The sequence below is a fragment of the Furipterus horrens genome, unplaced genomic scaffold (genome assembly GCF_987537825.1).
Source record: "Furipterus horrens unplaced genomic scaffold, mFurHor1.1.pri manual_scaffold_10, whole genome shotgun sequence".
In the NCBI taxonomy this organism is placed as follows: Eukaryota; Metazoa; Chordata; class Mammalia; order Chiroptera; family Furipteridae; genus Furipterus; species Furipterus horrens.
The window spans coordinates 33,109,394-33,370,756 of NW_028327180.1; the positions used below are offsets into that span (position 1 = coordinate 33,109,394).

Below are 261,363 nucleotides of genomic sequence, written 5' to 3' on the forward strand. Positions count from 1 at the left end.
CTTAGGCACTTGACATACGTTATTTCTAACCTTGTCATCTATTTTGCGAGATAGCATAGAGGATGAATCTGAGGCTTAGAAAAGCTGAGGGATTTTCTTAAGGACACATCAACTAGCGAGGCACAGAGCCATACTCCTGCCTCCACAACCTGTCTTTTCTCTATATCGCCCGGCCTCACTCCAAGAGAAATCAGAGGACACACTGAGACACACCTGTGCAGCTCACTATTGCTGCTCCTAAGATGCCTAAGGAGAGCCCCCCGAGAGGCTTCAGTAGGGGAACTACTACTACAGGAGCCAGGAGACCTCCAGGGATGGCAACCTCATCATCCATCTCATTAAAATGGGAACCCAGTCAGGGCAGAGCAAAGGTAGCTTACAAGTGACGCATTCCTGCCCCGCCACCTCGCTGGCCCCTAGTACCCTGTTTCTCTCAGCCCCGTGCCCTTGGCCCACCCTGCAGCAGGCAGCCAGGAAGTTAGGGAAGCAGCCAGCATTGACACTATGACCTTGGCTTTTGTTAACACTGGCCCTGGTGACACTAGCTGGGTGACGGTGTCTATCAGGTGATTGTCTACGTTATGTTTATACACATTCATACCATGTAGTGATATCAGTCACCTGAGTGTGTCTCAAAGGACAGGCAGCAGCAGCAGTGGATTCAGATGCAGAGTGCCTAATCCAGAAACTTGGGTTCTAATTAGTTCTAGTTTGAATGAGTTGCACGTCCGTGTTAATTCTCTAGGCCTCAGCCTCCTCAAGTCTCTATTAAGGGATTAAGTTCAATCATCTCTGGAGATCATAATAGCATCAGTGTTTTGGATTCCATTCCCTGGATTTTATCTTTAGTCAGAGTGGCTGCACCAAGTTTCTTATAACAAACAGGGTTCTCCAGGGAACCAGAACCAATAAGATGTATGTACATCTATATCTATATCTATATCTAAATACATATATGTGTGTGTGTGTGTGTGTGTGTATGATATGAAGAGATTTATTATAGGAATTGGCCACATGGTTATGGAGGCTGAGGAGTCCTATGATGTGTCATCTGCAAGCTGGAGCCCCAGGAAAGCTGCTGGTGTAGTTCATTATTCAAAGGCTTGAGAACCAGAGGGAGCTGATGATGTAAGTCTTAATTTGAGGTCAAAGGCCCGAGAACCAGGTGTCACTGGTGTCACAGGCGCCAGTCCTGAAGTCCAAAGGCCTGAAAAACAGGAGCTCCAATGTCTAAGGCAGAAGAAGTTCTCAGCCCAGTGAAGTCACCAAAGAACATGTTCCGAAAGGAGATGCCTCATGCTCTGGATGTATTTTTGCAAGATAACATCCTTCTTCATCTCTTGGTCCCCTCCTGCCCATCTTCACTGCCTACCCCCAAACCTCCAGGAGGGTCTAGTACACTCATCGGGCTCTGTGCGAGCTTCAGCTGTGAGAGGAGCTCAAGCAAGGCATGGAGTTTAGTGTGTGCAGACACAAACACTCCCTCCTCCCTCAGCATTCCTCCATCACCTGAGATTTGCAAACACCTTGGGGACAGCTTTAAACATCTGACAGCATGAAAATGGAAGGTCTCCATCCATTTTACCTGAATCTCAAGGGAGCAAGGGAGCCCCAGGTGAAAACTTAAAATGCATGCAAGAAAATAGAACAGCATAAAAGGGACAAGGGAACAGAGCACAGATATTTTTGCCTTAATTAATTCAGGTCGTCTTGGACACACCAACCCTGCCCAGTTCCCCTCTTGCTCCCTGGTCTTGAGCTCACATGCTGGTTCATCACAAAACCTGGCTCCAGGCTTAAGTATATATTTCCCCTTGGCTTTCTGACCTATATCTGGCTGAGCAAACTCTGATGACAAGCCTGGTCATGCTAGAGCCCTGCCTCCCATATGTTATCTCCCTTCTGTTGGCAGGAAGCTACATTCTTTTACAGGTTCATGACCCCATAACCCCATGAAGCTCCCATTCCAAAACTGAAGGCCACTTTCTGATTGAATGAAAGATGGTAAACTGAGCTTGGATTGTGGTCAGACCCTGCCCCCATGGACTGTTCAAGCCCTTAGCAGCTCCTGTTGCAAAATTCACCATCTTCCCCCCCCTGTTCCCTGAGGACTGTCCCTCAACTTCCCTTCACACAAGTGAAATGATTAACAATCAAAAAATGCTTTGTCCATCCAGTCACAGGCACACATAGCAATTAGAGGAGGGCCTCTCACCCACACAGAACCCAAGACAAACAAATAAGGATGGAAACTCACACGGTAAACATCCGGAGGAAACCTAGGAGTTCATGCCTCACTCTGGATTTCTGAAATTGGAAGACGTCCTCAAGCAAAAGTGGAATTAACAGAGCATAAAAACACTTCTTTGAAGTTTAGTTGATGTTTGAATTAGTTATAGACCATCTATAACACGTGAGCCAATGTTTCTGAAACCGATATCAGTCCATTCTCCATGGCTGATTTACTGCTATCTAAAATGAGTCAGAGCAATGGTTGTGCATTTAAATGGTGACAGTTGACATTTCCTCATTCCTTAGCAAAAAGAATCTCGGACGCAGATGCTATTTCTGCTGGCATATGGTATTAAATTTTCTCTCACTTGGGACTATGGGCTGGGCCAAAAATTATTGAGAAACCCTGAATTGGGGTACTTTCCTCTCATCATTCCTGATGCTGACAAGACGTTCAGTAGTCACTGCTGAGCTAAGTCAGTAGGTCCGTCCCTGGACAAAAACACTCTGAAGCATTCCATGGCACCCCAGAATATGGGGCCTGAAATAGACGCCCTGATTCTCTGTAACTCAGACCCTTTCTGCAACTTCTCAGTAGCCTTGGCATGAGTCCAGGGGGCCACACTGTGCTAAAGGTGACAGCTCTGACCTCAGAAAAGGAGGTGGAAAACACACCGGACGGAGTTGGGAGGCTTCGCTGCTTAAGTGCACGTGACTTTGGCATAGGGCCCAGGCTCTTCTCAGTTTTCTCATCTGGAAACCGCCTCCTTCACAGGGAAGTTAAGAGGCTCCAAGTGGAAAAGGTTATGAAAGTGAGAGTGTCTTTCTTGTAAACTCTCAGGACTGTAGGAGTGCAGACACGCTCACATGAATTGTCAGGACTACTGATTTAGAGCAAGTGGAAGGATAGCTCATGTTTACTGAGCTTGCTCTGTCCCGGGTACTCGGTGCCTTACCTGTATTAACTCCTTGCCATGGGCTGAATTGTGTTCCCCTGCAATTTCATAAATTAAAGCCTTAACCTTCAATGGATGATATGCAGAGATTGGGCCTTTAGGGAGTAATTAGGTTTAGATGCGGTAACGAAGTACCCTTATAAGAAAGAGACACCAAAGAGCTTGCTTCCTCTCTCTTTCCCCCCACGCGAAGGAAGGACCCTGTACAGGCACATCCACAGTGGGAAGGAGGACATTAGCAACCCAAAGGGAGAGCTTTCATCAGACACCACGCCTGGGCGCCTTGAGTTTGAACTTCCAGCCTCCAGAACTGTGGGAAACAAAGTCCTGTTGTTGAAGCCAAGCAGTCTTTAGTGTTTTATTACTGCAGCCTGAGCTGACTAAGACACTTCCTTGATCTCCTAACAGCCCCATAAGATCAACCCTGTCATTACTGCCATTCTACAGATGAGAAAAAAGAAGCCCATAGAGTTTAATGTACTTGCCCAAGGCCAAGGTCACCAGCTGGGAAGTGGGGGAACCAGGATTAACTATTTGTGGCAGAGACCAGCCAGAGCTTATCTAGACCATTTCTTATTCCTGGGCACAGAGCTAAATTATGTTTCCCAGCCTAGTTACATCCAGAGAGTTTTCTTCAGTGGAACGTATGTGAAAGCATTGTATACAGCTCACAGGAGGCGGGGGTCGGTGGGGAGCGCCGGGGGGAGCACAGGTAGTTTCCCTATTCCCCCCCTTCCCTTTGGCAGGGACCTCGGAGTCCAAGTGTAGGAGATGGTAGAATGAGAAGGAAGCAGCTTTGGCCCCTCAGTCACATCATGAAGTGGGGCACCTCCTCCCAACCAACTCTCACTGGTCTCCAACTTTAATAAGAAACAAACTGTTGTTGGGATAGGTTCCTTTGTTATAGCAGCTCGTGTTACTGTATTACTTGCCCTATAGAGCTCAAGATTCCTTCTTAACACATTGCGTACAGGTGGCGAGAATTCTCATCATTTCTAAAAGGAATTTAAATTCCCCGGTACGCAACGTGTTAATAGAGACTACAGAACCTACAACATGGTCGCTGTTTTGCCTGTGTTGTTCCCCGACCCCCATCCCTTGAAGTAGAAAATTTGCCTATAACTCTGACCACCCCCACGCCCCCAAATTTAACTACTAATAGCCTACTGTTGACTGGAAGCTTTACTGAAAACATAAAGTTGACTAACATATTTTGTATTTTTTGTATTATATACTGTTTTCTTACAATAATAGTAAACTATAGGAAAGAAAATGTTATTAAGAAAATCATAAGGAAGAGAAAATACACTTACAATATTTATTTTAAAAGAATCCATGTATAAATGGACTGCGCAATAAAGCCCATGTTCAAGTGTCCACTGTATTTGCTTACAGTCGTTTTTTTTTTTTTTTTTGATGTAAAATGTTACCTACAATGATGAAATTCACAAATCTGAAGTGTGTGTTTGCTGAGTGTTGACAAGAACATACACTTGTAACCCAAACCCTTATCAAGATATAAAACATAATCATCATTCCAGAAAGTTCTCAAGTCTCTTTCAGTCAATTCTCACCCGCACCAATCTTCAGAGGCAACTCCTTGTATAATTTTTTTTCCACTGTAGATTTGCTTTGCTTGTTCTAGAACTTCGTTTATAAGGAATCATATATAGTATGCACTCTTTTACATATGGTTTCTTTCACTCAGTATGTTTTTGAGACTGAACCTGTGGTTATATGTAGCAATATCACCCCTTTTTGTGTCTGGGAAGTATTGTTGAACACACAGCTTGTTGATCCATCCTCCAAAGATGAACACCTGGTCTGTTTTCAGTTTTTGGCTAGGACAAATAAACTCACTATGAGCATTATTGTACAAGTCTTTTTGTGGCCATAGATTTTCATTTCTGTTCTGTAAACACATAAAAATAGAATTTCTGGGTAACAGGGTAAGGGCATAATTAATTTTATTAAAAAACAAAACTGCAGAGAGTTTCTTAAAACAGAGTAACTGTACCTTTTCACTCTCCCACCAACAATACACAAGAACCCCCATTGCTCCACATTCTTTCCAACATTTGGGATTGTCACTGCTTTACTAGGACCAGATCTTTCTATACTATATCTGGCTCTGAGCATTAGGAAATGGGAAGGGTTTTGTCATCACTAAGCATGTACGGAGCTGTGGTTGGTGCACAACAGACAGAAGCTAATGTAAATTTATTCCTCGAACGTTCTGCTCAGAGGCTGGGAGAGGCGAAGGAACTGCAGAACTAGGAATCCAGCCCAGGTTTTTCTGGTTCTATTTTCTTTTTCACCTTGGCTAGGACTAGTGGAACAGGTGTTGAGAAGGGAGCTTCCTGGGCAAGGGAGTGTTTTCAACCTTTTGCATTGGTCAGAGCCCTCCAGAAAGCTCAGAAGATTCAGGCTCATGGAAGGATCTGGTGTATACGGCCCTGTAGGTTTAGATGAATTGGGGAAGGTGGGAGAGAAGAAATTCTCCAAATGTCCTTCTACCTTCCAGAGGTCTCAGGAAATTAAGCTCCCAGGCTCATAAAAGGCCTGAAGGGAGAATGAGGGGCCGAGCTAATCTTCAAAAGGCCTTATCTGCTGCCCTAAGCCTTCCAGGGAAAGACATCTGGGGCTAAAGGGGGTGCTAGTTGAAACTCAAATTCCAATTACAGTTCTGCTTGGCTTAAATAGTATCCCCCAAATGAGCAGTTTGACGCAGCAAGAGCTGAATCTGTCCCGGGAGAGCACCCAGATTTCTCTGAGGGACTGTGTCAGTGCTGGGGTTTGGGATACAGATGGAGAAGAAAGAGAATGCGTGGGGCCCCATCCGTTCAGTCCTCACACTTGTATGAGGTAAACACAAGCACCTTCATTCGCCAGATGAGGGGTCTGAAGAAGAGAGCGTTTAGGTCACTCATCCAAAGTCTCGACGTGGCACATTCCCAACTCCGTCCACCTCCTCGTGGGCAAGAGTGATGGAGGGGCTATGGAATCACAGGTGTGGGGCTGACATTTCTGGTCTTAAGGTCCTGCTCTATGTAAATCCTGACGCAGCTCCTGCAATTAGTCCGTACTCAGTGGTATTAGCCACCGTTTTCATTATGATTACATGGCTGGAGCATCTTATCGGCATGGTCTCAGAATATCAATGCTAAAAAAGCCTTTTAAAGCTCTTCAGCAGTCCTGCTGTCTTGATACCCCCAACTCTGGCCATGGTTTCTGAATGAATGAAATACAGGACAGTTACCACCTCCCCCAAGCGGAGATCAGAGGGCTTCGAATGCGCGACGTTCAGGCTGCCCGGGCCCCTGGGTAATTTTTCCAGGCTGGGTGGAGGCCCTTAGGGGCACCTTCAGTTCGCTTCTGCTCCCCACATGCCCCAATACGCAGGGTTAGAGGCCGGCGGGGCTCAGAGCCCCTCTTCCCTCGCGGGCGCGCCTATGCACGGCTGGATCTCCCGAAGCCGTGGAGGGGGCGGGTTGCGCAGGGGAGACGGGGATGGGGTCGGGGGACGGCCAACCGAAAGGAGGGGGTGGGGTGGAGGTGCCCGGCTCCACTGGGTGCCAGGGTGGGAACAGGGCGCAGCTGGCAGGAAGAGGAGGGGATCGACGGGGGTGCCGGCTCACTGGGGAGCCAGGGATAGGGTGGGGTGCAGCGAACAGGAAGAGCAGGGGATGGGGGTGGGGGTGCAGGGCTTGTCCCCAGCCGGTCACATGACGAGTCAGCCGGCGCGGGGCGGGGCCGGGCCGGCGCGGTAAATAGGAGCGGGGGCGGCCGGGGAAGCTGCGGCGGCTGCTTCGCACCGGCACTGGCACGGGGCGCATTAGCCGGCTACAGGTCCAGGCTCTCGACGGTTCAGCTCGGTGAGTAGCGGTGGGTGGCCGGTCGGGGCGCGGGCGCAGCGCCACCCCGGCGGAAGTGACCTTGGCGAGGGGTGAGGAGACTGGAGCCCTGTGCGCCCCTCGCCAGGCCCACTCGGCGCCTCCAGCGACCTGCGGGGTGGGGGGACCCTCACGCTGTCTCAGCCGGGCCAGCGGGGATGGCGGCCGCGCATTCCTAAAAAGTAGCCCTGATGAAAAAATAAGAAAAAAAAAAAAAGACCCAAATACCCGTGAGCGGGCAGCCGGGCTTCCAGCCCCCATTCGGCCGGGAAGCTCGCTGCCGCCACCTCTCCTCTAGGGCTGTGTTCTTGTTCCAGGCCGGGTCATACTGACCCTAGGATCCGCCTGTCCCCAGGGCTGGCCCGGCAGGCAGCCCAGGCGGAGCCGGGCCGCTTGCAGGGATGATCCGAGGGAGGAGCCTCCGAGGAAGGGCTTGGCTCAGATCCTGGGGACTTTCGACCAGTCTGGCTACCCCGGGGCCTTGTGGGTTTCTGGGCCTCAGTTTCCCTAGCAAACTGTTGAAATAATAGTATCTACCTGCATCTATTTTAGGCATTTTCTTATACCAGAGGGTTTGCCTGGGCAACTTTCTACACACAATCATACACAATTTAGGGACCCCAGAAGACAAACCGGAAAACAGGCACCCGGGACTGAGTGGATTAAGCTGGAACCCACATGAAAAGTTAAATCCACAGAGGGAAAGAGAAACTAAACAGAGAGGAAGGTAGATGGCTGTATAGGGTCCCAGCCCCCCTCATTCTGGGAGTGTTGGGGGAGAAGCAAGAGGCCACTCCTTGAGTGGGTACCTCTGGCCCAGGGTGGTATGGGAAAGGGAAATGCAGGGCAGTCCCTGGGGCATCACCTCTTCCCTCAATTAATGACCCCGAGGACCTGGGAGAGGGAGCATTTAGGGAGCAGTGTGGGGTGACTCTGTTTGGGGGCTCAGCGGGCAGGCAGTCCAGTAGACAGCAGTTGCGTTTGCCTTCTTGGTGACCTAGGTCAGCCCCTTCCCTGGGCCCCTAGGAAGCCAACAGGCACAGGGAGAAGGACGCCAGCCCAGGCCCCGTGTACCTCTGCCTGACCCGATGGAGTAGAAATCCTCACCCAGTGGGAGGGGGCCTAGCACCTTTTGTTACCTTGAGAAACCTGATCCCCGGTGTCTCCACTCTGAGGTGAATGCAGCTGAGTTTCATTCAGCTAGATGAGCCTCTCCATGCAGAGCGCGTGAGAAGGTGAGAGGCTTAGAAGGGTGTCAGGCTTGGCCAAGGCTGCTTTTCTTCTCTTCCATAAAGTCCTTTTCTTAATGGAGAATTGTTTCCTGTTGGCGCTGGTGACAGTGACCAAGGGCCCTTCAGCCAAGACAAAGGGGCCGCGCAGACCCACTCTGTGGGGCTTTCCCAAAGAAAGACTTGAAGGCACCCTGGGAAAAGGTTCAGCTCAAACTTTTGGGTGCATTTGTCCCAGAGCTGGGGCATTTGTCCTGTGGAGAGGTGCAGAGTTCTCATCTGGGGGCCTTGCAGGCCCGGCACCTCCTGGCTCCAGTCACTCCCACCTGGGATACCGGGTCTCGATAACCCTGTTCCTAACTGGTCAGACGGTGAGCGGAAGCTTTTTGGCTCCAGGAAAGACATGCCGTGTGCTGCTGACTCAGCAGCTGGCACTGAGGCCTGGTTCTTTCCCGGCTGCTGACCTGGGGAGGTGGAGCAGGAAGTTGCCCACCTTTTAGGGATGAGAGAGGTTTTGTGTTACTTTTGGCTGCTAGCTTGAGCAGTGAAGGGAGAGCATGTGTTAGGTGAGCCTTGAAATGTCTGTTGGGCAAGTTTCTGAAATGCTGGTTGGGTCGACTGTCCCTGCCATTGACAGAGGACTGGAATAATTGGGGTAGAGACTTACAACATCTGCCACCTGTTTTTGAGAGTTTGGCATATGGAAAGTATTAGAAATCTGTGAGGTTGAACTGTATGAAATGGAAAAGTGTGGAAGTCAAGGATGGAAACTGGGCATTCTCATAGGATCCAACCTCATGTGTAGAGAGGTGGTGGGGGTTGACAGGTGGTGGATCAAGTTGAGGCAGATATGGTTGTATTCACTGAATATTAGGAGGCAGTGAGCAGTGTGCACCTGGACCCACAGCATCATCTCTAACTCTACATGTACTCCAGGAGCTGCCGAAGAGAGGGAGATGGATCCCGAACCCTTCCTTGGCTGTTAATGTTCATATTCCGCCCTAGTGTGGAGAGGGAGGGGGATCTAGTGATCAAACACCATTACATATCTAGACTTTAACCATTCCCATTTCTAACCTCAAGCCTCATCCCTACTCCCTTTGCACAGCATGTGAGGCCTCCAAGTCCCAGCTTGTGTGGGGTCCATAGAGTGAGCGGGTTCCCTGCAAGTCCATCCATTACCACTTGCTTCTGGTCTTCCTGAGGGACATGGTAGCTCCTTTCTGCTCTTCTTTATATAGTTCTCCTACACTTTTTCCTACTTTTAATACTTTGTATCAATCCATGAACAATGTTATTAAAATTGACATAACTTTAATTACGTTCGTTTGTGTATCCTTTCCAACTGGTGTTTATGAGAGTTATGTTGATGGATACAGTCTAGTTCATTCATCTTAAATGCACAGTGTATTTGTCTACTGAGGGGCTGCTAGGTTGCTTTTGCTCTTTCACTGTTGCTCACAGCGCTACATTAAATACCTTTGGATCTCTCAGACACTGTGCAAGAGTTTCGGACAAAAGCAAGAGAAGTTAAATAATTGCTAGGTCATGATGTGTATGTATCTTCCATTTTGCTAAATACTGACAGAGTGCTTGGAGGTAAAGTTTTACCCACCTATATCCCCAGCACTGTTGAGGGTTCCTGTTCCTCATATTTCCCAACACTAGATATGGTCAAACTGATTTTTCTCAAGTGCCAGTTTTCCTCACCCGTAAAACGGGAGCCTATACAAGACTTTTCCAATGTTACTGTTTTATGACTGCTGGCTGCCAGGAAGAAGGCTTGCCTGCGTTCTTGACTGTGTTATCTGTCTCCACCAGGCCAATAACTCATTTTAGCCTGGTCATCAAGATTAACCTAGGGTTGCCATCAAGGATGGGAAGAGAAGGGTGGGACAGATACAACCAACTGAATCAGCATAGAGCATTCTGAAAACACCTGGATATTATTCTGCCAGGAGACCCAGGGGAGGCTGGGCTTCTCTATGACTCTCTGACCTGCTGACCTGGACTTGGGCAGAACGTGCTTACACACACACGTACACACTTACACTTACACAAGTCACATGGCTTCCAGGTTTGCACAAGACCTGGGAACATGGCGCCAGCTAATGGCTTTAGTCACTCTGGGTTGAGGCATTGTCCAGCGTTAGCTGTCTGCCGTCCATTCTCGGTCCACTTACCCCTCTAGGTATTCGGGAGGTACTTTGTTCTGGTGGTCACAATAGCACAACAAACCATCATTTGAGTGCTTTGTCAGTACAAGTGGAGGATCATAATTTTTCAACTATACTGGGATACTTCTAAGAATAAAAAGAATTACCCTGAGACAGTAACTGTTAACTATTCTGTGGGTAGGGAGCGGCAAATACACCCTACTGGTGGGTGGGAGACTGTTTCCAAGTGGCAGTTCATTGTAAGAGCTGCCTGCCTGGAGACAGGCAGCATGAAAAGCCATTTGAAAAAGAGCATCTCTTTCTGTCTCCCAACAGCCTTGTGAGGTGAGTTTCTTTTCTTGGGGCCTCCGGAGAGGAAACCAGGACTGAGCCAGAGAGGTGAAGCGTTCTGTTGCTTGTTGTTGTGGTTTCCAGCATCTCGGTCACCCTGTACCCGTCGGGCAGGGAGATGTAATCTAGCCTGTGATTGAATTAGGGAACTGCTGTGTCCTGCAAGCGGGAGAAACATGGGACACTAATCTCATTTAAGTCCCCAAGAATTTCTAAAAGCCTTTATAAAGTAGTTGCAGGATCCTTCAGAATCCAGGCAATATGCCTATATTACTTTATTATTTCATATTTACTGATTGCTTTTAGAGGGGGAGGAGAGGAAGGAGGGAGGGAGAGAAGGAGGGGGAGAGACCGACAGGGAAGAGACATCCATTTAATATTCCACTTATTTATGCATTCATTGGTTAATTCTTGTATGTGCCTTCACCAGGCAGTATACCCATTTTAGAAACTGAGTCATGAAGATGTAGTGCTCCCTTCAGCATCTCAGTAAGGCACTATCAGCTGGTAAGCAGAAGCTTCTAGAACTTTCCAGAACTTTGTCCAAATTACGTCTTATTTCTCAACAATATGATTTTTTTGGACTCGTCAGGGCCTTTCTGGGGTCCATTGTTTTAAGCCTAAGGTAGTGATTTTCTTCTGTTTGCAGGATGTCGGCTATTGTGGCTGATTTTAAGCAATGTTCCATTTGTGGGCACTGTAGCTACGTGGTGTTTCCAGGCACTGTGAGAGACCAGCAGCCCTGTGAACCTGGTGGGAATTAGTCACTTATTTTGGACAGGTGGTTGGCAGGTGGGCAGCAGGGGAAGTACCTGTGAGTGGCTGAGGCAAGTGGGGCCTTCTCACTGCCTCTCCTGGTCCCCTTGGAGCCTGCAAGGGTGATGAGCAGTGTTGCTGGCAGCCAACTGCAGCGGATGCCTTTTCTGGGCCACACAGCAGTTGCTTGGGGTGGGGGGCGTTTCAGCTGCAGGAAGCCAGGCTCCAGAGGATGGATAACCAACCTGCTGCTGCCTGTTCATCCTCACATCATTGAGACAGATGACAGTTAGGAGCCCTTTCTGTTTTGCCTTATTTTCTTTTTTAGTTTACAGATTATAAGCCAAGAAGCAGTGAACTGCCTTTGCCTTAGGAGCAAAGCCATCAAACAAACGACCGAATCAAAGGTTGTGATTCAGAGTCAAAAAGAAAAGGCCTTGGGTTTCCTTCCGTCGATTGGAGCATATTTGCAATCAGGGCACTGTCAGTCACCAAGGTTCTGCCCCAACACCGAGGTGTAACTGGACAAATAAATCGAGGGGAAATGAAGACCTGCCTAGTTTTGTTTTGTGTGTGTACTTTTGTGGTCAGAAGTTTAGGAATAACTGCCATTAACAGCAAGAGACAAGACCAGTCTTTGTGAAAGAGAAGGAAACTTAAGAGTTCTCCAGCAAGGGTTCACTGAATCTTCACACCCCTCCTACCTCTCCAGACTCGCTGCTAATCAAGAGCCATATACATCTATAGATACATAGATATATAGATATAAAATGGCACAACCTAATTTGTGGCTATTTGGAAAATGCAGCTACTTGATATTTTGATTCTTTAGAACCAACTGAAAGAGGTCAGCAATATGTGAGCAGCAGCAGTGGACAAGGAAGAGCTAAGTACTGGGTGTGAAAGACTTGCTAGACCTTCACTCATCTATTCAGTATTAGCCAGGAGATTGCAGCTGGCTTATGTGGAAAGTTCAAATAGAACTGTCCTCTCTCATCAGATTCAATATAGATTTAGAATCTAGTCAGCCAGCCCTGGTCAGTGCAGCTCACTTGTTTGGAGTGTTGTCCCGTAAACCAAAAGGTCTTGGGTTTGATTCCTGGTCAGGGCACATGCCTAGGTTGTGGGTTTGGTCCCTGGTTGGGGTGTGTATAGGAAGCAATCACTGATGCTTCTCTCTCACATTGATGTTTCTCTCCCTTCCTTCCCTCTCTCTAAAATCAATAATCATGTCCTCTGGTGAGGATTAAAACAAAAAGAAAGAAAGAATATAGTCAACCTGAGGGCTCTATAACCACCTTAAAAAAAAAAAAAGATAAAGCTGAAGGCTCTATAACCACCTCTAAAAACAATCAAGGCAGGTGACAGTATCTTTAGGGACATCAGGACTCGAAGTCTCCTGTGACTTGGCATCAGCTCCTCTCCTTCTATGTTCATGCTGTCTCTTTCCAGAGTCCCAAGGTCCACATTAGTCCCAGGGTATTCTGGTATTCTGGGGAGCAGTTCTGCTCCAAGGGGAGATAGATAGGATCGCCTGGGTATAGGCCCTTTTTTTCACACGACGTTCTGCAGAACTTCAGTGGAATGTAAGTGCTATAGGGGTTTGGAGAGGAAAGAAATGAGAGGTGCTTCCTTTTTAGCTAGATTCTAGGTTGGAAAAGGAGAAGCACAGAGCAGTGGAATCCCAGGTCTACTCAGGAAGTCCAGCTGACCAAGCACAAGAAGTAACATCTGCCCACCATACTTCCCTCCACCAGGCCACACCCTGAAAGGCAGATTGGTGACTTGCAGTGTTCTTATCCTGTTTGGGCCCCCTTTCCTCATGAAATATGTACTTTCTGTTCATTCTTTCTTGTGATTAAGAGGGGGAAAAGCACAGACTTGAGAAATAAAAGGGAAGTATTTGCCAAAAACAGGGGAAGTGAAAGCTCTTCTGCTTCATGCTAAGGCCAGGATCCTAACAGCAGAGCCTGCTGTTTTAACCATTTGCTTGCAGTGTGTCCAGTGTTCACGATTTGTGTGGGTGTGCAGAGACAGAAAGCTGTCTGGTGCTCACTAAAGTGAAATCACCCCTGCTCTCAGGGTATCTCTGTCTCCTCTGGGAGCAGGACCCTCAGAAGGGAAGCCCGTGGGGAGGTTAATTGAGGTTAAGATCTCATTTTTAACTCAGACTCTTCTTTGTGATGTGGAGGCATTCTGAGTGGGTTTGGAATGGACTGGGATTCTCGGGTACAGGCTAGAGGTGGAGGAGAGAAGACAGCAGGGGGTGGTGCAGAAAGGTGGTGAGCGAAACCTGGAACTGAACGTGCCCGAACGAGCAGCCCTGCGCTGCCTTCTTACTGTACAGCACCCTGCGCTGGGGCCTCTGCCCACCCTCTTTTCATTCTGGACTTCCACCCAGAGGTACTAATGGCTATGAGCTCCATGTTACAGGTGGTGAAACTGAGGCTTAGCGCAGGTTGGTGCTCAAGGCTGCAGTCAATGAGTGGGAAAGCCGAGATCTGAACCCAGGCCTCTGACACGGAGCCCAGTGCTCATCCTCACTGCTGACTGGGGTGGCTGTTGACCCCAACTTGAACCCCAACCCAGATACTCTCCCGGAATGCCCTAGCCCTGTGCCTGGGAGGCTGGGGCTGAAGGAAGAGCTTCCCGAGTGCTCTGTCCAGTTGGACGGGGAGTCGGTGGGCCATAGGTCTTTAGTTCACCGGAGGGGACCCCGCTTCCCTACTGAGGTTACAGGGAGGGAGAACCAAGTTGACAGGAAATATGGAGAGGGCCTGTGGAACCAAAGGAACAACAGGGTAAGTGCAGAAAAGACACTCTAGTGCTGTGGCATGGGGGGCCCGGCGGGACTCGAGACGCAGGCCAGGGATGGCCACGGCAATAGTTGGTGCAGGAGCTGAGAACCGTCTGGGAGGTGGGAGGTGCCTGTACTCTCCCACCACAGAAGCCACAGAAACCTTGTTCTCAAACCTGGGTTGCCATGGAAGTGCTCCCATTTTCCACCTGCTTATGATTTGACATCTCAGCAGATGGCTGAGCACCCAGGGGTCCCCGGGGACACTCCTGTTGACGTTTCGGGAACATTCCCCTGGGACTGCCCTACGCACGAGGTTCTCCTCTCTTGGAAAAAGGTTAAGATGCCAAGTGTAAGTCAGAGGGTGTCGATAAAAAGAAAAGAACCCGACTGCATTGCTCCCCAGATGGCTCTCTGCCCCTTTTGCCACATGAGGACCAGTGAGACATTCACCTAATAGTTTGGAGGTTGCGTGGGTCCCTGACACGTGGTCATGTGAGTGACAACCTCCCCATGAGTCACTGAGAATGGGAGGGTTAAGTGTTTTGAGCAGAAAGTCGGCAGGGAGGCAGCCCCATGGGTGGCCGGGCAGATGACTGGAAGCGCATGTGGGGGCTCGTCCAAACCAGTGTGTTTTCCTCAGGTGGGCGGCATGGGGTCTCTGGCAGCCCTAAGTGTTCTTAAAGAACAAAGCTTCAAATATAACGTATTCATTTTTTTCAAAAGGATATATAGTGAAAAATAAGTTCCCCTGTTGCAGTTACTACTCTTGTGTGTTTTTCTTGACATTTTACATGTAGGTACAGGAATATACTTGACATGACTTATTGGGTTTACCTGCAGCATATATCTTGGACCTATTTACTTTATTGGTACAATATGATTTGTTTCAACTAGTTCGTCTCTGAAAGGGCTGCTTTGTATCCAATTATTTCACCATTTACCATAAACGGTTGCTCTGTTATTCGACACTTGCTTGGTTTCTGGTCTTATGCTAATACAGAGAATTTGTAGGGAACATCCGTGAACCTGTATCTTTGCATTTTGAGGCTGGTAGGATACGTTTCGATATGTCAGATTGCTGAGTCAGAGGGCATGCAGATTACAAAGCTGATGGAGATGGCCAGGGTGGCCTCTGTGTGTTGGTCCCAGCGCCAGGCAGTGCGACATCTCTGCTTCCCCACATCCAACCCCTGCCCAGAGCTGTCCTGCCTTTGCCAGTCTGGCGGGAGATAAAGATCTCCTTAATTTTATCTGTGTCTGCCTGTGGTTGAGCATCTTTTAATATCTGTGCTGGCTGTTTGTCATTTTTTTCCTGTAAATTCACTCTTCCTGTCCTTTTGCTGTTTTTCTATTCTGATTTTAAGAGCCCTTTGCATGTTAAGGAAACAAAACCTTAAGTGTATGTCACTTTTTGTTTTTCTAAAAGAGAGGATTTATTTTTATGTAATCAAACATTCCCTTTAATGTTCTGTTTTATGTCAATCTTAGGCATTCTTCACTCCAATATTAGATTCTTTAAAGTGTATTCATTTTCTTCATACTACTTTGGTGGTTTTATTCAAGAGCTTTGTTGCATAGAACTTTTTGTGTGTAAGGAATCAAGTGGAAAGATTCAGCCTTATTTATTTATTTTTTTCCCCCAAAGTGCATAGCCATTGTGCAAGCACCATCCACTGGTCCATGCAGTTTTCTCACCCGTCCCGACCACACACACTGAATTCCCCACACAAGATGTGCTTTTGAATGGATGTGCTTTTGTTAATTAGACTGGTCCTGGGCCAGCATCACATGGGGAGGGGGTGGGGTTATAATACATTTATTACCACGAGGCTCTCTTCCTTGCTTTTTTTCACAACTGTCAACTGTCTTTCCCGTTTTTTTTTTTTTGTTTGTTTGTTTTTTTTTTTGCTATCCTTATTCATTTATTCTTCCAGATGAATTGCTGCTTAAGCTACAATTAAGTTGAACTCTTCCCTCAAATATAATTCACTGTGTCGGAGGCAGCATGTTAAGTCTTGTCACCTAAGTCATGTCCTCTTCATGTCACCCTCACAGCTAGTCCCCACCCCAGCACACACATACTCCCAGTGTCCTGGATGGGATCTCACAGGGCCCGGCTGTGGGACGGCACCTGGACGCATTTCTTGTTTCCATCGAGCTGCCGGCCTGAGAGCGTGATTCAGGGGCTGAGCTGGAAATCACTACTTCCTGACTCACAAGCCGGCCCTGGATCAGAGGGCCCTGGTTTTGAAGTGGCAGTTTCCCTTCCTGGAAGGCCCATTGCTGGGACTGGAAGCAGAGCCTTCGGCCGATTGGAAAAACCAGAGAAAATCCCAGGAGGCTGGCGCCACTGGCCAGACCAGCTCTGCTTCCCTGGCTTTCCTGAGACCTGGCACATGCCACCTTAGCTTGACTTGTGTTTTGCTTGTTTTGTGTCCAAAATGTGGCTCATGAAACTTATCTTGTTTTGTGTTTTTTAAAATCTACTTGCTACATAATCACAGGAACAGACTGTTTACTCTTTCAGAGCACTGGCTTGGGGAAGGGCTCAGCTTTGTCCCCGGGTCCATGGAGAGGCAGATTGGCAGTGGTGGAGAGGGCACTGCATTCAGTTTAGCCTGGAGAAGCAGATGTATTCATTTTTATGTAGACAGAGCTGTTGATATTGCTTGTTGCCTGGGCCCTGGGGTTTTGACAAAGAGCAGGTCTGCCATGGGCTGGTCCTCACAGCTCTCAAGATAGTCTGGGTCACAAACCATCCAACCAGTGAACAGTGCTCAGCTGCTCAGGGGCCTCACTGCAGGCAACACTGCCATCCTGCCCCCCCCCCCCCCCCCAGCTTTCTCTGTCCTGGTTTCCATTAACCTGTAGGAGAAGCACACGCGGTCTGTCTTAGTCTGTTCAGGCTGCCCCAGCAGAATACCACAGACTGGGTGACTTCTAAAGAGGAATTTATTTCTCACAGCCTGGAGGCTGGCTGTGTGAGGTCAGGGCACCAGCATAGTCGAATGAGGGTCCTCTTCCAGGTCACAGACTTTTCCTTATCTGCTCACAGGGTGCAGGGATGAGGGACCTCTCTGGGTTCTCTTTCATGTGGGCACCAATCCCATTCATGAGGGCTCCACCCTCATGACCTAGTCACCTCCAAAGGCCCCCCTCCTAATGCCATCCCCTTGGGGGTGAGTATTTCAACACGAAATTTGGAGGAGACACAGCGTACCATGGTCTTGTGTGCTGTGGGCACAGGTTGAGACTTTGAGACAAGGCCCGGGAGCCCACAGGCACTGTACGTGCTTGAGGGTTCTCTGCTGCCACACCCAGGCTTGATGAAAGAGGAAGCTGGCAAACAGGAGGGGACAAGTGGCAGCCAGGACAAAAACATGGGTCTTTTGACCATGGGGTTGTTCTGGCCCCAGAACCACACTGCCTGAAATGGCACCCTTGTATGTTGAACACTTGAACTGAGTGAAGGAGGAGCAGCCTCTGATGTCTTTGTGTCCTTCCCTTTCCAGGTGAATCCAGGATCCAGCTTCCAACATGTGGCAGCTCTTGGCTACCCTCAGCTGCCTGGTGGTGCTGACCAATGCGCAGAACAGCCTCAGTTTCCAGCCCCTGTCAGATGAGCTGGTCAACTATGTTAATAAACAGAACACTACGTGGAAGGTGGGCTGAGGGGGCTGCTTCCTGTGTGTTTCCTTTCCAAGGGCTGTCAGTCTGGGCCCTCTGACTCCCCACAGAGGTGGCCGCAGCTGCGGCCCACAGGGCAGTTGAAAATATGATACAGAGTCATGGCTACCCAAGACCTCTCGCACCTCTCCCTGCCCGCTCCCATGTCCGTGTGTGTGTTGCCTGTATGTGAGCATGGTGGTGCATGGGGAATAAACAAGCTTTGGAAGTGTTCCTAACTGGGTATCCTGTGAGCCCCACTGTAGTAGGTGTTGTGGCTCATCAGGACTAGCAGCTCCCTGATCCTACTCTGCCCAGCCCTAAGGCCTGGGACTTTGGGAACCGAGAAATGAGGAATAGGTTATGTCCAGGGCTATGGAGGGGTCTCTCTTGACATCAGCAAAAGGAAGAGGCACCCGCTGCACTGAGTGTTGCACGCTACCCATGAGGCCCTTCTCACTGGCCCTGGCCTGCTCTGCCGGGTGCCCATCTTAGTCTGTTCAGGCCACTGTCACACAGTGCCACACATTGGATAGCTTATAAACAGACATTTTGTGCTTATAGTTCTGGAGGCTGGGAGTATGGGATCAAGGTGCCAGCATGGTCAGGTTCTAGTGTGGGCACTCTTCCAGGCTGCGGATGGCTGGCTTCTCTGTATCTTCACATGGTGGAGGGACATCTCTGGGGTCTCCTTTAAAAGGGCACTAATCCCCTTCATAAGGATTCCACCCATATGACCTAAGCACCTTCCAGAGGTGCACCTCCAGATATCATCATGTTGCAGGTTAGGTTTCACCCATGAATTTGGGGAAATTTGGTCTGTAGCAGTAGACCAGCCCTCTTGCTCTGCTGAGCTGGAAGGGACCCCTGGCCTTGGCAGGCCTTGAATGTGGGCAGGGTGCATACTCTCATCCTCCCTGGAAGCAGGCCTCTGTGGGTGGGTGACTGTCGTGGATGGGCTTTCTTCCAGGCCGGACACAACTTCCTCAATGCGGACCTGAGCTATGTGAAGAAGCTGTGTGGCACCAAACTGGGCGGGCCCAAGCTGCCCCAGAGGTGAGTGCCCAGCTCCTGGGGCGTGAGCAGCAGGTGTGTGTTGGGGACAGTGGGTCTCACTTCTCCCGGAGACTCGGCTTGAGGGGCAGGGCGCAGCTCCAGATGCCCTTGTGTCTTACTGTGCTGCTCCAGTGGCTCGGAGCCCCAGTGGGGAAGGTCCGCAGTCCGGGTCGCCATGCTCTGGATGGGCCCAATCTTGAATAAGGAAAATCTAAGAAAAGCCATGTGACTTGCCATTCAAGTTCTCTTTTTCTAGAAAATTCTAGACAGTATTACACTTGTAGGAAGCATCAGAAAAATCTAACAGTGAGGGTGGGATAGTGAAATGATGGGACATCACACAGTGGCGAAGATATTAAAAATGATGTGAGGCGATCAGGCAGACATTTGTGATCGAGTGTGGGGTGGGGGAAGCAAGAAACACAATTATCTGGACACCGTGTTTAAAACTTGAAAATTTTCCATAAAATTAGTCTAAAAAGAAGCATATGGAATGATAAGTTGTGTTAAGCAGTCAAATCAGGCTTTTGTTTTCTAAAATTCCAAGGGGACATCCTGGCTGGGTGGCTTGGTTGGTTGGAGCATCCTCCTGTACACCTTAATGTTGCAGGTTCAATTCCAAGTCAGGGCACATACCTAGGTTGCGGGTTCAGTCTCCATTTGGGATGCGTATGGGAGGCAATTGATTGGTATTTCTCTCTTTCTCTTTTTCTCCCTCTCCCTTCCTCCTTCCCTCCATCTCTTCTTTCCTCACTAAAATCAATAAATATATATCCTTGGGTGAGCATAAAAAAAAAATTAAAGTTCCAGGGGGTCATCCCTTTTCCTGTATGTTGTGGGCCTCACTCCCTTTCTAGGTGATGGCCCGCAACCAGGTGGCCTTTTTGTAGGGATGGGATGGGGGCACAGCACAGATGGTAAGATGCAAGCTTATAATGGAGACCTTCCTTTATCCAGAGTTTGGCTTGCTGGGGACATAGTTCTGCCTGAAAGCTTCGATGCCCGGGAACAGTGGCCACAGTGCCCAACCATCAAGGAGATCAGAGACCAGGGTTCCTGTGGCTCCTGCTGGGTGAGGCCCCGCTGGCCAGGACTGGCTAGAGCAAGGGGTGGGGGTGGCCTGGGAGTGACTAGGAGAGTTGGGGTCGGACCAACCGCAACTGGGCACATTACATGACCTTTCTGAGTCTTCGTCTTCACCAGTATAAACAGAATCAAAACCCTGTGGCCATGAGTTACCGCAAGCACTAGGTGGAAGGAAGAACGTGTAAGGTGCCCTGCGCAGGGCATAACCCGTGTGTGGGTAGTGAAGTGTTTTTATTTCTGTTTGACGTGCTGTGCTGGTCATCAGCAAATAGCATCCGTTTTGACTTCTCCTTGGTGTCATGCAGACTCAGCCATTCTGTATCAATGAGCTGTCTTAATTTTGTTTGTTTGTTTAACTGCTAAAATACACAACACAAATTGAACTATCTTAATCATTCTCAAGCGTGTGGTTCAGTGGCATTAGGAGCATTCCAGTTGTGTGGCCATCACCACCATCTGTCCACAGAGCTCTCATCATGCTGTAAAACTGAAACTCTGTCCCCATTAAGCTGTCCCCATCCACCTTCCCCTCAGCCCCCAGCAACCACCCTTCTACTCTCTGTGTTAGTGACTTTGATTAGTCTGGGTTCCTCATAGAAGTGAAATCATAGAATGTTTGTCCTTGGCGTGAGCTATGTTTTATGTTAAAAATCACAACCATATGTTTCAGAAATGGACTGAGTGCCACCCAGGAAGTCTGTGATCTTCAAGGTGGTGGCTGGGGGCCCCACAGTCCAGGAGTGGGGCTCACCCAGGTGGGGCTTGTTTCTGCAGGCGTTTGGGGCTGTGGAAGCCATTTCTGACCGGATCTGCATCCTCAGCAACGGGGTCCAAAATGTGGAGGTGTCTGCCGAGGACCTGCTCACCTGCTGTGGCTTCCAGTGTGGGGAAGGGTGAGCTGAGGGAGCCCAGGCCCCTGGGAATGGCACCAGGGAGTCCCTGGGCCAAGCGAGGCCTCCTTGGGGGGAGGATGACTGAAGCTCCCTGGGGTGGGGGTGGTCCTCCTTCAGGATGCATGGTGGTCGGGCATGGTTGCTGCCTCTGGGAGGTTCTCGAAACCAGACTGACCCCACGGGCCTGGCTGCGGACAGTGGGCTCTGGAAAAAACATGTGGGCTCAGGGTGCGTGGTTAAATTTCTGATCTCAGGACCCGCTTTTGTCACCCTTCCTCCCTTTTCCTGTTCAAAGAAGTGCTGGGCTGAAAAATAGGGTAGAGAGACAAGCCGGCCTCCTCAGTGGCAGAATTAGCCCTTCTCTCATGATGACTTTTAACCAATGGTTCTTTTCTTAGCTGTAATGGGGGCTTTCCCTCTGGTGCTTGGAACTTCTGGAAAAAACAAGGCCTGGTTTCCGGTGGCCTCTATGACTCCCATGTAGGTGAGTGTCTGTCCTGAGTCCCTACCTGGCCAGACGGGTTTTATAAGTAATGAATAATAATGGTCCCATTTTCCACTCTGAAGTGAAGGTTGAGGGTGGAGGGCAAGAGTACTGGGCTGAAAAATAGGGCAGCTAGACAAGCCGATCTCCTCAATGGCAGAATTAGCTATGGATGGGAAAAAAGACCCAGGCTGCCGACTGGAGGGTAGCTACTGTCCCCGCTAGTCGTCACCCCAGTCCTTTCTGGCATCGAGGGCCTGCGTAGAGGCTGTTGGCTGACATCCTCCTTTCTACTTGATCACAGGTTGCAGACCCTACTCCATCCCTCCCTGTGAGCACCATGTGAATGGCTCCCGGCCCCCATGCTCAGGGGAGGGGGGAGACACCCCCAAGTGCAGCAAGAGCTGCGAGCCAGGCTACAGCCCATCCTACAAAGAAGACAAACACTTCGGTAAGCATGTGGCCAGAGACCTGCTGACAGCCTTCCCCAGTAGAGGGGAGAGGCCCGGGCAGCTGAATCTGAGAGTCAGGAACACGGGAGGGCATTAATGCCTCTCTTGCCTGCCTGCTGTGTGTTCCGTCTCCATCCTGAATTCCATCTCAGGAATGTTGCTTTAGAGTCAGACCCTCCGAGTTGGAGGGGACCAAGCCCCTCATTTTACAGGGGAGCAACCTGGTCAAGTCCTCCTGGGTTCCACTGTGCCCTCCAAGTCATGGTCTCCTGCTTCTCAGCTTCCAGATCCAGCTCAATCACTCCTCCTTCGGGGCAGGGGGTGGTCCGTAATCACCACTCACCCAATCCTCCCCAATCCCCCTCCCAGGCCAGGCAAGTCCCCTAGGTGCTCAGTCTTCACCTGGTGGCTCCCCGTGAATCAGTGCATGATTGGTTGGTTGGAGCTGTGGGAGGCACGCCTCACCCCACTTACTGGTCCATTTGCAGGGTGCGACACCTACAGCGTCCCCACTGACGAGAAGGAGATCATGGCCGAGATCTACAAAAATGGCCCAGTGGAGGCAGCCTTCTCCGTGTATTCAGACTTCCTGCTGTACAAGTCAGGTGTGTACTGACCCCCAATGGCAGCCGGGGGAGGGGAGGTCTGGGTTCAGGCAGGCTTGAGCAGAGGAGGAAGGCAGGGTGCCTGGGAGAAGGGCGGTGTCGGGCCTCCCCTGACTGGCCCTGTAGACCCCTCCGCAGCTGGCCCTGACTCTCCTAATCGCGGCTCTCAGCCACTGCCCCTGCTCTGCCCTCTTGCCCCTGCTCTGCCGCCTCTGCATGTGCTGTTCAGATCCCCTCTCCACAGTGTTCCTATTAATACATGGCCAGTTCCTGCTCATTCCCCCATCCCTTAACAGCCAGCTCAAATATCTTCTCAGGGAAGCCTTTACTCACCTCCCTGCAGCCTCTGGCTCCTGCCTCCGCCTCCGTTCTCCTCCACTGCTTTATCAGCTTATCCATCACATTGTAACTGTAGGTTTTATGTGTCTGGACTGAGTGACCCTCTTCATTCATCTTTGTCTTGGCAAAGCCTTAGCCTCATGCCTGCCACCTAGTGGATGAGGAAGAACCGGGGAGCACCCGCTGGGTGGGACATTGTGGGGACCTTGGACAGGCTGCCTTAGAAACCCCCGTTCCTGATGAACAGTCTGCTAGTAACTGCTTCTGTCTCATGTACATTCTGCTAGACTGAAAAGTCCAAAACTCTCAACTCATAAAACAAGGATTAGACAAAGGAAGATGATTCCAGCAAGAAAAATATATTTTTCACTTTTATTTTTTTTATTGTATTTTTTTCCCATTACCATTTAGTCCCATTATACTATACCCCCAAACCCTCCGCAAAAGAAATGTATTGTAAAACTGGTAACTCTTAACACAGTCCCACCCATGTTACAGGATATATTTCCAGCTTGACCAAGTGATTCATGAGGGCATAGCGTGGTTGGCCAGCCCTCCGAGCTCTTTCTTTTTTTAAGGTTTTATTTATTTATTTTTAGAGAGAGGGGAAGGGAGGGAGACAGAGGGAGAGAAACATCAATGTGTGGTTGTCTCTCATGTGCCCCTAACTAGGGACCTGGCCTGCAGCCCAGGCACGTGCCCTGACCTCTGAGCTCTAGCCTGGCTCTCTCCATCCATTGATATTGGCTGCCACCTCTGGCTCAGCCTCTGTCCTGCATCTCCTCTCCATGGTGACCCCAGAGCAGCAATTTAACTCTTTCAGCCACAGGCTGCTTTTGACAAATAAATCATTACATGGAGTTCCAGACATGTAAAACAGATAATTGGTATTTTAACATTACATTTACTTCTTAGACTTTATAACTCGTTTTATTTTTATTTTTTAAAAGGAATGTGTAGTTTTGATTTTTTTCTAAAGATTTTATTTTTAGAGAGGGGAAGGGAGAAAGAGAGGGACAGAAACATTGATGTATGAGCGATACATCAATTGGTTGCCTCTCACACGCCCCCAACTGGGGACCTGGCCCACAACCCAGGCATGTGCCCTGACTGGGAATCGAACCAGCAACCTTTCGGTTCGCAGGTCAGCACTCAATCCACTGAGCCACACTAGTCAGGGCTACAACGCTAGTTTTAAGGGCAACCAACAGGCATGTTTTGTTAGCTCCATTTTAACATATTTGTGTATGTTGGTTTTTCAAAAATATATTTGAATAATTCCTGAATATAAAACCGTTTGAAAACAACGGCAGGCCTTTTGGGCCCCCTGGGCACCATCTGCCCTGACTGGGGGCACCAGCCGAGGTGGAGGGATACTGGAACGGTGGGCAGTGGCTCAGTCTTAGCCTGAACTGCTTTTTCCCTTCTCAGGAGTGTACCAGCATGTCACTGGAGAAATGGTGGGAGGCCACGCAGTGCGCATCCTGGGCTGGGGAGTGGAGAATGACACCCCCTACTGGCTGGTTGGCAATTCCTGGAACACCGACTGGGGTGACAACGGTGAGTGGCTGCTCCCTTCCTGCTAAGAACAGGGTGTTAAGAGCCAGAACATAGTTGTCATCTTGTCTTCCTTGGCTGTACTCACCACACAACTCCAACCCTAGGCCTCGGGCTTAGCTGTGACCTTCCAGGTGTCCAGGTGTCAGCGGGCTGGGGTTTCCATCTGCCACAGGGCAGCTTCTGATCCTGAGAAGGTGGTAGGGAGCCAGGCCCAGCTTCAAATTGTGCCCGCCAGTTCCCCTTGCACCAGGTGCAGGGACAGGGGACATGGGTCAAATGGAAGTAGCATCCAGTGGCCTCATGGCGTGGAGCTGGGCTGCTGGGCGAACTATAGATGCTGCTAGAGTGCCCTGGTGTTGGCTTGGTGCTGGTTTGGTCTCTTTGGGGGCTAGTTCCTGTGTTTTTCAGGGATGAGTCTGAATATGTTGCCAAAGCCAAAACTCAAGGCACACTTTAAAGGCATCTTACTTTTTCTTTTCAGGCTTCTTTAAAATCCTGAGAGGACAGGATCACTGTGGAATTGAATCGGAAATCGTGGCTGGAACCCCATGCACTGAGCAGTACTAGAAAAGGATTTAACCTGCTGTGGGCTCTTCCAGCCAGTCCTGGGCAGTTTTTCCCTAAATATAGCCAGTAAGACTGGGGATGAGAAGAGGGACAGGAATGTCTTTTATTTTTTGAGTTCAAGTAGGATACAAGAGGTTTTAGACAGGACCTAAGGACTGGATTGGGCCACACCTCATGTCTGCCATGAGAGCTCTCTTCCAAGGAGACACATCCAAGGCCTGGCTACCTCCCAGCCATTCAGTGGGCTGTCCTCACAATGCACTTAGACCACACAAGCCACTGCTGCAGGCGAATCCTTCCCCCTTAGACTAGTGCTGCACTGGCCCTCGTTGCCACCTCCTCCACGTCCTTCACCCTTCCCCATCTGTGCATCACCAGGGAGCACGACACATCCAAAAGGATGAAAGGTTGATTTCCTAAGATGGTAGCTTCCCACCCTTCAGCAGCTTTCTAGCTTTGGAAACAGGTTAAGAAGAGAAACAGTGGGGCAGACCTTTGGAAAAGCCCCTCTCCCAGGGTCCCTGCAGCTACTGAGCTTCGCAGTGTTGCTAACCTGCTCTGATCTTGTCCTTAGCATGATTCTTTTTAAATAGTTTTATTTTTTTGTGTGTGCCTCAGCTGATCATGAGAATGAAAGTCTAACAGCTGGAAGAACTGTACTACTTTTACAGGCTGTCTCCTTTAAAGTGGGTGGTCTTCATTTGACTGACCTACTGACCTCTGATACTACAATGAAAATAGTCTGGGAGAAACCAGATTTTGTTGTTTAAAAATCACTGCTTCACCCTATTAAATCACAAGGAATGGAATGACTGTGCCAATAAAAGATTTCCTTCAATGTCAAGTCTGTGTCCAGGTGGAATCTCAAAAGATCATTTGTCTCTGTCTGTAGACTTGTGGCTGCTATCTATCCCTCTGCCCTGGAAGGAATCGTTCTCAAGGATTGGCTGTTCTTTAAACTCTAATCAGGGCTCTCTTGCTTCAAATGGGGGGGGAATGAAATAAATACCTAGTTTTGGCTTCTCACTGCTCCAGCATACTTTCAAACTGGCTTCTGTCTAGTTTCCCATCATTCTCAACTCCTCTCTGTAAGTGCATCCCCAGATAGTGTACCCCAAGCTCGGAGAGCTCTATCCCCGCTTATAGCAATAAGAACAGTTTTCACCAACGACAAACCAGCAGAAACCTAAGGGCTTATACAGGCCTGGAGTATTGGTGATGCCGTACCCTGGTGTCCTGCTGGAGAACCAGCTTTCCTGGTACCCTGCAGTGCTGGGATGGGGTGGATGCAGAGCCTGTGCAGTATTTTGAGTCCCCTCTGACTCTTCAATTTACACTGCTGGTTAAGAACTATTCCTTTGGACATGCCTAGTTAAGAATCCTAAGCAACAAGGTACATCAGTTCTTGAGGGAACAGAAAACTAGAATGGGCACCTGTCCCACTGGCCTGTCGATACCTCAGGTTATTTCTTTCCCCAACTGAGAGTTGGACTAGCTCTTCCCCAAATCTTGCAAAGTTTGTCTTCTCATGTGACTCAGAACACCCAGTGAACACTGTAGGAAAAATACGTGAAACTCAGCATTTATGAAGTGGTTAGCAAGAATTACCAAAGCTACAAATTCATAACTGTTTTATTCTTAACATTTCTATTAGAATATATTCATAACCCCCATGAAGTTCTGATATTCTACCAACTCGCAAACTGAGTTTAATAATTTCATTTCCACATTATTTCTCCTTCCTCTACCATGTCCCCTCTGACTCCATCCTCACCCAGAAGCCAGAAGAGATGTACTAAATGATGCAACAAAAGAAAATGCAGGTCCTCTTCACACTTGGCTTAAGGAGTCTTGTTCGAAAACAAACCAAAAACCATAAAACTAAAAAAATTTATAATGGGATTAATATCAATAATAAACTTCAAATTACCACTATTGATCATTACCTCATCAATGACCTCAGCTACTTCCCTGAGGAAAACTTAAAATATTCCGTGAGTAGGAATCAAGTAGATTGTATGCCAGGAACACTATATTTGGTTAATTACACTGAAGTGTGTAGAGGGCAGGGTTGCCAGATTTAGCAAATAAAACTTCAGGTTAACAAGTAGTTTTTTATATAAATATGTCCCATGAAATATTTCAGATATTCATACTAAAAAAGGCTTATCTGAAATCCAAGTTTAACTGGCCTTAACCTGCATTTTATCTGGCAGTTTTAGTAGAGCAATAGTTAGAAGGGAAACATCTGCCAAAGAACTTATGAGTGGGCATGAAATCAAAGACCTTTGCACCAGTCATAGTAAAAATTATGTAGCTTCATAGCTGAGAGGGACCTAAAAGCTCCCCTGAACCACACAGAAGCTCTGCAAGTCCTACAGATCATGACTGAGCCAAGAGAGAAGCTCCCAGTACGTCCACCTCAGATCAAGGCTCAGTCCACCGTGAACTTCCGAACTAGTTTTAGATTTCAACACACAGATTTTTAACAACCTACCCTGGAGTCTCCAACCAAGTTTTGATGCTTTAAACTATTTGGGAGATTACTATTGAGTCTGACTCATAGCTGTATGGTAGGTACGTGGCAAGTCACTTTAATTTGTCCAGCACTGAGCCTCAAATGAACCAATTAACTGAAGCCTCCATGGACCGAAAAACTACACAGACTGTGTCAGACAGTGGCAGCTGTCAGGAGGAAAATTGGTGTGGATATGTGTATAACAATGCAATCCAACATTATTGCTGGAAAACCTCATATGCAAGGTACATAAAGAACAGCAAAAGAGGAGACTTTGAATGCCCTACAACAATGATTCCCAGCCTGAGGGGCCTTTTCAAACCCTAGTGAGGGGCCACGTCCTCCCTAGTCCAAGCTGAGATCTCAGCAAGTCACTGAGTACAAGTCCATCACCAACTTCAGCTGTGCCGGGTAAGGACAAAGGCGAACCGCAGTGCTAGGAGAATGAAACTGAGTACCACTCCGTTTTCAAGCCAATTCCCTCAGCACAGCTTCTGCCTTCCTTGAGACTTCAGTGTATAAGCTGGTAATTGGAAGAAACAAAAGCTGAATTTAAAGCCCTGAATGTAGCTAAGAGAATTGGCCCAAAGTTGACAAGGCTGGCAGTCAGTGCAGGCGACAGGCTGGAGCGGGGTGGTGATGTGGCCACTTGCTTCTTTCCCAGCAGGCAGGCAGTCATGCAGGGGCTGTGCAGCTGTGGCCCCTTCTTGGCACTGCTCTGGGTGGCTTTGTGGTGGCAGCAGCTGGCCATCTGTCCCTAAGCACTAACTCCATTCTTGAGTTCCTTACTGCCATGCTTACCCAGGCTTTCAAGGGAACTGCCACTGGCAAATGCAGAGTAATTCATTATTATAAAAATCTGAAAAACACCAGCCCTAACGCGAGCCCAGTCTTCAACAATGGGGCCAAGGGAATCCTGTTTCTTTCAGAAAGTTAAACTCTCTTTAAAGAAGAAAATAATAGCAGACTACCCAGAAGTTAATTCCTAGCCTTCATGTGCAAAAGACAGTCTGCATTCTTAGGAAACATAGAAATATTACCTAGAGCTATAAACTAGCTACTACATTCAAATCAACTGAAGAAAACAAAACGATGAGAAAAACAGGAAACAAACATAAAGACAATTCAGTTCACTTTCTACTAGTGTAGGTGTTCAAAGGTTGCTTCAAATGAAACATTTAATTATTCAAACTAAGACCTTTCAGCGGTCCCACATGCAACCACTTCCCCTGATCTGCAGCATGGAGTGCTGGGCCATCAGCCACCATGCACAGGTGAGCACAACCTACAAGTACCAGGTGCTGAGGGTCACGCACCCTCTTATTTTTCTCAGCTGCTTCCCAGTTTCTCGAGGTCAAGCCCACAGAGTTCTTACAGAATTAAAGCAGGAGGGAAAAAGTAGGGAAACCAATATCCATCCTTGAAAAAAGGCCAGTCCATTTCACAGGGAACAAATCAGTGTTCTCCGGTCTGGACATAGTCTTCTGTGACCTGGGACAGGGTGCTCACATACTGCCAGCTCAGGGCAGCCAGGAGCATGACAAAAGACAGGTAAATGGGGGAGTAGTGGCTTCGGGAGATCAGCTGGCAGCTGGGAAGATTCTGTGTCCTGATCCTGGAGATGATCTGCCTGGTTTTGCTAGAAGATGAGTCTGACTCAGGGATTTTATGATAGATCTGTTAACGAAAGGAACATGTAGTCAGCGCTACTAACTGCATCCTAGAAACTTTACAAACGTATTCGGTGTTGACTTCTTACAATAGCCCCAAACAGGTAGAGATTTTATGTCTATTTTACCAATGAGGAAATAGAACATGAAAGTAGTAACTCTAGGTCACTCCACTGATAAGGCAGGATCCCCAGGCCTGTGGCATTCCACAGCCCGCACTACCAGGGAGGCCTGAGTCGTGCCGCATAGGGAGCTACTACCGGTCCTCACTGATCATCCACCCCACACCTCCCAGAGACAGGCACACAGGAGGTGCTTAGTGAGGCCAGCATAGCTTTTAGGCGGAAGCAGAACACCATGAGGAAGGGGAAGTAACACCGGAAAGGCTAGCAGATACAGCCCAGGACAACCAGGCTTATCTGTGGGACGGGCAGCAGGCCAGATGAAGAAAGGCAAGAAGAGAAGCAGGGCACTGGGGAGGCGTCCTTAGAGTTCGCCCTGCAACTCCTACCTCCTGCCCCTCTGCAAACCTCTGAGTATCTGTTGAACCCAGTCCTCCTCCACATGCCTCAATTACCACCCCCGGTTCGGCCCTCATGGCCCTCACCTGAGCTACACCAGCCTCCTAATTGAGCTCCTGCCTCTGTGCTTGACTCCCCAAATCCACTTACCTGTTCTCCTCACTGGCAGAGATCTAAAGCCTCTGCCTGACAACCGCCATGGCTCCCTATCACCAGCTGAGTATAGTCTGAGCCGCTACCGTGGGCCGAGAGGCCAGCATGACCTGGCTCACTGTACGCACCGCCCCTCTCCTCACTCAAGGAACAATTGCCTGTGTTGTCTTGCACGTGCGCTGCTACTGCACGCTTCTCCTTTCTTGGCTCTCCATTCCCTCTGCCGGACTGCTGCTTCCACATTCCTCACCTGACCCTTACCTCTCGCTAAGTCTCACCTCTGGTGTTATGTTTTCTAGGAAACTTGCCTTGAACCCCCAGGCTGGGCCAAGTGCCACTCTCCCGTACACACCCCTACCTTAGCTCTTACATTTAAATTCATCTATTTGTATTTGTCTCCCTAACTAGACTGCAAGCTCAAAGGCACCTCGCCTTGTTCATCTTCTTATCTCCAGCCTAGCACTGTGCCTGGCACATAGCAGGCCTCCCATAAATGTTTACTGACTCAAAGCGGCAAACCAGACAGGAGGTTATTAAGATGGAAAGTGATAATGATCTGAGCCGAGACATAGGCAAAGTGGTTGAAGAGGACAGAGCAGGCATTTAAAAAAATAATTGCTTTCAAAACAATATAACAGGTATTTTTTCCCACAAACATTTATTTTTGCCACCTTCCCTCCCACCCCAGGAAGCACAGCTGCAATTTCATATGACAAATAAATAAAAGAATATGCCTACGGGAGTACGCTAGTGATGTCTAATATCTAATATTATGCTACAAAGGACAACGACAGAAAATAGAGATGAGGATGAAACTGCAATTTCTTCTTTTAATTCTTTTTTAAAAAATTAGGTGATTGAATTATACCTGTAAAAACAAGGACTACAAAAATAAAATTAAAGTCTAAATTCCCTTAGATTCTTCCTCCCCAATCACAGGCTGGTATAGTTACTTTTATACCTACTCTCGCTATCCTTATAACCTATACATAAAAATGTACAAAATGTCATACACACCACTCAGGCAGAGTGCTTTAAACAAAGTAACTAATACCCTAAATCAGAGGTCGGCTTTGTGGGTTGCCCTCTGCTGCAGCTGCCCAGCAGCCAGACAATATGTAAACCAACAGGTGTGGCTGTGCTCTATTAAAAAGTTATTTACAAAAACAGGGGGTTGGCCACCTTTGGCTGGTCTACCCTTACCCTAAATCCAACTGTCAATCACAACTTGGATTTAATTCCAATGGTTAAGGAAAACACCAAATAAAATCCAAATTTTAAAATGATTTCTGAAATTAGTGATAAATATAAAACAGCAAAACTAAAACATTCCCTGAACTACAGACTACATAAAGTGTCTCTAATTCATATAAAATTGAGAAATAGTGCCTAGAATGGCATTACAGTCATCCCTTGGTATATGCAGCAGATTCCAGAACCCCCCACCAAGGTCACAAAATCTGAGGATGCTCAAATCCCGTATATAAAATAGCACAGCATTTGAGTACAACCTACTCACATCCTCCTGTATATACTTTCAATCATCTCTAGATTACTTATATATAATATATAATCTAATACGTAAATACTATGTAAATAGTTGTTATACTGTATTATTTAGGGAATAATGACAAAGGGAAAAAAGTCTGTACATCTTCAGTAAAGACACATCCAACACAGATTTAACTACATAGTACATGTCAGCAACAACACAACTTTTTTTTCCAATTATTTTTGATCTGTGGATTGTTAAATCCCAGATGTATAACCTGAGGATATGGAGGGCAAACTGTATTCAGTGCCAAAAGGTTAATTCAACCCCTTAGAATTGTGAACAGCACAGGCTCTGAAGTCAGCAAGACCTGGGTCCAAATTATGGTTCCAGTGGGGTTAGTGCCTAAAGTTTCCTTGATCATAATAGTACCAACCTATTCAGTTGCTATGCCAGGCACATAGTTAGCTAGAAATAAGTGCTGCCTATTTGGTGAATGGGATTGTTCTGAGTCTTGTCAGCAGCAATTTTTTGGTCTATGGCTGAACACTTTCATCTGGCCAATAAAAGAATTTTAGAATTTTTAAAAAATTTGCACTTCTCATACCTTTTATAGGTCCCTCTGGTATAAAAACTGAGGTCCAAAACTAGTCAGATAAAAAACAGGAAGGAAATACAAAGAGAATGTGCCATATGCAACAGAAATCAGAAGTAACTGTCAAGACATAACCAGGGCACTTGGATGGATACAGAAAACTACTGGCAATGATCTCTGGGAAGGGAGGAGCGAAAAGGGTCATTTTATGATTTCAAATACTTGAGTAGTATTTCAGTCTTCAAAAAGATCTTGAGGCCTCCACTCCAGATGGCAATGTCTAGATGTTTACAAATGTTCCCCAGGGAAAGAGGGGGAAGCAAAATCCCCTCCATTTGAGGAGGGGCTCTAGTCTCTAAAAAGAAGTTCTTTTGAACCTAGTCATATTTTATTAGATATTTGACTTAAACCAGTATGTTTTATTTTATAGGATGGTTTTGGCATTTGAAATGGAATTTGCATTAGAAAATACAGAAATAATTGCAACTTGGTTTTCCTTTGCCAAAAAATTCCTTACTGTGGTTTCTCAGTTGAGGCCCATGATGTAATGGGAAGTACTGACTGGTGTCAGGAAATAAGGACTGGGGTCCAAGAACCACGCAATCAGATAATGCATTAGCATACACAAGCCTCAGCCGCACACGCCTCACCTGTTAACAAGAAGCTTAGTGGGCCTAGATCTAACATCATCTCCTAGCTCAGAAAATATGATTCTACTTAGTAGTTCCAGCCTTGCTTCATTTAACTCCTCTCACCAGAGTACTGTGTTGGCTCTGAACAATCAGCTCCCTGTGTGCACACTTCTTTCCTAATAAAGGCCACCAAGGCTATCTCTTTATGCCATAACACAGTGAGTTGCTAGGATCATCTAACACTGTTTAAATCATAAAAATAGTTACAAATTATCCGGGTGGTTAAATAAAAACCCACCTCTTCCATATACTGGTATATTATAGCTTTGACAGCTGGCATGTTGGTGGCATCCATCATTAGGGTTACTGTTTGTCCTTTCCGAATCTTCACCACCCCTCTGAACACCTGCTGATTATTATAACAGGCAGCCAAAGTAGCAATGGCCATTACCTACAGAAAACAAGGACAGAGGAAAAAAATACTCATTTCATAAAACAGAAGAAAGAAATGGTGCTGTAAGCAATCAGCTTCATCAAAAGGTAAGAACACCTTCTGTAGAATGAGAGTTGCCAACGAGCTAAGATGTAACTAACCAAGATACCCATGAAGAAAGTACATCAAGACTTTTACATTTCCTGCTTGACCCTTTCTCAACAACACACAGTAATCAAGTGGTCTTTGCAGTCTTAAATAATTCTATAGTTTAGTCACAAAAGTCTTTTTGAATTTGGAAGAAACAAACACAAACCAATGAAACATTTTCCATGCTAGGGCAATGAGTTATCAGATTTGAAAACTAATCTCAAAAAATAGTATCTGATAAGAGTTTTCTATTTTGCTTTTCTATTTTTCCTACAATGAACATAATCCTTATACATTTAAAAATAGCATGGTGCAGGTGGGGTAGGGGACAAAAGCAAAGGGAAGGTAGTTTTCCATGCTCAAAGGTAAATTATTTCTAGGGAAAATGAAAACTTAAGTCAGGCATACAAGTCTTTAGTTCCAACAACCATTCAAGATCGACTATCAGAACATGATCAAACCAAGTTTGCAAATCAGTTAAGTCCTATGCCTTTCTTCACTTAGTTGAGTGAAAAGCTGGAACTGGTAAAGTCATTTTAAAAGTATAAGCTCCTAGAATATCAAGGGGCTAGGTCCATAGGATCAGGTTTCTGTTAGCCCGAGTCAAAGAAAAGGACAGCAAATTTTAGGTGCTTGTTAAGACTTTTTTTTATTACAGCTTCACCTACATAGCACTCCCCATAAACCTAGGAAAGGAGCAGACTTCACATCAACGCTGTGAAACATTGCCTGCCCCCAGCAAAAGAAAATAAACTAGAGTCATCTTTTTAAAGAACCATATTCCTGAATACTGCAGACCAAAATAGGAGATGCATTCTACCCACCCCATCACCACCACTCCTGTTAGCCTCTATCTCCCATATACAAAAAGCAGATACCCTTATTGCATACCTGAGGAATAGCACAAAAGTTAAACACACTTTGGTTTCTAAGTCTGGAAAGGTAGGTGATGATATCTGGAATGTGGTGTAGTGCATTGGTGATAAGTTCATTCAGACACTGCACAGCCAAGTCAATATTCTCTGGCTTAGCAAAGTCACCCAACTTCTTAACATACTTGCTCCAAACCTAGAAGATAAAAAGATCAAAAACAAGTCAAGATGTGGACCGAGGAAAAATGTACAGACGCTATGAAAGGATCTTTGTGAATAAGAACTATGATACTTCTTTAGCTGCTGACACATCTTTCACCAAGATGAAGTCCATTTTAAGCTGGACCCAATGGTCATTTATGACTACAGGTCAAGATCTAATCACAACCTAAGACTCAGTAAGTATTTGGGTGTGTCTCTGGGACAATTAGTACAGCATGCACTACGCAATACTTTGTAACCTCAGACTAAAGACTCCTCCTATTATCCAGAAGGCATTAGTCTGTTGAAACAAATAATCAGATATATACAAAATTTGCTACAAGAGTTCAAGCTAAACATTCTCAAGATTGCCAGGCTTCAAAATAATTAATGATTAAACATCACATTCCCAATTGATAAGAATGCAGCTGAACAAGCATATCTGGGGGGAAAAAGAGCTAATTTATACTCTTAAGAACATTACCTCCCTGAATCTTGGGAACTTGAAAGTGAAATAACATCCTCAACATGAGATTCGTTTTTTTTTTAAAGTTTTTATTTATTTATTTTTAGAGAGAGGGGAAGGGGGAAAGAGAGGTACATAAATATCAGTATGTGGTTGCCTCTCACGCACCCGCAACTGGGGACCAGGCCCACAACCCAGACACGAGCCCTGACTGGGAATCAAACCGGCGACCCTTTGGTTTGCAGGCCAGCGCTCAAGCCACACCAGCCAGGGTGATTTTTAATATTATTTAGAGAACTCTTTGAAGCTAGCAAATAACTTTTATTCTTGGGTAATTCTCAAGGTTCCTAAAGAATAACACTCCCCAAAGTAAATGACTAGGCCTAAAAGGACCAAGAAATTCTATGGAAAGTCAAATTTGTTATCCATTCTTAATTTGCACCAAACCCCACTGAGATTGATGGTACTAGATTATTCTGCAGAACCTGGAGAAAATAGGTTCTATGTAACCACTTACCAACTTCAGCAATTATTGACCCTTGGTCAAATCTTGTTCTCTCTATATATCCCCCCACTGCAGCCCAGTGTTATCTTAAAGCCCTGATGTATCTTTTTATCCATACTTCATTATGAATTTCTAAAAAACAAGGAACCTTTCTTGTATACACCTTCTCACATCTAAAAATTAACAATAAATATTGAATACAAAAAAACAAACTATCTAGTGTTCAAATTATCCCATTATCTAAATTTTTCTGTCCATTTGGTTTGTTCAAATAAGGATCTAAACAAGATCCATAGATTGCATTTGGTTGATGTTCTTTAGGTCTACTCTGCTCAGTTTTCATTTCACTTCTCAGGAGGGGCCCAATCCTAGAAGAGAATCCTGGCTGATCATTGTCCAGTTCAAAGGGGTGAGTCTACTCCAGCTCCCCCAAGCTTTGCCAGGACCCCCGTGGCTCATCTGCTACAAGAGAAGGAGCAAGTCTCCCCATTTCACCTGTTCTTCTCAAGGGGACCCACCCTGCTGTCCAGTGAAGACTAGTTAGCTCTTCTGAGGCCTCTCCTGTTTCCAGGTGTGTCAGACACCCCGTAGCCACCCTTGCTTTCCCCTGCAGGCTCTGGCAGTGCACACGTGTTGTTTGTGGTGTTGGTATTCTGACTGCACCCACTTGAGCTTTGGAATTCCTGGGGAAATGTGCTGGGAATTATGTTCTGATGGGTCTTTCCTGTCTACCAGAACACAGCTTCAGGAAACTAAAATTACTAGACACCAACATAAAGATGGGTAGTGAACATAAAACTAAGATTAGGTAAGTGGAGTAAGGGAGAAACTATAGTAGGTAATGGCTATACCTGATATGACAATTTAGATAGAAATACAACCATTAAAAAATAGGGAATTAGGCTAGCATATATAAAAAAAATATTTTCAGTTACTGTCAGTCATCATACTTGGTTGAAAATCCACATTAACTTAACTCCCCCAAAATTTAACTACAGTCATCCCTTTGTCTCCACGAAAGACTAGTTCCAGGACTCCCACAGATACCAAAATCTGAGGATGCTCAAGTCCTTTGTATAAAATGGTACAGAATATTGCATACAGTCGGCCCTCTGCACACTGATTCCCAACCGCAATCGAAAATACTGCTGGTTGAATCGTGGAATGCAGGATTCAAAACCCAAGGACATGGAGGACCGACCACTTATTGAAAAAAAATTAGCATATACCCAGACATGTGCAGTCCCAACCCACATTGCTCAAGGGTCAACTATAGTTCTTTTTGTGCTTCTATTTTACAGAAGAGGGAGGGAAAATGTGTGCAGGACTGCAGAGCTGGTGCTTGTCTGAGGCAGTGTGGTATTCTGGACGGGCACTGGGCTGACCCAGGAGACTGAGGCTTCCCTTCGAGTGTGACCTCTAACCCACTAGGGGTCCTCAGGATGTTTTTTCTTCTCTAAGCCACGGTGTTAAGAGGTGGTAAAGAGCTGTTTCTCACCCCTGGGAAGCTTGAAAAACTATGATGTCTCAGCTCAGGGTAGTTTTAATGTGAATTTTTCTTATTAAGAATAAAATGTATCCTCTTTTTGAGATGTTTAAGGGTCATTTGCAGCCTGGCTGATGTGGCTCAATAGACTGAGTGCTGGTCTGTGAACTCAAAGGTCACTGGTTCAATTCCTAGTCAGGGCACATGACTGGGGAGGGAGGGTGCCTTGCAAAAGGCAACTGATCGATGTATCTCTCCTTCTTTGTCCCTCCCTTCCCCTCTCTCTAAAAATAAGTAAGAAATAAAATCTCTTTTAAAAAGAGGATCACTTGGGGGTGGTCTGTGGGCTTCACTTTAAAACGGGTTTCTCTTTTCTATCCTAATGGCTTGGACAGAAAAGGCCCAGAGGTCTGAGAGGGGAAAAACCTAAACTATTTACCTCAGCCCAAACTAAGTATAATGGGCAAAAGGGTTTTGGACAGGCGAGATGTGCCTAGCACACCTTCTTACAAAGAAGCTTTTTTTTTTTTTTCCCCTAATATGGAACATTGAAAAATTAATCCCTGCCTTTTGTCATCTAGTAGTTATGGATTGAATGATGTCTTTTAACCCTTTTCACCAAATCTGTTGCCCCCAGAACACAACAAGGACACCAGCCTGTTAAACCAAGCACGCCGTTGACCGGAGACAGCCAACTGACCTGGAGTCTGCACGATCCTTCCCCATGTGGGAAGGCCACCCTCCCCTCCACACCCCCACTATTATTAGGGTTTTCTGGACCCAAGGGTAGGTAGGACGACGACCATGTCCAGCTTGAAGCAGCTAGAGGAGCTTGAGACCTTCGCCCATTGTCCTTTACAAGATTACAAAGGGTCCTAATATTTGAGAGGGGGGGGATAGTTAATTTTTACGAACCAGGGGTATGGACTTGGGGGGGATTGCTGGGGGAGGGGGGTGCTGGGTGGAGGGGAACAAGGGGGAGAAAATTGGAACTGTTGTAACAATATAATCAATAAAAAACATTAAAAAAAAATAAAAATAAAAAGAGGATCACTTGCATCTTTCTGTGAGCTATCTGTTCTTATCTCTTTGCCCATTTTTCTACAGGGCACTTGGTCTTTTTCTTAACTTTTAGCAGTTTTTAAAAAATAGTAGCGACTTCCGGCCAAGATGGAGGCATAAACAAACACGCTGCATCTCCCTCCACAACTAAGAAGGAATACAACTACCTCAAAATTAGAGACAACCAGAAGTTCCAGAAAATCAAGCTGCATGGGAGTCAAAAAATATATATAAAGAAGAAATACTCATCCAGACAGGTAGGAGGGGCGGAGAGGACGCAGTGTGGTGGCGGCAGGCCAGCAGCAAGTGCGGCCTCACATTTTAAAAACTAGGGAGGGACACCTAGGGAGCACTCCCAGCACCAGACCAGACCACACAGCTCACAGACCCAGCGCCGCAGAAAATAAAGCCTTATTGCTTCTGACTGCGTAAACCAGCCAGTCTCTCAGCAGAGTCCCCTTGTTTAAAGGGCCCCCACGGTCCTAGAATGTCCACAGACCCACCCCCTCTGGGAATGACAGCCAGGACAACAGCTAGAGGTGCCAGTCCCATATGGAAGTGGGAGAAATGCCTGGAAAAGGGGCAAGTGTTGAGCAAGTGGCACTGTTCCCTCTCAGACCCCTCCCCCACATAAAGGGCCACAACATGGTGAAACAGGTCTCCCTGTACTAACGAATATCTAAGGCTCCATCTCTTACAATGTAACAGGTACGACAGCTCTACCTAAGACACAGAGGCAAACAAACACAGGAGCCTGTCAAGATGAGGAGACAGAAAAGTATGGCCCAAAAGAGGGAACAGATCAAGGTTTCAGGGGGAGAACTAAGCGACAAGGTGATAGCCAACCTAACAGATGAGGAGATAGACAACCTAACAGACACAGAATTCAAAACACTGATGATAAAGATGCTCACAGGCTTGACAGATATGCTTGAGTATGGCAAATGCATAAGAGAAGAAGTGAAGGCTATGCTAAGTGAAACGAAGGAAAATCCACACAAAACCAATGGTGAAGGGAAGGAAACTGGGGTTCAAATCAATGATTTGGAACATAAAGAAGGAAAAAAAAAACAGTCAACCAGTACAAAATGAGGAAACAAGAATTGAAAATAATGAGGAGAGGTGTAGGAACGTCTGGGACAACTTTAAACGTGCCAATATCCAAACCATAGGGGTGCCAGAAGGAGAAGAGGAAGAGCAAAAAATTGAAAACTTACGTGAGAAAATAATGAGGAAAACTCTCCAAATTTGGGGAAGGAAATAGACATACAAGTCCAGGAAGCACAGAGAGTCCCAAACAAGCTAGACCCAAAAAGGACCACACCAAGATATGTCATAATTAAAACACCAAAGGTTGAAGTTAGAGAAAATCTTAAAAGCAGCAAGAGAAAAGCAGAGAGCTACCTACAAAGAAAGGGGTGGGTGCCTATAAGACCATCAGCTGATTTCTCAAAAGAAACTTTTCAGGCAAGAAGGGACTGGCAAGAAGTATTCAATGTGATGAAAAGCAAGGACCCACAATCAAGATTACGTTATCCAGAAAAGCTAGCATTTAGAATAGAAGGGCAGATGAAGTTCTTCCCAGACAAGGTAAAGTTAAAGGAGTTGATCATCACCACGCCATTATTATATGAAATGTCAAAGGGACTTACTTAAGAAAAAGAAGATCAAAATTATGAACACTAAAATGACAACAAACACAACTATCAACAACTGAATCTAACAAATAAAAACAAAATCCAACTAGGCAAACCAGAACAGGAATAGGATCATAGGTACGGGGATCATTTGGAGAGTTATCAGCTGAGAGGTGGAAGGGGGAGAAATGGGGAAGTGGTGCAGGGATTAAGAAGCATAATCGGTTAGTACAAAGTAGACAGGGAGAAGTTAAGAATAATATAGGAAAGGGTGAAGCCAAAGAACTTATATGCATGACCCATGGACATGAACTAAGTGGGGTGGGATTGCTGGAGGGAAGCGGGTACTAGGCAGAGGGGAGCAAAGGAAAAAAATTGGGACTACTATAACAACATAGTCAATAAAATATACTTTAAAAAATAGTAGCAGTATTAACCCTTTATCTGCAGTATAAATTGCAAATATTTTCCCACTTTGCCACCTGCCTTTTTTCAGTTTGAAAGCACTTGGTTTTACAGACTCACAGATACAGAGATGAGACTGATGGTTGCCAGGAAGAGGGGTTGGGGGGCCAGGTGAAAAAGGTGAAGGGATTGAGAAGTACAAATAGGTAGTCACACAACAGTCATGGGGATGTAAAGTGTACCGTAGGGAATGTAGTCAATAATATTGTGATAATTATGTATGGTACCAGATGGGTACTTGAAATAGCAGTTGACCACTTTGTAAAGCATATGATTGTCTAACTACTATGCTGTACACTTGAAACTAATAGAAAATCATATTGAATGTAAACTTTAAATAAATTTTAAAAACCATTTGGTATCAGGAAACCATTTTATGGAAAGTAAAAGGTAAATGCTGGAATAAAATCAACAAACAGCATAAGATTTTCTAGTTTTCCTTCTGAATAAAAAAAGTGTCAAAGCCTTTTCTTTCCCTAATTTTTAATTGTCAAAGATCAACTCTTTACCTGTTATAATAAACACCTATAGTTTTTGCCTATCTAGCATTCTTTCCTTCTTCTTGCCCTAGATCTTTCTTGCTTGGGGTGGGAGGAATCCATTCTATGTGTGATGAGCAGATATAACCCATGTCTGGACATACTAGTCAGCCCTCTGGCTATAGTAAATGATTAAGGGATGGGCATAGGAACCAAGCCCTATGAATCAGGCCTCCCTAAGGACTTTTGTGTTAAGCTGGTAGGTTGAGCGTTATGGGTTGTTATGTCCAACACTTGGAGAATGCCTGTCAAGAGCAAAAGAAAGGGCACAGAGCCTGATTACAGAGTATGAACCCCTGGATCCAGTAGTTTACCTACATGAGGCAAACTAAATCTTAACCTACTTTATACATTCTTTTATGTTGCTTAAGGTATCTTGATTTGCATTTGTCACTTGCAACCAAAAGGGTTTAATGGGATTTGTTTTCAGAAAGTGTTTGAAATTATTTTCCCCAAGTGCCCTGAATTTGTTACCTCTTGAGGCCAAAACTCTCTTCCTTCTTGCTGATCTTCCAGATAATCACGAATGATGTTTGTTTTCTGCAGAAACAGGCCCATAGAGTTGGCACACTCTGTGTCTTCACCGACTAAAGGGTCTTCCAATTCTGAGGCCGAGAACAGACGAGAAAGGCCAATTCCTACCAGCCCGGCAACATAGTGACAGTACTGTAAAAGATTATTTTTAAAGTACTTCAATAATAAACATTTTACTAAAATGAAAATGCTAGAGATTATAGCTACAAGAGAACAGGTTCCAAACAGAATGTCCAAGATCTCACTTTGATTAAAAACACAAATATACACTATGGACATGTAAGGGTAAACACAACCAAGAAGGATATACACAAAAGATTTAACAGAAATGATCTCTGGCTGGTGTGATTTTTTTTTTAATGTTTTAAAGATTTTATTTATTTTTAGAAAGAGGGGAAGGGAGGAAGAAAGAGAGGAAGAGAAGCATCCGTGTATGGTTGTCTCTGCTTGCCCCCAACTGGGGACCTGGCCTGCAACCCAGGCACATGCCCTGACTGGGAATCAAACCTAGAACCCTTTGGTTCCCAGGCGGGCACTCAATCCACTGAGCCACACCAGCCAGGGCTGGTGTGATTTTTTTGTTTAAACTTGTATTTTGTATGTTTCTACAATGCACATGCACTGCTTCTAGAATAAAACATTATTAAAAAAATAAACTAGTAAATTCTTTGATATCCAAAAGTGGGAGTGAAGGCAATGTGGGAATAAAATATATCCTAATAGAAACTAGAATACTGAGTTTAATTTTGAAAACATTTTGAGATCTTGCAGTATCTCAAAATCCTCATTATACATAAGAACATAGTACTACCAGGATGTTCTTGACACTGTTTTAAGCACTCTGTACAGGGTAGGGCAAAAGTAGCTTTACAATTATGAATATGAAAAGTTTATTATTATTTAATTATTGTATTATTTTCCATACAAACAACTGTAAACCTACTTTTGCCACACCCGATATATTCAATCCTCACAAACATCTTATGCTGTACATACTAATATTATTACCATTTTACAGATGTGGAAACTAAGGCATAGAAGTCAATTAACTTGCCCAAGATCACTCATCTGAGAAGTCAGAGGCTGGAGATTTAAAGCCAAGTAGTCTGGCTTAAGAGGCAGGCTTTAATAACTTTGCTAAAACTGCCATTCTCTACAGAGATCTTAGTAAACTAATAATTATCAAAGAGTTTTTTCCATAAAAGTAGTTTATCAAAGCGATCCTCTCCTGAAAAGAGTATTCCAAAGCAACTCAGTGCAATGCTTTTATAAAATGAATGTCCATTAGAGAATTTAAGTGAAGAGTAGTTTAAAAAGGTATCCTATAGACAGCAGTTATGCGAAGACTTAAGAGTCAAGTGTCTCTGGTTGAAGGTATACAATGCCAGAGACTAGTCAAAGGCATGGTGAATTGGCAAAGAGAAAGCACTTGAAATATGTTCTAGGAGAGGAAGACTGGAAAGAGTAAAGACATGCTGAAATTAAGAGAGCAAGAAAGAAGCTCTGAACAACTACAAAAAATTTTAAAATAATTACTAGAAATTAAAAACATTAGTACATCCATAGTGCTGTCCAAGGAAAAGCAGAGTTTATTTTAAGGTAGTAGCTCTTTGTTTAGAAATAACTCCTAGAATGGAAGTATTCACCTTTCTCCAAAGTTGAAGGAAAAATAAAATCTTTCAAAGTACTCAATTTTATCTGATCAGAACTTCTATTCAACAATCTATAATTAAGTTTCCTCATACAGCTTCATAGCAGGAAAGGAAATTACTGTGCAGATAACCAGTAATGGTTCTTGGCCAGCAGCTGTAGCTTTAACTTTAAATTCATAAACTGATATTCTAGCAGCAATCACATGCATTGCATCTTAACTTGGGGAGCATCTACCAGCAGTTCCACATGAAGTTTTGACTTGCACTTACTCAATGAATATGTATCAACAGTAGCTGTTTTTGTGTGATCCTAACCTAAACACTATTAAAGATACAAAATATGTACCCAGTTTAGATGGGTCTTTTTAAAAGATTTTATTTATTTTTATAGAGAGGGCAAGGGACGGAGAAAGAGAGGGAGAGAAACACTGATGTGTGGTTGCCTCTCACAGTCCCCCAACCGGGACCTGGCCCACAACCCAGGCATGTGCCCTGACTGGGAAATGAACTGGCGACCCTTTGGTTTGCCAGCCAGCATTTAATCCACTGAGCCACACTAGCCAGGGCTAGATGTTTTAAAATGTCTTTGCTTCCACTGGGATGATGAATTAAGTCTCACAAACACCATTCCTATGAAAAATGGGCAAGCCCCTCTCCCTCCGCCCTTGTATTTTGGTATTTCGTTTATTACCCATAATCAATTAGGTCACTTTGTCTAGATAAGCACTCTCCCAGACCTTAACTCCTACCCTGGTCAATATCCTTCACAGCTGCTGGTCAGGAATAAAATCTGGCCCAATAAAAGCCATTCCCACATATATTCACAATATGAATTGGGGGATGAGGGTGTGTCAAGAAACTTGGAACGTATCTCATATTGTCTTATTTCTATAAGGAGATGATGGGAATGGAAGAAGTATTAGCAAGGCGCTCACCTCTCAGTATAACGCACCTATAATCCACAGTCAACATCTGTGGATTTTCATGAACTATTTTTGTTTCTCAGGAAACAGACACATAATTTAACAGTTTAAAAATAATCTTGTGTTAAGATGCAACTGGAAATGACTCAGATACTAAGTTTTATACACACACTTGGTAGTGAAAAAGAAGAAAGTAAAAAACACATTTTTAAGATTTGAAACTAATATCTCTATATTAGATATAGTAATTTAGCCATTTACCTAATATCACAGCAAGTTAGGCACTTTCATAAGCTTCATGTCTGTCCCTCTGGGATAAGTATCTACTTTGGCCTAACAATGGTAAACTCTCTACAGCATAAATTATTTCAAGTATTAAACTAAACCTTTATTAAGTGTTTATGATGAGGCATTCAAGCTAAATAGATGGGTTATAAAACCAGAAAACCTGGAACTGGTGGACAACTTTCCTTCTTCACAGTGAGAACTGCCAGCTCTGCCTTATGCACCACACTCTGCTTTACAGGGACACTAACCTTGTCCCACTCCTGTTCTGACGTCACGTGCTTATCCAAAAACTCCGCCATCCCAAACCCCATTTTCTGGCAAATGTCAACAATCACTGTTTGGTATCTCACAGCCAGATTTCGAAACTCAAGGGAGATCTGAAACAGAGATATAAAGAACAGAACATATGAAATATGTATTTACACTGGGAACAATGTGGTACCTGGATCAGAAAGCAAAGCAATAGTAGAACTTCTAAAGATTCTCAAATGATTCATCTATAGGCCTAACACCTAATTACTCTAGTTGTCTACATCCTGAATAATAAACCCAACAAATTTTATAAATATTAAAATGGAAGGGTCTAAAAATGGTAGTTTCTAGACTCAAAAGAAAATCCAAAGTCTTATTATACACTCATTTTTCTAATAAATGATATGCTTCAATATAAAACTGGGCATAAATGTAAGAATTGTAGGAAGAGTGCCTCATTTCAGACAAAGCTTGTAAGACTGAAGATTCATTTGCGTTAATGTATCTAGTACTTCTTATGTAATGAGCATTGTTTAGACACTGGGGACAGTCAGAAACGACCAGAAACTCATGCTCCTATAGAGTTTATATTCTAGCTATCATCCAACCATTTTCTACCATCAGTTTCTAAATTTGTATCACAAAACTAGTGTCTTCCCCAGTATAAGGCCACACTTTTGAACTATTTAAACTCAGTTTAGTTCATTCTCAGGCATGCTACCCAACATTTTTTTTTCCATAGCCCAAGCTCCAATGTAGAAAAGTGCTACTAGTGTTTTTAAAATTCATTGCTATGCTACTGTACAAATATCTTAAGTTCAAAGAAGTGTTTATAAGTTATCAAAATACAATATAAAAACAGCATGAAACTTAAATAAAATGATGTAAAATATTACTAGACCCAACACGCAATGCTGAAAACAGTGAATAGACTTTGATATGCACCAAAAGTGTGAGAAATACTTGGTCTGTGCTTACAGAAAGGTTAGGAAAAATTCTTCAGGAAACTCCTAAATTTAAGGACCTGAGGGAAAACCAGCTGGTTGCCGGGCACCAAAGGGATTCAGAAGCCTGAGTTACTTTAAGATTACTCTATGATGAACATCAACTGTTAAGCCCCCAAAAATCAATGGAATCAACCCAATCTCATCAAAGCTCTGTTCTTTCCAGAACAGTTGTTCTAAGCAAAGCCAGAAGGTAATTCTTGTTGTGTTCTGAAACAAATGAAAAAGTCCACCAAAGCTTATTTGGATCCCTGAATCTCCCTCAGACCTGTTCTTTCAACAGATCCTTGGCCAGGTCAGTTCTATTTATAAGAGAGGAAAGGCCAGGGAGGTGGGGGAGGAGGAGCAGCTTAGACTCTTAAATGTACTCCAAAATAAACATTTCCCTGCTGAATTTGAACCATCTCCTCTAACAACTCTGTGGTATTTGTTATATAATTATATAAATTTAAAAAATGAAAACAAAATTATCTAGGAAAGAATGACAATGAAAAGCTCTGAGTTTTCCCAGAAACCTGCAGGAGAGAGAGAGCATTGCTGGCTTGCCAAACTCAGTGTCCATTTCAGGTATTCTCTAACAATAACAAGCTCTACCTTGTGGAGTGAACCAGGAGGACCTATATTTCATCCTTGCAGGTGGTTCTGTTTCACAACTACTATAGATGTCCAGGTCCTTGGGTATTCCAACAGAGAACATTTCCCTTACTCAAGAGGTGCACGTTCTGCTTGAGCCACCACAAGCAGAGAATGCAATGATGGGGCCAGGTCAAAAAGTTGCTTGCAACAACTCAAAGCCCTCTGGAAAGCTTTGAGTGCATGAAGGAAGGATATCAGGGTGAGTTCCCTAGTATAATGGAGAAAGGTGTGAGCTCTAAATCTTCACTTATTTTTCACAGATTCTTTTCCTTTCTTCTTCTTTTGTATTGTATTTTACTGTATCAACTCCATCTAATCATTCTTCACAGACTTTTTGGTTTGTGTTGTAGTGTGTTTTTGGCTTTGACAATGAAGACATATTTTCAAAATTCTGAAATAGCCTTTGCTCCAAAGGAGTCTTTCTCAAACATTCTTTTATAATGGTTGGATCCCTCCCTCTCCACTCAGGAATATAGTAGATTTGTTTCAATAGCAAGAGCCTAAAAATTCTGGCAACTATGTACATATAGAAGGGCTCTTTTGGGCTATTAGGGAACATGAGACTGTGCTACATCAAAAACTTGTAAGATATGAAAAAATCACTTATTTATGTGATAAGACATGCAAATTCCAGAAAAGCAGGACATAGTCACATATATCACATAAACTTGTGAGATTTTCTAAAGCTCAAGATTTTAATTATAATCCATTTTACTCTAAGAGAATAGACTGAACACCTAATATTTCCAGAATACTTAGTACTGTATGTACCAGGCATTATTCTAAGTAGTTTACACATACGCACTTATTCAATCTTCACAGTTCTAACTTTACAGATAAGAAAACCGAGACATCAAGAAGTTAAGGAGTTTGTATAACATCACACGGCTATAAGATACACAGGATCATCCTGCTTCTCAGTCCTCACCCCAGCTGTCTCCCTACACCGCAGCTGCAACCCATTGTGAGCAGCTGTTGAGGACAGCCAAAGAAGCTAGCAGTGCTACATACTCAGGCTGCATTACAGGCAATAAGTTTTGTGGGCTAGCTTGAGATTCCATTTTTTACAACACTAGAACTTCAGTGCATCTTTCTACAAGGAGTAAATATGGGGCTTCCAAACACTATACCAATAATAATACTAGCTAACACCATTCTAAGAGCTTTATCTGTATTAACTCCTTTAATCTTCACAATAGTACTATGAGGTATATAACCTCTCTGTTATAGATGGGAAAAAATGAGGCATAGGCAGGCTACATAACTAAGTACCAGTTAATAAATGGGGAAGTTGGAATTCCAACCTAGGCAGTCTGGCTTAACAATCACATTATATTACGCTGCCCTCAGACTGCCTATTTAACCATTCTCTATGGGTATGCAGGCTAGCTGACATTACAGCATCAATGATAAACACAACTATATGCAGAAGAGATTTGTCATTCCACTACCGTTGGGAAGTCCTCTAGCACTTGTCGATCCTTCTCCTTGCTCTCCATGAACCTCCAGTCAGGTTCATAAAGGTAAGTGTGAAAGTTGTGTAAGAGTGGGATCTTTTTTTCTATACTGATGGTCATGTCATCTTCCAGAGTATCCAGAGCTCGGAGAACCAGATAAAATATGCATACTGCATGGCTGTAAAAGATGAAGAACTATTAATATACAGGAACAAACTCTCAAAGGTATTTATTTCAAAATAACATCTCATTTATGCCAGGCCATTTTCTAAACCCCCTTACACCCTTAACTCTGCAGAACTATTAAAGAATATCCAAAGCCTTTCATACCTGAGATATTTTAGTTTTCCTTTCTTAGATAGCAATAATGAACGGATGTAGTTTATTGATAAAATAAAATAAACCTATCAGCTGGAAGTCACTACTACTCTCACAATTAGTTAAGATTAACTAATGTAGAACTGTACAGAAGCCAATAAACCAAATGTTTAGATGAAACTAACAATTTACAAATAAAATAATAAAGTCAAAAGACCCTTCTCATTATAAATACTATCATACATAAAGGCAATTGATCTAAATTTATGTATGTATGTAATCTGCACAGAGGCATCTTGAAGAGTTATCCCAGTATACTACAAATATAAAGGAGCATAAGAAAAATGCACGACCTGCTTAGACACAGGTTCAGCTGTCAGGCCTAAAAAAAAAGTTAACAAACAACCCCCCCCCTCCTTCCTTGAAAGAGCTGGGCCTACAGGGACATCATTCGATGGCAAGGTGCCTGGAAGGGCAGTCTAAAAGTAAATACATGGGCGTTCCAACATTTCCTTTACTCAAGTGGTGCACGTTCTGCTTAGCCACAAGCACAGAGAATACAATGATGGGGCTTGTCAAAAAAAGTGCTTGGATTGACTCAAAAGCTGTCTGGAAAGCTTTCCTCCCCACGTCAAAAAGAGCTGCCCCCACCACTCACCGCATTTCTTCATCCAGCGCCTGGATCACAGCTGCGAAACTGCGACTGGTCTGCTGCAGATACTTGTAGCAAGTTTTCAAGCTGCTGCTGAGCGAGCCCTGTGGGCAGAGAAGACACACGGAGGTAGCAGGAGTCGAGGAGCAGGCATGGGACTGGGGCAGGCGGCAGGCAGCCGTCGGGCTCAGTAGCCGAAGGTAGATGCCCTCTCCCCGAGACGGCCAGTCTTTGGAGGGCCAGGCGGCAGGCAGCAGGTGGCAGCAGCGTGGGGGGCTGCTTGTGCCCCTGGGAGCCGCGGCGGGGCTCAGAACCAAGGTCCGCTTGAAGAGGGACATGGCTTTGCTGCCGCAGGCAGCTGCGGCCATGAGAATCGAAAATCCAGCGCCAAATTTTTCCTACATAGACCCGGGCTGAGCTGGGAGACGCCCACCGAGGAGGCGGAGCGGGTTCTCCCTCCACCCCAATAGATTCCGGGCCGGCAGGGCTGCCAGCCCAGTCCGCCAACCCGCTCCCCCCACCCCCACGTGAGGCCCACTGAGCTCCGGAAGACGGGCCCCGCCCCTAGCCTCGGCCTCTGGCTTGCACCCCTTCTCCCCAGAGCCCAAAGGCTCCTAACCATGCAGTCCACTCTTAAGAAGCTGGCTTTTACTTCCTGTGAAGCATCTCTCCGTGATCAAACTTAGCCAGGCTCTCCTGAATCCTCCACTTTTGCACTTGTGTGTCTATCTTTGCATCACCCAATTTTAGCAAAAATCCTACTAAAGTCGTTTGGCCATACTCCCCAAACCCGGATATCTGACCAACCTCACTATCTGACCGGACCCCTTCCCCGCCATCCCATCGCCCTGGCCAGCCTCCAACAAGAACTCCTTCAGGTCCTTATGCCAGAAAGTCCTTGTCCCAGATGTTTCCTTAGGCATTTTCCTCCACTCTGCCTGCTCCTTGACTATAAATCCCCACTTTTCCTTGTTTTAGGAATTGAGCCCAGTTCTATAACTGAGGTCTCTTTCCCTATTGCAATAGCTTTTCTGAATAAAATCTGTTTTTACCGCTTTAACTACTGTTCAGCTGTTGTTGTTGTTGTTGTTGTTGTTTTATCACCTGGTAAACCTCTACTATTCTCTGGAAAACAAGTTTTCCTTTACAGGGTTTATAGTCTTCTTTTCCCCTGCAAACCTGAACTGTAACAAGCTGCTTCCTGAACTTTATTATTCCTTAAGGAAAATAAGAGATGTTTTTCCTGGGGAAAAAAATAACCAACATATTCTGATATGCAAACATATCAGAAAGAACTGCTTTGTGTTTTATAGACTTTGTGTTATACAGACTATATTTTAGAGCATTTTCATGTTTACAGGAAAATTGAATCCAAAGTATAGATTTACCACATACACCCCCATATCTTCCCTATTCTCTTTTAATAAGAGAAACGGAAAATATTTGAATTACCTAACAGGTGAGTAGTTAAAAAATACACATGGCATATCCACCAGAAATCCCACAGTCACGTTGGAATGATAACAGTGAACATACTAGACCCTGGGTGGGGGGCCTTGGTAAGCTATGTTCTTTTTATTTGTACACATTTCCTAAATTTCCTACCATGGATGCAATTATTTTTCAAGAGTAAAGCTTTTCTTTTTTTAATCACACAATCAGGAGAATTTAATTTTATTGCCATGTTCAATAAAAATTATTAGTAAAAATATATACTGAGCATCTTATATTAGTAGAATCAAATATTCAATGAAGGTCTGATTAATAAATAAATATGTTCATCCCTGGCTGCTGTGACTCAGTGGATTGAGCGCCAGCCTACAAACCAAAGCATCCCTGGTTCAATTCCCCATCAGGGCAAATGCCTGGATTGCGGGCTGGGTCCCTGGTTGGGGGCGCACAAGAGGCAACCACACATTAATGTTTCTCTTCCTCTCTTTTTCCCTCCCCTCCCCTCTCTCTGAAAATAAGTAAATAAAATCTTTTAAAAAATAAATAAATAAATAAATAAGTTGATAGAATATTTAAAAATGATTCACAAACTCCTTCCCAGGACTTCACAGTAAAATAAAAGAGGTGAGAGCTATTTACTGAGCTCCGGGCCAGCTCTTCACATACACTGCTGTTATTGGGCTGCAACGATTCCTTTCTGCACTGACACATGTTTAATCCTCAGCGAAATCGAATAGTTTGGGGGCTGGTGTCTAAAAGCAAGTTTCAATAGACGCAATGGCGCAATTACTGATTCTGGAGAGCAATACTCTTCAAGAACACACTACCCCTCTTTTCCAGCACACCCCCTGCACTCACTAAAGGGGATCGAGGTCAATAAATCACATCCCTATCTTCTTCTAGTACCTATTTGTTCCAGTACCTCACCCAGTAACAATAAATTTTCTCAAATTACCAAGATACAGGAAGATAAAACTAATAAGCACACTAAAAAACACTACTCACTAAAAATTTCCACCGCTTGATTCCCATAAGTTGAGGAAAGGGAAAACAAAAAGCTAAAGCTCCTGAGCCTGTCCCTAGAGCCTCCAGATGTTTACCACGCTGAGATGAAGTGCACTCCCAAGAATTCTCAAGTGAGAGCAAACAGGAGTGAAGGGCATTTAGAGGAGGTGTGTGGGGTGGCTAGAGGCACAGGTCTGAACTCCCAGGACTAGGGCTCCAGTCTCAAGCTGAAAGACAGTTCCACCAGCAAAAAGCTACCAACTCTCTCCAGTCTTTCGGTAAGATTTTAGGTAACACAGGTTCCCTCAGAAGTGGGGAAAAGACCCACAAACTTGAGAACTGATTTAAGGGGCAAGATTAATAACTACCATTAATTGCACAGCTACTACATGCTGAGCACCATACAAACATTAATGTAAGCCCTAAATCTGCTGTACCTTTTAATCCTAAAAAAATCCTTTAAGGAAGGTGTTACAGACCTACAATCCACCTGAAACCTTCATGGCCAGGTATGTAGCAGAATTCAGAATTTTTCATGTTTTAGAAAACAGGCAATAAAATGCATATACAGCCATAATCCTTGTGGAGTAGCATTCCATAATGGATCTTAACATTTCTTCAGCAAAACATCTGAATATTTATACTAAGAGGGGTCACTTCAATTTAGAGCACTTTTTTCTTCCCCACTACAAAACGACCTTGAGCTAGACTTATTAAGAAACACTTTGTTTTCAGGCTATTTTGGAGTTGGGAAATGTGGTTAAGGGATTGTGATCTGGTATCTATTTTACAGATGAACAGAACATTGTTTGGCAGTTAAATTACCAAAAGTTATTCAGCTAACTGAGTCAGGATTTACTTAATAGACTTAAGTTATTAGTCTAAATAACAGGATTTAAGCTTGACAGAAGCCAGAGCTCCATGTTTACAAAACACCTGCTTTTTCCATTACGTGCCCTCAGAGTGATGTCACACCACTCACAGGTGGCAGTATGGCCCTGTACTTACTGATATGCTCCTAAAAATTCAATATAAATCAACTTTAGCTGAACTCTGAATTCCTATAGCCAAAACCTTCTGTGATAGAAATAACCAACCCTCAATATCTGCTAAGTGCAAAATTTCCCCCAAGCTTCTTTGTTATTTGAGAGACTTATATGCTAAGTGAAGGAAAATGACTTTTCCTGCTTGTTCTGATTTGAGGTATGCTCAACTTTTTTTTTTTTTTTTTTTTTCATGGCTCACAGGGGTTAAAAAGGGCAACTAACAAAACAAATCTCATACAGTATTGTTCATCAAATCTCAGAGCTAGAAGAGGGAGTAGCCCAAGTGTCTTTTAAAAATTTCAAAAGATGATACTATGAAAAGTATTTCTCCTACCCCTTAAACCTGGCCACCCATTTCTTCCTCTAGAGGTAACCAATGCCACAATTTTCCCCAATAGTCTCATTTTATAACAAGAAAAACGAGACACAGAGTAGTCCAGTCTCTGGACCCAAATCTCAACCCTATAAATTGTGTCCCCTGACTTCAGACACTCAGATCCCCTGTCCTATTTTTTTTCTCTGTAATACTTACCTCCACCTGAAATATTGTATATTTGTTTTTCATTCTCTCTTCCACTAAAATGTAAGGTTCATAAAAGAAAGGTCTTCACTTATCTTGTTCACTACTGTTATCTCCAGTTGTTGAAGGAAGGAAGGAGAGGGAGGGAGGAAGGAAGCTAATGCACAGCAGAAGTGGGAAGGGAAGAAAGCAACTAGGAATCGTAGAATGCCCGTTATGAACTGGGAGCACGTGTAACAGCGCTGGCATCTGATTCTGTCTGGGACCAGTCAAAGCCTATGCTCTTTATCCCACCCAGTTGGCCTCCAAACTAGAAACATGAAGGTCTTCAGACAAGCCTGAGTTGTCATCCTGGAACCACCACATAGGAGCTGTGTGACCTCACAAACATTATTTAATTACCTTATGCCACCATTTCCTAATCTGTAAAATGGCCGTAATAATAGGACTATCGCTTTAGGGTTGTTGTCAAGATTGACTAGGTGTAGTAAGTTATAAAATGGCTACAAAATCTTGTGGCTCTTTCAATTAGCAGATGGGACCTTTCTCCATCTCCTCTGGATTTCGCTTGTGACTTTTTGGGGCCAACAAGCAGCAAATGTCACTCAAGCAGAGGCTTGAAAGGTGCATGCACATTGAGCTTCGTGCTCTTCCAGTCGCCATATGAAGAGTCTGGGACTAGCCCACTGTATGCGACACACATGGCCCAGTCCGCTAACCATGGGGTTGTCCAGCCACAGCCAAATGGTTCAGCTGAGCAAACCCAGTAGAAATCAGCCAAGCTGGCCCGGACCAGAACTCCCCAGTTCCCGTAGAGATTTATGAACTCAATTACAGTTGTCATTTTAAGTCGCTGTTTGTTTTTATTTAATTGTGGTAAGTATACATAATATAAAACTTATTATCTTGAACACTTCTAAGTGTGAAGTTTACTACTGTTAAGTACGTTCACGTTGCCGTGCTACCAGTCTTCAGAATTGAGCCACCCAGTTTTGAGGCTTCTTATTCAATGAAAGCTAACTGATACACTGAGGTAACAGACTTAAAAAACTTAGCACAGTGCCTGGCAAACATAGGAACTCAATAAACACTGACTATTATTAATATCATCATTATTTTGATTACTCTAACTCATAATATAATCTCCTAATCCCACTCACCTATCAGATGAGTGTTCTAAAAATATTGCTTTCATCATGACAAAGTTCTGCTTTAAACTATTACCTGTTTGACCGAATACAGCTCAGCTTTTGTATTCCCACCCACGATTACTCAGCTTAATACTTGTGGTTTACATTCTTTAACTCCAGCCAGTTTGGGTTCCTTATCATTCCACATGCTTCATGCTCAATCCTACCTACATACCTTGGCTCATGCTGCCTTTTTCCAATGAGGATTCTCCCTGCTAATCTAAATCTAATACCTCTTCAGGCCCTCATACCTTACAAAGCACATTTCCTGTGTTTTCTGAAAACTTTTTACTGTAAAACATTTCCACTTCACTAAAAATTCCTGAAATCAAAATGTCCTTAAGATTACTTGGCACTTCCTAGGTTATCTTATTTTTGTACCCCTATTCTCCATTAGACTATGTTTACTGTAGGCATTTTCCACTTTGTGTCTATCACACAAAAGTGTATTTAACTTTCAACTGAATCTGGACAATCCTCTGTTTAATGCGTCTCAGCAGTCCATCACCTTAATGGTAAGCAGCATTGTGGGGTTAAGAGAGTGAGCTCTCTGTCAGACTGTCTGGGTCAAAGACAGGCTCCACCCCTAAAGAGCTGTTGGATCTCAAGCAATTAACCTCTCTGTGCCTGTTTTCTTCATCTTTAAAATAAAAAAAGTATATAGTAGCTTCCTCATAGTGTTACTGGAAGGTTTAAATAATAGATGTAAGGAGGTGTTTAAAATAGTGCTTGCCACATAGCAATAGTTCAATAAATGTTAGTCATTTATTACCTTCTATACAAGGTAAAGATCAGGGTTCAAAAAACATATAACATTCATAAGAAAGACTTTTTATTTATTTATTTTTAGAGAGAAGGCAAAGGAGAGAGGAAAGAGAGGAGGACAGACATCAGTGTGTTGTTGCTTCTCACACGCCCCCCAACTGGGGAACCTGGTCCACAACCCAGGCACATGCCCTGACTGGGAATCGAACAAGCAACCCTTTGGTTCGCAGGCTGGCGCTCAATCCACTGAGCCACACCAGCCAGGGCAAGAAAGAAATTTAAAGTCTAAAAAAAATCAAACCACACCTTAAGTATTGTTCAAAGTTGAGCAGCAGACTTTAAAGAGAGAGAGACCAGGTTGATAAATGATCTGGAAAGAGGAACAGATATCTGAGTGGAAGAACAGAGAACACTGGGCTTGTATATCAGTATTCTTAGAGAGGATATGAGAGTTATCTTAAAACACTTCAGGTACTGTATTACAAAACAAGGATTAGACTCTCTGGCTCCCGAGAGAGAGAACAAAGAGTGGAAGTGTAGCTCACTTTAAGGTAACACTGCCCCAAAACCAGAACTGTCTGGAGATGGAGTAGGCGGTCTCCAGAGGCAGTGAATTACAAATCACAGGAAGAAGTTGTTCAGGAGACTGTACAACCTGGGTTGTAAGGCAGTTACTATTTATCTGTTTTATGTCCCAGATCCCTGGGAGAATCTGGTAACAGTGGACACCATTCTCCTCCTGGCAAAACATACAAATTCACAATAACAAATGTTTGCAAGTAACGTCAGGAAAGCTCCAAGTAAGAATTCTTAGTAAGAATCTCTAATAAAAAAATAAAAAAAAAATCTACTGAGCAAGGCACAAGAGCAACTTAAAGCTGTATTTCCTTTAGGCATTCCCCAAAAGATTAAGCCCCTATCCCAGTCAAAAGCGATTTTTCACTTCAATGAAATTTCTTAAGGCATTTACTATTATCTGCCATTTACTTATGCTTATCTTGTTTAAAAAGCTAGCTGTTTCTTGAGGGCAGTGCACCTACTTTTTGTTCATTAATTCACTAAAAATACAGCCTACAAGATTCCGATTTTCAAAATGCTTAAAATGCAGAATCTTAAATCTGAAAGGGACTGGGGGAAACATAAAGCCAACACACAAAGAACCACAGTACAAGGCTATGGTTCTGATATAAGGTAAAAAATAATGCTAGAGAAAATGATTTCCCATGTCATAGGTGACATGAAAAGGCATCTCATGATGGTGCCTTACGTCTTCTACGAACAATTAATTTGACGTGTTATTGACCTGACAAGATGGTGAGCTCTTTCAGTGTTGTATTTGTCTATACATGCCAGCCTGCCATGCTGAACCCTCTATAATGCCTAGCACAGAACAGGTTCTTAAAAAATAACTGCTGAATGATCAATAGAGGCAGCACTCACTGAAGCTAGACCTTGAAAGATGAGAAGGACACTTGAGGTAAGAGAAAGGAAAAACTGTTCTTTTCTCTGATGGAAACTAAAGTGTTTTAATAAAGGACACCAATTAAGGGAACATTTAAACAAATATCAGTATTTCACTGTGATATTTCCATTAGGAAAAAATAATTTAAAATTCTTGATATAACTCACTAATTCAGCTGAAGGTGTCTAGTCATTCAGTAATCACTTCAGAATAATTTTTTTGTTGGAATAAATACCTTTGTAAGTATTCACTTAACAGAGGGTAGTACAGGAAAGAGGCAGGTGAAATATAAATTTAAAAACCAGGTCTGGCCTTCAAGAAGCCAACAATGTAGCTAATGAACAGAGATACAGGTAACTAATGAGAACTTGGAAGAGTAAATAATAAATAAGTGTTATAAAAAACCGAGAAAGCACTGAGGAAGAAGGGATTGATCAGACTGTAAAAGTGACGGAAGCTTCTGCAGGAAATGGCATAACAGAAAACTGGAAGGATGAGTCAGGCAGGTTTCATTCTGCAAAAGGTATTCCCTGACAATATTTGCATAGTTCATTTTGTTCACACATGCCTCTCCCACGTCCCCTCCCACTACCCATACAACCTGCTTTGTAAACAAGGGTTACGACACGAAAAAACATCAATGTGAAGAATGAAATGTGGCCCTGACTGGCGTGTACTGAACGTCCCTCCCATCACCCGGAAAGGTTGCTCCTTCCATTCCCAGTCGGGGAGCGTGCCTGGTGGCGCACCCGTTTCTCTCCCTCTCTTTCTCCCTCCCTTCTCCTATCTAAAAATAAAATCTGTTAAAACGAAAAGAATGAAGTGGGAAGCCAAACTACCTGAAAACCAACGTCTTAAACGAGTAGAAACAGTTTAAGCAGCAAGACAACTTAAGGGAGGGCAGGAGACCAAGCCGAACTGGGCGCCACGTTGAGTCAAGAAAGTGAACCAGGTTGGCGAGTGTCTGCTCCCCAAGGGAAGGTGGGAATCTGAGGCGTTTGGCATCCACGCGCCGCGTACCAAACCCCCGATTTTGGTCCCGCCGGGCTAGGTCGGAAAGGCGGGCGACTTGCGCTGCGTCTCCGACCCGACAGGGATGCAGGGACGCCGGGATGCTCAACCCACCTGGTCCATCTTGGGTATCACTTTATGCCGGCCACCCATCCGGAAGCGCAGCAGGTTGTAAAACTCCTCGGGGTGCCCCAAGCACTTAACGAACTCCATGATAAGAAAAGGATGCCAAGCCCAGGTGACACCAGCCTCAGTCTCAAAATACAGCTGAGGCGGCTCGGCTTGCCCGGCAGGAGTGGAGGCGGGCCCAAAGCGACGACGCCACGCCCACTTCCCGCTAATCTTAACGGGCTTCGGGCTTTCGAGCCACTTCCAGTGGGCTAGTGGGGGTGGACTGGCATGCGCTGATTGGCCAGGGGCGTTCGAACCAGAGAGACGCCGGCCAGTCGGAGGCAGGATAGTCTGGCGTGATGACCACATCCTAAAGCTAACTGAAGGGTGAGAAAGAGGCAGGCGAGCGGGATTGGTGTTCCTACTGGGGGCGGGTCCATTTTCCCTCTGCGTGCCCTTCACCGGGCGTGGGGCGCTGATTGGCCAGGGCGACTCGCACCGGCAAGACGCCGGCCAACCGGCGGCAGGACGAGTATGGCGTGATGACTACGTCCTAGAACTGAAAGGTGATGAAGAGGCAGGCGAGCGGGACTGGTGCTCGTACTGGAGCCAAGGCTTTGTTTTCCTCCCGTTGCCATTCGAGGGACTGCGGGAGCAAACTCAGCCCGCCCGGAACTCAGTGAAGCCCCACTCCTCTGGCCTCGGCGTCCAGTGGGAACCCAGCGGAGACGAGCAGAGTGGGCAAGAGTCCGCCACGATTTTGTCAGTAAGCCCTCCACGTGTTTAGTTTTGTTTATCCTGCTGGCCCAATTCCCTTCCTTGACTTGTTACGTTCGCGGTCGCGCCCGACTGCCGAACAGTTAAAAGGCGTGTGGACCCCCCACCAAGTTGTCAGGTCTTTGTTGCCAAAAGTACACAAACAGTGCAAAAGGTTGGCTAACTCACGTGTGGCACATACACCGCGCAGTACCGTTCACCTGCCTTCCGCACCACATGCAGCCCCGTGGAATACCTGGTATCCAGCCCAGCAATAAAACTCCCGATTTTCGGGCTTCACAACCCCGCAGAGCACTTTCAGTTTTCCAGGGTGATGTCAATCGATCTTCCAGTTTCAGCTACCCTCTTCAACGTGTTTTAGACCCACTTAGTCCCAAAAAAGGATTTTAAGCATTCCCACAAACAAGGGTGATGTGAACTAACTCTAACCTTCTCACAAGCCCTAGAAACTACAGCCCCGACCCTCCAATTTTTTGAAGACAGCAACCAGGATCTTTTGAAATTTGTCAGATCAGAGAGCTGCCTAGAACACTACAACTTCTCTCTCCATTTCACTCAGTCAAGCCAAAGGCTCTACAAGGATCTACAAAGCTCTACATGATTAGCCCGCATCCCCATTACCTCTCTGACATCCAACTTTTACTTTTCTTCTTCTCCGGTCTAATTCCCCTTTCTTCAAGTCGTCGCTGAAATCTCACCTTATTTAGGCCCACCCAGATCATGTTATCACCACCACTGCTGATCCTCCATCCTACTCTAATTTTTTCCCATAATATATTTACTACATTCTAATATAATACGTAATTTACTTAGAATGTTTACTGGCTGTTTTGCCTTGCTGGAATGTAAGCTCAATGATGACAGGTTCATTAACTCACCCACAAGCATTTAGAATCATGCCTGGCACATACCAGGTGCACAAGGAATACTTACTGAATTGAGTTGCATCTGGGATACCTCCTCTTTAATGACCCGCTAACGGAGCAAACTTGACATGTCCATAACTGAAATATCCCATTGAATCGGCTTCTCCTAACAGCTTCCCAGCTGCCAATTATAAAATCCAGACATCATCCCTAACTCCTTTCTCTCCCTACAGCCCTTTGAAATCATCATCAAACCCTGTGGGGTCCAAGAAACAAACATCTGTCTTAATTTCTCCTCTCTGCTCCATCTTGGTGTAAGCCCCATCTCCTCTCCTAAACTATTTTGAGGACGACTTCCCATGTCCCTAAAACATACACTTGATAATGTAACTCTCTTGCCGACAACCCTTCAATTTTAAATTCCTCAAAGGAAATGCCTTCTGCTCTGGCTGGTGTGGCTCCGTGGATTGTGCACCAGCCTGTGAAACGAAAGGTTGCTGGTTCGATTCCCAGTCAGGGCACATGCCTGGGTTGTGGACCAGGTCTCTAGTAGGGAGCATGCAAGAGGCAACCAATTGATGTTTCACTCTCACATCCTTGTTTCTCCCTCCCTCCCCCTCTCTCTAAAAAATAAATAAAATCTAAAAAAAAAAAAAAAAAAAAAAAGGAAATGCCTTCCAAGATAAAATCAAGAATTCTGGCATAGAACAAAAACTTTATCATCATTTGGCATCTACATGCCCTTTTTTGAATTTTAGCTTCCTATCCAGTCACCAGTTCTTTCAAACCCTGACCCAGCCCTGGAAGCACTTCCATTTCTTAAAGAGGCCACAAAATTTTACTCCCCAGGTCTTGGCCTGAGTAATTCACCTGCCTGGATTGCCCTTCCTTGCTTCTCACCTAGTTACTGCCATGCCTTCATTATAGCTCAGGTGGAACACCCTCCCTTCCTTTTCTAAAGCTCACTGGCCTCTCCTTTACCTGCTCTTCAGATTGAAGGAACATCCACTCAACACCGACAATGTGGCAAGCACTGGAAGTAAAGATGAGTAAGATGATGTTCTATCCCCAAAAGCTTCCAGTCCAGAGAAGGACAATTAGAGACATAGTTGGAGCCAATCCAGCTCACACCATCCAACCTAAGTGTCCAACTGAAGACTGCATGTACAAATGCACAAAGATCAGACCACTTACTGTAACAGCGCTCTCACCCACAACCTCTGCAGCAACTGGCCTGGAATGGTCAGCACTTGATCAAGTACTTCTCTATTTTTTGTCCCTGCTTCCAACACAAGACCAACCACAGAAAGCCAAATATGCTCCCCAAACCAATCACTCAAGACACCCCATTACTAGTTATCCTGCTTCCGGCTTCCCCATGCCAACCTCCTCCAATCCAAGCACACCTGATGACCTTGCTTTTTTTCACTATAAAGCTTTCCCACTTCCAGGCCTGCCTCTGAGTCTCTCCCAAATGCTAGTAATGGTTGCTGATGCCCTTGCTATATAGCAATCTCTGATTAAAGAATGACATTTGTTTGTCTTATTTAGCTGGTCTTTATTTCCACAAACCTCAGTACTTCAATCATGTCCAGCGGTTCCTCTCATCCTAAACTTTCTGTATCCTAATTAACACTTGTCTGACTCTTCACCTTACCACGAACCCCTCAAGGTCAGAGACCATGTCTAAACATAACACCTCGCGCAGTGCTTGCCACAAACAAGCCTCTGCTTTTTGTTGAATAACAACGCTTGATATCAGGACTGCTGGATCTTTCACTTATCCTCCCCACCTTCACATAGCACTTCTTTCATAACCTCCTAAAACACTTTTAACACTCTTTGTAACAAGCTGGCCTCCTAATATCAGTGTAGGAGTTTTGTCTCTTTATTCTTGTATTCCCAAACCTAGCATTTAGGAGGCATTTAAGAAATATTTATTGAATAGCTAAGGCCATTGAAACCCAACATTAAATTCCAAGTTTTTCACAATGTCAATAATCTGGAAACTGAAGCTCAATTTGTACTCAGCACATCCCTTGGAATGTGCTGAGTACAAATATTGCACCTCTCCTCACTTCTAAGTGAAACCTGGACTCTCCCTCTCTGCCTCCCTCATCTATGGTTTTCTCAAGCAAAAGCCTCTCTTTAAATCTACCAGGAACATGAACAAGAGGAATAATTCCCACTGTTCAATTCCCCACCCCTGCTGTTTCTGTACCACCATTACCTCTTTTTTCTCATTCAGTCTAGTTAATGTTATCCTTACCCTTCCTCCTTTCAGGACGAAATTAAAGAGCCTCCTGCGATGATGAATTAAATCTTAAGGAAAGGCATTGTAGATGTGGTTCCTGCCAGCTGTCTGCACTTCTGCTTCCCCATTTCTTTCATGTGGAACCCAGTCCATGATGGTGCCAACAACCCATACAACTCAACTGCTGGCTACTTTGTAGACATACTCTTAATGACATCAGCCAGGACTTGCCCAGTGCCTGTGGTGCAACTGTCCAAGCCCAACAGAGAGGGGCCTACAATGTGCGGGTAGTAAGCGTGTGCCCTTGGCTCTTGTTAATGAACCGTGTGACCTCAAGCAAGTTCCTCAGCATATCTAGATTTCGGTTTCCTAATCTATAAAACAAAGATAGTAAGAGTGACTACCTATCTTCATGTGTTTTTTTTTTTATTTTCTTGCAGATTACATGGCAAGAACTAGGCTAAGTGCTTTAATGGTAAGCAATCAGTATTTATGAAGTATTATACAGGTTATAGGTCTGCCATAAAGTGGCTTTCTCCACTGTTGACAACTCTCAATTCCTTAAAAAGGTGAGAGAGAAGGAAAGCCAGAAATATCAGCCACTATTTTTAATTTCACTCACACAAATCACTAACTACTACATGCCAGAGGCTGGGGCAACAGAAGTGAAATCCATCTCTGCTTCCCAAGATGTGCTGCCAATGCAGTGCCCCGAGGGGCAGAAGAGCAGGTCAGATGTGTGCTCATCCCTGCTCCCTGCCCTGATCCTTTCAAGTGGCTCCATCAGGCTACCTCAACAAGTCCCACACAGCCACCTTCACAAAGAACTCAGTCATTTACATTGTAGGAACCATTCCCACCCAATAAAGATGACCAGAGAGAATCACAAAGAACTTTATTTTCATGTCTTAGTTTCCTCCAGCTGTTGCTAACAACTTTACACTGTGTCTCTACAGCCCTTGATTCCTGCATTGTTCCACATAGCAATGGTCACAAATAAATCACCTGCAGGAGAAAACAAGTAGCTTTTTCTAAAGCCCACTGGGCACACCAGAAAGGTGGCCAGTTTCCTGGCCCCTTCTCCTCCCATGACCTGTTCCCCTGGTGTCTCCATCCCACAGGAAAGGACCTAGACTGGAGGTTGCATGCAAGCATGACCCTCATGCTACTCCATCCTCATCCCCGGATCCCTCCAGGGGAGTGAAAAAAGACAATTCCGTATTCCTGTTTCTCAAATGGAGGGCCTTTAAACCCACCAACCCTTCAAAAACCAAACCAAACCAAACAGCAATGTTAGGGCACAGCTATTTTCCATAAACTTATATTTTCATTACCCCATTGTCATTCTGGGAGGCTTTTCCCTTCACTGTCTTCAAAACTTTTCTCATCTTTCACAATGGCAGAATTACATAGGAAGAATTAACCAACACTTGCCCTGGGGAGTGTGGCTCAATTGGTTGTAGCATTGACCCCGATTGGGCATGTACGGGAGGCAACCACTTGCTGCTTCTCTCTTATATAGATATTCCTCTCTCCCTTCCTCTCTCCCTAAAAGCAATGAAAAAATGTCCTCGGGTGAAGATAACAAAAAAAAATTTTTATTAAAAAATTAAAGAATTAACCAACACTTGAAGAAAAAAAAAAAACTAACCCTATGAAAACTCTGCCTTAGACGTAACTTCAGTGAAATGACTATCAACAAGGCTAACATCCTCCTGACCCACCCTCTCCTCTAATTCTGCCTCTACTCCCAATCCCTACCCGCACCCCTTTCTTCACATTCGAGCGTCATGCTCCCCAAAGGGCATGGTTCTATGAAGAAGAGGCCCGAGTGCCTTAGGAAAGCTAAACTTGCTCCAGATCATCGGGTGACAGCCTGGGCTGGCACTGTGGACACCACCATGTGAGCCTCTGGAAGCCACCTGGAGGCCCAAAGGCCTCCTTCATGACCTGGTGGCCGGCAGGGCACTGATCCTTCCTGTAGATCTGTGTGTGCTGCCGTCTGCCCTGGAACTTGCCGTGAAGCCAGCCTGTGCTGAACTCCACCGCGTTATCCACGAGGACCTCAAGTTGCTGAGGACTAAGGAGTGAACCGAGAGAAAGGGGATGGATCCCAGCTCTGTACAAGGCTTCATTCTTAATGATGTTTCCTAAAAGAAAGCAGGGAGAGGACAGGGAAGAATAAAGGACATGCCTATAACAACCAGTCCACAAAGTTAATAAAGCAAACTGAAGCTGGTATGATGGCAACAGGGGAGAGCCTCAGGAAGACATGGAGCCAGCTCTGCCATGTAAGGGGCTCTTGGGTAAGCCTCATAATCCCCAAGGCAATTTCTCTGTCTATAAAATGGGTTTGGTAATACTTTCAAAGTTGTGCAGATCAAAGGAGATAAAACTCATGCATGGCACATGTGATAGCAAAGTGGTTATCAAAACAGGCTCTGCAACCCCTCGATCTGGATTTAAATCCCAGCTCATCCAGATACTAGCTATGTGACCCTGGCAAGTTCCTCACCTTCTTTAGGCTTCAGTTTCCTTACCTGTAAAATGGGGATGTTGCCTAGTTTATGTAAGCAGGAAGTGAGAATTCACACACACACACACACTGAGCAGTGACTCATATACAGAGTACTCAATAAGTATTAGCTATTATTATTGTTTAAAATGTCAAGTATAATGCTTAAAATACAAAAAGCGTTTGGGAGGTATCATTTATTATTTTTCTATTCTTGCCTCATTCCCTGTAAAGCCAGCCTTGATCCCTCCATCCAGAATCAATATTCTCTTCATAATGTTCTAACAATGCACTCTCTTAACCTCTACTAGGCATTTATTTCAGTCTATCTCAAGTTACAGTGAACTGAGTCCATGACTGCTGGGCTGTTAAAACAATAATCTCCTTAAGCAGCACAGGTTGGGCTCAGTAGAAGGCAAGCACTCAGCATGTGTGGAGTGAATGGATGAATGAAATGACTGCCCTTTCCAAGGGCTTCATAATCACATTCATGGTTACACACTAAATTTATCTCTAACATTCACTGGCAGACTACCTGGATTCCTATCTCAGCTGTACCACTTACTAGCGGTATGCCCTTTGCTTTAATTTCTTCATCTGAACGAAGCGAAAACTAGTAAATAACTATCCTACAGAATAGCAATAAGGATGAAACCATGTGCCTGGCATGTTCAAGTCACTTGAAAAATATTGACTGTTATTACTATTGTTCATAATAATAATTTGTTAGTAGACTGTTAGCTCTTGCTATATATACCCTAAAGGCCCTTTGCTCAAGGTGCAGGGACCCCCATGGTCCTAACATAAAAATGGAATGGACCTAGCCCCCTCCTGCCCCCCATAAGCTGAGCTGTGCCTGCAGCTGACAAAATGATGCCTTGGATACGGAGGTGACTCTGTCATCACCAGCTCACCCTATTGCCTCAGTGGCCAATCAGAGGTGCACGTGCTGTCCCACTGTAGGAAATAAGAATGGTCATGTTCTTACAGTCCAGCTAGTTAGCCATCCTAGTTTTCAGATTGCCCAACTCTTCTCTCCACCTCAAAATGCTCTCAGTTTCACTGCTCAGGAAACCTGAACAGAGAGTGCGAACCTGCTTCTTCACTCATGTCTTATAAGACCCTAATGTAGACCTCAGACATCTCTGCTTTAACTAGCAGGCAGCTCCACCTGTCCTGAGCAGCCCCCATTAGCAATGCACTGCTCTGTTAGCAAACTGCATGCTACCGGGTTCCTAACAGACACATATCAAGCACCTCCTGTTGTCCCAGGCACAGTGCCAGGCAGTGGAGGATTCAAGGATAGATGAGGCAGGACCCTCTGCCCTTTAGGAGGTCACATGCTAATGTGGCTGTCAGGCAGACTGCAACTGATAACAGGAATAGGATATGAATTCTGAAGCCAGGAAAGAAGTTAGAAAGTGTCTAATCTAAATGCTGCAGTTTAAAAATGAGGAAAGTGAAGCTAAAGAGAGTAAGTGGGGCCCTCAAGATCAGTAGTGCTCATGCTTGGGGTGGGTCTCAGTTTTGTGCTTCCCAGACGAGTGACTTTTCTGTTAAGTAACCCTGGGGCTCATGCCTTTCCCATCAGTCATACCTAAGCCTGAGAAGTATCTTTGGTCCAACAGTGTATAGCAGACAGGCTGCTCCTGGCCCAGAGCTTCCAAGGCTTGTCTTCGATGAAACTTTTCAGACAAGATGTCAGAGGTGGGTTTGATCACTGGGGAAGAGCTCCAAGACATCTGACAATTATAAAATGCCAGGAAGCCACCACCACCAAAGTGCAAGACCAACCTGGGGAGAAAGAAAAGATCAGGTCACACCTCCACACAGCTCACACCCCACTGTCAGGATTAACTTGGGGGATCTAAGGTCCCAAAAGAGAAAAGGAATGACTCTGCCAGAATCATAAAAATTTCAGGGCTAAACGAAGTAATTAAAAGAAAATATGTATATGGTGTTTCGTTTTTCTGATCTTAACACTGCATGTTCACTGAAGACAATTTGGGATGTACAGGAAAGTCTAAAGTTCAAGAACTGTAGCAACCTCCACAAAAACGGGGCTTATTAGAAAGGACGACAGATAGATGCTAAAGAGGCACCATTCCCAGTTTCAGGCAGTTTTACTGAGAAAGACACACCCAAACTTACTCCCATGGGCTTCCTGAACCCCAAGGACAGAGGACAAACCTTATGAACTTTGGTAAAGAAATAAGGGGACCCTGACCAGCGTGGGTCTGTGGGTTGGGCATCATCCCACAAAGCAAAAGGTTGTTGGTTTGATTCCCAGTCAGGGCACATGCCTGGGTTGTAGGCCAGGACCCCAATTCAGGGGTGTACAAGAGGCAATAGATCAATGTTTCTCCCCATCTCTTTCTCCCTCCCTCCCTTCCGCTCTGTCTGAAAATAATGAAATATTTTTTTTTAAAAGGAAAGAAGGAATGAGTTACTCTGCCAGGGGAGATATTCAGGCTAGAATTGGACTCCACATCAGAAGAAGAGTGCAGTTCATGCATCTGACCTAAATGATGTTCTTATATGAAAGTAGGAGACTGACTTTATTTTTTAAAAGATTTTATTTATTTATTTTTAGAGAGACAGGGAGGGGGGCAGAAAGAGAAGGAGAGAAATATCAATGTGTGGTTGTCTCTTGCACACCCCCAACCAGAGACTTGGCCCGCAATCCAGGCATGTGCCCTGACCGGGAATCAAACCAGCAACCCTTTAGTTTGCAGGCTGGTGCTCAATCTACTGAGCCACACCAGGCAGGGCTAAAAAATAATTTTAAAAATTGTTTAAATTTTATGGTTATTAACTCAGAAAACAACAAGTATAATTTAAGATAATATTATTACCAACAGAATGAAAATAAATTAACGGGGAAAAAGCTGAAATAATAAATCCAACAAAATAAAAGAAAATACAATAAAATGGCAAATGGAAGAAAATCCAAATACCACAGTTACTCCATTTCAAAACAGAGTTTCAGTTTGAGTTCAAAGAGATACAAAAGGCTGGTTTACTTTATACAAAAGATGCCTAAAATAAGTGAGGAAAAACACCATACCTACAGCTAAGTGAGAAAAGAGCAAGGGGTGGGCCAGTGGAGCTCAGTGGCACTATCGGCATTAAGAAGAGCATAATTCAGGGCCAAAGGTAAAGATGAGCATGTTATTTAACAATGAAGCTGTAAAGAACCTATGAAGAGTCAGGGACCCCAATGCCTGGGACCACAGGGCTGACAAACACAGAAACAAAAATGCTTAAAAAGACCAGGAGAAACTTTATAAAGCCACAACTACCCTGGGGGACTTTGATGTGCCTCTTCCCAAGTTTGGCATATTAAGTAAACAAAAAAATAAGCAAGGACAGAGATTTTGAGTTATTAAAGCCATAACCTGTTCTTAATATTTACAGAATGTTTTACTTTGACCAAACATACTATCTTCATTTATGTACATAAAGTATAAGCAAAGGTCAATTGCATGTTCAGATGCAAATCTTAATGCTAAAAGTAGAAAATGTACAGGCTTTGTTTGATCATAATACTGATCACAGTCCAATAAAAAATTACCACAAAACAAAATGAATACTCCAAACAACCATTTGGACAATTAGGAAATACTCTTACATGTAGAGTATATAAAACTAATATTATTTATTTTAAAGACCAACAATGTAGATAAAACTTTCACAAGCCTAATAAAGAAAAAAAGGGGTGAGGAGACAAAGTAACACATCAAACATGAAAAATGAGAAGGGAGACATAACTTGACAAAATTTTAAAAGAGAATGATTATGTGTTAACTCCGTGACAAATCTGGAAACCTTGGGGTGAGCCTTGTTAGTGGAAGAGCATTTAAATTCCCCTAGCTGGAGACTGTTTCAGGAATCAGCCCAGGAGCCGGCCCCAGCAATGAGAGGTTTGCTGGGGGTTTCTGAGAAAGCTCTCCTTGCTCACTGAACGTTTCAAAATGACCCTCTCTCTTCCTCTTTCCTTGTGTGAACTTAAGGCCTAGAACTGCAGAGCCTCTAAATGCTGGTCTAAAGTCAAAACCGACAGGTGGAAAAGTGCAAAGACAGGAGAATCCCAAGAACCTGAAGCCAAAAACTGGGAACTGAGCCAATGCCAAATCCTTCTCTCCGTCTGAACTTCCAATTATGTGAACAACAACAACAAAAACATCTCCTCCCAATTTAGGCAGTCTGAGTTCTTTGTAGAGTCCAAAGCGTCCTATGGGCCCTATAATCATACCATAAATAAAGACTACAGTTCTGAGCATAAAAATATATGAGATTTTAGAAAACAGAAAATCAGTGTGACTTTAGAGTAGAAGGGGCCATTTTTAGCAAAAGGGGTTAACTTAAAAGCTATCAAGAAAAATACTGACCCCATATGGTGCTGGTCTTATATAACTTTGTAAGTTATATAAATGTGTAATCACTATGCTGTACACCAGAAACTAATATAATATTCTATGTCAACTGTAATTGAAAAATAAAAATTTTTTTTTAAAATACTAACCACTGACTACATAACAATTAAAAATCCTGAACGCCAAAGGGAACAAATACTGCCAAAGGACACAGACAGGAAACAATACTGGTACCACACATCACAAAAGCTAACACACAAGATCTAAAAGCTCTCACAAAGTGATAAAAAATATATACACAAACAATCCAATGGTAGTGAATTCAGCTCAGTGAGCACTTCTGCAAGGCCATAAGAAGGTTCAACCATAAGAATGCTCATTCTCTTTGACCAGCAATGACTCCTCTGGGTATGTACAGCAAGGAAATAACCCTGAACATGGATAGAGTTTTACGCACTGAGATAGTGCCAACATTAATAGATTAAAAACTGGGACAATTCTGTCCCTAGATTCAGAGTGCAATCGTTAAGTCATCCAATGTTCTTCAGAGATGTCCACCCTCCAGGGCCCTGTTTGTTAGGAAAGTTGTCCCCCTTTGCTAAGATGACCCAGGATGTGACCATTGCTCTCTAGGTGCAGGCCACAGTCTACTTTCTATGACAGGCAAACTGAGACGTGTCTCCTCTCTCCTAGGAAGCAGACTGCCGGAGAGCAGCTCAGACAGCCACCTGAGGGCACCCATAGAGTGAGCCACACCATGGGGGCCCTGGAGAACACCGCAGACCCTGCAGAGATGCAGACAGACGCAGTCCACAGCGCCCTCCCCCATGCCATTACCTTGGAATGGGGTCCCTCCAGTCACCCCTCTTGTTTGCTTTCTTTGCTCTGGAGAATTCGTTCACCCAAATGCTGCCAAACAAACCAAAGCTGATCTTCAGCCACCTCTCAGCACCTCCTGCAGGGCTGTCGCCCTCCAGACACCCTGAACCATTGTCTCCACTGTGGATAAGCTCTGGGAATTGGGAGGACTGGTCTGAGATTTTCTGGACGTCGGGACTCAAGTTCTGCTTTTGGTCCCCAGCCTTTTCTTTCCTCTCTCCTTTTTGTAGATGTTCTGGCAGTGGGTTGTTGTCAGAAGACCTGGTTTCTTCATCTGGATCAAATCTAAGGAATAATTTCTTTCCATGGACCTAGAAAAAAAAATGAACATAATCTAAATCTTTGTTACAGATGTGTGTGTGTGTCCCCTGCCCCAAATTCATATGTTGAAAACATAACCTGCAATGGGATGGTACCTGGAGGTGCACCTCTGGAAGGGGATTAGGCCATGAGGGTGGAGGCCTCATGAATGTGATCAGTACCCTCTTAAAGGAGACCCCAGAGTGCTCCCTCGTCCCTTCCACCATGTGAGGACACAGGGAGAAGATGACTGTCTACGTGCCAGGAAGGTGAATTTTCCAGCATCTTGATTTTGAATTTCCAGCCCCCAGAACTGAGAAATGAATTTTTATATTTATAAGCCACCCAATCTGTGGCATTCTGTTATAGTAGAACAGACTAAGGGAGCTTTACACAGACTCAGAGAGGGGGAGACTAGAACAGGCGTATGAGACATTTATCCTAATGCAAATTTCTCCATTCTTGCCTCTTCCATGAAGCTTTCCTAAGTTGAGTATTTTGGACTAGACTTTTGCTCTTTGCTCCAGAGGTGTGAGCAGTTAGCACATTTTCCAAGTGATTGGAATCAAGTGGAAATCGGATTGTCAATGAAATAGATCCATTCTAGACAGCAAGACCATCCTAGAATTCCTGAAGGGAAATGCTCCCAAATTTTCCATGGATTAGCTAAGAAATGAACAGAAGTTGTCATCCCTGTATTTAGGGATTAACACTTTTTTTTTTTTTTTTTTTTAGAAATAATCAGCACATACATGCTCTACACCCAGACTGACAGCAGCTAAAGACAATACATTGTAAAATTAGGCCCCCCTCACCACCCCCCTGAATTGGATTTGATAGAAGTAATGACCACAGAGAACTCAAAATAAAAACTGTGATCAATAAAAACTGAACCATGACATAAAGATTGACCAGTGAATCAAACCATCACTACACAATGTATAAAGAAAAGAGTTCACCTCATCACAGTGAAAACGATTTCAGTACAAAAGGAGAGTAGGAAATGTCTGCCAAGGAATGCTTGAGCTACTTCTATGCTCATATTGCAGCCCTAGTATGTAAAGTGTATAGGGTCAGATTTCATGATAAGCCTGTTCTCCATGACCTGAAATTCTGGCTCTTTCAACAAGTTAAAACCAAAGCACCTCGCATTAATAATGGAAATGCCTGTTTTACTCTGACTGCCAAAGGTACATACACAAAGATCATGGTTCTGGTATGATCTTCAACTTGTCAGTTAGTATAAAAATTACAACTGTAAGCTGTCTTCTGCAGTCCCCTCCCCAAAAGAGGGCATTACCTGCAAACCTTATCTGCAAATACGAGCACAGCTATTTACTCCCACGCGTGAGGAATGGTTTAATGAGCTTCATCAAAACCAGAGCAAGGTGCCCTGAGCTTGGCTCAGTAGGTTGGGCATCATCCTACAACGCAAAAGGTCGTTGGTTGGGGCCATGCAACCAATTGATGTTTCTCTCTCCATTTACTGTTTCTCTCCCTCTCTTTCTCCCTCCCCCACCGCTTCTAAAAATAAATAAATAAATAAATAAATAAATAAATGTTTAAAAAATTTAAAAAACAGAGCAAGAAATTAAGTGGGTGTAAAAGAATTTGCTCCAGAAAATGCTTTCTCAATACAAATTCACCTACACTGGTATAATGCTGATGAAAATATTTGTCAAATGCCCCTTAGAGTCAAAACATTTACCAGGTCAAAAATGCTTCTCTGAGGATATTCTTGTACCCTCTCCAACTATGGCAATTCCTACTGTCCCTCTTTTAAATTCCTGTGACACTACAGTATTTCAAATAGCTGATTGTTAATTGAGTTTATACAATGTGCCAGACAGTGGCGAGGCTCCGAGGAACACACAGCTGAGTAAATCTCTGCTCCGTCTCACTAGGATTTCAGTATCTGAAAGGAAGAAAATTCTGACACCTGCTACAACGTGGATAAACGTTGAAAACATTATGCTCAGTGAAAGAAGCCAATCACAGAAAAACACACATACAAGGTACTTGATTCCACATATGTAAAATGTCCAACAAAGGCAAATCAATAAAGACAGAAAATAGGTTAGTGGTTGCTTAGGGCCAGGAGTGAAGGGTTGGGGTGAAATGCAAAGTGACTGCTAATGGGCACCAGATTTCTTTTTGGGGGGACAGAAATGTTCTAAAATTAGTTGTGGTGATAGCTGCACAACTCTGTGTGAAGACACCAAAACCCAATAAATTGCACACTTTAAGTGGGTGAATTGTATGCTATGTAAATTTTATCTCAGTAAAGCAAACTAGGATTTACTGAGCACCTATTATGTGCCAAGCATAAAGTCTGTTTCATACAACCATTTGTACTGCTCAGTGACTTATCCCCATTTACAACTGCAGAAACTAGAGCTAAGATTAAGTAACCTGCTTAGGAGCACACAGCTAAGAAGCAACAGAGCTCATTTATTTTTTTCCTACAGCCAATTACTATATGCCTCCCTAAGTGCCAGGCACTGAGCTAAGTGCCAGGGATACAATATTGATGAGGACACACTCCCTGCCCTAGTTATCTGTCTCTTCCACTAAGCAGGTAGGACAAATTCAGCTATGAGGGTCCCACAGGAGGAAGCAGAGGGTGCCATGGAAGTGCAAAGAAGGCTGTCCCCAGTCCACAGCAGGCAGGGCAGTCTCCTCAGAAGGTATGAGGGCAAGGCTAAAACCAGAAGACTAGGAATTACCATGGTAATGGGAGGGGACAGGACTGGAGGTAGAGCTGGGAAATAAAGGAAGACTTGCTCAACCAGGGGAGAAGTCAAAGCCATGGTTAAGAAGGTCTTGCTAAAGAAGCTCCAGAACATTCAATACAATTGGATAAGAGATTTGGGGAAGCGTAAGAAGCGTTCTAGAGTGGTGTGTCCAAGTCAGAACCCAGGAGCCCTTGAGGGAATTCTGACTTACAGTCAGGGCAAAGGTGAACCAGGTTGGAAACTATGTCAGAAGGCTATGCTCTTTCCTTACATCCTTGCTGGCCCCATGGGATTAAACATGGCTCCCAAACAAAGGCACACATCAGAGTCAGCTGGAGCGATTAGAATCACTCCAGACTCCCTGAATCAGAATCTCCAGTTTTTGCCTGTTTATTTTTGTAGTCCCACGGGCCACTGTGATGCCCACTTCTGGCGGAGAAACAGCAGACTGAAAGAGGAGCTGCGTGGAGTCCGAGCATAGGTGTTTTGAGCTCAAGGAAGTGATGGCATGGGAAGTGCTGAGATCCATTCTAGGGGAGGCACAGGACAGGCTGATGGAGCCGGCCTATCCGTGTGAAGTATAAACAAGGCCACCAGAAGACCGTGCACTCACCTGGGTGTCCTGGAGCCACAGGGACTGGAAACTGGCAGGGTTTAGCTTCTGACTGCTGCCCCCTGTCTTGACCACCTGCTGCCCCACAAAGGGGCACACCAAATGGTGAAACTTCCTCACAGATGGCCCTTCAGGCATCCCTGCAGGCAGAAATCACGTAGTTTCCCTCTAGCATCTCTGATGGGTGTCAAGCTCCAAGCTTTCAAGCAGCTATTTTTTGCCACCAACCTGAACAGTATACATGGCCAAAACAGGAGCGTGGTTTGGGGGGAGGGTCAGATCACAGAGACGGACCAGCTGAGCCAGCTTCCTAGGAATGGGTTCCCTTTCCAGCTCCTCTCCCCTTTCTTTATGGAGCAAACAATTAAGCACCTGCGGTGTGCTACACATCACCTCGGGGGAGCCTCTTCTGGGCACCTGTGGCAGCTTCGAACAGGAGCGGACCCTTGTTACTTGCTGCCTGGACTGTGGGCCTTAACTCCTCTCCATCCCTTCTCTGTCCTCCCTCAAAACCAATCCAACCCACTGCTGCTGATATATCCCCAACCTCTTTTTTTAGGAAAGAGATGGTCTTGGTAGAGAAGGCTGTGAGGGACACAAAGACACATATGTGGATTCAGCCCTCCCATGATCACCTCACTCGTAAGGGCGCTGTGTATGTGACAACAACAGTGCAGAGCTCAGAATCATGACAAGCGCAGACACAGAGTCATGCTGGTTCAGAGCAGAGAGGTCACATGCAGCTTAACTGCAAATATTTACCCCTGGTAACTGAGAAACAGCTGGGGTTCCATATGGAGAGTCATTTCTGCATCTCTCCCTGCTCCAGATCACCCAAGTCCACTGAGTTTGTGAGGCATTCAGGTGTTTGAGTCTGAGTGGTCTGCATCCCGCTTTTCAGACGCAGGAGCGCCCCCTACCTTACCCAGGGCACACTACTTACCTACCTGTTTCCTCACCTGCCCAGACACTAAGAAATGATGAAGATCCAAAGAACTAAGTAGGTAACTGCCATGGTGTTAGCCATTGCATTTCAGTAATTCAAAAAATAAAAATAAAAAAAAAATTTAAATCTCTGAAATGGGGATGTCTCTTACAATCCACGCTTTCTCATCTGTTTAATTAGCAGCATATTCAGTAATATGCATTTTAAATGAGTGTTTTAGAGTCACTACGATGTAGTCATAGTCCCCTAATGGGACCTTCGAGACACTCAAGAGTCTATAGTGACAAAATTGCTGGGCTGCAGGGAGACCTGCAGCCGACCTTAACCAGCCAGCTTTCTGTGCCCAGGTCGTCTCCAGAGGAAGCTTCTGAAAAAGCCTCGCTCTGAAATGCACCTAATCCTGAAGGGCCCAGACACAGGGCATGTTTCTTTCAGGTATATTTATAGAGATGGAATCCTGAGCAGCAAGTTGCTTCTACCATAAACTTAAAAGACAAGAACCGGAAGGGACAGATTTGATGAGGAAGCCACGCCTGCCCTCAAGCCCCCTCTCTCACGGTTGGTTAATGGCTCCCTAGCGCACCACAGTGAAATCAGGAGGGGCCAGGAGAGTCACCGTCGTCCTCTTTTTAAAGGTAAATCACCCACTCCCTCGGGAGAGCCCAGAATGGATGCTTTCCCAACTTCCTCGGGGTGAAGGTGGGGGGTAAGGGGGATGAGAGGTGGGCGCAGAGACAGGGCTGAAGGGTTGTGGAGCCACCCAGGAGAAAATGCAGGGAAACAGTGGTAAGCATCCTACACCCCCACCCCCGAAAAAAAAATCGGCCAGGGGTGCGGATTCCATAGAGGACGCTTCTAAAATTTTCGGTAATTGAGTTTTCCCGCCGGTAACAAGGACGACAACGAGTGCAGGCGGCGGTAAAACTTGGGGAGCTCTGCGTTAAGATGGGGGGGGGGCACTCCGCGCACCTACGGGGAGAGAGCCCCGCCGCCTTCTCCCCGCCCGGCCGGACCTTGCGGAGGGGTGTGCGGCTGCACTCACCGGCTCCGGGCCCGCAGCCGCTGGGCGAGGCCCTCCCACCGCCTCCCGAGCTGGGAGGACTGGGCGTCTGGCGTCTGCGCCGGGATCTGCCCCAGTGGTGGGCGCGGAACGCTGTTGCGGGAGCCTGGAAGAGGGGGTTTAGGGCGAGGGACCCCCACGGCCGTGTAGGCACGTGACTGTGTTTGGGGGAAGGACGTAGAACGGGGTTCCGCCCCCGGGGTGTGCCCAGAAGGCGGGGCTCGTCCCTTGTTGTTGGGCGGAGCTTTGTCGTCAGTGGGTGGGAGCAGGGCTCTATCGGGTCAGGGTGCGGGGTTGAGGGCCCGCCCTCGGTGGGGAGGGCGTGGGTCTCCTACCCTGTGGGGTTCGGGAGGTGCCTCCGAGACGAAAGGTGGGGGCGAAGGGCGGCGTGGAAGACGGGCAGCCGGAGTCTGAGATTGAGTGGACGGTGAAGAAGCAAACTGTCTTTGGAATGTTTATTGTCTGACGAAGACAGACGGTTATAGAAATTGATTAAATATCTGAACAGAACTTAGACAAGCCTTTAAGGTGATTTTGCTCAGCATCCAAGCTTAGTGAGGTCGTTGTGAAAAGAAAATAGGTTGTCAAGAAATTCTCATGAAATGTTTAAAGGGTGGGATAATTGACTTTATTTAACTTGAGTATTATTATTTGAATTTTTTACCATAAATACATTTTGCCTTAAAGGTTATATTTGCATATTAAGGTTTTATTTCAAAGAATAAAACGATAAAATAGTAGGCTATTTAAAAATAAGTATGTCCCATTGTTGTTAGCTCTCCAAAGAGGATGCGGAGCCTGCACAGGAAAGCAGGCACCACGGATCACCACTAAGAGGCCCTGGGGAGGGCTTGGCCAGCACAGGAAGAGGCCAGGGCCCTCCTTAGGTGGGTCCTACTGCTTGAGAGGGCGCAGTACAAAGAGCCTTCATCTGAAGGCCTTGGGCAGGAAGTGAGAAGAGGAAGGCTGGGAAGGCTTGGGGTATGGAGGGTCCTCAGCACAGAGGAGCCCTGGAGGCAGAGTGGATGCGGTTTGAGGGCATGGAGTTTCCAGGAGGGATCCCCAGAAAGCCTTCTGGTCTCTCTCTTTCTTTCAGTGGCCTCTTCTGGAGACCAGCATCCCCACCACAGGATGACCCCTGATGTAGGACCAGGCACACCCCAACAGCAGCTTCTGGAGCCCCTAATTTCCCATCTTGTAGACTCTGGTTGAGCTGGGAAGGAAGCTAGAGCCACAGTTCTTACCTCACCTCTTGGAATGAATGCCTGGTGCCTAACAAGTCTCTGTTGAGGCCAAAGGGCTATAGAGTTGAGAACAGCAATGGTTCACAGATTGACTATGTTATTTATAATAATAGATGTTGTTTGTTGAGCACATATTATGTGCAAGACACTCTTCTAAGCTCTTAACATAGATTGCTTCATTATTATAGGAAGACAAGCAAGTCACAATATCTCAATCTACCCATGTATTAAAGTAGGATATCTATTTCATGGTGTTTTTATGGAAATATTAGAAAGCAAGGCTTCTCAGACTTTAATGTGCATATGAGCTAGCTGGGAATCTTGTTTAAATGCAGATTCTGACTCAGGTTTGTAGCGAAGCCCAAGATTTTACCTTTCCAACAAGCTGCCAGGTGATGCTGCTGCCGCTGCTGCAACTGCTGGCCCAGAGACCACACTTGGAGCAGCAGGACTTAGAGCACAGTACTTGGCAGTGGTAGGTACTCAATAAACATACTTTAAATGAATGATTAAATGAGATTATTAGATGCAAAATGTTCATAAAATGTAAAGTGCTGTGCAAATGTATGTTATCAATCTGGGAATCTGCCTAGAAAAGGGCAAACTCCTAGAAGAGTAATTGGAATAGCACTTTAGAACACTATCTCTGCATCAGACTAGCTGGGTCCAAATCCTGTCAATCAGTGGGCAGAGTTTGGGCAAGTAATTTAACCGTTTTCTACCTCAGTTTCTTCATCTGTCATATGGAGTGAAGTGCCTCTCTGGGCTACTGTGGGATTTACTGAGATGATAAATCAGTCTCTTAGCACTGAGCCTGGCAAAGAGTAATAGCTCAATACATTTTAGTTATTATTATTTGCCTCCTGGATTTGGGGCAGTCCCAAAGCTCATAGGAGCCTGGCCCTCAGCACCATGGAGGTCAGTCGCCAGGTTTCTCAGTGCCATGGAGCCAATTCCTCTCTCTTCTTCTGTGCTCCTGATTTCTCCAGCAGGGTAAAAGTTATAATGCACATTAAAATCAATTAAAATACAGTCGCCTCCAAGAGAGCAAGAAAGGAAGTGAAGGAGAAAAGCAGTAAAATGTGGTGAGGAATCAAATTGCCAAGGAAAGAGTTTGGGGATTGTGAACCACATCAGGGAGGGTTCATATGTCTCTAGAGACACCTGGGGGCACCGAGGGCTGAAAGTGAGGCTCCTGGGTCTATTCCAGTTGGCCCTCTTTAGGGCATGTGACCGTGGGCAGTAAGCCCCACTCCCCAGCAATTCTAGACCCTTCTTTCATTGTACCTAAATTGAAGGAATTGGAGAATTTGGAACCAAGTATCCTCCCAACTTCTGGAAAAGATGTTGAAAGACTTAATCTTGGAGTGGGACGTAGTCCCAGGCTGTGTTGAGTTTCCAGCTTTGAGGTGTCCACTCTTTAGGGGAGGCAAGGGTGGGGTGTAATAGCCCCAATGCTGGAATCAAATAGGCATGGTTTGAATCCTGATTCTGCACAAACTAGTTCTGTGACCTTCAGTAGGTGACTTAAAAGCTGTGGGCCAGTATCTTTGTGAGCAAAATATGATCGTGACGATATAGACTATATGTTTTATGTGCCTATATAAATCTACTAGCAGTGTTTATGTGCAGTGCTCAATAAGCAGTAGGTACTTTTCTAAGCAAAATTTCTGGACTGATCTCGGATAGCTTGAAAATGTGGCCGATAGATTCTGAAGGATACAGAGGAGTATGAGGACGCGGGCGCCCCCACCTGGTGAGTGTGTTAACTGCAAGGACAGTACCTTGATTCCAATCTCAGAGCCTCTCTAGTGTGGGTAGGTGCTCATTAAGTGCAGCTCTTCCTCACGCCAGCTCTGTGGCCTTGGGCAAGTTCCCTCGATGATGAGGGAACAAGAAGGTTTGGACTAGAAAATCCATGGGATCCCTCATGGCCTGTAAATGTGTCAGGCACCCAATCCAGTCATCCTTTTTTGCTAGCAGGTGCGGTTTAGTTTTCCTTCCGTTCCATTCAACTATCCCTGGCCAGTTACTGGAAACCTTAGCAATACTGACTTCCCAAAATCCTTAGATTCCTGTAAGGAAGGGACTACCAGGAATTCCTTAGCCCTGTCTCTGTATAAACAGCTAGAGTTTAAGTTGCAGGATCTCCCATGAGCATAGAACAGCTCCATGGGTCCTGACAGCTGCCCTGGGACTGTTGGATTGATTGACTTCAGAGCTAACTGGGAAGATTTACTCTGAGCCTAACTTTTCTCATTAAATGCCAGGACACCCTCAACAGAGCTGACCTTGTTAGTTAGACCAATACAGCCTTGCAGCACTGGACTAAACCGGAGTCTGAGACTAGGAGGTCTTAACATGGGGCATATGGAGAACTTTCCAGATTTGCAGTGGTGTTCAAAATCTCAGGCTATGTGCACCTGTCTGGAAAAGTGAGCACAGCTTTTATTACATTTCTAGAGAGGTCTGTGACCCCAAAAGTTAAAAAAAACAAACACTGTCCAAAATTACAGAAATGATCTACTCCAAGCATTCTCTACAGGATCTACAGTAAGCCTTGGAAGTGCGTTCTGGTCTCATAACCTGCAGCCTCTTTCAAAACTCAGCACAGCTGGATGGTGAAAGAAGACACCAAGGTTGTTTGATGGACGTAAGGAAACACACCAAAACTAAAGAAGAACATGCTGTCCTCTTTGGTGTGGCAGCCACAGAAGACCCAAAAGCGTTTTCCATCACTTCTTCTTCCTTCGCTGGGATTGGCTTTCAGACTAGAGACCATTCTTCAAAAGCTTGTCACTGATGGAACATTTCTATACTTTAAAGGGGCATTTAGAATTAAGACCTGTGACAAAAATCGGGCAAGTGATGTAAATTCTGTTTGGGGGTCCCAAACTAAATGTGGCTAAGAAGCAACCAACCAACCTGGTTCTCTTAAGCTGATATGAACAGGTGCTGGAGAGTGTCTACACCTGTTTTTGCAATGGCTGCAATATTGGAAGAAGTTGTTTCCCAGGTGGCTGCTTTGAGACAGTGCTCATTTGGATGTATAGCTTCTGAAACGTTTCTAAACCTCATTACTTGGGTCACAATAAAGGTGCTGTTTTCCACTTGGAGAACATCAATCTGGAGTCTCTGGGAGGAGCACTTTTAAATCTTGGGGCCCTGGGGTTTAATTTTTACCAACAAGAGTATGTAAAACCCTGTGAGACATGAACCACTTTCTTCCAACTCATGATTTCAGAGCTGCTGGTCCCAAGTTCAAGATGCTAGACCTAATTTAGTGTGACTCTAATGAGGTGGAATGATAAGTCTATTTTTTTTTTGCATTTCTAATTGCAATTCATTTTATTTAAGCAAATCCATTTCCAAGAAGGGGCAGTACAGTGAGTATAATCATTTTTAAGAGTCTACTAGTATTGCGCTTCTGATAACTTCTTATAGTAAGATTCACTGATTAGGAATTCACAGCTTCCCAGTGATTAAAAACCTCTTATAAGCCCATTGGGGGGAGTGTCATATCATGTTTCCTGTTTATTTCTCAGGTGAAGCAGGGCCGCTACAGCTTGGGTCCCAGAGCACCAGGTGCCTTGCAGGCTTTTTATGAATCTTCTGTTCTTGTTAACTCAGAGCACAGCTGTGTGGTCACCAGTCTATATGACTAAACCTATGATCTCCTAGGCTTCAGTCAGAAGAGTGAGCTATTAATGCACGAACCAAAAGGAAACTGGATTTTGCAAAAGTAGGTCTGTTTTAATGTCACCTTCACTTGGATTACTTAGTTCTCATTAGTAAATAGCAGCTACTGGAAGTGAGATCAAAGTCACACTAGGGCCAGAGTGGTAGAGAACAGCAGTACTTCCAGGAGGCTATGGGTCAGAAACAGAAGCAAGTGTCCAGGGGCAGAGACCTGGAGGTTCTACTGCCCAGGCTAACCCTTGAAGCTTTAAGTCTGGTCCTTGGTCATGGGATGATGGCATTTTCGTGTGTTCTAGCTTCAGGCAGGACAAGATTGCAATCTGAAGAGTAGAGTCCGGTGTCAAAAAATGATTAAAAACCCAAAACCAACCACCTCCACTCCAAAAGCAGCTTTCCAAATGGCTGTTTCTCATGCACTCAGTAGCCTAGTCAGTATGTCAAGTTCTGGAGACTCAGGGGTGGAGGTTGGGTCATCCAAATAACCCCCGACCCAGCTCCATTTGGTGACTGTTCAGTCAATATAAACTTAATTTGCACTGCTGTCAATCCAAGCCAAACATGATCACAGCTAAATCTGCTACTACTCACCCCCTAGCAGCATTCAAAAGTAAATATTAAGGAGTGATGCTGTCCAACTGTTAACATGATTTGGCCTTTTGCTTCCAAAGGTTTTATCACAGCAAGAGGAGACTGTAAGGGAAGGTGATGGAGTTCTTAATCTGGACACATGTCACTGGCTGCTTAAGTCACCAAAGTAGGACAGTCACTTATTTTAATGATGAGGGATTGCTAGCCCTCACCCCCTGCTTCCTTCAGCTTTTCCCAACCATCTGCAAACTGCACCCTTTAGAATATCAAAATCAACCTCCTCTGGGGATACCTTTCATTTCGGAAAGCAACCAAGTCTGGTGAGCAAGGAGGCTGACCCAAGCTGGATTATACCATCTGGGGTAAAGCCCAAGTTGTGACTATATAAGGTCATCTGGTGTTATATATGATTTTGTTCTGGAAGCCATTCCTAAAGAGATGTGGCAAAATGTTTTCTACAACGACATCAGAAATCATGTGCTTCCCACAGCCAGCTTAAGTCCTGGTAGGTTTGATTCTTGGTTTTGAAGCACTTGTGTTACTCCTAGTTGCTAGTTATCCTTCTGGATGGTTGCTTGATATAATAGGCTTGGCTATTCATTAGCAAATTTAAAAGCTTTCCTGATTTGACATAAAAGAATGGTTCTTATTCTTTTTCCCCCCTGATCTCAAAAATAACAGGGACTGTGAGAAGTCCGTGGCCACCAGCTACCCGAAGGGCTTGGCATAAGCCGACTGAGAGTGGCAGGAAGCCGCCATAAACAGTACTGAGAGGGGGTGGGTTTCCTTGTCTGGGTCCCTTTTATTGCCCCCATCCCTCATTAAGACAAAGCAATGAAGCAATTCTGTAGCCTAAGAAGGTGAGGACGAATGGGTAGAGCAGTTTCTCTTCCCTCCCATCAGTGGAGCGCAGCCTGTCCCTCAAGGGCTTGTTGAAATCAAACCATAAAGGAGAAGTGGAAGATGGAAGAACACCTCAGGGTGACTCTCCAGCACACACCTTAATGCAGGTGAGCTGGAGAGATCAGCCCCTAAGCTTTGCCTCATGTCCCACCCTGCTGTCTCTGAGGGGAGTTCTAGAAATGGCACCCAGGAACTTTAGTTAAGGGTTGATCCAACCCTCTCTCAGTAAACCAAAGCCTCAGTGGCAGGGCCAAGATGCATGTTCCTTTCACCAGTCACTGTCACACATGGAGGAAGACCTGGCCAACTGCCAAACGTGAGCAGACGGGCGAAAGGCCTCCATGGCTCAAGACTGCCTTGCGAAGGACAGCAGAGAACCTCCCAGGAAAGACATGTGAGGGAGGAGAAGGGAAAGAGGAGTACAGATAAATTTATTAGTTAAATACTGATTTTACAGCCATTTCACCTTAAGACAATGTTAACAGGGTTGTGGGTTAGGGAAAGTACATGAGGGTGGCCTTCATGAAAGAAAGCAATGTAAGTGATGATTAAAAACAGAATCTTGGTTTAGACATATTCTCTGCTACAGCCTGTAGGATTGTGGGTGGGGAGCTGGGTGTGTTGGGGCAGTTGACGAGCTCTGTTGATGAGGAGGACACAGAAGGGGGAGTCTGTGAGCCCCCATGTCCCGGGCAGAAACAGCAACGTGGCGACCAGAGAAAGGCCAATTCCAGACCAGCGCTGGGGAGCCGGCAGGGCCCACCTGAGTGTCTTCTCTTATTGGTCGTCATCTTTCTTCCCATAAGCTTTGTTGTGTCTGTTTGCTTTGAAATTATGTTGCAAAATCTCTAGCTTTTCACCTCCTGGACAAGAGATGGGTGCTGGAGAAAGGATGCAGGTACGGGCGTTCTGCACCCCTTGCATGGACTCGGCCTGCTATCTGGCCTCCAGGCACATCTCCGCAGACAGAAGTGGCGTCAGCAAGATCGGAGCACAAGCGACTCAGAATCCATGGAAAACCCTGCCCGCCCCCCCTTCCGATGTTCACCAGACAGCCTCTCCAGAATGGTCTCAAGTCTTAGATGAGTGTTAGTCAAACTTGCTTTAGCAGCAAAACCATTTTTGTTCTTACTCAGAACCCCACGTGTGATGGGATGGAGGAAGGATTTCGGGGGGGCAGGGTGGGGGGTGCTGCTGTTTGGCTAAACTGCCACGTTCTTCTTTTGCTGAGGGAGAAACATGTTCAAGTTGAAGGCAGAGCTGAATCACTTGGAGCAGTGGAAGGGATTTTTATTTTCAGAGGCCTTGGGGTGAAGAGAATGAAGGAACGAGGACGCCACAAGCCAGGAAAAGAAATGTGGGGGAGACGAAGTTGCCAAGCTGCGATTTTGCTGAAGCTGTACTGTGTGGCGGGTGAAGCAGCTTCTCCTCCATCTCCCCTCGCAGCACCCAGTGATATGGGCGCTGCACCCAGTGTTTTTGGAGTCAAGATTCAGTATTGAGGGATGCAGGGTGTGCTGAGCCTGAAGAGGAGTGTTGAGCAAGGGCAGGAGCTGCCCAGAGGGGCCTGTCACATCCAAAGGCACATCCGATGCCCTGGCTCAGGCTGCAGCAGGGGCCCCAGCACCCTGCCCCTTTGCCCACCCTTATGTCCTCAGTGCTGGGACACCGTGGAGAAACCACCATCATAGGCCAGTGATGGAAAGGTAGAGAAGGACATCACATCTCATCAGGGGTGGAGTGGGGCAGAAAATGAGAAACAGGTCTCTAACTCCACAAAAGGGACTTAGGTGTGCTCCTAGCGAAGGGCGGATGCATCCAGATCAGTCTGGGCTCTTCCCAGGCCCCCATCCTCAAAAGGCATCTGACAGAAATTCAGCATCCACTTCCCTAACCAAATCATCGACTTCAAGTGTCTTCCCAGTTGTTCTTCTGGAGTCATTTCCAGACAGAGCAGGCTGGCCGCTGGGAGCCCAGAGCCTCATCTCTGCTGTCCCCCCATTCCCAAGTCTGTGCAGGCATCTGAGGAGGGAGGGAGGTGACATTATGCAGTGATTATGTCCCCGTGACTGTCAGCCAGGGCCAAGCTGTTCCAAGGGTCCTGCTTGGAGCTGGCCTGTGGGGACTGGCTGACCGAAGACGCATAGCCTTGTGGGGAGAGCTTCAGGGCCGAGAGGACCGGGTGGATGGAGGACCCGTGGCCGGACATCGCACTGACGGAGAATGTCTGAAAGCAAGAAGTGCAAGATGAGGTCAATGGAATCACTCCCGGGGGGCAGGCTGGGGAGATCTGGGCTGAAGAAGGGGAGTCCTGTTATGCAGATGTCCCCAGGGGGGCTCCCACCTGAGGAGAGGGATCAGAAGAGTGGGCCAAAGGACAAAGGCAGGACAAGGGACCCAGACCCACTTCTGTCTGCTCTGCCCCTGTGCAAAGGGTCCGTGTGAGTCACCAGCTGCTTCTGAGCAATACAACCCTGTTTGTGGCAGTTCTGGTTTCTCTGAAGGCTGATAGTTACATGAGACATTTGCTACAATCTTATCACCATCAGATCTCCACTTTCAAATGGCAGCTGTCCTCCCCCACCCATAAGAAGCTCCTGGTCCTTCCAGTTCTACAGAACCAGCTGCTCTCCCAACACTTGACAATAAAAAGCTGGTTAGGACACGGCCTCCCATGAGGATGGGTGGGAAAGAGATCAGAGTTTGGAAGACTGTGACCAGGAACATCCTGATCTTCAAGTGAGGGGGTGGAGGAGCAGGGATGCCATTACATCCAAAAGAAGAGACTGAGGGGGCTGCCAGCCCGTCTTCTGGGCATACGAGAAAGTTGGACCTGCAGATGGCACTCATCAAAATGACACCCTGCCTGTGAACCCCTCACCAGCCCCAACCTACCCACCTTGCCCTCTACAGTTTCCTTGCCTTTGCCCATGTGAGGAGGTTCCTCCTCCTCCCCTTCCTCCTGTTAAAATCTACCCATTTTTCAAGGCCAAGGTCAAACACCCCTCACTTAGGACACAGAGGAGCTGCTATACGTTTGTGTCTCACAGTCATGTGTCCAAATCATTGTAGCTTGATGGGATGTGCCGAAATAAATCCCCCGGCAGACAGCCCATAGCCTGAGTGCAGTCCTGAGAGCAGCCAGCATTTCCCTCAGCCACGAGCTCCAGGCCCCAGTGCTGGCCTGGCTAGTGGTACCCTGGAGCCTACCACCCCAGGGCAGTCCTGTCCCCTGCCCAGGGGCATACCTGGGACATGGAGCTGCTGTGGCCGTAGTGGGATGCCAGCCCAGGCTCTGTCTTGATAGGGCGCATCTCCTCACTGCTGCTGGTGGTCACGGTGCTGGAGTTGCTGGAAACGCTGCTGGTGGGAGGAAGGCTCTCACTGCCCGAGGGACCTGGAACAAGGCAGAGTCAGGACACCCAGACCAGGGGCAGGGACAAACAGATGGCTGTCGTTTCAGGCAGCCATGGTAGGTCCGTGCTAATGACTTCTTTACCTTTGCTGGGGAGAGAAGCAGGGGTCCTTCATCATTGGAGGGCAGTGGTTTTCAAAATGAAATGTTCAAGGGAACTTTTTTGAAATGACAGGCTCATCATCCCTTATCCCAAACTCCCTGAGGCCACATGTGTTTCAGGATTCAAAACTTTTTTTGATTTTAAAAAGGGCATATACTGTACATTACAGAACTCCTCCAGCGAGGTCTGGGACAACAGCCATATTTAAAAACATTAATAGTTCCACAGCAAAACATGTGAATATTCACATGTGGGGCAAATACAGACTATAAATAGCCCGTGTCTGTTCAGATTAGGTTTGGCTGCCAAATCTGGCTCTCCGGATTTCGAATTTCAGACAGAGATTCTACATCTGAACCAAATGCCCACCCTCCCTGTGATGGTGACGTGTAAGGAGATGAAGTTATGGGTAGGGCGTGGGGATACTTATAAAAAGTGCGGCAACAGGTGAAAGGAGGAGGACCGGTGGGGTGAGACAGGAAAGTTCTAGGAAGACATGACTGCCAGAGGGCGTTAGCCGTTGTCGAATTTGGAAAAGGACAACTTTGGTCATGTTCATCCCAGTGGAAAGAGGAAATTGGTCCGACTCTGTCATGCCTTAGATTAGAAGATAAATCAGCTGATTTATTTTATTTTTCTGTGACTATGGCATTTCACAGTGAAATCTTTAGTTTGGTAGCAGTGCTGAGGAGGACATGCTCTTGAGAGGGAACATAAATAGACCTCAGTCCTAACCTAGAAACTGAGAGGGCAGAGTGGTATCTTAAACAGCTTATGGACCCTGCAGGGTAAAAAAACTCGGGTTTTCATTCTTGACCTCCCTACCCACCCACAGCTGTATGGTTCTGGTTAAGCCACTGCCCTCTCTGAGCCTCAGTGTGCTCGCCTATAAAATGGGGAAAATAAATGGGGTCCTAAGGGGGTCTTTAAGGATAAATGAGAGAATATTTGTGAAAAAGCTTTCTAAAGCACAAAGTACTACATGATGTTAATTATACACTGGCTTACCAATCAGTCTGTTGTGAACAGGACTAATGGGGCCCTGTCCTCTTAGATCACAAAGATGGAAGGACCAAGTAATGTTCCTTTTTCTTTCAGGCCCTTGACCTGTCCAGTTTTCCACTGTAGCCTTTGCAACTGGCAATGATCAGGCCACAGCTTGACTTAAGTCTGCTTCAAAGGCTCCAAATAGGTTCCATAGTGACATTACTTTTATACTGGGCTATTCATTTTGCCCTGAAAAACTGGAATGGATGATGCTAACATTACACCTTGGCAGCCAGCTCACCTAAGAACACATTTTCACACACTCCAAGGCCCTAGACTTATCATATAATTACCCACAGCTCTTTTCCTCACCTGCTGGTGTCTTAGATTTATTAAGGTTCTTGGGCTTCCGTTTTCTGGTTTGAATCCCCTCTTTCCGCATTGCAAGAGGCCTGGGAACCTAGGGGATCACAAGTCAATGTGTAATGGTTTTCCATTTGTACATGATCATATAGTATTTAAACACACACACACTATAGGAAGGCAACATCTAAGCAATTCCTCTATAATCGTTGGAGCTGAGACTAAATCAGCCCCTGGAACTCCTCCTGAGAAAGAGATCAATTCTTTTTTCAATATATTGAGCACCTTTGTTACATACTGAGTATTATACTAGACCCTAAAGGACACAGATCCTTCTCTCAAGAGGCTGACAGTTTAGTGGGAATGACAGACAAATAGAAAATAACCATACTTATAGGTGTTGTGGGAAAACTCAGTCCTGGGGTGGGGAGGAGGAGTAGGGGCACATGAGCACACCAAGGAAGGCTTCACTGAAGAGGTGCCATCTGAGCTATAGGAGCATATGGAGTAGACAGGGCAGGGAGTTCAGGCAGCAGGAATAGTATATGTGCAAAAGCCTTTCATTTATCAGCCATCTCAGGACATTATGAGATTGAAAAGGTGGTGCACTTCTTAGTAATTATGCCAAGCAAGTAGGCACAAACAGGGACAGTCCCAGTGAGGCAAGATGTAAAGTCACTCTACTTAGAGCAGCTCTTCTGCATTGAATCCACCTGGAGCAGAGGTATTTCCAAGGCAGCAGCAAGAGATTATGCTGGAGAGACCGACCTGGGGCCCACTGCAGAGAGAAACTGTCTGTGGGCAATCCTTTTATCCCACCTGACATCTCATAAACAAGCAGTGACTGTCAGGGGTCAGGCCTAAACAAGTGTCTGGGAGCACGCCTGCATCTTTCTAATATTTTAAAATATTGTGCCTTCCCCGCATCTGGTTTATTTTAGGACTGGCCAACGACATCTTTTAGCCCCTGGTCTTTGCTTGTCTCCCACATGGGACTAATAAATACTGAAAGAAAAGCAATTACCACTAAAGAGATGTCAACATGGAATGGTTAGGAGAGAAGTGCACCAGTGTACATGAACTTGAACTTGCCTTCTAGTCAACTGAGAGTCAGATGAGACACATTCCCACCTTTGGGGGAAAGTATACTCAACCCCTCTTAAAGCCCATCCTGACTTCAGAAGGATCCTGTCCTCTTCTTTATCCCCACCCATTTCAGTACTTTTTTAAAAAAATTGTGGTAAAATACACATATTATAAAGTTTACCATCTTAACCATTTTTAAATGTACAGTTCAGTAGTGTTAAGTACAGCTGCAATGTTGTGCAGCCATGACCATATCCATCTCCAGAGCACTTTTCATCTTGCAAAACTGAAACTCTGCACCTATTAAACTAACTCCCCATTCCTCCCTCTTGCCCTTGGCAGCTACCATTATACTTTATGTCTGAATTTTACCACTCCCGGTACCTCATGTAAGTGGAATCATATAGTGTTTGTCCTTTTGTGACTGGCTCCTTTCACTTAGCATGATGATTTCAAGGTTCACTCATGTTGTAGCATGTGTCAGAATTTCCTTCCTTTTAAAGCCGGAATAATATTCTATTGTATGTACACACCACATTTTGTTTATCCACCTAGCCGTCAATGACATATGGGTTGCTTCCACCTTTGGACTATTGTGAATAATGCTGCTATGAACATGAGTGTATGAATATCTGTTTGAGACCCTGTTTTCCATTCTTTTTGGACATATACCTAGAAGTGGGATAGCTGGGTCATATGGTAATTCTGCTTTTAATTTTTTGAGGATGCAATATTTTTAATACCCACATAATATTCCTCCATCAGTTGTTTTGTTTTTTGTTTTTATCACTCCCCCACTGAAGAACATTAGTTTCTTTAACCATTTTCCTCCTAGAGGTTTTTTTCTCCATTTTTACTATTACAGTGATTCAATAAACATCCTTGTATACACTTCTTCAACAAACAAGTGTGTTGTCTTAGGAATGTTCTTAACTTTATTTTAGCCATTTTTTGCACATTATAACATAAAAATATGCATGAGATTAAGTTAATAATAACCCCTCCCACCTCACTACCATCAATCCTGGCTCCATGAGGCAATTGGAGTAATAGCCTATGTTCCTTACATTTAAAAAAATGCTCAATCATGTGTGCATGTGTATGTATCTATACATGTATGTACTCATCCATCCATCCTTACATCTGTATGTGTGTGTGTGTGTCTAATGTGCCCTCACCTCATAGTATGTGGCCATACTATGTATATTTTTTTGCAATGTGTTTTTCATTACTCCAGGTCAAGATACATTGCCCAAATTCTTTTTAAATTTCTGTTCAACATTCTACATTATAAGGCATGCAATAATTTATTCAACCATTCCTTTATGAGGCTTGAAGATTGTTTCTACTTTTTGCCAGTACAAACACTGCAGTAATACATAGTTCAAACATCATTATGTACTGATTCTTTTATTGTTTTATAGGCTAATTTCCCAAAAGTAGAACTGCTACATCAAAAGGTATGTGTGTTTTTTACCTTAGCAAGTACTGCTAATTTCCTGAACCAATATTTACAGTAATTCACATACAAATTAACAATATATGGTATGAAAGTATGTTTTCCAAAATCCACACCACTGCTACATATTAGCATGCATTTATATTTTTGCCAAACACAAGACAGGGAATCTCAAGGTTGTTTTAATTTACATTTCCCTGATTTTTGGTGAGGTCCAGCCTCTCTGCACATGTTCAGTGGCTATCTGAGTTTCTTCTGTCAGTTGTCTGTTTATATCTTTTGCCCATTTTGGGAAATGGAGGAAGATTGATTGCCATTTTCCTATTATTCTATGGGATCTCTTTTTTTGTTTGTTTTGCTTGTGTTGTTTGTTTAACTTATATTTGAACAAGACATGCACACGCACCATCTAAAAGGAACCAAGGGGTTGCATAGCAAAAACAGTGTCCGCCCAGCTCTCTTGTTGCTTTTCCTAGTGGCAGCACGTGCTACAGGCTACCAACTTCTTACATATCCTTCCAGAGGGGTTTATGTATATATAAGCAACTACGTACATATAAGTTCCATTCTTCCTCTTTCTTCATAAAAATAGGGCTATATTGTGTACAATATTCTACACTGACTTTTTAAGCACTATATAACGGAGACTGTTGCAAATTAGAACATAAAGAGTTTTGTAGCAGCTCCCTCTCTCCTGGAAATATTTGCCCTTTTTCTGATATGTATACCGGTTCTTACTTCCGTCGGGTAGCTTTCTGGGCACTAATATTAAATGTCCTTCAATTGAACATATCTGACTTTTATCTTATGGGTTAAGAGTTTTGAAAACTCACCTAACAAGTTCTCCTCTCACCCACAAGGTTATATAAATATTATCCCCTATATTTTCTTCTGGTATTTTTACTGTCTCTATATAAAGATGTTTTACATCTCATATCTAATTGAATTGTTGCCTTTGTTTTCTATCATACTACCATGCATAGAGATTACTCCTGAGTCTCCTCATTTGTAAAATAGGAATTAAGACTTATACAATGTTGAATATGAAGTGAATGGCAATGTGTCTGCTATGGTATGAAAGTCTGTGTCCCCCGAAAAAAATTCAAGTTAGAAACCTATCCCCCAAGAGGGTGGTATTGGGAGGTGGGGCCTTTGGAGGTGACTAGGTCATGAGGGTGGAGCCCTCATGAATGGGATTAGTGCCGACCTGAAAGAGACCCCAGAGAGGTCCCTCATCCCTGCACCCTGTGAGCAGACAAGGAAAAGTCTGTGACCTGGAAGAGGACCCTCACTTGACTATGCTGGTGCCCTGACCTCCAACAGCCAGCCTCCAGGCTGTGAGAAATAAATTCCTCTTTAGAAGTCGCCCAGTCTATGGTATCCCACTGGAGCAGCCTGGCCCCATCCACATCTAAGCGTCTTCATTCAGAAGGAAAACACTAAATTACAGTCTGAAAGGAGGAAGACAAGCAAGAACTGAGCGATGGACATGAAGGCCCGTGGGCGCCGGTCATGGTGGCCACCTGCCCAGGGCCAGGACTACTTACGCCGTGAAGCTTCATGTACAAGCCGCAAGCGTTGCACACGGGCTCCCCCTCCGCGTTGCGGCGCCACAGCGTGGTGGTGGTGGTCTGGCAGTTGGCACAGGAGAGGCCCACCCGGCGGGAAGCGGACTGCAACACAGGAGACAACCCCTTCAAGTCCAAAGTGAGGGCAGGTGCTGCTGCTCCTGCCGCACAGAGAGTGCTTGGGCTGGGCCCCCCTACGCGGGTGGTGGGAGCAGCCCATATAACCCTGTGGGGGCATCAGGGCCTCCCTCTGCCTTAGCTGCCCCTGGGGTGGGGTGGGCTGGGCTGGGGGCAGGGGGGACGTCTGCTGTGGGAGAAGAAGAGTGGACCCTAACTGTGGTTTTAATGGCATTATTAGTCATTCTGCATCAGATGGAAACCCCAGTGAGCGCTGGGCACTGTAGGCAAAAAAGCTTATCCCAAAAGTAGAATTCGTGTGGTTTTCAGGTGCCAGGCACAGGCGGTAGGTGACGATTTATTGCATCCAAGCATCATCAGAGACTGGATGGGCCATGGGACCTCAACAAAGGAGAACATCAGCATTTATCACCTCTGTTCTTCCCTCCCTAACACACATGAAAGCCAGTCATATTGGTCAAAATCAATTGTAAGAAAAGACTACAGAACCAAGAACTCAGTTCCAAACTCTTCCTTAGCCTCAGGGCCCAATACACACTGTTTAACCTCCCTGGGTTTTGGGTTAATCAGCTGAAAACAGGCTACGTAACAATATACGCTCTTATAAAGGAAGAGCTGACCTTCCTCATGGGATTGATGGGAACCTAGGAGCTGTGCAAGATACAGCTGGACTGGAAGCGAGAAGACTGCACTCACTCACATATGACTGTAGGCAAGGTCATTAGCTTTTTTGAATCTCACATGTCACTTCTGCGTAATTAAGGGCTCAAATTAGGTGTTCTTGTGAAGATTAATAAACAGAAACCTCATTAAAATTGAAGGTGGGAATGCCTGTGGGGGGAGCTCTCAGGCAGTACCACTCACCAGTTACCCCAAACAAGGAGAGACACATCATCCATCTCCAATGGGAAGGTGCTTTTCTACTCTGCTACTCCAGCAGGTGGCAGGAGGGTCCCCCCCCACCCCCACTGCAGCCAGTAAAAAACCACTACACTTTGAACTCCCAATGGACTCTTTGTTTGCAAGGACCCCTCTGAACTCTCACTTACGTCTATAAAAGAACGTTCCTCTCCTTTGTCCTCTGGACTTGACATGGCTTGCTATAAGACCACATCCTCTGAGTTACAAATCTTTGTTGTTCCAGAATAAACCCATTTTTCTGGAGAAATATCTGGCTATTTGTTCAAGGTCAACAGTCTGGAACAACCTTGTAACTCAAGCTAACTCAAAAGGTATAAGAAATTACTATGTGGCCTACACCCACCCACCCAGCCCCTCAAACCATACCTTCTTTTAAAGATGACTCAAAATTCAAAATTCATAACCGGGAAGTTTCCCACCAAGGTAGGAGCGTTGAAGCCAGGTGCTGAGAAGAGAGAAATGTGGCCCCCCACCGCCCACCACAGCTGTGGGACTTCTGTGGTCCGGGCACTTGCTTACCAGCCGGCGCTGGGGCTTGATGAGGGGCCGGTTGATGCCGTTCATCTTGTGGTAAAGGCCACAGGCGTTGCATAGGTAGTGCCCTGTCCCATCCCGTCTCCAGAGCGGGGTAGACATGGCTCCGCAGTTGACACACTCTCTGCCTTCCGAGAAATCATCAAACATATCTACTGGGTGGGAAAAAATACGGAGGATTAATTCTTCATTTATTCCCATTAACCTTACATCAGAAAAATCTAGAGACCAAAGAAATAAGGCCCTTCCCTTGTAAGGAGTGAAGGATGGGTCACCTCGGGGCCTCACTCTTTTTCACTCTGACCTCAACCCCTGCGGGACCTATCTGCTCAGAGGACTGTCATGGGAAGTGGACATTTTTACTCTTGGACATCCCAGGACAAAAGGGCTCTCCCTAGTCAGGGAGCAGCAACCACTAGAAGCCTGATTTTAGGCCCTTATCTCGCCTTCTGCCCCTATATATAAACCCTGAGCTTCTCACCTAACACTGAGTTCCACTCTGACCTTCTGTCTCTCTTTTTTCCTTTCAAGATTAAGATTGCTTTTTCCTCTGAATAAAAGTAATAAACATTTACTTTAGGGAAATTAGAAAACACTGAAATGTGTAAAAAATGTAAATCCTACATAATCCTGTAACTTGAAGATCACCAGTGATATTTCCATTTTGTTCTATTATATCTTTGCAATACTTTATATATATAGTGACATATATTTTTGACTGGTTGAGGTCAAGCTATCATTTTGAGCCTGTTTTTTCACTGAATAGCAAAGGCCTTTCCCACACTAGAAATTCTTCATATGCTCATTTCAAGTGCAGTATAACATGCCATCATGTAAATGTAGCATCCTTTAACTATCGTCATTGACCTTTTACGTCATCGTTACCTAGTTTCTGATTGTTGCTTTGTAAACATTGCTCATTTTGTGCACGAATCTTAGCAGTTCTAGTTATTTCTTAGCATATTTCCCAGAAGTAGAATTAATGAACCAAAAGGGACTACATGCTTTTTAAAGTTTTTGAAATTTTCAAAGTGCCCTGCAAAAAAAAAGGGGGGGGGGGCTGGAATTCATTCATCTCATTTCAGCATACCTGTATGAGATTCAGTATCACAATCTGATGTATGTTCTTGCTTACTGGTACATAAGATATATTATAGCAGTAGTAACAGAGTTGATCACACTTCCACAGGCAAGTTGCCATCATTTGTCACTCACTCACTGCCCTTCCCCCCCACCCATTACCTTTACCTTCCATGTCTGTAGAATTCCACTCATGTCCATTTTAGCTGCCCAGGTAAAATCGGCTAGGCCACTTCTGTTCTCCCTTACCATCTAATAAAGCCTGGCTCAGAACTTTCAGAAGTCTCTGCCACCAAGTACACTGCTTCTTATTTTGAAAATGTTTATATCTTTCTTCTATATTTTCTGACCCTAAACATTGGTGTCCAGATCGCTCCTGCCCTACTACTGGAAGCAAGAACGGATTCTTCTCTAGTGAAGGGTGGAGATATTTGGAAGGGAGGGTTTTTAAGATCTCGCCCTCCATCAAGGCCCAGCCTTGGGATTTAAGGTTGAACATTCTGCTATTCCTGTGACCCAGATACCTGCTCTAAGGAAACAGTGGGCTGAAGCAGAGGATGGTGGGGGGCCCTCCCCTTCCCTTAACTCTGGGTACACACACAGTCATTTGCACCTGCAAACAAGTAGCTGTGTGTCTATACCAAGTCAACAATGTGCAGGTGTGAGGGGCTGTTTGCTCAGGCCAGGGAGTTGAGCACACGCTGGTCACAAGGAGGCTATTTTTGCACCTGGGTCACACTGAGAACCCTTCTGCAAGGTCACTTGCCTGCACAGCCGCCCAGGAAAAGGCGACTCCTGTGCACAGCTTGCTTCCCCAAGCCTGGGGGAGGTGTGGAGTGAGCAACCACCTGCACACCTCGCTCCATGCCAACATGGCCACCTCCATTTTCACTTCCAGACCAGCACGGACTGCCCCTGCCCAGGGCTGGTTAGCCCTGCTCCCTCAGCCCAGGTCTTCTCTGAGGGAACTGAAAAGGCCAGGAGAGTTCACAGATGGATCTTAGCCCAAGGAGGGGCCATTGTAAGGTCATTACTTTGTTGAGTGTTTGCAATAAACGCTAGATGGCACTACAGCCTCAAAATTGAACCAAGGCATTGTGTGATGGTGTAAAATCATGCTTGGGAATGGAGAACTTTTTTAGATCATCTCAGGAGTCCCAACCTAGGCAACCCTCTTATTCTATTTTTTTTTATTATGAAAACATTTAAACATATTTAAAAGTGGACAGAATATAAAAATGAATTCTTATTTAATCATCATTCAGCTTTCCAACAATTTGTGCCCAATCTATACCTCCACCTGCTTTCCCCTGTCCTGTATAACTGAAGAAAATCCCACACATTCTATCATTTCACTCACAAATATTTCAGCACACAGTTCTCACAGGTGAAGATTATCTTCTCCTTGTAAAGATATCTGGCAAAGTTCTATGTTCTAGTTTATCTAAAGAAGGTTCCAGAGACAAAAATCTCATAATCCATTACTCTTTTTTTCTCTTCACACTTATTGTTTTATATGCAGGGACAGAATCTCACTGAGGAAGCCACCCTTGCAGCCCTAGGTCTCTGCTGGTGACTGGCCTTGTGTTGCTTCGAGAAGCCAACACAAAGGCTTGCCTTAGAAACTCCTTCATGCTGGCCTCACAGAATGGGCTACACAGTCAAGCAACTGTTCAACTGTTTTACTGGCCAGGGAAAGGCATTGGAGGCTGGCAAATATGTATTTATCACTGACAAACATTTACTGACCATCTGCTACTTAAGCACTCCGAGAGATGACACAAGAGCTAAGTGAGAGTCTCACTCTCAAAATGCTAATGACCGACTTGGGCAAATTGAGCCAGAATATCACTAATGAGTAACAATGTTACTCAATTCATTTTCTGAACACACCTTAACCAAGTTGGGGATTTGAATGGCAGAGACTTCTTGTCTAGGGTAGAAAGTGCAGAAGTCCAACCCGGATTGAAAGGTCAGGTGTTACAACAGCAGTCGAAGGGAAGAACTGAATGGAAAGTCAAGGCCATGCTTCCTACAAGTGCCCCGTCATGTCTTTCCCACAGCACACTACATCTTCAAATCTGCACATTTCCATATTTCCTACCAGAAAACTGCCTGCCATCCAACCTACTCGATGAACTGTTATGTAATTTTACGTGATTATTATAAAAATGATGTAACAATAGAGGAAAATGCTTACCCAACATGTGAAATTAAAAATGCAGCACATGAAATGTCATGTAAGGAACTTTTGTTAGGCTAGTTCAATTGTATGGACTTAAAAAAAAAAAAAACAAGCAAACACCATTCTGCAATAATAGCTTATTTTAAAAATCTGATTAAAAAATAAAAATGAAACAAAAAAATTTTTGATCACTTCAAGAAACTCCTAGTCCACTATGGAGGAAGGGATTATTTTACTTTCTTACATTTGACATGTACCACCCTCCATTCCCCCTCGGACTGAAGAAAGGAGAGAAAGAAATTCAAACCCTTCTACTTAGCACCCACTCTGGGGAAGATGGGAGGTGACAGGCTGTGAGTCCCAAACCAGCACTAATATCTGGAGGTGTGTACCTCGGTAACAACCTCTTCTTATTCCTTCATTAGAAATACACAGGGTGGAATTTCCTGAGGCCAGTGGGCAGCAGCCTGAAGCCAATTTCTAAGCCTGGTTTCTAAAGCAAAAGGGCACAGCTATGGCCCTGACTTCTGAAAGCCCCACCCGCCCGGTGCTGGGCACCATGGGAATTGGCCCAACCACTTAGAAGGCAGAGGGAAGCCAGCTCTAGGAAGTGGGTCAGCATTACCCCACATCCAGAGGAAAGACTTGTAATAATAGTTGTGAAGTACTTTGCAAATAAGAGGAAAAACTCACAACAATGGCTGTAAAGTGCTTTGCAAACACCAAATGAGATAACAATGATGGATTATTGTTAGGACTAGAGGAGTTGGTGGGGTTGGAAGGGGGTGGGGAAGACCAGAGACAAATTTTGGTGTGCTGGGTTATGGGGGGAGAGGGAGGAATAGGTGGGGATAGGTAAAAGAGCTAGAAGATTTAGGAATCTTATGTTTTCTGAAACCACTGGGGCCATGCTCAGAACTGTAAATATCATGCTCAGACTTGGCCAAGTTGAAAACACAGGCAGGGAATGAACAGGCAGCAAGTTTGACAGTATACATTAATGAGGTCTCAAAGCTGCTGCTCATGGGGAAATATTCATTAATGATTATTTTAGCAATCAAAAGCACAAAATGAATTGAGCCCTAACCCCAAGAATAGGAAGCTAACTCCTCACTTCCATCCATGCCCCACTAGAAAAAAATTTTTTTCAAAGAGAGAAACAAATTCAGCCTGATTTCTTTGGCATCCAAGTTTAGAATAGATCTCCCTAGGAACCAAGGCAGACTACTCCCAACCAAGTGCCTGAAAGAAGAATGGGGGCCTGGAGGTGGAAGGATCCCACCCCTGACTTCCCCACAGAGGACTGACGCAATCAGAAGCAAGGACTCCGACCTCTCCCCTGACCTGCTCCATCCATCTTGGGGAACCACCCACAGGCAGCGGTGAGCCAGTCAGGGCTGGGAGAAGGGTGAGGAGGAGGAAAGGGGAAGTAAGAGGAAGAAGGGAGAGAAATCAGAGGCCAGGGTCATGGTTGGCAACACCCGCTGGGCACTGCCCAGAGGCTGCTGGAGAGAAAACGCAGGCAGAGGGCCACGCCATGTGCCAGCCTGCTGGGTCAGCGCCACAGAGCCTGGGGTCTGCTCTGCTGCAGAGGCGCCCTCAAACCTTCCCTCTTTTGAGGAGCTTCTTGCTAGGAAAAGCATGCTCTCCTTCATGCTCAGATGCTGAGAGTATCTGGTCTTCAGCCAGCTACTGTTTAGGGGAGCTGGGGCACTGAAGCCCAAACATTGGCTGTGTGTCTGCTCTACTCACCACTGTAAAAATGCTGGACCGTGGTATATATTAGACAAAAGTGGGGCAAAATCCCTGCTCAGTGTTGTTCTGGTCTAGCTGGAGATGCACAACTCAGAACAAATAATTATATCCAATGTGACCAACCGCAACGGGCCTGGGCTGGGTCTGTGGCCCCCATGCCAGCAGCACATCTTCAGCTGTCCCAGATCACTGTGCAATCCATTTAGGGAGGCAAGACACATCAACACAATGGAAATTACCCATACCCAGGGCAGCTATTCAACGCTACAAAATAGAGGCCACAGAGGATCCAAGGCCTGGGCAATGGGAGGAAAGGGACCTGCCCAGAGACCTCCCCAGGAGCCAAAGGGGCTTCAGGAACAAAGTCTCTAGCCCCACCCATATGTCCCTTGCTGAACTCCAGCCTGAGTCCCATCCAAAGTTCACCAGAGATTGTGCATGGATTTCCTGACAGGCCCAGATCTGTCCCCAGGGCTGGCGCCTGGGTCTGGGGCATGAGGAGCAAACAAATCCTGAGGCTTTTCTAGCAGCTCCCGAGCCTTTGGTCTTCTGGGCTTTGTCAGGTTTGGCCTGTGACAGGAGGCTGCCAAGGGGAGCGCAGACACAGCTCCAGCAGCGTCCAGTCTGGCAGGGATTACAGCGCCTATTTTGGAAGCTCCCGCAGCCTCTAAACAGAAGTGGCTCTTGCCAGGCTGGGCTGGAGATGCCCTGTGGAGTTTCGGGTCTCTGCTTCTAAGTGCTAAAGAGCAAAATGCTGGCGCTTCACATAAATTATCCAATACAATTCTGACTGTGGTTTCATGAGACACACAACAGGCTAAGAATTTTACAAACAAGGACACAGAAAATAGTCTATATGAAATGTCTGGCACACTACATTTCTTAGTAGCCACTGAATAATATGACAGACCTCAAAATTCTTCCAGGTGAACGTTGTAATTATATCGGAAATAAAAGTTCATCTCTCTCTCACTCTCTCTTTCACACACACACACACACACACACACACACACACACACACAACACTGGTGTTGATATAGGTGCCTAGCTTCAGGTTTGAGATAAGAGTTAAAGAAAGTAACTCAGGTTTAAAAAAAAAATCACAAGAAGCAAGGACATTCTGAAAGGGAAAAAAGCACCAAAAAAGCAAGAAGGGAGGGAGGGAAGGAGAAAGAGAAAGAAAGAAGAGGTTGAAGAATGATAGAGTGGAGGAAAATATTTATAGTATGTTGCCAAAAGTTAAGAACTACTAATATGCTGCAAGAAATCATGACGAGAAAGATGAGATTGAAGGCTCCATTAGGTCACCAGGGCCTTGCCATTGAAAGAGCTGTGGAAAGACTCCAGCATCTAACTTTCCTTTCTATGGACCAACTGATCCTCCCTTAAAGATCTACGAGCTCCCAAATACAGTGCCTACCTCCATTCCTACCTGGTTCAGAATAGGGGCAGAGTGAGAGGTTGGCCCAGGAGGGGAGGCAACAGAGGAGTGTTAACACGATTCAGCATCAACGTGATCAGTTCACAAAACCAGTACGTAAAAGTCAGTACAATACGACATGTTAGCAGCAAGGGCTGTGAGAAGTCCAGGACCTGGGATGCTTTTTGCCTAGCTCATCTGATCACAGAAGGGTCTCAGGCGTATCTGTTTCAATGCTCTTCCAAACACCAGTTGAGGAAATGCTTCCTAGCCTTCTTCTTTGTGAAGACTAGATTTTGAGACCTTCAAGAATATCCACATATGGAGATATAATTACAGCATTAAGATTTCCCCATGAAGATGTAGGGTCACTCACTAGCTCTGGGAGAAATTTCTTGGTGCTTTACAATTAAAAGTTGATCCTCAGCGATGATTATGTCCTGGGGCCTTGTGGATTATGCAAAGTTAAGTCCATCTACAATACCGACCACCACGTTACTATTGAAAGTTCTATGATGTTTGGTACTGAGAATACAACTCTGCAAGATCTGGAAATCGAACACCCACAGACTGCCAGGAGAGGGTCACCATGACCCTTGCCACTCGTGAGCCACAGGCTGGGACATGGTCTTTAAAGTAGGCAAATGAACAAAGGAAAGAAGGGACTACTTGATGCTTACAACTTTCCCTTACATCAATATTTGGTCTTTCTCAATATTTGACAAGCACTGTTTTGCCCAGTTATCTCCTTGTCTTCTCTGGGCTTCCTCCCCGTCTCCCATCCACCACCATTCCGTAAAGGAGCTGTCTCGAGTCTTCCCTGGGGGCCCGGAAGAGCTCTGCAGGCTGCTGTGGCCTGCAGCCCCTCCCAACCAGCAGCTCTCCTCTTTCCTGCCACCCCCTGGTACCGAGTAAGATGCCACATAACTTATCATCCAGAATGTGGCACTTCTGAGGAAACGGGGATTATTACTAATTGTTCTGGGACAACGGGCTTAACATCGAGATGTGTGGCAACTCTCAGCAGAGCTCCAAGTGTGAGGCCTACAGCCCGACACGCTTACTCCCCCTACATTTCCCTACAGGCTGGTTTCTCCCCAGCGTCACCCCCTGACTTAGAAGTGGGCTAATTCACCACCTTCCAGACACAGTACATGCAGGATGCAAGGAAAGAAGTGCAGAAAATGACTCTAAATGCTGGCTCCTAGGTGGCCATGGCATCTCACTGCCCCTGGGCTCAGGCTGGGTTCAGCTGGAGCCTCCGCTGCAGCCAGGGGAGTCCTCACTGGGCATCAGCAATTGAGAATGCTTGCCACTCTCTGGACCCCGGGTACCGAGCCCAAACTGCACGCTCCCTTCACTGGACACTGCCTTGCTCAGAGACTACAATCGTCGGTTACCTCCTAATCATTGCTCCCCTCTGATGGCTTGTCGCCATGAAGGCTCTAAGGTTCCTGAAAGGCAGGAGGCAGAGTCTTAAAAACTGGAAGTGATGTTTGGGCGATTCCATGGACATTCAGTGGAAGAAACCAAGGTCCAGAGAAAGTGAATGACTGAGCTAAGCTTCTAGAACAGCAATTTTCAACTTTTTTCATGTTATGGCACACATAACTAAATGCTAAAATTCTGCGGCACACTAAAAGGTAAATTTTTTGTTGATCTGACAAAATAAATTGGTATAATTTTGAGTCATTCACACCAAAGGCTATTGTTGGCTGTTGTCTTTTTTTTTTTTTTTTTTTTTTTTTTTTGACAACCTAAGGGAAAAGCGGTCAGTGGCCCTGACTAAAAGGTACTGCCATGTTTTAAAAATTCTTGCAGCACACTGGTTGAAAAATCGGTGTTCTAGAACATTCTGTAACCTGATCCTCACCCTCCCCAGCACCACACTGCTCTCAGGATCACTCCTTCTACAGCACTTGGCACACAACAGAAACTCCATGCACATTGCCAATCAGATTTCGACAAAATCCAGAGCCCCGAAGTGTCTAGGGAAGCATCAGTCATGCCAGTAGGATGGCGTACATCTGAGGGCTCCACTCCTGGCCCACTTGACAGCCTGGCCGCTGAGATGCCATGTTCCTGGACACACATAATAATTTTTCTGAGAGAATTATCTGTGCCGGACCATCAGCTTTCATTTATACATAATGTGTCTATATAGTTACATGTAACAGATGGGTGAGTAGATATAGAAAAGTACTCCATGATGCATTTAAAACCAGCCCATTCTTGCTAGTGATAAAGCCACCCTAATTGTTAATTGGAATATATCAAAAGGACCCCCCCAAAAAAGGGAGAAAGATAGAAATGTTTATTTTAAGATAGTCATAGTAAAATACTGGAAACAACCCAACTACCCACTGATAGGAAATGAGTAAGAAAACTAAGTTGCAGTAAAAAAAATAAAAAAAATATGAGTTGACTTTTTAAAAGACAACTATATGGATTGTATTAGATTTTTCTCTTCCTGTAAATGGTTTAAATTCATTAAATAAAAAATTAATTAATCAAGCATTTCCATACCTCGGGAAGAGCACTGGAAGTGGAGGGAACAGCATTGCAAAGGCTCTGAGCTTTGGGGAAATGAACAGTTAAAAATAACATCATGTTGCCCTGGCTGATGTGGTTCAGTGGATTGAGCACCAGCCTGTGAACCAAAGGGTTGCAGGTTCGATTCCCAGTCAGGTCACATGCCTGGGTTGCAGGCCAGGTCCCCAGTTAGGGGTGTGTGAGAGGCAACCACACACTGATGTTTCTTTCCCTCTCTTTGTTTCTCCCTTCTCCGCTCTCTAAAAATAAAATAAATAAAATCTTCAAAAAATAAAATAAAACGAAATAAAAATAACATCATGCAACATGAAAGAAGCCAATCAAAAAGGACTACTGGTGTCTTTTGTCCAGAACAGGCAAATCTATACAGACAGCAAGTCAACTTGTGGTCGCCAGGGGCCGGGGTAGAGGGAAACAGGAGTGACTGTAAATGGGTATGAGGTTCTTTTTGGAGTGGTAAAAGTGTTCTAAAACTGTGAGTTGGATGCACAACTCTGAATAAACAAAAATTCACTAATTATATACTTTAAATGAGGGAACTTTACAGAATGTAAATTACATATTCATGATGCTGTTACAAAACAACTAACAAAATATTAAATTTTTAAAAAGCATCCCTGTCTAGGAGTTGGAGGACTGGAGATATCTACTTTATTTCTTCAACTTCCCGGGATCCTCTCATTCCAAAACCAGAAAAGTGCCCTTTCCACCTTGGGCCTAGGTACCACCCCTCCCACAGAGGCAAGCCTGCTCTGGGCTCTGCTCTCCTCAGTGGTACTCATTATTCTTCCCATCCCATGGAAAGAAAGAGAAAGGCCCTCTCCACAGGTGTAGGACCAGTCAATGTGGATGTACATGATGAGCCAATCAAAAGCTGCCTGTCAATCACAAAGACCAGTGCAGGTCCTGGCCAACATCCCTCTCCAGGCATCCTGCCAGCCTGCCTCAGTCCTCTACATGTGCCCTGGGAGTGGGAATGCGGGGAAACAAGTGTTCTGGGCATTAATGGAGGGGCAATGTGGCAGCATCTTAGCAAAAGTATGAATTCATATGCCATTTGATCTAGAAAGTCCACTTGCAGAAATTTATCCTGCAGTGCACTGGTGCTTGTGTAAAAATGATTGGTTCACAAACATGGATATTCATTCTGGCTTTTTTTTTTTTTTTTCAATAACAGAGGACTGGGAAAACAACTTACATGTTTATCAATATGGAACTGGTTAACTCAATTAGCACTATATAACCATAAAGAAAGAAGATCCTCTATATACTGATGTGAAATTCTTTCCAAAATATGCTGTGAAATATTAGGAGCAAGGTACAGAATAGTATATCTGATACTCTGACAAAAAGAAGGAGAGAAGAGTTTATACACAGATTTGCTTGCATATACGATAAATATCTCTGGGAGGATAGACAAGAAATTGACTGCTTCTGGGGAGACACCCTCTTAGCTCAGGGATGCTTTTTACTGTAAGGTCTTGTGAACCTTCTGAATACCCAACTATGTTCACTTACTGTCTATTTTTGAGAAATAATCTTTTGTTTGTTAAATAAAGTAAATAAATAAGCACCTATTATCACCACTGTTTCATATAATATTCTTTTTAATTTATAGTGGGCTCCAATTAGGACAGGTTCTGTTTTCTGATTTCCCATAAGAGCATCTTATCTCCCTACATTTTCTGAGCAGGTTCTCAAGTCTCACCCGCCCATGGCATCTCTCACAGCGCCCTAGTTCCTGTCCTGCCTCCAGGGGCCCCAGCCCAGCCTCCACGGGCAGGCTCAGCCCACAGTGAATCTGGCTTGGCTTCTAATGCTCTGTTACACACAGGCACACACTGCCTATTTAGACCTTGTTCCTTTTATTAATTAGGAAGACTGAGGGGGAGTTTTGGGCAAGCCCTCTATCAGCGCCAGTCGAGGAGACAAACCAGGCCAGTCTGGGTCCCTTTGACTCTGCACCCCCCACCCCCGCCCCCTCCAACGTGTTACAAGTTGGCAGGATGGAAAGGAAATACTGAACAAATTGCCAGACCGGCTCCCTCAGGGACCAAGACAATGGGTCTGGAGGGAAAAAGCCTTTCCTTTCAGTCCAGCAGCCGTCAAGAGGAAACAACTTCCCTTTCACCTCCTGGAATGGCAGCAGCCAGCCAGCCAGCAGGGGAGATTTATGGAGATATAATGTGACCTCTTTATTGCCCTGAATGCTAAGAAGGCATTTCAGGGGAGATTTACGCCTTTTAGAAGGGGAGGGGAGCAAGGGCATAGAAACTCATGCACTGTGCAGGAGACTGTTTTCCCCTCTGGGGGTTTGTTGGGGATTACTTAATCAAACCAAGGTTAAGCTCAATCGCCAGCACTTTACATCTGTTGCTGCTAATTCACCTAGTTACCCTGCAAGCTTTTTGCATGAAATATGGAGTCTAAGGAGAACTGGGAGGGCTCTGTTTAGTTTTGAGTTCAGTTAACACAAAACAAAACAAAAATAAAGATGAAGACCACACACAGGAGGTCCAGGAGGCTGTGCCCCTCCTAGCAATGGACCTGGGTAGAACACATTTTACCTGCCCATGCTTAGGATCTTCTTTGTAAAATAAAGGTGTTAGATCAGATGACTTAGATCTCTCCTAGATTGAAAATGACCCATATTAATATCAGATCAAATGTATAAATTTATAAATGTATAAATGTATTTTAAAAAATAGATTAAGTGCAGCTGATGGGGTGAAAGGATAACCCAGACCCTTCCCAAATCCCCTGGGCATATGGACAGGCACACACTGGTGGCCTTGAGAAAGGTCCTCCAACTGCTAGAGGGCGCAGGAGCACAGCTGCAGGAGTGTTACTTAGGACTGTACCGATTATATGAATGGGGTCCGTCCACTGCTTCAATATTACAAACTACATTTACCAGGTTAAAGGCTGGAATTAATAAGAACCAATTCCAGAATTAATGAAGTGGAAATGTTCACCAATAGTACTTTTATCTCTCTTGCTCTGATCTCCACAAATCAAAAGCGATTTGAAAAAGATGATTTTAGAGTGCTCCGGCTTGGCACTCTAATGTAACTCTTTATTTATATATTAAAAATTTCCCCTAATTTATGTTTAAATTGTATACAGTATTCCCTCGCTTATCGCGGGTATTACGTTCTAGAAACCGCCCCCCCCCCACCCCCGGCGGTAGGTGAAAATCCGAGAAGTAGGAACCTTACATTTATTTTAGTATGTATTTAAATATATTTTAAGGCTTTCTAAACCCTTCCCACACACTTATAAGCCATTCCCAGTACCTTATTAACCTTTCCCACTGCCTTATTAACCTTTTCCACGCTTTTATAAACATTACTTATTTCCTTAAACATATTCTACATTCTTAAACCTATGTAACTTCAACAACATATATATACAGTACTGCAAAATCCCGCGATATAGAAAAAAAATCCGCGATAAATAATAAAATATAGTATTTTCAAAAACCCCGCGATACAGTGAGGCCGCGAAAAGTGAACCCGCGATAGAGGGACTACTGTAATTCATAATTGCTATAAATATTCAAACAGTACAGAAGGACGTCAGATAAAAAAAATCTGTCTCCACCATCACTATTATCCCATGCCCTTGAGGCAAGAGTGACTAAAAATTTTTCTATTTTTTTAGACATTTTCTATTTTACTAATTATAATTTTCCTTTTTAGAAATTTAGAAATTATTAAAAAGTACCAAGAATAATATAACAATCTCTTATCCTCTGTCATCATCTCTTATTCAGCCACTATTCTGAAATTCGTGTATTTTTCCAATTCATTTTTATACTTTTAAACACCTCTGAACATTGTGTGACTTTGTGCTTTTAAATTTTACTTGAATGTCCACACATTACATTTACAAATGCACTTCTAAAATATAAAATAGTTCAGTAATCGAGGAAAAAAAGGAATATAAAAACACTCTTGCACCAACCACTTAGTTTTGTCAGATCTTAACATTTTACCGTATTTGCTTTAAATATTTCTAAAGAAACGAAAAGCTGCAGAAACAGCTGATTCCTCTGTGTATCCTGTCATCTCATATTCCTCCTTTCCTCAGTGGAAATAACCTCGAACATGAATGTGATGTTCAATTCATACAAATCTTTTTACCCTTACAATATTTGTATATTTTTCAAAACCAATACAGTACATAATATTTCTGCATGTCTAAAACTTCATAGAAATAACATGCTATTTCTTTGAGTTCTATTTTTTGCCTATTATTATTTTTGTTTTAATTATGTTGATACATATGAAGCTACTTTGAGTTACTTTACAATTTTCTATTATGTTGACATATTATTTAATTTGTTCATTTCCTTATTGATGTATATTCAGGTTGTTCTTAATTTTTGCTGGAATAAATGCTGCAATAGTCATCCTTGTATATATCTGTTTTTATGCATGAGAAAAGTTTCTCTAGTATATATTATACATGTTATGGACATGTTCAAAAATATATTCATAAAACAAATATGTTTGGTTTTGGTACTGTTTAGCAATGTATCAGTCAGTGTTTTGCTAGGTTACACTATTACAAACAATCCCAAAATCTCAGTCCCTTGCTATAGTAAAGATTTATCTCATATATTCTGCTCTTCATGTTTCATGACAGTTGCAAGTTGGTTGAAGTTGTGTTACATGTGTGTGCTTCACGCTGGGATTCAGGCTGAAGGCACAACCTCTATCTGCGTCATACCAGCCAAATAGCAGAGGGCAAAAAGTGATGTCAGAAACACATACTAGCTCTTAAAGCTTGTGCTTGGCAGTTGCACAAGTGACTTCTACTCACATGTCATTGATCAAAGCAAGTCTTACAGGCAAGCCTATGTTATCAGGTGGGGAACATAATCCTCCCCCAGGAAGGGGCAACTGGGAAGAAAAGTGCCATCTGCCTTGAACACAAGTGGGATCAGACCACACAAACTCTTCACGGCTTAGTTTCTTCCTGGAAGCACATCTATTTGGACAATTTTCCCAATATCAACACAGATCTACCTCACTTTTTAAAGAGAATTTATTAAGTTTTACATCGTAAAGGTATATAACATTTACATTCTATTCCATGATTTCTGCAGTTGTTTAGCTGCACTTTAATATTTGAAAGTATCCAAAGCTTAAGTCTTCTTTCAAAAGGTTATCTTCGCTATTCTTGTACAGTAACTCTTTCATATAAATTTTATAATCAGCATGACAAGTTGCATTTAAGAAATTTTGTTGGGATGTTTGCTGGGACTGCATTAAATTTATAGATTTGTTTGAGGTTTTGGGGAGAAAAAATACCATGATGTTTTTTCCCATTTATTCATATCTTCATTTATGTTCTTAAAGTTTTATAGCTCTATTCATAGAGATCATATATTTTTGTTTACCAAAGTTAACCATTCTTTCATCTGCAAATAATGAAACAGCAACTGCCTCTTCCTTTCTTTCTTTCCGATGTCATTTATTTTATTACCAGGGAAATTTACACCTGGCTGGAGATCTGACAGGTATATATCAGATCTCAAAGTTTTCCCCTCTATGTGGCCTGCATTTCCATTATATTTAACAGTAATTCTGTAGCTGGGAGTACAAGTTTTTCCCTTTTCACTAGAGATGAAAATTTTACTTTATTTTCGGGGTTCTTTTCATCTGATTTGTTGGTGTTTAGGGATGAAGGGGAGAAAGCATACCTCTGCTCTACCATCTTTCACAGAATGTCTCCACCCATTCTTCACAACACATACATCCTTCTCAAAACCCACCCCCTGTTCCTCCTCCTCTCACTAGCCTGCCCCGACTAACCCCAGGTTTCCACGGATTTATTTGGCTATTAATCACATCAATCTGCAATTACTTATTTTATCCTTGTCTTCAAGTGTCAAATTTAGATCTTTGGGTGTTATTTCATCCTTTTCTCCCAAACTATATTTTGTTCCTAAGTCAAATTATAAACACATATGAGATCAGGACATATATTATACTTTAATAGGTTAGATTTATTTTCTTTCTCCTTTTTTCATTCTAGCCTCAGAACTCTGTAGCCAAGCAGACATTTATGATTTATATATGAAGACATGGAGCTTCTGGGCACTGGGGACTGCACAGTGCCCAGCTCTCAGCCTCTCTTCCCCCCACCCGAAACACCAAAGCAGAATCCTAGGGCCCCTGGAGCATATTTGATGGCAGAGGTCTAGTAGTTCAATCCATTCTTTTACATACAATACATCCTCTTGAGTCTTAGAAAAAGTCTGAAAGTGCTATAGAAAGCAATCTGATAGAACAAATTCAGGAGGAACAGTACTACCAACTCTTACATTAATAGGACTCACACCTTTGGGGAGGAAAATAGAATGAGGTGTCAGGATGGAGGATTTTTGCAGTTTACTCTCTACTTGCCAAACATTTGCTCTATTTCTATACTTTTTTATTGTTAATTGTGGTAAAATACACATAACATGAAATTATCACTTAACCATTTTTAAGTGTGCAATTCAGCAGTGTTAAGTATATTCATATTGTGGTGCAATCCATCCTGAGAATTCTTTTCATCTTGTTAAACTGAAACTCTGTATCAATTAAACAACTCCCTTCTTCCCCCAGCCCCTGGCAATCACCATTCTACTTCCTGTATCTATGAATTTGACTATTCTAGGTACCTCAGAGAAGTGGAATCATACAGATTTTGCTTTTGGTGTCTGGTTTATTTCACTTAGCATGATGTCCCCGGGGTTCATCCATGTTGTACGTGTGTCAGAATCTCCCTCCTTTTTAGGGCTGAATAAATATCTCATTGTATATATTAAACCACATTCTGTTTATCCATTCATCTGTCTATGGACACTTGGGTTGCTTATGTAAATGTGCCCCCCATATCGAAGGAATTATAAACATTAAGGGTCTATGTCCCTAAATATAAATTAGTACTGAGAAAGAATGGAAGTTCTAACTAACACAAAAGCCTTTTGGCTATTGTGGTGCTCTTTTAAATCAATAATGTATTCATCTTTAAAACAAATTTAAAATCGGGAATAAATGCAGGGCTGTGGCACTCAACAGGGAAAAATAAATAAATAAATTAGACCTTGGGCACTAGGCTCCCATTTGCTGACCCAGCAGGGGAGATTGCATGTCACAGGGTCTTCTTTAGACTTGGTCTTCTAGAAAGAAGTTCAGAGGTAGCAGTAGCTGCGGGAAGGCCAGGACAAAAGGGAAATCTCACAGCAGCAAGATTCTGAGGGAAGGAAGAAGCCCCAGCAGTCTAGCTCTGACAGAGCTGTTTATGCACACATGTGGTGGCACAGAGGGCACGCCATCAGTGCAGCTGACACTAGGGGACGGGAAGGGCACCGGCCCAGGAAGTTAGTCCTGCCAGCCTCAGCCCCATGTGGCCTTGAGCACCCTATAACCTCGGTTTCTTCATCTTCCAATGGATATTGCAACTCCTGGCCACAGGACAGTTGTTGGGAATAAACAAAACAATGTCGGAAGAGAGCAGAGAACACTGTAAGCTCTCAAGAGTGTTTGCTGGACCTCGGTGCCACCACCAATGTCACAACTTTCTTACAAATTGATCATCATAGGGGCGGGCTGGATGTGGCTGGGGATGGGGACCCAGGCTCCATCCTCTTTGCTGCCCAAACCTCAGAACCTAATGGAAGGGCCAGATAAAGGCCCCTGCTCCTGATGGTAACAACACAAATACTCCTCCTTCACTTGTTCCTATTACTCAGATGGGCAAAGCTGGAAGGACCCATAGTTACTAGAGGCATCTGGTGCCAATTCACCCATTTTTACAAAGGAATCAGAAGCCTGGGAAAGCTCATGTGGACCATGCAGTTTCTTCCAGTAATGCTCCTTCAAAGACAGCCCCTTCAAAGATCACTTCCTCTCAGAGGGACACATAGCCCACATCATTCCTGCAGCAGAGACAAAGGCACAAAGAAACCTGGGTCCTGATTACATCCTGTAAAACCACTAAGAGATAGGGATGCCTAGGAAGGTGCATATATTAGGTTTATTTAAAAAAAAAAAAAAAAACACAACTAACTAATAAACAACTCCTTTTCTTAATATCCTTCCCCAGATCCACTGAGAACCCAGCAGCCACCACAGGTTAGATGCATTTCCTGGTAGAAATCCACAAGGCAGCTGATTTGCTCCTTGCTTTTCAGCAAACACAGCTCAGCACCATGATAATGCTGCCCACGGTGATGTATTTTCAGACCCCAGGACAGCCTTGATGTTACTGAAGCAATTCAAGGGGAAAGGGTCCCAGAGACAGACCCTGCCAGGGCTTCCTCCACAGCTGCCCTACATAACCCTTCCTTTCTGAATGCAACCCAAGTGGTTTCTTTCTTTCTTTCTTTCTTATTTTTATTTTTTTCCTTTTGTTCAGATCTCGCTGGAGGGAGACAACTGGTTCCAACTCCCTTAGAAGAATTTTTAAATATTCTAAAGCTATGGCAAATGTCACCCTTCAGGTATTTACAACCCCAATAAGACTCTGCTTATGTAGATGTGCCTCAGTATGTAAAAGGATAAACAGTAAGTTGGATATAAGGTCTATGTTTCTAAATGTAAGTTAATACTGAAAAAAAAGGTGAATTCTAATACAAAACTCTCCTTTAACTCAACCTGGCAGCCTCCTCTGCAACCTAACCCTTTATTAGTGGAAACAAAAAGATTCTATTTGAAATAATATCTTCTTTAGTGATAATAGTGAAGGTGAACATTTATTAATGGGTGCCTAATGGCTAACATTTAAAGGTATTTACTGTATGTCAAGAACTGCGCTTTATGAAGATCATTTTCTATCACTCAGAATAACCCTATGAAGTAGCTGCTATGCAATTTTGTGAATGTGAAAACTGGGGAACACTGTAAGGAGAAGAGCTGGAATTTGAAATCATGTGTCTGACTTCAGATCCGCTCCCTTAATTATAAGACTCTTCTGCTTTCTCTTTTATCAGCTACCAAATAGTAAAAAGTTGGAGGTCCCAACAAGGAATATAAGCAAAAGTTCCGAAAAGGATGGAAAAAAGTCTGGCTAATGGGCTCTGCCTTTACCATGTCAACTGGTTAGATGGTCCATTTGGCCAGCTCTCCCCTCCCCAGCATCCGTCCTCTTCGTCCTTCTCCTCCCGTCCCCTGCCACTGCCCCTTCTGCTTTGTCCTGAGAAAAGGGTCCCCTTTATTAATGCCATTCCTGGAGATGTGTTTACACAGGGCAAGAAACTTAATATCAACATTCCCCGCAGGAGAGTGTCCTGTCACTTCTGTGAAGCACTTCAGGCCAGCAGGGACCAGCCTCCCAAATCAACAGGCACTTACGACCTTTAAACAGAGCCTGATGGGAGAGTTTGTTTCTACAGAGAATCTTTGAGTTCCTCAGCCCGTTTGTTATGATGAGTTGAGAGGCTGTTGCACAGACCCAAAACTCCCTCTGGTGCCTCAAGAGGCTCTCCAAGAAGGATCTCAGGGAATCTCTGAAAAGTGGAGAAGAGGGAAAGCAGTGGGTTTAGGTACTCAACAGGTGGGAAAGGATAAACCTGATGAATGAAATTCTGCCAGTCTATAAACCAGCAGAGAAAGGTCACAGTGGATCTGGCTCCAGGTTCAGAGCGCTGATAGGATGTAAAGAACCTGGGTGGGGGGCCTTAGGAAGCCCAAGGGACACACACCATCAGGGCCCAGCAGAACACCACAGGATCAAGGAATAAACCTAGGTGACTTTTACAAGGTGAAACATGAGGGTACCTAATTATCCATTTGCCCAGCTCCCTTGCCTTACTCCTCTTGCCCAGCATCCCTGTTGCCCTGCCTTGCCTCACTCTCCCCTCCCACCTTCACAAGAGGCAGCTCTGCAGAGCTCCTCTGCCCCATGTCACTCTGTACCCTGCAGGCTCTCTGCTGTTTTCAAGTGATGGGTTCAAACAGTGATGAGTCTCTTGGACATCTGACACCTCAATGTCCCTTTCCTGTGCCTCAGACCCATCATATCCAAAATGTTGGTCCCACCCCTATGTGTCCTGTTTTCTTTTTGTTACTTTCAAGAATATGAGAAAGGACTCTCCCCCCCAAAACTGGAATTATCTTCTGGAGGGCAGGTGCCTTATAGTACAGGCTTCACCCACTAGGGGAGTGTTCTAGGAACCCATCTGTATCACTGTACTAGCTGGCGTTGTTGTGAGAGGCTGCATTTGGCTTCAGTGAATTATTTTTTGAAGACTCTTTCAATGTGTTTGCCCACTTCATGATGGGTAATTTATGAGTGCACCTACCCACACCATGCTGAGTGCTCAGCAGTTTTTGGCCAAAAATAGCATGACCTCCCTATTCACCAGATCTTGTCCTATGTGACTGTTTTTTGTATCCCCAAAGAAAAAAGTCCTCAAAGGGAAATGTTCTGCAGACATGGAAGAGGTAAAACAAAAAATGGCAGAAGCACTAAAAGGCATCAAAATCAATGTGTTCAAAAACTGTTTTGAGCAGTGGGGAAAAAGAAGTCTTGATAGGTGTATTGCATCAAATGGAGAGGACATTGAAGGTGACTGGAGTTTAAACATGTAAGAATAAACACACAATTTTTTATAAATGAATTCCATTTTGGCAGGTTCCCTCCTCATACCATTAGTTTGTATGCTCTTCTCTGTCCTCCTGGCCTTCTAAGTTTTGGCTGTGTTTGCATGATGCTTACAGCTCCTCAATCTCCTCACCTCTCACCCCTGAGCCAGAGCCCTACAAGATCCCTCTCCCTGTGAAATTGATCATGAATGGGGACATGCCCATCCCTTGTCACTATCTCAGTAGGGCCAGTATGCAGTATGAATATGGAGCCACAGGGATTGTATACTTAATGATGAAGTCTAGACTTTACATTTTCAGAAACTAAACATTTATTGTGTATTTACTGTGTAATTATATCACAGACCCCAGAATAAATGTGGTATAATTCTTGCCCTGGAAACACTTTCAGTTTAGTGGAACTATAATCCAAATTAGGACAGCATCATAAAATACAGTGAAAACACTGGCCCTGTCAGAGCCTCAGGAATTCTGCCTTAAGCCTGGTCAGGCAGCCAGATGCTCACGGGGAGATTCCCACCCCAGCTTTCATGTCATTCATGACAGGATCCAACTCTGCTCCCTCTCTGCTACCAAGAGGCAGCATGATATGATTTCTTTGATTCTTCCTTGTTTGCTTTTAGTTCTTCCAAAGTCAGGTGAATGAGAACAAGAGACAAAAGTTGTCTGTATATAAAGCATTATGGAAGTATCGGGGTCGAAAGAAAAAATGAGACCATGGACTGCCAAGGTGCTGAGTCATGATGGCTAAATCATGCAGCCTTTTCTGTGTGCCAGGGCTCCAGTGTCCATGCTGTGCAACACCGTGATCATGTACAACAGCAAGTCTTCCTCTCTAGTCAATGACTAGACTCAGAAGCTCCAACTATCCTGGCCTTTCCATCAAAAACCAAGACTCACCAAGCCTATGTGGTAAAACGTTAGGGACTATCCAGAAATACCGTAGAATATGTTCTTCTCTCCATAGGAAAGAAGTCAAATAAGAGCCTCCCAGTTCCTGCAATGTCCCTCCCTGCAAGTGCCACTTACTTTCCAGGCTGTCCCAGCAATCAGTGGCTGCCAGACAGAAGGGGGAAGTGATTAATCAGATTCCCAGCCATCAGGCAATGGAGGAGGCTTAAAAGGAAATGTGGGGTGAGAAGTTCTACTCAACAATTGCCTCAACTCTCTATTCAAAAGTTCCTCCAGGCTTTTTCAATCCAGCAAATTAAGGTACTGGAGACCCTGGCTGCAATGGCTCAATGGATTGAGCGTAGGCCTGCGAGCCAAGTGTCGCTGGTTTGACTCCCAGTTAGGGCACATGACTAGGTTGCACATCAGGTCCCCAGTTGGGGGCATGAGTGAGGGGCAACCACACAGTGATGTTTCTCTTCCTCTTTTTCTCCTTTCCCCTCTCTCTAAAAATAAATAAACAAACAAATAAATTATTTTTTAAAAAATTAAGGTACTGGAGTCGGGGGAAGGGTATGAGTTCCTAATGGGGAAGTGGAATCTCACAGAGGTGAAGAAATGACACTGGCCTGGTTCACAGGACTGGTCAGTGGTGTAAGGCCTCAAAACCAGGATTCCTGCCTTGAGACATGTGTCATTTGCTACCAAGTGTCCCCTCTTCCACACCCCCACTCCCACAAGGAGATTATCAGCTAAGCAGGAGGGCCACATAGTCTAAGGATTCTCCACCATAACATGGAAGAAGAGCTCAGAATCCAAAAGAAATGAAGCAAACGCGAATGTCATCTCTGGATGGCAACTTCAGGGTGACCCACTCCCCAGGCCACCTAAACTGGGAGGCTGAGAGGTGCATGAAAGTTGTCTTACACATACCTCCCACAGCTCCTCCTCCTCAAACTATGGCTATAGACACTCACGAGAAAGATAATGACCACTGTCTTCACCCAGGCCCTTTCTTGGCCAGTTTGGCCTGCTGATTTCTTCTTGACTTTTCTTCCATGTTCTCTGTCATTATTCACTCTTTATCTAAGCTTTGAATGCTGCTCATAGCCTCTCACTGAACCACCTGACTATGGATGCTATGGCATAAAGAAAATGAGGAGTTATGTTGGTGCTGTTGAGAATGGGGTTTTTGGCGTGGGTGACAAGATTTACAGATGTAAAGAAGCATGAAAGATGTAAAATGATGATGCTGCCGTGAAAAACAATATGGTGGTTCCTCAAAACCACACAGAATTGCTATACAATGCAGCAATTCCACTTCTGGGTCAATACGCAAAAATACTGAAAGCAACACCCTGAGTGGGGAGTCAGTTGGTTAGCGTGTCATCCGATATGCTGAGGTTGTGGGTTCAATCCCTGGTCAAGGCACATACAAGAAAGAAACCAATGAAGGTGTAAATGGGTGGAACAACAATGATGGCTCTCTCTCTCTGTCTCAAAATTAGGAAATGTATATGTGTATTTTTTTAAAAGAACTGAAAGCAGAGACTCAAAAAGATATTGTACACCCACGTCAAACAATAGCATGTGGACAGAAAAAGGGATTCTACAGAAAGTAACCTCACAGGGTGATCTGATCATAAATTCCTAACTGGGCAGGTCATGGCAGGTAGCCATGCTCCAGGCATATAACTTCTTTAGTAAAAGGTTTATCTTTGCCCTAAGCAAGCCCTGTTCATTGTTTCTGTGCATCTAGGAAACACACTTTTGAAATGCCTCTCTTTGTACCCCTCAAAAGAGAAACACCACCCTCAAGAGAGCAAGCACATAATCTCATAAACTACAGTATCTTATAATTCCATTCCTGCCTATCTTTCTCCCACGTTCATGTAACCTTCCTTCCATTCCTTCCCTCATTCCAAATGCATAAAAGAAGCTTCAAACTGTCATTTTGGAAAGTCTTCTTCTCAGGTGGTTGAAACCTTGTTTCCAGGCTTATTCTCTATTTTGACTCAAATAAATTTTTATGAAAATTTTCTATAGGTTTGAATGTTCTTACCTCAACAAGCATTATTCACAATAGCTAAAAAGCAGAAGCACCCCAGACGAATGAACAAACAAAATGTGGTAGATACATTCAATGTAACATCATTCAACCTTCAAAAGGAAGGCAATTCTGACACATGCTACAACATGGATAAAAATTGGAAGGTATTATGCTAGGTGAAACAATCCAGACACAAAAGGACAAATCCTGTAAAATTCCACTTATATGGAGAATTTAGAGCAGTCAGATTCATAGAGACAGACAGGAGAATGGTGTTTTCCAGGGGCTGGGGGGAGGAGAGATACACATAGTGTTACTTGGGGAAGATGAAAACATTCTGGAGATGGGTAGCAGTGATGGCCACGCAGCAACATGGATGCACATAATACCACCAAACTGTACACTTCAAAATGGTTAAAATGATCTGTTTTATGTTGCGTATATTTTACCTGTTTTTTTAAAAAGATGTGTAATAGCCCTGGCTGGTGTGGCTCACTGGATTGAATGTCGGCCTGCGAACTGAAAGGTCGCTGGTTTGATTCCCACTCAGAGCACATGCCTGGGTTTCAGACTGGGTCCCCAGCTGAGGTCATGCGAGAGGCAATCAATCATCAATGTTTCTCCCTATCTTTCTCCCTCCTTTCTCCTCTCTCTAAAAATAAATAAATAAAACTTTTTTTTAAAGATGTATAATGGTAAGTAAGAGGCATTTGAACCTAAATTTAAATTGAAACTATTGGTACCAACACATGATATATTTTATCTTATTTTTTGGTGGGGTGGGGAGAATATTTTCTAACTATGTTGAATGAGTAACCCAATATCAAGAGTGCTTTCCAAATACTGTTCCTCACTAAAAGGAACCAGGGCTTCTTGGAGAAATGGCCAAATCCAGGTCTGGGAGGAGAAAATGCATAAGAAGAACCTGAAACATTCTGTAGTATGGAAAGCAGGAAAAGATGAAACTAAGATTTAAAAAAAAAAAAAATTTTTTTTTAAATTCAGGAACCAATTTGAACAAGGTCCCATTGTCAAAGGTGGAACAATCTGAGCATCCATTAGGATAATGACTACATGGATTAAAACACATAATATATATGTTTAAATCCATGAATTCCTAATAATACTAAAATCATTTTATTGGTAATTTTTCAAGGATGCTAAGGGAACTAATTCATTATTTTGAACACTGAAAAATAAAGCAAAAGAAGCAAGCATCTTTCCTGCTTCCATATACAGACTGTGTCCCAGAGTCACCAAATATTTGATAAACTAAAAATTTTCATTGTTATAGATGTATTCCAGCTAATAAATGAAGAAGGCATGAGAGCATTAGCATGTCACCATTTGCAACCTCTAATGAAATAATGTACCTAGGCAATGACCATCAAAGACTGCTGAATGTGATCAAGTCCATTTTTTCAATCACAGATTTACATGAAATTAGGGGACAGGGGAACATGTTAAATGTCATGAAGGGAACACAATCAACAAAATCCAGGCTGTAGGAAACTCTACAGGAAAAGCCTTCTATCTTCAGCAAATGTGGTGAAAGAAAAAGGAGAAATGGAGAAAGGGGAACCTGTAGATTAAAAGAAACTTAAAAGCCAACGTATGGACCTTATTTAGATTCTGATTTGAACAAACTGTTAAAGAACATTAGACGAAAAGAAAACTTGAATACTGATTGTATATTTAATGATATTAAGGAGTGAGAGCTAATTTGTATCAGAGTGATACACTGGGGCTACATTTCTAAAAAGGGCCCTTATATCTTTTAGAGATACTACGTATTTATAGATAAAATGGTAATTTGTCTGGAATGTCCTTCAAAATAACATAGCACGGGGGGTGGGGAGGATGTAGATGAAATACAGCTGGTAGTGAGTTGATATTTGTTAAAGCTGGAGGATGAATAGTCACTCTCTACTTATGCATATTTGAAATGTAACATATTTAAAAATTGCTTAAAAGGTGAGAATCGAACTTAAAATCTCATCTTCACCTCTAAACCTCCTGATGCTCTGGCTAATCCATTCTATAAGGTCTAGTGATGCTTACCTGCATAAATAGTACTTTTCTCTGTAATTATCTGTATTTCCATTCAAGGCCACTCCCGTCCACTACCCCACTTTACGAACTGTGCAAAAGAAGGTGGGATTACAAGAGTGTGGGACCCCCCTCTCCAAGATCAGATTAGCCCCTCTTCCTTCCCAGGGCAGGGAAGGTGGGATCTGGCTTGGGAATTAGAATAGACTAGATGTTTGCCCCTTCTTTCCATGTCAGCATGGACACAAACTGCACCACTGCATGGTGTCCTGCGGCTACAGCACACACACAACAACTTGGAGCATGCCACTTTCTTTCCATCAGATTTCTTTCTCTAATTGGCAATGGGTATAGAAACACAGAGGGAAGGCCGTCATCGCCTTGCAAGAGTGAGGCAAAAAACAAAATAAAACTGGGAGCCACTATTTGAAGCCTGTCTGCACTATAACCAAAGTTATATCCAAAATGCTCCTCCAACCCTAACGCTCCACTGCTCTCCTTTCAAGTCTTCTCTCATGGAGGCCGAGTCCAAAGTCTTCAGGTGCCTCTGCTTGCTTTCCAGCCTGATGGCCACCTAACCTACACTGTGGACTAGCCAGATTCAAGAGATATCCTCACCTTGAAACGTCCTTCCCTCCATGCAGCAAACTCCTAATTATCCTTTAGGACTGAACACAGGAGTTCCCTCGTCCAGGAAGCCTTGTCTGAACTTCTGGTTACAAGGCCAGGTTAAGAATCCTAGGGGCTCCAGCAGAGCCCAGATTGACCCCACTACAGCTCTCCATATACTGTCTGAGATGGCACATTCACTTTTATCTCCCCACCAGACTGCAAGCTGCTGGCATGCAGAGACCGTCTTGTCCATTTTGATCTCCAGAGTCTATCAAGTGCCCTGCTCTCAGGAAGAAGGCAAAAATATCTGTTGGCTGGTTGACTGACGAAGCAAATGTGTCTGAGACTGGCGTACGGAACAGCATTACCTTCTGTGGATCTCTACTGCCTCCTAGGACCTCAGACACTGAGCGGGTTTAGTAATCATTGAAAAGCAAAGGAACAATAAACTGAGACCTACTCTGAGGCCACGTAACCCATGGCTTCCCTAAGTTATTTTTACATGTTGGTAGCTAAATATTTTATTACATATAAGAAAAAATAAAACTGGGCTATCAAACCCAAAATCTCACAGATACTGTTGCTTAAAGGGAGGCAGATTGCCTTGGAAACCTACTTTCCCCAGACAGAGTGCATGAATGTGAGTTTGATGCAAGCTCATAAAGGTTGTGTTACTATGGTAGCTTAGGTATGGGGAAGGACAGCCAACATAGACTAGTATTATGGGGGATGCCAAAAGACCCTGGATTTTTAGCATTTCTGCTCCTGCCTGATTTCTTAACCTCAGAAATGCAGGTCCTCAAACTAAGAGATGTAGTAGCTGGTCCAAAGTCATCCAGCAAGAAAATGAGAGCACAGGACATGGTCCCCATGCCCCTTGGTGCCAGACTGATGTGGTTTCACCTCAATGATCGTCCCTAAAATGTGGGTTGGAAGGTATGGTTCACATTTCTCAGTAAATCGGAGCTTCACAAAATCAACACACCCTGCAACTGGCCACTCACCTCACTTCAGAAGGCAACCACTGAAAACTTATTAATAGGTTCAAGTTTTAAATTGGCTCTACATAATATACTGTAAGATTGAAAAAAATGACACTTTTACACCTGAATCTCCCATTTGATTGGCTATTTATTATTGGCAGTTCTTTCATCAATTTTACTCTATTTAAGGGATCATCTTCAGGACAGACTTAGTCACTAATCTTATTAAAACTTTCCTCAATGATAAAATAACTCAACTGTAACTTTTATTGTTACTTAAATATATAGATACACACATACCTATATATGGATGGTATCTAAAAAGTCAACAATTAATACCTAACAGTGGTTATCTTTGGATGGTAAAATTACCAAATATTTGTGCATTGGTTTATATGAGTTTTTCATTTTTCCATATTAAACATGCATCAAGTTTAAGAAAAGAAGAAAAATTAAAATTTTATGATATGACTGGGTGGGGGGATGTTTTTCTGAAGCATCTTTGACCTGGAAAACCTTTTGTTTTTTTCAAATATGCAATATTTTCCTATTAAGTGTGCACTCCATGAGAACCACATTCCTTCTTTAGGGTCAAGTTAAGTTCTCTCCATATGCTAGGGAAAGGTTTTATTTGTTGTTTGTTTTCCCCGCCTACTCAATTTTGAGGGGTAACCTGTATTATTGCCTCTCTTTACCTGGTTTGATTTATGGTCTTGGAAGTCAGGTCATTCTTTGCTAGTTCGAAGAAAAAAAGAAAAAAGAAAAAAAAGTTTCCCCACCTAATACCTGATAAAATATCTGAAAAGGTCACTGCAGACCTTGACAGAAACACATACAATTTCAACACAATCTGATAAAACAACAACTAGAAAACTTTTATCAGAAGAAAATGTAACTTGCCATTTCCCAGCTCAATTGACTTAACTTTTTTATCTAAAATGACAGACATCATAAGATAGGAAAAACTGCAGATAAGAAACCAAATTGAGTTGTCTTGAATCAGGTCCGATTGTCTGCCCCTGGTTCATGCTCCCACACCTGGCTGAATCGGTCAATGAGAGTCTCTTGGCATGGTCGCTGAGGGGTTTGGAAACATCACAAAAGTGGTGAACTTTGAGACTTCAGCGTTTATTCTGTGATTATAATTAACCTGCTCACCAGTTGCTATCGATCAATTCTGAATTGAGGTGATAAAGTTTGACTAGATTGCTAGAAGCAAAAATGAAGATTTAAACTGGGAAGAAAATCAAAAGGTTAAAAAAATAATTTAGGGACTGAACTCAATTTTAAGAAGCAAAGCTGGATCTGTGACTCAATTAGTAATCCTCAATAACTTCTCACCAAATTCTGGTAGTGACTTCTTGATTTATTATCCTCCAAAATAAAGTATATATGTGATTATTCAACACAGAGTGAAAGACAGCCTCACATTCCACACTTGCAGAGGCTTCTCAATGACTTTAAACAAATAGAATGGCTTACCTGTCTGGACTATATTCCTCCTTTGAGGAAAAGAAGATATTTAAAGACATGAAGTCAATTTTGGGGATTCTGCAAAATGCTGAAGGCCAGAAAAACAAATTCTCTTCATTCAGATAAGAGCTTGAATATCCTAGTTCAATTCTGATTACAGAGCAGTAATAGATAAAACCATAGGCCCCCTGCCAGAAATGAGAAAGCTTCCACTGACGGCTTCTGTATTCAGCTCAGGCCAGTGACATGGGGGCTCTTCGGGTCTGGGGTTTTATTCAGTTTCTTGATCCATGTCCCTATTCTCATCTTCATTAAACACATAATTACTGAGCCAAGTAGCTCAGTTGGTTAGAGCATTGTCCCGATACTCCAAGGTTGTGGGTTCAATCCCTAGTCAGGGCACATACAAGAATCAACCAATGAATTCATAAAAACGTGGAACAACAAGTCTATGTTTCTCTCTCTCTCTCTAAAAATCAACAATAAAAAATTTTTTTAACATAATTACTATGCTTTTTTCCCCTCCTTTCTCTGCTGTTCCCACAAATACATTTGAATCGTCAGAAAAAGGAGAATACAGAGAAGATGATTTTCATTTTCTTTTAGGAAAGGGATTTAAGAGAGAACCATATGGTTTTGCTCTTATGCAGCCAAAAGTACCCCACTCAAACCCCTCCCCAGTGAGAACCCTCTAACGTGGCGGGTCTGAATTCTGGAAAAATCTCTCTTTAATTTTCTGCACACCAGAATCAGGAGGCTGAAAAGGAAGTCTGTGCAAAACAGAGATTCCTAACATTGCAAGTTCTGCAGTATCAGAATGACATGGACGGTTACTCTGGAAGACACTGCACCTGGAGAGGCATTTTGGGGAAAGAAGGAAAACACAGAAGAGAAACTAAACTGGGGAGAGGGACCAGGTGGAGAGCCAAATAACAGAAAATCCTAACGTTGAATTGAGTCCTTCCACCACTATGCACCTTTGGTTTCTGCAGGGATAAATGCTAATGAAAAGTGTGGTAAATGGAGGAAACCATGGTCCTGGAAGTTGGGTTTAACTTGGTTCCAAGTCAGAGCTGCTGCATTCTACCAGTAAGAACTGGGGCAAATTACTTAATATTTCTTTTCTTTTCTTTCCTTTTTTGAGAGAGAAACATCAATTTGTTGTTCCACTTATTTATACATTCACTGGTTGATTCTTGTATGTGCCCTGACTGGGGATGGAACTGCAACCTTGGCATAGAACAATGCTCTAGCCAACTGAGCTACCTGGCCAGGGCACTTAATCTTTCTGAGCCTCACTTTCCTCACCTGAAAAATCAAGGTAATATCTACCTTTCAAGAAGGACATAAAAGTCCCTGACAACTTCCTCATTGATCCTTAATAAAGGATACAACTTCCTGTATATAAATTGCATGTATATAATGTAAGATGCAAGCATATATATAGTGCAGGATATAGGCTACTATCTCTTAAAAGGTTGTTAGCTAGTTTCCAAACATTAATGTACCCAAACTTGTACATTTATTTGGTATAACTTAAATCGGATCAGAGGTTATTTCTAATATAACCCCACTCATATTATCTTTCCTACCATCTTTATTTATTTATTTATTGATATAGATTTTATTTATTTGTTTTTAGAGAGAGGGGAAAGGAGAAAGAGAGGGAGAGAAACACCAATGTGTGGTTGACTCTCACACACCCCCAGCTGGGGACCCGGTGGTGCAACCTAGGTATGTGTCCTGACTGGGAATCAAACCAGCGACACTTGGTTCGCAGGCCAATGCTCAATCCACTGAGCCACAGCAGCCAGAGCGTTTCCTACCATCTTTAGAAGGAGACAAAGAAGTAGCTCTATAGATAACCAATAAAATGTTGAAATAATTCTTCATGGGCTGTGTTACAGGAGACCAAGGTCAATATAACAGACACCCATCCACAAATCATGAGAGAGAGAACCTTATCCTCTGCACCTTACTCAGAATGTGCAGGCCAAAGAGGCACCAGCAGACAAATACTTTTAGATGTCAAAAAGACCCCTTTAAGTTCTTAAAGAAGCAGCACCAGCAGGAGCAGCATCCCTGGGTCTGCAAGAATTGCGCTCTACTAGAGCAAACCAAGGATAAAACCTGCAATCCTGCCTCTTCGTTGTGCAGACAGAAACAGCAACATTTGCAATTGGCTCCAGCTCTAAACTGCAATACAACTCAATTTCTTAAAAAAACAGGCTGAAAAGAACTGGCTAATATACTTACCTTGCCCTGGAGAGAAGGAAATTTGTTTTCTAACACAATCGCAACACTGTCCTAGGTTAGTGGTTTTCAGGATGTATGTAGCTCCAGTATAACCCAAGAGAGAATAGCTCACACGGGAATATGCCCATGAGGGAAACCATGTCAGTTTGGGGTGATCTGACAATTGCTAACTGAGATCTGCTACCCATAGATATTGTTGAGAGTAGGATAAGGGTTTCTGTCTCCTCAGTAAAGCAATGTGTTGGATAAGCAAAAACCAAAAGCCAAATTCAATAAACATTTGTTTTAAAGTACTTTTCCTATGCATCCATAAACTAAATATAGAACCCTGTTTTAAAAAAGGGAAACTTTCAGGAAGTTAGTTCATGAATACTGTATGCATCTTTAAACACTTAATTGGTTTAATTTTTTAATTGGTTATATAGTCACACGATTCAAAATTCAGAAGGTTACATTTGCACCCCCATGTTCACAGCAGCATTATTCACAGGTCAAGAGGTGAAAACAATTGAAGTGTCTAGGATAGACAAATGGATACACAAAATATGAGATCTACATACAATTTTTATTAACTATTATTCAGCATTAAAAAGGACGTTCTGACACATGCTACAATATAGTTGAACCTTAAGGATATTATGCTCAGTGAAATAAGCCAGTCACAAAAAGGCAAATGTTATATGATTTCAATTATAAGAGGTTTCTAGAGTAATCAAATTCATAGAGACAGCAAGTCAAATGGTGGTTGCCAGGGCCTAGGGAGAGGGAGAGATGGGGAGATGTTTAACAGGCATAGAGTTTCAGTTTTACAAGAGGAAAATATTCTGAAAGTCTGCTTCACAACAATATTAATATACTTAACACTACTGAACTATATACACTTTAAAATGTTTAGGGGTAAAAATAACTTAACTTTAACCTCACTATTTTTAAATGTATTTTCTTGTTATTTAAGGAATTAATAAAGAAGCACAAAAGTGACTATTAAAGTGGTTAAGATGTTAAAAGTTTTCAAAAAATTCCAAGGCACAGATGGTAAAAATCCATTTCCATCCTTATTCTTCACTGACCCTGTTTACCAGGTTACAAACTCCTTGTAAATACTCTTTTCAGAGATAAATTAAGTATTTTCAAAGGCATATAATCTTTTTTCTTCTGTTTTTACACAAATATCATGCCACACACACATCCTGCACTTACAATTTCTTAAAGAGGACTCTAAATCATTGCATAATGAACTTCCTAATTTTTTATGCATTCATGATATCCTATTGTTTGCATGTGCCATATGTATACAAACAGCTCCTAATAATGCACATTTAGGTTATTTTCAATTTTGCTATTACAAAGAGTGCTGCAGCTAATATGTGCTAGTTTATTTATAGAATAAATTCCTAGAAGTTAAATTTCTAAGACAACAGTGTCTACTTTGTAATTTGTCAGCTATCACCTAGGGCTTTCTCCATAAAGGTTATACCATTTACACCCCCACCCACAGGTATCAGAGTTCCTGTTTCCCCACCCCTCAGAGTATGTTTGTTTTCTTAGCTAACTTAAGTTTTTAAAAAATGGGGAGGAATTCAGAAGAAAGTGTTATCTAAAACTGTCTCCTGTGTATGCATCATTCCACCTGAGTGCTTAGAAAGTGACTAGCAAATGTGGCCTGACCTTTAGATGGGACACAATTGGGCAGGTGACAGGTCTCACTGGAAGCAGTGACACACCCCTGGCCACCCCCACACACCTTTCCCATTTAATTGGTTCTCATCTGAGCACCACGGACCAGCCCAACTCTCTGGCTGACCTGCTCAGGGTGGTAACCGGAAAGTTAAACAACTTTGGTTTTTCAAAGACTGACAAATAATTCTCTAGCCAACACACTACTTAAGACTTGATCTCTTAAAAAATTGATCTCACAAAGTTTTCTATATAAATGAACCGGCTGTGAAAGCAATTGGCCTCATTGATAAAGTAATCCCCAAAAGAGCGAGAAAACACGTCAGAATTTTCCTCCAAACTACATCATACACAAATTCTTAGAACACTGTGAAAGAAACCATCTGGGTAACACTGAGTGATACACATGTATTTCACTGTTATATTTTTTAACCAATTCTTAAAACGATTAAAAAATTTTCAGATCCTTTGAAAATAACAGCTTATTTCTCTATTACTCAAATGGACTGTTATTTTATAATAAAATATATTTTCATAATTTTTGCAGTAACATCTACCACAATGCTATTTCCTTCAAGGCATATTTACATATTTCTTTTTTCTTAATTAATCTTTACTGTATTTTTTTTTGCATTACTTTTTAGTCTCCTTATATCCCCCTCCTCCTATACATATAATTTCCATTGTCACCTTTTCATTCTTAAGTATTTACAAGCATTACTTAACAAAAATCAATCTTATTGTAATGTACATGCAATAAAATACTCCCATTTTAACAGTACATTTCTATCCGTTTTAACAAATTGCTCTACTAGCGTAACCACTGTGATTGGATTCTTTAAAAGAGACAGATACATTATCCTGCCATATTTACTTCACATGAACACAAACACAGACCTGAGCCCTTGAAATGTAAGAATTCTTTGTACAGCTCCACTGGCAGATGGCAATGCAGTCTCTCCAGAAGCACTTTCAGTGCCCAGGGTTTTATTAGTAAGACAAGCCATATTCCATATTCCATTTCAACAATTACAATCAAGTGTGAGAACATGTTCTTCTCAACCCTAGGACCTGCTCACCTGGAGCAACACAGTTAGAAGGCCATAGACTTTTGCCTTTTAGATATCTATACAGTCACTCTCATCCTCTCTTATGCACTTCGTGACTTCTCCAATCTAAACAGTTCCAGTGGTTTCCCGAAGTTTCCAGAACCCTCTCCCACTCTGCTCACTCTTGTGGCTCTCCAGTGGCCTTCTAAGTAGCCATTGTGTGCAGTTTGACCTGGGCAGAATACTGAGGCAATTGCCTCCTAGATCTCTACTCAAATATTTGCTAAGTGCCCAACATGTGCCAGGCAGGTAAATATGAATAAGACTCTGTACCTGCCCTCAGTAAGGTCACATAATTCCATTAATGTAGTCTAATTAACGATTTCAACTGTTTAGGGTCATGGTGCATATTGAACTTGGAATGAATTGAAGTTCATATACACTGCAGTCAAGGTAGAATAATTCCTTCCAACCTCAGTGCAGGGCTTTACAGACATCCCTGTTAATTTTTATTACTTTTATTTTTGCCTTATTCAAAAAACCAACATAAGAACTCTGGCAAGATATTAACTATTGTTAATACTAAGGTGATCAATGCTTCATCGAAAAATGAAGGTGTTCTCATTCTCATTGAAATTCTAAACAGTTTTGCAAAGAAGGGTGCATTAGTCTGTGTGGTTTTACCTATGGTGATAAATATATTATTTAAGCAAAAGTCAATCTGTGTCGTATCATTTCATGGTACTACACAGTGTAATGGTAAACAAGGACATAAGTGTTCTTTTTCTTTTTTCTTTTTAAATTGCACATGTTCTTCCTGGGAAACTCCTTGCTTATCTTTCAAGGCCAAATGCAGATGACACAACTTAGGTGAAGACTTCCAGATTCCTAGACAAAAGGAAGAACAACCTGTCTTCTTTCCTTTGCTCTGAGCTCATTACTGTAGCACGCTGCCAAGTCATTTACCCATATTCATGTCTGTTCACAGTGACCAACCATCCCCCTTTATTAGGGACTGTCCTAGGTTTAGCATTAAAATTCCTAAGTCCAGGAAAACCCTATCAGTTCAGAGCAAATCAGAAAAATTGGTCACTCTGCATGACTGTGTGACTGTTTAATATAACAAGCATCATTTATGAAGGGGTAAAGCCAAGTACTTCATGACCATATTTTTCTAATTTAAGATGACCCTAAAAGTAGTTATTATCCTTTTCTAAAGAAAAAGAAGAGACTGAGAGAGGTAAATAAGTTGCCCAACCAAAACCACAGGGGCATCTTAAATTGAATCTAGGTTTGCCTGAATATACCACTGCACTGTATTCCCAACTTAGGGCCTGGTGGCAACTCTACACAGCAAGCTCTCAATAAATATCATGGGATCAGTAATTCTTTGCCATCATCCTTGTGTCACTCACTGTGGTCAGCCAATATGCCAAGGTGGGTCCTCAAGAAAGCTATCGGGCATTTTCGGGAGGGTCCATGTGTTAGGAGGAACATATAAAAACCCATTTGCATGCACTGTTTTTTTAACTTAACTTGCTTTTATGTGCCACCTGAAGATGTGAATGCCAACAGATTGAACCTCACAAGATAACATGGAACCTTTCATGGCTGGCCCATTTAAAACACTTGGCTATGTGAAAAAGAGAAAATCCAGCTGTTAGGCTGTGTTCAGGTGGAACTTCCTGAGCTAGTGGGACAGAACAGAGTACTGGGAAGACAGGCCACATTTCTTGGCAAGAAAGTACTCCTTGGAGGTCAGCTTGCCATCTGTTGATACTGGAATTTGGGAATATTACTTATTCAACGTCCTTCTATGTGGTATGGGTTACATTTCAGAATCCAAATGCACACAGAGTACCCTTTAAAAAACAACAACAACACATGGTTGTGCTTGTAACTGTGATGACCAGGAAGTATCGTCCATCTTTGGCTTTTGACCTTCTCCTTTTTCCCTAAACAAAAGTCTCGCTCCACGATTATAGGGTTAGGAAGCAACCTTCCCATGGCCAGCTCCAAGTTAAAAGAAGTGGGACTATGGGGACCTCTTTTAAAACAGAATTTCTAGAGAGAACGCAAGAGTTCTAAGAATGCGGGGCCAAAGCGCCACACCCCACCCATAACCACTCTGAGCGGCCATTGTGTGGAGATGTCGCACACGCTATCTCTCTCAGGTCCTCCCCAAAGGCTCCGGAGCTCCCCCTCCTCCCCTGGGGTGCGCCGTCTGGCTCCCCCGCGAGGGGAAGGGGGAAACTATGAGCCACAGACTCAGACCCGGCGCCACTTCCACGGTTAATCAGTTTACCTGGGATGTGTATTTGGCTGAACCCCGCTAGGGGCCTTCCCAGGCCACCCAGGGTTAGAGAATAATTTAAAAGCTCTTCAAAGTCTGGACCAGCCTCTGAGCCAGCCCAAGACTGGAAACCTGGGAGGGACAGGCTTTACTCTTCAAAGTGAGAACAAATGTGAAAGGATTTAGCACTTAGTAGGTAGTCAATAAATGTTAACTTTGTTTCTGCAGTCTAGGCTTCCCCTCCCCCACAAAAGCCCTCCCCGTCCACACCCGATCCTGTCCTTCCTGAAATTCTACAGAACCAGAGGTCGTTTGCATTTTTAACTAGAGGTTGCCAGTGTCCTTTCCCGGCCAGCCCAAAGTGCTAGACGCACTTTTTCAGACTTCATTTTGTTCATCTGTAAATCGGGGCAGGGGGCACACGCCAGGCATCTTTCCCAGGTGTGACATTCAGATGAAATATTGAATTGTGTCCATTACGATTATTATTTCTAACCCCAGACCTTGGTACAAGAGGAGTCTCAACACGTGAATGCTGCAGCCCATCTTCCTTAAGTCGGGCATTATAAAGAGGGCGTTATAAAGAAGACCCTCTGAGCTTCCAATGTTCCTGGACACTGACCAGGCCTGCATTTAATGCACCCCTGGACACATATGCCCCGGCAGACCAGCACAACACAACGGTACGTTCTGGCCCCAAGGCACCCACATGGCACTGGCCCCAGTTCAACCCATCTTCATGGTTCCTGTCTCTCCTTTGTTCCCGGTGTGAAATCCCCAACAGGAAAATCACCGGCCACCCCGAGGGATCCTCCAGCTGGGCTGCCAAATGGCCCAGAAGATCTGGGTTTCCAAGCCAAGGTAATCAGTTCCCTGTGGAGGACTTCTGAGGGAGGGCCAGGAGGAAATGGGGGCAGAAACGCAGCGATCGCCAACGCTGTCCCCCGAGGGGTTCCGAGCTGCTCCTCTCCGGTGAGCCTATCGGCCTCCCGCTGGCGCCCACCGATGGGCACTGCCCGGGGGCACGGTGGGCCAGCCAGCACCGACGTCTGGGCTGCTCGAAGGACGCATTCAGACCTGCCACCTGCAGTCCTCTTTCAGAAAAGGATCTAGAGGGCAGACCCACCCTCACTTAACAGACTCTGAGCTCCTTGGGGCTGTTACCTTCACCACCACCATCGCCCCGCGCGGAGCCAGCTTCTACCTTCCAGTGTGCTTTCCTGGGAAACTCAAGCATACTGACCTCGCGCCCCTTCCACCTCACTTCTTCACACCTTCTGAAAATTAAATGCCCCAGACAGAGCTCTGGACAGCCTCTGTTCAGGCCCCCATCTGGTCCCGGTACTCGCGCTCAGTACTCACCGAGATTCGGGTGTCGAGCGGCAGGGTTGGCGCGGCCAGGCAGGCTGTGCAGGACCGGACTGTCGAAGGGACCGGCGGAGGCGGCAGCGGCCGCGGCCCAAGACGCACCCACGTCGGCCATGTAGGCCGGGTAGGGGCTGGAGTAGGAGCCGGCGAAGCTGGCACGCCCGTACTGCTCGCGGCCGGTCAGGCCCGCGCCCGCCGCCCCGCCGCCACTGCTGTAGGCCGCGGCTTCCCGGGCCGCGGCGGCGGCGGCAGCAGCTGCCAGGGACCCTGTGGTGCCCGGGAAGGAGAAGCGCGGAGACACGGGCGGCGGGGTGTAGGCGGCTCCCTCGGCTCCCGCTTGGCTCCAGCCTGGGCTGCCCTGCTGGGTCCCGGGCCCAGCACCCGACTGGGCTGCACCTGAGCTGCCGCCCGAGGTGGCCCCGGACGCAGCACCCCCGCCTCCGCCCTGGAGGTAGGACAGGCCCAGCACGGAAGAAGGCACCCGCGGCGTGGGCACGTAGACGGGCGAGGATGCAGCGCCCGCACCGTGCATGAAGGCGCCCGGGCCGCCCGCCTCGTAGGCCCCCGGAGGGGGGCCGTGGTTGGTGGCCATGGCCAGGCTCTGATACATCGCGCCTGCGAGCTCTCAGCCTCTGAGTCCTCTCCCTCCCGGGTCAAGGAGCAATGCGCAGAAAAATAATCACAAAAACAAATAATAATGTACAGGTGAGGGATTGTCACAAAAACGAAGATCAAAAATCAAATGCTTTTTAAAATCCTTCAAAGATATATACGTATTAAATCCATCATTGAGCACAAGACTTTTACTCAGGAAAATCCCAATTTAAATTTTTGGTTGTTCCTAGAGATGGTGGAGGAGGGGTCAGATCCACTCCAGGGCCTAGAGGTCCCGAGCACTTATAGGTGCCAGAAGATGCAGGGTAGGGCTTGGACGCAGGTGTGGGAAATCAGCTTTCCGGTTACGCCAGGTGCTGTCGCTGCTCAGTCTTCAGGACTCCGCAGCCTTGGGCGCAGGGCGCGGTAGGCTGGTTCCAAAGCCCGAGGGCCGGGTTGGTCTCTTCCTCCTAGCTGCAGTCGCTGTCCTAAAGAAGTAAGGACAAAAGGGAGTTAAGGTCATTCTGAGCTTCGGAGCCCACTTTCCCTATGCTTGGTTGCTTCTCCCGCACTGCAAAAGCAATCGCCACTCTTGGGCCCAGCTTTGGAAGCCACGCGGTTCCAAGAAAAGCTTTGGTCTGTTTTGCGGAGGCCACGGGGTCTGGAGCACCTCTCGGGGAGGGGTCCCTTGGATGTACAGGGGCTTCCCGATTATTGGACATGAAATTATTGGTTGTGACCTAGGCCAACTTTTTGGGGTTTCTTGTCAGGAAGGACTTTTTTTCCCCCTATTTTTAAAAAGCATATTATTGTCAAAGTGTTTTATATGTCTAAAGGCTTGGGGATTCCTTACAGTGCCTGGGACCCAAGAAATCTCACTTATCTTCTTGGTACCCCCACCTATTCCTAAGTGTACTGGCCATGAAAGAACTTAACAATGCCCATGCAAGACAATTATAAACTTTATAAAAACCGGCAACCTAATAAACTTTTGTTTGTAACATTTTCTTTTTAAACTAGAGGTAGAATCTAAATTCTATAAACAGGAACGAGCAGTGTCTGCTACATCTCAGTGAAAAGGATTGTGAAGGCTCTTATCCACACACTATACCATGTGGACATCAAATCAGAAAAGATTCTTGCAAATAGTTATAATTTTAGGAATTTTACAGATTGGATATTAAGACAAGGGAAGTGAAAGTAATGTACAAGGTCACTTTACAGAACTACTCACTGGACCATTCCAATTCATTAAATAGGTTTTTCACATAGAATCATTGGTCCACCCATGTCTGGAGTCAGACCGAGACTAGCAAAGAACAGTTGGTAGGACTTGATTATATATCTTCATATCCCATGTTTTGTTTTTACCAGGCAATTTTTTTCTGATAAAATAAGAGCTCTACATTCTGAAGCACCTGTTCGGTTCCAGGTCCTTTTCTCCACAACTCCACTAAGTAAAAGTGTTTTTCCTCATTTTGCAAAAGAGGTAACTAAAGAATTGTAAAGTTTTGAAACTTGTCAAAGATCAAAGTACAATTAAAGGGAGTGGAGGAATGGAATCTGTAGGGCTCCAGGCATTTGAGGTTGTCCACTGCACTCCCACTTTCCTCCTTAAGAGGCAGCTACTTCTAAAAGTGGTTTCTTTTTCATTGCAATAGTAGACTTACAAAGATATTAACTGAACTATCTACTAAATCCAGGCTGTGCCACTTACTGAATGAATAACTTTAAACACATTAGTTAACCTCTCTGTGCCTCAGTTTCTTCATTTGCAAAAATGCAAATGTTAAAAGTATCTATCTCACAGAGTTACGTTAAGAATTATAAATCAATATATGTAAAGCCACTTATAACAAGTCTATGTAAAACTTATAACAGGCACAAAAAAGTTCTATATAATTGTTGGCTATTATTACAGATTTCTAATATATCATAAGAAAGTGCCTCAGCTGTAATATGTACTATAGTAAATAGTTATCTTTGTTATTGTAAAAAAAATTCTGCAAGTGGACTCTTAAATACTTATAACCATTTTTGCAACATTACTACTACTACTAATAATGGAATCAATAATACTGTATTTATAGTCACATTCTGACTCCTAAATGTTTATTATTTGCTTTCTAAACTATACAATAAATTATTGGTTTGTTGGACATTTACTTTCAGTAAGAAGTTTGGTTAGAGGGTGGAAACAAAAACTTTGACCTGAGATCACCAATTTTCCTCTTTGAAAATGAAGGAAAAAAACTAGTATCTTGTAGTGATTTCTGGGTTTAGTAAGTAAATACATAGGTTTACCCTAGTGAAATATTCACTATTTAATTTTTAAATCAAATAGTTGACCGATTTAATTATATTTTCTGTAATACTCAACTTCTTCTGTTCTAAAACAGAATGTTGTGAGTTTTTTCTCCCATAACTTCAGGAAAAGAAGATTTGTAATTGTGTAATTCAACTTCCAATATACATACAAATGCTAACTTACAAGCTTTAAAATGTAAGCGCTAAAAATGCCATAATTTTAACATTTGCTTTTCTTACATTCTCTGCCCTTTTAAATGACTGATACATTACCTCAGAGTTGGATTACTGGACAATAGAAGGTGGAGAAAATACCCCTCTATAGCTTTCCGGGGGAAAAAAAAGACATAGCAAGAAATTAATGTTTTGTTTTTAAAAAAAAAAAACAATTCTTGCACGTTTCTGTAACGGAGCCCGAGCGCTGGGCGTTCGCTAAGGGGACAGCGGGAGCTCCTGAGCGGGGCAGAGGTCTGGCCTCCCCGTGGAGGCCCAGGCCTGGCCCCAGTTTTCCCTCTACTTCTGACCATTCATCCCAGTTCACCCCAACTTCACAGGCCAGACAGGAAACGCTTTCTAGCTTCGTGATTTAGCCCATAGCCTTTTGCTGATCTATTTCTGAGAGCTGGAGAATCCAGAGCGCCAAAATGTTCGCGTCCATTTGTAGGTCGGTCACTCTTGCTCTTTCGGCTCTACTTGCGCCTTCGCTCCAGCTGGGCCTGCTGCGCAGAGAACTGTCACACACGAACGTACTCAGAAGTGTGGGGGGCATTACTCTATCACCCCCAATAAAACCATTCTGTATTTAACAGCCTGAAACCTGCTCCTGGCTGTCCATTCTGTTTCTGAGACTACAGGAAAGACTTCCGTGAGGCGCTTCCCCAACTTTCCCGGCGGCGCCGGCCTTATTGCGGACTCCCTCCAGGCCTTGGGTCCCTCACCACCCTCTTCCCCCGACCAAAAGGCCCCTCATCGCATCAACGTGGTGGCAGTTCACCCTCGGGCATCCTCCTTTCCCCTGGGTGACCCCACCACCACAGCCCAAAGCGAAGCAATATAATAACGTGGATCCCGGCAGCAAACCGTGGCCAGCAGAGGGACGTCACTGCTTTCCGCCAGGTTTCGGCCCCCCGCTGGTGTCACCCAGAAGCGCTGTGGGTGGGTAGGGCTGTTTCGTGGAAAGTGTTTAGCTCCAGGCACCCCAGTCAGGTAGGCCGAAGAGGACGGTCAAATGGCATAGAAAGTCCAGGCACTTAGCAGCCGTGTTCGACTTCAGAGCGCCTCCCCAGGGCCTCTGTTTCCCAAAGCCACTCTGCGGCACCGGAGTCGCCAATGGGCGACACTCCTCCGTTTTAGTCTCTCCGCGTTCGAGCTGCCATACAGCCTGTCCCGGATCAGTTGGTCAGGGTGATTTCGCCTGGCTATCTTCACTTCCCTGGCCCTGGCCTACGAGGTGCAAACAAGGGTTGGAAAATCTGCACGCAGGGGTGGGATTTTAAAAGTTCAAGTTCACACCAAAAGAATCCAAAAGCAACTTCTAAGACCCTTCTCCGCTTTCCCCCCTAAATCTTACTTTGTTTTGAAGAAGCTGCTAAGCCAAAGACAAAGCAGGCTTTGGCTAATTTGGGGAAAGAGGAGTGACCAGTGTCTCCTTTCCATCTACTAGTTACCTCTCTATTCCCAGGCACACCAGCGCCGAGGAGCTCGGAATGTCGCGGTTGGCGGGAAAGGGCAAGGACAGGAAGAAAAAGCTGTACCTGCGGAGTCTGGAGCTTCCAGGAGGGTCGGCGAGCGATCTACTGGGCCCAAGAGCTTTGGTAGCGGCGGAGCCTCTCTCGGCCACTGTGCCAGCGGCCTCCGAGTCCCGCAGATCGCTGCCCGGGTCCCCAGGCCCCCACGCTCCCGCTCACCGCCGCTGACTGGCTTATCAGAGTCACGTGCAAGGGCGGGGGGCGGGGGTGCGGCTAGGCTGCTGCAACTCCGCGGAGCGTCTAGCTGCAGAGCTGTTCAAAATACTCCCCTAGCAGGCAAAGTCCAGGCGCAGAGATCTCCTCCGAAAACGTCAAAGTGCTGCGTTCAGGGTGCGGGGCTTCACCCACCTCCCTGCGGAGGTCGATTTGGTTTGCCGTTTTGCCCATGGTCAGCTTTATTAATGAGCCCTCTCTCCAACCCCTCCCTGCCTCCGCACCGCCCCCCCCCCCCCCAACCACCCGCCTCCCGGCTGTCCCGATCCTACTGCGGCCCTGAAAGCGGTGGACAGGGGGCAGGACTGACAGTGGGGAAGGTAACCCCCCATCAGATGTAGGGCACTGGGTCACCAGGAGTGCCCGGTAGCCTATAAGCCTCTGGGGAGGTAGTAGGTAGTGGGGATCCTGCTAGCCCGGGACTCTGGTTATGTGTAAGAAACAGCAAAGCTGGGACTGGCCCCTCAAATCAGACCTCTAAGACGTAAGCCTCCTTTTTGCTTTCCCAGCAGCTTTCCAGGTTATTGGCCAGGCGCTGGCTCTAACCTTCAATTTTATGTATTTATGCAAAATGTGCACCCCTGCCTGGCGACGCTTCCCACCTCCTGCGGCCTCGCCTTTCGGATCTTTCTGTTTCCAGTGTAGCCTGCGGCGCCGCTGCGCTAATCCCAGGGACTAGGTGGGGGCTCGGGAAACTCGGCAATCCAGCAAGACTTCTTGGCCGGCGGAGAGGGCTCAGACTGCAGCCTCAGCCTCCTCCCTCTAGCGGGGGCGGGGGAAGTGGCGGGTCGGGGTTTGGAGTCGGCGTCAGTGCCTAGAGGCCCCAGCGCAGTGGGGCTGTGAGCCGGAGAGTCCCTCAGACAGGTCTAAAGGTTAATAGAGCAATCACAGGGCCCTATTACCGCGTAAAAATAACCCATCGATTACCGCAGCCTTCAGGTCCAGATAACAGCCTGCCGGTGGCTCTCACGCTTTCGGTTAAACAACGCCCCCCGACCCCCCCCACCCCCCCACCCCCCCACCCCCGCGCCCGCTCCCCTAAGGCCGCGTTTCTCTCCCTATCACAGGCTTCTCATACCAGATTAGAGGGGTCGGGATGGGGCCGGGTTACCGCCCTGCGTGAAACCTGTGCGGCTCCGAAGGAAGGGTAGCGGTGACACCCGCTTCCGCAGTTGGTGATCGGTCTTGGATTCCCGACCTGCGCGAGTCACCCGGGTGTAGAGGACGAGGCTAGGACGCGGGGCCTGATTGAAAGGAAACCCCCAGAGAGATCGTAGCCAACTCATGGGGATTCTTAGGAAAATCCCAGAGGAAGGATTGAGCGCGGCTGCGCAGGGAATTCTCTTCCCTGAGCTAAAGGTGCAGAGGTCCAGAGAGGCCCGAGAGCAGAAGAGAAAACTGGGGCTCAGGTCAGAGCGGCGGGAGGTCTGCGTGCAGGCAGACGCACCGACGCCATACCCGAGGCTGCTGCCAGCCTGGGCACCTTCGCGCCCCGGAAGCTGAGTTTCCCTTTTCCAGCTCCCCCAACTCCTCTTCAGCACCTCTACAAAATTTGGCGCTGCAGGTCCCAGGCCTGAAAACTTAAAATGGAGGGGATCCTGGGGGTCCCTGAGGCTGGATCTGGGGAAAGGCAGTTTCTCGAGGACACTCCGACCTGCACACTTTGAGACGCAGTGGAACAGAAGGGTACGCTCCCCGTGAATTGTTTGAAAAGGGCCCTCATCGCCAGTGGGTGAGGGAGAGTGGCTCGAAGCCCAAGACCTGCGTCTGGGGCCAATGAGGGCTTTGTGGAGAGTTGAATTCTGGGGGCGGGGGGGTGGTAGCTAGCTGCCCCGGCCTCACTCACTTCTCCGTGGGGATTTGTGGTTCCAGCGATGCCCAAGGTCTCAGAGCTGCCTCCCGCGTGCGACCTTCAGAGGGCAAAAGGGGCTGACCCTGGAGACTGGGAGCTGATTTTTGATTTTTGATATATTTTTTTTTTTTTTGCAACAAGTCAGGTGCTTGGGGCTGAGCATCTGGAGGAGCAGCCTTCCCAGCGTCCTCACCCAAGCCAAGGACAAAGGCCGCTCCCCTGAGATCTTCCAGGAGTGTGGAGTGGACCAAGGCGGGAGAGCGCGGGTGCTGAGGTTCGCACCATTTGGACATCCTGCGTCGAGCTCCTCCCAATTTTCCCTCACTTCCCAGGCTCTCGGAATTTCAGTCTCCTCCTCTGTACAGTGATGGGGACAGTACTAGGTCCTTCTCTACGCGTCCTGGTTATGAGACCCCTGATGAAAGAGCCTGCTGTATCTAAGCTGTTGCTTGTGAGGAACCCCAGATTCACAGACCTACACCTTCACTCCCGCTCCTGGTCAGGCCTTTGTCAGAGCTTTATCCACACCTTCCGCTGGCGCTCTTCTGGTGGGCTGAAGCCTGGGGGCATTAAAAGATTCGTTGGTTCTAGGAAGGCGCCCCAGAACAGATATTTGTGTGTTTCCTGTGGATTTTTTTCTCTGGTTCCAGAGCCCCGACTTTCTTCCCAAAGGGATTAGCTCAAGGACAGTCAAGAGGGTGTTTGGCGAGCAGTCTGCTCTTTGGGGGTGTTTCGTTTTCCCTCCGTTCTTTCATGGCCTCCTCCCTCCTTTGGGGAGACGGGAGTCGCCTCGCAGCCGTGCGTTGCCAGGAGCGGGGAGCATTTCAAGGTCTCGCTGGCCCGCCGGCCTGGAGGAGGTTTATCGGCAGGTTCTCAGGCTTCTCCCTTGTTCTGGAGGCCACTTGAAGGGGGAGGGGTGCTCGGATGCTCAAAATCTTAAGTGGCTATTTTTAAGGCGCTGTTCCTAGGCTGAGGGTCTGGCATGTGACCCAACCCCACTCGTGTCCTCTTTCTGCTTTTCTTTCCTATATTCCACAGGAAAATGTGAATACTGTGAAAGTTTTTGACCTGTTTTTACTAAAGGCCTGGGTCTAATGAAGAGTCAAGTTGTGAGATTTTAACAAATAAGATTTACTTAGATTTCTGTAAGCTTAAAAGCCTTCTCTCCAGGACACAAGAAAAGTTGTGTTGGCTTACTCCATTAAGGCACCTGGGATTTGAGTCGGTCGTACCCTAGCAGAGACACGGTTGTAGGCTGGGCAAGAGGTACAGAAGAATCTGAACTCTAGTTCCCTTGAGCAAAACGTTAATAAACAGTGGACGATGGGATTTACATTGACACCAGCGAGGGTCTCTGGTTCAGCGTTCCCCGGATTTCCTGGTGGGACCCAAGCGGCTTGCTTTAAATGCCACTTGGGTGCCACAGTCTCAATTCTGGCTGGTGAAGTTGTTGGGCACACTGCGAAAATCAGCCTTGGCTCCTCCCCCACCCGAAAACCAAGGAAGCCTTAAAAACACGGGGCCCCAAAAGTCTTATAATCGGGAACAAGAAGCCCACTGAGAGAAAGCATCACAGAGAGGACTACAGAAGTCACCCCTAGTCCTGTGTAACGAATTCCTTTGGAGATGTAGATACTTCTCTGCGGACTTGTGAGCAAGAACTCAGGGACAGACCCGCACTGAACGTATGCGGGCTCCTGACCCCCTCCCGACAGACTTCGAATCCCCGCGCCTCGCCTGGGAGCCACCGAGTCCTCCTCCCTCTGCGACACTTGGTGCTCACTCGCATGGCCTGCCCTGCCCCCTGCTCAACTCCCGCAGGCGGAGCACGGACAGCCGAAGTGCGGAGCGGGCCGCTCCCCGCTGGTGGATAAATGGAGAACGAATTAAGCTGCAAAGCTGCACAGACCTTTCCCTCCGTGAGCTGCAGGCCTTGGACAACAGGAATTCTTTGTGGGGGCGGGAGGGACAGAGAGACTCGAGCTTCCTCACACCCGGAACCGAGCTCTGCGTCCCAGGAAGCGATCATCAGCCCTCGCCGGCAGCCTTGAGGAGAGAAGGCAGCAATGCTTTCTAATTGTCTTGCTTTTAAAAATACTAATAGGTGTAGCAAAGTGAAGCCATGCTCTCACTCACAGACCTCTGCAAACGTTCCCTGGTTCTTCCGGCCTGAGGACTAGAGTTTTTGGCACAGTCCCTCATACTTTATAGTCACTTTAAGGTTACAGAACACTCTCAGATTCCATTTTCTCGCGGAAACAACAACATCGCCCGCACTAGAGGAAGGGAGAGGAGGTGTTTCCATCCTCACACAAACAGGAACTCAGAGACCCAGAGAGGTTAAGACACTTGTCCGAGGTGGCAAAGCTGGTATGCTGGACAACAGGTCTCGAACCTAGATTCCTGAATCTTAGGGTTTTTTTTCCCCCCTCCTTTCTACTTAATATCGAATTTCTATAATAAAACACTTTTAACCCTCGTTTTGCCTTTTCAATATTTCTAAATTTTCTTTATTGAGTATGTCTAACATTTAAACATTAAAATCGATTTAAAATAAAAGTTTGTTTCTCATCATCTATGAGCTCATGGGACGGGAAAGAAAAGCAAAAAGGAGTTTCCACATTTTCACTAAGTTCGGCAAGGATGACGAAGGCTCTTAAATGGAAAGGGCCTGCTCCTCAGGTTCTGGAGCAGGAACTGAAACCGAGTCCCAGCATCCGCAGCACAGACACTGTGACCAGCAGGTGGGCAAGTTAAGAGTGTCCCTCTTCCTGCCGCTGGTCCCCTCTAATTCTGCCCAGCCTGACTCCCTCTTTCCCTCCTCATCCAAGGGCCTGGAACAAACTGCAGTGGGAGCTTCCGGCACCCACTGCCCAATCGCTGTCCATTGGGAGCCTACACTTTGTGGACTGAAGCTGCCATCTTCGAGATTTCTCTTGGTGATGTGGGCCCCAATTATTTCACTTGTGGGTCCTCCTTCTGTCCTTTCCTGTAAGGGACTTTTGAAGTTGCAGTGCTAAAGGTGCTAATTCCAGAGAAAGCATGATAAATGTTCTTGGAAGGTATAAAATGTTAATTTGCTTTATTCATCGGCCTTATGTTTCTGGTTGGTTATACACATTTATCTGTGGTTGATTATATACGCCCCCTCCCCACACATACCCCAGAAAGTAAGTTTTAGGAGGTCAGAGACTATGGTTGGCACATAGTAGATGCTCAATAAATGTAGGTTGAATGATTAAAATTATGAAAGGTATTGCTAATAGTATCTCTCAGGGTTGGTGGAAGTTGGAGAATGGAACACTCCTCTCAAAAGGGAATGTGTCCCCTAGCACACAGTAGGTGCCCAGAATTGCTACCATTTCTCAAAGGAGGACACTGGGGTCCAGGCCAGACATGGAGAAAGTTTCCTAGTCTGGGTAGCTAGGGATCATTTATTAGCTCTGCTCAGCCACCTGGTCACCCTGCAAATCTCCTGCCTAAATTTTGGCTGCCCCTAAGGGGACCTCCGACCCCTGGGCTTAGAGGTCTACAAGAGGAAGGGATTTCCCAGCACACAAAATTTTGGAAGTCATGTTCAACTAGGGAACCCGATTTAGCACTCAGGCAGTGGCAACTGGTGAGCGAGGCTGCAGAGATCTCCCAACAATGACAAACAAAGGTCACCAGGAGCACAGTCTCTTGTGGCATCGAGGGCCCAGGCCCATAAATCCAGGACTGACAAAAAATGAGGGATGGGGATGGAGAGAGACAGAAAGGAGAGAAGGGAGAGACACGTTGGGAGAGAGGAAGACAGCCAGAGAGCAGGACAGAGGAAAAACTTGGGAACAACTCTGAGACAGGCCTGAGAAAACCAGAGAGGGACAGGATTCATTGATTTGTTTATTCATTTATTCTGTATTTATCGAACACTTACTCTGTGTCAGGAACATTCAAGGCACTGGGATTCAGCATGGAGATAAAGAGAGAAAAAAGTCTGCCACGGGGAGCTTATATTCTATAAGAGGAAAATGAACAACAAATAAGTCAAATATATAGTGTTAAATGGTGGAGTGTTATGGGTTGGGGGGGCGCGTGGCAGATCAGGAATGGACGAGTAGAGAGAGCGGAAAGGGATAGAGACAGGGATCTCAGACTCCGAGAAAAAAGGCAAGACAAGATTCAAGAGACATGGCGATGGAAATAAAGAACCTAGATCCCTAGAGAGGATAAAGCAAGCGAGAGAAACGGGGAAGTAAAAGGCCAGGGCCAGTTCGGAGTAGAGGGCACCAGACAAGGACGAGGTCAATCTGGAGTTGAGGGCTCCCTGCCCCCACGGCCCAGCTCCCAGGGAGGGCGGTGGTGGCGACCGGGACACTAGGGGCTGGAGTGCTGCTAGTCGCCAGACCCAGTTGGAGTGCTGCCAGTCGGAAGACCCAACGTGCCTCTCGGGGGACTTGTGGGGCCACCAGAGACGTGGTGTCCTCAGCACCAGCTCTGGCCGTTTCCGCTCAAGCCACCACCTCCCCGCTGTCCCCGGCACCCTTCCCTTGGCTGCGGAGCTGGAGCCGAGGTGACCGGGAGTTGGAGAAGACGCCCAGGCAGGCGCCGAGGCTTGGCGCGGCCAAGAGAGAGACAGGAAAGTGTCAAGGAAGCACAAAGCCCAAGTGCGAAAACAGAGTCTCTGGGGGACTGCGGAGAGACAGGGGCTAGGGGTGGGGAGGAGGATACTGGAGGATGAAAGCAGTGTGGTCCTTCATGCCACTCCAGACACGCCTGGGCTTCCCTGTAATGGACAGTAACGTGGCCTGGCACACGACCGCCCCACATCTTGCAGCACGGTTGCACAGGTGCCCTAGAGAGTGGGCTTGCTTTTTCCCTAACACCCATCGGTGCTTGAAGATATTAATTAATTTTTTGGCAATCATTGGTTTCTTGCAACAGCAGAAGGAGGAAGGGGTGGTATGGTACATCTGATAATTAAACCTACCTATTTCTGTCAAATGGGTATGTACTGCATTCTGACCTGAGTGAATAAAAAGACTGGAAGATCCCTGGCATTACATTTCTTTTCTTTTTAATTTAGGCATTACATTTCTTTTTGGCTTTTTTCAACTTTTCTCCCCATTTCACCGTGTGTGTCTTTGGTTGAAAGACAAGGATGCGCTACCTTTAAAGTTTGCTTTCTTCCACAGCCCCAGTCCCTCTTCAGCAGAGGTGCTAATGAACAGCAAATTGTCGAAGGGCAAGGAACCACGGGGAGAAAAATCAAGAAGCAAATGGGTCTGAACGAGATGGAATAATCAACACCTAGATAACGGGGAGTTGGCAAGATTTCACTTATAGAGGTGCAGTGCTAACCTGAGAAGTCTAGGCTGCTAACCTTGTCCTGTCCTTCTACCTCCACCTCATACCACCTCATCACAGGGACAGAATCTCCCCCCTGCCCATGAAGTCTCTGGAGATGCCCAGTTCCAGTAGTCGACACTGAGCTTGTGGGTGGGGTGGGGATGATGTGGAGACCCCAGAGCAGAGTATATAAGACAAAGCCTGATCAGTGAAGAGTGATCAGTTTTCAATCACTATGTGAGAAAGTTGTCTACTCCACTTCAAAAGCCCTGAATTCTCATTCTCCTTCCCTCTTTACCACCCTCTCTAAACATATACTCTCTTTCCTCCACAGACCATTTTTGTCAATATTGTGACATCCTCATCCCAAACTCTATGAACATAGCTGCTTAGTACATGATTATTTGCATTGTGTCTCAGGATAGGAAAAGCTAAATGTAAGTTGTGCTTCAATACATAAAAGAGGATTGCTAGTGTCCTTACATCCTAGAGTTTTATTCATAATGGCCCCAAACTGTGAACCACACAAATGATCCACAGCTGGGGAATGGAAAAACAAATGAGGTACATCTATACAGCGAAACACTCTTCAGGAACAAAAAAGAAAGAACTACAAATAAATCCAACAACATGAATGAATCTCAAATGCACTAGGACTGCATGAAAGAAACCAGACTCCAAATTCTGAATGAACTCATGTATGTGACATTTTCATGTAGGGACAGAAAATAGATCAGAGGTTGCTGGTACAAGGAGTTGGGGAAGAGGCAACTGCAAAGGGGGAGGAGGAAGTTTTGTGCAGTGTTGAAACTATTCTCTGTCTTGATTGTGGTGGTAGCTACACCATTTGTGTTTGTCAAAACTCACAGAACTGTACACCAAAAAGGATGAATTTACTGTATGTAAAGTTCACCTCAGTATAAATCAGACTTGTTAAAAAGCAGGGGGGGGGAAGCATGGCTGGGGCAAGATAAGAGTCTTCAGCCCCTCTCTCTCTCTCTCTCTCTCTCTCTCTCTCTCTCTCCACACACATACACACACACACACACACACAGAGACACACACACACACTTGCCCATCCCCACTCTTTAGGAAGACTCCATATCCCTGGTACATGTTTGACTCCCACCTAAAATACTTCAGAAGAATGATTTATATACAAAAGAAATCCTTGCACCCCCTTTTAAAGGGTTTAGTTTCCAAGGTTGGTCTTCTGCGTGGCCTGCATGAATGGCCACAGCAGACTACCCTGGGCACAGCTCCAGTGTCTCTTCACACATGTTTGACACACGTGCACTCATATTTCACAGTAGGCTACAGGGAGGATGGCATGAAAAGGAGGATTTTTCTGTTCTCTCCTCCTGAGAGTCCTAGAGCCAGGCAGCAGAACTGTGGGATTGCTAACTCATTTTCAACAACACTGCCACTCCCCAAACAACTTGCTGGTTGAGGATGGACAGCAGGATACCCAGCTGGCCAGAACCCAGCCAGTCAGGAAAGACCTGGGTCCTGGCCAGCTGGTCCCATGAGGCAAGACAAGAGTAAGCCAGGGCCTGACCTTGAAAGAATAGTTTGCCCCTAAGAGTAGGACTGTGTTTCCAAATGCACCAAGGGAAAAGCATTTGGTGAAATATGGCCTCCCCTGCACATGATCTTATTAAATCCTCACATTTTTTGCAGGAGAAATTGTTTTAACTTTGATTCTTACATCAGTTTTCATTACACCCAGCTGCAGTTTGTGATGTGCACATGGCTACCATGTAGGTGCATGGTAACCAGAAGAAAGTGTGCCCTGTACCAGATAAACCACCACACTTTGTACCTGCATTTACAGAAATCATAGTCCAGTGGACATCATTTGGAGCCAAAAGTCACTGACTACTTGGGCTACAGCATGACTTTGCTACCTCTCTTTCCTGCTCAATAAAAATGGCAAGTGCACGTGTGCGTGTGTGTCTGTCTGATCATTTCTATTCCTTCCTAAAGCTGTTGATAATATCTTATTTTTAACTCTAGTCAAACCATTGTGGTAACAAAGGAAAAATGAATGTTAGCAGAACCCTATTGGTCATTGGCTTTATTTCATCTTTTTCACTTGAATTAACAAACCAACAATACCAACACTAATGAAAACACCACCATCATCAGCAACAAAAAAGGGACAAAATCCCACAAAATACTGTGTTTCTTGTGAGAAATGCAACAGTTTGATTTTGTCAATTTCCCTATTACTCTCATCCTCATCCTTGGACAGCTTGCTACTTAAGCAGTGGAAGAACCAAAAGGTGGGACGGGAAGAAAAGAAGTGAAAAGGACGCAGGAATCCACACTAGGGAGAAAGTAGTGACACAGAAACGCTGTGGGGGGATGGTGGAGAATCCCAGGGGCCACTGTAGATCTGACTTTACCCCCTGGGCGGCTTTGAGTAAATCAAAGGCAATGGCTCTTGGCCAGTCTCCCTCTTACGAAGAGAAATCAGATACCATGATCTGAGCGTTCTTTCAGCCTCAATGTCCTCTGGATCTGAATTATTTGGATATCCTTACAAGTGTTGCAATTCATGTAGCAAACATTTACTGAATGTTTACTACGTACTAGGCGCCATGAAAACTTTGGAGATACAAGGATGAACACAAGTTTCTACCTTTAAACTATTCACACCAGAGAGGAAGAGTCCAGAAAACAAGCAACAGGAGAAAGTACTGGAGCAGATTCAGTGCATGAAGAGAAACCCTGTTAACTCCTTGAGGGGAAAGGATAGGTGGGAGGATTAAGTAAATGAATTCCAGGAACTGTATTATTTTTATGTGTAGGTGTTGATCCCCGAACCCCCGTCTCGCTCACTTCTGCCTTATTTACTCTTTTTTTTTTCAGACCTCAGTCTGCATGCACGCGCGCGCGCGCGCGCGCGCGCACACACACACACACACAGGCACGCGCGCGGCGGCCAAACTTGGGCCAGGAGTTGTGCGGACCCTGCACAGTTCATGCACTGACAGGCAGCCTGGAACCTACAACATGCATGACTTGCCCCATTTCACACATTTGATGCCAAACAAGCATATCACTCATAGGTCCCGCAGAGTGCCACTGTGGCCGGCGCAGGGGCTGGGAGTCAGATGTGGGCTTTAGTTTCCATCACTACTTGGTCGTGTGACCTCAGGCATGTCCAGCCTCCCAGTCTGTCCCAGTTTCCTCATCTGTGAAACATTCGGCTGGTGCTAGATCGGTTCCAAGCTCCCTTACAGATCTTTAAAAACAAATGAACACATCCTTAAAAGCCTAGGATTAAGAGGGAGAATAAAGTCTAATATTTGTTGATTGATAGAAAAATGCGGCCTCCGAGCCATGCGGGTCTGTCTCGGGCGCACCAAGAGTCGGCCCGGCTCCCTGGCGTACACAGGCGTCTCCCCGGGCCCCGCGCGCCCGCCCCCCGCGCGCTGTGCTCTGCGCCGCCGCCCGTGCCCGCCGGTGTGATGGATGGCCGCGGAGCTGGCGGCCTGTCAGGCCTTATTGATGAGGTGCGCGCTGACGGCCGCCGCGTAACCCGAGGCGGCAGAAGGCGAGCGCGAGGAGGCCGGCAGGCGCAGACTTGGCGGCGCTCGGGGTCAGCCCCCGGCCGGCCGGCCGCCCCCGCCCCTCCGGCGCGCCCCGGCCGGGCTCCACGGAGGGGGCGCGGGCGCGGAAGCGGTTCCCGGGCCTGGCGCCCATGCGCGGGCCCCGCTTCCTCTCCGCAGCCGCCTTGTTTCCCACCTCCCGCTCGCCAGCGCCCCTGCCCTCCCGGCCGCGGCCGCAGCCGCAGCCGCAGCCTCGTCCCGGCCGGTACCTTCCCTGCGGAGCCCCCTCCTCTCTTACCCGGGCGGCGCAGGGCTGTGCAGGCGTCCCAGGCCTCGGTGAGCGCCCGCGCTCCCCTAGGAGAGCAGCGCCTTCCCCAGGGACCCCCGGTCGAGCCCTTGAGGCGGGACTCCGCCGCAGCTAAAGTATCAAAGGCAGCACAGTTTAGACTCAGAATAGTCCGTTTCACAGGAATCACTCCTGCCATGCACGAGAGGAGAAAAATCAGGACGCTGGTGAATACCCATCCTGAGTTCATTAGAATTTTTGTATGGCGATAGATAAGCTAGGTAGGTAAATAAAAGTAAATACACCTACATGTAAAGGCGGTAAGGTTCCAGGGTCGTTCCCCCCTTATCATTTTGTACATATCTACTTTTCTAATTGAGCAAGTATTCTTTTATTATAGTAAAGTCACTTGCTCTGCTTGAAAAGATAGGCTCCTGCTTAGTTCGTTCTAAACCTGCTCGCTTACTTTCTCCAGTCCCACCTTCTCCCACCTTGTTTTTGTCTCGTTTGTTCCCCCCATTGCTCTGTCAGGATGAGAAGAAAGGCTGCTGCTATTATCTCAGCGCCTGAAAGACTGCAGAACGAGGGCAGGTTGCCTTAGCTTCTCCGCCTTTCTTGTGAAAGCCCCCAAGGCCATCTTCTCTCTTAGTGACACTAAAGCCAGCATCATGACCCTATTACCTGCAAAGCACTCTCAGTTCATGAGAATTCAGGTGTAAGTCAACACTGGTGACAACTTAGTTCAGACTTTTCAGTGGCTCAAGTTTTTGGTCCCCAACGCCTCCTACACACACACACACACATTTTGAGTCAAGGGCTAGCCCTGACAGGTAGAGGGCCCTGATTCTACATTAGATATGATCTAAAAACTGAAAAACAGGTAGCCTTTTCTGTGGGGCACAGTAGAGAGAGTGAAAGGGAGGGATCCCAGGTTGGTGTGTCTAAGGCACTCACTGTACAGGGAGGGTCAGGGTCTAGGCAACAGGTGAGGGTGGTGGAAGCTCATTGAGGTGGAAACAAGGAGTTTTGGGTTCTAATCGTGCCACTGCTACCACAGACAAATTCCTTAACTTCTTAAGCCTTAGTTCCCTTCTGTAAGATAAAGAGACTGGCCTCCATCAACATTTTGTGACTTTAAGGCCCCACAAATGGATATCACAAAATTGTGAGTCTATGCTTCCGATGGTTCTATACCAAGGAGCTCATTCCTGGTCCCACACAGTGGAAACTCAGGAATGTCAGGTCTCTAAATCTGAACCCAATCAGAGCCTCATTGAGGAACCCAGAATATTAAGCCTGTCTTAATGTATATGGTAAAAGCTTAGACTGCAGATGAAAATTTCAATCCATTTTCTAGGCAAACATTTATTAACAGCTAACCTTGGGTATGATGACAAGTGTGTTGCATGGATTATCTCATTTCTCTACACAATTATTCTGTCCCCCCATTTTACAGGTGACAAAACTGAGGCACAAAGCTGTTAAGTAACTTGCCCAGCTTAATAGGTGTCAGAGCCAATATTTACAGGTAGTTTAATTCTAGAACCCAAATACTGCCACCACAATCAAGATACTGGCACTGTGAGGAATATAAAGGGGGAAAAACAAGGGTTTTCTTGTTACATATCTTCCTTTTTAAAACAATTATTTTTATTTTTTCAACTTCCATTCCCAGAATCAATTCCTTTCACCACTCTGGTTCCACAGCCTTTAACATATTGTATTTCAGTACATTATCTACATGTCTGTCTACATGCCACTCTCTCCCAAATTTCGATCCTTTTAAGGGAACAAATCTTATGTTTGATATTTTTGTATTTTCTATATTTTATAACATGTAGTAGATATTTTTAAAGAGTTTGTTGAATTGAGGAAATGGAAGTTTCCAACTTGTCCTTACAGAGTGTAAATCTGTCCTTTATGACAGAAAATGTAGTATCAGGGATGTGGCTGAAACACACGGGCCGTTTGCTGTGCGCAAAGCGAGAGAAGCTCACATGCAGATGATGCCACGTGCTGACTCACCAGCACCTTAGCCTGTGTGCCCTTGTTGTTGGGGTGACTATGACCCCAGGTAACTTTGGCCCACTTACCAGTCTCAGGAGAACCTTTCTCTGACTCTGACACTGATGTGGAACTCTGGAGTTGCAAGGGACTTCAGGGACCCTGGTTCAATCCACTCATTTAATAGATGAGGACCCAGAAAGGGCTACAGGCTTATCCAGAGTCACAGAGCTGTTTCATGGCAGGGTTAGGAAAGTAGGTGCCCTGGGACCCTGGTTGTACCCTGCTCTTCCATGTCAGCATGCTGCTGTAGAAGGTGATATCTCCCCTCTATAAACCTGCATCCCAAGGCCAAGCTTCCCTCACCCTGATGCAATCACCAGGGGCAGGCAGAGGATTAGTGATAAGGCAGCACTGAGCTCTGGGGTAGCCTGGGAACCTGGTTACTGTTGCCCCCACCCCTCCCTGCCACTCAGCAGGGCAGGAAGGTGGGAAGAGTGACCCAGGCTGGGACTGGGGTGAGGGTGGGTGGAGGCATGAGGATGCAGTAAAGCGGTTTCAAGGAGTCATAGACATTCAAAACTACAGTCATTCCACACCCCTCTTAGACCATCCAAAAGAGGCACTCAGTACATGTTACCTTTATAGACTATCTTCCAACTATTCTGTGGATTCATAAATATTTCAGCCTTCAAAATAAAGAAAATACAGCAGCAAAGTGTGTGTGGGAGGAGGGTGCATAATGGGCAGGGCTCTGAACTTGGTCCTTGTTCTGACTCATTATTTCAGAGGGTGATCCTATGCCTGCTGTCCTGTGTTCTGTGTAATTATTAGTACACACCTGCAGTCATAGTTTCACATAAATTAAACTTTCATTTTTTTGTCACTTGAACTCTCTGAGTCTTGGTTTCCTCATCTAAAGTAAATGGTTTTGAGTAAATATCTTTCAAGTTCCCTTTTAACTGGAAAATGCTTCAATTTTATGAATGTGGGGCTCCAGGAGGAAATTCTTTTGTCAGGGTAGATGAGAGCAAAATCATTTATGGATTTGTGACTCTTCTGTTATTGACATTGAACTTTGGGCCTCCGGTTCACCATTGGCAAACTAGGATTGATTAAAAATAATAATAATAAAATAAACCAGCTCTTCTGAATAACACATAAGAATTCATTAGAACTCGCCTCCCAAATAAGCAAATCCTCTGTTAATTGTATTCATTCTGACATATGTACAAATATTATAACCCTAACAATCCCACTGCCACCTCCCCACCAGGTTGTATTTAACATCTAAATGGAGGAAACAAGATTTTTGGATTCAGTTCTTAATTGGAGCCATCAATTCACTGTCTAGTTTTTTTTTCCCCCTGCCTGTGACATTTCCCAACCCCATGATCATGATAAAGAAATGTTAGAGACAAGGCTGTGTCAAGGCCACCTCCTCAGTGTGCTCCTTGTTGTGGCTACTGCAGCAGTCAGAGGGCTCCCTTTCTTTTTCTTCCCAAGCATACATTCCCTTTACACCCACGTAGTCTGCCAGGTTCCAGAGTGTGTTCTGTGTGCGTGCGCGCCTGCGCGCTCTATTTTGTCACTTTGTTAAACTTAAAAATTTCTTAATAGCTAGGATGGTATTTAATAATGCTCCATATTCCCTTCAGTACCCTGTACAGAGCAGGGGCTCAACACATACTCAAAAGAATGAATTAATGATTGAATAAATCTGGAGGCCAAATATGGACTTATGTATAAGAAATGTGCCTGTTTGTGAAATGCAAATAGTTTTCCTGAATTTGTTTCTTTCTTTTTTTCCCCTACATCTCAGGAGTTCTTAGGCACAGCTGCATTCTAAATGTATGACTTTGTAAACCACTTTATTTTCACTGTTTTGATCTCACAGGTGTAGGGGCTCTTAAATTGCTATTTGCTTCACTTTATAACTTGCACCTTGGAGAGGCTGGATGATAAATGAGAGATGAATAATTCCTTATTGCTACTTATCTGCTGAATCTATAAACTAGTGTCAGCATTTACTCAGTTGGGTTTAAAGCTGTGCCTGGTATACTTATTAACCTGCTTAAAATAAGCCATAAAAATGGGCTTGGTAGGCAGTTGTTTTAACTAATTTTAAAAAATGACACTGGTCATTTCCCACTAACTCACAGGGTGACCTTTGGCAAATCACTTAACCTCCCTGAGTCTTACCTGCAAAATAAAGGGGGCGGAGCTAGATCAGCTTTAAGAGGTTGCAATTTTGTCATTCCTTAATTCCATGGCTTTCAGATGAGTAAAATAAGGGATCCTGATAATACCTATTAAAGCAATGACAAATCTGTTGGTATGGACTATCTCATGCATCCCTGGAGGGTGGGGGAAGCAGCATGTGGTAGTCAGAGCAGGGCTTTGAATTTTATTCTGCTACTAGTGGTGTGAACTTCGGCAATACATCTCTGAGTCTCAGTTTCCCCATCTATAAAACAGACATAATACTCTAATAATACACTGATTGCCCTAGAGAGAAATCAGATGTGGGGATTGAAAGTGATATATATGAGAAAGCACTTTGAGAAATGTTATTCATTGTCCCCAATTCACAGATGAGGGCATTGATCAAGGTAGTCTTTGGTTAACCAGTCTGCGGCAGGACCAAGGGTAGGCATGTTTGACTTCTCTCATTCTATCTTGATTACATGTGGAAATTATTTTAAAACTATGTAGAGATTAAGCACTTAAGATGCTTTCTCTCAGGTCTCTGGGTGCTCAGGGAAAATCTATGCCTGGTGAGACATTTCTGGCATGCTAAATGAAACAGTGATAAGAAAATTAGTTGAAAAAGGACTCATGGACAGGACAACATTGTGGTGATTGTGGTGGGAGTATGAGAGGACTAAATGGTAATGGAAAAAATACAATAAAGATTTTTTTAAAAACCCAGTCAATATCTTACTGGCTCACAAACTTAGGAACTTGTAGCTAGGTAGAAAATAAAGCATTTTCAGAGGCTTTGGAAATATATTCCCTTCCCAGCTCCAGTTCTCACTTCTCATACTCCTTGTTTTGGGATACATCTTGGCCATGTCAAGGGTACTTATGGTCTGCTCAAGGCTTTGGGTTTGATTTCCTTCAGAGACATGTGCAGAGAAATCAGTTGTTATGGAGGGTTTTTGTTGTAGAGAATTCAGTCAGCAAAAGTGTGTGAGACGTGCTCCTCTTAGAATCATTCTTCAGGACAGCACTTATCCCCCCCACCTCCCCATGCCTGTACAGTGCTGAGAGCTGACAGTTGTGGCTTGAAGACCAATGTGATGCCTGACTGAATTCCATTTGCGGAGAGGAGCTGACTCACTTCTACAGAAAACTAAACTTTTGCAGGTCTACCTAAATTCTATTCATAGTCCTTTACCGCCAACCAACTAACCAAACAAACCAACAAACAAAGGCTGGCCTTAGGCTTAAAATACAGAGCTTAGAGAAAGAAGATGAAAGTACCATTTTAAGTCCATATCTCTTACTGTACCCAGACTACAACCTTTTATTTGCTAAGTGCTCATTTGTTGATTAATATGAGTGGTATTTTAAGTCCATATCCCTTACTGTACTCAGACTACAATTCTTTTTACTTGCTAAATGTTTATTTCTTAATTAACAACAATAAAATTGACCTTGGTGTTACCTTTATCTTCTGTTGACTGAATGTGTTACATTGAATTAAAAATCTTGTCCTGACCAGTGTGACTTAGTTGACTGGGTGTCATCCCAAAAAGCAAAAGGTCATCAGTTGCATTCCTGGTCAGGGCAATATGCCTGGGTTGTGGGTTTGGTCCCTGGTCAGGGCTCATAGGAGAGGCAATCTGTTGATATTTCTCTCTCACATGGATATTTCTCTCCCCTCTCTCTCTTTCTTCCCTTCGCTCTAAAAGTAATTAAATAAAATCTTAAAACAACAACAACAACAACAACAAAAAAAAAAAACCCTCAATGCAAGATCTTATGAAGTTGCCCTAAGTTTACGGTGGGATTTTATTTCCATTTCTTTTTGTTACTGCCTCCTCCCCAACCCCATCACACACTCTGCTTATTAAGTGGAAGGAAGACACTTTTCATCTTTAGAAACTGCTACTTATTTCTCAATAAATGAAAACTATTTCAGTTTCAAAAATGACACCTGACATTCATTAATACTTGTAATCCATTTGGTCTCTAGTTGAGTTTCTAGTAATTAACTTCCTTGCTTTTACAAAAGTCTTCCCTTCTGAATACCCTCTCGGGCTTTTTGGCCACCACTAAAGGTCTGTCTTCCCTCCCTTGTCCAAGTTCACTCCTCTTTTGGGATGTGAGTAATCAGCCTTTAGCTGCAGCTGGACTAGCACCTGGCCTTACATTCCACCATATCCTTCTGCCAGAAAAGGGAGTTATGAGAAGAGGAAAAAGTTACAAGAACTTAGACCATTGTTTTCAATTTCAGAAACACTCAAGGTTGCAAGTGAAATTCTGAGACAATCTGGATGGTTGTGAAAACATTTTCTACAATTGGAGGGAGAACCTCTGTAGAAAAATCACTCTCACCACTTACAAATGTCTCCAGCTGAGAATCAACAGTCCAGAGCTATTCTTGGAGTTTGAGTCCATTGAGTTTTCAGAATTCTAAAGCTGAATTCTCTAAAATGAATGTGTTTGTCATAAGCCCAATAGTCATGGAATCTTAGGAAGCCAGACATGTCTTGAACCTAATCAATCCTCCCCACCACCAACCCTCAAGCTATTTTTTTCTAATTTCAAATAAATAAAAACTCATTTTAGTTCATTTGAAGAAAACATGAATGTATAACAAGAAAAACAAAATTCATCCTTAACCATGGAGACCATTAGTGTTCTCTCTCCCTACCACAAGTTTCACAGTGTATAGAGTGTTTTGCAATCTACTTCTAATTTTTTAAGAAGTGTTAGACATTTCTATTTTATTAAATACTTTAAGGAAACAGTTTGATGGCTACATTATGGATTCTCCATAGTTTATGTAAGTAAGCTCTTGTTGTTCAGAGTATATGTTATTTTCTATTTTTCACTACAGTAAATAAATATTTGATGTGTCCTTGTCAAATTCAGACAGACTTTGGTTAGTATAGCATCTTGTGAACCTCTGATTATTTCCTTGGGGTCAATCCTATTATGGGAAAAAGTGGGTCAAAGAATATGAACACTTGTGGGTTTCAGGGTACATACTGCCAGACTGCCTTCCAGAAAGGTTGCATTCAAATGTTCCACTACCATCAACATTTCATTTGGGGTAAGAGAATTTAAAAATATATTTATAAGTTTGTCAGATAGATTTCCATCTCTTATTAGACAAATCTAATTTCTGAAGCATTTTGAAGCCACAGGTGTAAAAACAGAACAAACAGAGCTAGATTTTAAAAAGTACGTTGATGCCTAGCTGAAGGAAGTAGACGGTGGAGATTATTTTCGGAAGACTCTGTGCTCTGAGGTGTGTGGGAATTTCAAAATATAAGAAACTGAAGGACAGAAATGTTAAGTGAATTTACCCAGGGTCATAGAAATTCAGTAGTGGAGACGGGATTCAAATCACATTATTGGAACATTAGAATATAAAGTCTTACACTGACCCAGAGATAATGTGCACTAAATATCTCATCAGCTCTAAAGTTTCCAGAATGTTCTTTGTGATGAGCTTATTGTCCAGAAGTTAGCTATTGTAGCTTTTTAAAAAAATGGTAAATGAGAATAATCTCAGATTATTTCTGAGGGGAAATTTTATCTTTGAGAAGGTGGTGTCCTCAACTATTGAGAAGCACACTCATACATCTTATTTGTAGAATATGCCGGAAGTAGAAGTAAAATAACTTGTTGGAGGTCACCCAGATTGTAGGTGGGACTACAATCCAGGATCTGGCAATTTTGGATCTTGGCTACTGCCTGTAGTGTGGTCTCTGACCTAGCAGCAAATATCTCCTATGGGCAGGGGAGGAAGGTTAGCTTAACTAAGGCCCATAGCACCTTAACATTTTCATTGAGGGTTAGTGTCCAGCACCTGGGGATGGGCATCTGAATGAAAGGTGGCACAGTGAGGTTAGTGGGGCACCTGGGGGTGACCACAAGTGTGATGAGCTGAGCATTCTGAGCCTGGGCATGGGCAGGGGGAGACATTTTCTCCCAGAGAAAGACCTTCCATTTAGCCAGCCATTTTCAATTGGGAAGCCCATGGAGGAATGGAGGGTAGAGGCTTGGGCCTCTCATTGCTGGTCTTCTGGGAGGGGATTCCTGCATTGAATGGAAGGCTGGACCAGATAACCTCTGCAGCCCTTCCAACTCCCAACATCTCTGATTTGTATGTCTTGGGAGAAAGAAGTGAGCAGTCATGGGACTGAAACAGTTGATTTAGGGTCCCACCCCAGTCGCCAGCCTAGTCCTCAAATAATTTAACCTGTCAGTACAAGGCACAATGCTGGCGGGGTGTAAAGCTTTGTAAATGTTTGCTGAATGAATGAATGAATGAATGGGTGGGTGGATTTAAGACTGCCTTGTCTCCAAGAATAATACTGGTGAAAACTGGAATCTAACTGAGCCTTTTGGTTAGTACAGAGTTTGAATGGGACACTATATAAAGTATATTGAATTTAAAAGAGATTGTGATTTCCCCCAAACCCAAAGAGATTCTAATTCACCTTTTCATTGACAATGGGTAGAATTATAATTTACGGGCATCGGTAAGCATTCTACCTAGTGGTGAGTTTTGAGTCCACACGAAACTATTTCATTAATCCCTGCGCCGGCAATGGGGCAGATCTACGCCACCCAGGGCCGGGTGGGACACGGCAGCCCCCGTCCCTCCCTCCTCCCTTCTGTCCGGATAAATACCGAGGTCTAATGGATTGTTCATGCTGCTGTCCAGATTAGATAGTGAGCCCCTCCGTTATCGCGGCTGGAGCAAACCCCGACGGCCACCACGCTGAGAGCTTTCTAAGGCTGCCCCACATGGGACCTAGGGAGTCTAGAGGGCAAGAGAAAGCAGAGAGCTGCTGACAAATCCTGGGGCCCCGAGGCTGTTTCCGCCTAGCCTCGCTTCCCAGAACTTGCCCCTAAACCTAAATCTTTCTTCCACTCCCATAGCATTAAATCAAGCAGCTATCCAGCTATCCGAAGTGATGGGTAGCTATTATCTGCTTAATTCTAGTTGATTCCGCTTCCAAAAGCTAGGAACATTTTGAGACCTCCCCTGCCCCCCCTCCCCCCAATACCAGAGATGCTTTTGCACAAACAGGGACTACTACATCTGACCAATAGGGTAGTACTTTCCTAATTTTTGGTATTGTAGAATCGTGGCAGGGGAAGCAAAGCTGACTCTCTGACCTCCTTCTGAATTCCCCAGGGTCAAGTTTTTGCCTGTTAATGATCATGTTTCTCAAAGGAAAGATTCTTTAAAGTTTTATTTACATTTCTTAAAGAAATAAAAAGTGTAAAGTTTTTTTCCTTATGAGCTATATTTCGTCTCCATTTTCTGAAAGCAAAAAGGCTCTACTATCTCAGCACTATTACAGAAAATAAAATGTTCACATATGCTTTAACTCTAACAACAAATTCTGTGTAAAATAAATAATAAATGCCCCCAATCATTATTTATCTACAAGGAAAGACTAATCATTCTATTATTATTATAAATGATAGAACTACTGTGATAAAACAGAAAGCAAATAAAATCTTAGCTAGTGAACAGGAAAAAGGTATCTATTTATACCAAATCAATTTCCTTCGGACTAGGTGGAAAGCTGTAATAAATGGTATGGCAGGACAAATCATCTAGCTCAGTATTAAACGTTTCCACAATATTAAAAATAATCTGCATTTTGTTTTTGAGTGAATCAATTTCCTTAGACATTCACCTAACCATTGGAAAATAAATTTTTTAGCGCACTATTTATTTAGAGGTGGAATTTTAAGAAATTCCTTAAATTCCAAACCAGTTACTATGTAGTTTAATATTCAGGAATTAAAATAACTTGAAAAAAGAAAGGCTTCTGGTTCACCCCAAAAAAACATCTTTATCAAGTAATTTCTGCCGGCAGGCGGTACACCCGAATTAATACAAACGAATTTATTATGTGGGGTAAGGAACTTCGGCTGTGATGAGAAAAATTTAAAAGTAAAGCGAGCTTCTGGGAGCATACTGCAGTCACTAAATCCAGCGGGGTTTGCAGCCAGCCAAGAACTGGGGTAAAATAGGCGCACAGGGAGAAAAGAAGAGCAAATGATATCGATAAAAAACAAAGGGAGGGATTTTAATTCAGAAAGAAAAAGAAACTGGAAATGAATTAGAACAAGAAAGAGGGTGGAGAGAGAAAAAGGGAAAGAGAAAACAAGAAAATTTAAGACAATACTAAAGGAATAAGAAAAATCCCTAAGAATGGCGGGTAGGGTGGATGAGGGAGAAACCACATGTCTCAGTATCTAAAGAAAAAGCAGCAGCCACCCACCGCCGAGGAACGCCGACCCCCCACGAACACCACCGGAGGCTCCTAGACACCAGCCCCTGGTGTGACCATCTGCAGGGGGGTTGCAGCTACTGCTCCCGGCTTTAGCGAGGAGTGGTATTGGAAGGTCTGCCAGTTTTTCTATGATCAGGAAAAAGGCGTGCTGGGGAATCGTTGAGTTTGGGGGCGCAGGCTGAGAGGTGGTTAAAAGACAGTGTCCTTCCACAGAGCCTCAGAGTGCCCAGGCCTGGAATCGGATTGTTCCTCCACTAGCCCAAGTCCAGAAGCTACGTGAAATTTCTACTTCCAGCCACTGCTCCAGCCGGTGGCAGTGCCTGAAGTATTAAGGCTCTTGAAACCGGGCTGAGGGAGACTCCCTGAACCAGGCGTTTGTGGCCAGCAAGCCCGCGAACCTTGGTGCCTGCCATCTGTGCCCCTCAATAACCCTCCAAACCCGGCCCAAGAAAGGACTGATCCAGGGCCTTTCTGGCTAGGGTCTAGAGTTCGCTTGGTTGCCCTTCACTGGGTGGGTGGGTGCAGGCTGTCTCCCCACACGGGAGTCCTGAGATGCAGAACAGCTTAACTGTGTGTGGGTGTGGGTGTGTAAGAATAACCGTTTTGATGACAGCGGACATGGGCGAATATGTCCAGGGTCAGGCTAGCGCCCTGCACTTGGAGAGGGGCGCGCAAACGGTGGGTGGACCTCTGCCCACCTTCTCCGAGCCTCCACCCCCAACATAGTGCTTTCAGCATCCCCAGACTTTGAATTCCTTAAATGGGTGGCCCTTGCAGAGGGTGAACCGGCCACATTCTGAGCAGCGCCAAGCTCAGGTGCGAGGTCACCCCGCTGACCGCGGCCTGGACCCTAATGCCTGCGGCCTGGGCTTTCTTGCCCTATGTTCAGGACGCTGGGTATCGCCAGGTTCCAGAAACCAGAGACGCGACCCAGGCGGCCTCGGAAGCGACACAGGTTGAGGTGACCTGGCCCACGTGGCTCCAAATGGTTGAAATGCATTCAAAGCAATCCAGCCTCAGCCTCGCCAGAAACAGAAATGATGGAGTTCGAGGGCCGAGAGCGAAAAAGCGGCAAAGAACTCGTGGGGTCTGGTGGTTTATTTGCTAAGATCCGCTGGCTCTCTGGCTCCTGGTCGTCCATGTTGGCGGGGGTCCCTCCAGGCCCCAGTTTGTGGAAGGAGCCCCCCTCCACCACCACCACCTCGCTCTCCACCCAGCCAGCGGCTTTGCACTGACGGCTCTGCGGGAGGGACCAGAGATTCGGGACGTTAAGCGGCCGCAAGCACCCAAAGGGACAGCAGCATTCTTTCAAGTTCCCACTGCCCAGTGTTCCACAGGGCTGCCTGTTTTTCGCTGGGGCTCTGTGTGGGGAGGAGCTTCTCTAATGACCAGTCGTTTAACAATCGGGTTGAGCCCCTTCGAGGGAGACCCCGGCTAAGTAACTCGGGGCCCGAGTGACTTCTCCCAACAGTTCTTTCCTCCTGTCATGCGAGTGAGAAACAACGCCTCTGTAAGCAAATGAATTCGTAAACTCTTAAACGCCAGACAGGATGAAAATTGATTATTAACGATTAAGTTATCTTCGTCTTAATTTTTCTTATTTTGGAACAATTTTCTGCCTCTTTAAGGGGTCCCCAAAGCTTTATTAAGTGCTATTATTTAGCAGTCTCCATCCCTATCCTCTGTACCTTTTTTAAAAATGTTATTTTTCATTTTCTTCGCTACATTTCTGCAGGGTTAGTTCTGTTCACCCGGGAACCAGCCCATTGGAGCTTCCCGGGACACTTTTCAGTTCTCCGTCACTGCCGCTGGGGCGCCCCGCTGGGACCACACCCGGCCGGCTGGCCCGGCTCCTTCTCCGCGGCAAAGCGCCCGGCCCTGTGGCCCAGGGCGCAGAAGTCCTCGGTACTCTTCATTTCGCCGACAGCCTTAAGACTGCTCCCTTCCCTACCCGCCCCTGTCCTTTCCGACCCTTCGCCAGAGCCAGACGCCGCCAGGTTTATTGACCTTAGATCGGCTTCAGGACTTTATCAGACCCCGCGGGGTTGTCCCGCGGCTCTAGGCCCTCTCCCTCCTTGGGCGCGCGGCGGGAGACCCTTTTAAGCTTTTCTGAAAACCTCTCCTTGCTGCCCCATCCCCGACTCCTCTTAGAGAACTGTCAGAAAAATCTGAATTTATCTGATCATGACGTGACCCGAGGCAGAGGTTTCAGGGCCAGGGACATTTTCCTGTGTTGCCTCTTTATCTAGATAATGCAGGTGAAAGTGCCTCCCTCCCCCCCATTATTCGGATAATTGTCTTGAATCTCCACCTGGTGCTGTGTTTAGACAGTTGGAGATTGATCGCTTGAATTTCTTCATTGTGCTGTCCCAACCCTAAATCCCCTCCTCTGTACTGTCCCCAGCCTTAAAACATCTCCAGACTTACACATGCAAACTGTAATTTTCAGTCCTATAAATCACTTGGCAAATATGTATAACAAAGCATTAGAAAATCATTTGAAAAAGCTGTTTTATTGGGCTTGAGAAACAGAATAGGGATAAAGAGCAACTAGGTAGCATTTTTCTCAATACCAACCACACAAAACTGTCCTTAAGATCCCCCCACCCCCGCAACATTGAACTCAAGAATAAAAATCACTGTCAGAGACATTTTCTTTAGAAGAAAAAGGAAATATAGGTGGCTAAAAATGAATGCTAATGAATTTTGTAGAAGTTCATAAAGTGAGCTTTTAAATACCCTTTTACTCAAGACCGATTTATCCAAATAAGACAAGCAGAAACAAAACACTTACTACTGTTACTAATAAAACTAAACCAATATTGTGATGATAAATCATGGACTTCTAGCAGCCTTCCACAGTGAGGTTTCCCAGCAAATCAGAGCGGCACTTCCCCAATTTTCCCAGTGAAAAACCTTTCAATTTTCCTTACGTTTGGGGAACATGCATCGGAGTGAGAATATTAGCATTGAGGGAAAATGAGGAGGGGGAAGGAAACCAGAGTTGGGCAGGGGAAGGATAAGCAAAGCAGATGAGTGCAAGTTTTGAGACAGCTTTTGAATTCACCGGCTGGAAGCCAGTGATGCTTTGGGAGAGGGAAGGAGACCAAAAGGAATAATTTTCTATTCCTTGCTTTGCAAAGCTAACATTTGTAGTAAGTGCCCAGACACTGAGAGACTTTGCATTAGATCCTACACAATTCAAGCAGAGCACTTGCTTAATCCTCCTAAGGCTACACAGTTAAAAAATGCCATTGTCTGTTTTCAACCTTTGGGCAAGGGAGGAAGCTCACACAATCTGGTTCGTTTCAAACTCTCCCAGAGCCTCGGTTAAGCAAGGTTTCACTCTGAACTCAGGGTCTCCTCATTCTTTACCCCAAAGCTTTCCCTCTGTCTTCTTTGTTTCTCCCTTTCTTTTGGAATCAGCTCTTTCCCCAACTAAAAAGATTCAAAGCTCATCTGCTCAAACTCTGCACTTATAGGCAGCAGAAGTACTTTTGATTTGTATACAAAAGTATACAACCAAGATCTCCAAAGCATGAAGTGGGCTGGGGGAGAAGATCACAATCCCTGTTGTACACCTGCAGGACCCACCTCCCATCCCATGTCTCACTCCAGAATAAATGGAAAAATAAAGCCCCACATCAAGCCTGGCTGACCCTTGGCCTGTGAATAGGCAAAGAAAAGTATCAGATCCTGAAGGCCTTGAGGCCTACTTGCTACCTCACCACTGAAGCCAACAGGAAACGCCAGTGAGACTTTCTGCCCTGAAAGCACATTAGGCAGGGCTGGCATGGGTCAGGAATGGTTTTCTTAAGATTTTCAAGGGGTTCCCAAGACCGAGCATCAGAAGCCAGGACCCTAGGGTGTGTTGGAGGGACAAAGGGAACAGGGTCCTGGGCACCTAGTCAGATCCATTTCATTTTTTTGTATGGCATATATATATATATATTTTTTTTCTTGAGACACTGACCCTCCCCATTGATTTCTGATTGTTGGAGCAGGACGCTGAAGTGGGAAATGGAGAAATGACAATACCACCCAAGTGTAAGAAGGAGAAACAGAAAATGAACCAGCAGGAGAAACTGGGAAAGGAAGCCTTGCCTCTGAGGCTTGGCCTGCGAAGAATCTCCTCCCTTCTTCCTGTCTCCAAAGGTCTCTTGCATGTCCCTAGTCACACACAGGCAATTCCCTTCCCTCTCCTCCTTCCCCCACCTCCCTCTCCTCACAGTCTGATTTTCAGCAGGCTCCCTATGGACCTTCTATTCCTCCTGGCCCTCTGGCCTTTCTCCTGGCTCCCATGGTGTATCTTCCCCTCTGCCCTGATGGAGGGGTCACCGGGAGGGTCTGGAGGGGACTCACCTATGGTGGGAGCGGTTTCTCTGTGGCTCCTCTCAGCTTGGTGCAAGCCAGAATCTCAGTGACACTCTAGGTCCCTTGGGCTGGTATTCCAGGCTGTTCTCAGCGAGGTGGGAGGGAGGCAGTGTGAGCTGCGTCTCCCAGCTCCCTCGGAGCTCCCAGCTTTCCCTTCAGAATTAGATAAGAAGAAAAATAGATAAGAGAAGTGGTTCATTAATTCAGCAAGCCTTTTTTTTTTTTTGGTATGTTCATGTACAAGTGGAAGGAAACCCTCCTAGAGAACAAAGCCCTGGTTGGATATTTATGTTTAAAAAAGTCAGTGTTCACAGAGTTCCAGAGATGCTTCTGAAAGGTCACTCAGAAGGACCCAACATGGACAGGAAACAAACCTAAGGAATCAGCATTCATGGGGAGAAATGCTGACTTCATAGCTTGTGGCTTCTCCACCCCAAATGTTTCTCAGACATCAGTCCTGCCTTTCTGGTGAGTGGGGAGGGCTGCTTTGTGGTATTTGCTTAGGTCATGCAGTCACCCTCGGAAAGTAGAGATAATAATAACAGCAGTCCTACACTTCCTGGTATGGCAATAAAAAATAACAGATTTTCTAAGCACTTGCTCGTGGTTTTTCCTGGGCTCCTCACAGCAGGAACAGTAGGCAGATTATATAATAATAAGAGATAACAGAGGCAATGGAACTCAGAGAGGTTAGGAATGTGCCCGTGGAGAGCACAGGAAAGAAGAGATCTCATACTGGATTACAGATCAATTGATTCCTAATAGAGTAATAAAGAAATCAATGGGTTCTTGGAATTGGAAGAGACCTCATAATTCCAATCTCCTGCCCAAAGTAGGATTCCCATGGGAAGTGATGATCAGTGCTTTATTTGAATACTCCTGGTGATGGGGAGCTCATTGCTCTATGGTTCATGAATGTTCAGCTCTACTGGTCACCACAGTTGCCTGCCCCCCAAATAAGCTATGATCTTGGGGCTGTATCAGGCACACAGAAAGAAACAGAGTGGCAGCTGGGGTGTGCTTTGAAGAAGCAGACAAACCAGATTGCTTTTGGCAGGCTTGCTGCAGAATTCTCTCCTCTCATGTCTGGCATTATGTAGGGTAAGTCTTGCCTATGGAGTCAGTGTTTCCTAGAGGTGGTTCTTAATAAAAATAAGAATAAACACAATGCCTCTATATTTTAACACATTTCCCACTCCCAGTCTCCTGGAATATTTACAACAATCTCTGCAAGGTAAGGAGAGAACGTACAAATTATTTCTGTTTCCCAATGTAGGCCAGAAACCTGAAACAGAAAAGGTAAGTGGATTGCCAGAAATCAAAGAACAAATGAGCGATGAAGGCCTGGGAAAAAAAGGAAAAACACAAAGGAAAAAAATGAGTATTTTTCCCTTCCAAGAATTTTTTGTTATGAATATTTTCATAAGTGATGAATAAGGTGTCTATCATTGTTATCTGTCTTTACACTCTTTCCTTGCCAAATAACTTGTAGAAACTATGCCACAGGAAGATTTTAGTGTAAAACTCCCTGTAGTGTCAGATCATTAAAATTCCTCAGGAGTGAGCTGAACTGTATAAGACATAAATGCAGAAGTGTGGGCCACACCTTCTTTCTCCAGGGATGTCTGCTATTTTCACCAGAGGATAGCCTTATTCCCATGTCTTTTCCCATTATGGAGCTTAAAAAATTTATGATGGTAAAATATATATAACATAAAATGTACCATTTTAACCGTTTTTAAATGTACTGTTCAGTGGCACTAAGTACATTCATGTTGTTCTGCAACCATCACCATCATCTCCATCTTCCCTCTCCAGAGCTTTTTCATCTTCCCAAAAGGAAACTCTGTCTCCATCAAACACTAACTCCCCATTCCCTCCTCCCCTCAGCCCCTGGCAGCACCATTCTACTTTCTGTCTATGAATTTGACCGCTATTAAGTGGAATTCCAGAGAATTTGTCCTTTGTGACTGGTTTATTTCACTTAGCATAATGTTTTCAAGGTTCATCCATGTTGTGGCGTGTGTCAGAATGCCCCTCCTCTTTAAGGCTGACTAATATTTCATCGTATGGATATACAGTACCACTTTTGTTTACCCATTCCTCCCTGGATGGCCATTTTTGGTGATTGTGAATAAAGCTGTTATGAACGTGGGTGCACAAACATCTGTTCTATTTCCTGCTTTCAATAATTTGAGGTATATACCCAAAAGTGGAATTGCTACATCATATGGATTGGTCTGTGTTTAATTTTCTGAAAAACCACCATACTTTTTCCACCCTTTATGGAGTTCTGATTTAAATTTTCAAGAGGAGGTACCTCTAGCCTCCTAAGTAGCAAAGAACTGGAAGCAGCAATATCCACTGATCCCAGCTGAGGTTCTATCCAAGGGCAGATTGCCCTGCCTGTTTAGAAGTTTTGTAAAAGAGAGGATTTTGTAGTAGGGAAGAAGGTGGAACATGAGGTTCTCTTGAGAATTATATTGGAGCAGAAAGAACACTCACCTTTTTATTAAAAGGTTAAAGGCAGTCACTTCTGGCATCAAGGTACAGTAAAAAAGCACATGGACTGCATTTGAGTATCAGCTCTGACAGCTTTCCACTTCAGTCTTCCCCATGTGAGCACAAGAATAGGGCCTCAGCATCACTATCTGGGATAGCAATGTCAAAGAAACAAGTCATAGATAGGACAACTTTGTGTTCACATATTAGAAGAGTAAAAATAATCATGGGAATGTTAATGAAACTTTATGTATTTTCATTTCTCTCTACATTTCTGAATTTTTTGGTGAGGTGGAGAGAAACTCATTTTTGCCCCTGTGGTTTCAAACTTCCCATAAGCTTTATGTATTTGGGGGAACCTGAAACTTCAGTCCTGAGGGTCTAGCTTGAGGCTCTATTAATCCAGCAAGGCCAGTGCTAGCTTTTCCTGGGAGGGATTGGAACTCTCGGCCCTCACTGCCTGCTGGGGGAGGGTGGGGCAGTGAGATGTGCCTGGGAGACCCAGGTGCACTGTGGGCACAGAGTTAGTGAAGCTGCCTGCCAGCTACTTTTCAGTGTGCCTGACGAGGCTGATTAGTGTGTTTGTTCTTCCACTTGTCCTATTCAGTCAGAGGCTAAACCCCAGAAGTGAAGACAGTGACAAAGATGATGTAACTAACTACTGATTTACCAGCCAGAACTCTAAATATCAGTCAAAACCCACACCAGGGCCAGAGACTTTCTGAGGAACATGTGTTTTAGGTCTGCTCATCCTATTCTTTAAAAACACACACATACACCCACTACACACAGTTTTTATTCTTCAAGTGTTACAAATTCACTGCTGAAATTAAAAGTACTGTAGAAGGCAGAAAGCTACAGTTTTCCTCCCTGCCTGCCTCTCCCCTGTCACCAGACAGCTCTTAAAAATTCTAACTTTTCTTCTGAAGATTGCTCTTTTTCTGGGATGTATGACATTGAGCATGTGATTAAGACAGCTTCAGAGCCCTGGCCAGGGTGGCTCAGTTGGTTGATCATTAGCCCATAACCCAAAAGGTTGAAGGTTCAATTCCCAGAATGTGCAAGAGGGAATAGATCAATGTTTCTCTCCCTCTCTCTCCCTTCCTTCCACTCTCATTAAAATAAGTCTCAAGGAATTACATTTTTTTCTCTTGTATGAGCAACTTAATGAACATCTTTAAACCTTAACTTTCAAATCTGTAAAATGGGCATAATAATAATAATTCTTATCTCATAGGGTTCCTGTGAAGATTAAATGAGATAACAATATGGGAGTTGATTAGTGTGATGCCTGGTTGTATACAATTAGCTGTGGGCATCAGAAGAGGTTTGCATTCAGCCCAGTGGCCCTGAATCAGGTAAACTAAATCTCTTTTCTTCTTAAGGAAGAAGGTACAGTCATTGTTCTTATTCCTGGACTATCATCCATATTACATTAAAATGTGAGGCAAAGATTTTCATCAGAGCCCAAATAGTTTCTTTACAAGCTTTACTCATAGAAAAGTCCTTTACTCATAGAAAAGTCCTTCATCACTGACATATGAATAGGAAGATACAAAGGCAGTTATAGAGATCATCCATGTACTCTTTGCCCAGTTTCCCTCAATGATTACATCTTACATAATTAGAGTATCAAAACCAGGAGATTAACATGGTACAGTGTGTGTACAGTTTTATGTCGTGTTATCACAAGTAGATTCATGTCACCACCACTGCAATCAAGCTACAGAATTACTCCATCACCACAAAGACGCCCCCTTGTGTGACTCCTTTATAGTCATACCTGCCCCTTTCTACCCCAACATCCCTAATGCCTGGCAACCACCAATTTTCTCCATGTCTGTAATTTAGTTATCTTGAGACAATTATATAAATAAAATCATACTGTATGTGACCTCGTGAGATTGGCTTTTTAAAATCAGCATAACACCCCTGAGATCCATCCAAGTTGTTGGAATGTATCATTCATTAGTTCACTTCTTTTCATTGCTGAGTAGACTCCCAGGGTATGAATGCCCTATTTATTTAACCATTAAGCTATTGAGGGATATTTTGGTTGATTCCAGTTTTGGGCCATTACAAATGACGCTGCTAAAAGTAATTGTGCCCAGGTTTTTGTGTTGATATTAGTTTCCATTTTCCTGGAACAAATGCCCAGGAGTGTGATGCAGAGTCATATGGTAAGCGTTCGGTTTTGTAAGAAACTGCCACACTGTCTTCCAGCGTGGTCGCACCATTTTGCATTCCACCAGCAATGAATGAGAGATCCGGTTTTTCTGCATCCTTGACAGCATTTGCTATTGTCATAATTTTTTATTTTAGATATTCTGATAGGTGTGTAGTAATATTAATCATGGTTTTAATTTCACTTTCCTGATGGCTAATAATGTTGAAAATCTTTTTGTATGCTTATTTTACCATTTGTATATCCTCTTCAGTGAAATGTCCCTTCCTGTCTTCTGCCCATTTTTAATTGTTTTTTTCCACTGTTGAGCTTTGAGAATTCTTTATATATTCTAGATATGAATCTTGTCAGATATATAATTTGCAGATATTTTCTTCCTGTCTCTAACTTGTCATTTAATCTTAAGAGAAAATGTTTTGATATTTTCTGAAGTCCAATTTACTGATTTTTCTTTTATGGATCATACTTTTGATGTCATGTCTTAAGAAACCTTCAACAAGCTCTAGGTTCTTTTTTTTTTTTTTTTTTTTGTTATTGGTATTTTAATAGGGATTGCATTGAATCTATAAATTGCTTTGGGTAGTATGAACATTTTAATGATGTTGATTCTTCCCATCCATAAGCATGGTATATGCTTCCATTTCTTTGTATCTTCCTTAATTTCTTTCTTCAGTGTTATGTAGTTTTCTCAGTACAGGTCTTTTACCTCCTTGGTTAAGTTTATTCCTACGTACTTTATTTTTCTTGTTGCTATGGTAAATGGGATTTTTCTTTTAGTTTCTATCTCTGAGATTTTATTGTTGGTGTACAGAAATGCCTTCGATTTCTGACTATTGACTTTGTACCCTGCTGTTTTGCCAAATTCACTTATTATGTCAAGTAGTAGCTCTAGGTTCTGAAGATATTTTTCTTGACTTCTGAAGGTTTCACACTTATACATTTTACATTGAAATCTGTTATCCATGAAAAAAAAAAGATTTTATTTATTTATTTTTAGAAAGAGGTGAAGGGAGGAAGAAAGAGTGGGAGAGAAACATTGATCAGTTGCCGCTCCTTTGTGCCGGGAATCAAACTGTTGAACTTTCCCTTTGTGGGATGACACCCAACCAACTGAGCCAGACTAGTCAGGGCTATTACCCATTTTGAGTTAACTTTGTATAAGATGTGAGTTTAGTTTAAGGCGGATTTATTGGTTTTACCTACAGATATCCAGTTGTTTCAGCACCTTTGGTTGAAGCTTTTATGCCTTTGTTCAAAATCAGCTGGCTGTACTTATGTGGGTCTATTTCTGGGTTCTCTATTTGGTTCCATTGATCTTTATATCTGTTTCTCTACCAGTGCTACACAGTTTTGATTACTATAGCTATGTAATAATTCTTGAAATCAGGTAGAATGATTTATCCCACTTTGTTCAAAATTTTCTACATAAATTTTAAAATAATCTTGTCTGTAGCTACAAAAAGTCTTACTGAGATCACAGGAATTGCATTAAACCTGTATGTAAATTTAGGGAGAACTGACGTCTTTTCTCTGTTTGCTCTGTTGAGTCTTTCAATCCATTAACAGAATATATCTCTTCATCTATTAAAATCTTCTTTGATTTCTTTCACCAGTGTTGTGTAATTTTTAGTATACAGTCCTGCATATGTTTTGTTAGCCTTACCCTTATATATTTAATTTCCTGAACAATTGTAAGTAGTATTGTATATTTAATTTCAGTTTCCACATATTCATTGTTAGTATATAGAAATGTAATTGATTATTGATCTTATATCCTGAAATGTTGCTGAACTCACATATTAGTTTTGGGTTTTGTTTTGTTTTTGTTCTTTGTAGATTCCTTGGGATTTAAAAAATAATTATATAAATATTTTATTCATTTATCAAAAAAAATCTTAGACTGCAGTCATAAATAACAGACACGCATGCATTTTATATAACTCAGTCCTCTCTAATGGAAAAGAAATTAGCAACACATTTTCAGAATTCTAATTTCATCATAGGTAGATGAATCAGAGCATTTTGTTTATTTTTTAAATTATGTATTGTTTTAGGTATACAACTTAGTGGTTAGACAATCATATATGTTTCATAGTGTTTCCCCCGATATTTCCAGTATCCTACTGACAGCATACATAGTTATCACAATATTATTGACAATATTTCCTATGCTTTACTTACTTCCCCATGACTATTTTGTAGCTATCTATTTGTGCTTAGTCCCTTCACCTCTTTCACTTAGTGCCCTCAACACCCCTTCCCTCTGGCGACTACCAGTTCTCCTCTGTATCTATGACTTTGTTTCAATTTTGTTTGTTTATTTTGTTCTTTAGATTCCACCTATAAGTGAAATCCTATGGTATTTGTCTTTCCCTGACTGACTTGTTTCACTGAGCACAATACCCTCTAGGTCCATCCATCCATGCTGTCACAAATGGTAAGACTTCATTCTTTTTTATGGCCAAGTAATATTTTATTGTATATATGTGCTACAGCTTTTTTATCTGTTCATCTATTGATGGGCACTTTGGTTGCTTCCAGAGCTTAGCTATTGTAAATAATGCTGCAATGAACACAGGGGTGCATATATTCTTTTAATTTAGTGTTGTATCTTTTTTCAGATAAATCCCCAGAATCACTGGGTTGTAAGGTAGGCCCCTTTTTAATCTTGAGGAAACTTCACACTCTTTTCCATAGTGGCTGTACCAATCTGCCTTCCCACCAACAGGGCACGAGAGTTCCCTTTTCTCCACATCCTCATCAACACCTGTCATTTGTGGATTTATTGATGATAGCCATTCTGAGATGTGAAAGTGATATCTCATTACTGTTTTTTTTTTTTTAATGTGCTTTATTGATTATACTGTTACAGTTGTCCCAATTTCTTTTCCCTTTGTTCCCCTCCACCCAGTGATATCCCTCCCTCCAGTTGTCCCCCTTTCCCCTTACTCCATGCTCATTGGTTGTGCATATAGTTCTCAACATCTCCCTATCTACTCCACTCCCTCCTACTATGCTTCTTAATTCCTGTACCATCTCCCTCCCTTTCTCTGCTTCCTCCTCCTTGCTGACCTCCCCACAAAATGTTCCCCATGCCTATAATTCTTTTCCCACTCTTGTTGCCTACTTAGTTTGCCTTTGTTTTGGTTCCCTAGCTTCTGTTGTTGGTTGTGATACAGTTTTCATTTTAATGTTCATAGTTTTGATCCTCTTTCTCCTAAACAAGTCCCTTTAACATTTCATATAATAGTGGTTTGGATCTAATGAACTCCTTGCGTTTTACTTTGTCCTGGAAGCAGTTTCTCTGCCCTTCTATTCTGAATGACAGCTTTGATGAATAGAGTAATTGTGGTTGTAGGTTTTTGCTTTTCATTACTTTGAATATTTCTTGCCAGTCCCTTCTTGCCTGCAGAGTTTCTTTTGAGAAATCAGCTGACAGTCTTATTGGGACCCCTTTGTATGTAACTCTCTTCTTCTCTCTTGCTGCTTTTAACATTCTCTCTTTAGCCTTAATTTCTGACATTTTGATTCTAATGTGTCTTGGTGTGGTTCTCCCTGGGTCCAGTTTTTCTGGAACTCTCTGTGCTTCCTGGACCTGTAAGTCTATTTCCTTCCCCAAGTTAGGGAAGTTCTGTTTCGTTATTTTTTCAGAAAAAACTTTAATTTCTAGTACTTCTTCACCTTCTAGAAATCCTATGATTTGGATGTTGGCCCGCTTATAGCTGTCCGATAAGTTTCTGAGCCTCTCCTCATTTTCCTCACTTTTCATTTCCCCTTTCTGCACTGGTTGACTGTTTGTGACTTCCCTATGTTCAGATTTGTTGATTTGATCCCTGGTTTTCTTGCCTTCACCACTAGTTTCGTATGTATTTTTGTTCATTTCAGCAGGACTAGCCTTCATTCCTTCCCATCTTGTTTAAGATCTGCTGTTAGGTCTGTAAGCATTTTTATAACCAAAGCTCTGAACTGAGCCTCAGAAAGATTTCCTATCTGCTGTTTCATTAGATTAGATATTTGCTGTCTGGTCAGCTGCATCACAGGGATCTCTATCATGATCTGTGCCATCCTGATCGTTTTGTGTTTACCTTTGCTTCTTGGGCAGGGCTGTCACACCTCCTATGCTATAGGGGGCAGAGCCCCGTGTACTCGTCACAACTGGGTGACCTGTCTCACCACGCTGTAGTGTTTTCTGTGGGGGTGGGGGTCCAAAATGGATTCCTGCTGTTCAGTCTCTGCTGAGAGACCGGGAGCCTCCTCCTTTGTCCCCACCCCATCTGGGCCTCACAGTCCTAGGCAATGGAGGTCTGCCTTCCCCAGCTTTGGAATCACAAGCTGATGGGTCTGGTCTGTAGCCAGGAGTGCTCCATAGGCGCTTCTCACCTCCCCTTATATATGGGTGTCTGTGCTTACCACTGTCCCACCTCCATTGCTGCTGCTGCCGTGGACAGCACAGCTTGACCTCTCCTCCCCAGCTTTGCCCCTCCTACCTGTCTGGATGAGCACCACTTCTTTATAACTTCATACGTTGGACTTCCATTTATTTTCGGAACTTCTGGTTATTTCTAGATTTGTGGTAGTTGTATTCCTTCTTAGTTGTGGAGGGAGATGGAGCGTGTCAGTCCAGGCCTCCATCTTGGTCAGAAGTCTCGTGTGTTTGCTTGCTTCTGTGTCCCAGGCAGAGCTGTTGCTCCTATTTCATTGTAAGGTGCGGAGCCTTAGGTATTCGTCAGTAATGGGCAACCTGTTTCACCATGTTGTGGCGCTGGATGCAGGGGAGGGGTCTGAGAAGGAACAATGCCCAGCACTCATCCCTTTTCCAGGCATTTCTCCCACTTCTGCACTGGACTGGCGCCCCTCTAGCTGCTGCCCTGGCTGTGGTTCCCAGAGTGGGTGGATCTGCAGATGTTCTAGGTCCATGCAGGCCCTTTAAACAAGCAGACTCTGCTGAGAGATCAGCAGTTTCTGCCTCCGTCCCAACCCCCACTGGTTTGCACAGTCAAAAGCAATGAGGCTTGATTTTCCCCGGTGCTGGGACAGTGAGCTTTGAGGTCTGGTGAGGAGCTGGGAATGCTCCCCAGGTGCCTCTCCTGACTTTTTAAAATGTGTAACTGCACTTTCCATCGGCCTGCTGCTGTTGTCGATGCTGCCACCACCACACCGTGTCCTCTCTGCCCGTCCTACCTGTTTGGATGAGTATTTCTTCTTTATATCTTTGTTTGCTAGACTTCCATGCACTTTGATTTTCTGGAACTTCTGGTTGTTTCTAATTTTGAGGTAGTTGTATTCCTTCTTAGTTGTGGAGGGAGATGCAGCATGTCTGTCTACGCCTCCGTCTTGGCCGGAAGTCCTCTCATTATTGTTTTAACTTGCATTTTTCTGACAATTAGTTACATTGAGCACCTTTTCATATGGCTGTCAGCCTTCTGTAAGTCCTCTTTGAAGAAGTGTCTATTCAGGTCCTCTGCCCATTTTTTAATTGGATTTTTTTGGGGTGTTGAGTAGTATGTGGACATTAACCCCTTATCATTGGAAAATATGTTTTCTCATATTTAGATTGTCTCTTTGTTTTTTGATGGTTTCCTTTGCTGTGCAAAAACTTTTTAGTTTGATGTATTCCTATTTGTTTATTTTTTCTTTTCCCTTGCTTGAAGAGATATATTAGAAAATACATTGCTAAGGGAAATGTCTGAGATTTTACTGCCTATGTTTTCTTCCAGAATTTTTTATGGTTTTGACACTTAAGTCTTTAATTCATTTTGAGTTTATTCTTGTATAAGATGTAAAGAAGTGGTCTAGTTTCATTGTTTTGTATGTATCTGTCCAAAATTTCCAGCATCATTTATTGAATAGACTGTCTTTATCCCATTGTATGTTCTTGCTTCCTTTGTCAAATATTGATTGACTGTATAGACATGGGTTTAATTCTGGGTTCTTTATTCTGTTCCATTGATTTATATGTCTGTTTTTATGCCAGTACTAGGCTGTTTTGATTACAATGGACTTGCAGTATAGTTGTATTAGGTAGCGTGATACCCTCAACTTTGTTCTTTCTCAGTATTGCTGGGGCTATTCGAGGTTTGTTGTGGTCACATATAAATTTATGGACTTTCTGTTTTAGTTCTGTGAAACATGCCATTGGTATTTTAACAGGGATTGAGTTGAATCTATAGATTGCTTTGGGTAGTATGAACATTTTAATGATGTTAATTCTCCCTATCCATGAATGTTGTATATGCTTCCATTTATTTGTATCTTTTTCCATTTCTTTCTTCAGTGCCTTATAGTTTTCTGAGTACAGGTCTTTTACGTCCTTGGTCAAATCTATTCCTAAATATTTTATTTTGTTTTGATACAATCGTAAATGGAATTGTTGTCTCAGTTTCCCTTTCAGGTATTTTATTATTGGTATATAAAAATTAAACTGATTTCTAAATATTAATTTTGTATTCTTCTATTTTACTGAAGTCATTTATCAGTTCAGTTTTGGGCGGAGTCCTTAGGGTTCTCTATATGCACTATCATGCCTGCAAATAATGAGAGCTTTACTTCTTCCTTTCCAGCTTGGATGCTTTGTATTTTTCTCTTGTCTGATAAATGTGACTAGGGCTTCCAGTACTATTTGAATAAAAGTGGTGAAAGTGGACACCTTGTCTTGTTCCTGATCTTAAGGGAAACACTTCTATTTTTTAAACAAAAAGATTATATCATCTGCAAATAGGCCTACTTCTATTTCTTTCTTTGTGATATGTATTCCTTTTATTTTCTTTACTTGCTTTAATGTTCTGACCAAACTTCTAGTACTATGTTGATCAGACATGGTGAGAGTAGAAATCTTTGTCTTATTCCCAGTCTTAGGGAGAAAGTATTTAGTGTTCTATCATTAAGTATAATGTTCTTTATCAAGTTGAGAAAATCTTCCTCTGTTTTCTGGTGTTTAGAGAGTTTTCACCATGAATGAGTGTCAAATCTTGTCAAATGCTTTTTTTCTGAACCAATTGATATTATTATATGATTTCTATTCTTTAGCCTATTGATGTGGTGAATTATACTGATTTTCTAAGATTCACCCAGCTTTGCATTCTGGGAGTAAATCTTACTAGTCATAGTGTGTAATTCTTTTTTAAAAATTAATTTTTTTATTGTTGTTTTATTACAGTTGTGTCATTCCCCCCCACTGCCCTATTGTTCTCCCCTGCCCCATCCACCTCATAATTCTTTTTATATATTGCGCTGTTCTTTTCACTGATATTTTGTTAAGGATTTTTCATCTACATAAATGTGGAATATTGTTATGTAGTGTTCTTTCTCTGTATTTCTTAGTCTTGTTTTGGAATCAAGGTAATACTGCCTCATAAAATGCATTGGGAGATGGTCCCTTCATTTCTATTTTCTGGAAAAGATTGTGTAGAACTGTGTTATTTTTTCATATTCATAACACTTGGTAGAATTCTCCAATAAAATCATCTGGACCTGGATTTTTTTTGAGGAATCTAAATTACAAATTAAATTTTTAAAAGAGTTATAGGGCTATTAAAATTGTTTACTTTATATTAAGTTGTGAAAGTTTGTGCTTTTTAAGGAATTGGTCCACTTCAACTAAGTTTCAAACTTATGTGTATAGAATTGATTTGCTTATGACCCTTTGATGTCTGCAGAGTTTGAAATGATATCCCTTGTTTCCTTCCTGATCTTGGTAGTTGGCATCTTCTCTTTTTAAACATTTTTATTTTTGCTGAAGTTTTGTTAATTTTATTTATCTTTTGAAAGAATCACCTCCTTGTTTCACTGATTCTTCTCTATTATTTTTGTTTTTAAATTTCATTGATATTTACTCTTGCTCTTAGTATTTCCTCTACTTGCTTTGGACTTACTTTATCCTTATTTCTAGCTTCTTGAGGTGGGAGCTTAGATTATTAATTTGAGCCTATTCCTCTTATTTTTTTTTTTTTAAGACTTTATTTATTTACTTTTTAGAAAGAGAGGAAGGGAGGGAGAAAGAGGGAGAAACATCATTGTGTGAGAGATACATGGATCAGTTACCTCTTGCATGGCCACAACTGTGGAACCTGGCCCACAGCCCAGGCATGTGCCCTGACTGGGAATCGAACAGATGACCCTTCTTCAGTTCACAGGCCAGCACTCAATCCACCGAGCCACACCAACCAGGGCCTCTTTTCTAATATAAACATTAAATATTATAATTTTTCTTCTCATCACTACTTTAGTTATGTATCCAGATTTTTTAATGTTGTATTTTCATTTACATTCGGTGCAATGTATTTTGTGATTTTCCTTGAGACTTCCTCTTTGAACCATGTATTATTTGTAGTATATTGTTTAGTTTTCAAGTATATAGAGATTCTCCAGTCATTTTTCTTCTATTGATTTCCTGTTTGATTTCACTGTGTCATCTTGGCTGATTGTCTCTTGTTATCAAGTTGAGTTTTTCCTGGTTCTTGGTATAATGAGTGATTTTAAGTTGAAACCTGGACACTTTGTCTATTATATTACAGCACTGGATTTTATTTCAGTCTTCTGTTATAGGTCTCTGACACCAGTGGGAGTTTAGGCTTCCCACTAAGCCTCTGCTGAGGCTACCCTGTCTGGGATTATCAAGATGTCTTGTTTTTGCTTTCCATGTGGCCTCCACTTGCACCACAAGGGGAAGGGTGGCCTCATTATCAGTGTGTGGTGGTGAAAGTCCTGACTCCATTAGGTTCCCTCTGACACCATGCCAGCAGAGTGTGGTTGCCTCATTACTGCCGGGCGGGGTGGTGAGTCTGGGATTCCTTTGTGGTCTTCATTGACAATGCAGAATGTGGGGCCTCACAAAAAACAGAAGAATTTTAAACTGTATTAAGGGAGAAAAAAATAGGTGGAATACATGGGGAAACATACTGTTCTTAAACTGGAAGAGTCAATATTGAAAGATACATGGATTTTTTTTCTTTAGAATTTCACAAGTTTACCTTAAAATTTATTTGAAACAATAACTGGATGAAAATAGCCATGAAATAAGAGTATTCATAGGGGACTTGACCACCAAATACAAAAGTGTATTACAAAGCTGTAATCAAAGCAATGTGGCATTGACTTAATAATATGCCAACAGATCAATGAGACAGTAATAGGTAGTTCAGAAATATATATATGATCGTTTACACCATTATAAATGTGGCATTTCAGAAAGAACAGATTATTTAATAAATGGTGTTTGGACAACTGGTTACCTACTTGTAAACAAAATATAGTGACAGATATTATCTCATATTGTATACATAAATAAATTTTAGTTGGATCAAATATATAATCTAAAAACATTAAGCATAAAACTTGTGGAAAAATATTGAACATTTATATAGTTTTAAGGTAAGAAAGACCATTCTGTGCATGACATGAAAGGTAAAAACTACAAAGAAAATAATTTATAAAGTTAATTAGATAAAACTTTATACTTTGTATGGCAAAAAGTTATTATGAGACACTGGAAAAAGTTATTTGCAACTTACATGTCAGACAAAGGTCAACATTTATATATATAAAAAGCTCTTATAGCCCTGGCTGGTGTGGCTCAGTGGATTGAGTGCTGGCCTGTGAACCAAAGGGTCACCAGTTTGATTTCTAGTCAGGGCACATGCCTGGGTTGCAGGCAAGATCGCCAGTTGGGGGCATGTGAGAGGCAACCACACATTGACATTTCTCTCCCTCTCTATATTAAAATAAATAAATTTACAAAAAAAGCTCTTATAAACAAATAAGAACAAGACAAGGCTCCAATGGAACAGACATTTTGCACAAAAAAGGAATACATTTGCCAATTAACATGTTACAAAACTTAAATGTCACTAATATTTTATATAAATGCAAATTAAAACATAAATGAGATTCTGTTTTTGTTAATTGAATTAACAAGGATGAAAGATGGTCAATTTGGCTGGAAACAGTATACGGTAGGAGGGGATTGGGTCATGATGAGCCTAGAGAAATTGTATTGGGCCAGTGCATGGATGTGTAAGCCATGGTAAGAGTTTTATCTCTAGAAAAATGGAAAGACTCTGAGGATTACATGATCAGATAGGTATTCTGAAAAAGCTCATTTTAGCTAAGGTATGGTAAATATAGACTAAGCAGGAAGATCAGTTATATTTATATATATATGTGTGTGTGTGTGTGTATATATACACATACATATATATATCGTCGGCAGCCGTCCGTCTCGAGAGACGATGGTGTAGCTTCTCAAGAGTCTATCTGCACCGCCGAGAATGGCTGTGCAGTCCGACTCGGGAGTGACATGGTAGTATCTGTCTCCTTCCGTGTTGAATCGACATCTTGCGATGACGCTGAAGCTACAGAGCCTGGGCAGGGTAATATGGAGGGTCTGCTGTTGCCCATGCAGCAGACCCCCCCTCTCTTCGCAGCTGAAGGGTCCAAGGGAAAGACGGAGTCAATACAGCTTGGCTTCAGGTGCGCCGCAGGAGTTGCCGGTGTTGACTACAACGTCAAACCGCCTTAGGGACTCCGGCTCCGGATTTTCTGTCGGGGTTTACTCCCTTAGCCTTTCCCCTGAAGAGGTATGCCGCAAGGCAGCGGAGGTTTTTTGTAGTCAGAGTTTTCCTTCTCTGACATATATATATATATCGTCGTCGGCAGCCGTCCGTCTGGAGAGACGATGGCGTAGCTTCCTGAGAGTCTATCTGCACCGCCGAGAATGGCTGTGCAGTCCGACTCGGGAGTGACAATCCCTGCCGCACTTGGTACAGGTGAAGGCAGATGGCTGTTGTTGCTGCTGCTGATGCTGCTTCCGCCTCGATCTTTTCTGGACCGCCTCCTCGTTGCGCGCAGCCTCCGCGCGTGACGTACCTTGCCTGACCGCGAGCCTCCAGGCTAGGCGGTCGTCTGCTTGAACTTCCCATGTGTTGAGATTGATGGAGCATTGTGTCATGTCCTTTTTGCAGATGTCTTTGAACCGCAGTTTTGGGCGCCCTGTCATCCTCTTGCCTTCTGCTAGCTCGCCGTAGAGGAGGTCTTTGGGGATACGGCCTGCATCCATTCTTTTGACATGGCCGAGCCACCTGAGGCGTCTCTCGCTAAGAACTGCATGCAAACTGCTCATATTGGCTCGCTTCAGCACCTCGGTGTTGGGGACCTTATCCTGCCAGGCGACATGCAGGACGCGTCGCAGGCACCTCATGTGGAAGCTGTTGAGTTTCCTTTCGTGCCTTGCGTAGGTGGTCCACGTCTCGCTGCCATAGAGGAGAGTGCTGAGTACGCAGGCTTGGTAGATGCGCAGTCTGGTTTTCTCAGTGAGGCTGGAATTGTTCCACGCTCGCCGGTTCAGTCTGGCCATAACTGTGGCTGCCCTGGCGATTCTCCGGTTGACCTCCAAGTCAACTGACAGAGAGCTCGAGATGGTGGACCCGAGGTAAGTGAAGTCGTTGACAACCTCCAGGGTGTATCCGTCGATGGTGATGCATGGGGGAGTCCCCGTGCCTTGAGCCATAACGTTCGTCTTCGTCAGGCTGATGGCTAGTCCGAACTCCTTGCATGCGTGGGAAAGGCAAGTGACTAGCTGCTGGAGTCCCTCTTCGGAGTGTGATGTCAAAGCTGCGTCGTCGGCGAAGAGCATCTCACGGATGAGCACCTCTTTGACTTTGGTCTTGGCTCGTAGACGGGCCAGGTTGTAGAGCTTGCCATCGGATCTGGTGTGAATGAAGACACCCTCGCTGCAGTCCTTAAAGGCGTATTGGAGGAGCATGGAGAAGAAGATTCCGAACACCGTAGGCGCGAGGACGCAGCCCTGCTTTACTCCGCTGCTGACTGGGAAGGCCTCAGAGGTTGCGCCGTTGTAGGACACCGTGCTGTGCATGTTGTCGTGAAAGGACATGACCACAGCAAGCAGATGTGGTGGACAGCCAATCTTCCGTAGCAAGCTGAAGAGTCCGCTTCGACTGACCAGATCAAACGCCTTCGTGAGGTCAATAAAGGCGAGGTAGAGTGGTTTATGCTGCTCGTGACACTTCTCCTGCAGCTGGCGTAGGGAGAAGATCATGTCCACTGTTGAGCGGCCAGCTCTGAAGCCACACTGGGACTCTGGGTAGACGCGGGAAGCAAGGGTCTGCAGGCGGGCAAGAGCGACCCGGGCGAATACTTTGCCGACGATGCTGAGGAGAGAGATGCCGCGGTAGTTGTTGCAGTCGCTGCGGTCTCCTTTGTTCTTGTACATGGTGATAATGTTGGCGTCTCTCATATCCTGGGGGATGTAACCCTCCTTCCAGCAGCGACAGAGTAGATGGTGGAGCGGCTGTAGCAGGACTGGTTTCCCGCTCTTTAGGATTTCTGGAGGGATTCCGTCGCTTCCTGGTGCTTTCCCGCAAGCGAGGCGGTCGATGGCTTTGCCGAGCTCTGACGCAGTAGGTGGGGTGTCTAGCTCCTCCATGACTGGTAGGTCTGGGATGGCGTTAAGAGCAGTGTCTGTTACGGTGTTCTTCGTTGCGTACAGCTCGAGGTAGTGCTCGGTCCACCGCCGCATTTGCTGTTCCTGGTCAGTGATGACCTCACCTGTCTTGGACTTAAGGGGGGCGATCTTGGAGGGGATTGGGCCTGTTGCCTTCTTGATACCCTCATACATTCCTCGTGCGTTGCCTATATCGGCGGCTTCCTGAATGCTTCTGCACAGGTTTAGCCAATAGGTGTTGGCACAGTGGCGGGCGGTCTTCTGGACTTTGTTCCTGGCAGCCCGTAGAGCTTGAAGTGTACTGGGAGTGGGCGTGACCTTGTAAGCCAGTAGGGCCTTCCTCTTAGCCTCGATCACGGGTTCCATTTCTTCCCAGTGAGCCTCGTACCAGTCAGCGTTCTTCCGCTCTTTCTTCCCATAAGCAATAATGGCGGAGTTGTATATGGCGTCGCGGAGACGTGGCCAATTGGATTCGATAATGTCATCTGCCGCCACTCCCTCGCCGAGTGCATCTTCCATCTTGTTGATGAATTGCTGGGTCTTAACTGGGTTGCTGGCACAACTGGTGTTGATGCGTGGGCGACCCTTCATCTTGGAGTGGTGCAACCTCTTCGGCATTATGCGCACCTTGCTTACCACGAGGGCATGGTCCGTGTCGCAGTCTGCACTGTGGTAGCTGCGGGTGAGGAGGGTGCTGCCAATATCCGTTCTTCTGGTGATGACGAGGTCAAGCTGGTGCCAATGGCGGGAGCGGGGGTGCCTCCATGACACCTGGTGGATCTCTTTGCACTTGAAGAATGTGTTTGTCACGCACAGGCCGTGGTGACACAAAAGCTCAAGCAGTCGCTGACCATTCTCATTGATCTTTCCTCTCCCAAAGTTTCCAAGGCAGGTGGGCCAGGCCATGTGGTCGGCTCCTACTCTTGCGTTGAAGTCTCCAAGGAGATAGAGAGCGTTACTTCTGGGAATCTTGGATAACGCTTCGTCCAGTGCATGGTAGAACTGTTCTTTCTCTTCGGTGGTGGCGCAGAGGGTTGGGGCATACGCGCTAAGAATGCTGACTGGGCCGAAAGTTGTTGACAATCGGAGGGTAAGTAATCTCTCTGTGCCTCCTGTGGGTGGCTCTATGGAGTTAACAAGCGTGTTCTTCACAGCGAACCCAACACCGTGCTGTCTTGGTTGGTCCGGAGACTTCCCTTGCCAGTAGAAGGTGTAGTTGGTTTCTCTGATAGTTCCGTTGTCGGCCAACCGGGTCTCCTGTAGAGCCGCAATGTCGATGTTTAGTCGTGCCAGTTCCCTATCGATGACAGCGGTTTTCCTGGCACCCTTGATCCACGGAAGGTCTGCAGTAAGTCCGGGGCACATGGTCCTGATGTTCCAGCTAGCGAGGCGAAGAGCCGGAGGCTTCTTTCTTGTTGTTTGCTTGGAATTAACTGGTGCGGGTGTTTTGTGGCCCACTTTTCGAGAGGCGCCTCTCTGATCCCCACGCACCCAGTGGGGCAGGCGAGCCATGGCGAGACGGTAGCTGTCCAGTGAGGTGCGATGACCTCTCCCACCGTCAGAGGAGACCCCTGGTGCTCGTTTCCTTCGCCAATCGGATGAGCTTATAACCGGTATCTGTCTCCTCCCGTGTTGAGTCGACATCCTGCGATGACGCTGGAGTGTCCTCTCAAGTGAAACTGAAGCTACAGAGCCTGGGCAGGGTGATATGGAGGGTCTGCTTTTGCCCATGCAGCAGACCCCCCCTCTCTTCGCAGCTGAAGGGTCCAAGGGAAAGACAAAGTCAATACAGCTTGGCTTCAGGTGCGCCGCAGGAGTTGCCGGTGTTGACTACAATGTCAAACCGCCTTAGGGACTCCGGCTCCGGATTTTCTGTCGGGGTTTACTCCCTTAGCCTTTCCCCTGAAGAGGTATGCCGCAAGGCAGCGGAGGTTTTTTGGAGTCAGAGTTTTCCTTCTCTGATTTTAGAGATGTCCTTCCTCTTTCCTCCTTTACAGTCTTGAGGGCAGCATTTACAGGCTAAAATAGAAAACTGGCAGTGTAACCTTCTAAGCAGATACTACCAATACCCTGCTTGGGTATACTCACCCAAGAATAAACATCTCTTAAATGTCATCTCTTAAATGACATTTAAGAGATATATATATATACATACATACATATACACACACACACACACACACACATATATATATATATATGACCATGTTATCTATTCATGTTGGAAAATGGAAGTTGATACAGTTAATTCTAACATTTTAACAGTGGTTGTTTTAGGTAATGACACATCTGGTGATTTATATATTTTTTATTTTCTTAATCCATACTTCCCAATTTTTTTGCAAAGATTATATATTACTAACCCACTTTTTATTTTTAAATCAGGAATGGGTGGAGGTAAAAAAACACAGCATTAGAAACAGAAGACCCTGGTTAACACATGGTTTTCTCACTTTCCCACTGTGCTGCTATTGAATAAGACACCTAATTCCTCTGAACCTCTCCTGTTAGGCAAGATGTCCCTGTGAATAAAAATGAAAATAAAATAATGAAGCTTTCTCACTTAAAAATGGTGATGATAATAAGTGCTCACCTTATAAGATTCTCATGAGGATTATATTCAACTGCATGACACAACTAGAAAGCTTTTATAAACAACAAACTATATACATGTTAGTTGCAATGATGATGCTTAGTATTACCCACAGTTATACAGCACATGGTTGAGATATTTAAACATTGATATCTATTTTTTTAATATGCTTCATTGACTATGCTGTTACAGTTGTCCCAATTTCTTTTCCCTTTGTTCTCCTTCACCCAGTGACTCCCCTCCCTCCAGTTGTCCCCCCCCACCTTAGTCCATACCCATTGGTTGTGCATATTAAACAGAGATATCTATTAAGATATCTGTGTGATTTATTTCAAGGACTAAATGAGGTACCACTGTATCTTTCTGACTAACTGCGCAAAGGAATTATTTTGAGTTTGTACATTTTGTCAGGGATTCATTGAATGCTTTAGGAGAAGTTGGTATTGTCAAGATCATGACAAACTTTGGAGGTTTCGAAAAAAGATTGCCATTTGTGGTGAATATTCCTAAGGGAGCTTCCATTTCTGAGTTGGTGCCACACACTCTACAGACAATGCTTTTTAAACAAAATTATCAGATAAAATTATCAGGAGTGGAGAGATACAGCATTTGGATAGAATCACTGGATAAAATTCAGGCTCCCCAGTGAAATTCGAATTTCAGATAAATAACACATCATATTTTAGTTTAAGTATATCCTAAATATTATATGGAACATACTTAGACTAAAATATGATTTACTGTTTATCTGAAATTCAAATTTCACTGAGCAATCTGTGGTTTTATTTGCCAAATCTGGCAACTCTAAATATGGAGAACCTGCTACAAGTGTGTTTGGGGGCTGATGGGTGGGAGCGTGTGTAAATGGAAATGGTTTATGAATAGGGGCCCTCATACGTGGGGTAGTGCATCATATTATGAAAGTACTCTGTTCAAAGTTTGGATTAGTACACTACCAGAAACCCAAGTTGAGAATAAATAAATATTTTATGAAGATGATATTTGAATTGAGTCATGAAGGATGGTGGATTTCCCAGGAATAGTATTCAAAGATATACCATAGTATGTTGAACATAATGCCTGCCTGCTCCACCTGCTATCCCCATAATTCTAGTTTTATGATTTGTTGTTTCTCAAGTCATTCATTACACTGACTCACTGATGTCTTGGGGCCTCTCTGCATCAAACTGGCCTCTGACGAAGCCAGTGAGAGCTGAGTCCACAGGCCCACAACACATTAGGTGTCTTCGGCCTGAGAGGGAAGCAGCTGTGCCATGAGGAGCCAGGCTGAGTCAGTGTTTTGCTGGGAGTAAAGTCTCCCCTTGGAAAGGTGAATGAACTCTGTTCTCACCCTCCTTCACAAGCCACATTTTCTGGGGCTCCTGATGGAGCATGCATCCACCTTCAACAGCTTGTCACAGAAGGTTTTGTTCCTGGTTGTTGAATAGTGATGCCTGAGAGTCACCATTCCACCCCTTCTCAATGACAAAAACAACACATAGATACAAACATTTAGATTTAGGTTTACATCTAAAAAAAGTCTGGAAAGATCCTGCAGACTTGAAGTAAGCTATCCTGGGAGAATGGGGTTAGGAGATTGGGAGAGGCACTTACACTTTTTACACTTTATGCACCTCTGTGTTGCTTGTAGCAGGGAACTTAGGCAGAGAGAATGTAATAATTTGTTATTAGACCAGTAACAAAGCAGTACATTGGAGACCAACTTTTAAACTAAAACCCACTCCCAAATGCAACTGTTTTCATTCATTGAAATATTGCTTTTTCCATGCACACAAATGGCATAGTTGCAGTCATAGGATGTGTACTATTTTGTATTCTGCTAATTTTATTTTGTTCTGTGAAGTTAAAATAATTTACTGATTTTAAAATTTTACTTAATTTTTATTTTTAATTACACTTCACTTGTACTATTATTTTGTATTGGTTTCAGATATGTAGCAGAGTGGTTAGAAAATCATATACTTTCCAAAGTGTTCCCCCTGATATTTCCAGTATTGCTATTTCCTTAACATTTTATCACAGCTATTTCTCTGCATTGCTAAAAATTCTAAGTATCACTTTTCAGGACTAGAAGGGTGGACTTTGAGTACTAGTGACTGGCAGCATGAACTTGTCTCCCTGGGTGCTGAGCTGACAGTTGAGGTGGAGGTGGAGATTTCTCTCTCTCTCTCTTTTTAAAATCTGGAATATAAGGCACTGGAAGTGGTTCTCTCTGGAGTCCCTTCCGTGTATCATCTATTAGCTTCATGAAGCACATCATAAATAACAATCATTTGGACATCATTTTTTGTAAATCTTTATTTAATCCACCAGCCTTCCTGTTTTAAGATCACTTGGCGTAATGCAGCCCATTTATCCTCATGATAGATACATGGTGGTGGATATAATTTTCCCTTTCATAGCTGGAGAAACTGAGTCCAGAGGTGCGGGATGATTTATTGCAGCATTGGTCTCTTATCAGGGCAGCCTTGGGTTTCAGCTGCCCTGTGTTCTGGCTGATGGATAACAGACCAGATCTTCCCAAAGCAGACAATAGGAGGCAGCTTTGGTATGATTATTAAATAGATTCATCATTTTCCTGCCACCTCCCCTTTTTACTCTTTGGATTCCAAGTCACTACTTCTCTGAGGCACTTGGAACATATTTGTGAATGGACCCTTAAAACCAACCAACACATGCGTGTGTACACAAACACACACACGACAATTTGGTCACACCTACAAGGCAGATAAACTGGAGGGAGCCTGCAAAAGGATCTGTAGATAAAAAGTCCAGTATCTGGGCAGGTAACACCTAATTACAACAGAGCAGTGTTGACTTACACTTTTCCTTATCGGGGGATCAGGTATTCGTGTAAATCAGAAAAGGGTTTGATGGATGCTACTTTACTGGAGTTTCTAGACGAAGGACAAGTTTGGTTAAACAAAATATATATCCCCCTTATCTACAGTGGCAACTATCATGCAACTCCCCGTCTTCCCTTCTACTCGCCGAGCCCTATAAAAACGAGGGTCTTATCTGGAGTTTGTAAGAGCCTAACGTCTAGCAGGGTCTGTGCTAAAATCACTCTGACAACACCACAGCTCAGGCCCAGCCCAAGCCATTTGGGTAGACAGATGATCTTCCCTTATCTCCAATTTTCTTGGTAATAAATGTCTCTTTCTTAAGATGCATGTTTAGACTACCCCAAGGGAAAAGAACAGGTACCATCTCGTTTGATGGGAGAAATCTTTAGGATTTAGAGACTTAAAAACTGGTCCACTTGCTTTGTGAGTTTCAAGGGCCGTGAGTGGTAGGAAAGAATGCAGACAGGAAGGAGGAGGCTGTTAGGTCACGTGGGCAGTGAACTTGTCCAGAAAAGAGAAAACCTGTAACAATCCCGAGACATGAGGAGCCTCTGGCAGAGTGGGAAATTTGAGTTTTGGAAAAAAAGAAATTAGGTTGGGAACTGACACGGAGAGGTGAAGAGGGTCAAAGGAGGGAGAATGGCTTTGGTCTAGACATGAGGAAGGGGTTGCTGAGATGTTGGTGTTACTTCTCGAAAAAGATGGTGGCCACTCAGGATTGTTGGTGTCAGGCAGAGAACTGCTGGGGATGGTGGGATGCCGCCGTGCAGTGGAGTCAGAGACCTGGAAAAGGCTCTGCCTCTAACTTTCTGGGAGGCCTTGAACCAGCCCCACTCAGTCTCGGACTGCAGAGTTGGTCTTTGGAGAGTGTGTTCCCTGGTGCCTCATGCCCACGGGGGCAGGGTGTGCCCACACTCAAGGCGCATGGAACTCACATGGGGCGAGCAGAGAGCTGCATGAACACTAATCTGCCCCGAGTCTTTTCCATGCACCTAACACAACTTTGCCTTTCCTCTCACTCCCAGCACATTTGATTTTTAGGCACAAGAAACGAGCTGGTCAGAGCAACCTCTGGGTCACCCAGTTCCGAATCCTATGAGAACTTGCATGTCATCTCCAACTTCCCAGCTGACAAGAGTGTCTAATTTCAAAACACCCCAATGAAGCAGAAGCCTCACTCTTCCTGAGTACCCTGCTTCAGAATTGCCATGTAGCCTAAATTTATTTCCGTTCCTTAGTTTAATTTTGGATTTATTTTTATTTAAATATAGTTGGTATACAATCTTATATTGGTTATATTAATTCCCTTCCTTAGTTTTGTCTAGCATTTTTCTAATGATTAGCTATGTTGAACATCTTTTCATGAACTCATTGGCCCTTTGCATATCTTCTTGGGGAACTCTCAAGTCCTTTGTCCAATTTTAATTTTGTTGTTGTTGCTCTTCAGTTATAGGAATTCTCGATATATTGTGGATATTAACCCTTTATCAGATATAGTATTTGCAAATACTTGAGGATGTCTTTTCACTCTGCCGATTGTGTCTTGGGATGTGCAGAGGTTTTTAACTTTGATGTAGTCCAGTTTATCTCTTTTTTGTTTCTGTTGCCTGTGCTTTTAGTGTCATTGTTTCTTTTACAGACCAAAAGAAGAGTTTTAACCTGTACTTTTGGTCTATAAGGAAACCAGGGCTCAGAACCCTAGCCCAGCTTGGAAAGAGAGGCCTTCTGCCATGTGGCTTTGTGACATGTACTGCCCCGCAGTGTACATGGAGGGACCAGATGGCAGCAACCTCAAAGACCCAGGACTGTTCTCTCTCAGCAGCCATGGCCTAAGTTTGAGATTCATTCTTGATGTTTCTTTCTTTTCTGCTCAACCAGCCCCGACTTATTTCAACAATACGCTATCATCTTTCTTTCCAGGGCCACAGTGTCCTAGATTGTGTGACCTCTTGCTTTCCTGAGAGGCACACATGCAGAGACCACACTTCAGGGTGCTGATGGTGTTCCTGGACACACTGTGAGAAGTGGGGTACTTTTGGAGAGCCGACGACACAGGGGAACATTGTACTTCCATGAACATGGGACCTAGACAATGTAAAGAACAGAGCATTATAGCCTTTTCCTCTCCCCGGTCCTATATCTCCGTGTGTGTGTGTCCGTGTGTGTGTGTCTCTGTGTGTGTGCTCGGGCGCATGCACGCATGAGAGAGAGAGAGAGAGAGAGAGATTGAACTGCTTGGTGTCTTCCCCTGGAGGAGGCAAACCCTTCTATTTAAATTTGGGTCAGAATTTACTTATCTACTTTTTCCCTTCAAGGGTGACTCCGGTTTGAGACTCTCTGAACTCCTTCAAAATGACCATTGTGTTCTGCTTCAGATACTAACCTATTATTCATTTACTTTTTTATTATAAAAATTATATTTTAGCTTTGGAATTAATTCAAACTCATTAAACAAATTTTGGAAAATGTGAACAAAATATAAAAATATACAAAAAAGAAAACAGGAGCCGCCCCATAAAACTTGTCTTCAGACATGGCCTCACATTCATTCTGATGCATTTCTCCCCAGGCTTGGCAGAGGGAGAGGTGGCTTGGGATGCAGATAGGTAGTTCGGTATGCAGACAATGTAGATACATATTTTCATAGTTGATATCTTCCTATATTTCATTTCTTCTTTCTTCCAGGATCTCCAACACCTCCTCCTCTCTCTGAGCGTCTTTTTTTTTTTTTTTTTAAGTATATTTTATTGATTATGTTGTTACAGTAGTCCCAATTTTTTCCCCCTTTGCTCCCTTCTGCCCAGGACTCCCCTTCCCTCCAGCAATCCCACCTCCCTTAGTTTATGTCCATGGGTCATGCATATAAGTTCTTCAGCTTCACACTTTTCCTGTATTATTCTTAACATCCCCTTCTCTATTTTGTACCAACCAATTATGCTTTTTAGTCCCTGCACCATTTCCCCATTTCCCCCCCTCCCCTCTCCCAGCTGATAACCCCCCAAATGATCCCCATACCCATGATTCTGGTCCTATTCTGGTTTGCTTAGTTGGATTTTGTTTTTATTTTTTAGACTTAGTAGTTGATAGTTGTGAGTTTGTTGTCATTTTAATGTTCATAGTTTTGATCTTCTTTTTCTTAAGTAAGTCCCTTTGATATTTCATATAATAATGGCTTGGTGATAATGAGCTCCTTTAGCTTCACCTTGTTTGAGAAGCACTTCATCTGCCCTTCCATTTCGAATGATAGCTTTGCTGGATAGAGTAATCCTGGTTGCAGGTTGCATTTCATCACATTGAACACTGCTTGCCAGTCCCTTCCTGCCTGCAAAATGTCCTCTGAGAAATCAGCTGATAGTCCTATAGGCACCCCGCTGTAGGCAACTCTCCACCTCTCTCTTGCTCCCCCCAGGACTCTGTCTTTATCTTTCACCTTTGGCATCTCATTCATAATGCATCCTGGTGTGGTCCCCTCTGGGTCCAGCTTGCCCGGGACGCTCCGTGCTTCCTGGACCTGTATGTCCATCTCCTTCGCAAAATTTGGGAAGTTTTCCTCATTTTTTTCAATTCTTGCTTCTTCATTTTGCACTGATTGACTGATTTTTTCTTCCTTATGTTCCAAATCATTGATTTGAACCCCAGTTTCCTTCCCTTCATCATTGGTTTTGTGTGGCTTTTCCTTCATTTCACTTAGCATAGCCTTCACTTCTTTTATGCGTTTGCCATACTGAAGCATATCTGTCAAGCCTGTGAGCATCTTTATCACCAATGTTTTGAATTCTGCATCTGTTAGGTTGTCTCTGTCCTCAGCTGTTATGTTCGCTATCTCCTTGTCGCTTAGTTCTCCCACTAGAACCTTGATCCATTTCCCCTTTTGGGCCATACTTTTCTGTCTCCTGGTTCTGACAGGCTCCTGTGTTTGTTTGCCTCCACGTCCCAGGTAGAGCTGTCGCTCTTGTTATGTTGTAAAGGGCGGAGCCTTAGGGATTTGTCAGTACAGGGCAACCTGTTTTACCATGTTGTGGCGCTGTATGTGGGGGAGGGGTCCGAGAGGGAACAATGCTGCCAGCCCAGCACTCGCCCCTTTTTCAGGCGTCTCTCCCACCTCCGCACCAGACTGGTGTCCCTCTAGCTGCTGCCCTGGCCATTGTTCCCAGAGTGGGTGGGTCTGCGGATGTTCTAGGATCATTGGGGCCCCTTAAACAAGCGGATTCTGCTGAGACTGGCAGTTTCTGTCTCCACCCTGACCCCCACTGGACTGCACAGTCAGAAGCAATGAGGCTTGATTTTCCCTCGTGCTGGGATCATGAGCTGTGAGGTCTGGTGAGGAGCTGGGAACGCTCCCCAGGTGTTCCTCCTGCTTTTTAAAATGTGTGACTGTGCTTTCCGCCGGCCCGCCGCTGCTGCCACCACCACACTGCATCCTCTCTGCCTGGCTCTGCCCCTCTTACCTGTCTGGATGAGTATTTTTTCTTTACATCTTTGTTTGTTGGACTTCCATGTAGTTTGATTTTCTGGAACTTCTGGTTGTTTCTAGTTTTGAGGTAGTTGTATTCCTTCTTAGTTGTGGAGGGAGATGCAGCATGTCTGTCTACAGCTCCGTCTTGGCCAGAAGTCTCTCTGAACTTCTTGCACTGAGAAAATAGAAGCCATCCATGTGCTCCCAGCCCCGCATTTACCCACCTGACTCTCTGGGCTTGTCCGCCCTCCTTCTGTCATGCACAGCTGCACTGTCCTTGATCTTATGTAAGTCCGCTCCCTCCTCTGCATGTGGACTGGACCCTATTCCTCCTCAGAGCTCGGGATGTGGCTGCCACAATCCTCCCCTCTCTCCTTCGACTCACCTGTTCATTCTCTCCTTCTGGATCATTCCCACCACCACCAGATACAGCATCATGTCTTCCTTCTTGAAAAAGTAAATTCTCCCTTGTTCAATCCCCACTTCCCCTGAGAGAAGAAGAGGGTGCTGAGGTTGTGGAGGCTGTTCTGGAAAGGGTGATGGGGGTCAGAGAGCTCAGGGCTTTAAGTGCTTGATTCTATAGAAGATATGGAATTGTTCAGGACTTTTGAGGAAGGAGGTCATGGAGGCTTGTAGGGCTGTTTTGCCAAGGTTTTTCTGGCAGGAGTGAGCAGGGGTGGGAAAAAAACATTGGCAGATCAGTGCCCCAACACAGGCAGTGGCAGACCATGTCCCCAGCAATGGAAGTGGGAGGTAGCCATGGAATGGAGAGGAAGTGCTCTGTAAGAGACCTGGTCTTGCACAAAATTTTCAGTCATGAAACTCATGATGAAGGAGGGTGATGAAGGAGGGAGGAAGAAAAGATGCCTCCAGCAGTGGCACTGAATGTCTGTGAAAATGGGGTTCTCTCTTGCTTTAAAAAAACTGAATCTAAGAGGAAGATAAAAAGGCAGGTGGTTTCTAAAGTGTGCGGGTTGGGGAGCTTGTTCTGGAAGTGAGGCGTCCACAGCAGAGAGAGGCGATGAGGGTTTTGTGACCTGGGTCTTTCAGAGAGTAGATCAGCATATGTGATGGCAAGTGTGATTGGATGAAAGGGGGCCCCCTAGGAACCAAAGGGCAGACTAGCCCTGCCCCCAGCCGTCACCCCTCTCAACAACAGCAGGGGTGGGTGGTCTGTGGTGCCACGTGGTGCTTGGGAGGAGGCTTGTGGGGAAGGCTTTAGTTTTATTCTCCTTTGCTTACAAATACGGTGAGAGAGGTCTCACAGAGGAGATTTCTTGGGGAAAAATGAAGAAGGTTTTGGTGAAAGGAGAACTTCACCAATCTGGGATTCCAGGAAAGAAAGTGGGGGTGTTGGTGAAAGGTTATGGTGGGGACCAGGGACAGCTCTGGACAGTTACAAGAGGCAAGGGAGCCCGGAGTTAGAAGGCGGGAGATGGGATGGGGTAGGAGCTGTAGAGAAGTCCTGATGATGACTTCGCCTGGAAGTCCTTTAGGAATCAGACAAGACAGGGCTCGGAGGAGAGCCTGTCAAGCTCAGCAAGGCCTCTTGGGTTCTTTTCCTTCTTTAGGTGAAAGGTGATATTTTCACTTCTGAACTTGGAAAGTAGGACCCCTCCCAACCTCTCCCCTGGAAAGAGAGCACCAACGGCCAATTGCTTATTTATTTCTTTCCAATCCTATAGTTTTATGGGGCCGTAAACGAGGACAGCAGGGAATTAATGAAAAAGGTGTAGCCAAGACAAACAGCAGAGTCCTTGCCCATGTGGCACTTGCAGTCTAAAGGTGTGCATGATGCAATCCCATGGCCTCGTGTTCCCAGGAGTGCAGGGTGGAGCTGCCCTGGGCAGGCAGGGGCAGCCAGGAGGTGGTGGGAAGGGACAGGTGGCCTGGACCCCTAAGGAATGACTAACGAAGGTCTTCCCCCACAGCAGTGAGCAGAGGAAGCAGGTGCGCAGAAGACAAGATAAGGCCAGCCCCAGCCAGGGCCCAGCTTGATGACAGAAGTTACCAAGAGTCACCAGACCCAGGAGGCAGCTGCTGGATCCAGATGCCTTCCCTGAGGGGACTACCCTGGGGTGTGTGGGGATGTGTTTAATCCTGATAAGATCAAGGGGCCTGCAGCTCTTACCAGGCAACACCCTCAAAATTTGGGGACATTTGGGGACTTTGTGTAGAAAAGAAGAAGAGGACTGTTCCCTAACCTGGCTTTACTGGAGGTGTGTTCCATGGGGAGATAAGCCAGTGTGGGTTTGTTGATGGGCACCTAGCTCAGGGTTGTTAGCATTTGGTTCATTAGCAGAGATGACTGAGTCACCAGGACACAGTACTTTGTGCAAGAGTCTTAAAATCCCTAAATTCAACCTTAAAGACATTATACTCAGTGAAAGAAGCCAACTGTAGATGGACAACTACTGTGATTCCACTTACATGAGGTACTAAGACTCATAGAAGCAGAAAGTGGAAGGGCAGTTGCCAGAGGTTGAGGGGAAGGGAGAATAGGGAGTACATAGTTTCAGCTTGGGAAGATGAAAAAGTTCTGGAGACGGATGGTGGTGATGGTTGCACAAAAATATGAATGTAATTGATACCACTGAGCTATAAACTTAAAAATAGTTAAGATAGTACATCATGTGTTATGTGGATTTTACCACAATAAAAAACTGCTTTAAGCCCTGGCAGGGTTGCTCAGTAGGTTAGCGCGTCGTCCCATGCACCTAAAGGCTGTGGGTTCAATCTCCAATAGGGGCACATACAGGAGGCAACCAATTGGTGTATCTTTTTCACACTGATATCTCTCTCTCTCTCTCTCTCCCTCTCTCTTTCTCTCTCGCTCCGTCTCTCTTTTGCCACTGCTTCCTCTTTCTCTAAAAGCAAAAAACATATGCTCAGGTGAGGATTAAAAAAATGCATTAAAAATACTAAATGTACTTTGCATGGACTTTTTCATATCAAGCTGGCTTTGACCTTGATTTGGCTTCCCAGTAGATGATGGCTGACTGGGAGCCAGGCATCCTGTCACTATCTGGTCACAATAAATGAATAAGCATTGCCCTGTTTTCAAGTCAGTGTTCTATGAGAGGTAGTCAAATCTCCAGAGCATGCTCACCTGTTGGGGAAAGTCCAGACCTAAGGTTATGGATATCTCTGTGAAAACCCCCATTCCATCAATAGGCACAGCAGAGGGCTTTTTTGCTTGTTTGTTTGTTTTTCTTTTTAAGCAAATTAGCAGTAGAGGTGAAGACCTTTCAGGAGCCCTTGTGCACAGTCAGTCCTTTGCAGAGGTGAGGCCCAGGGTTGGTGGGCATCAGGACAGGTGCCTGGCCCACCCACAAGCAGGTCAAAGTAACCTCCAACCAGCTCCAGGCCAGGGCCAAACAAGATGAGGCAGGAGTATTAAGTCATCTGGATTTTATTTTATATGATGTAAAAATATGAACACTAGTGACCATACAGAAATGAGGAGTTCTGGAGGAAAAATACATTGGAAGATTGAACTTTTCTATTTCTCACTGGCATGTGTAGAGATATTAGGAGTTGTAGTGAGGTAAAAATTGCTGGGTAAGCAGAAAATAATGCATGTTGGTGAGGATGTGAGGAAATTTGGAACCTTGTGTCCTGCTGGTGGGAATGTAAGATGGGGCAACCACTGTGAAAAACAGTGTGGCAGTTCCCCAAAAATTAAATATAGAATTCCCATGTACCCTAGCAAATCCACTTTTAGATATATATCCAAAAGAATTGAAAGTAAGATCACAAAAAAATATCTGCACGCTCATGTGAATAACAGCATTATTAAAGGTATCCACCAACGGATGAATGAGGAAACCAAATGTGGTATATCTAGGCAAGTGAATATTATTCAGTCTTAGAAAGGAAGGAAATCATAACACATGCTACAACATGGGTGAGCCCTGAAGACATTGTGCTGTGTGAAAGAAGCCAAACACAGAAAGATGTATACTGTATGATTGCACTTACATGAGGTACCCAAAATAGTCAAATTTATAGAGACAGAAAATAGGACGATGGTTGCCAGGGGCTGGGGAAGCAGAGAAGAAGCTGTAGTGTAAGGGTAGAGAGTGTCAGGTTGGGAAGATGAAACGTTCTGGAGATGGGTGGTGGTGAGGGTTGCAGAGCAATGTGAATGTAATTAATGCCACAGTTAATTTAAAAAGGAGCTGAGGACTTGATTATGGGCAGAATTTACTCAGGTGGTTGGAAGGGTTGGGTGGCCTCTACGCTTAAGGAATGACTGACAGAGGGTCTTCTCCAGAGCACTGAGGAGACAAATGGCAGATCACTGCAGGTGGGCACAGGCAGGGAGCAAGTGGGACACTATAAACCAAGAGGCTTCTCATAAGAGAAATGGGTTTTGAAGGATGAATAGGAGTTTGAAAATTGGACGATGGCAGAAGAGGGCGTTCTGGATGCAGCGACTGACACCTGTTAATGTACTTGGTGGTCTAACCCATCTCACCTGTTCCTTTCACCAACACACTCTTTGCTGCAGCCTGTGTCTCTAGGCCTGCTTAGCTTATTCCTGTCTGCTTACACCTGGCAGGCTCATCGGGGTTGTTTGGTGGCAGTGCTCACTGGGAGAGAGCACACATTTTTTCCCTCCTAGTCCACCAGTCCTGATGCCAAAGATCTTGGGGAGGGGTGGAGAGTGCAGGAGCAGAGGGAATGGTGCGAAGGCATACAATATGAATACAGACACTTCTGCATAGGGACACAAGGAGACTTTTTGTGGTGACAAATATGCTCATTATTGTGACTGTTGATGGTTTCATGGATATATATGTCAGCTTGTCAAATCATACACTTGAACAAGTGCAGTTTATTATATATGGGTTATGTATTTCCATAAAGCTGTTAAAAACAGTAAAAGTAACTCAAAATTCCTAGCCACTTTTAAAAAGTGCTTATTTTTCAGTATAAAATTAATATAGGATCACCTGAGAAATTTAGAAATTTGTGAAAGCAGGAAAAAGAAAGTAAATCACCCATTGTCCTTTTGCAGGGGGTTGGGGGGATCATTATTACAAAATCAAAAAGATGTACTGGCCACCTGGGGCTGCCCAGTGTGCAAGGCTTCTGCCCCAGCACTGGGGGGCCCATATGCTTAGTCATACTGAGCGGATAGCAGCTTGAGGGTTTGTGTCCAGCAAATACCTGACTTCCCTCCATCCCAAGATTCTGGTCCAATAAGTCTAAGAGGGAGACCTGGAATCCGAATTTAAAACGAGCTTTCCTGGTTACCCTTACCCAAGTGGTCCACAATTCACTTTTTGAGAAATGCTAAAATGGAGAATAAATTACAAAGCTCTGGTGGTCCTTGATCTTTTCTCCTTTGGCCTCAACCATGATAATAATACCCCAGATACAATGATGGGGTCAGCTGTGTGGTGAGGCAGATCTGGCTGACTCCAGTCTTGGAAAGCCTTGTAGCAGCAGCAACAAGTAATACTAATGGTAGTAACAGTAGCAACACTCATAGTAATGGCAGTGATAATGGCAGTAATAGTAGCAGTAGTAATGGTAGTAATAGCTAACACTTATTGAACATTTAATCCCTTTGAGGTGCTATTTCCAGAGCTTTATGTGTGTTATTCAGTGCTAGTGCTTAAGGGCAAGCTCCTGAAGTTAGATGTTTGGGTGTGAACTTCACCTTGCCAGCATCAGCTCCACAGCTTTGATCAAGTTACTTGAAAGTCCAAAGTTTTATACTTCTCCAAAGAAGACATGTGAAAAGATGCTCAACATCACTAATCATTAGGAAAATGCAAATCAAAACCATAATGAGATGCCACCCACCCTCAGTAGGATAGTTACCACCAGAAAAACAGAAAATTAGTGTTGGTGAGGATGTGGACAAATTGGAGCCCTTGGGTACCACTGGTGGGAATGGTGCAGCCATTGTGGAAAACAGCTTGAAGTTTCCTCTAAAAATTAAACAGAAAATTATCATTTGATTCAGCAGTTCCACTTCTAGGTACCTACACACACAAAAAAACTGAAAGCAGAAACTCAAACAGATATTTGCATACCTATGTTTATAGCAGTATTCACAATAGCTGAAAGGTGGAAGTAACCTGTGTTTATCAGTGGAAGAATTGATAAACAAAATGTGGGCTATCCACGTACAGTGGGATGTTAGTTATCCTTAGAAAGGGAGGCTATTCCAGGGTGATGTGGGGTAGACCAGGGTTTGTGACTCATGCCTCCCCACCTGGAGAAGTCTAAAAGTGGTGTTTTATGGACCTGTCTCCTACAGACTTATGAGTGTGCCTTTCTGTGTACATCCATGTGTGAACATGTTCTGTCTGTATGGGGCGTGGTTGGAGCTGAGAATATGGAGGGGAGGGGGTGCTGTGCTGAATGTCACCCTCCTCAGGGATGAGGGACAATACAGTCTTTACCATGTTTGCAGATAGCAGTATATTTTCACCCTTAGCTGCACATTGAGAAGCCTTATAAGATGCTGGTGTCTGAGTCCCATCTCTAAGGCTTTGATTACATTGGTCCAGGTATCCTGGGTCCCACGGTTTTGAAAGCTCCCTTGGGGAATTTACTGTGCAGCCAGGTTGGTAGCCGCTGCTTCCTGGGGCTGAGGGGAGGAGTCCCCAGCCCAGACTTGCTGGAGCTGGGTCCTGTCCAAGGGCTGAGGAAGCCTGTATGTGTGTGTGAGATGCTACCTGTAAGCTGTTTATTGCCTGCTTGAATTACTGGGTAAATATTGACCCGAGGCTCTGGTGACCCAGGAGCTACCTGTTGTTTCCACGGGCACATCTCAGGCATGGTGGGGGTCCATTTGTCTGGCTTGGGCTCTGCCAGACAAGAGCGGGGCAACAGAGAGGCCAAGCGTGCCCTGAGGGACACTGTGCCAGGTCCTTCGGTGGAGACTGGGCTTTGCAGGCACACACATCAATGTGCAGAAGAAGGCTGTGCAGTGGAGTCAGGCTAATTTTTGCTCATGTGAATTATGAGAACTTTGGCAAGTGTTTCAAACTCCCTGAACCACCTCAGTCTCCTGGAATAATGGTAGTTGCCTGCAGAGTTATTGTGAGGATGAAAGGCATACCTCATGCAATGTACCCTTCATGTAGTAGTTGCTCAATAAATGGTGCTTTTTTTTTTTGGACTGGAGAACCAGCCAGCTGTCTAGTCTGTGGGGAGTTGCTTCAGTCTTCCTGCCATCAGGTTCTTGTGTGTTAACCAGTGAAAATCTGTTGGTTCCTGGGCGATGATTGGAAGAGACAGAGCTGATTCTCTTCCTGTCATAGGATGTATTGTGGGCCCCCATCCTTAATTTTCTGTGCTGAAGTTCTGACTTCCAGGACCTCAGAATCTGACTGTATTTAGAGACAGGGTCTTTGAAGAGGCAATTCAATTAAAATGAGGTAATTGGGGTGGGTCCTAATCCAATATGACTAGTGTCTTTAAAAGAAGAGGAGATTAGGACAGAGACAGGCACAGAGGGAAGGCCAGGTGAGGACACAGGGAGAAGATGGCCATCTACCATTTGAGGAGAAAGGCCTCAGAGGAAACCAGCCCCGCTGACACCTTGGTCTTGGACTTCCAGCCTCTAGAACTCTGAGAAAACAAACTTCTGCTTTTAAGCCTCCCAAAATCACTTTGGCCCTGAAGCTGCCTTAACTCCCCTAGTAACAGCCATGAGCGATCCCAGAGAACTTTGTGTAGACCGTACTTTATTGGATTTATGCACCAAGCATCTGGGCTTCTTCCTGCATCTCTGCATCCATGCCTGTCTCTCCTGCACCCATGTACCCTTATCAGTTGACCCCAACTCATTCTGGTGGTTTCTTTCTTCGAGCTTAACTGGTGCACATTTTGTAATCTCCTTATACTTGGTTTACTGTTTTGTAACAATGGGGTAAAAATATGTACCTCACTGTGAATGTAAAGTGGTCAGCACTCAATTATGTCAGCTCTTATCAGTGCTACCGGCCAAGGCACAGAGCTTTCTTATTTAGCAACAAGGTAAAGGATAGATAGATAAGGGGACCTTTCTGATGCAAAGCAAATTCTTGGAAAGGAAGGCTTCTTACCTGGCACACTAGTACCAGCCCTCAGATCTCTCCTTCTAACCGCATCACTGTCTACTCCTGTCCCTAAGGGTAGCATATTGGATCTTACCTGTAGGGTTGCAATATAAAATACTGGATGCCCAATGAAATTTGAATTTCAGATAAACAACAGATAATGTTCAACATGAGTGAGTGTGTTCCAAATACTGCATGGGAAATACTTATGCTAAAAATTATTCATTGGTCATCTGAAAGTCAAAGTGAACTGGGTGTTCTGTATTTTTCCATGCTAAATCTGACAACCCTACTTACTACCTATTGACCTCTTGGATAAATACATTAGTTAGAAGCTTTTCAGAAAGATGGTTTGTGAATGTCATGGAATGGCCCGTGTAACCAGTGATGCAGGAGTCTTGGCTGGACGAAACTTTAGTCCGGCTCCTCAACCTTCTAAGCCTATCTGTGTACTTCCTTGTAAAATCCAGTTTGGGCAAACAAACAAACAAACAAAAACTCTGCTAAGTCAATTTAATTAGAACATTCCCCCTGCCCCCATATCTGATCACTCTTGATATTCCATCAGGTTCATTATCCTCCACCACCCCCTATGTAATATTTCATCACCCTGGCTTATCTTGAGCAAGAATCTTGTTAGCTCTGTTTAGCCACAACCCCTTTCACCCCTGATGTTTCCTCTGAGTGATTTTCCATCCACTGACCCCCGCCCCTCAATTGCCCCAGTCTCCTTGGTTGTAAACTCCCATTTGCCCCTGCTGTGTTCAGAATTGAGCCCACTTTTTCTCCCCTGCTGTAAGATCCCATTGCAGTGTGCCTGCACCCATCCTCATAGTCCTGACTAAGGTCTGCTTTACCATCTTAAACAAATGTCATTTTTCTTTAACACCAGTATAGTAGCCCTGGTGGGTCATCTTATAGGGATTGGTTCACCAGCTGAGTTTTATCTGTTATGAAACAGCTTAGAAAAATAATAAGGAAGTCTAGTTTCCACTCACCCTGTGGCTTTTACATGAAACATGCATGTAAGGCTTCTGTACTGGCCGCCTTTCTAAAAAGTTTTGGCAAAGATGACCAAAAAGTAGCTTCTGTGGAAATTATTTATTTAGTATTAATGGGGCATTGTTAGATCTTGGCCAGACATTTCAAGTAAACAGGATCATTGCACATAGAGTTGTTTGAAACCAGAGATTTCCTGTGACCCACCCCCCGCCCCCCAGAGTTTTAATAAGAGCCAGAGAAGTTATATTTATAGAAACCTTGTTAATTTTACCCCCACTCTCATATTTAATCCCAAATACAACAAACCCCGGAATGTCTTCAGACAGCGGCCTGTTTGATGGATGAGGCCGGGAGGTGATCCCTTGATGCAATCGTGTTGATAAATGGAGGGCTGGGTTGAAGTTGCTACAGTGGGACTGGGGGAAGATGCCAGTGGATATACAATATTTTTAAGAGGCTGCAAACATAATCAATTAATAAAAACATTAACCCTCCAGCACATAGTGTCTTTCGGTCAAGTTTCTTGGAGGGCTTTGCAACTTGCTCCTGACCTCAGCAGTTTAAGAGTTCCCAGGAGGAGTTGGAGGCACTGTGGCTTTTTCATGTTTTTCTTGAGCCATCCATCGCCTCCGCCTAAATTTTCGACATTTGCTCACGAACTTTGTGGAAGCCATCTTGGGTGGAAGCATCTGTTGGAGGGACTGTCAGTTGGACAGACAGCTATAGGATGACTATGAGAAATTCTACTCAAGGACCTTGCTTATCCAGACAGCTTGAGAACTAGAAGAAATTTCTAAAGGTAGAGAAAGAAGGATTGAGAGTTTCCAGAATCAGAGGACTTCTTCAATTCTAACAGAGGATCTTCAAAATGCTGGAATGGGGTTTGGGAAGGGTCATAGTAGAAAGAGCATCAGAAGACTCAGGTCTTAGTCTTGACCACAAGTGACCTTGGGCAGGTCACTTAGATAGTCTGATCTTTTTCTCATCTGTTAAACAATGGAATAATATTATCTATTCTGTTAGGTTATTTCTAGTGAGATAATACATGTAAGTGAAGTATAAATCATTGTTATTGTAGCCAGAAGCTGTATAGGCACCAGAGTTGAGGCATGTCCGTTGGACCTAGGGCAGTGGGATGACCCACAGAGGCTATGGGGACCTCTTCAGGTCATAATTCCGGTCTTCTCAGAAAGGCTTCCTGGTGATTTTGAGCCACACCTGAGAGTCTAGCTACTCTAGTGACCTGCTGTTTCTTCTGGGACCCCTTTGGGGCCAGAAGGTACCCCCAGGTCATCACAGTCTTCCCTTGAACCTGTGTTTGTTCAATTGCAAGCAGCATTTGTTTTTAATGATAGAGAAATGAAGAGACAGAAAGAGGAAATGCTAGAATGCATTGCAAATAGGGTATCAGTTTGTGAAACTTTTATTTCAGGTATTTCATATACATACATGTTGAACTGGAATTGAGAAGATATTTCTCACAGCCAGTTGTGCTTTAAAAAATCAGAAGTGTGATTTAAGCAAAGGCAAATAATTATTTCATCACTTGTGCAGTTTGGAGTCCCAAATCCAGCTAAGGAGGTGAGTGTTGACAGAGTCCTGGAGGCGAGGATCCCAGAAATACCTTCTTGATTTGAGTCATAGGACTGGTGTGAGGGCACCAACATTGTGCCATCTGAAGGGTTCTAATCCCAGCTCTTAACTTAGAAGCTCTAAGTCTTTCTGAGCCATTTCCTCGCCTTTAATACAGCAGGCTGGCTTTCATGAGCTTCAAGGCCTTTCCAGGGCTAATTTTCTGGGGTTCATTACCTCTTTGTTCTTAGGAAGCATTTGCGCCTCCTCAGTGTGAGAAGGAGCTGAACCCAAGTCTTCTCTCACTTCAGGGCCTCTGCTCTGGGGGCAACCACCTCCCACATCACCACGTTCCACTCTCTCCTCTGGGGGCCCCCAAATGGTGCCTCTGACATCCTCACGATATTTCCCTCTGCTTCTCAGAGAAGTAAGATTCTCCCTCTATGCTGACAGTTTTCACCCCTTCAGATGCAGGGCACATTTGGGGCCATTTTCTCTGGGCCTTTGGTCAGCAGCGGGATTGCAAACTCAGACATCTCCCGGCTTTGTCCTTCAAAGGGCTCTCCAGCCACAATGCTTGGGGTCCTTCCATCGTCCAGATGCAAGAGCTGAGCGGAGGCCCTGCCCTCGTTCTCGCCTCTGTCTTCATTTCTCACTTCCCTTCCTACTCTTCCCTTTATTTCCATCTAAGTCATGCTGTTTGTGAAGCTGCTTTCTACTTCTTAAATAGCCTTAGCTGGTGTATTATTATTTTGGAGAAAACATTTGTAGTTAGGTAAATAAATAAAAATCTGTAAAACAGTGTCACTTTGATAGTTGTATATTTTTAAAAGATTTTATTTATTTTTAGAGAGAGGGGAAGGGAGGGAGAAAGAGAGGGAGAGAAACGTCGATGTGAGAGAGAAACATCGGTCAGTTGCCTCTTGCAACAGCTCGTGGACAGAACTAGGTATATGCCCTGACTGGGAATCCAACCAGAGACCTTTCGTTTTCTGGGATGATGCCCAACCAACTGAGCCACACCAGCCAGGGCGAGAATTGCATATAGTAAATATTATGTAGTCATTGAAATAGAGGTTACATCAATCCGATGCTCTTACACTGTGTTTTTTGACTTTATGATCAGATCTCTACATCTGAGGCATATTCATCCGGAATGGTTTCTCACTTCATTTCTGGTGGGGATGGACTGATGATGATTTCTTTGTAAACTGCCTTTAGTAACTGTCTAACAAAACATTTAAGACATAGCTACCAAATAGTACAAAAGTACAGACACCTCAACTGGTAGTAACCAGACATCAGCAGCTTGATGTTTTTCTAGACTAAATTCTTTACCATCGTTTCTTGTAATCCCAAGAAAGAGTGTATTCCTGAAATGTTGTACTTTTAACTATTAAAATGGTATTCATATATCTCCCTCTCCAAAGCCTTGTTTCACTCTGCCTCCTCCCCTTCTTCTGTAGTGGCAGGGTGATGGCATCTTAGAGGTAGCATCTGAGGGATGGCATTCATGAGGCTGAGAAGGTCATGACAAAGTCATCTACGTGGGTTAGCACTGATCCTCTGAGATTTGGGGAAAAAAGGGGGGGAGGGGGTGAATGCCTGTGGGAGGTAAAACGAAAGGCAGCTGGAAAAGCTGGGGGAGCTGTCAGTTTGCAGAGCAAGTCTAAATAGAGTGAAAGAGAGAGGGAGAGAAGTGGGACTGGAGTTTCTAGACTGACATTCAGTCAAAGGCAAGTTTGGGCAAGCTCAGATGGGTCATCAGAAGAGTCCCAGGTGTCGCAGGAACACTGTTGTGTTCTGCTGCACTGGTGCATCGGCTGAGAGCATTCCCTGGGAGGGCCTTCCCGGAAACATTGCCATCGATCCCAGAGTGCAGCAGCTGGGCACCTGGGCAGGTGAGCTCTCTGAAGTGGAGGGTCTGCAAGGTGCATTGTCATGACCACACCTGCCTGATCTGGTCATTTTTGAACCTAGCTGGTAAGAATCTTCTGCCCTTGTCTCAGCCTCTCTTCCTAAAGATACTCCTGCTGTGGGCAGAACTTTTCTGTTTTGTTATTAGTTACTAACAGTGGATTACCCACAGACCAATTGCACGGCTTACCACACAGCAAATGGACCTCTTCCAGAGTTTGGTTAGCAGGTTCTGATAGCTAGAGAAAGGAAATAGCTCAGGGAGGGCTGTGTGTGACCAGGGCATTATCAAGTTTCAATGGGGTGACTTTCCTGGTGCCCCGTTTATCGTCCTATTGTCAGTCTGGGCTGCAAGTTCTCCAGGGAGCTTACAGGATCACCTCCCTTTTGCAGGGAAGTCATGCACATTTTGTGTTCCATAGTGCCTGGGAGGGTGACCCAGCACTTGGAACCTCTCTGCCCCTTGGTGATTTAGGTGAAGTTGTCTCTGATCCTATTCCCAGCCTGGGTAAGCCCGGGACCTCCTGAGAAATCTGTGACTGGCCAGCCTCACTTCCTGTGGCCACCTCTGCTCCTGCATTCGGAGGTGCCAGCTCCGTTCAGCCTCCAGCCAGCTGGCACTTCTTCATTTCTTAAATGAGAAACCTAATCATACTTGTATTTCATAGGTCAATAAACTTACTAAAACTTACGTTTTCGTCGGGAAGGATCTCCTGATGATGATCCTTCTACCACCTTGCTTTTTCTTCCGCCTTGCTCCATGTTCTTCCCAAACACCTATGGCCCCTAGCTAGAGTATCTGGGTCCCTCAGCTCGCACTCAGGCCCTCTGGGGAGCGTAACCTCTGCTCTAAGAGCTCCGCTCCCCAACTCCTCTCTACCCTAGAGCTGCCTCCTCAGGCCCTGGAATTCTGGGAGGAAGACTATTCATTCCCTTAAGATTTTCCCCGCTATTTTACAAGGTAATCACAAACTTATAAAAGAGGTGCAAAAATTGTACAAAGAACTCCTACATACCCAGATTCCGCAAATGTTCATATCTTACAGAACAACACCAATCAAAATGAAGAAATTTAATCTGCAAGTGTAATTAAAATTTTACCAATTGTTTCACTATCATCCTTTTTCTGGTCCAGGATCCAATTCAAGAGAAGTGGCCATGTCACCTTAATCTCTTTTAATCTGGATTCTAGATTAGGCATCAGCAAATTTTTTCTATAAATGACGAGGTAGTAAATATTTTAGGCTTTGCAGGCTGTGCCTCCTCTCTTACAATTATTTTTATTTGTTCTAAGTAAATAGCACCCAATATAGGCCAATGGCTTCTGCAGATTAAATAAATACTCTTCTGAATGTATTTCCCCACTCAAAGTGCCTGACAACCATCTGTATTTATTCAGTTTATTTTAAGCAAACTTTTCTGGTGACTGACCAACTGAAATTTGTCTTTGGACTACGGTTTAGTGCTCTTCATCATCGTCCTGAGTGGGGAGGAGCAAGTGTTTTCTGAGACTGATGGCCAAGGCAGTGGGGCAGATGCTGAGTACAGGTTGTCTGTTCCAGGCCATCACTTAGATATGAGGCTGTCCAGCCCCCTTCCCTCACCCCCATACCGGGTCAGAATGCCTGGGGGAACTGGCTCTTTTAGATTTCCTCTTCCCCAAAATAAAAGCCTTGGAATCCCAGACAGGCGGAGTCAGCTGAGGACGGTGGGAGAGACAGAGGGGAGGGGGAGGGAGTCAGGGGGAGGGAGAGGGGAGGGATGGAGGGGCAGCCCTGCGCCTCTTTAGCAATCAAAGCCAGTATTGTTCGCAAAGAGTTAACCTACATACCAGGCTTGCAATTAGCAAGAAATAATGGGGTGTGATGGGTGCAGAAGAACGGCTGGAACTGATTTTCAGCCTTACAGTGAGAAACTGCCCTGCTGATTCCCCTTCCTTATTTCCTGGTAATGTGCAGGCCGCAGGCTCAGTAGAGCAGAAATCCTTGGGGGAGGGGGAGGGGAGGGTGGGGGAGCAATCTGTCTTTGAATAATTTAAACAATGCAGCACAGCCAAGCTAAATGGAGCTTATCAAATGTTACACCTCTTAAAGCTGCAATAGGAGGCTGCAGGATATTAACTGTAAAGCCCTGTTCTGCTTAGAAGAAAACTGAGGAACAGACCAGCTACTTACTGCAAGGAAAGGGGAGTTGGAGAGGTGGCAAGAGAGAGAATTGGATCAATTTTGAAGGCTAGATTAATAGCACCAAGGACAAACAGATATCTGAGAACAGGACAGAGGAACAGCATTTACTGAGCACCAACTGTGTACAGGGATGACAGGCCTTTTGATACTGGATATTTTCTTTAACCTTTGCCCCAGTTTAAAAGGCACATGCTATTATTCATATGTACTTATAAACAGAGAAGAAAACTACTAAGATGTGTTCACTTCAAATGCTACAATGTCCTGACCCTGACCAGTCTGAGCAAAGGGGTTTATTTTTCTCATATAGCTAAGATGTCTAACAGATCAGCCTGATTCAGGGGGCTCAAACCATGTCACAAGGATGCCCTTTCTCTCCATCTCTTGGCTATGACTTTTGCTGTGTTGGCTTTGGGCTCTGGCTCCTTGAAGGAGTACCAAGATAACAGCAACAGCAGCAAGTCCAGTGTCTTTCAAAGTTCACACTCAGCAAGGAAGAACTCTCTTCTCTAAAGGTTGAAACAAGACTTCCATTTCTAGCCCAGATGGAGTGACAGGGACCAAATTCAACTCCAACTTCAACCATTAAAAGACAGGATCCAACATAAGAAGCAATGATGTTTTAACAATGAATAACAGGTAGTGCAGGGCAGCAATACCCGAGAGAGGAGAAACGGGAAAGCTTCTAGGTTGTAGTACAGTACTGGGAGGGGAGACTAAGATGGAGCCTGGCAGTCACAATGGAGGAACCAAGGCAGCCTGAGTTCCCAGGACAAAGTAGTGGAAAGGAGGGAAGAGTTTCAGAGACCTGCGGAAAGTCTCCCTCAAATACTCAGCAGAGCTCTGATGGATGCATTCATACTAGAAAACTTTTGGAGCCATGGGAAAGAACTCCTTATTAAGGAATAGGCATAACCATCCCCAGAGTTCATGTACAGTAGATCAGAAATAATTTGTGTTTCTACCAGCCAGAGTAGAAATTCTACTAATATCGGAAGGTTATGGTCTTTGTAGTTGCAATAAGCTCGACTAGCCCTAGACTTAAAGCTAATCTTGTCTTGATTTAAAAATCTTACACACATACCTTGAAAGGAGTTGTCCCAAAACAACTTAACTGAAAACCAGAACAAACCTGAAGAACGTTGAAAGGAATACAAAAATATCCAGCACCTGAGAAAGTAAAATTCATAATGTCTCTCAGCTAATTAAAAATTACCAAGCATGCAAAACAGCAGGAAAATATTGTAAGGGACAAAGAAGCCAGTGATGCTCAAACCAGTAGGAGATAATTAACAGATGAAGTCATGGAAAAGAGGCCAGGAAACCACATTGCACAGCTCCTCATACATATCTCTGGGATCAAAAGGAGGAAGGTTGCATCACCAAACACAGAGAAATGGGAAGATGTAGCTAGATAACTTTGCAAATAAGTTGGAGATAGACCTATAACTAGATTACCCTTAGTTAATCACACCCTTAGCTAAGTAGTTAATCATGTTAGATTGTGAACCCAGATTAACCAGTCATGGAGAAATGGGAGAGCAGGAAAGGGGACGGGGAGCTAACTGCATTAGTATAAATCCAGTTTACTTGGTCTGCTTCTCACCCACATGCCCCAGGCTGGCTGGCTGCCCAACTCTGCAGACTCATGAATTAACGCCTCACTTTGCTGCTGAAGTCCTGTGTCCCAGTGTTTTATTGTGAGCATTTATCACAATATGACCCATAATGAAGAGAGCTATCAATCAATAGAAACAGACCCAGAGATGATACAGGTGACAGAAGACAAATAGTTATTAAAAGTATATTTTGTACATCAAGAGAGAGAAAAACATGAACACAAGATGGAAGATAGAAAAAGATATGCAAATATATTTTATAGGATGGAAAACAGTGTTTGAAATAAAAACTAGACTGGATGATTAAACTTTGTAGAAAAAATAATAGTGAACTTGATGAAGTATCTTTAGAAATTATTCAATATGAAACACATAGAAAAAAGGACTAGTAAAATCCCATAACATCATCAAGCCATGGGACCACTTCAAGTGGCCTAATATATATATATTATTGGAGTTGTTGAGGGAGAAACAGTGACTTGTGTATAATATGCTCAATTGTTGGATAAGTGGATGACCCGGTTGCTTTGTGGCGTTGAATCTTTTCCACTCTATGAGGTTGGGTCTCATAATCACAGTTTTAATAATAATGGTGGTGATGATGATGATTCATTCATTTATGACATACAGTGTAAGAATTTGTATAATCTTTTATTTTTCCCTTGCAACAACCCTGTGATATTGGTCATTATCCTCATATTACAGATGAGGAAATGGGCATGTGAAGCCATGAAGGAATGTGTTAGACAAATATCTTGGGGGACCCAATTGGGTTGTACAAATTCAGATGACTTTGTGAGAAGCCAAGACCCTCGACCATGATTTAAGCTAGAAAAGTGGGAATCAGTGAACATCCCTGGATTTATCTCTCAATTAACTTGTGTACATGGCAGATTTTTTTCCCCATCTCTGGTCATCAGGTTTCCATCTTATAATATGAGAATGCTGGGACAAATTATTCTTCAAGGGCCCTACAGTGTGAATATTTGAGCCATTTGTATTGGTTCCTGTCACTTGCATGGTCCTTTTCCCCCATGGCTCACATTACTTGGGTGAGAGGAGTCTCTTGGGTGGTGTGGAAATCCAGGGATCAGCTCACTTTCCTTAGCTAGGGTCCCATGAGAATAGTCACTGAAAAATGTAATTTTGTCAGGCATCTACAAATGCCTACATTATCAATCATTGAGGCACTGGATAATAGTTTTGTTGGATAACTATCAGGATGGGGAGGGGACACAACTAGGTCAAGGAACAAATGACTAAAGAATTTTTGGCAGAAGGCCCTGGACATGGGGTAATTGAAGTGCTGTTACAAAGAAGAAGGGTTAGATTATGTAGGGGACATCTTTCAGCTCTGCGAGACTGGGAGTCCTTTTTTCTGTATATCTGGAACTGTGACATTGGGAACAATGGACAGCCATCTTTCCCACTCATCATTCTTTGGGACACTGTAACTCAGGAAAGTGCTTTACTGAGTAAAAAGAGTGAACTGGACTCATCCAGAAAGACTGGACCATGAGATGGAATGAGGCTCAGGCCCTTTCTTATGCTTGGCTTTGCTTTTCTCTGCTGGTCGACCCTGGGAGAGACTCTGCATCTTTATCATAAATTCTCCTTATGGCTTAAGCTCAGCTGATTTCTCTAATGTGCAACCTAGAGTCCTTTCTCATGAGTCTAACTAGGATTATAGGTGGTTGTCGGGGGGAATACATCACACCATTATCTGGAGAAGAGTGTTGAAGACAGCTTTGCAAATCTGGGAAGGATTGCTTTTGGGGGGGGCAAGTCCCACGTCATGGTCACATCAGGCATTTGGGGATGGCAGAATGGACCCAAAACCTCATTTATAAAGTGGCACAGATGGCATCGCGCCTTCCCCTAATCCCTTTTCTAAGAATAACTCAGATCATACACAATATGTCCTTTGCAAGAAAAATGTACTTCAGTCCACATGTACAATTAATTTTCTTTTTTTAAAGTATATTTTATTGATTATGTTGTTACAGTTGTCCCAATTTTTTCCCTCTTTGCTCCCCTCTGCCCAGTACCCCGCTTCCCTCCAGCAATCCCAACCCCCTTAGTTCATGTCCATGGGTCGTGCATATAAGTTCTTTGGCTTCACCCTTTCCTATATTATTCTTAACTTTCCCCTGTCTATTTTGTACTAACTGATTATGCTTCTTAATCCCTGCACCACTTCCCCATTTCTCCCCCTTCCACCTCTCAGCTGATAACTCTCCAAATGATCCCCATACCTGTGATTCTGTTCCTATTCTGGTTTGCCTAGTTGGATTTTGTTTTTATTTGTTAGATTCAGTTGTTGATAGTTGTGAGTATGTTGTCAGTTTAATGTTCATAGATTTGATCTTTTTCTTAAGTCCCTTTGACATTTCATATAATAATGACTTGGTGATGATGAAATTTTTTAGCTTTATCTTGCTGGGAAGCACTTTATCTGCCCTTCTATTCTAAATGATAGCTTTGCTGGATAGAGTAATCTTGGTTGTAGGTCCTTGCTTTTCATCACCCTGAATACTTCTTGCCAGTCCCTTCTTGCCTGCAAAGTTTCTTTTGAGAAATTAGCTGATAGTCTTATAGGCACCCCGTTGTAGCTTTTCTCTTACTGCTTTTAAGATTCTCTATCTTGAACCTTTGGTATTTTAATTATGATGTGTCTTGGTGTGGTGCTGTTTGGGTCTAGCTTGTTTGGGACTCTCTGTGCTTCCTGGACTTGTATGTCTATTTTCTTCACCAAATTTGGGACGTTTTTCTTCATTATTTTTTCACATAAGCTTTCAATTTCTTGCTCTTCCTCGTCTCCTTCTGGCACCCCTATGATTTGGATATTGGCATGTTTAAAGTTGTCCCAGAGGTTCCTAAGCCTCTCCTCATATTTTTCAATTCTTGCTTCCCCATTTTGTACTGGTTGACTGTTTTTCTTTTTTCCTTATGTTCCAAATCATTGGTTTGAACCCCAGTTTCCTTCTATTCACCATTGGTTTTGTGTGGATTTTCCTTCCTTTCATTTAGTATAGCCTTCATTTCCTGCCTTATGTGTTTGCTATACTTAAATATATCTGTAAAGCCTGTGAGCATCTCTATCACTAGTGTTTGAAACTGTATGTCTGTTAGGTTGGCTATCTCCTCATCGATTAGTTCTCCCACTGGAACCTCGATCCGTTTCCTCTTTTGGGCCATACTTCCCTGTCTCCTCATCTTGACAGGCTCCTGTGTTTGTTTGCCTCTGGGTCTTAGGTAGAGCTGTCACAACTGTTGTGTTGTAAGGGGAGGAGCCTTAGGTATTTGTCAGTACAGGTGACCCATTTCACCATGTCGTGGTGCTGTATGTGGGGCAGGGGTCTGACAGGGAACAATACCATTTGCTCAGCACTTGCCCCTTATCTGAGCACTACTCCTACTTCTGTATGGGAGCAGAGCCTCTCTAGCTGTTGTCCTGGTCATCATTCCCAGAGTGGGTGAGTCTGTAGATGTTCTAGAACTGTGGGGTCCTTTAAACCAGTGGACTCTACTGAGATACCGGCAGTTTCTTCCTCCATCCCAACCCCCACTGGTTTGCACAGTCAGAAGCAATGAGGCTTTATTTTCCCTGGTGTTGGGGCCGTGAGCTGTATGGTCTGGTCTGGTGCTGTAAGCACTCCCCAGGTGTCCCCCCCTAGTTTTTAAAACATGTGACTGTGCTTTCCACTAGTCTGCCACTGCTGCAGCCGCTGCCGCCACCACACCTCGTCCTCTCTGCCCTGAATCCACTTCTCATATCTGTCTGGATGAGTATTTCTTCTTTATTATCTTTGTTTGTTGGAATTCCATGCAGCTTGATTTTCTGGAACTTCTGGTTGTCTGTAGTTTTGGGGTAATTGTATTCCTTCTTAGTTGTGGAGGGAGATGCAGTGTGTCTGTCTAGGCCTTCATCTTGGCTAGAAGTCCAAGTTAGTTTTCAAATGTGTCTTCTAGTGGGCACTTGGATATCAACTAAATACACCTCTAAGGAACTGAGTAGTCATTAATAATTTTTGATAATGATAAAGAACATTTCTTCATCTTTTCCATGGACCCAAGGATTGCTAAATTATTGAAATATAGAAACATAAAAAATACATATTTTTCAAAAACTTTGATTTACCCTGGGAGTAAACTCATTTAGGATATTTTATTACAGTCACCTTCAGTTACATGGCATTTTTTTGTGAAATCTTGGTAGCACTAATATGCTGATAAATGACACTCCTTAAAAACATAACTTTAAAAAATGTTAATAATGTATGATGATCCTAAAACCGGCACCTGTTTCCCTAGATAAGGGATACTCTATAACTTTTTCTTGATAATAAAGAATTATCACAATAAGTATCATTTCTTGTATTTTATAGTAACATAAAGATGTCCTCTTAAGATCTTCAAGATGTATACAGCTATTTGCCCTTAAGCTAAATTGCCACATTGATCTGCTTTTCATGGATTAAGGTTTAGTAAACCCTTAGGTTCTCAGCTCTCAGTTTTCACTAATAATATTGTGCTCATCTCTGCAAGGACCCGCTGAAATATGAACACACATACACACACACACAGCATGTGTTTACACACTGACACACTGACACAGACATACATCAACAAATACAGATGCCCAGGCACACATTGACAGACACGCAGACACTTACCACGTGTGCGCATGTGCAGGTAACATCGACAGCTGGTGGCTGCAGAAGAGCTGAGAGGTGCTGCCAGGAGCCTTTCTTTCGTGTCTTTGTCTGGAGTTTATAGCACTTGGAAAATGGCAGGCACGGGAGGCCTAGTTTTGGATTAGGTTGAAACTCCCTGTACATGTTTGGAGGGCATCCAGGCCCTGCAAGCTCGCTCATTCAGGAGCAGATAACAGTGACCTTGCTGGTGAGGGAGGACAGCCCAGCTGAGGCCAAGGAGCCGTGCTGGCTGAGCTGAGGTCACTTCTCCTCCCCCGCTGCACCTGGGTTCACTCTAATGTGAAAGAGCGCCTCCCAGCATTGGGCAGGAGGAGGCTGAGAGCTGGCCCTGCGGATTTGGGTTGGGGGCTATCAGGCTGGTGGTCACATTTCAACCCCAAAACATAAAGCACGCCTCTTAAGAATGGTGACAGATTCCCTGCCCTAGTTGGGCCTGCATCCTGCCCCTCAGCAATGCTGGGGCCCAGCCTGGGAAAGCTCAAGTCTGCACTGTGATGGGCGTGTATATGTGGAAAAGGCCCCAAAGCAGCACTAACCTGTTGAGTCCGGAGCTACGAGGCCTTGGAGGTCATCTCAGCCAAACAGAATCCCTTCTATTGCCAACCCCTTCAAGGGGCCATCCTGTCCCATTCCATGACCACAGGTGGCAGGGAACTCACTGCCTCCCACAACAACCTATGTTACAAGTGAATCTCACTCGGTTCCTGCCTCTTTGTCACTTCCATTCGTTGGTCCTAATTGTGCCCCTTGAACCATTCAGGTTAGAACTAACTAACCCTTCTTTCACGTGACAGCCTTTCAAATATTTGAAAACAGCTGGCATTCATACATTCAGCAAATACTGATAGGGTGCCTGCTAGGCGCCAGGCCCCATGCAGGGAGCTGGGGGGTCTTGTGGAGGGACAGAGAGGGAAGGAGAGTGGGCCCCAGAGGATGATGAGCATGTGGGGCTGGGGAGCACATCAGGGCTGCACTGCCCAGAGGAGAGGACAGCCAGCCGAGTGCTGGAGGTCATGCAGGGGTTACTCAGACTGGGGCATGAGGCTGTAAGCGCTCCAGAGGAAGCTGGATGGGCAAAGGCGGCAGCACAGCACAGCGCCCCTGAACTGCAGGCCATTCCGAATGCGTGGGTCACGGACAGCTGCAGGATGTGCAGAGTGTTGGTTGGACCTTATCCTGAGACCACGGCAGGGAGTGGGGGTCAGGGTGGGGGTGGGGATGGGGAAGTGTACAGCAGAATTTTAAGATGGGAAAGGCAGAACCAGGTGTGAGCTGTAGAGATACTACTCTGTCTGTGAGGTGGGGAAGGCATGTCCAGGTCTGTCCTCTGGCTCGGGCAGAGTCCAGGGGGCGCTGCTGGAGGCATCTAGGCCAGAGGTGTCCTGGGTGCCTGAGCTCAGGGGCCAGAGGGTAGAGGGCAAGGGGTAGAGTTGAGAGATGGTAACGTTTGGTCCAAGGGGAGCCCGCTCTGTTCATCTTCCTGGGAGTCCTGGCTGGACTTCGGGCTGCCGCTTGTAGGCCTGCAGTGAACCAGGAAAAGACACAGTGTCTGAGCTGGCCTGGTCTCCTGCTGCCCCTCCAGTGGGGCCTGGCTCAGCTGCCAGCTAGGCTTGGACCTCCAAAAAACCTTATAAAGGTGCAGTGTGTGTGTGTGTGTGTGTAGTGGGTGTCAGGTTATTAGGGGTGGAGGGAAGAGAACTGTTTGATTAATGGGTGTCCTGTGAACCTGCACATTTGCCCAAGGCTGCATTCCTGGGCTTTCAAACCTAGGGCAGTTTGATAAGCTGAGACCAAAGTCCTCTCGCCTCCCAGAAAAGAGAGCAAACAGGGCCACTCACTAATCCCAGCCCTGGCCTCCGGGGCCGTCTCTCAGCAACCAGCCCACCAAGTGGCCTTTCACAGGCCAATCAATGGGGCAGCCCCAGATCTGTGGGAGGCCTGACAGCCAGCTTGCCCGAGCAGGGTGGGAGAGAGGCCCTGGCTCACCTATCCAGCACACAGTCCGAAGGCCCATGCACGGCCAGCTGAGGCCCTCCATTATTACAGCACCTGCTGAACGGGCCTCCTCTCCCTCTCCTTCCCGCCACCCCCTTATCAGTAGGGCTTTTTCCATTCCTCCAGTGCCTACCCAACCCCCCACAGCCTTTAAGCTCCTGCCCTGGTACCTCTTTTTCCAGGAAGCTTTCCCTGATCACTTCAGCCTAGATGGGATTCTTCCTTCTCTGGATTCCCAGTGCCCTCAGAGTCATGGTTCACGGCTCAGTACTGACACTTCTCCAATCAGCTTGTGTGTACTGGCTTCAAATCATCAACTAGACTGTCAGCACTCTAAGGGTAGGGTTTATGCTTTGGGACACCTCCCCACTCCCATTGGAGGGAATATGGGTAGCTTTGAGAGGATCATACATGTCAGAAGGGCTTGAGGGAACAGGGGACGGATCAGGCAGGGGTGCAGCTGGGTGGCTTTGATGCTTCCATCCTAGGAAGATGTGAAGGGCAGGCTCTTTGAGAGAAAGGCATCTATGGGGTTAGGGTTGTGGAAGATGTTTATTTTGGGGGAGTCACAGTAGATACCTGAGGGTGTCTGCTCAACCTGTTAGCACCCTTCACCCTTCTCTCTGGGAACCATTTCTTTCCTTGGGGGGTGGGGGCAGTTTGAGGTGATGGAGCTGCATTAGGCTCACATGACTGGACCCCTCACTACTGACAGGGAAGCATTAGGATAGTGATAGACCTTGCAGGGCCCTGCAGATGCTCTTGTCTGGAAATGTGGGGTTAGGACTGAGAGATATGCGCTCTGGGCTGTTTGCCTCAGAGGCGTTGTAAGCCAGCCATGACCTGGCTCTATGAGGGAAGAAGCCCAGGAAGGTGGGCTGAGAGGCAGAAGGAGGCAGCAGTGAAGAGAGGCCGGAACTGGAACACACAACCACTTACCATGCCTGCACCATATAAGCCATCGCTACTTGAGTGCCTGGGAGCGGGGACTCTTTATTGATGAGAAAAGCAGTCTTTGTGAGATTCAGTAAGAGGCAAACTTGAACTTGATCCTGCTGGATTACCCAGGCCAAGTGTAATCCTTCTGCTGCCTTTGCTCTTGATGGCTTTATAGATTCAGGGCCTGTCTTTTGTGAGACTTTGCTCTACAGCTCCCACACTTCCGTTCTGTGAGATATCAGAACCATGACCAAAACTGTATCAAGGTTTTGCTCTATCATCTATCTATCATCTATCTATCTATCTATCTATCTATCTATCTATCTATCTACCATTTATTGAGCCCTGCAAAGTACAACGCACTGTGAAAGGCACTGTACCAGTTTGGAACGGACAATGAGGGACAGCAAGCACATTATCAGGTGTCAAGCTGTGTGTATCTCTTAAGGTTCTCCTGTAGGGATCATTACAAGTGTGGATTCCCTAGCTCCATTTTAGAGATTCTAATTCAGAATGAAGGAGAGGCTCAGGGACCTGCTTTTCCAAGTTTCCCAGGAAAGTTTGATGTAGGTGACCCACAGATTGCATCCTGAAAAACAGCTGTTTAGAGAGTGTTTTTCAGAGAATGAGAGGGTCATTGAGGCCTGAGATGGCCAGGCTGCATGGGGTCAAGGTCACATGGGGTCAGGCTCCTAGGGAACCTGAGAAGAATGTGGAGTAGCAGAGGGAGAAGGATCCAGCAAGGGTCAGGCAACTTCCTGAGGGGCAAAACGCATTTTGTAGGAAGTAAGGTGGCTGGAAAAGGCCCTGGTTGGCTTTTGCCCAATAATAATAATGTCACCAATAGCAACAACAAACAAGTTCCTCCTGCTCTGCTGCAGTGGAAGTGGGTAATCTTCTGCATTTATTCCTTTGAGCCACACGGACTTTCCATGGTGAAGAGGATGGAGGCAGTACCTATACCTGATCTAGGACTAAAGAAAGAAAGAAAACCAAGTTCAGTTAAGGCTGGGGTAGAAACCAGAATGGTTGTGAACCCTGGAGGTCTTGGGTTGAATGAAGACTAAGGAAGTTTCACAATCATCATCATCAACGTTATCTGTTGTTCACATGCCATGTGCTTTCTGCATGATGTCTTATTCAGTCCTCAAGAAACACCGTGTCGTGGAGGGGAAGCCAGAATAGCTAGCCACCATTAACCTGTTCAGAGAGTGGGAAGTAGCAAGCATGCTCTTAGACCATTTCTGGCCTTGCCTTCTCCCTACAGAAGGGGCAACTTCCAAACACACCAAGGGGTATAAATTTGTCTTCTTCCCAGCCTCTCATGACACAATGACATGGTCAAGACCACCAGGAGGGACCAGGCCCTGAGCTCTCTCTCCTGAGTGGAACTTCAGTCCCTGTTACTCTATTTCCAGCTTTCCTGCCAAGCAGCCTTCAAGCAGATAATGTCTCTGTACCAACCCCCACCCCACCCCAAGTTGTTTCCCAGACCCAGAGTAAGCGTTTCACTCCCATATGCCCCCCCATCCCAAAGGCCCTGCCTCTGCCTCCCCAGCCTGCCCTTGGGGGCCCACTTTCTCCCACTCCTTCCTTATTAGTGCGTGTGAAAAGAAAAGGAATTTCTTTTGCCATTTATCCTCGGAACAGCCTCCAAAAGGAGTTGAAGGACATGCTGCAAAGTGTGAAAAAAACAAGGCCTAAGCCTGCCAAGAGCGCCCAAGTGGTTATTTTAATCATCTGGAACAGCCCCCTTTTCATGGAAAATTTTCTACTCCAACACCTGTGGCCATTAAAGGAGCCCTCACTCTTTTTTACTCTGAAGTCCCAGGGGTCACCCTCTAGCTGCGGCCCACTGCCAGCTCCAGTAATTATTCCTGCTGCCCTTCCTCTCTGCCTTCCCCATCCTTTCCCAGCCCAGCCCTGCCTCCCTCAGACGGCAGTGGGTGCAAGGGGGTGGTTCCACTTGGCCTCTCTCCTCCTTTGAATTAACCAGGGTCCCCTCCCGCAGCACTAATGTCCTCTCTATCTCAGTTCCTCTCTTGTCCCCTCATCCCTCTTCTTGACTCTTTCTTATGCAGACTCACTCCTCATTGACCCGTTTGTGCCTTCTATTCCATAGAGTGTTCTGTGCCCCTCTTAACTCAAAGAAAATGAAGGGGGTCCTAAACCCTCCCTTGATCCATTGTCCTTGTAAGTGCCCAGTTTTCTGTTGCAGACTATATATGCTGATTTTGGTTTGCAATAGATTACACATGCAGTTAGAGATACAGTACAGCCCCCAACCCCAGCTTCTTTGGGGAGTAAAGACCCAGAGAGGTGAAGAGATTTGCCGAAAATGACACAAGGCACAGTGAAGGTGGCAAAGGACCAAGAACAGACTATGTTTGGAAACCAGAGTTCTCAAAGGAGTTGCCGGGCTTTCTCCATTTCCTCACTTTCTCCATGGTCCACCTCACCTGTACCTCTTCCTATCACAGCCTGAAACAGCTCTTAAGGTCACCAGTGACCTCAATGTCACTGAATCTGGTGGGCATTTTCTCTTTTCACTTTGAGCTCTTAGCAGCATTTGACCTTGTTGACAATACCATCTTCCACGCTAAAGCACCCTCTTTCTCTGATTCTGTACTTCCCCACGCTCCTCTGACTACCCTGGTCACTTCATAGTCTCCATCGCAGGAAGCCTTCCCTCCAGCACCTATGAAGTTGGAGCTTCTAAAGCCTCAGGTCTAGGCTCCCTTTCCACTCTATACTCTCTCCCTTTGCAACCTTGTCCAGACCCGCTGTTTGTACCATTGCCCACAGGTCTCCAGCCCTGACCTCTTGTTTGCATTCCAACTGCCTTCTTACTGATGTCATTCGGATGCCTCAAAGACACCTCAGACTTTACTTGTCTGAAACTGAACCTATGATCCTCTTTAGGACTCCTGTGTTGTACATCTCTGCTTGGCACCCTGTCAAGCAAAGTGGCGTCCTGTTCTTCTCCCCAAACCTGGTCCTCTCTGTGCTCCTGAACTCACTGAATAGGACCAAGCAAACAACACTGCAGGCCAGAAATCTAGGAGTCATTCTTGATACTTCTTTCCCCCTCTCCCTCATCATATGCAATCCGTCACCTGGTTCACTACCCCTGTGCAAGCTGCCACCACCTCCTCAGTAGCTTCATGATGGTAAATCCACCCTCCCACATTAGAACATGAGATATAGGGCAGATAAGTAAAACTAAGGGCCAGAGACAAATGTAGGTTAACTATCGGGATGATGGCATTCAAGCACACATTCTAGAATTTGTTCTATATTCCTGCAGGAGAATCCATAAAATTGCATCAGATTGAGAAAGTCTACACATGAAAGGAAGTATACCCTGATTTTAGCCACATGACACAGACTGTACTAAATTACTTAGTATGGAAAGTGGCATCCTATTGTGTAAGTAGTTAACCTTTTATGCTCAGGGCTTTGATTTCCTATAAGGCCATATACATGTGCAATAACAATTCAAAAATTAAAAGCTATACCCAAATTAGTAAAAAAAAAAGTTGGGAATTTCAAAAGAATTAAAATTCCTCTTGATATTATTCAAATGTGTAACTGAGTTCCTAAAGGTAGCACTCATAGCTAACTTATCTTGGTATCACAATAGTACCCAATGTAATGCCTAGCACATAGTAGTTTCCTGTAAATGTTTTTGAATAAATGAATGTTTGTCATTTATGAGATTTTACTCTTTATTTGTTAATCAAGTCCTAGAAAATATCAAGCACAATTCAATGATAGAGGAAGAACTAAAGCTGACCCAATTTCTAACTTTCTCCCTGGCCTAGACTGCTCTCCCTTCTGCCAATTTAGTGTTTGCTGAAACAACACCTTTACTGATGGTCCAGAAAGGAACAGGCAAAAAACAAGGTAGGTATAGATGTGGGGTTTGTGAAAGGGGAGCAATCTCATAGTCACGTCTCTGGTACCTGGGACCTCAGTTTGAAGATTCCAAGCATTTTTCAGGGTGAGCTCAATAAAAAACTTTAGGTACCACTCCAAGAAGAAAACATAGAGTTGAACCTCTTTGCCTCCATTTTGCAGAAGAGTAAAAAGACTTAAAGTGAAGTTGTGGTTTGCAAAGGGCATGTACAGAGTTTGTGGCAAAGCTAGAACTAAACCCAGGTCTCCAGATTCTCTCTCCAAGTTGCCTCCTGAGATGATTGGGTGAGTCTCACCAATCACAGGGGACTTCCTGTCATTAAAATGAGTTACTTCACTAAAAACGATGCTGAAACAAAAGAAGAGTCAGAGGGCTCACACTTCCCAATTTTAAAACTTATTCCAAACCTCCAGTAGTCAAAGCAGTGTGGTACTGGTATATAGATAAACATATGTACTGATGAAATACAATTAAACTGAAATAAACTCCTATATTCATGGGTAATTGCCAACAATGGTGCCAAGGCCATTAAATGGGGGAAAGAATACTCTCTCAACAAATGGTGCTGGAACAACTGAATATCTACATGCCAGAGGGAAGCTGGACCCCTTCCTCACTCAGAATCGATCAAAGACTCATCTACAGGGGTTGGCAAAAGTAGGTTTACATTTGTGAGTATGCAAAACAGTTTATTCTTGTAGTATTATTTATTAACTATTGTATCATTTATTTGTATTACAACTGTAAACCTATTTTTGTCCACCTCTATTAAGAGCTAAAACTATAAAGCTCTTAGAGGAAAAGAGAGGGATAAATCATTATGGACTTGGATTTGGCCATATTTTTTAGGTATGACACCAAAAGCATGAGCAATAGGAAAAAACCCAAAGAAAACAAAACTACTGCCATCAACAAAAATAAGTTATGCTTATCAAAATTAAAAGTGTTTATGCATTTAAGTGAGAATACAACCTATAGAATGGTAGAAAAATATTTGCAAATTATATATCTGATAAATAGCTAATATTCAGAATATATAAAGAACTCTTACTACCCAATAACAAAAACATGCAACTTAATGAGTGAAAGACCTGAATAGATAGTTTTTCAAAGAGAATATACAAATGGCCAATAAGCACATGAAAAATGCTTTATATCATTAATACTTAGAAAATGCAAATCAAAACCACAATGAAATACCATTTTATACCCAGTAGGATGTCTATTAAAACAAAAAAACTCTGAAAATAATAATTATTGGAGAGAGTGTGGAAAACTGGATTCACTGTACGTTGCTGGTGGGAATGTAAAATGCTTCAGCTGCTTTTAAGATGGTATGGTGTTTTTTCAAAAAAATTAAGCATAGAATTACCATATGACCTAAAAATTCTACTTCTAGATATATGTTCCAAGTAATTTTAAAAAAGCATGCAAACAAATACACAGGAAAGCTCATAGCCGTACTATTTACAATAGCTAAAGGGTGGGAACAACCTAAATATCCATCAACATACAAAGGAATAAACAAAATATGATTATACATACAATGGAATATTATTCAGTCATCAATAGGAACGAAGTGCTGATATATGCCACAATGTGGATGAACCTTGCAAACATCATGGTTAGTAAAACAAGCCAGACATAAAAGATCACACATGATTCAATTTACATGGGAGATCCAGAATAGAGACAGAAAGCTGCTTAGGGCTTAGGCAAGGGAGAACAGAGAGTGACTGCTTAAGGGGTATGTTTTCTTTTAGGGTGATTACATATTTTGAAATGATAGTGGTGACGTCTTTGCTTTGCAACATTGCCAATATACTAAATGTTACTGAGTACACACCTTAAAATGGTTAATGTGTTATGCAAATTTAACATCAATTAAAAAAAGAGTTAATTCACTCAGAGAGTCGTTAAGAGAGAAAATAGTTAAGCCCACTGTGTGTTTCTTAGGGATAACATAATTATTTGACTGACAACTGTTTTTTTTTTTTTTTTTTGACTGACAACTTTTTACATGCCAGCCAGTGTGGGGAGAAAAACCCACATGCATTTTCTGGAGCGCACTGAGCTGTGAAACACATGTACTGAATAAACTGAAATTATGAACTGATTGAACCCAAGAGGCCAATCTAGCGAGCTGGCTGAGGTTTTCCCTTCTAACCAGATGTGTCCCCAACTCCAAGCAGCATTGCTCCTATCCATGTAGCTGCACCCACTTTCCCTCTTTTACAAAGAGTTCAACCTTCAGATGAGATTCTGGGCTGGGAGCTATGGTAAAGTGAAGAGGGAGGTATATCCAGGAGACTGAGCTTCCACAGCAGCAGGTTTCAACTGGGTGAGGACCAGTGAGAAGTCCAGGGGTGAGAAGCCAAAGAATTTGGTAGAAGAGGCCTTTAGAATAAAGCCAAGTCTGACCTAAAGAGCATCAACATCCAGGTTCCCTAACAGAGCTCAGGAATCCGTAGCAGGAAGTATGTGGCCATTGGTTGGACCCCTGGTAGGTTATAAAGGGCAGAATCAGGGGCCTCACATGAGCTGAGTGATTTAGGACAGGAGGGTGAATGGAAGAATGGGAGATTAGACCTGAAAGAGCACAGCATCGTGGGTGCCTGGCGGGAACTCAGAACGTCTTGCTCAGGCACCTAGCTGGCTCTGGGTAAGCAGGGTTGATGCTCCCCAACCCTTAACCACCTGGTTTATTGGATTATTCTTCTGTACTGGCTTCCACAAATGACACCTTGGATATGTGCCTTCTATCTGAGCACTCTGTCTGTGCCTTTAGGGCCCAATTGCATTCTACTATAGATATTTATGTACACAACAAAATCTCTTACTGACTCTGAGACCCTTTTGGCCAGGAAGAGTCTGACTAAGCCTTATATAGTACTTTACTCTGAGAGGGTGCTCCTGAGATTTCTACGGTGTGTATAGGACTATAGGGGAAAGGCTCTGTCTGCCAGCAAGCTTTAATTGGAGGAAACACAGTATGACTTCCATAAGGATCTGAGAGGTATCAAACACAGAGGCCTCAGGGGTGGTATATGACCAAGGCTGGTCCAATGCTAATTAGGTACCACCCTTCTTCCATAGTAATTGGTTCTGATGTGGGCATGTGACCTGAGCAGAACCAATCAGAATCATGCATTGAGATTTGACACATGGACTCCAGAAAAGTCTTCTGGTTTCTGAGCTGTGAGGACATGGGCCCAGAGTGCTTTTCCCATAGGCATATTTCTTAACATGTTGAGAGTTTTTTGTGAGAATCAGGACAACTGTACGAGGCAAGCAAAGGCTGGCTAGGGAGAGAGAGAGACAGACAAACAGAGCTTGGTAACATTTGGCATTGCAGTTTTGCCTGAAGTCATTACAGCTCAGACTGCCCAATTTCAGACCTAATGTTTTCCCTCTTTCCTCACTTATGTTGGTTTGAGTTGGGTTTTTGTCCTTTGTACTCAAGTCCTGGCTATTACCATAGCTAGATCATTAATGTGAGAGCACCCTATTCTGAACCTCACTTGACAGCAGAAGGAATCAGGCAGAATTTAAAGAGAACAGTAAGAATCTGGGATGACAGTGCTGTGGTCTGCCATGAAGTTAACTCAAAGATAGAACACTTGGGGAAAACTGAGAAATGCTTAGGAGCTTGGCTTGGTGGATACACAAAATGCCTGGTGTAGCCTCGGCCATTGACAGGGGGAGCTGAGGCAGAGATGGAGAGAATGAGAAGACTGAATGGGGCAGGAGGATAAAGTCTCAAAGTACATGGAGGTTCAGCTTAGTGTGGACAGCAGAACCAAGTAAAACACGGCCAAAAGGAGCAGACATTGGCAATGAGCAGTGACTAGATCAGATGCCAGGATTTCACCTGTCTCTTCCACCCTCCCTCTGTCCATTTTGTGTGCCAGATACTATGTCACCTGCTGAAATTACAATAGCAAATATAATGATATTGCCCTAGACCTCCTCAAGTTGCATGTGATAAGTGCTAAATAAAGCATTTCTGATGGAATCTGAACTGGGGAATGTTTCGTGGAGAAGACAGGTATTAAAGAAGTACAGAGAAGTCCATTGTATGGAGCAGGAAACAGGAGTATCTAACCTGTCAGGGGGTTGAGGGAAGGCTTCAGTGAAGAAGTCTATCTTCAATCTATTTAAATTCATGGAAATGTGAAATGCTTGGATGTGGTACCCATAATTTAATCTATTTCTTGTTAGAAAAAAAAAAAAAGGCAGAGGTGGGGGCAGTGACCATAATCACAGTGTAAGATCATTAATTAGATAGTGTCTGGCATACAGAAGATACTGAATAAATTGTAGCTATTGATACTACCCATAAGTTCTGGATTAAGCGGAAGAGGAATGCCAATTCCCATCCATTCACATGTCAATAATTTTCCTTCTAACCTGCTTGACAAGGATTGAAGTGTTGGCAGTGTGATTAGCAGAAGGTGAAAAAAAGGGTGTCCTCCATTTGGTTGGGGGTTCTTTCAGTTCTGTAGATGTTCAGTGACTGAGTGGCCACCCAAACTTGCTGTAGATAAATGATTTTAAAAGCAACATCTTTGTTTTGGTATTTGGAAACATATCTTTGATTCTATGTAAACATTTCTCTAACCACATTTTTTTGCTAGGAAACCGTACCTGGTCAGGGGCTACACATCTTCAGTCTAATTAAACAAATTCAATAAACATTGATTAGGTGCCAACTATGTGCCAAGGCTGGGCTAGGCACTAAAGATAGAAAGAAGACACTATTGCCTTGAGAAGATTATGATGAAGGAGACAGGTGATGCCGGGTGGTTTACAATACTGGGTGGTTTAAAGGGAGAGTAGATACTTTTCAAGAGCCATAGAAATAGAGGAAGGAGCAGTTAAGTCTTCGAGAGAAGGGATAAGGAATAGCAACAAGGGGGACACGACACTTAAGGATGTGAACATCACCAAGGGGGTGAGGGCATTTGCAGCCAGGGAGCACCATGGGCATAAGTCTGGAAACTTAAATGGTGTCCTGTGGCTTCCACTTGGGCTTTGTGGAGAGGCAGGTAGGGAGAATGCTTTGCAAGGAGGCTGGATAGGCTTTGCGACGAAGAGGCCTTGAAAAGTTTTAAAGAGGATCCGAAAAGATTACTCAAGCCACAGGGTGAGTGATGGACTGGAGTTAGCCATGTTGGGAGTAGAAACCAGCTGGGGGTCATTGAAATAGCCCAGAGGAGACCCAGTGGTGGCCTGTACCAGGGCAGTAGCTGTGGCTTTTCTAGGGAGGCTTTGGATGTAAAATTGACAGGATGTGGCAGAAGTTTGAACATGAGGCTGGCGAGATTTGAGGATGGCTCACAAGCTTTCAGCTCAGTGACTCGGAGAACACAGAGGGGTTGTGGAGGGTGCAGGAATGGGGCAGGGGTTAGGAGGAAGCCAGGCTGCCTCTCCTGGTGCACCCTGATTCCCTGGGCACAGAAACAGAATGTAAGGGGCTACCAGGCCAGTCACAGGAGTATGGGTGGTCCAGACAGGCAGTGGCCACAGCAGAGAAGCCCCCTCTCCTGAAACAGTACGAAGCGTCATACTTAGAGGGAAGCCACTGTCTGGGGACTAGGAGGAGCAGACAAACACTTGCACATACATGTTGGGGGAGCACACGCGCTTTCCAACCAGCTAGTGCTTTCTCTGGGGGCTTGTGTGCGCCCAGCTGCTGACCCCAGGAGGAGTCAGGGGAATGCTGACCCTGCGCGGGGCTCAGGGACTGAGACTGCAGCAGACCTATTGTCTTACCCACTTTCTCCGAGTAAGGCAAGTAAAACAGACAACTCAGAATCAAACAGGCTACAGGCAGTTTCAGATGTGCAAAACAAAGCAATAGACTTATATCTTCAAAGGAATTCTGTTCCCTGAGATCTAAAAATGATCATAAACATTCCGATTATACCTTCTTCTCCAATGGTGCTGTTTTCCTTCAAAACTGAGTACCTCCAGCCAGGTTAATTCAACGCGCTTCAGCTTACCATAGGCTTGTTGAGCCAGCAAGCTGTACACCTGAAACCAATGCAAAATAAGATCAAAAGTAAATTGTAATTTAAAAAGCAAAACCAAACCAAAAAAAAAAAAAAAAAAAAGACCCGCTTTAGCTCAAAGCCGAGGATTGGCCTAAATCTGGTTATTCTTCCTGCTTGGGGCCCAAGACTTGCCAACTGCGTGTTCCACTGGGGTGTTGCCGGCAGCTAGGAAGAGCAGGTAGGGAGAGGGAAAGAAACACTTTAAGGGAAGGACTTGGCAGGGGCAAGGGTGGTGTTACTCTACTTGCTACACCCAGTGGCTGAGGAGATCCCAGAGCACCCTCTGCGTCCTGGAACCAGTGCCTGACCTCCGAGCACTCTCCCCTCCCCCCTGCACCCTGTCCGTCCTCCCTCCCTCCCGGGGCAACCTACCCCACCCCACCCCCACATCCCCACCCCCGCCCGGACTGCGGGCAGCCCCTCCCCCCTGGCCTGGCTGGCCACTGCCTGTGGCCGCTGGAATCGCTGTCGCCCCAGGACTCAGCTGACAGCGGACAGACAATGGTATTTCCCATCAGCCTGGATATCAGGAGCCGGCCTTATCCAGCGGTGTTTTTCTATTAGTCTAACACCCCATTGTCCAGCCCTTATCACTGAAATGTTGATGTCATGCCTGGCTTGCAAGTGGTTTCTGCATCTCCGTGCTAGGACAGCTTCACTTTAATTGGGAGAGGGGGAGGGGTGGAGGAGCCCCTTTATCAGAATTCTCATGAGAATTCACCCCTTGACTCCTTCCAGTGGGGCCAATGAGGGCGCCAGGGTGGGGTGGGATCCCAGCCCCAATTCCTGGCCTTTCTCTTCATCCCTGGGACTCCACCCCGCTGGCCTCCCTCTGAGCTGAAGTGCTGAGGAGGGTGGTGAGGATGCTGTGGGCCACTTTTGTTCCCCTGTACTTTGGGCTCTGGGCTTTGGGAGGGTCCCTTGGGTGAGCTCTTCCTTTTCTGAATCTCCTGGAGCCCGTGAAGGCCCCACCAGAGCCGGTTCTTAGCAATAACTCAGTAAACAGATGGAAGACTAGACCACAGGGCAGCCAGCTGGGAAGGTCCAGTCTGAGAGCACATAGAAAACTCAAGGCCTGGCTTCATCTCCGACATCTGCCTCTGTCCCCAACAACCACAGCCTACCCTCTGCCCCCCACCAATTGTGCTAACTCCTAAGGAAAGGCTTCAAAATGTGGTCTGCGCTGCTCAGCTCTTCATTGATCCTGTTTGTCAGAGTAGAAGTCTGAGCACAGGAGTGTGTGTGGGGGGGGGGTGTGTGTGTGTGTGTGTTGTGGGCACCATTGTTGTAAAGCCCCTCAGAGCATCTGGTTCAGAAAGAAAGCCGGTCCTCTCTGGGGGGTGATGCCTTTGCATTTTGCTTGGGTGAATTACTTAACCTTTCCTAGATGCAGCCACTGACCAGGCACAGGGAGGTAGCTTCTAAAGTATTGTCCTGAGGTCAGAATTGAAATAGTTAAGATGCTTAGCTGGGTGCCTGGCATAGTCTGCACTCAGTAAATGGGTGGTGCCTGTTATTAGTAGAGCTATTTCTGGTTTGGGGACTGGTAAGCAGGACAGCGGAGAGGTGCTAGTGGGGGGTAGAGGTCATTCTCCTGGCCCCCTCCTTGGAGAACTGGGTGGAGAGATGGAGGTGGGCCCCGTGGCCAGATCAGCCTTGAGCTGCCAGAGAGAAAGGGAGCCCACTGGGCCTCACATTCTTGCCTGAACTTTAAAAAGAAAATAAACACATACAGTAAGCATTTGGAGACTTCTGTTCTCTATGAAGTCAAAGTTTAATTTGGAGCGTGGTTGTGAAGCTCCACTGGAAGGCGGTTTTTACCTATGCCAACTGGCCTCAACATGTTAACCTAACCTAACACACAGGTACACACACACACACACACACACACACACACACACATCTTGCAAGCAGGTACTGCTCTCTGCAAGAGTGTGAGAGGCTCAGGGCCTGCCTAGTGACACCCAGAATGTAGCAGGGCTGACAGGTCACTGAGAGTCCAGTACCCCACACTGTGGTTCATGGAGAAGCTGCATAACCCAGCTATTGCATCCACTTCCCATCCCAGCACTCTAGGCCTCAAGCTGATAACAAACGCAGCCCCCAAGGTCAGCGGTCCACGGGGGAATTCCATCACATTTGGTTCTCGCCAGACCCTGTGAGGCGCTAGGGGAGAATCTACACCTATGCAATACTAAGGAGTGGGTCCACAGGAAGCTAGAAGTCAAACCTGGGTCTTCTGTGTTCATGTCCAGGCCTTTTTCCAGGACATCAAGTGACAGCAGATAAAGCACTTGGCTTTGTCTCTTAAACACATATTCTTGGGGAGAAAAGAGGCTTAGGAAATCGATGCCAGGTCTGTCTGCTTAATCACTGTGTCACTGTGTGGTCTGCATTCATCGGGGCCTTGGCAGATTCCCACGAGCACTGCCCTTGGGGGAGTTGGCCCAGAGACCAGAACCCAGGAGAGGGGTGCACTTTTGTGGCCCCAGTTCCAGACCACATGGTTTCCACCCTCGCCTTCTCAATAGGACTTTCTTTAGGAAGTTCCAAAGGCTGAAGACTGAGAATAATAGGGAGGAAGAAATAATGGTCCATGTGGATGGGAGATGGTATTTTCAAGGGCGACTTGAAGCAATAAATTCTCTTACCCTGAAGGATTTGAAGGATTAGAAGCGATAGGCGTCACTTCTCTCCTCCACGGATTGGGTACAATTTCACCAAGGAACCTTCCATCTGTCTCATTTTAAGGTGTAAATATTTCCCAGTGGGCCAACATGTACTCATTAATATCTTAGCATGAATGAGTAGCTCACATGCTCTCTTCTCACAGTGCTAGGTGCCAACTGAAAATACTGAGGACCACTGACTAGAGGAAAGGGATTTAGAAACAGAAGACAAGCCACCTATGTGACAGTTTTTCCAGACTAGTCACATTTCTTTTCTCATGGAGTGGGATATCCTTTCCTTTCCAGTTTCATGACTGGAACACACGTTCCTTCCATTCCTTTGGGTCAAGGCAGCATTTCCTGGATGCTCCTTTGCTCAACCATGCACTTAGGTTTCTTAAGATCTGATAATGTCAGTGTTAGAGGGTCCAGCTCCGTTTCTTGGAAAATTCTTATGTACACTGAGGTGCCCCCTCCCTTCCCAGATAAACAATTTAGCTTAGAGTTATCAGAGCTTTACAAATAGTGCATTAGCATACAATGCTCAGCTCACCTCTTTACATTTGTCTCCTTTCTCCTTTCTGTCTCTGTCCTTCACCTTTCACCTTTCACCTTTCTCCCTTTTGTCTCTCCTGATCTGCAAGTCTGCATGTGAAGTAAGGACTCACTCAAGAGGTCTGCAGCCTAGATGAGAAAATGATCTTCCTTGATCACAGTACCTCCTCCTCACAATCTTTCCCAGACTCTTTATTAGCACTTGCTGTCCTTTGTAATTACCATTTGTTCATTTCTTGTCTTCACCTCTAGTTCGCCATCCTCTTCAGGGCAGGGAGCAACTCACCCCTGTTCCTGGCATGTCCTAGGTTTCAGCACAGGGCTGGTGCAATGAAGGTGTTCCGTAAATAAGGGCTGAATGAACGAATGAGTGAATGAACTGATGCAGCCTGGGGACTCAGTGGGCTGAGTCCTAAGAAGCGATAGGTTTGAGTTCAAGCAGAGAGGCCTCCCTGGACCGAGGAAACATGGATTTGTGATGATAAAGCAGCAACGTGGCTTCTCTCTGACATTTCTGCCTCCTAGATCAGAGCCAGATGAGATGTGGAGACATAGACTAGAGCAGGAAGCTGGTGTTCAGAAGAGAAATGATCTTCCAGGTTCTCCTGCAGGTGGAGAGGTAGACGCCCACCAGGGCTCTTTGCCACTCTAGCTCCATGCTGTCTCTTGGGGGCCAAGCTGAGGCCTCCCTCAGCGCCCAGCCTAGCTCTGTGTGGAAGCTGTGGAGAGAGTGTCCCATTCCAAGGTGACCAGGTCAGAAAGCTCAGCCGCCTACTCAGTGCCTGGGCCCTAGATGGGTGGGCAGCATCAGGCTATTTCTCAGGAGGAAAAGTAGAGATGTGAACGGTACGTGCAGAACTGAAAACGCCTCATGAAGAAGCACTGTTCACACAGAGACGCAGGCTTCCCGGTTCACCTCTGACACCAAAGCTGGAGGAAGACGTGGTACCAAGAGGCTTTCTGCCTAAGAATTCTTGGTCACTGCTGCCTCTGTCACAGGGGGAGTGGGACAAAGACCCCTCCCACATCTGCTCCAGAGGTTGGAGAGTCATAGGGAGGAACCAGACCATCCCTGAAGCCACTTTCGGGGAAGGTGATGAAAAGACCCTTAACTGAGCCCTCACTCCGTACTGGCCCTTTTACCTGAAATCTCAAATCTCTTAGCAAACACCCTTGGAAGCAGCTAGGTTTCTAATAACCCACCCTCCACAGTCACCATCTTTACGGCTGAGGAGCAGACAGTTGGGTGGTTAGGAAGTTGCTGGAGAAAGTGGGATTTGCCCTAGCCCAGAGCAGCAGCTGAGCCTGATCCTCAGACAGAGGCCCTGGCCACTTTGGCAGCTACTGGTCAGCCTTGGTAGCTCCCCAAGGGCTTTCTTCTCTCTCTGCTCGAACTTCCTCTGCACTTCCTCACGTCTTCCTCGTCCCACCCTGGCTCCATGGGTCTGCTGCCCCAGCCTCCCTATTATCTTGTCTCCAGTTTCCACTGCTATCAGCCATTATCTAGAGCAATCCCACCCTGGCAGGGCTGGGCAGGAAGCCGGCCTGAGACTCTCCTCTCTTTGCTCTCCATCCTCTTCCTTCTCCAGAGACAAAAGCAAAAACAGCTTGTTAACAGATCTGCCATTTCCCTTGGCTCCTTGACTCCCATTTCCCACTCTCATTTTTTCAGAGGCTCCACTTTTCCACCTCAGTCCTCAGGAGTCGCTGAGCCCCGAGGCCTGAGGGCTGGGACTGTCACTTCCTCTGGGCCAGTCTGCCCAAGGCTGTCCCCTCCACAAAGCCCGCCTGCCCCCTCTTATCCCCTCAGAGATCAGCCAGCCCTGAAATGGTCGTCTGGCTGTCTGCACTGAGCACGGGGCGGGACAGTGTTCTGGCCTTCCTCATTAAAGGGGTGGCTGTGGCTCTGATTATGGCCATTGGGAGGGTTTTGTTTTTGGTCAAAGAGCATCATGCATCCATTTATTATGTCACCATTCACTCAGACATTACTGTGCACTTCCTACGCTGCAGCAGGAGACGCAGAGATGAGCGAAGTGCAACCTCTGCCCTCAAATAATGTATAATTTGTGGGGAGTGGGGAGCTTGCTGGACTGAGTTAAGGTGCTCTATCTAACGCACACTGGAAATTGCTAAGTGCAGTAAGGGGAGTGAACCCGAGTGCTTTGAGAGTTCAGAGGAGGGAGAGATGGATGCTAACTCAGTGCTTTCTCTGTGCCAGCCACTGTGCTAGGCGCTTGCCAGAGGTGCCTCATTTGGTGCTCGCAGCCAACCCACCGGGCAGGTGTGATGATCATTCCCGCTTTGCAAATTGAGGCTTAGAGATGTTGAGGAATGGCCAGTAAGTGCAACACCTGGATGCATAGCTAGAGCCCCATCTCCCCTGAAGGCCCCCTTCAGATGCTACCTTTATACCCTCTTCCTCCCTGCCTCCCATGCCCTTTGGTCTGTAGAGCATGCTGGTGGGAGAGTGAGCTCTGGAGAAACCTCTGAGTCAAGATACTTAATGGCACTGAGTCTCGGTTTTCCTCACGTGCAAAAGGAGGCGGTGGCAATGCCTGTCTCCTGGGTTTGTTACGGGTGTCAAAGAACAGTGGGTGTGACATGCTCAGCACTGTGACTGGCAGAGAGTATGTGCTTGATAAATATTAGCTATGATGACTTTGTAATTCTTATAACTACTGCAAGAAAGTTATTAGGGGCAGGCCCTTTGCAGGAGAGTGATTCAGGAAGCAGGTTGTCCGGGTTGATAAAATTTTTGCATGTGTTTTCAATGGACTGTGCAATGCTTGCCCAGGGTACCTTCAGGTGGAGCAGATGGGGACTGGATACAGACACAGAATGCGAGTACCCACTTTCTCTCATCTCCCCGGCACTCAAATCATCTGTTCATTTCCAAGTCATCTGGGTCCTTAAGGAGCTGGAGTCCCTTCTCTTATGATTACTGCACTTCATTTATTCCTTTTAAAAATTTGTGGTAAAATGTACATCGCCTGCCATTTACTATTCTAACCATTTTTAAGGGTACATTTCAGTGGCATTAAGTCCATTCACATTTCTGTGCCACCATCCCCAGCATCCATCTCTATAGAACCTTTTCATCTTTCCAAACTGAAACTCTGTCCCCATGAAACAGCTCCCTGTTCCCTCCTTCCCCCAGCCCCCGGCCACCGTAACTTTCTGTCTTCTGTCTCTATGAGTTTGGCTAATCTAGGCACCTTGTGCAAGTGGAATGCTACAGTATTTGTCTTTATATGTTTGACTTCTTTCACTTAGCATAAGGTCCTCAAGGCTCATCCATGTTGTACACGTGCCAGAATTTCCTTCCTCTTTAAGACTGACTCATGTGCCATTGTTTGGATATATCACTTTTGTTTATCCAGTCATCTGTCAATGGACATGTGAGTTGTTTCCATCTTTTGGCTATTTGTGAATAATGCTGTTAGGAACATGGGTGTACAAGTATTTGTTTCATTTTTCTGCTTTCAATTCTCTTGTGTATATACCTAGAAGTGGGATTGCTGGATCAAATGGTAATGTTATGTTTAATTTCTTGAGGAGTGGCTGAACAGTTTTCCACAGTAGCTGCACGATTTTACATTCTACCATCAATGCACAGGGTTCTGATTTCTCCACATCCTTGCCAACTACAGCAGCAGACTGTTTATTCTTTATGGGGGGGGGGTGCAAATCTGATTTTTGGAAATTTCTTTTTATCCTGAGCTCAAATCCTCCTGTATCTTTTACAACTGTCCTGGTCTGTCCCTGGGACTGGGCTAGTCTAAGTGTGCCTTCTTCCCCTGGGTGTCCCCACAGCAGCCTTCAGCGGCCACTGCCCGAGCAGCCAGCACACAGACTGGCTTCCTGTGCCCACCTGCCAGCCCCTGCCCACCCTGCAGGCTGCTGACCACTGGGTTCCCCTGCTGATTGCTCATGAGGCACCTCCTGCCCCTGAGTGGGCACCGACGCCGGCAGGACGGGAGGACACCACTCCCTTTCTCCAGGAGGGTGAGTTATTGGCGGGAATGCTGGCTCCCTGCAGAGTTAAATCATCCCTTGACTCAGACAGGAGCCCTTTGCCCCATGGGAGCACATTACTCATCCGGCACCCGCGGGACCAGGCTCTGCGTCAGGGGAAAGCGCGGCTCCCATTTCCCTCTCTCAGAAACTCATACATCATCCCTATTAGAATTTCAGCTCTTCCGATAGACATGGAACATCTGGCCAGGCATCCCAAGTGCTCCCAGAGTTTGTTGGCAGGGGGTGTGGGGGTGGAAGGGGATGCCTTAGAGCAGCAGGGGACTCTGGACACCAAGAGTCTGCTGGGACTTCCCTCGAAGCCAGCCAACTATCCCAATGCTGGTTCTTGTGAGACAGGAGGGCTTTAGGTCCAGTGTCTCCAGGACTTGAATGGCCTTGGAGGAGGTAGATGGAGAGTCCAAGTGTGGGTCGTGGCTGCCAAGTTCTGAATGGTGATCGCCCTGCCCCTAGGCCAGCACTTGGCCATGCCCAGGTTTTGTACAATAATTTGTGTTGCACAAACAGTGTTGCACAAATCTGTCTTGAAGTGGTTCTCTCTGTACCTCAGCTCCTTCATCTGTAAAATGGAAAACAGTCTGATGATCTTTGTGGCCTCTTCTAGTGCTGACGCTCTACAATGCAACACAATCTAAAAGCTCTGTGTGGATTGGCCACAAGTCGAAGTCAGCTGGTGCTGAGGTTTGTTTGGCTGTTTAGGTCGGAGCGGTGGATTGGATTGACCGTGCTGGAAGGTCTATAAACTGTGGACACAGCACCAGATGCATAAGCAACAGATTTAAAGAATCAACCTGATATGAATTTTTAGAGATGAAAAGCTGGATTAAAGGCAGATTGGAACCCTTTCCTGACAGTGCGAGTGTACGCTGTGCCTGTTTAGTGTGTCTATTTAGAGGCTCCTAAATTCCCGACAGCAGGTCTAGCTTAGTGTTGACAGCACTGTGAGCTAGGAGACTAAAAACCATACTGCCCCCAGCACACCTCATGGATGTGAGGGGCAGGTTAGTCAGGTGGTTATGGGGGCGTATTAAGCAGCCCCTGATTATAGTCTTTGACCATGGCTGCAGGCTCATCTCACCACAAATTCTAGCTGACTGGTCCCCAAATGTGAGCTGTGGGCCCCCACATTTCCTAACAGGTTGATATAGCACAAATCCATTCCCACCGCTAGGTAAGTAAGGTCTACCAGTGGGTCTAGGAAAGTCAGCTGATGGAGGGGAGAAGTACTGGATTAGGAAGCAAAACACCTGAGCGCACTCACCCCAGCAGCGCTGCTGATTATTAGCAGGGCGACTTGTTAACCAGAGTGGATGGAGAGGCTGTTCTCTGCCCAACTGCCCCCCGTGAGGTCTGTATCACCCACCCCCTCACAGGCTTAGCCAGTCATTAAACTCTATCCCTGATATAGTGATTGGTACATGATACAGATAGGACCATTGTGTCCTTCCCTGGGATTCATAACCTATTGGGAGATGGAAGTTCTTACTGGGATTGCTAAATTGACAACAGAAGTCTAGAGTTCCCTTCTCTGCATGGAGCAAGTTTGCCAGCTTCAGGAGACAATGAGGTCGATACTGAGAAGAAATGACAGGTAAGAGATAGATAGATGGGTAGAGAGGGAGATGGAGACATAGATAAAGATGAAAATGGAGGTGGAAGTAGGTAGATAGATGATAGATGATGGATAGAGAGGACAATAGAACAAGCTTTGGTAACTTCTTCTGAGTCTCAGGACCCAGGCACCATGTCTAATGTTCTCAAACATTTCACTTACTTAACCTGGTCTGAGTTGGATTTTGGTTACTTGCTACTAAAGGAATTGCAGCACAGAAGGCCACCTCTAGGGCCTCATCATTTATGCATTAAAATAAAGATATTGAAATAGGTGATTGCTAAAGCTCTCCAATTCTGTGATTCTATTTTTGACTATGGGAAGCAAGAAAGCATTGTCCAGCTCTCTCTTAGAAAGCTCCTAACAATTAAAAAGAAAAGTGTACAACAAAACTAAAAACCAGGCTTCTTTCCTGTTCAGTTCTGATGTTCACTCCTATGGCTGGAAGGATAGGGAGTTAACAATTGCTGAGTGCTTGCTTTCTGCCAGGAACTGTAGACATGTTTTCCTATTTACTTTATTTTTCTCATTCACTATTCACTGTAGCTCTCTAAGGTAGTTGTTAGCCCTCCATTCCAGATAAGGAAACCAGGACTCAGTGAGGTTATGTAACTTGCCCAAGGTTGCAGGGTGAGAGCCAGAGACAGGGCTTGACTCCAGATCTGTCTGATTCCAGCATCCTGGCTCCTCTTTCTCAAAGAGCATGAGGTTTGAGATCACAAATAATCCCACCAGCATTTCTATGTTGGTAAGAAGTGGGTGTCCCATGGCACTGGCCTGATTCTGGGGGCCGAAAGTCTGGCCATGCTGTGCTGTTACTGAGTTTCTCAGCAGCCAGTCTCTAAGACTGTCCAGCTGCAGCTGTCTGCAAATGCTATGTTTGTTAATGCATAAAGCAGTTCTTAAGCAACTGACTCCTTCTGCTGGCTTTTGAAGATCCTACTCCAGTCTTAATCTGCTTTTGAAGATCCTAATCCAGTGACTATCTATTTCTTTCATGTCTTAAAATCCTGTCTGGACTCAAGCGTCAAATTTGGGTGAGATGTGGCAGGAGATGAAAACTGGAGAGAAAGACAAGGCCACCCCTGAGGGGTGTGCACTAGACCCCCAGTGTGACCCTAAGTAGCAGGGGACGTGGTCTCAATCCTAATTGCGGTGATTACTCATGGAACCTCTGTTGCACGCCACGCACTTTGTATGGCTTGACTAACCCTTAAAATCATTCTGCAAGAGATTATTGCCCCCGCTTTAAAGGTGGCACATAGAGGCTCAAAGAAGAGAAGTAACTTGCTCTGCTGCTAAGTGGTTCCAAAGTCCCTGCTCATTCTGACACACCACAGGTGCACTGGCATGGCCTGGAAATGCCTGGGGATCCCTACGTAGGTGAGATTGCTCTCACTCAAGGCATAGCCAGGGTCCAACATCGGCAGCAGGGAAGTCAAGCCAAGCCAGGGTGGGATCTGCACTATGGGGAGTAGGGACCTGGCACGTAGCTAAGGACTCTTCTTTGACCACTAATCTCTCTCGTGCTAGCTTTGATAGCCATCAGTCATGTCAACACAACCCCTTAAACATGCTGCAAAGGCCCCCATGTTTGGGGAGTGTGTTCAGACAGTAGCAGCCCTCTGTCTCTCACAAAGGGTTGGAGCCACCAGGATTATACAAGGTTCTTTAAATCTCAGAGCTCCCTGCGGAGCTATCCAAGGTCCTGCAAGTGCTTTGACCTGTGCTCTGTGTAACCCATGGACCCTCCAACCTTCTACCTGTGTCCTTAGCCTTCTGGCTTTTCCTGATTTTGGCCCTCACTAAACCATGCCTGTCTGACTTATAATACTGTCCTCTTCTACTTACTGTCTAGGTCCTGCTGATCTGAGCTCACTTGACCCAGTCCATGATCATCTCTAAGCCACTCCAAGGCTCACTCTGAACTACCATTGTCCCTGTTTATAATCAGCTGACCCACTGCCCATCATTGCATGTCACTCTGTCTCCCACCTCCTGCCATAGCCACCTGGTTTCTTGGGTGATTATTCCTTGGAATCTGGTTGACTTTCAAAAGGCATCTAATTTATTGATTTTGTTCATTCTTCTTCTTTTGTTTTGACCCCATGTCTAGCCATTTTTAAAATGTTAGAGCAATAGGGGTATTCTTAATCAATAAAGCCCATGACTTGAGAAGGCGTATGGCTCAGTCCCATCACATGGTCACATCTGCTCTATGTGTCTCGTTATAGCAAATGGATTCTTTAAAGAGAATTGAGTTAAAAATGAGCTTCCGTTTACATGAACTACCTTGACTTCTCATGAGAACCAGAGCTCTGGTGTCCTAGTTTTGGCATTGACCCTGAACAGCTGTGTGACCTCAGTTGAGTCATGGACACCATTCATCTCTTCAGGCCTTCTGTCATTCATTTGCTTCTGTCATTCACATTTACTGGCCATGCATCATGCACTAGGCTAGGTGCTGGGGATGCTTCAGGGAGAAAGATGCAATTTCTGTCTTCAAGGAACTCACAATCTAATCTAAGAGACCAATACATATATGGTTAAAATAAATATAATTGGTAAATTATTACATAATAGGAACAAAGTGCCAAGGGTACATAGGACCCAGACCTGCATTTGCTGTTCCCCCAAACACTTGCATGAGTCACATGCTCACTTTTCCAGTTCTTTGGTTAACATCCTTTTACCAGAGAGGTCTCCCTGGACCACCCTATTTAAGATAGGAACCCCACCACTAACTTGGCACCTCCCTGTGTCTCTTTTCCACTTTATGTTTCCCCATAGCATTGATCATCTACTGGCAGAGAAGGGATCTGAGCTAATGATCCCAGTAGTGTGTTGAATGGTAGCTCTCAAAGATATATCCCTCTCCTAGCTCCTGGAGCCCGTGAACGTGATCTTATTCGGAAAAGGGGTCTTTGCAGATGTACTTAAGTTAAGAATCTTGAGATGAGGTCATCCTGGATTAGCTGGGTGGACACTAAGTCTAATGAAAAATGTCCTTATAAGAGATAGAAGAGAAGACATGGACCCACAGAAGACAAGACCACATGAAGACAGGGGCGGAGACTGGAGTGATGCAGACACAAGCCAAGGAACACCTGGAGCCACCAGAAGCTGGGATGGATTTTCTCCTGGAGCCTCTAGAAGTAACATGGCACTGCAGACACCTTGATTTCAGACTTCTGGCCTCCACAACTGTGAGAGAATAGGTTTCTGCTCTTTTAAGCCATCCAGTTTGTGATCATTTGTTATGAAACCACAGCACATGTATGCAATCTTGATATTGTCTGTATGGTCATCATCAGGTCTAAAGGTCTGAAACCTAAATAAGAGTCAGGACTGGGAATGCCTTTCAACAACACCAGCCTTTTCAATTATTTACCAGTTGTATTTATAGAAGCAGAGGCAACTTGGGAAGGACATTGGGTGCTGTTGGTCACCCTGCACAAGTAAGTTGCCCTGGGAAACTCTGCACAAGGCTGTTCTCTTGCTGTTTCCAGGATAAACAGAAAGATGCATGGTCATTGGGCTTCCATGTGGACCAGACACCCACCAGCCATGTCTGTAAACTTTTAAAAAAGGACACATTTTAATTACAGCATGGTTTATAACAGAAACAAGTAAGAAAGAATCTAAATTTCTGTAAGGAAATTGTTACATAAACTATACTTTGTCCCTAGTTTAGAGATCCTATGTAAAAGTCTCTGTTTTTAGTATATAAGAACAATATATTAACATACCTAGTATGTTAGTATAGTATATTAGACATATACCCTAGTTCTAAATATACCCATGTAAATGTAAGCCAGTCAGTTCATTGACAAAGGTCTCTAAGCTGATGATATTGGTTTACCCTTGGGGAGGGGTTGGGGACTGAGCAGTGTTCAAGAGGATTTTTCACTTCATCTGCTTGTCTGAATTTGTTTAGAATGACTGGAGCCATTTTAAAAGGTTTTTAAAAAATTGTTGTTGTTTAAATTTTAAAAAAAGATGAGAAGAAATGAGCTCAGCCAGGAGTGTGAGTTGTGATTTCTTGTGGCCTTGTAGCCAGCTGGGTGGGAGTCGGGTGGGGTGTGGGGGAGGTGGATTTGCTGTTCTCTGACAATTCAGGTTCATGAATGTTTCTTTTATTGTGAGTTCTTCTTTTTGGTTCTGCCATAGGGCCTTGATGTGAAACCTGAGAAGGGACAGAGTGCTAGCACCTAGCGTTCCAGACAAAGGGGACTGTACTAGCCAACCAGCAGGACACCTTCCCTTTATGGCCACTCTTGCAGGCAACCTGGGGAGCTGCTCCCTGCAGCAGCCTGGAGGCAGGACCTGCAGTGACATCCCTCAACCTTCTATAAGGAACAGCCAGTAACAGTCCCGCCCCAGCCCACCCCACCTCTCAGGCCACCCGCCTAAGTTTGGAATAGAAGCATCTTATCCGACTGTGTGGTGTTGGGTGTGGATGGGGTCTGGGGGAGGTCTTCAGAGAGAAGGGACGCCCCTGGACATGTGCTGTCCTTGTCTTCTTCCCCTACCCCATTGGTCCCCAGGGCTCAGAAGGGGAGGCATCCTTCACCTCCAAGAAACTGGGAGCCCAAGGGCTCAGGTGGTTTAAAAAGCACAGAACACCTGGGACCAGAGAAAGGCTGTTAGGAAGGGAAAAATTTACATGGGGGAGACTTCTAAAATTGTGCATTTACTAACATAAATAAGTTATAATTTTTTAGTGCAAAAGATAAAATGAACTGAGAATGTAAGAAGCATGGTCCCTTTAAGGCTTGTTCAGTGAACAGAAAATTCTCATTTGTAACCAATGTATGTTGTGGATAAGGCAAATTATACAATGCTGAAATATGTCACATTTTTCTCAGAAAATTCTCCAACTCTTTCCCCATTCCCTACTTCTGTGCATTAGTACTGTTCTTTGCAAATGCTGTACTTTGAAATAAAAAACATCAGGCCAGAACTCTTGCAGCCACAAGGAGCCTAAGGAGGTAAGATGACTAAATATAATGTGCTATCTTAGATGGGGTCCTGGAACAGAAAAAGGTAAAAATGAAGAAAGTCTGAATAAACTATGGACTTCAGTGAGTAAGAACCTGTCGCTGTTGGTCCTTTAATTGTACCAAGTATATCATATTAATATGAGATGTTAACAATAAAGGAAACTGGGTGGGGCTATGTGAGAACTCCCTGTAATATCTTTGCAACTTTTTGGCAAATCTAAATCTATTTTTAAATTTCAATATTTTTAATTAAAAGAAAAATTAGGCCTGATCTGGTTTAATTGATGCCCTATGCTAAAAGGACAAAGAAGTTATAGGTGGTAGTGGAGGGTGAGCAGAATTCAAAATATAGGAGGTTTATGATGATTTTATTTAAAGTAAGATTTGCGTTCTTTGCCATAATCAGTCTTTTCCTATTTTTATGGTTGGCCCTTACATCACCCTGCTCGATATGTTATTATTCCCATTTAGCAGTTGGATGAGCCAGGCTCAGGGAGGTTACGTGGTTTCCCACCACCCACCCCAGTTGGTGCTTTATTTGCTCCTGTTATCTGGATGATTTCCCAAACTTGCCAGGTGTCTGTGTGTCTGTGTTCTTCCCAAGCACTCCTCCCCTCTTCTTCTCTGCCTGGTAACTTGTCCGGCCTTTTCTGTCCTTCTGGAGTTTACTCAGATTTTACCTCCTCTAGAAGTCTTTCTTGATGTTCCCACATGAATAATCATCCCATACTTGGTGCTCCTTCTGAACCTCCCCCAGATGAATTCTCTCCTTGGAATTGCCTAGCGCCTCACTGGGCCAAGAGCACCTTGAGGGTCCGGACTGTGTCTTTTTTATTTTGAATCTGCGCTCTCTGGCCCAGTCCCCGGCACACAGTGGCTAGGCACTCCATATCTCTTGAACTGAAGCTAACGTGAAATTGGTATTGCTTGCTCAGGTTGCCATAACATAGTGCCACAGGCTGTGTGGGATGAACAAAGAAATCAATTTTCTCTCAGTTCTAGAGGCTAGAAAGCCAAGATCAAGGTATGGGCAGAGTTGGTTTCCTTCTAAAGCCTCTCTCCTTGGCTTGTAAATGGCTGTCTCCTCCCTATGTCCTCATGTGGTCTCCTCTCTGTGTCCTAATCTCCTCTTCTTATAAAGACACCTTTGGATGAGGGCCCACCCTAATGACCTTATTTAACCTTAATTACCTCTTTAAAGATCTATCTCCAAATGCAGTTGCATTCTGAGATAATGGGCGTTAGAACTTCAACACAGGAATTTGGAAGGGACCCAATTTAGCTCATAACAATGCCAGGGCAGGGTGTGGGGTTGGAGGGTGATGGATTATTACCCCAAGGGTCTACCATTTACTAGATGTGGGTGAAATGTGACAAGGCTGGAGTCATAAAGGTTTCACTGCTATCCAGAACAAAGGATGCGAGAGAGGAACTTGTATTTAGAAAACGATCTGAGGTCATAAGATGAAATTGCTACAGAAGAGGCTCATTTTTATTTATCACTAGGAACAACGGCTTCATCCAGAAGAGGGATCCTGGAAGCCTGTGGTCTGCACTGTGCCTCTTGGCCTTGACCCCTGCTGTCACCGAGCTCAGGCTCTACCACTCCTGCTCCCCTTTCTCTCACACTGTTGCTTTTGCCTGGTTGGGCCCACACAGCATGCAACATCTTCAAGGCCTCATGCTCCGGAGCAGGGGGAGGACCCAGAATGGAATTTCAGACTAAACTAGCAATAGCAAGCTACCTTCAAGGGCACAGAGATGTCTCAGGCAGCAGCTGCAGCTGCCCAGGGAGATCCAGAAAGTCCTAGTTGCTTCTTATGCATTGAAGGAAATGATCCTGGTAACTGACCCACTGTGGGGAAGGGCCTAGGAACTCTGTTCCCTGCAGTCCGATCATCTAGAATCCTGGGGGTACAAAAGAACATCTGCAGGACCAGGGGCAGTTGACCACATTTTATCCCTGCTGGTTTGGGGCCATCAGCATTGCTTCTTTGGATGTAAGGGTTTGTGTTGTCAGATGGTGGCTATTTATCCAGCATGTGCCAAATACCATCTGCCTGGGGCTTCATAGTCTCTGGAGCTGCCTCACAGACATCTCTTCATTTGATCTCACATTAAAGGGTGAGGTAGATTTGATTGTCCAGACCCCATCTTGCAGGGGGAGAAATGGAGGCTCAGCAGAGTAGAATGACTGGCACAGGGTTGCTCAGTGGGTAGGTGGTGGCATTTTCCTCTGGGAATAAGCCTTCTGGCTTCTGAGACTATGCTCTGTGCCTGCCTGAGCTCATTTGGTGCCCTCACCAACTGGCGCGTTTCATTCCTCAGGGTGGGATGATGCTTGGGGGTGATGTGAGTGCCCAAGGTCACACAGCCGGTTGCTAGCAAAGGTGACTTCAATCAACTCTCCTGACTTTTGATCTGGGGCACGTTTTCCTCTACCACACCACTGTACTGGGGCAGATGGGACCCAGAAGGTTTGGAACAAAGCCCTGCCCTCAATGTGCTCACAGTCTGGCTGCTTTAGATGGATGGCCAGTACAGATGCAGCTGTACACACTGGCTAGGGGATGGGGTTGTCCATCTCTCGCCCCAGGTGCCACATTTTCTCTGTGAGTCAGGGACTGTGCCGGCAGCAGCTTTAGGGCCCACAAACATAGGGGCATCTTGCTTCTCACCAACACTTGGGGTGACCACTCCAGGCAGGAAGCATGATGTCATGGATAAAGAGAACATGGGCTCAGGGGGCAGACAGATTCAAGTTCAAACGCTGATGTCATGGATGAGAAATTGATTAATTTCTGTTGGCCTCACTTTCCCATCTGTAAAATGAGGACAAAGATGCTAACTCTGTAGGGCTACTTTGGGGATAAAAATGAAACAATATTTATCCATGACCTGGCACTGTACCTAAAGTGTAGATGCTTAGTAAATGGCAGCTAATGTTATGATGATGAGTGTGGTGGGGATAAGAGCTGATGTATAGTCCTGAGAAAATGCCTTGGTGGCCATGGCTCAGAAAAAAACTTTTGGGTTGATTGTGTGTCTCTCTGCACACCTATCCTCTCTACTTGCCAACCTATGGCCAAAGGCTGTGGGATCTTGGGCAAGTTACTTATCTCTCTAAGTCTCCTTTTCCTCATCTGCAAGACAGATGATAAAAGTACAGCAGGTCCTCAAGTAACGTTGTTTTGCTCAACATTGTTTTGTTATAAGGTTGATGAGATGCTGTAGGAACCTAACTCTGGTTTATATCGATCAGCCTTTGGTCAAATTGGTTTTGTTATATGTTATTTCACTTAGAGTCACAGAACCTACCAATAGCATTGAGGATTTACTGCACCCTTTTCACAGCATTGTGAGAACCCAATAAGGCCATGCCTGCAGAGACTCGACACAGAGAAAGTTTCTAATATATAGATATATAGGCCATCATTATCATCACTATTGTTTCATGGGCCAGCTCACCAGTCTGTGCCTAGAAGTCCATGTTGCAAGGACTGGAGATCCTGTCTTGGTTCAACAAGGAGAGTGCCATAGTTGATCAGTGACATGAGCTAAAAGTAGATTAGGAGCATAAAATCCATGATTTTTCCCTTCCTGAAGGCCCTATTTGTTGAAGATATGACTCGTCCCCACTTTGGGTTTCAGTTGTCTTCTCTATCAATGAGGGAATTGGGCTGGCTGATCTCTGAATTCCTTTTCAGTTCCATCATCTTAGGTCCCAATGACTCCATGCCTTGTCTGAGCCAAACATTTCCCAGAATGCTCCTCTCCAGAAAGTTGGCTGCTGCCAGGAACGGGAAGGAAGTCAGCTCCTGCCTGGCTCCTGCCTCTCAGCATCCCCTGGGAAGCCGTTCCGGGACTCCGAAAGCGCTTCCTGGTCATCATCAGGGCTTCCTTCCATCCTGCACACCAGCCCAGGGAGTGAGCCTGTACCTCATGCCCAGACTCGCAGACTTGGGGGGTGGGGAGTGGGTCCAGCGTCTCTGCACTGCTTTCCGCCTCAAAGACAGCGAGAGTCTGGAGGAACTTTGTCGGTAGCAGGGCCATTAAACAGGGCCCCCAGAGCTGTTCAGACCTCAGTGCAGTGGATCTTGACCTTCAAAAGGGTCTGTGAACAGGCCCTGGTCATCTTTCCAGAGGAGGAAAACATGATGAATGAAACGTGGTCTGATGGGGAGAATTACCATCTGCTGAGTTTCTACGCTGTTGGCATAAAAAGGAAGAAGACAAGGCATCTACTGTCCAGGAGACAAATGTGTTTCTTATTTTTTAGAAAAATTTTAATGTCTGTTTTCTCCAACTTGAATATAATCTGTAGAAGAGTGGAGATTTTCTTCATCCTGTACGCCAAGGTATCCCCTGAACCTGGCAGTCTGCCTGGCATGTGGCAGACACTCAGTAAATATTAATGAACTTAATGGAATAATTATAATAGTTATGGATTAGGAATGGAAGTGCAATCAAGGTGCTGGGAGAATGATGGAGAAGGTAAAAGCCAGAGGTGACAATTGGACTGGGTTTTGAAGGATGAACAGGAGTTCATCAGGGAGTGAAGGTAACAAAGAGTTTTATTTTTGCATCTTTAGTTATATTTCAGGATAGACTTTCTATTGATGATAATTATGAGACCCTTAAATAAGCTATGATAGGAGGTGAAGGTGTGAGCCATAGAGAAATTAGAATAAATGCCTTGAGTTGCCACACAGGGAAGGGAATTGATGGATTAATAGCAGTATGTCCTGTGTGTGCCCAGTGCTGTGCCAGGCACTTAATGCATGATATTCTTATTTATTTCTCCTAACCCTCCCATTTGACAAATGCAAATGCAGGCTAGGAGGGCCTTGGTGACTTGCTCTGGGAGTCAGACCTTATTGGCTGGAGGCTGGATTAGACACAGCACTTTCTACCTCCAAAGCTGTTCTTTCCTGAGAAGGCTGGCCCTCCGCCAAGGCAGGGGATGTGGTCATCTTAACCATGGAGTAATGAAATGTCCCTCCAGAAATAGAGCCTTCTGTTAAAGCTCCAGGCCCCAAGGCCAGAGCTTAAAAATAAGCTCGAAAGCTTTTTCATTAAAGAAAAAGAGATCTTTTGAGCCTGTGGTCTTTCTTCTTTGCTCTCTCCCAGTCCACTCCTATGCCCTATGTCCTCCTATTAGCCAGTGGTCTCAGGGACACTCAGAAGCTCCAAGACGAGGCCAGAAAACCTCCATCCCTCCATTTGTCATCCGCTGAGAACTTAAAAGGCTTCAGGGCAGGTTTGGAGGGTGGGAGAGAGGCTGGTGGCAGGGGGCGGGGCGGGGGGGCACCCAGTTGTTCCAGAAGGGATTCACAGCCCGGAGGTCCCTCGCCCCCATTCCCGGGGAGGGGAGGGCCCAAAGCGTGGGGGTGGAAAGGGAGAGAGGGGCAGAGGAGGAGGGAAGATAAGCCAGCAGTCATTTGTCTTTTTAATTGGCTCAAATGCTCCGAGGAGAGCTGCGTTGTTATCCTGGCCCTGAGGCTGGACTGGGTCCAAGCGCCAGGCTTCAGCTGTAGTGTGGGCTGCAGACAGAGCCTGGGCTGCCCTTCCCTGGGAGGGAGACAGGGGGGAGGCAGCAGCATGTGGTCAGAGTGGCTTTTGCTTCTCCAGTGTTTCAGAAGTTTAAAACAGTACTTGAGTGACTGAAATACACATATTTTAAAGAAGCCAGGGCACCTGAAGCCCCCTCTTCACTCATTCATTCACCTGGGGATGGAGCCTGTCGACCAGCTCGGCCCAGAGGTGTCCACAGGGACAGAGTTTTGGAGTTGTTGATCTGGAACTTAAAACTTTCCTTTGAAACTACAATATGGGCAGTGTGAAAGTACTCAGGAGCTGATCGGCTGATTCAGAATCAGCTGAAATACCCTGTATGGTTAGTATCGCAACCGGGTCTCTGAAACAATCAGGTGAGAAGGGCGGGAGAAGCGCACCTATCTCATGTCACAGGTGGGGACACTGTAGCTCTGAGAGGCCAGGTGACATGTGCGGGGACACTCAGCATTGCAGCTGGGACTCAAATCCAGGTTCTTCTAATTGTGCTTTCGGCCGTTGGCCCCTAAAGCTGTTCACAACCCAAAGGCACTATACGGGTGGAGGCCTGGTGGTCCCCAATGATGGGCGTTGACACAGCCACTAGGGGACAGAAAACTGAGTTCCAGTTCCCACTCAGAGCACATCTCTGTGGGAGGAAGGAGGCTCCAATGCCGGTTGGTGGGTGGGGTGGGCGCGGTGCCTGGGAGCAGGGTTGATACAGGCAGGAAAGGAGAGAAGATGCGGTGGTCTCCATTAGTAGCTGGGTATTCAGACAACTGAGAAAGCAGACTCAGCAGCCCCTAAGTGTGTGTTTGTGGACAAGGGTTTGGGGCAAGCTGAGGCTGCCTGTAATTCCTGTTCCTCCAAGATCTTCCTCCAAGGAGACTCTCCCCCCCACCTAACTAAAACATTGAGCCATTGCCTCAATACGTTCAGGCCCAAAATGCCCAATTTAAGTCTCTGAACACAAAGCAAAGGAGTACACTTTTCTTTTGCTTCCTGGAAGCTCCCGTGCCCTATGAGGAGGCTTCTCAGCTTCAGAATCCTCCCACTGCTGAGTGAATAGTGTCTGCTGTCTGGGAGGCCCTGTGCCTTTACCCTGCAGCCTGCTGCCCTCACTGGAGCTACCGCCTCTCACTGGAGCCCTAAAGATCTTCTGATAAGCTCGGCTCAAATGCCACCACCTGGATCACAGGTTAACCTTTTGAAACTTCTTCGGAATTCTGTTCCTCACTTGTCAGCTGGCCTCCCTCACCTGCAGCCCCACCCTCCCAATCATCAGACCTGGGGAAAGGGGTGGCAGGTGTCATCTCAGGAGGGGAGAGGATGTGACCCCAGGGAGTGTCCTGGTCAAACAGAGGGCATGCCATTAGGTCCCCTGCTTCCAGGCTCTCAGGGGACCGAAGCAGGGAGGGAGAAGTCGGAAGAAGCAAGTGGTGAGGTGGTCTGTCCCAGCCTCCTTACCTGGTGCCTCCAGGAGGGACTGGCAAGTTAGGCGGGTAGAGAGGAGTAAGAATAAGGGCCTTTGCCCTGCCTCCCTGTGGTGCTGTGGGAGGGACCGCCTCTCAGGGTGCCATGGCAGCCAGCACAGGGAAGCCACATCAGAGAAGAGGCAGTGGCAGGGACAGTTAGCTGAAGAGTGTCTCTGGGTTGGTTCTGTGTGGGACAGAAAGCACCCAGAGGTGGGGAGGGGGAGCCGAGAGTCCTGCTGGGTGAGTCTGCCAGGGACGTGGCCAAGCCGAGACTGAGGGTGAAATGACCCACAGGGTGGGTCACCTGGGCTGGACCGAATGATAGTCAGACTCCCAGCCAGGTGAGGCCACATCAGGCAATGACAGGGCCCAAGAACTGACTCAGCCCCAGACCATCCCAGGGGGGGTTGGAGCAGACTCACCTGGTCTTAGTGGCGTGGTCCCCAACCCTGACCCAATGAGTGCAGAGGCAAAGGACCTGGAGGATGTGAGTCTCCGCTGCAGGCCCGAGGGCCCAGGGCCCTCTCCTGGATGAGGCAAGCGAGGTTCCTTCCCTTTCCCCTCCCCACTCCTCCCCTCTCCACCTGGCCCACCCCAGGAGCCCACCTGTGTGGACACTGCAGGCCTCCCTGCCCTCAGGCATCTGGCTGGGCTTGGCCTTTCCGGCAGGTGGTTAGGTAACATTGTTTGTGAGTCAGATGCCTGCTGAGGGGTGGGAGTGGTGCTGGGCGGACTGCATCTCAGTCCTGGTTTAAGCTCCGTTTGCCCTCAGACGCAGCCCCTTTCTCCCTCTGCCAGGCCCACCCTGGTTCCTGTTTCCTCCTGACCTTTCTGGCTGCTGGACTTCAGTCACGCACCGCCCACTCCTCAGGCCCCGCCCCAGGGTGATGTCCTCCTTCCATGGCTCACCTCCCAGGGGCCTTACTGCACCCTTTGTTCAGCTTCTCAGCCATTTCATCACCCGCATAACCAAGTCCTCAGTTTAAAGTCTCACTGCTTTACACTTCGAAGGGGATTTCCTTGTTTGGGCCAGACCCTGGCTAATGCATGTCCCACTGCAGTCATGTTGACCCCATTTTACAGATGACATTAACCAAAACTGAGGAGCTGAGTGACATGACCACAGAGCCAGGTGTGGAGGAGTGGAGATTTGAACCTGGGTCTGACTGCATCTGTAGCCCAAGTCCTTTTCATCCCCTCTGCCAGCAACAGTGTCACCATGACCACCCCATGCTCCTGTGGTTTCTAAAGCACTATGACAGAGGCCAGTCCATTTGCTCCTCATTGGCCCTTTATGAGAAAGACTGAGCAGGGAATAATATTACCATGATTTACCAATGAAGAGATGGGGGTGATTTAGACGTGGGGTGATTTTCTCTGTATAAATGTCCACACCGAGGAATTCATGCTCTATTTTCTGTATCAAATCTTTACACTCTGTGCCTGCAATGAAGTCCCACCTTCTGAAATGCTGTCCCTGACAGTCTCCAATATCTAAATATAACTATGTTTTTAAAAAATTGTGGTAAAGTATACATAACATAAAACTTACCATTTTGGCTGTTTTTGAATATACGATTCAGTGGCATTAAGCACATTCACAATGTTGTGTAACCATCACTACCATCCATCTCGAGAACTTTCCCACCTTCCCAAACTGAAACTATGTTCCTGCTGAACGCTAGGCACCCATTTCTCCACTCCCCAGCCCATGACAATCCCATTCTACTTCCTGTCTCTATGAATTTGACTACTTAGGTAGCTCACATAGGTGGAACCCTACAGTGTTTGTCCTTTTGTGACTGGCTTCTTTCACTGGGGATAATGTCCTCAAGGTTCATTCACGTTGTAGCCTGTGTCAGGATTTCCTTCCTTTCTAAGGCTGAGTAATACTCCATTGGAAGACACCACCTTTTTGTTTATCCATTCACCCACCCGTAGTAACTTAGGTTGTTTCCACTTTTCCAAATCTACCTACCTGGTAAGGGAACTTGCCTTGGGGAGACAGCCCTCTCCCACCCCAGCATTCCTGGGTGGCTTTATAGGACAGAGAGCAAAGGTCTGCATGTTGCACCAAGTCTGCCAAATCAGGGCTCGTTATTGTATTCCTGGCACTGAAAGTCACTTGTTGGAAATAACTGAATAAATCAGACAGATAGAGTGACTTTTTCTCCCAGGAATGAAATGTCTGTGTCAAGTTCAAGTCAGGTTCTTGACTGGGTTGCAGCTACTGGTGAGCAGGGCTGAGCTTCTTGCCCCCAGACCCTGAGGGAGTGAAGATGACTGAACTGGACTCTCCTGAGAGCTCCTGCTGGCCCAGAGGGAGGGAGTCATAAAACCGGTTTCCTCTTTAATAGGCGTCCATAATGCGACACCTCAGACCCTCTCCATCCACTCCTGAAGGAGTCACTGGAGGCAAAGGTCCTGGGGATGAGGCACCAACACAAGATAACACAAAGGAAGGCCACAAGGGAAGGAGGAGAGGCAGGACAGAGGCAAAGAGCATCTAGGATTGTGAGATGGTTTCTGAAATTTTGGAGAATTGCTCTAGATGTTTAAGAAGTTTTGTTTGTTAAGAAATACTTTTAAAAAATTATTTTGGCTTTAAATTGCACATCAGCGACCCCCTTCCAATGTTGAGATGCCTGAGCTCTCCTTCTCATGGCCATGGTGAATCAGAAGAAATCAAGAACCAGGGTGCTGGGGACTGGGTGATCCAGAGTCCCCAGGGACTGGTGCCCAGGCTGTGCACCACACAAGCAGCACTGTGGCCATCTTCCAGCAGGTGGCGGTGATGTATCTTGGAGAAGCACACCATTTTCTTTCTTTAAAAGAATTTTTTTAATTGAATTTATTGGGGTGCCATTGGTTAATAAAATCATATAGGTTTCAGGTGTATAATTCTATAAAAGATCATCTGTATATTGTGTGTTCACCACCCAAGGTCAAGTCTCCTTCCATCACCATTTATCCTCCCTTTACCCTCTTCTACCTCCCCCAACCCCCTTCCCATCTGGTAATCACCATGTTGTAAGACACTATTTTTGAATTCACACAGAAGTCCTGAATAGGTTAGTGGGTGGGTGGTGTGGGGTGGGGTGAAGGGCATGATTTAGACATTACTGAATTTTCCTTCACCATTTGCCAGACATGGAGCATGACCTGCCCATGGGTGAGAGCCTGCTCCACACAAGACCTGTGGATGTAGGTGACACTCATTCTACTAGGCCCCAGAGACTAGGAGCAACACCAAGGAGTTGATGCTATAGGAAAGCAAACTTTGGTCTGACACAAAAAGAGCTTTACAATACTCAAAGGTGTCAAAGATCTATGGTAGTGAGGTGCCTGTCACCAGTAGCACGTAAACTTGGGCAGATGATTCTTTCTTAGTGATCTTGTAGAAGGCCCTCAAACATTAGATGAGGTTGGGGCAGATGGCCTTTCAGGATCTTTTCCAACCCAGGGAGCCTATATAATTATTTTACTAAGAGGGAAATAATGACGAGAGCTTGAGCTTATTGAAGAACGAAATATCCCTTATTTGTCAGGGGCTCACCTATCCCTAGACATATAGGCACATATGATAAATATGTCCATAGATGTAGGAGCCTTATTCAACAAATGGGAGTCAGAGGATTGGGATTAGAGCTGTTGTTTGCTCAGCTGAGCAACTTAGGACAGTCCCCCCTCACCTGCCCAATGGTTAATGATGCCCTTTCCCTGCAGGTTATCTTCTTCCCATCTCTCTGCTCCTTACCCATGTATGCTGCCATCTTGAAACTTAGGGTGTGCATTCAAAGAACCCCCTTCTCCAAACACTGGCCCTCAGCCTCCACTGGACATAGCTGGTCAGAATCATGATCCTCAAACAACTTTTGCTCTTCCTTTCTCTCTTAGGATACAGAGCAAAGCAGGAATGACATTGTGGCTTCGTGTAACAGTCTGGAGAGCTGGCCTAAATCCAGCCAAGGGCTCCAAGTATCCTAAAAATACCCATCCCCATCCTCGTGTCCTCTCCCAGCCCCCATGCCCAGGAATCCCTGACAGTAACCATATGCCAGCACCAAGTCAGTCAAAGCAACCTTGTCAAATGTCAGCCACAGTTGCCTGTAATCTTCAGGGAGGTAAGGCGGTGCCAGAAGTGACCGGTGTCTTTATCCACATCACCCACATATAAACAATATCGGGGAATCATGACAGGGAGAGCCTTCTAGGCTGGTCTTCCTACATACACCATTTCACTCTGAGTGATGTTACCTTGAGCTCAGGGCCCTAATGGCTCCCGGCATTGCAGCTCAGGACTCTTATCTGCCGGACAAAAAGCACCTCGCTGAGAGACGTTTTTGGTGCCCTGTTCTGGATGTCGCGGTAATCCTCTCATTTATGTATGCAGACAAGGAGATCAAAGCCCCCTGGGGAGGCATAAAACAGGTCAGGGCCGGGAGTCATACATCCATTAAAGCTGACAAACGCTTTGTCCGGCTCTTGGGCAACCAGATAGCCACCCTGCAGGACAGGATTGTTCCAAGGAGGGAAGCTGAGGAGACCACCTGGGCGCAGGGATGTGAGACAGACTGGGGAGTCAGGGCTGGGCCGCGCCAGGACAAATGGGGGTTCAGGCCCCCCAACCTCCTTTGCCACCTCCCAGTCTTTGATGTGAGCAACTGATGTTTTTTCAGTGCTGTGCAGGAAGGCAGGTTCAAGATACCCTTCTAAAAACCCCGAGGCCCTCCTATGTGGACATCAGCAATCCACAGGCCTGGAATAGACATGGAAATCCTGTGAAAAGGGAAGGCAGAGAAGAGGAACAAGAAAGAAAAAGGCAAGACATGAAACATAGTATCATCAATAGTCCCTTTTCAAAAATCACAGGAGTGTAGAGTCCACCTGTCATCCAACCCATCACCATTGTGGCTGCCTTCCTGTACTCCAGTTCTCCAGTTACAGGGCAAGAGGGAGCTCCCTGGAGAAAGCCTTCCAGAAGTTTTTGCTCAAGCAGAATCCCATTTCCCTTGGCTTTCTGGAGTGGGGAGGGGGGTCACTCTACAAATGCAGGAACAAAGCATCCCTGAAACTCTCCTCACCTGTGGGAGAACACAGGCCACTGTTCATCTCCAAATAAGGGAAGGTCTTAGGTGAGACCGTGTGCTTGCTTGCGCGTGAAAAAGAGAGAGACAGATACTGGCACCAAGAGAGGAAGGGACACACACACACACACACACACACACACACAATGATTTCTTGTTTCACTTATTTACACATTCATTGGTTGATACTTGTATGTGCCCTCACCAGGGTTTGAACCTGCAACCTTAGTGTATCTGGATGATGCTCTAACCAACTGAGCTACCCCACCAGGGCTGGTTCTGTTTTTTAAAATGTGCTTAGCTTCAAACTGAATATGTTTTCCTTTCAATAATACAGTTTCTTCATTATCTCTTATCCCCAACTGTGATTGGGGTCATTTAAGAAAGTCTCCCCCAGTTCCAAAACAAAATACTCAAAAGAAAAAGAGAAAGCAAGATTGGGAAGGAGGGTTTTCCTGAGATAACTGGGCGAGAGCGAAGGAAGAGATGCAGAGTTAAGAGAGGATGAGTCTACATGTGAGCAGAGTGTTTGGTCTGGAGGGAACTAAGTTTTGGACAGAGAACTACAGGATGTTGTGAAGAGGTGAGGGCTGAGTATAATTCCTTCTAAAGAAAAGAAATGGGAGATCCAAGCCTGGAGAGCTGGGTCTCCCAGGTTTTAATGCCAGCCACCAGATGGCAGCACCAGACCAGAACAGTTTTGTTGCTTTCTATAGTGTCTCCAGGTGGGTGAGACTTGCTGAGCCAAGCTGCAGGTCTTGTTGGGACCTGTCTGGTCTCCAGCTTTCAGGAAGCTCCTCCACCTCTCAGCTGTGGCCACCTAATCGCCACCCTCACCTCAATCTCTGAAATAGATCTTGATCTCAGTCACCAGTTTTAAGGAGCTCTGGCTTCCACGCTTAGCTTGGTCTTATTACTGTATCACACTAACTTTTGATTTTTGTCCTTGACACCAAGTTCTCACTTGTACCCAATTCCAACCATCTCCTTTGACCTCTTAACCACCACCTACCCTTTAAAGAAATGCTCCCGCAGATTACTCTTGTATCTCAATCTCCTCTCTCTTCCCTACCCCCAGGACTAGAGTCTTATCCCCCAGTCTCATGCCAGAGGCCTCACACCCTCATGACAGAATTCCCTGATCATCACTGTTTGGCTGTGTAGAGTATGATAACCACTGTGGGATTTCTCACTGATGACTTTGCTCATGAAAATGGCTTGCCTGAATGCTGCCTTTGCCCTGGTTGGTAGGTGCTTTGAAGTCTTGATTCACTCATTCGTCAAATACTGGCTGAATGCCTAGGGCCCAGGGGATGCAGCAGTGAGCGATATGGCCAGCAACCCCCCAATACCTGCAGGGTTGTCCCAAATTCTGAAACAAAGGTAACATGTTCAACAAACGACTTTTAGGGCTACTACATGTCAAGTAAGGTGCCAACTTTTAGTTTTTCTTGCGCTAAAATATACGTAACGTAAAATTTGCCTTAATCATTGGGAAGTGTACAGTTCAGGGGCATTTAAACACATTCACGTTGTTGTGCAAACACTGCCATCATTTATCTTTGGAACTTTTTATCTTCCCAAACGGAAACTCTGTCCCCATTGAACAACATCTCCCTATTCCCCTTCCCCACCCAGCCCCTGGACACCCTCATTCTACTTCCTGTCTCTATGGGTTTGACCACTATAAGTGGGATCCTACAGTATTTGTCCTTTTGTGTCTGGCTTCTTTCACTTGGCATAATGTCTTGAAAGCTTATCCAGGATGTTCCATGTGTCAGAATTTTCTTATTAAGGCTGAATAATATTCCACTGTATGGATATAACACATTTTCTTTACCCAGTCATCTGTTGATGGACACATGGGTGGTTTCCACCTTTTGGCTATTGTGAGTAATGCTGCTATGAACATGGATGTACAATCAATATTAATTTTACCTTGGCGGTATAGGCACACATCATTTCCAGGAGTTCAAGGGGCAGGGAGGGCATCTTTGAATCACGCCAGCCGCCTTAGGATGTCACTTGTCAAAGGTGTATCAGTTGTGCATAAGTGTTTTTCTGTGGCTGCAGCCTTATTCCAGTAGATCTGAGAGACTGGAAGTAGATGGGAAGAGACTCCAAGGCAGATCCAAGGCGTGCAAGTTCAGGGGAAGTGGTGACCTAAGGAAGGAAACGTGAAAGGCAGAATTCACAGTGGGAAGGTGCTGACTGGTACTGAGTGCTCCTCTGTGCCCAGGCACTGTGCAGGGCACCACACAACCTGATGCTCACCAGCATCCCAGGATAACTGGAGAGGAAGTATCATCTTCCATTTGCAAAACAGGAGACCAAAGTTCACAGCGGTCTCGTGGAACCCAAAGAAGTACATGGGGGAACGCCAGGAGTGAGTAAGCCAGAGGGCAGTGTTGTGGGGAAGGAGGCCTCAGAGAGCACCCTTTAACCTCCGTTTGCACCAGGTGCCTCGGGCACACCTGCGGGTGCTGGGTCCGTGGGTCAGGCCCTCCATTGCTGGGATGCCGTCCTTCTCAGCCAGGACCTTCTACTCCCAGGCCTGTGGCTGCTGGCAGAGGGCAAGGTGCTTCCTGGCTCATCCTGCGGATGCAGTTGTGTCCTCTCGGTGTTTACATCATTGTCTTTGAGATGAGAGCCCTCCATCAGCAGGGAACTAGGAGGGACCCCGGACGCCTGACCAGCTGCTGGCCCCAGACTGACCCCAAGACCCCAGAGTTATCACAGGGAGACAGTGCAGAGGTGGGCTCGGGACCACCAACAATGCAGCAAAGACCAGAGCAGGGGTGGAGCAAAGAGAAACGAGGGGAGAGTGCCTCAGGCTCCCAGACCAGTCCTGGCTCTCCATGGGGGCTCAGTAGATGCCCGCTGCTTGAATGACAGTAATCCAAACACTGGCTAACGTCTTCTGCACACTTTACAAACATGACTCTATGTACATTCTAGCAATAACCCTTGGGGCTGTATCCTCATTATCCAGATTCCATAGCAGGGAAACTGAGGCCTACAGCAGAAAGAGGGTAAGTACCTTGCCTGGGCTCACCCCCCACCTGAGATGAGACAGCACGAGGATTGTAATCCAGGTGTGTCTGCCCCCAGATCCCTCCAGAGCCCTGGCCTCACTCCACTGCCCTGGCCTGAATCCATATAAATCATGCCAAGGATCTGGGGCCAGGAATCCTCGTGGGACGTAGGAACTTGGAGAAACAGGGGAAGAGAGGGTTGAGGGTTTCAGTGTTGGTAGGTAGATCGCCACCAACAGCCCCACAGCCACACCCAGCTCCACTCCGCAGGGAACACACCGATCGACATTCACTAGCAGCCGGGCTCCTCCGGCCACAAGGGAAGGAAGTTGACTGAGACCATAAGTCTCCTCCCCTGAGTGCAGTGGTGGTGATGGTGGCTGTAGGAACTCTTGAGTCCCCCTCGTTGCCCCAGTAAGGATGATGACAGTTGCAATTAGACTCAAGGGACAAATCATAGAGTCCTTGAGCTGGATGGAGGTCATTTCCCCCAGCACCAGATCTCCATTTGATATTTTTTCTTTTAGATTTTGCCAAATACTATTAGGAATGTGAAATTGCTAATATTCCATTTTTTTGTTGTTGTTAATTAATTGCTAATTATTGCTAATATTCACCAAAGATGGCAGTTTCATATGACCCAACCTCATAATTAAGAGGCTCTCACTGACCCAGTAGAATTCGCTGGAAAGCCCCTGTTGGAACTCTGCAATCATACTTTACTGTGAGTCCTTTCTCACCCAGCTGACTGTGCTCAGCACCATCTCCAGAGCTAATTGGGTTGCAAGTAGCTGTCTCCAGTCCTGCAAACCTCTCCAACTGTGGAATAGTTGACAAGGCTCTGGGCTGGAGGTCTAGAGCCACGTGACTATGCAATTCACCCAACTTCCCTGAGCCTCAGTTTCTTCCTCTGGGCCTTCTCACAGGGTTTTTATGCCACTAAACACAACAATACACGTGAAGTATCTTGCTCTGCACCAGGGAGCACTCAGCCAGGGCCCACTGAGCGTGTGTTGGTACATCTAAGTCTAAGAACAATGCGCAGCTCAGAAGCATCCCCAGAGAGGTGAAACTCCAGAACAGCCACTGAGGCATCAGAACCGCTAGCCCAACTCCACTGCCGGAGGACACCTGTAAGGGCCTAAAGCCATGGCTGGCTGCCACTTCTGTCCACTTTGGTCTCTCTCCATTCATCTCCTTGACCTGCTTCATCTCTGCTACCAGCTCCCCTGGGTGGTATTTTGCCAGAGGCCACACAAAAACACACTTGAGCCTGCGGGGCTGGGGATCCATGTTGAGGAGGCTGCTGCCCTGTGCTCAAGTTATGTTCCTGTAGGATACATCCTCATGACCCGTTCACCCCTCCCCCAAATCCACCCCATATAACATGTCCACACCATGACCCCCAACCCCATCACACCCCCATCCCTCCCTGACACCCCACTGCCCCAGAGCCCACTGATCCCCATGACACACCCTCTACTCTGACTTTTTTTCTGGATCCCTGGGAAGGAATCCATGAAAACTTCATCTTAGCTAATCAGGATTGACCCTAGAGTTGGAAGAAAACTAAAAGATCTATATAACCTTTCCACTTGATTTTACAAGTGAGGAAAATGAGGCCCAGAGATTGGCACAAAGGACGATGATAGCACAGCTCCTGACACCCATTAACTTGATATCCAAGGGTGTGACATACATCAACACTGCCTTTATTCCCACGGAGAATTTTACTGTACCCATTGTATAGAAGGGGAAAATGAGGCTGGAAGTGGCATAGCTGAGGTTCAGGGAAGCCTGCCAGGTCTCTCATCCTGTGAAGTGCTCTTTCCACTCCACCTACTCCCTGAAAAAGCCAGGAGACACAAAGTCTCAATCAATGGGGCTCAAGTTCAATGACATTGGTGTAAGCCACCCCCAGTGCAGAGGGCCTCTCACCCCTGCCAAGCATAAAGGGGCAGAATGAATCTTCCCTGGACTAAGGGGCACTCAGTGGAGGCTCTGGGCTGGAGCCAACAAGGTCCACTGGGACCTCCTGCTTTCCAGGCAGAAGTTCTTGCAGTGACCTGGGTCCAAGTCCTGGTTCTGCCACTTATTTTCTGGTGACCTTGATCACTTAACCCCTCTGAGTTCTCCAAGAGATGGCGTCAAGTCCAGCCCTGCTGTTCCCCATTTTGACCATGAATGGCTATTTCAGGACAATAAGCCAAATGCACAAATATAGTTCTAGAGGGTTCAAAGAGAATACTTTTTAAAATGTCACGATACCTCAAAGCAAGCCACTCAGGAGGGGCTGGAATGAGAGGAAAACTTGATTCATAAAGAAGGATATGATATGTCTGCCAGCTTAGCTGTCTTGTTTGATCCTTTGAGGAACCTGTGAAGTAGGTGTTATGTTCACTATGTCACAGGCTGAGAACTGGGGGCTCCACAGCACTTTGTGGAAAGGAGAACCCCCTTTGGTCACTTACATGTGCCAGTGCAGTGCTAATGATCCTTAACACAAGGTCGCAATAACCTTGGGGCAATTATTTTTGCCCTCACTTAAGATGAAAAATAAATAAATAAACTAAGGTTAAGTTGTTCAAATGACATTTCCACTCTCCCTCCCAATGAAGAGTTTGCACGTCACTGTTTCTGGGCTTGCGATATTCTGCTGTTGGGTTTGCCCACCATGCGCCTCTGTAATGCTGGAAGCACTCTGAAACCAGCCCCTCTTTAGCTTTGTTTAACCAGCATCTGAACACATTAGCTCCCCAGCTGGTTGTGCAATGCAATAAACATTTTATTTATTTTTGGAGAAAGGGAAAGCGAGGGAGAGAAACATCAACGTGAGAGAGATTTATCAATCAGTTGCCTCTCGTGTGCTCCCCAAGCAGGAACCAAACGCACAACCCAGGCATGTGCCCTGACCAGGGATCAAACAGGCAAACTTTTGTTTTGCAAGATGGTACCCAACCAACTGAGCCACACAGGTCAGGGCTACAATGAACATTTTAAGTGCCATTGTTTGCAGTGAGTGAGTTGACTACACCAAAATTTCTTGAAGTGGAGCATTGTGTTTTTTAAAGTTTCCAGAATAATTCTAATCATTTGGCCAGGATTACAACCATAAAGGTGGAGACAGTATTCAGCTACATAAACTCAGTGTTAGTCTTAGTTTTAGTCTTTCGATCTATAAAAGTAGTAAAAATGGTACCTTTGTGATAGGGAAATTTGAAGAATTAAATATAATGGTGGACATAAAATTGATGAGCATATTGCTTGGAATGTAGCAAATAATGAATCAGTAGTAAGTATTATAATTGTTCATAGTATCCATAATGATAATTATGAGTGGTCATTATTTGGTGATTGGATAGATAAGTTATTTGTTAAGATGTAACAGATTTGGGGTCATATCAAAAATTCCATTATTGCTAACAAATATGATGTCATTTTCAAAACTCTTCCCTGTGCCCCTCAACTCATTCTCAGATTGACTAAGGAATTCAATGCAAATGGTGGCCAAGACTGACTGCAAGATATAGGCACCCCCAGCACCAGTTCTCAGTAATCCTGGAGCCCCACCCCGACCTGGCACCTCTTGAGAATCAAGAAGGCAGGGCCATCAATAGTGTGCCTATAGATGCAACTAAAAAATAAAAATAAAAAATCTATGAGTGTTTCCTCATCTGTGAAGTGGGCATTGTACCTGTGAGGTCAGTGTAAAGATTCAGAAGAAAACAGCATGCTCACTGCCTAGCACAGTGGCCAGCACATAGTAGGAATACAATCACTGCTAGATGCTATTCCTGTTATTACAGGAAAGAGGGCCATCTGAAGGATGTTATAGGGATGTCACAGTGGTGGAGGAAGGAGATGCTGGTGGTCAGAAGTTATACCCCACCCCCACCCCATTAGGATGCTGGCCTGGGCTGAAAGGAGGGGGTTGGACACTTTCAGTCAGCACCCGTCCCCTCTGCTTGTGATCCGAAGTCCTGGACCTCCCACGAACCTCCCTCGGTGCAGGGACGATAAGCTGCAATGGCACGTGAAAGGCGTGGTGCATGGCCCTGCCTCCCTGTGCACTGAGGCCACTGATAACCTGGTGGGGGGCGCTATCGGGAGAGGAAATTGGCTGGAACTGGGGGACTGTAAGTGAGGTCCAGAGTCAGGAGGTCCCTTAGAGCCCCAGAGAGGGACCCAACCCTGGAGGGCATGTCATCCATTCTCTGCCACCACGCACAATTGCACCGAGAGCAATCCATCACTGACCACTGTCTGGCTTTCCCCCCCCCTCCAAATGCATTAATGCATTCCCATTCTAAAAGACTCAAGCAACAAGGAAGGACAGAATAAAATGTGAGTGCCTCCCTTATCCGCCTTCGCCCCATTAGCACCCTCTACCCCCAAGAGGTCACTCAGAACTCTCTTGGGTGGGTATCATTCAGGTCCCTTTGCTTTACACTACATACAGATAAATGTGCGCGTATGTGATAAATATAAAATTGTGTATATGTACGTAAAATCATGCCATATGTGTTTTTTGGCACCTACCCATCCCCCCAATTGACATGTCCTGGGCACGTTTCCATATCTGTATCTAAAGAAGTGCCTCATTCATTTTAATGACAGAGTAGTAGTCCATAAAATAGATGTGCCATAATTTACTTACATCTTCCTCATTGCTGTATCTTTAAGTTGTTTCCAGTGTTTGCTGTTTGCCATGACAAACATGTTGCCATGGAGGGTATTGATCATTTATCTTTGAAAACAGTGGCATGTTTTAGTATGGGATAATTTTCTGGAAGCACAGGTTTTCTAGAAGATTTGTTGCTGAGCATATGAATTCTAATTTTGTATAAATTTTTTTATTTGATTTTTTTTAGGGAGAGATAGGGAGAAACATCGATTTGTTGTCCCACTTATTTATATATTCATTCATTGGTTGATTCTTGTATGTGCCCTGACCAGAGATTGTACCTGCAACCTTGACTTATCGGGGCAACGCTCTAACCAACTGAGATACCTGGCCAGGGCCAAACCCCAATTTTGAAGGGCACTGCCAAAAATGCTCCCCCAAAAGCCTTTATTTATCAAATACACTACCATCAACACTTGGTGTGGGTAACCAATTTCCCGCATCATCACCAATGTTAGTGGATATTAGCAATCTTGTCATTTTGCCATTTTGGTGGCAAAAAATATTTGTACTTTTTCAATTGACTGCTGAGGTTGAGCACTTTTTTCTAAGTTTATCAGCTGATTTTACTTTTTCTGTGCAATGCTCACATCTTATCATTTGCCCATTTGTCTTTGGGTTGTTTAGAAACAGGAAGGGCTCTTTAAGTTTTCTTTGCAGTAATCCTTTGTCACATAAGTACCGCAAATGTCTGCCACTTTTAACTTCTCCCCTCATCCCCACTGCAGGATTAGCAGCTATCCCATCTTGTAGTTCTGGATGTTTAACTCACATTTTCCCCACAGAAGTCCTGTAAAAATATGAACAGTTACTCTTTTGTTGAATGCTTGTCTTGTGCCAGGCCCTCTTTGGGGATTGGAGTGGCACCGCCTTGCCCACACAAGGCCAGGCTCTGATTCGCTGATGCACTTGAGAGTGAGGACTCAGGCGCGGGAAGCTGAATGACTTGCAGAAGGTCATTTGGCTGAGCAGGTCTGGAGTCTCCAGAGGCTCCATCACTGTGATTTTTATTTCCCAGTTTATGTCCCCAGTTCTTTTTAATTAATTAATTAATTAATTAATTAAGTTATTTATTTATTTGCTTGTTTGTTTTTTGGGGGGAGACCCCCTACTCTGTAACAATTCCCCCCTCTCAGGCTTAAGACCCTTTATAATCTTACAAAGGACAATGGGCGAAGGTCTCATGCTCCTCTAGCTGCTTCAAGCTCGACGTGGTCATCATCCTACCTACCCTTGGGTCTAGAAATCCCTAATAAGAGTGGGAGTGTGGAGGGGAGAGTGGCCTTCCCACATGGGGAAGGATCTTGCAGACTCCAGGTCGGTTGGCTGTCCCCAGACAATGGCATGCTTGATTTAACAGGCTGGCATCCTTGTTGTATTATGGTGTCTGCCCCAGTTCTGATGTGGCTCAAACCATCTTTGTCCAAGACCTGAGGGAGCATGTTGTTTTGGCTTAATATCTTACTATGTATGGGATGTGGGCAAAGAGCAAAATGGCACCTTGTCCCCATTTGTTCATGTATTTGATGAATATTCATTGAGCATGTTCTATGTTCCAGGCTTTGTGCCAGAGGCTGGAGACACAGTGGGGAAAAGACACAGACAGCCCAGCTTCACATTTTGCGTTATCATTTGCTCACTCATTTAATAAACACCTGTGGCTTACCTGGGGTTCAGGAGGCACTGCACATTTTTTAATCTCAGATGTGGTGCATGGGGGTGAGGTGGGCCTATCGTTTCATGCTAGGAGCTAAAGTGAGTAAGACAATGTTATCAGACATCACATGGGAGCCTCAGAAGGAAGAAAGAAACAAACAACATAATCAAGGAATAATACCAACAGTGAAAATCTTGCACGATTCAGTGATGCACCTCCCCGGTGTCCTGGTTTGGTTACTTATGTGTGCAGGCATGTCCGCCCATGCATGCCCATGTACACACTCACATGCATGCACCTCACCCCTTCGTCCAGCCTCCAGAACAGGACACACGTTCTATTTGTTCTCTGGAGAGCAGAGGGCACATAGCCCCACCCCTGCCTGCTCAAGACCAGGTCCTGTTGGTTCATGGGAAAAAGACATTCAGTCCAGAACAGTGAGCAGGAGGCTAATTTTAACCAAGAACTGCAGAATGACCTTGGCACAGAAGGAAAGGCTCCCAAAGAGATGCCACCAGATGGTACCCTTGCCCTTATAGAAGACATCAGGATGAGATTAGGGAACTCTTGCCCCCTGCCTTCTCCCCCCCCCCCCCCCCCCAGGCAACACTGTCAGCTCAAGCGCAGCAGTCCCTCTCCACCTCATCAGTCCTCAGTAATCTTCCTTCAGACCTCTTGGGACTGGCTCCCATCAGCCCCTGTCAGCCTCTCTTGCCACAGGGACCTAGTGGCCCAGGGGCCAAGCTGCTAATTGGAAATAGAGGCTGATGGGATGGGGTGGGCAGGCCAGGTTCCTGCACTGACTCCCAGGTGACCCCAGGGCAGAGCCTGTAGGGCTTGGGCCTCAAGGGTTGCAGGGAGCATGTGTGTGTTGACTTCCTACTATACCCATGACCCTGTACCCGAAGCTTTATACACATGATCTCAGTTCATCCCCAGCTTCCCTTTGAGAAGGGTGTGTTTGTGTCCATTTTCAAGATGATGAAACTGAGGCTCAGAGAGGTTCAAGAATTTGCCAGGGATTCATTCCACAGCCAATAATAGGCAGAGCTAAGAGACAAAGTGGACGCTGCCTAATTCCTCCAAAGCCTGTTCTTCCACAGAAAAAACCTACACCTGGTAAGGCAGAGGCCACAGGGGCACAGGCAGAGCCCCTTGGTGGGTCTGGGCCAGCTCCAGCTCTGCCTCCAGCTCCCTCAAAGCCTTATCTTGTCCCTGTCCCAGGAACTCCTGCTGGAGGAGGCTCGGCACAGAGGCTGACCTGGGCTCGCGTCCCAGCTGCGTGTGCGGGGCAGAGGACTTCACCTCCAAGAGCCTCCGTTTTCTCACCCACATAAGGAGGCTAGTAATAGAATCCACTTTTGGGTTGTTGTGTGGGTTACATAAGGTCATGGTCATAAAGCGCATAACAAGGTAGGTGGCATTGCTACCAGCACCCTCGCTTGTGAGCACAGGAGGTTGACGTTCACGGTCCCATGGGTGAAGGCCTAGCGAAGAGCTCTTTGGGAGTGTGTTCTTGTCTTGCTCATTGCTGTATCCCTTCAGGGTCAAGCGAGCACCTGAAAGGGTACCTAGTGTCAGTTAGACATTTTCCGTGTGTGCCCATGATTCTGCCCCACAAATTGTAACTTCCCCGCTATCTCCTGATGGCTATTTTTAGGTCTTCAGCTGATGTCAGGCAGAGTTCTTACCCTATGAATCACCAACAGAGTTCCTTACCCGACGCACGGGGAGTCCGGCCACTTCACTTCTCCAGGGACCACAGTTCCCGTGTCAGCGATGAGAATTCACCCCATCTGGTGGCCCCACTAGAACCAGATGTTCCTCTTCCTTGCTTCCTTGCCACCAGGACTTACAAAGCCTCCCTGTTGTGCTCTCACCGCGGTTTGCTTGTCCTTATTAACAGGGCTCCCCCGCCAGGGTCACGCACCAGGCCATGTGCGGGTTGTGACCACCCTGTCCTCACTTCCCCAGAGCACATTTAATGTCAGGGCTATTTTCTGGGTCCCTAAAGGGCTGGGCGTGGAGCCAGGGCCCCAGGGTCTGAGTTCTGGCCCCTCCACTCTCTGAGGAGGTGACAGCATGAGACACCCTACCCAGAAGGAGGGGGAACAAAGGCTGCCATGCATTGGAAAGCCTGCTGTGAGGAGCAGCAACTCAGACAACACAAAGCAAGGGAAACCCCTGTGCAAACTGTCACGTGCAGTGCCCTTGTGTGGCCCCACTCTGATGAGTAACTGTTTTAACATCTCTCCACTCTGATCCATTCAATAAATAGCAATTCTGGCATGGTTAAGGAAGGGGGTTTCCAGAGAACCAATTAATCCAATTTGGAGAGTTCTCAGATATAAGGATTTCTATTTTTAGAAGAACGTGGAGTAAGTGAATGCCTGCACACCAGGAAACGAAGTGGGTTGGGGTGAATAGAGAACCCGGCCACGTGTCTGCAGGGCTGGGCCCTGGGGTGTGGACCCGTGTGTTGTGTGTCCTTACCTAGGTCTCAGTTTCCCATTTGTGACATGGAAAGGGGGGAGAGGACGCTGGACTAGATGGCTGATTTTCAAAACTATTTTAAAGCAACACCCTCTTCAAATAGTCCTAAGGCAGCCGAACCTGTGAAAAAGATGCAGAAAAGGCTGCTGTGTTTGGAGGCGGGTGTGGAGCCTTTTTCCTTCCCGCCTCCAACCCACTATGAGCGTCCTACTCCTGAAACCCCACCAAAGACCACTAAGGAGCTCAGTTTGAAACATCAAAGCCAGATTCTTCCTGGAAGAATGTTTAAGTGTGGTGAGTCCTCATGCCACCCTTTACCAGCTCTGTGGCCTTGGGCTACTTACTTAACCTCTCTGTGCCCCAGTTTCCTGATCTGTAAAATAAGAGTCAGGGAACCTACCTCTAGGTTGTCATTGGCACTTTATACTTGATAAATGTTGACGACTCATGAAGGTCCTGTTTGGCTTTCTAAGATTCTAATCGCAGTATCAAGGCTGGAACTTTCTTTAATCCAGAAGACTTTATGAGCTCAGCTTGGCCACAGGATGAGCTGACAAGTCTGTGTCAGAGGCCTGGTGTCTAGCTTTCTCTGATCTGCCTATGTGTCATGGTGGCTACTGCCTTCCGCTCTCTCCTCGTCACCTCTGCAGCTGAGTGCACAGAACCAAAAAAAGTTCTTTCCCATGGTGTCAAGCAAATCTTGGTGACCATTTTGAGGCAGAGGTCTGAGCACATGCTCACCAGGACACAGACCCACCTGGAAACATCTGATGAGAGACTTGGGCAAGTCCCAGGAGACGCTGCGGCACTGTGGGGGTTGGGGGGTGGGGCACTCAAAGGTGCTTTCCGAATAATAGAGCCCAGCCCCCACCCTACCAGCCAGCGGGGACCTCCCAGGGAGGCCCAGGAAGCCCTCTTGCCCCCAGTGCCCAGAGAGAAACAGCAGAACTTCAGAGGCATTGGCCTGAAAAGGCTCATCATGAGCACTTATGAGGGGGAAAATCCTGAAAATTCAGAATCACTGGAGGACATTTCAAAGAATCTGAGTCAAAGAAATGGGGTATTGTTATTAAAACGATGTCCACCTCACATTCATTAGGATGGCTACTATAAAACAAAAACAGAAGATATCAAGCATTGGTGAGGATGTTAAGGAATTTGAATCCTTATGTACTGCTGATGGGAATGTAGAATGGTGCAGCTGCTATGGAAAACAGTATGGAGGCTCCTCAAAAAATTAAAAATAGAACTACTACATGATCCAGCAGTGGGTGTCAAAGAGATATTTGTACACCCATGTTCATAGCAAACATCATTCACAATAACTCAAAAAGTGGAAACAACCCAAGTGGCCATTGGCAGATGAAAGGAGAAACAAAATGTGATACATACAATGGAATATTACTCAGTCTTAAAAAGGAAGGAAATTCCAACACCTGCTACAACATGGATACAAATAGAAGGTGTTAAGCTGAGTGAAATGAGCTGGTCACTGAAGGGCAAATCCCGTGTGATTCCACTTATGTAAAGTATATAGAGTAGTCAGATTCATAGAGACAAAGCAGAAAGGGGGTTGCCAGGGGGTGGGAGGAGGGGGGTGGGCTTGTTTAATGGGGGCTGAGTTTCAGTTTGGGGAGAAGTTCTGGAGATGGATGGTGGTGATGTTTACACAACAATGTGAATGCACTTGACACGACTAAATGGTACTTAAAAATTGTCTAAGATGGCAAATTTTATGCTATGTGTATTTTACCACAATTAAAAAGAAAATGACAATACGAAGCCTGGAGACATTTGAGTACTACTTTTAAAGTACCTAAAGGACTATGTGGCGGAGCCTTTAAGTAAAAAGCATTAAAGACTATTTTATCTTTCCTGTAAATCTGGATTTTCATATGTAAGTTTGCTTAAAGCTAGTCTCCTGGTATTCCGGCTTAGCTTTGTATCTTCCTGTTTTGTAGATGGGAAGTTCATTCACACCCAATATTCTTGTTTTTGAAACTATTCGGTTATAAGAATACACTGACACCTACTATGTGTCTAGCATGGGGAAGGCATAGTGGGAGATGTGAAAAAAGAAATACAAATAAGAAATAATATGAAAATAGATATAAACACAGAAAATATGAAAGAAGAAATGATTATTACATTTATGTATTACTATTTGTTATGGGCTGAATTGTGTCCCCCTAGATTCCTATGTTCAAGTCCTAACTCCCAGCACCCCAGGATGTTACTATTTGGAGACAGTCTCAGGGGTGATTAAATTAAATGAAGTCATTGGATGGGTCCTAATCCAATCGGACTGGTGTCCATTTAAGAAGCGATTAGGGCACAGATGCACACAGAGGGAAGGCCAGGTGAGGACACGTGGGAGGCCTCAGAGGAAGCCCTGCTGACAGCCCCCCCTCAAGCTTCCAGCCTCCAGAACCGTGAGAAAATACATGTCTGCTGTCGAAGCCGCCCAGTCTGTGGTATTTGTTATGACAGCCTCGTAAACCATTCCATTTTCAGAGTCCCCTTTCAATTCTTAAACAGCCTTGCAAGGGAGTCATTATTCTCCCTGTTTGTAGAAGAGAAAATTGAGGTTCAGAGGACTTGAGTTACTTCCCCAAGGTCACACAGCTGAAAAGTGCTAGGCAAACGTAGCACTTATTTCCCGAGCATTTATTTCCCCGTTTTACCACAAGGGTGTGAGGAGTGTGAACGTAAACAAAGAAAATCATAGCAAAAGATAAAGAACATATCACAGAGGACAGGGGAATCTCAGGGAAGGGGGTTGGAGGCTGTGGATCAAGGTCTTGGAAGGCCTTTCTTTAAGGGGCTGTAATAATACAGTAAGAGCTAACATTTCTGAGCATTTACCATAAGACAGGCACTGTGATAGATGTCTCACATGTACTATTTCATCAAAACCTCAAAATAAGCCTATAATATATGTATTCTTAGTATGCCCATTTTACAGATGAAGGAACTGAGGCCAGAGAAGTCAAGCAAAATGTGCATGGTCATACATCCTGGGAAAGGGCTTCGGGGTCTATGTGACCCCAAGATCTTTCTGTTAATCATTTTACAATAAATGCAAGCGTGTGTATGCTGGGCCTGAGAGAAAGCACCATCTCCATCACAGGCAAGAAGGATCTGGAGTCCAAGGCTGAGGCCCCCTCCTCAGGGGAGCAATCAGATGCTCCAGATGTCTCAGGCCTGGGCCTCTTTCCAATGTCTTCACACATGCAGATTCCGGCTGGGAGAATTCAGCCTCCAAAGCCATGACTAGCCTCCCCTAGCCACTCCTAAGACAAGTTCTCAGAGCGGGAAATGCTGATGCTGCTTCTTCTCCCCCCCACCCCCCACCCCCCACTCATGCTCTGTCTCTGTTTCTTTCTATTTCTCCCCCTCTGTCTCTTTCTCTGTCTTTACCTCTCTGTCTCTCTCTGCCTCTGTCTCTGTCTTTCTGTCCGTGTCTCTCCTTGTCTTGCTGTCTCTCTCTCCACACACTCTCACACTTTATTCTCTGCCTGGGAATTGGAAGGCTTCTTGTCCTTTATAAAGTCACTTAAAGACGTTGACAAAAACCACCGGAACACAGGCTCAGTTCTGACCACTGCTAAGGCAAGGGTGTCGCCTAGTGGGGAAAAGTCTCACTAGTCCTTCAAGCTCCAGCCTCACCCTTCCCTTGGAAACCACCATGGGGAGCTGGAGGTGGAGATGTGTCTGCCTTGCCTGATAAGGTGTTGTTGAGAATGAGCCAGATTTCTCTTCTAGTTTCTGCAGGTTGTCACTTGTATATCAGAACTGGAAAAAGCCACAGGCATGAGCTGGGCCTGTAATCCCAGGACCTGGGAGTCAGACTGGCCCCTGGTTACTTCCAAACCCTACACAGCTAGCCCAGTGGTTCCCAATCCTGGATGAACAGGAGCCAGCTGGGGACATTTAAAATGTGCTAATGTCCTACCATTTGCAACAACATGGATGAAAATAGAATTATGCTTAGCAAAATAAGCCAGGCAATGAAAGACAAATACCATATGATATCACCTAATACAAGAAACTAATAAACAGCATGAACAAATGAGCAAAACTGAACCAGAGGCATGTGAACAAGGAGCAGAGTAACAGATACCAGGGGGGAGGGAGAGGAGGTGGGTAAGTAAGGGAAAGGTCTAGTCAAGGAACGTGTATAAATGACCCATGGACATGGAGAATGGGGTGGGGATTGACTGTGGGAAAAGGGGTGGGCTGGGTGAGCTGGGGAGCAATAGGGGAAAAAGTGGGACAACTGTAATAGAAAAACATACATACATACATA

At 45.1% G+C, this 261,363-nt stretch overlaps 4 protein-coding genes and 2 long non-coding RNA genes across 9 annotated transcripts; 2 read left to right on the forward strand and 4 right to left on the reverse strand.

The window, feature by feature from the left end:
- Positions 1-6,944: 6,944 nt before the first annotated feature.
- On the forward strand, positions 6,945-25,925 carry CTSB (cathepsin B). Its single transcript, XM_090288953.1, has 10 exons — positions 6,945-7,063; positions 17,886-18,036; positions 19,010-19,095; positions 20,053-20,167; positions 20,956-21,074; positions 21,473-21,558; positions 21,863-22,009; positions 22,499-22,615; positions 24,386-24,514; positions 24,996-25,925. The coding sequence occupies exons 2-10, from the start codon at positions 17,911-17,913 to the stop codon at positions 25,079-25,081; spliced, it is 1,011 nt and encodes a 336-aa protein (XP_090145079.1). The 5' UTR covers positions 6,945-7,063; positions 17,886-17,910; the 3' UTR covers positions 25,082-25,925.
- A 2,737-nt stretch (positions 25,926-28,662) lies between these two features.
- FDFT1 (farnesyl-diphosphate farnesyltransferase 1) lies at positions 28,663-56,956 on the reverse strand. 2 transcript variants are annotated; one of them, XM_090288955.1, is made up of 8 exons: positions 56,760-56,956; positions 48,201-48,298; positions 47,219-47,402; positions 44,124-44,252; positions 40,953-41,144; positions 34,137-34,313; positions 32,961-33,113; positions 28,663-29,276 (listed from the first exon to the last, which is right to left on the reverse strand). In XM_090288955.1, exons 1-8 carry the CDS (start codon positions 56,856-56,858, stop codon positions 29,055-29,057), a joined length of 1,254 nt encoding a protein of 417 aa, XP_090145081.1. In that variant the 5' UTR covers positions 56,859-56,956; the 3' UTR covers positions 28,663-29,054. The 2 variants fall into 2 exon arrangements, with proteins under 2 accessions (XP_090145081.1, XP_090145080.1); XM_090288954.1 differs by lacking the exon at positions 56,760-56,956 and having other exon boundaries at positions 48,201-48,585.
- Positions 56,957-61,534: 4,578 nt separating this feature from the next.
- NEIL2 (nei like DNA glycosylase 2) lies at positions 61,535-74,117 on the reverse strand. The gene is made up of 5 exons (XM_090288960.1): positions 74,060-74,117; positions 72,072-72,211; positions 68,382-68,734; positions 64,766-64,962; positions 61,535-62,803 (listed from the first exon to the last, which is right to left on the reverse strand). Exons 2-5 carry the CDS (start codon positions 72,207-72,209, stop codon positions 62,499-62,501), a joined length of 993 nt encoding a protein of 330 aa, XP_090145086.1. The 5' UTR covers positions 72,210-72,211; positions 74,060-74,117; the 3' UTR covers positions 61,535-62,498.
- LOC149999463 (uncharacterized) lies at positions 73,554-94,382 on the forward strand. Its single transcript, XR_016513412.1, has 3 exons — positions 73,554-73,652; positions 87,890-87,925; positions 93,688-94,382. It is a non-coding gene; the product is annotated as an uncharacterized LOC149999463 (long non-coding RNA).
- Positions 81,969-128,477, reverse strand: GATA4 (GATA binding protein 4). Of its 2 annotated transcripts, none has more exons than XM_090288959.1 (6): positions 127,378-128,477; positions 91,071-91,237; positions 89,472-89,597; positions 85,389-85,476; positions 83,760-83,908; positions 81,969-82,738 (listed from the first exon to the last, which is right to left on the reverse strand). In XM_090288959.1, the coding sequence occupies exons 1-6, from the start codon at positions 127,991-127,993 to the stop codon at positions 82,556-82,558; spliced, it is 1,329 nt and encodes a 442-aa protein (XP_090145085.1). In that variant the 5' UTR covers positions 127,994-128,477; the 3' UTR covers positions 81,969-82,555. The 2 variants fall into 2 exon arrangements, with proteins under 2 accessions (XP_090145085.1, XP_090145084.1); XM_090288958.1 differs by having other exon boundaries at positions 91,071-91,240.
- A 6,679-nt stretch (positions 128,478-135,156) lies between these two features.
- LOC149999465 (uncharacterized) lies at positions 135,157-158,599 on the reverse strand. 2 transcript variants are annotated; one of them, XR_016513451.1, is made up of 4 exons: positions 158,519-158,599; positions 158,133-158,297; positions 138,014-138,094; positions 135,157-136,143 (listed from the first exon to the last, which is right to left on the reverse strand). It is a non-coding gene; the product is annotated as an uncharacterized LOC149999465 (long non-coding RNA). The 2 variants fall into 2 exon arrangements; XR_016513450.1 differs by lacking the exon at positions 138,014-138,094.
- Between the last annotated feature and the right edge of the window lie 102,764 nt (positions 158,600-261,363).

Coding starts and splice junctions, on each gene's coding strand:
- NEIL2 (XM_090288960.1), bottom strand. CDS start 72,209: ATGCCTGAAGGGCCATCTGTGAGGAAGTTTCACCATTTGGTGTGCCCC. Junction 68,735..72,071: donor TGTGGCTCCAGGACACCCAG/GTGAGTGCACGG, acceptor TTTTTTTTCTAG/GTCCATGGAAAGAAATTATT. Junction 64,963..68,381: donor TGGAGGGACCCCATTCCAAG/GTAATGGCATGG, acceptor CTTTCTCCCCAG/GTTGGTCTTGCACTTTGGTG.
- FDFT1 (XM_090288954.1), bottom strand. CDS start 48,562: ATGGCCGCAGCTGCCTGCGGCAGCAAAGCCATGTCCCTCTTCAAGCGG. Junction 44,253..47,218: donor TGCTAGAGGACTTCCCAACG/GTAGTGGAATGA, acceptor TCTCTGTTTCAG/ATCTCCCTTGAGTTTCGAAA. Junction 41,145..44,123: donor CAGAACAGGAGTGGGACAAG/GTTAGTGTCCCT, acceptor AATCTTTTACAG/TACTGTCACTATGTTGCCGG.
- GATA4 (XM_090288958.1), bottom strand. CDS start 127,993: ATGTATCAGAGCCTGGCCATGGCCACCAACCACGGCCCCCCTCCGGGG. Junction 83,909..85,388: donor TAAATCTAAGACACCAGCAG/GTGAGGAAAAGA, acceptor GCCTTGTTCCAG/GTCCCTCGGGCAGTGAGAGC. Junction 82,739..83,759: donor ACAGCAGCTCCATGTCCCAG/GTATGCCCCTGG, acceptor TCTTGCTTTCAG/ACATTCTCCGTCAGTGCGAT.
- CTSB (XM_090288953.1), top strand. CDS start 17,911: ATGTGGCAGCTCTTGGCTACCCTCAGCTGCCTGGTGGTGCTGACCAAT. Junction 19,096..20,052: donor GGGCCCAAGCTGCCCCAGAG/GTGAGTGCCCAG, acceptor TCCTTTATCCAG/AGTTTGGCTTGCTGGGGACA. Junction 22,616..24,385: donor CTTCCTGCTGTACAAGTCAG/GTGTGTACTGAC, acceptor TTCCCTTCTCAG/GAGTGTACCAGCATGTCACT.